Raw genomic sequence first — 288358 nt, 5'->3', positions numbered from 1 at the left:
ATCAAAGATCAGGTTTGTTCTATATTTCATGTTCTAATATGATGCAGTCTTTGATTTTTGAATACCACAGTTCACCTAGGCATTTTTTATGAATGTTTGTCAGCTTGTTTCATAAATCTGGCCCAGTAAACTTCACTTTATTTGTGGTATTGTGGTTGTGTCTCAGGTGTGGGATGATGTGGTAAGGAAAGAGAAGCCTAAAGAGGAGGTGTTTGAGTATAAGAAGAGACTCACTCTGGACCATGAGAAGAGCAAACTGAGTCTTGCTGAAGTTTATGAGCAAGAATATATCAAACAGACACAGGTGAGTCCCGTCCACAGCTGTGTCTCTCATTTTATGTTTAGGTATAAAAACATTTTAGTTTATAATTTGCATGATGTATGAAATTGTTTCACGTAAATATAAATTACCATTCAAATACACTATATATATTTATACACTAGTAGTTACGGAATATAAATTGGAAAAAATAAAATAAAATACAGTCCCCAACCATAATAAAAATCTATAATTAAAAAGACCACACATCAAAACAAGACCAAGGTTACAGTCACACTAGTAAAATAACTCTAAAGTTCACAGGTGCATTAGCAACAAATATCCACGTAAAACAAAATGGTTTGCGTAACATCACGGCGGTACGGAGATGAAACTTGATGGCACAGATTTTATTACATATTTAAACTGAGCAGTGTGGTTTTTTTTTTTTTCCATATGTTTGACTGACTGTATTTAATTAAGATAATGAACAGGCTGCATTGTCAAGGTAGCAAAGGTTAACTTTGTGTGTGCATGCGGCACCACTGCAGTCCTTTGATTGTTTTCCTTCTGACAGTGGAAACAACTTCTCCTTTTAGTCATAAAGATAATCGGAATTGTAAACGGTTTGCCTTTGTGTACATTCACTATAAAAAAAACAAACCTTTTTTTCTTTATATATATATATATATATATATATATATATATATGGTGAAATACTATTAGAATTCAAACATTTGTAATGTATTTAAATATAAAACAATTTAAAATGTAATTTATTCCTATGATGACAAAACTGAATTTTCATCATCCATTACTCCAGTCTTCAGTGATGTTTAAGAAACATTTCTTATTGTCAAAGTTAAAAACAGTTGTGCTGCTTAATATTTTTGTGGAAACTATACATTTTGTAAGGATTCTTTGATGAACAGAAAGTTCAAAAGAACACTATATATATGAATATTGATAACATTATAAATGGCTTTACTTTTGATCAAATGAATAATCCTCGTGAATAAAAATATATAATATCATTTTTTTTTCTTGTGTGGGTTTCAGGAAAAGAAGGAAGAGGAAGAGAACCCAGCACATGTAGAAATCCAGAAACTCATGGACACACTCTTCCTTAAATTGGATGCGCTATCAAACTTCCACTTTACACCAAAACCGGTGAGTACAATGTTCCTCATGGCTTGAGCCAGCTATTGTGTGTTCCTGCATGTGTGATGTGGATACAAAAAACTACGCTGATTTACAGCTCTGTACCTATAAAAAAAACATTCAATTTAGCAGTTTTTAGCTTATATCTATAAACATTGAGTTATATTGGCCTAAACATGTCAAATCAATTATTGTTCTGCTAAGTTCATCTCTCTTTATGTGTTATTTCTCTGTTCAGCATATTCCTGAGGTGAAAGTGGTTTCCAACTTGCCTTCTATTACTATGGAGGAAGTGGCTCCGGTCAATGCCAGTGACGCCACACTGCTGGCTCCAGAGGAGATTAAGGTTTGTGTGGCCTGCTCACATCACTTCCACTTGATCAGAAAACCTCTACTACACTTTTGTAGTATTTCAGTGAAACGTTTACACCAATAAGATCATACATAATCTTCATTAGATTTCAATGCATTTTCTTCCCTTATCTCAGGAGAAGAATAAGGCAGGAGACATACTCGGAGACACAGAAAAAACCACCACAGATAAGAAACGAGAGCGACGGAAGAAGAAGAAACTGAAGCATCTGAAGATTAAAGAGCGGGAGAAGAGACAGAAACTCAAAGAGGTGATGAAAGGAGACCAGAATAAGAAGAAGAGTAAAACCGAGGTCGAACAGACTCTCAAGAAACTTACTAAAGGAGGAAAAGCCAAAATACTCACGGTCAGTAACCAAGTCAAATGCAGTATTAATGATTCCAGTGACATTATTGTGGTTTTGTTTATGTGTATAACCACCCCCCCTGTACATTCTGACAGAATGATGGCATGGATAAGGCTCTGCGTTCCTCTCAAGCTTTCTTCTCCCAATTACAAGACCAAGTCAAGAGCCAAATCAAGGGCTCGAAGGACCAGACGGCAAAGAAAAAGAGACAAAAAGAGATTTCTGCCAACAAGCTTAAGTTGTAATGTTGACTTGTGTCAAAAGCAATATGTACAGTTATTAGTTTTGAGAAATCTAATTGTTGTATCCTCTTTTTATTCAAATACATTTTCCTTTATAAGTGTGTCTTTATTTTTTGGTCGTTTCTGTAATACTACACACACTTTCACTAACTCTTAAAACAATGACAATATTTGCCCTTACAAAATTCTTTTCCTGGGAGTGCTATATTAATAAATCAACCTTTCGTTAAAATCACCAATATACAGTATACTGTCAATAGTGGCCCCAAAAAGTATTTCAACACTGAAGTCAGATATTGGAATGACACACTTGTTGCATTAAAAATATCAAAACACATTTGTAGATTTTTCTAGACACACGTTTCCTATTAACTATTTTCATGGATTTATGAAGTCAGCTTCCATTGAGTTCATTCTGGAATCCTTACAGAGTAATTACACGAACAAATGAACATGTTCCACAATGTTTGACAACCAGAAAGTGTCCAAAACATTGTTTTTGAACAATATAATCTTCACATAATTCACTTAATTTGAGGAAATGTGCTTGTGCTATACTTATTTAAAATAAATGCTACTCTTTTTGATATTGCGGTATGTAATATTTACATATTATAAAGCATTTTCTAAATTTTAAATATTGTATTTTAAATACTTTTTGGACCACTGTAACTTTCAATAAACGCATCGTCCAAAAAAAAAGGGGAAAAAAAGCTAATTTTATTAATTGCCATTTGTTATTTACTAATAGTGTCTGTTAAATAAATAAAAAAAAAATGTAAATACAGTTAGTTATATCATTAAGTGGTCAGAAGAGGGCATTACTATTGAGTTCAGTGTTCACTTGGTTCAGTTACAGCTAGTTTCACCTCAACTTGTGTTCTGAGAATGTCCAGTAAACCGAAAATGCTTTTACTGGTTTCTAAACAAAAAAAAAAATTGAAAATCATATTTAATTTTGCAAGGAACAAAAAAGGCAGGTCTCCATTCAAAGTTGGCAATTCTTTTTATTTGCATGAAAATCTCAAAGAGCCAAATTTTGCATATTGCCTCACAAGGCTCCCCTGAGCTCACAAACAAAAACTAAGACTAAGAACTGTCATTGATCCACTACACAGGCACAACTGAGCAACCACGGATATCTAAACAACTGCCACACAAAGCTTTGGAACTAGTCAGCGTACTTCCATTCACACATCAGAGGGAAACTCCTGTGATGCTTTTTGTAGCTCTTTAATAACCAGAGAAAGGAACAGGTACACTGCAAAGAGGGCCCACAACAAAGCACAGAGGATCTGTACAATATCCCTGTTTAGGTTTCTTGAATAACTGAATAAATATCAGTGCTGTTTGACAAATCAAACCACGCCATTAGAACAAACACAGTTTTCATACTCATTGCAGCACGACTGGTAAACTGGTAAACATCCTGTTAAAGGGTATTCAGGGGAAAAGGATAAGTACCAGTTCTAGGAACAAGTAGTTAAGGAATATAAATTCGAAAATATAAAATAAAATACAGTCCCCAACCATAATAAAAATCTATAATTAAAAAGACTACACATCAAACCAAGACCAAGGTTACAGTCACACTAGTAAAATAACTCTAAAGTTCACAGGTGCATTAACAACAAATTGGAAATGTCTTTTCTGACAGTCAGATGCTGTTTGAGACACTGACCGCACTGCAAGCCAAATCAACCGGCTGACTGGCCTGAGCCGCGGTCAGTCACCTTCAGACAGCCAAGCTGTGCTTTAGAAAGACCAGAATCCAGCCAGCCCGACAGACACCCATCTGTGCACACTTATTGCCTGCTATACAGGTTTACACCAATAAACCCTGTCAATTCCTATATCAAGTTTCACAATTTTGGTTATTGATTTTAATGCAGCTAGCTAACTAAAGTTAGACCTTACCAGAAGGTTTCAAGAAATCTCCAACTACGTATTTCAGGATTAAAAGCTAAAACATATGCACATTTTATACCATATATTTAATTTATTGTTCTACAAAAACACTATATATTAATGATCAATCTGTCACATCAATTAATGCATTAGGTTTCAATAACCGGCATTTATTAAACTTGCTTAATGTTAATTCTACATATACTGTACTCATTTGTATAAATTAATATTAGTAAAGGTATTATGAATAAACAATGATAATAAGAAATGCTTTTTGAGAATCAAATGAGCATATCAGGATGATTTCTGAAGGATCATGTGAAACTGAAGACTGGGGTAATGACAATGATTTTTCAAAAGTTAGCCGTATTCTAATATTTTTTGATCCAATAACTGACCCCAAACCTCAAACAGTAGTATGTGTATTCATACCTTTAAGTGGTAAACAACTGTTTATTGTTAGTTCAAGATACCTAATGTATTAACTAATGATAACAAACTGAAGCTTAATATGAAGTATTACCAGTTCTACTTCCTTTCCAACTAATGCCTCAAGCCTCAAACGGAGAAATCCCCCAAAGTATTTTAACACAGGAGAGGCAGTGTACGACAGATCCAAACAATCCTAAGTCAGAATGATGTGCGATTGGAGCTTAATATTTAATCTTGTGCAAAAAAAAAAAAAATTCACTGACTGACAACTCTCAACAGACTGTAAAAATGTCCAGGTAACTTTCAGTCCCTCAAGCCTGCACATTCAAAATGAGAAGATCTTCCTGTTTGTCTGACCTCACAGTCCTGTCCCAGCAGTCTGCCCTCAAAACGTCTCATTAGCCAGTGTCTCTGTAGAGAGCCAGATCTTGGCTCCGTTGAGGAACTTGCTAAGAGGAGTCCCCAGGATGCCGGGGCGACACAGGTTACCAACAGGAGAGAAAGGGAACGAGGAGCTGAGGTACTCTGGAGGAGAAGGGGTCTGGTGAGGGGTCGAAGTCACCTTAAAGTACATTTTGCTGTGCTCCGCGTGCAGGTTGTTAGGGGTACTGCCTGCTCCTTTGTACTGCCTCAACTGGCTCTGGAGCATTTCAATCTCATCTGTGAGCACTGAGAGCTTGTGGAAGGCGGTGATGGGGCCGCCCTGAGGAATCTGAGCCTCGGGAACCCAGCGCAGGAAGTAGAGCTTCCAGACAGAGAGGTGGGATGGGAGGAGCTGGGGGAGCAGCAGGCCCTGTAGGTCGACAGGATGAGAGAAGTAGTCCCGGATGAAGCGCTCCGATGGGGTCTCCTGCTGCTCCCGCACCTGAGACAAATCCGAACGCAGACGCAGCACGAGGGAGTTCCGGCGCGCCAGCGTGTCGTTCGGCCCAAGCGATCCGTTTCGCAAAGCCGAGGGCAGACCCCGCAGCGTGGAACTGTAGTTTTTCTGAGGGAGTAGCAAAAGAATATATTCTATTCCTCAATCTTTTAAAAACTAAAATCGTTTGCTGTTGACTGAAATTACTTTAGAGTTAACAAAGTCAACAGCACACAGACGAGCAGAGATGGAGAGCTCACCTTGCTGCGTCTGTGTGTGAATGTCTTCACTGTGCCGTTCTGCACACAGGTGGCGATCTTGCCCACATACAGGGGGTTATTAAAAAGAGTCTGGTCTTTAAGACTGAACTGTTGAGACCAGTCCCACACTGGAGGAAAGCGCAGAGCCTGGTCCTGCCCCAGGTGAATACTCTTACTGCTCGCAAAATCCTGAAGAGAGGAGCGGGAAAGAAGCAGACAGACAAAGAAAGGGAGACGTCAATTTAAAGAGTGATTTGATATGATATTACACTAACCTATTAGAAAACAGACATGTCTTACACTTAAACATAAGTTCTTAAAATATCTCTTTATTAGGGTGTTTTAGCACTATATGCCTCAAAGACGACTTCCAACCTTCTGAAAATAGATTAATTATTAATTAGTCTCCAGCCGAATGTCGTCTAGCAAAATATTTGCCAGTTGCTTCAGAGATGTTAGATGAGAGAATCTGCTTCTCACTCATCTCCCTAAAACTGCCCGCGGCGGTTTGATAATATTCCAATCATGTGATTGAGCTGACCAGAGCAGATGTTGAAATCCATCTTGGTGCTTCAACTGTTCAGGTTTTGTGATCATGACACCATCTTTTGTGCAGTTTAGCACTGGTGTCTGGGATTAAAGTTTTAGCAGCTGTGGCTCTTGGATGTTGGTTTTGTGATGTTCTCTGGTGGAAATGTGATCTTCAAGGTAAATGCTGAGGTTTGTTGTCACTTTGCTGCAGTAGTTCTGTGTTGTTTGGGTACAGTCCTGCTTGGTGTTCTAGAATTATTCCCCAACTGACATCAAGTTCTTGCCCAATATTCTTCCAATGTTCTTTTCACTGAAATCTTACTTTAGTGTGCCCAATCATAATGTTGTTATAGACACTCCAGGCTACAGAACCTCCTGCTAAACAGGCTTCCATGATTTACTATTATTTATTTTTGGAAGTCTAACAAGTCACTCCTATCACAGGCTGCTAGTGTTCAAGACTGCTGAACAAAACTTTTATAGAAACTTGTATTTATATGAGCAATTGTGTATATAACTACACTGGCAATAAACAGCCTACATTTACACTATTTAAGAAGGAATTGCTCACTGTGTTTATTGTTAATAATAAACCATTAGGAATATATGAAAGCATATAAATCATTTAAGATAAACAAATTCTGTTGTCTCCTTGTCATACTGACCAATGGAGTAATGACTGCTGAAAAATCCAGCTTTGCTATCACATGAATAAATTACATTTGAGTAAATGTAATTTACTTATGTAAATTCCTATAAAATTTCACAATATTACAGTTTTTACTGTATTTTGATCAAATAAATGCAGCCTTTTCAAAAACATTCAAAAATTCTATTGATCGAACTTTTGACCACTAGAGTATAACATGGTATATACAAAACATATATATTAATAATTCTATATATTTAATTGAACTAGTTTAACTCAATTAAAGCTGCTAACCCTGCTGTTCTCTGCTCTCTGTCGGGGGCAGTTGAAGAGGAAGGTGCTGAAGATGGGAACCCACATACTGTCCCCCAGCACTGTCAGGTACACCTCCGTGAACTCAAAGGCTGCTGGGTACTGATTCCACAGCTGCCACACACAGTCCAGGAACAGCAGGAACAAAGGAGACTGCAGAGAGAAACAATAGATATATGAAAGAAGTGGGCCACATGTATGCCTCATACAGCCACTGCACAAATAAGATCCTGGAATCCAACGGACATATGATGTCCTACCTCCTCTTTGTCATTCTTCTTCAGATGGTTGCAGCGGTCCAGGAACCGATGCCCAGCCATTACCCATTCCTTCTGGATCAGTCCCTGGAAGCCATGCAGACTCCTGCAGTGAGGATCGCACATCAGCTGCACCAGACAGGAAATCACACAACTCAGGTCCCGATCCTCGTTCTCTGTGCACACACATACGGAATAAAGAGGATCATTTATCACTTCACACAAGATTTACAAGAGATTACATTTGAGGTTAGATTTCTCTATAAGACACAACAGAACAATTAAAGGAATTCTTTACCCAAAAATTTAAATATGCTGAAAATGTACTCTTCCTTCAGGCATTTTAATAATTTCCAGCATTTCTTAACCTGTTAACTGTCACTCACGTTTTTGAAGATAGACATGAATGTGCATGATACAAACCTAAATTTTTATAATTCATGACTGAAAACATTTTGTAACATGATGTTGATGTACCATTTACATGGTAATGCAATGTCTGATTTTAAAATGGGTTTTGAAGGATGAATTTTGAGATTTTATGTTTTCAAGTGATATATAACTTCTGATGATTTCTAAAAAGTGATAGGGAAAAAGGCAACGAGGAAGTCTTTTTTTTAAACAAAGGTAAAAGCTCCTTTTGTAATGTAGATTTCTGAGGGTGCACTCTTGTCATAAATTTATCTATTACTTTTCATACATAATTTTTAACAAAAAATATTGGTAAAATATATATTTGGGAGTCTTAGACCTTTCCAACAATATATAGTTTGTCACGATTAGATTAGATTTGATTGTAATATAGTATAGTCAATGTAGGCGTCCCGTATACGGGACGGGGTGACATTTAACAGGTTAAGGGGGTGGGGGGTATGGGGTATATATAATATACCTGGTTATTAATAACTGCATTTGTGGCATGCTGATGCCCACAGATAATTAGTTTCTTGGGTTTGCACGTGTATAATAAATATAATATAGTATAATATAATATCGAATATCTATTATAAAATATAAAAATCTGTATCAGAACTGTAGAAGGGCTTTTTATTTTACCTAGAAGTATGACAGGCACATTTCTGCTCTCCAGCATATAGACTACCTCAACTGCATGCCGTAGAAATGTTCTGTAAAAAAAAAAAAAAATGTATACCGCACAGCATCAACATCTACAAACAGAACTGTTGAGACCTAAATAAACAGCTGAGAATGGAAAAACAGAAATCTATGCCTGTTGCCAACATTTCTGGCACAAAAGACCTCCTGGCACAAACTGAGAGATCAAGTATGATGACAATTCTCAATCATACCTGACATACTCCATCCATCTTGAGCTCTCTAAGGATGACAGCCACTTCTCTTCAGACTCCTCGAAGGGATCTGCATAAGCATATAAATACAGAAGCAAGCAGAAAGACACATTAGAGCCAATGCCGTTTCCACCTGGTATTTGTTTAAATGGGTCTCCTGTGTGACCATCGAGACCACCTCTTATTTTGTCACACTGTAGATTCTACAGGAGCGCCAAGTGCAGCACACAAATATGACTAAATAAATGAAGCCATTACTCTGCTTAGTAAGTGGGAAGGGAATCAAATGGAAATAATAAACATGGTAATGCCGGTAATTTGGATCGTAATCTGTGGGGCCTGGTAAGGATTTCCTACAGTTAAAGTCTTATTTGTGTACCGCAATCATCCCTTTCTCCAACAGGGTATTGATTACCTATAACACAAATCTGCCTCAGTTTAAGCAAAGCAGCCTGAATGTCCTGGATGTTTGGGAGGTTTTTGTCCAAATCGGACTTGAAGACATCACTGCGGAGGGGGTGGCTCTTAGTGATAGCACTGGAAATCCTGCAGAAACACAGAGGATTCATTGTTTTCTGTCCGTATTGTCCAAAAGATCTGAGATGATCAAACAGGCACAATAACAACTTCTGATAACTTTTCCCAAATCATGAGAGGATATATAAAAAAACATGCTGTTCAGTGTATATTATCAGCCAAAAGAGATCTACTTTCTCACAACAGTACGACTATTGCTTAATTTCTGCTTAAAATGGTGGTCAAACCAATTTCTTAATCAGCCTTTAATTCTCTCTTTCTTACCGCTGCTCCACCTTCCTCTGCTGCTGTGGGTCACTGATGTTAGACATGCGGACCAGAGCGCTTCCACTGGGGTGATTCCAGCACCATAACTACAAACCAAAGCACACACACACATAGAAATACTCTTCAAATGTTTATTATGAGCCTACACATGGTTGACTCACAACTACTAAGTGCAAATAAATCTACCAAGTAAGACTTTTAGAGTTTAAATAAGACATGGTTTGTCATTCTGCTAAGTTTTTAACAAAGACACTAACTGGTGACCTTCTCTCGGAGTAAGAGCAAAACAGATTGGTGTAGTCAAAGTGATTTGTAGATTTCCTTCTCTCTCACTCCAAAACCAATTATCAAGCCAGGTAAATGACACTCACCGGGATGCGCTGGGAGTAAAAGAAGCAGGCGTATTGCTTCAGATCCTGATCTGCTAGAGATACCGGAACCACAAAGAATTCTGGGAGACTGCAAACAACAGAAAAAGTAGTTAAGTTTCACATAAATGGCTCTTGACCCTGTGAAGCCCAGTCAAATATGTGATGCTTCTTTATGTCAGTATAATAAACACAATGACCCGATACTGAACTGTGTGTGGATCAGTGAGATCAGTGTTTTCATTCCAGACAATTACTGCAGAAGGGACAACATACGATCCAACATTCAAGTCACATGTACATACTCATACCTGTGTTTCTGTCACATTCACTTGTTACAAGATTCACGATTTTTATTCGTCACATACACAGTTATATAGAGCATATATAACCAGCAGTGAAATGTGAGTTACATCAAGGATATGAGTCAGGCAGCAATGATCTTCAGCTTCAAGGGTTAGTTCACCCAAAAATGAAAGTTAGGCTGTGTTTTACTCACCCCCGAGGCATCCTAGGTGAATATGACTTTCTTCTTTCAGTTGAATCGGAGTTATATAAAAAATTGTCTTTGATCTTTCAAGCTCTATCAATGCATTCCGTGGGTGTTGCATTGCTTCAGTCCAAAGCAAGTGAAATAAAAACCACCCTTTCACGAACAAAGGATGAAAAAAGGAGGGGGGGACCATTTTGCATTCCCTGGCAAGTCTCACATGGCTCCGGGGGTGAACAAAGGCCTCCTGTAGCAACTCGATGGGTTTAATAAAAATATCCATATTCAAAACCTAATAATCACTTGAATCTAGTTTGCGCCAACACAGAAGCCGTTCCGGGAGCATGACACATGAGGTCAGCATTGCGCATGCGCCAGTGAAATCCAATGTTTGTTTACAGGATCAAAAAAAGCAAATGCCACGTTTCCACCAAGATTAACAAGAACAATTGTACCAGGAACTTTTTTCCCCAGGAACTATTTTCCCCCCAGACCTGTTGCTTTCTGTGTTTCCACCTTGGTCTAAAGTACCGGGAAGATTAGGTAAATAATCTGTTGACGTAGGTCTGCGCGGCGTTTCTCAATAAAAAAGTACGCTGATTTTGGACGTGCATCCTCGGTAGTTCGGACTTCACGTATTCGTCTCGGGAGTGTGATGTCTGCGATGACGCAAATCCGGTAATTCTGCAAACAGCAGCGTACTTGATAACTTCAGTCAGCTCGCCTTGGCTACTGCAATTTTCCTCATTGTGTATTTACAATAAAATGAAATAGGATATCAAATACCACTGCCTCCTTTCATTTTCATTTAAAAATAATAATAACAGCAGAAATGTACTTAGTTCAGGGAAATCTAGGCTATATATACAGCCATTACAATGAAACGTTAACCACTAAAGAGACATCACAGCCAGAGGTCTAGCCGAGGTGAGGCTGCTATTTTGAAAATGACCAGAATAAATGGTGGTTAAAATCACAATGTTGCGTGAACTCAACCAATCAGCAGGTTTAGCACCCAAGTCCCGCCCCTGAAAACGCATCAATTCGCTACAGGAGGCCTTTGTTGACCCCCTGGTGCCGTTGAGTCACTTTTCTTGTTTCACGTCTTTTGAAAGTTGCTTTTCATTTCACGTCTTTTGGATTGATGCATGCAACCCCCTGCTGAGTGCAATGACAGAGACAATTTTTAATATAACTCTGACTGGATTCGTCTGAAAGTACAACATCATATACACCTAGGATGCCTTGGGGGTGATGCAGCCTAATGAAAATGCAGCCTAATTTTCATTTTTGGGTGAACTAACCCTTTAAGGTGCTTATAATACAAGCTGTTTGCTAAATAGACCACAATTTACATGTAAATTCACATTTATAGACTTACCTGGGCGAGATGAAATAGCCTTGATTTATGGTACACACTCTCCATTCAGAGGCGCCAGTACGCTTGATCTCTCTGTCCCAGTCAGAGGAGCAGTCAAACAGGGGGGTCTGCATCCCCCCGCCACGGTCAACACCATTTACCCGGTCACCTGAACAAACCACAAGTGTACATGTTCAAGCAGCAGTGCAGGGATGCTATATATATATATATATATATATATATATATGAAAGGGAGGATATATTAGGTTTGCATTACAAGCTCCTCTAATCAAGATCACGTTACATTCTGCCATTCTGTCACCTCTAAAACTACATTACAATACAGCCCAATAATAGCAGCTATATAAATCTTAATATTCATATTCATAACATGAGCACTTTGCATTCTGTGGCAAGTTTTCTCATGTCCTTACTTGCAGGGAAACTGAATGTATGGACAGCTCAGCGCAGTTTGGCAGCTCTTTTGGAAACAGTGCTAATCAATTGCAGTCACGGCCGCACATGTGTTTTCTTACCTGTTGATCCATGGTATCGCTTTCCGACATATTCAAAGCCAAAGAGTAGCTGTGGGTCAGCAGGGTGGGAATAATGAGCGATGGCCAGGCAAACCTGTAAAAGCAAAACATATATTCACATGACTAACACAAAATGACCTTCACTGTTTCACTGTAATTTCCTCAGAAAAAGGAATGAAATTTCATTACAACAAATTCCTCCTCCTTTCGTCTCACAATACAACTGTTGACATTTACTAACAAATTGTTTCAGACCAATTAAGCCTCAAATGAGAAATGTACACCTCTATTATTTCTGCCACTGGGAACTGGAAATCACCACCTGAAGTGCTTGATTTAAATTATAGGCACAAAACACTGCTAAGGCGGTTTGTCCCGAACTGGTTGACATCCTCCACCCTCAGAACTACATGGTGAAGTTTGGAAATGTTTCTCTCTGTTATCTGTTTTCCTACAACACCTTTTCGTTAGTTCCTCCGTTTTTCCTTCAGAAGACCTTTTCTTGGCACAACTGTCAGTTACAGGCATGGAAATATTCAACAACACACAGAGCTCAAGTGCACAGAGCCAAAGCTAGGCTGGATTTTCACCTATACGAAACTATCAACATTTCTCTTGCTGTATATTACATGTGTCACAGATGAGTCTTCAAATAAACAAACAAATGTACTCAGCATGAGCGATGTCCCACTTGGGATAGAAAGGGAGAGTTCACCCAAAAATTATAATTCTGTCATCAATTACTCGCCCTTATACGTTTTCATAGAATTTCATTTTAAAGGTGTAGTTCACCCAAAAATTTAAATTCTTCAAAAACCCATAAGACTTCATCATCGAAACACAAATAAAGGTCTTTTTTTATTCTTTATGAAACAATAGTTTTATGGATTTGCCAAAATTTCCATTTTTGGATGAACAATCCCTTGTATAAAAACAATAGTTGAAACCCAGAAAACTCATTCACGCTGAACCTGTTTTTGTATTCCACTGTACAAATTGTTTATTTTTCTATATAAAAATGTGGTAGATGTATTAGAAGTATTTGACCATTGCGCTTGTGTATTTTGCAGCATCTTGTGTGATAGAGCGTCATGGCACCCAAGTTAAAAGCTGCATTTATTTTAATTCCACTGCTCTACATTTCAACACAAAAACGCATTCTGAGTGAAAGGTCCATAAATTTAGTGCTTCTCAAACAAAGAATTTATTGGTAAAAAAAACAAGCCAGCAGTGTTTCTGTGAAGACTGGTGTAGGAAAGTCTAAAGAAGAAAAAGCTGGACTAGGGACAGAAGTGCTGGGAATTAACAGTAATGACTAGACTGATGACACATTAGGAATGTGAATTGAAAAGAAGCTCTGTAATTTCCAACTGGATATTATGAATTTACCAGTTGTTGTATTTGTTCCATTTCTTTTATCCAAATGTCTCTGGATTAATTCCACTCAGTAATTAGCCTAGCCTATAGGAAACGACACATTAGAATCCAAAACACATTGAAGGAGTCTCTCCTTCACGATCCATATACAATATTTGACATTTACTTCCATTTGAATCCAATCAGAGCTGAGATGCCTAGAAGACTGCTCGCATCTTAGGCTCCTCCATAATGCTAGCACCCGAATATGAATAAGCAGTGCGTGTTGCTACGGCTGTCAAGGAAATACACTCTACTTGCCCTTCACGTAAGCCCCTTAGTTTAGCATTCACTGGCACTGAGGAACAAAAGCATCAGAGAAGCTCTGGAACGGAACTTCAGGGTAAATGCGCGTGTTTGCGAAGCGCTCAGAAAGTGAGAGCCGCGCTCAAAGGGCTTTTTGTTTCCCTTGTTTTTTGTGGTGCTTTTCTTGCCCCATTCTCCCCCTTCCTTCACACATTCTCGGGAGCTGGCAGACAGTTTAGAGGTGAACTCTGGCACCTCTTCTTTTTTCCTCCCCATTTACTTCACTCCTTCTATACCTCTAGTTCCTCCCCTTGGAGTTTTGGCCTTGTATTTGGTGGGTAACTGCAGGTGAAAAGCTCGACTTCCTTCACAGTTTTTTCCCATTACTGAAAGGAAAACTCCCTTTTCCGCTTCCAAAAACATAAACAGCTCTTAAGTGCAGCCTTTGAGATTCTAGTGACTAATAAATGATGACTAACAATCATTCCAAAGATGCTGTGGAAAGCATTCATTTAGCTCTGAGTCATGCTATAGGAATGGCCAATCAGGGCTCGTTATACTGCAGGGATGACGAACAGGAGGCCGCTCTCCTCTTCTGACAGGGGCACAATGTGGAATGTTCATTTTACACAAAGTTCCACGTTGCCAGGCAACAGCAGCTGTTGTGAAGCAACAGGATGGGTTTGTAGACTGGTGTGAGTCACAGAGCTCAGAGTTTATGGTGTGATCAGATCAGCTTGTATAAAGAGCTCTTTTTATCTGCTTTATGGAGCAGATGTATAACGGGAGGGAGAGACATTCCTCAACAGAGCAAGCTTTATTTTATGAGGCAGAGAGCCACACTCCGATATGCTTCACTGATGTGCATTTTTTTGGTCTTTTAAGTCTACCATTGGGGAAAAGCAAAAATAAAAATATATAACTAACATTAGACATTAAGGGAAATTTTAGAACATAGAACTTCTTTTAGAACATCTGATTATCTTTTCTGTCAAAGACTTCAGATGGGACAGTATGAAAATAATAAAATAAATGAAAAATAGTAACAATAATATTACAAAATATACAAAAAGTTTGAGGTTAGTACGTTGTTTAATGTGAGAGGAACCGGTTCCTCAATTGTGGCTGATTACACTGTCGACTGAATATTGCCAGACTGTATGGACTAATTACAAAGTAAACAACTAACCCATATGGATATTACAGTGTAATTTCACATTTGAATCTAAAGGATCTTCGAGTAAGAATCTACCAGACGTCACTGGTTTGTGTCTCATGTATGAGGGGGTATAGCAAGAAGGGATGAATCGGACTCGTCATTACAGGTCTGCAGTGGGATCAGTGTCCACCAGACGGAGAAGGTGGATGAAAGCAATGCTGTCTAGGTAAAAAGACAAACTATAATCCACTCATCCTACAACCTCTCAGTTGGAAAGAGGAAGCAATGAGAGAAGAGACTTCCTGAAACACCACATGCCTAGAGTTCTAGGGAAGGTTTTCTTGCTTAAGTAGGTTACTGTCAAAACTAAATTAAATGAATTCGCATAAAACCACTTACACCAAAAGACTGACCACAGACCGAAATTAATACAACTTGTAATTCCACTTCATTCCAGGATGGGAACCATTAACATGTAGGAATTTCTTATACTTGTTTACAATTTTACTTCAGGCAAAAAAAAAAACACCCAGATTTCAGCGGGGGGCTACAGCCAAACCCATTAGCCCTTAATCCTGTCTCAGACTAATCCAACAGCACCTGGAACGCAGAGGTGTGTGAACATGTGCGAGTGTGTTTGAGGGCAAGAGGCTGCAAGGTTAATTATTTTGTGTGTGTGTGTGCTTGTTTTGTACCTTTTTGGCACTCTCGGGTCCGGCTTCATCAAAGCGGAATCTGATGATGCGGAAGTCTTTGCAGTAGAGGATAAGCTCAGTAGGGTTAAATTTCAACTTCTGATTGGAACCTAAAATCTTCTGCTTCCCCTTAAGATCATTCACTATTTAAAAAAAAACATTTAAAAAAGTATTATTTGGGTTTTGTACGCATTACAGATGATGAAAGTAGATAAGAGTACATGTAATGATGGGGAGAATTGGGATTGGGATGGGGCATTTGTGGATTTGCATGAACACTACAGTGTTATGTATCATAGAATGTGTGCTTACCACCAAGTTTACTAATGTCACTAATGGATTCTACACATACTAGTGAGCGAGGGAGTACTGTATTATCTGTATTATGAGCCATATGTATTACATAATATTCAGTCAAACAGTCTGAAGGCACAAGAAATCATGACTATGTTTACAGTAATAAATACAATAACAAACTGAAGTAAGTTCTCTTTCTTTGAGATAATAAACAAGGAATACAGAAGTGCTAACTAAAACCACTTGTTTCATTTTTTACATTTGGAGTTCTGAAGAACATGACACTTTATCTTTACCACAGAATGAGTTCCTCTACTCAAGGAAGTACATCCACTTATGGGCTGAGAGAGGAAATGCTCACTAGATATCAACTTCACATTAGCAGAACTAGTTTACAGCAATATCACATTCACAGTCATGCCGTTTATACATGGAGTGTAAAGAGCCTACTGTAAATCATATATTAAATCACAATCACCTTTTACATATCAGATTACTACATTACCAACATTACTACACAAGAACAATAAATTAAATTTTTTTTTTCCATTGTATTTGCATATTAACTGATGTAAACATATGACCAAAACTACTGAAGGCCCAATTGAAGAATGAAATATGAGCTTATATGCTGGAGCTTTCAGTCCTGTAATTAATATAGCATAGATAGCCTCTAAGGGCACTATCCCAGACTCCAGGGGTCATTCTGTGTGCCTTACTGACAGACTGTAGCCTCAAAGAGCATGCAGTGTGTTTTTTCTAAGCCGGAATCTATTATAAAGGTCCTTTGTTAAAGCCACACAGAAAGACAGAGTAAAGAGAAGGAGAAAAGCAGGCTTCATCTGTTTAGCACAGCAATTCAGCACTTGGGGGGCTAAGTCAGCAATGAGGGGAGTGCAAGGATCTAACACAAACAAGATTAATCGTGGCCAGGCTCAGGCAGCAGTCTGGCTGGATGAGCTCATCTACAGCTATGCTAAAAGCAGCCACCCAAACAGGTTCTGCATTTCTGCTACAGCCTCGCATTTGTCCACATCACATCACATCACTCGTGTCCAAAAAAACAGGGTTACAGTCAGTCATCTAGGACACATGATTCTTTTTGTTAACATAAATGCTGTAGAAGCTTATGAAAAGGAAAAAGGGGGGAACAGACACAGAAAGAGAGAATAAAACTGAGCACTGAAGTACAGTAGAAAGAGAGATGGAAAACAAACAAAGTTAGAAAAGAAGGAAACCAATGTCTCTGGGAGAAGGGCAGACAAGAGAAGGACAGAGAGACACACAAAGAGACATTCTATATAAGGGTAAATAGGGTCTGACCAGTGAGACGGCTCAAAACATTTTCATTTAGGCTATTAAAAGCATAAAAGCATGGCTGGAGTATTATGGAGCAGTGTTTCTCAAATTGGGATCTGTGGAGCCCCAGGCATTTATCTCATATAGCTAAGGCATCTATGGAAAATTTCTGAATGAAATAAAACAAATAAAAAAAATACGAATGAAATCCTCTCTTTTAATTAAAACCAGGGGCGCCGGACAGGGGGTAATAGTGGAACAGAATAACAAGGGCCCACCAATCGTGAATCCATCACCCCACTCCACTTCCACCAAAGAACGTGATTTTGCAATGTTTTACGAGTGTGCTGTTGAATTACCTGTTACTACCTGCTCCACGCAAGCCAGCGGGATATCATGCTCGCCCAAGAGGCGGTGGGTGCACTGGAATCTCTGTAAATAATGAAACAGACAAGGATTCATTCATTGATTTGCTTTCAGTCTGTTTGTAGATGTTATCCAGTAAAGAGAACCTCATGAGCTACAGCTAGCCAGTTTGTCAACCAGTGTGATGGGTGACCTGTATTTAAAGGGATAGTTCACCAAATAATCAAAATTATGTCATTAATAACTCACCCTCATGTCGTTCCAAACCCATGAGACCTCCGTTCATCTTCAGAACACAGTTTAAGATATTTTAGATTTAGAAACGGTTCTTGACTCATGAACAAGTCATTATCTGGCTCGGCTCGGTGTTTATCTTCAGTTCTCTCTTCACAGCAGTTCAGTTAGTGTACTGTTTGAGTAAATGAATGACTCCGGGATATTGGTTTATTTTAACTCAGAGGGAGTGTAAGCCACATTAAAAAAAGTCAACAGCTTAAGTCATTTGTGGATTAATGCGTATTGGAGACGAGAACCGTTTAAAACAATTCAGTTCGATTTGGTGAACTGGTTCAAAAAGATTCGGTTACATCGAATGATTTGTTCGCAAACCGGATATGACAAACTGCTTTGTTTTGAACTCTCACAACAGGCCCAGAAGAGAAGACAATGATGAATAAAGTCGTAGTTTTTGCTATTTTTGGACCGAAATGTATTTTCGATGCTTAAAAAAAGTCTAACTGACCCTCTGATGTCACATGGACTACTTTGAAGATGTTTTTCTTAATTTTCTGGACATGGACAGTATACCGTACACACAGCTTCAATGGAGGGACTGAGAGCTCTCGGACTAAATCTAAAATATCTTAAACTGTGTTCTCAAGATGAACGGAGGTCTCATGGGTTTGGAACGACATGAGGGTGAGTTATTAATGACATAATTTTGATTATTGGGTGAACTAACCCTTTAAGGACTGTAATAAATTACCTTCTTTTCCTTGTAAATCAGCTGATCATTGGTTGACTGAGGGAGATTATTAACATGTTTAACTTGTGAGCTGCAGATTTCACTGCTCTGGAAAAGAACTTTGGATTCTTTTGCCTGACATGAGTCTGAAATGTATTTCCCTCCTTATATGACCCATTTATATCCAATCTAGTAATCTAATATAAAAACTACTTTAAATATAAACATTATACAACTATAGGAGATGTTTTAGGGCGAGAAGGTTAATTATTTCCATTGCACATTGAAAACAGCAGAGCAAGCTAAATAAAAATGTAAATTGTACACACATGTATTTTCTGCTCGCAGAATTGACAAGAAGCAATTCTTCAAATGACTCGGATACAGTTTTTAAAAACTTAACTTAAAGTTTTTCTTTAAACTTTCATTTCGCTTTATATTTATCTTTTTTTAAAGTTGTGAGAACACATAATAAAAAATTTGTTTTGTGTTTAATAATATTCTATGGCATAATTACTGCTTATTGTCGCAGTCAAATCAAGTCAAAGTACTGACTCTCAGATAAGTCTGTGCTTACCTTTCGTGGCAATGAATTATGGGAAATGAAGGAAACTTTGAAGTTAGTACACACAAGTTTCCCCCAGAGGTCATCCTGACTTTCTGAACCGATGCACTTCCTTACAAAGTTAGCCTCATTCACAATTATTTCACCTGTAAAGAGGGAATAAGGAAGTGAAATTTAGAGGAAGGAAAAACACAATGAGCTGAGCAATGGATGATTAGCTCAATTTTGAACTCAATTTAAATATTAAAAACATACATTAAAAGGAACGGTTGGTACTTGTTGACAAGTATTGTTTTGTTTTTTTGTTCTATACTCCACTCTAGTGTGTGTCCATATTCTTCTCTGCTAACACCCTCAAATGTTTAAGAGCTAAACCGAAATAAATGACACTACTGTGATATATTTTCCATGCAATAGACAGAGAGAAACACTTTTTTTTTTTTCCAAACAAACAAGCTGTTATCCTCCACAATACAGCAGCAGTTTCTTATTTCAGTTTCAACATCTGGATTGCTGACCACTTGGGTAACACAAACTTGACCCCCCTTCCGAACGGCTTTCCAGGGAAACCCCTCTCTTATGACTCTCCTTTCATGTTGGAAGAAAATGATGCCCTATTAAAAGAAACGACCTGTTGTGCTGAGTCACATAAACTTTCACCACGTACAGACTGTGCATACGCATGCTGAGAATCCTGAACTGTCACACAAACAGGAAAAGAGCACAAGTTCATCAAAGTCAGTTGAACCAGGAAGAAACCCAGGCTTTCAGAATACAGAAACATCAGGTTTTTGGACAGTCACAAAGACATTTTGTTCGCATTAATAATACTCACTAATACCAGCATTCTAGTTGATATGCTGAGCAACTAAAGACACACACATGGAAAAAAAACACCCACATTCTGCTTCATTCTAAACATAGCACTTCCTCTCTAGCTCTAAAGATCATCAAGACACATACATAGGCAAAAATGAACAGAGATTTGTGTATATTGGAGAAGAATAATCAAGTTGTGAGAGGAAGAGTGAGTGAGAAGAAACTCCAGCTGTGAGCACTCGGTGTGTGAGTGTTTGTCTCACAGCCGGGCCTGGTTCAGGGGTTACTGTAGGGCAGGGTGCAGGCTAGCTAAGATGGAGGTTGGGCCCTGCGAGAGCATTTGCATCTCAGGCACGTTTCTGGTGAACACTTCACTACACGCCAAGCCACTAAAACAGTAGGTCAGCCAGCTGATTTTCAAAGAAAAACAATTAACCTATGACTACATCTGCTTGGAATCTGAGCCCACAGAGTTCTGGAGTTTTACGAACATCATCAACTACTTGCATATTTATCTCTTAAATATTTTGGTTAATCTGATAATGCTTTCATTTACTACTGTCATCAGTTGAACATATTTGACAGCACAAGACCCACAATCTTTATTACCCATCTTCTCACATATTCACACACCCACTCGCATATTTCAAACAACTTCCTCTTCCGCTCTACAAGCAGCCTGGCCTGTAAATGGCCATGACTAGTATCAGTGTGTGTCTGATCACCCACCGCTCTACAGGGATTAACCAGCAGCTCATCCTCTCTGATCTACCAGTACACAGCAGAAGATCTGTCCAGACTGCAGATGAGAAGGAAATGCAGATGCACTATGAATACAGCCAAACAAGGTCACATTGAAACACTTGTTCGGTGGTTAATCAATAAACAGCCAGTGAAGATCAGTTTAGAAAAGAGAATGGTATCACATCTCATTGCACAATTTGCATAATACTTTATATTGTGACTTCATCGCATACATTACTAATCAAAATCTTTTCTTTCTTTTTTTTTTTTAGAAATGAATACATTTATTCAACAAGGTTGCATTATTCATCAAAACTGACAGAAAGACGTCTGTTATTCAAACCACTGTTGTCAACACTGATAACAATTAAATGTTTCTTGAGCATCAAATCAGCATATTAACAAGATTTCTGAAGGATCATGTGACACTAAAGCCTGAATAAATTACATTTTAAAATGTATTCAGATAAAAAAAACTGATATTTTAAACTGGGACAATATTTATTATTTGTATTATTAGTACTGTATTTTTAATGAAATAATTGCAGTCTAGGTCTGCATAAGAGACCTCTTTCAAAAACATAAAAAAAAACATCTGAACAAACTATTGAACAGTATAGTGAACCTGAACTTGATATAATTTCTACACAGTATATCCTGATATCGATGGGTTGACATTTCAGAAATGCCAACACGTGAGAGTACACATCATAGCCATGCCATTAATAATACACACTTGACATCAAACCTGATTAAATGACCTAAGACCGACTTTAAAGGCAGTCTGCACCTAAAAATAACAGCATTAAATATTTAGGTATGATCATGTGATCAGGCTTCCTGTGTTTACATCCTGTTTGAAAATGGGCGATTTTGCGGCTGGTATATTTCATCAGTACACTTTGGCTTGTGTTTTTTCTTTGAACAAGAATTGTAGCAGAGTTAAAGAGTAAAATGATGTCTATAGTTAAGGCAGAGAGAAAATATGATGATGAATACGTCATAGGACAGGGTGCTCTTAAGGACGGATCGAGTTTGGCACAGGAATGCTCTCGCTGCATTGTGCTGCAAAAGTTACATGTAAATAGATCGGAGCAACATAACAAGAGGCCAAACAGAAAGACTGACAGAGAGAGAGAGAGAGAGAGAGAGAGAGAGAGAGAGAATGTGTGCGTGGTCGGACTCACAAAATCTGGTTCCTGCAGGTCCTTAAAAGTCTTCAATGCAGTGGTTTCAAATTTAAGGCCTTAAAAGTCTTGAAGGTGCTATATGTAGGATTGACAGCGAGCGGTTGAACTAGGTATTGCAGTCCAAATTCAAAATATTGGAGAGGGTTTTTTTATACCCAGCCCCTCCTCTTCAGACTCAGGTTGCCAGATTGACAACACCAACAGGAACGAATGCACTAGACGATTAATGAAATTAAATACGCTTTGTTTTCCGTCAGCTGGCAACCCGGGGTGCTGGAATACAATTGGGTAAACTGGCAGTGGATGGGTTTCACAAACCAAAATAGAGACTGACATTCCAGCACGGAACGCACATTTTTAAAGGTGAATAACACACTGTAGCATTGTTTTTCAGATAAACAAGTGTATTAACTAAGCATGTTTCTTAAATATCTGCAAACATATGGTATTTTTATGCTATAGTAGAGTAAAAAACTTACATACAGCACCTTTAAATTTGGTATAAGAAAAGTCTTAATTATAACTTCAAGATTTCTTCCATTTAGGGATGGAAAGACAAGAATAGCAATACAGTTTAATATGATAAAACTTCAAAAGGCTGTGATTTCATGGAAGAAAACTCCTCCGTGCGCTCCATGTTTTAAAGTCAAAACACAGTGCGGGTGTTTTATATGAATGCATATCTGAAGGGAAACGACTGTCTTCAGAAAAGTGTTGATGGCATTTTCATTTCATCTTTCCTTTAAAGCCTGATAAAGCAAAGTAGGGATAATTGCAGGCTGGAGCAATGGGCGTGGTCAAAGGTCTCAATGATTGGTCGGCAAAGCTGTCTGTCAGGGTGTGGGGTAGTTTGTGTTGTACCGATTCACCTGTCCATTGCTCCAGGCTGCAGCTCCCCATCGATAAAGCAGCACTTATGAGCACAGCGCTACTTTGTGTCCAGCCGGTACTGGGGAAACCACTATAACAACTATTCTGTTGTTTCAAAAGCCCCACATATTAGCAGAAAAATCATTTGCAGATCAGTGGTTTGCATTTTCGAATAAGCCCGTCTCCTGTTTTTGCTTAGAACACAGCGAAAATCAGCTAATATTTTTATGCAGCAAACATGCAGTGTTGTAAATGAGAAAGAAGCTAATGTGCCTTCTAAAAATGTAAACAATGAAGACACAATATATATGTAATAATTTATATGCTGATTTGACTCATCCCTTTTCTTAAAATGCTGGAATGTGATGTTTATCATTTAATAGGGTTTTTTGTTTTTGTGAAAAGCTTTATCTGAACTGGAAATCATGTAATTTGCTGTTTAATGTTATCATAGACATTGCCCTAGCCCGCTCATATATTCATTTTATTTGTGCAGTTCTTAAAAGGCTCTTAAAAAGCCTTAATTTGATTTTTTTTTTATCCTGCAGATACCCTGTAAATAGTGAAATAAAATTAATTCCTTGATATTTTTATTTTGAATTTAATTATTTATTTTTTGACTACTTAGACATTTTCTTTCATATTTGGGCTAGCTAAATTCATCTCAGTCTATACCAAAATCTGAAGAGTGGTCGAAGGGCTACCAGGGATTTGGAAATTTTGCAAGACGTGCATGTGTTTGTAAAAGAACACCATTCATGAGACAACGGCCATGTTCTGTTGAGATGACTAGGCATCACTGGGCCTCCGTATGTGTGTAAGGAGTGCTGGAGAGGTTTAAATGGAGCAGTAGTAGGAGGTCAATCTGAATGGATACATTCTACTAAAATGTCACCAAAGACACAACTAAAACCATCCTCAGAGTATGACAAAGACAAATGTCTCTATGTATCTATTTTCTTTACATGTCTGCAAACATAAAAATCCAATATTCCTGAATATCTATTTTTCATACATGTACATTTAATGGGATACAGAAATTGCTAACATTTTTATATATGTATAAATGTTTTTAAATCTGCAATTTATTGTAGTTCAACAAATGAGAGTGAGTGAAAAATAAACAAACTTATTTGATATTGAAAAAGTGATATTGTGGTCTCAAAATCTTAAAGATGTTTGTCACACACTGCCAAACTGACAACCCAGTTCATCTGACCGCAAGCGTTATATTTGTGTCCACAGTTAGCCTATAGATAGATCAACCAGTAACACTACTCTTTAAAAGGTCAAGGAAGGTAAGATTTTTTCTTTTTAGGTTTTTATTTTATCCAAAATAACTGTTCTCTATTTAAATTTATTTTAAAATGTATTTTATTCCTGTGATGCAAAGCTGAATTTTCAGCAGTCATTACTTCAGAAATCATTCTAATATGCTGATTTTGGTCATAAAAAAAAGCATAAATTTTGAAAACAGCTGTGCGGCCTAATATTTTCGTGGAATTATCTTTTTTCCATGATGTTTTGCATTTTACAGCATTTTGTTTTAACAATTTTTTGTAACATTATAAATGTCTTTACTGTCACTTTGGATCAACTTATCATGTCCTTGCTGCCTTGCTGAATAAAAGTAATTAATTTCTTTTAAACACACATTTTATTTTTTTATTTTTACAGAATCTGAATGGTAGCATCTGCTTAGTCAACTTGTGCTGGTTCTGGAAATAAAATAGCCATATTAAACCAGGCAATAAGAAGCTTGTAAGGGAACCCTTCCTTTGATATTCTAATGTACATTGGTGTACACTAGCAAGAGTATTCAAACCTCTGCAATAACTTCACCACACCGTGTGACACCCTACTATCAGCACAGTCCACAAAATACAGTGACAAGGGAGGTTTTGTTTTAATTTCAGATGAGGAACTAAAAAGTGCACAGCACATCTATTTTGGAAAAGGGAAGGACCATGTTATGTGGCTTAATTATAAGGAGTGAACTCCTAAACACAGATTCCTTCTCCAGACACCACAGCACTAAGTCGCCTTTCTATTTGCTTCCCAACACTTCTAGGAACAGAGAAACTCTCAGGTTGCATTAGGACCTCTGTTAATGGCTTGAAAATATCTGATCTGCCATTGCATGAGTTAGAAAGTTAAGACAGAACAAAGGGCAAAGCCTCGCAGTTATTTGACTGAAACTACCTGCCAGAACATGAAGAACAAGGACATTAGGATTAAAAGTAGATGGGTAGTGGTACACTATTCAAGAGTGCTTGTCAATGGCATTTACAGGAACAGGTATAATAATAGATCACATTTTTAAAACCACGATGGGACAAAACCAAATCTCCTACAGACATGGTGTCATGACACTAACCTCTTGATTTAGCAAACATCAAACTAGTTTTGAATGCGTTAAATAAACAGAGGAAATGAGTGAAATTAGTTGCTTTATCAATTTATCAGTCTGTGTTTGCCTACAGATCAACCACTAGCTCTGCTCTCCAGAACCTCAACTACTTCAGACTCAGACTTCAGAAGCTCGCCTTCTGCAAAGAGAGACTACTTCCACAGACCTATACCTTCACTGTACCAAGCTGGTGGAATGCGTGCCGAACACAACCTGAGTCTTTAGCCATTTACAAAAATGTAAATGCAAATGAATACTAACACTTTCATTCTATTCTTTTCCTTTAATAATTATTCATCAGAAAAACTTTGCTATGTGTAATTTGTTAGACAAACTGTGACTTGCCACAGCACTGTCATATCGTTGCGCTTTTGTTGGTTTAATAGCTTCCATCGTCCTCTTCTGTAAGCGTCTGCTAAATTATTAAATGTAAATGAAAAGGTACATTTTCTCAATGTTGCCATAGAAGCAACACATTTTTGCATTCTGCACAAGAGCTGATTTTAAAGGGATCGTTAACCCAAAATTAGGAAAATCTTTCATTTTTTACTCACTCTCATGTTGTTCAAAACCAACATGACTTTCTTCCATGGAAGACACCATGCACTGTTCACTCTTTTCCATGCAATTACGAAGAATTCAGAAAGCTTCAAAAAAAGTAAAAACACAAGAAAAGAATCATAAGAGAGGTTTATGATTTGTGTTTATAGCTTTTTTTGTAAATAAATCATTCTTTTGAGTGAGATCTTTTAATGGATTAATTAATCAAATTCACAAAACTGGTCTGAGGCTAAATCTACATTAATCCCAAAGCGTTTTGAAACGTGCATGAAGTTGAAAATGCAGTTTTGGCATTGTAGTGTGGACTGTGAAAACTGAGGTATTAGACGAGGACAATTTGGAAAACACTTGAAAATGCTACTGTGGACAAACAATGTTTTGAAATGAAAGCACTGTTCTCAAATATGTCCGGATGAATGTATGAGTAGCCTCAATGTTTCAGTCACGAATGGAGTGATATGGTCCATAATGCTGGTCACAGCTATTCTCATTTTAAAAAAAGATTATGAGTGAGTAATAACTTAAATTCTAGTCTGTTTCTCACTCAAAGCTATTGTATGGATTTAGAACACATGGAATATAGAGAATAAGACATAATGTCCATCTTCTTATGCCACATTTATGGTGACTTAGCATCATTTTTTGAAGTAGCTCCAATCCCTAGAATAGCAACCGGTGCATTTTTTTTTTTTTTTAAGTTCCACAGAAGACAGACAAATATACATGTTTGATTCAACATGAGAGAGAGTCACTGATTTTTCAAAGAATCTCACAAATCAGGAAGTGTGGCATTAAAATGCCGTCTAGAGGAAGCTGCATTGTAGACCTTCTGTAAACACTTCAGTTGGCATCAAAACCCAAACACAACAAACCATGGCAGATCACAGGCTCTTCATGCAAGGCCACGCATTAAAAATTCAGAGGCTGCACAAGTGCAGGAAACAGGCTGGATAAGATACTGTTCTGTATACAGGAAGGACCTCTGTGAATATCATTTTCAACTGATTACTCAAGATGTCCGCTACATCATTTCTGTTTCTCTCTCTCTCTCTCGCTGTCACAAACACTTCTCTCCTGCCAAATAAAAAAAAAACTCACAATAGCTGAAGATGATTGGTGGTGCAATGGTAAAATTAGAGAAAAGGGCAAAAGCCAACTGATTGCTATGGAAACTAACAGGCAGCCTTCTGTTGATTGATAATGTCCCAAAATGTGGCAGATTGAACAGCAGGGTGGGGGGGGTGGAAACAAGAACCACCAAATTGTTAAAGTTACATTAGTCTTCATTTAATAGAGGCTTTTTGATCTAAAATGATTAAATGTATAATTTACAAAAGCAATCCTACAATGCAATTAGTAACTATATTATAGTCTAGCAATGCTACACTTAGCTAGTTGAACAAGTAAGCATAGAGTTGCTGAAACTAAACAAATACCAGCCGGCTTCGATCAGATTCAGCGGGTTCAGAAAACTTGTTATAAATGTCACAGTCAGGTCAGGGTTTGATCCAGAGTTTATGATTAACTTTGGCGGATGAGCAACTTTGAAGTTTGGCATCTGCAAGCGTTCGCATGGAGAGCACCAGCTTGATTCAATTCCTCTGAGAGAGTCAGCGCAATTCCATTCTCTTCTGAAGATTAAGAAATCGTTGAAAATATCATGAATTTAAATGGATCTATAAGGGAGAAAATATACTGCTGCTGCCACAAAAGCTTTCAAAAGCTTTATATATTATAAATTAATAAATGTAAATGCAATGTCTTTATATTTTAAAAAATGTGGTGAAAATTGCTTATGTGTAATAAATTAATTAACTAATTTCAAAACATTTAATGAGTGGCTATGCGCTTCATAATTGCTTTACCTGTAAACTGCTTTAATTCTGAGGAAGAAATACAGTGAGTGACTTTTACTGCATCAGTTATTTGTCATTTGTCTTACAGCTGATCTTATGGTGACAACTCGCACAAGTAAAACCAATCGATCTTCTCGAACCTGAAAAAAACTGAATTTGCCCAATTTAAACTCCAACTTATCTGAGTAGCCACTGAAACCAGTTTTGTGAAATAGGCCATGGGGGTTTGAACCTACAAACATTCAATTACCAGACCAAATCTTCACCTACTAAGCCACACCACCCCATCCCTGAGACCTTTAGGAGTTGCTTGTCATGTGAACTGATTCATCTTTCTTTCTTTCCAGAGTGAATGCTTCTGAAAGTCTCTTACCTGGTAGAAGTTTTGCTTCTAGCTTCTTGATGGGCAGTTGAGGACTTTTCTTCAAGTCAGTCTGTGTGAAACATTAAGAACACTTAAAAGTCACCTGACCTGTTGCAGGCATGCAAGACCTAGATCTTTACACTTACATGTTTCTCTTGACCACATGGCACAGAATCTCACTTCAACTCATTTAATGAGTGGCTACGCTCTTCTTCATTTTGTCATTTGTACTGAATATCAGCATTTGTTCATATAAACAAAGGTTCCCGTCAAAACAGTTAACTGATCTAATTTTGTTTCTCTGAAAAATAGTTATCTATGTATTGAATATCAACGTTTTGTTTTGTTTTGTTATTTCTTAATGAAGAATTTGACAAATGTTTTTAGATTTGTGGAGTAAAAACTATTGTTTTATTTTGAAATGAAAAGATAAATTAGAATCTTTGGGTTAGCATGTCTTTCTAGTGATGTAATGTTTTTTTCTTTTCTTTTCTTTTCTTTTTTAAAGTAACAATTATAATTCTTGGGGTCATTATCCAAAACTTCCATGAGTAATTTGTACATGTCAGATTCATTTACTTTATTAATAACACACTGGCTGATGAATAATCATCATCATCCTGCACATGTTAAATTAAGATCTAAATATGTTACAAGTTAAAAGTAAATGCACATTGTTCTTAAAGCAGGGAATCCTGCCCCATCTTCATGTAGTGCTGTGGTCCAGTAAACCCTGACACACCTGAGAGTTACGAAGGATACCACTATCAAACCCAGTGAAGGCTTAAAAGTCGTCCAGATGTCAAACATGAGGTGACAGAGTTTCCTTAACATACTTACACAAGTGCAGAATAGTTTAATGTTAGTGTCTCACTCACCTGAAGTGGAGGAAGATAAGACTTAAAAGTCGGCTTCGTTTGTTTACCGGAGAACATCATTTAAACGGGGCAATACAACAAAAATGTGAACTGTGAATCCATATAAGAGCAGCTTAAACCTCTTTCAAATGTAAGCCAGACTGTCTTAGGCTACTTCAGAGCAATAAATCCAGGGTTTCTTCAGTAGACACGCATAGTTTCCATAAATGCAAAAGCAGTATTTAGTCTACGCTTTGCATGCAGTAGTATCTCAGCTGGAGCTGGTCCGTCCCGCTCAAGTCTCTTCGTTAGCGGCTGTCACACTCAAACTTTCGCTGCTTTGGCTCCGCGCTGTAAACATTCAGCTCATGCTGAGTCTTCTTGTGTGAATCAACAGTGTGAGTGTGTGCGAGTACTGTGCTGGTGCTGCAGCAGACGGGTGCAGTCCTAAAATCCACCGTCCGTTTTCAGTTCAGCCATGTTTATTAAAGGAGGAGTGGGGAGGTGCAGCGTGCTTGAGCTCTGGACCACAAAAAAAAAAAAAAAACAGGAGGAGGAGTGAGCAATGGCGAGCCCTGTGGACCATTGGAGCGTTTTGTTTCATATTGTTTATAATATCCTAAATATATTAATTGTTTTAACACGTATATTTAATTGTTTATATGAGTTAGAATTTTGGCTGTTAGAATTTTAAATATTCGATTGCAGAGAAAACGCTTTATAAGTCCACTATTTAAATGTTTCTTTAAAATGTTAAATATATAGACCGTTTTCAATATTATGTATAGTTTAGCTGGAGTGTTTTTAACGGACTAATGGCTCCACCTGCTGGAAAGACTGTAATCTTGCATGCAGAGTCTCAGTAAGGTCACGACTGCCCCTTACAGTCACAAGATGAAAATACTCTTCTCCTTCACTCAGTATACCTTTCTCAAATACAATGATAAAATGCTATATGATTGTAATGTTGGACAGGTTGAAACTATAATAAAAAATAATATAAATATAGAACAAAAATATTGAAAATATAAATCGACATTGCATGATGAACTTGGATTTTAAGTTAAAAAATAATCTACAATAATGATGAGGATGATGATAAATTCTATAAATATAATTTAGAATAATATAAAAATTTTCAAAAAATATTAAACAAAATATAAAAACGATCTTTCATTAATAATCTGGGATCCAAAAAAAAGCATCTTATTTATTGATTGATTGATTTTTTTTTTTTTTTTGAAGAAGAATATAATATAATTTAACATATAGGTACTTCACAATCGAAAACACTGATAAAATAAAGTGAACACTGTGCCTCGCGTACTCCTGAAAAGTGAAATATACTCTGGGTTTTATTGTTCAGTACAGTGATATAGTAATATATTTTACGCAGCTCTGTGCGCATACAGGACGCGCTTTAATACACCCGAAATCATTTGGTGGGATACCCTTCGGAATGACGTGCCGAGCGGCACTCCCATTGGCCAAACGAAACTCTCCATTTATGGGTTGTTATTCCTGTTTGATTCCGTCAGCCAGCGGCCACAAAGTTTAACTTTGTAGAGCAGACGCTCGCTGCAGCACAGTCAGTGCGCTTGAGCGGTTTACCGGCGCGGTGTACACTATTATGGAGCGGCGACACTGGTCCTAAAGAGACATTTAACAGCACCAGAGGATAAACGAGACTGTGACATCACCCAGACACTTTTATTAGGCTTATTTTATTTTAATAACCAGTTACAGAACGGATTATATCAGAAGATCGGCTGCGCTGTGATAAACGAATAAACATGGTGAGTGAAAATGTACTTCCCACAGGTCACGTACGACAGAGATAAACACAAGAGACACCGCTCCTGTTTTCAGCATCCTTATAGACATGCTGTGTGTGTGTGTGTGTGTGTGTGTGTGTGTGGATGTGACCATTCACTGAGTCGTATAGGATACTAATATATGTAATTGGTATCATAAATTATTAATTTTTTATTTGGTCAAAACAAGTACTAAACTTTTTTTTCATTCAATAGGCTATTTATTACATAAATGTAAATTTACCATGGATTTGTGTATGTACATTCACCCTGTGAACGTTTTTAGTTATTCTATGGCCTCGTTGTTATTATAAACATATTAATGTAGTGGCTGGTCTAACAGCTCCGGCTGGGTGTCATATTCAGCTATTGTTTGCCCTCCATCTCTTGTTCACTTTGATAGAACCAGTCTCTAATTCTCAGCCGTTCCTGAACAGGTTATGGTTGCAACCTAGTCTTCTGCTATTTTTAGCACTATGTGTTTGTCCAGGCTTGAGTCAGATAGATAACCATTGTGTTTCCACTTTCCCAGATCAGTGTTTCTGTTAGACACATTTGCAATAATTTTTCACTCATCATTAACATACTCTGTCTTTCCAACCTGGCTTAGTCTTTTATGTAATAGTGGGAAACTAAGTTACAAACAGTGTCTGTGGCTACAGAACACACAGAGATGCAAGTAGGTGTAGTCGCATGTGAAACTTACTTCCTTACATTCCCGTAAGGATGGGCTGGGTTCTGATTTGAATAATTGTGTGTACTTATGCATGTGTCCACAATGAGACCATTTCCTCTTGTTATGGTGGAAAGCGACAGTGTTTTTTCATAGCTCCTCAAGCAATAGGAGCAAAAGGCTTCTGTTACGCTTGATTGTTTTCGGCTTTGTATGATCCTTGGATCCCATGTTAGGATGCTTTCACAGACTCTGCTTGTCTCACATTCAGTGTCTTTTTCAGCCTGTCAGCTTGGTGAAGAACAGGTACAGATCAGGTGAAAAACAAGTAAATCCAGTTCAGCTGTCTCTTCAGTACACACAGAGACATTCTCTGCAAGCCACGCAGCCGGTGGAACTAGTTTTCCCTTGGGCTTTATGCATATGGGACAAACCCTTTTTTGTAGATGATCCATGCTGTCTGGTATTTAGTATGTATTGCAATATTATCATTTGGTCTTGATAAAGTTTTTTTTCTGCAAAGAATAATCAGACTTGTGTTTAACTGTGGTCATGTGGTGACAATATCACAGATATCATAAGTGATCCATTAAGACATTGTTGAAGGCTTCTATAAATTAGGCTAAAACCAACCCCATCTATCTTATGACAGAATGTCACACTCAGTGTGACCTCCCAGTGTCTATCTATGGAAGTAACAGGCAGAATTGTGAGCTGTTTTTGTTTTGACTGCAGTTTTACGTCAGAGTATCCTTGATGATTCTACTAATTTTGGTCATGACAGCTTAAAGGAAATTAAATGATTTCTGAAATATGAACTAGAGGTAATGTCTGTTACACAACATTGCCCAATTCTATGATGTATACCAGCTGTGCAAGAGCTGAAATTTAGGCTGATTATGTAATATGTCACTCAGTTACCAATATGCCTCAACTACTCTACTTAGAAAACTAATTCATAAAGATTTGTCTATGTAGTATGAGGGCATTTTTGCCCATAATGCCCATGATATTTTCAGGCCAAACACACTGAACACTTTGTTCATTATTTATTTCAACACTGTAGAGAAGAGCTTTTGTGGCCTCTTTGTTTTAAAAGAAAGATATCAAGTCAATATCTTGCTCGTCTCCTCACCATTGTTTGGTGTATCTTGGTCCAGTGTAATTGGTCTCCATACAGTATTTCAGAAGTGGTTTTACAGGTTAAGCTGTATCTGGTAGGATGGTAGCTTTGTTAACTTTCTTTTTTTACTCCTCTTTTCCTTTTTTTTTTCTCTGCCAGATGCTGAATAGTAGGTCAGTATGGCAGCATATGTTTTGCATTAGAAGCTGCAGATGGGCGGTACATGCTGAGTAACATCCCCCTATTCAAAGCCTCTATGTCACACCGCCACAGGATTGCTGAGGAATCCAGACTCTTTTTGAAAGAGTCAGCAACCCTTGCCCAAATAAGAGAAATGTCTAGTAAGATGGCTGAAATCTGTAGTCCCTATTAGTCAGTATTTTTGTGTAACATACAGTTTGTATATATTTCCAGGCATGGCAATTATTTTCTCTCAATATCAGCTAGATGCTGTTTTATTGTTGGTTCTGAACTACGCTGAACTGTGCTTATTAAAAACATCCAATCTAGAAGATCACCCCAGTAGCTTGTATATAAAAGATAATATCCACTGATGTGTTTAAGTTAAGATTTATATGATTTGTTTACTATGCTAGTTTAAAAAGATGAATGAAAACATCATTTGGACTAAAATGAAGCCTTAATTAAAAAAATTCTCTATCGGCCTTTTCATTGTGATGTGCACCATATGTCGATCTGGCTAATTTGTCTTTGTGGTAATTCTTTGGATGGTTGTTCCTACTGATATCAAGTTAGTCACTTCCTGGAGATCATAATTTTGTTAGAGAATTTTGCTATTATAAGCCACCTATATATTATTATTATTATTATTATTATTATTATTATTATTAGAAATGAATACTTTCAGCAAGGATGCATTAAAAATACTTATTTAAATAAATCTATTTTAATTTAAATAAATACTGTTCTTTATACTTTAAATTCATCAAAAATATCATGATTTCCACACAAAAAATAAGCAGCACAACTGTCTTTAACATTGCTAATAATAAAAAATATTAGAATGCATATAAGAATGATTTCTGAAGGATCTTGTGACACTGAAAACAGGAGTAATGACGGGCTGAGAATTCAGCTTTGCATCTGTAACGGTTATGGCCTTTCCCTGTTCCTGTTCTCCTGTCCTGTTTAGTTCCTTTGACCAAGTTTCCCCGCGTAAACTTGATTATGTTATTCTGTTCACCTGTGCTCGTTTCCCCTGTTCCGTTCACTCCTTTGCCGGTTATTGTTTTGTTCTATTGTGTTTTGTGCTACTTCCTGCTTCTGGACTCCTTGTTCTTATTTCCGGTGGATTTTATAATTAAGAGACTGTTTCTTCGATTACTCCTTTGCCGCATGCTTGTATAGCACACAGAACCATAACAGCATCACAGGAATAAATTACATTTTTAAATATAAGATAGAAAACAATTATTTCAAATGCCAACACGTGCATTCTTGTTCAGTCACACCTGTCAAGTCACAATAATAAGGACTGCCCCAAGGCCCAGGTGTCAGGATGAGTGTAAAAGAAGCTTGGGACAGTTTACGGAACTGTTGCGGATTGCGTGAGAAATTTTCTGTGTACACATCCAGCGTGCAAATACTTAATGGAGTTCTCTTTTTCGCTTCTTTTTGTGCTTGGACGAACAAATACAGAAAAAATTAGCCTACATCAAAATGCTTGTCTTGGCAAACATCCTAATTAGTAAACACAGTTGGTTATATCTTAACGTTCGTGAATATGTTGACTGTTGTCATGTATGTGTGTGTGTGTGTGTGTGTGTGTGATTGTGTGTTATGTTGTGAATGTACAGAATGTGCAGATTTCAGATAAATGTTCATGTTATATATTTTGGTTGCATTTGTTAATAAAAATGCGGGTTCTGTACAAAAGGTACATAATGACTAGGCTGTGTTTACTCATCAAACTCTATTCAGGGCTACAGAATGACTCGTGGTCAAATATTCCCACAAACCAGAGGTAAAAGCAAGTGAGAACATCAGAGGCAGGATCATAACAGTGCTCGGTTTAAAAGGCTATTGTTTTATGTTGCCACTCTCATTCCTGTCTTAAGGACAGAGGTCATGAGGAAAAAAGTAGTTCCACTTTTCATTTTCCATGTTTTTCTTTTTGGGGGAGAAGTTCACACGTTTTACCTTCATGTCACCCCTTTCTAGCCCAAATATCACTACAGTGTTGCCTCAATTCGTTGCCTCTAGAGTCAGGGTCAGTTTTGCAGATAAACAGAAACACTGTTGAGCTAAAACTGACCGTGACTTTTTGAACCCAGCCTGTGAAAAGTTTGTTCACTGACATTATCAGTCTGTATCCTCTTCATGTATTTGCATATGCTTTGTTAGTGATGGGGAACTATGCTCTGAATTCAGGTGGATAAGCCATCTGAATGTTCCGAGATCGTTGAAATAATTCTACGAATATTTCCCTTTCACTCAGTTGTCAAGTCAAAGCACCTAAATGACTATAACTGACGAAGATAGGAATTTTCAAAGCTTTATGCAAACGAGTGATGCAATGAAAAATCAACCAATGGGTGTGAAGACAGTGACATGCTGCCAAATAGCCTGAAGTTTAATATTTCAGCTGAATAAACATGCTTGTTAGAAACAATTAGACCTTTTTTCATGATGATTTCTTCATTGTCAGTGTGAACAGGACTTTAATCTGCCACATAATCATCTTGGTCATCTCAACGTTATACACAGTGCATGAGGCTAACAACATTCATCCGGTGCCATTTACCAGAGGAAGTATGATTTACTTTGCCCTTTTTTTAACTGAGATCCAATCTGCCACGGTCAGATAAATCTGCTGCTAATATTGTATTTTAGTTGTATTCAGTATTTATTTTTTATTTTTTGCTTATTTTGATTGGTTAGCAGTTTTTAATGATTTGACAAAAAAAAAAAAAACACTTTCAACTATGCAGTAAATTATGTTTGTAAATAGTAAATAAGTAAATAAACAGTTTTTCACTGATGTAGGCATTTAAAAAAATGATTTATTTCAATATTTTGGTGGTGAATTGGCCTCTCCTGATCAGAACAAACAAATATGTCAATGTTATAACGAGAGGTTTGAGAGAGCTTTATTTATTGTATTGTATTTATTTATTGTTATTATTATGTACTCACAGCTCCAAGTAACTCATATTTTACTAGTAGAAAATAATTCTAAATATATATACAAGTAAGTTTTATAATTATTTTTGGATTAAATATAAGAATTTAAGCTGTAAATCATCACCTTCAGCCTAAATAATTTTTTTAGATAATTATAATAAATAAACTCAAATTGTGAAACTTGTGTATTAAATAAATTCAGTGCACACAGACTGAAATAGTTTAAGTCTTTTGGTTCTTTTAATTGTAATGATTTTGGTTCACGTTTAACAAATCCACCAATTTACCATCTCAACAAATTAGAATATGGGGACATGCCAATCAGCTAATCAACTCAAAACAACTGCAATGGTTTCCTGAGCCTTCAAAATGGTCTCTCAGTTTGGTTCAGGCTACACGATCATGAGGAAGACTGCTGATCTGACAGTTGTCCAGAAGACAATCATTGAAACCCTTCACAAGGAGGGCAAGCCACAAACATTCATTACCAAAGAAGCTGGCTGTTCACAGAGTGCTGTATCTAAGCATGTTAACAGAAAGTTGAGTGGAAGGAAAAACTGTGGATGAAAAAAATGCACAACAAACCGAGAGAACTGCAGCCTTATGAGGATTGTCATGAAAAATCGATTGAAGAATTTGAGGGAACTTCACAAGGAATGGACTGAGACTGGGGTCAAGGCATACAGATGTGTCAAGGAATTTGCCTACAGTTGTTGTATTCCTCTAGTTAAGCCACTCCTGAACCACAGACAATATCAGAGCCGTCTTACCTGGGCTAAGGAGAAGAAGAACTGGACTGTTTCCCAGTGGTCCAAAGTCCTCTTTTCAGATGGGAGCAAGTTTTGTATTTCATTTGGAAACCAAGGTCCTAGAGTCTAGAGGAAGGGTGGAGAAGCTCATAGCACAAGTTGCTTGAAGTCCAGTGTTAAGTTTCCACAGTCCGTTATGATTTGGGGTGCAATGTCATCTGCTGGTGTTGGTCCAAGTCACTGCACCCGTTTACCAAGAAATTTTGGAGCACTTATTTGCTTATATGCTTCGTTCTGCTGATCAGCTTTTTGAAGATGCTGATTTCATTTTCCAGCAGGATTTGCCAAAAGCACCAAAAGTTGGTTAAATTACCATGGTGTTGGTGTGCTTTACTGGCCAGCAAACTCACCAGACCTGAATCCCCTAGAAAATTTATGGGCTATTGTCAAGAAGAAGATGAGAAACAAGAGACCAAAAAATGCAGATGAGCTGAAAAAGTGACTTGATATACAGCCAAGTATGGTGACCCATACCCATACTAGTGCACACACACCGCAATGATCACACACACACACTGTGAACACACACCCGGAGCAGTGGGCAGCCATTTATACAGCGGCACACGGGGAGCAGTTAGGGGTTCAGTGCCTTGCTCAAGGGCACCTCAGTCGTGGATTGCCGGCCTGTGACTCAAACCCACAACCTGAGGGTTAAGAGCCAAACTCTCTAACCACTAGGCCATGCCTTCCCCAAGGCCACTGTCAAAGAAAGTCCACTGTCAAAGAAACCTGGGTTTCCATACCACCTCAGCAGTACCACAAACTGATCACCTCAATGCCACGCTGAATTGAGGCAGTAATTAAAACAACATTAAAGTACATGTACAGTAAATGAACATACTTTCCAGAAGGCCAACAATTCACAAAAACAACAATCCACAACAATCTAATTTCTTAATCTCAGTAATTAAATAATGTTAAGCTGTCTCCCTATCAGAGTGATAAAGCTGTGTGCTTGGAAGCGGCACTAATGCAAGACCTCCGTTTGCTGTTTCTGATCAGAACCATTACTCAGTTGGGAACTTGGAGGATCTGTTCTCATCACTTGCCAGCTTCCATTTCCTGTTGGATATGAGTAAGAATAACATTCTGAGCTGGTTCTGTTTCTCTTCCCTGACTCTGCCATCACTGGGAACTCACACACAGGCCTGACCACAATGAAGCTTCCCGCTTTGTCCACCCTGTCTCTACAATTACACTAGACGCTAGAACTGTACTGATGTTATATCAGCTTGAAAGTATGACGTCGATAAATACCACCACCATAGACCTGTCCGACTGGCTCTTCCATTCCCTGTCTATATGGCAGACGATCACATTCTCCTCATTGTTATGTAGGTGTGCTCGAGGGTGTTGTTCAGTCAGGGATCTCAATCCTTAAAGATCAGCTCAAAATATAGAGCAAGAAATAGCTAGAGGGGACTTGGGCTTCGCTGTTGTGTTTAATCAAGTTCCCACATATGCCTGACTTTGATTAATGCCCTCATTACAGGCTTCTCATGTGGGCTGGTAATGTGGCCCCTTATGTTGTGTTGTATCTGTGGAAAATTTGTTTAGACAGGACAGTTTTATGAGGCAGAAGTTATTTATGTACCAGAGCACTTGTAGTACAGTAGGCTTCATGACTACAGCACTCAAAAGGATCGTTCAGCCAAAAAAAAAAAAAATTGTTCAGTTACTCACCCTCATGTTGTCCCAAAGGTATATGACATTTTATTTCTGCTGCGGATCATAAAAGAACATATTTTGGAAGTCCGTGAGGTTCATACAACTCTGGCTCCCATAGAGATTTTGAGACATTTTCAAAATGTCCTCTTCTGTTCCACAGAACAAAGACATGTTTGGAACAACATGAGACTGCGTAAGGTGATCTGTCCCTTTAAGAGTTTGTCTCTTAAAACAAATATTCATGTAAGGTGCGCTGTAGAAGGACTAAACAGGAATTATTATTACTTTTATTTCCCAGTCAGCTTCTTCTTTGAGACACTATTTAATTTAACCCAAATTATGATGTGGCATTTGTTTTTGTACACAGGAAGCTTCATGAAATGGTCATTATCTGCTTGTTTTTGTGTGTGATATTAAACACTGTACAAGCCTGATCTCTGTGTGTTTATACTTTGAGAAATTGCACCTTTTTAAAAGGTACAAAGTACACCACATAACCATAAATCTGCCCCATGAACATAGTCTCAGGCTTTTTATGTATTCATCGGTGTGCATCTGTGTGTTCTGGGAAGACCTTTTTTCATACATCTTTTAAAAGCAGACAGTTAGTGGAGCCATAATCTATGACTGCTTCTAAGCAGAATATAAAGGTTGCGTGGGCAACCGTATTTATTACATTTTCGATAGCCAGTTAAAATATGTGAAATTTATTTAGCTTTATTCTTATTTATTGATTTGTTTTTGTTGTAAACTGATCAGCTAGTTGCTTTTCTTGTAGCAAGAAATGTTTCGAAATGCAAAAGTACAGTGTTTCTCTGAGGTGGTGATGTTGTTGTGTAGTGGCTTGTGGCAGGACAGGTGGCCGGTTTGCAAATGATGGCTTGAATTTGCTCAAAGCAAACAGGATTAGATGACGTATAATCATGTTTACTCTGAGAAATAATTTTTTTTGGCCAGCATTGAAAACTGGATATGTATAATTTACTTAGGAAAAACAAACCTTATTAAAGAAGCATATGTACTTTGTCTAGCTACAGTTTACAATCCAAGGCCACCCAGATTTACCTTCACACTCACAGAGAAAATTAGAAAATTTTAAAACAAGTACTCTATACATCTAATTTCTTCTGATAGTCTGCAATTTGTCTTACACTGTGCAGCATTTCAGACAAATTACAAGTCAATGAAACTTTTATTATAATTTACATGAATAGGAAAATACTCTAAGTATTTAGATTAAAGATACAAGTATTTAGAAGGAAAATAAACTAAGTCTGTTTACAAATATTTATTAATAGGGATTACCACCTGTTTCCATGCATCTCCTGGTTAATATGTGACTATGACCAATAAACCTACGACAAGATAGTGTTACTATATGAATGAAATGATCTGTTTATATCCTCCCTCGATCCTGCGTTTAAAAACTGCCGTATATATGATGATCACTGTCACCTTGTCTCATCAGCTGCACTATTTGTATTTCAGCGCCATTTTTGGAATCCTTATCTAAACATAATCCATCTCTATGTGTACTTCAGGGGAAAGCGATGGCGTTCAGACTTCCCCATCAGACAGAACGTGCTACATTCTTTTCCACTGCCTTCAAAAGCGAGTAGAAATAATATGGGTGGGCTTGAAAACTTTGGAGCAGAGTTTCTCTGCGGTAGCCAGAGGTTTCAGAGTCACTCCTATCTCAGTTTACACAAACCCTCTGTGTTTGCTGTCTCTGGAGGGACGCTATAGTCAGCACTGCCTCCATTGCCATTTCTTACCCAGAAACCCCTCTCTGCTCTTCTGGGTTTTCCCAAATGAACAAACAAGGCATGTCTACAAGTGTGATGAGGGTATGATGATTTTGTAATGTGTTTAAATGTATTGCACACCTATGATTAGTCTAATCTCTGGGCTTGTACTTAGTTTGAAAACCTCACTGTAATGTTAAAGCATTGAGCTTTTTCAGCAGTTGTGACTCAGTATTAGTGTTTACAGTCTGGTTATGGATAAGCCTGTTTTTCTGCAGCACATTACAGTGGTGAATTTACTAGTCTGTTGTGTCTGTGCCCAGGGTTTACTACCAATCAGAATGAAGGCCAACACTGTGTACATAGTAGTCCAGGCTGGGATCATTTTTATCAGACATTTTCCAGGAACCTTTTAGACTGTAAGGGCTTCACAACTGCCTGCTGGGAAAATACCATTATACACTTTTACATTTTGCCCTGGAATTCCCATCAGTATTGACACCCTACTGTCAATTGCTGATTTTTATTTATTTATTATTATTATTTTTTTTAATCATCATGCAAACAATTATAATGCATCAGAGAGCCAAGGTTTATGCTCTGAAGAACTGATTGGAAAGGACTAAGAGACTTACTGACCTGGTAAAGACCCAGATGTCAGAAAAGACTCAGCATGCGAGCATCTCTTATATGCTTACAAATCCATTTAGTACATTTTTATAAGGGCAAATACGGATTGGGCTCAATTAATAAAAAAATAAATTGCTACAACTTTGAAGTGCGCTAGAATGTGCCTTGTGATTGTATTCATTAATTGATTATACTTTGAATAGAGATGCATACCAAATAATTTGGGGTAATTTTGGCTTGCTTTGTCACTTCAAAATAAAAGACTAGGGCTAACTTGATCCCACTTCAGCTATGCCATGGGTGAATGCAGGTCCTTTGTGTAAAATCCAGATGGTTGTAAGGAAAGGTTTGTTTAAGGAGGTAAAAAAAATTGCCGCCTTACTGAATCAAACCCAGCCTTTTCCTGTGCCTGAGTCTGTGCTCCGCTCCACACTCTCCATATAAGGCAATGGTATTTGCATGAAGGAACGGCCTGCCATGTAAGTATGGATCTAAGACTGGTGCTGCTGACATTTATTAAAGTGCCACACATATAATAAGTGGGTAAAATAAAGGGCAGATTTTCATTTGTGTTCATATGTGATGCCAGCCAGACCCAGTGGGATGATTAGTGTTATTGTAGCCAGGGATGGAAAGTATTTCAGATACATGTATTTAAAATACGTTTTTGAATTACAAATTACTTTTTTGTACGGATGCACCATTACCACTTTTTATTAGAAGGACTCTTTAACAAAGTTCGTAAGTCGGGAAGGAGCCTGGGAAATGGTGAACACCTGAAACTATTTTAATAATTAAATAAGCAAAACTTAAAATAGCCACAACCAAAACAAAAATAAAATCCAGGTCTGGTCCTCTCTTGTCTTGCACTTTCGTCACTCCTCCTTTTATCCTTCAGGAGCTCCTTTGTGGGACTCAAGGCTTTTGGTCCTGCCCCTCTCGTCACGGAGTCCAATACCCATACTTTTATTTCTGGTACTTGCCGATACATATCCATATCCATATTGATACATATTACTTTTGAAATATCCGACCGAACTACACACTTTCCAGTGATGTCTGTGAGATATTCATCTCATTATTTATCTCTAATATATCCATTCTACTCTCTGTAGTTCTGTGTTTCTATTTTTGGACACAGCTATATTCACACACTGTGTGGTATCGGGGCTTTTTTTGCGAGTACGAGTACAGGAGTATCGGCTGCATCCATACTTTTTTGTATTTTTCATTTGAAAGTCTTTTTTTTTTTTAATCTAATGTAATTCTATTTTGTATTTGTATTTTAAATACATTTTCATGTATTTGTACTCATCTCTGATTGTAGCCTCCCTCATTTTTTAGTGTGCTATACTCTCCATTCACATATGTGCCATTCACAAGTATGGAGAATTACATTACACTGATGACTCAGCTGCTCCTTAGTCAATTAATACAACAAATGTGTTCATTTATCCTGCAGTCATTTGGATTACTTGATTCTGCATGGTGAGTTGCACCATTTATTGTTTCTCCATCATCCATGGCAAAGCAGTATGTCATGGTGCACTCTTATGACAATAAGATTGTATTCCTGAGTTGTTGACTTTCTATATATATATATATATATATATATTGCTAACTTGCATGTACAAAACATGATATTATTGTACAATTATGATATAATATGTAATGAATCATTTTTTGCAGCACCCCCATAAATAAAAAAAAATACATGAAGCAGAAACACACAAGATGCAATTTTTTTTTTGTCATCTTTGTGTAGAAGTTGTATTTTTGTAGTAAAGGGACATTGCCATCTTACTGCAAACTAAATTATTTGAATAGACCTGACAATTAATTACAATAATAATAATGACGATTTGTACAAACTGGTAAATACAAACATCCCAGAAGGACTTTTGAGACATTGTCATGCCCCAAGTTTACCACATGCTCACGCTTTCATACAAACCCAATTAGTGCCATTTTGCATCGCAGATATCCGAAAACTTTGGTTTGAATAAATCAACTTTAAACTTTAAAATAAACACTCTAAACCAACAACTTTGTTGTTGCAATGTTCTTGTCATATATTTTTGGTCAACAGTTGCATACTAAGCTGTAAATCAATCAATTAGGTGATTAACACAGATATTGGGGTTTCCTGCATTTACAAGGCTGTCATATTCCCGCTGTTTCTAATAAAGTTGTTGCGTTTTATATATTTAATTGCCTTTTTATTTTAAATCCTGATTGATGTCTTCCCATGGAGTTTGGGATTTTGACCTTGCATGGTGCAGATGGGTATCATTTTTGTCGTGGTGTAAATAATGCCTGCTGTTCCTGGGTGAACCACAGCACAAGTGTAGTGAACTTAAGCTTCTGTCGTTTCCGGTGTTCCTTTACAAAACGGAACACTTTCATCCCTAAATAAGCCTAGTGGGACCGACCAACTATAGCTCTTTAAAAGCAGAGATGTTGTTTTCTTCCTTGCTTGACTTTGTGTGGTCCAGAACTTTGAGTCTTTGAGTATAGGTGTGGTCCTTGACTTCTTCAGAAAGAAGAGAGTAAAATTACAGTGTTGTGCTCATCCATTGCGATTGTTTTTTTGATTAACTTTCTGTGAATTTTCACTCAGAAATTGCTTCACAAATAGTAACTGAGAAAACGCTAGTATCACATTGAACTGAACCTGAAATTTGGAAATAGAACGACTGAAATAGCACTATCTTGAAAAAAACGTACTCCTGTAAATTTGGTTTTAAATACAACTTTATTTTTACAATGTAATGAATTGTTTACTAATTAGAAAAGTTGAACACCAGGGAGCAACAACAGATGTAGGAATGTAGTTATCAAATTAAATGATACAAGTGAGCACTTCAAACTGTTAAATGTCATTCTTCTTCTTTGTCTTCTTATTTTTATTGTTTAAGTGTCATTTAAGTAATTGTGTTCGCATCTTGTTTTTGCAGCTCTTTATGAAGCTCTGATTTGGCTCTTCGTTTATAAGGAACATGTGCAGGGAATGAAGAATGTGTCTCATGGTGTGACAGTGATGTGAATTCAAACATTGTGAAAGGGTTCAATAGAATTAGAAAAACAGGTGCAGGACAATGAATGCTCTCTCTGCAATATATACAAGAATAAACTAAACAAAACAGTGTGTGAAGATCTGAAAGAAGTGTTTACTGTTTTGCTTAAGATGCTGCCTTCCTCCTCAGTTGTTTTTGAGCCAGCTCCACTACTAATAATGTTCAGGTAAGGTTAGTTATTGTTGTCATGGTGTTGAGGTTTATTTATTTTCCTGTAATTTACCTCAAACTGGTACTGCACTTGTTTACGATGGATAGTTAATTAGCCCTTCAAGGAAGGGTAAAAAAAACGGCCATACTTGGTGTTCTTCTTCTTTCCTGCTAGATTTTTCAGACTGTGGAACGTACAATTTTGAGAATTGTTAAATGTCTTTCCAGTTTACCTCACATCATTGTCATGGCATTCCTTAGCTTGGGAAAACTGCTGTAGGAAAAGAATGGACAGATGTGGCCTTCGAATCAGACTAATGCACTAATGATTGAACATTACAGAGCAAAATGTTTAAAACAGCAGTGCGTTTGGATCATGTGCTCTCCAAGCGGTACACTCACTGTCTGTCTGTCTGGCTCTCGTTCTGTATCTGCCCTCTTTTCATGAGTCACACTCTTTGTATCCTTTTCTTTTGATGTCCTGTCAAATGCGCTCCAGGCTTCGTGTCATTCTGAGGAAAGGTCTGGTTCCTCACGGGCCATTGTGACCTCAGAACGGTAGCCAGAAGCCATTGACTTGCATCCCATGATGAATTACCCAAGCTCCCTGGAGACACACCTGTGCAAAAACATGACCAGAGTGGAAGCCCAATAGGAGGAGAGGTAAAAGAAGGGGACAAGGGAGAAGAGGAGGAATGGTGAGACCATCAGGCGAAGATCAAAAGAAGTGTTTGAAGTGCTCAGGGAGCTTTAGGGAGACTCCTGACCATGCACTTTTCATCGGTTTAGAAAAACAAAATCAACATCTGCTGCGGTGGAAAAAAGAACCAGCTGTGTTAAATGTGCCGCGGGCGGTGAATTGGACGTGGTCATTTTGCTGACTGGACATTAACTGTTGTCAGCGATGTACTGTGTTTATCAGTGTTCAGGACTGAATGCGAGTGTCTGTCCCTGGTTACATTAAAAGCAATTGCTTTCTTAACCCCGCATCTGCCACTGTACAACCAAACAGATAGTTTGGCCTAATAGGGCTTTCACGATACCTTGAATATGGCTAATAGTGCTATATATTATGTATCACTCACAATATCAATGAGAAATTCATACATACCCTAATGATTAATAAGCATTTAAGCTACCCTAAGCTGGTTCACTGGTTATTTTAGTATTATTAACATATACTACTGTGATATTTATTAACATTTTGAACATTTGAACACTTTTTTTTCCCCCTTCAGTTTTAATTTTAATTTTAGTAATGTACCTAAGTTTTAATAAAAAATTGTATTTGCTTTTATAATTTTTATATTTATAAAGCTTTAGTTAATTATTATTCCCATTATAGTTTTAGTTATTTTAGTACTTAATCTTTTAATTTGCTTTTAATTTCTAATTTAAGTTTTTCTTCTAACATTTTATTTCAGATTTATTTCATTTAACATTAAAAATGCTGCGTAGCTGGTCTCTCAGTCTGATCAGGTTGGTTTCAGAGTGTTTATAAGCAACTTTTAAGTAGCTGTCCAGCTAAACCCCAGTCTGGCCAAGCTGGAAGACAATCTTAAACCAACTAAAACTAACAAACAAGCTTAGTTTAGTGAATGTTTTTTTGTTTGTTTGTTTTTATTCAGCAGAGTAATCCTCATACTTTTTGGAAGAATTTTAGTGACCTTAATTGCTGTTACTAGGGTACCACTTGTGGTTCACTACTACCCAAAACTCATACCATTCATTGAGAAAAAAGCTGCTCATACAAACAGAGCAGTGTTCTGTTGTGTTTGTGTCACAAGTTCAGTGACTCAGGTATGACTATTCTCTCCGGCCAATCAGTGATCAGCAGAGTGTACACGTCACGTTTAGGTAAGAGTACAGTTCACCTGGAACCTCAACAGAGGTGGTACTTAAAAAGTACCATGTACTTTACCTAGTGGAAACCCCTCGAATAATTAACCGTACCGAACCGTATCATGCAGTGGAAAAGCGCGATTACAGTTGTGTCTGTATGTTAAATTTGAGTGAAAGTATTTCAGCATTAATATATATAATGCAATCTTCAAATATAAGTCTAGTTATAGAGTCTCTAGTACCGGATATGCTAATATAGTTTGTGCCAGTTAGCCTGCTACACAAAGGCAATGGGTGTGTATACAGTCTAACAAGAGTTTCTTGTTTGTGTTTCTTTTCACAGGGGAGCCGGGGAGACTACCGGTACCACTGGCAAAGCCACAATGTCAAGCAGAGTGGTGTGGATGATATGGTGTTACTCTCCAAGATCAATGAGGACGCCATTGTGGAAAACCTCAAGAAGAGATACATGGATGACTTTATTTTTGTATCCTTGTCCAGCTGTAAATAAATCAGAAATCCATAGTCTTACTAAGTTGGTAATACCGCAATCTGATATAAAACTGGCCCTTTTGCAGATGGATGTTTTCCTGTGACTCACTAGAAAACTGTTCTTGGACTCCATCCACTTGAGTATAGATTTTATCTTGATTGGGTTTATTTCAACCAAAGCTTCACTAAACACTTACATTTTAGACGAAGGTTGTTCTTGAACTTAATGGTATAACTTCCAAATCCATGTTGTCCTATTTTCCCACAGTAGCAGGGATTATTCTTGATCAAGGCTGTATGTGTGATTCTGCAAAAACAGATTGTTGAAAGCAGCCGAAGAATGCTGGTTTACCTCTCTTCAATATGAACCCAGTGCCCCTGGCAGGGTTCATGTCGAATTCGTCACACATTACTGGCACTAAAAATGAACCTCTTGATAAAACGTGCAATTTCTGATGAAATCCTCACTAGTGTATTTTTTTTATTTTCTGACTTTATTAGGTTTATGGAGTCTAAGCAGACTCTGGCCATTTTGGTCCTGAATCAGTCCTGTGATTGTGGACCGAAAATAGAAAAAACACCAAAGTGTTCCAGTCAGCAGCGTATGGAACTGAGGTCACAGTGTGTTAGGCTCAATACTTCCTTTATTTGCAGTGAGTAACTTACATCCAGGCTGTTACCTTCTCAATGCATCTGGAGGAGAGCCACGGCGTCTTAATAAGGCTCTGACCCAATAACCAAAATCTTCACTGCTGCCACATATAACTCTTCACTGATTTCACCAGTCCATTATTCACACTCGGGACATTTTTCATCAGCCAAAGTTCTATGAATGTCCTCTGAGTATTAACAACCACAATGAGTCAAATCAGCCATGAGGTTTTCCTTTTTTTTGTGAATGCTAAACCTCTAATAATTTTTGGAAAGAGAGTTTTCAATCTAATAGATTCTCAGAGAAAGACACATTTTGTAAAGAAGTAGTTAAAGGGACAATCCACCCACAAGTGAACATTCTGTAATTATTAAGTCACCCTCATGTCACTCCAAAACTGAATGACAGAAAGTTATTCTTCTGCAGAATACAAAAGAAGATATTTTGATGAACGTTTTTAACTGTTTTGTCCATGCAAACTATTTTAGACCTCACAGACTGTTCATCTATTGTGAAAGTCCATTTAGATCATGCAGGTTAAGTGTGACATGAGGGAGAGTAAATCGTTACAGAATCTGAATTTTGGGGTGAACTTTACTTTACTTGCCACGTTTTGAGCCTTGACCTTCACCTGCAGACATACATCGGTCCTGTACTCATCTCAATAAACCCTTTCAAACAAATGCCTTACTTTGGGGAGAGAGAAATAGAGATGTACCAAGGCGCGGTGAGTATTTTCTTCATGGTTGTATGATCAACACTGTTCACATTTAGTTCCATAGATAAAGCACATGTAACTTTGATTCACTACACACACTAATTAGGCACATTTTTCTAAACTCAGTGATCTGTATCAAAACTGTCCTCATAAAGTTCTTTATGTAGTTCCATACCTAGAGGTTTCTGTAAACAGTAATTGCTCGAGTAATGATTTTAATAGGAGCTTTTTTAACTGTGTAGGCGTGGTGCAAATGCTTTTAACAGCTGCATTCTTAGTCAGGAAAATAGCTGCGCAGACCTGCTTTACCCATTACAGCCACCTGGCTATACTGCCACAGAACAGCATGTACAGGTCTATGTTCTTAACCACGCTTGACCAGAGGTCTAGGCTCCACGTCAAGCTTCTGGTTTTGTCGTTTAAATGTGTTTTGACTTATATGCTACACAGTAGCTTATTTATAAAGATGAGCCCACGCCATACTTAACATGAACCTTAATCTAAATTATGTAATGAATCTGCTTTTCTCCATCTCTCCCTATCTCTCAGGCTCAGTATGAGAACCCTCCTCATATCTACGCTCTAGCCGACAACATGTACAGGAACATGATGATTGATCGTGAGAACCAGTGTGTCATTATCAGGTGAGAGAACTTTTAGTCACAAGAATCTTCATTCGGAATTATTGTAAACGGTCTAGCTGTTTTTTAGGATTCTTAATTTCAAATTGAACTGAAATGTTTACATATCGTTCTGATAAATTAATGAAATGGAGAAAACCCCTCAGATGAAAGTAGTTTGTTATAAATCACATTATTCCGCTGTGGCAGAAAAGTGTTGGATTGAAATAAAAATTGGTTGTTTTATTTCAATTTTATTTGTATGTATATAGCTTTTTTTTTTTATTCTATTCATTATATTTTAACTCTGGTATATGTACATCTTTGGTAGCATATAATCCTGCTGTTTGGAAATCAATCAATTTATGTACAGGTCAGGGGGCATGTTATTCTTTTATATAATTATTTGTATAAACATATTAAATTGCACATATACAGACATTCAAGTGTTTTCTGCAGTATGTTGTGGGAATGGGGTGACATGCAATTAGGTTTGGTATGACATCAATGCAGACATTGCAATCGGAGAGTCAGTGGGCTGTCAGAGTGAATAGCTCGTCATTACTGTTTTAGTTATACGAATGAAAGTGTACGGTTAAAATACGGTTGAATAGAACAGATTCAATGAGCCCCGAGAACTTCAGCAGTGCCCTTTGAATGTGCATTTCACCTGGGGTGGGGAAGTCGTGGCCTAGTGGTTAGAGAGTTTGACTCCTAACTCTAAGGTTGTGGGTTTGAGTCTTGGGTGGCAATACCATGACTGAGGTGCCCTTGAGCAAGGCACCGAACCCCCAAATGCTCCCCGGGCGCCGCAGCATAAATGGCTGCCCACTGCTCCGGGTGTGTGTTCACGGGGTGTGTGTGTATGTTCACTGTTGTGTGTGTGCACTTTGGATGGGTTAAATGCAGAGCACGAATTCTGAGAATGGGTCACCATACTTGGCTGAATGTCACGTCACTTTTTTTTCACTTTTAATCTATTAGCATAACTTTTCTCCCTTTTGTTGAAATAACAATAGACAAAGTAATTTTATATCCTTTGGTCTTTATTTTGTATTTTTTTTTTCCAGGATGTACGAAACAGAAAGCACAAGCACTTTTGTAACCTGTGCTTTCTGCTTGAGCATAGGAAATGCTCTTGTAAGGCCCTTAGAGGGACCAACTGCTACTGTAAATGGGAGGAAATTCCACTGAATAGTCATTTGCGATTGGTGTAATATTACAGGGGTTCTTCCTGATGAAGACGCCAATCAGAGAGCTAAAGTCTGAGTCTGACTCGCCTTAACCAGAACATGAGCCAATAAATCCAGAAACAATTCTCTCAATATTGGAGAGCCACATGAGACATTATGAGTTCACTTGAGTGTCACTTCATTGTTTGCTGTTGCCATTTAAAGCTGCAGTAGGGAACTTTTGTAAAAATATATTTTTTACATATTTGTTAAACCTGTCATTATGTCCTGACAGTAGAATATGAGACCGATAATCAGTGAACAAAATCAAGCTCCTCTGGCTCCTCCCAGTGGTCCTATTGCCATTTGCAGAAATTAATCCGCTCCCGGTAAAAATCAACCAATCAGAGCTGCGGTCCGTTACTTTGTTTGTGTTCAAAATGTAGAAAAATGAACATAATAAGCGACTACAACATGAATCCATTTTCCAAACCGTGTTTTTAGCCTGTCCTGAATCACTAGGGTGCACCTATAATAAGTGTTTATATTCGGACTATTTTAGATTGCTTCGGGGATACCGCGGCAGAGTAACACAGTACCTTTGTGATTCTTCATAGACATAAACAGAGAGAAGTAGCTCCAGCTACGATGTTTTACCGCAAGACGCAAGCAGTTCTGTTTATTAACCGCTAGAGCGTCAAAAGTTCCCTACCGCAGCTTTAATAGATCTGTCTAATACAGCTAAAAGTTTGTCTAATAATAAGATGGAACTGTTTAACTAAGGAATTTAAATGTATACAAATAAATATTATAATGATTGCTTTTCTATTATTAGTAATGGAAAAGCAAACATTATTATACTTTCCTGTGTTACCCTAGCTTTACTCAAATTAATATGATTCAGTAGCATAGAAATTCATTGTCAGCACTGTTCTGGGATTTCTAAATAAAACAGCTTAGAAACTAAAAATTTCTAGCATATATTTATTAGTAACTAAAACCCACAGCTTCACTATTAGTAGACAGAAGCTGCCAGGTAGAATTAATTCACACACACAATCACTCTCTCACTAATTCATATAAATGTAATCTTTACTGAGCTACTTGATCTGTGTCTGATTTAGAACGAGCAGAAATCTGTGAGAAATATAATGACCCAAAAAATGCTAAAAATGAGCAGTGTGCAAAAAAAGTGTGCAGCACTGTGTCATATGATGTGCTTTAACTGTGCACAAGGTGTTTGAGTCTAGGCCTACTGTATCGGTGCATTCTCTTAAAGTGACTTTTGACTCTTGATATTAATCAAACAGCAACAAACAAAGAAATCACTCACTGCTCTTGATTAAAAAGCTTTTGTAACTTTAAAAAAGAACTATCTTTAATTTATACAATTAAATATGAGATGCTGTTTTATATTTGATTACTTTATTCAATTTCTGTCTTTGCCAAACAACTCTTGCGTTTGGTGCTGCTAGTGGTGCAGTTTTAAAAAAATGTTTGGGAAATTTTGCCCACACTAGTTTAGGAAAACATTTTATTTCTGGATGTAAATCAATTCACCCTGCAGCATTATGGCATATGGGTAAACATACTGAAGGAGAGGGGGTTGCAGAAAGGGAGATTTTCACTGCTGAGTCTGAGCTCTTTCTTTCAGATCTCATAGTTACCTGTGGGCTGGATGGTGACTGTAGTGCTTGCTTTACAGCAGATGACTTCAGTTTCAGCATTTTTCTCACCCGTTTGTTTGTATAGGGAGAAAGCTGCTGCCAGTTCAGTCAGACCACATCAAGAGACTGGAAGTGGAATTGTGATGATCCAGAATAGTAAACAAAACCTTCCATGAAATTGCTGCCCAGGCATCCTGTGGTCAAGTAGTATTTTGGTTGGGACAGGCACAGGTTTTTCTAAAGGCCATTATGCATGAAGGACAGATCATTTTCACATGGCTGGTTACTGTTCAAAAGTGTTTTTATTATGCCTCTTCTGCTCTCCAAGGCTGCATTTATTTGATCAACATATTTGAGAAAAATATTTAAAAATGCTATTTATTCTTGTGACGGCACAGCTGAATTTTCAGCAGCGATTACTCCTGTCCAGCGGGGTATGGTCGTCCCCTCGCTCCATTCGTCGCAGGGCCTGGTTGCACCCCCTCTAACGTCTGTCCGGCTCCAGCCTTCAGTGTTACATAATCCTTCTGAAACCAGTCTAATATGCTTATTTGGTGCTGAACTAACATTTCTCATTGTTATCAATGTTGAAAACAGTTGTGCTGCATAATTGATATTTTTTGTAAACCATGATAAAAAACAGAATTGTAGACCTTTCTTTTGGAATGTGGTGATTTTCATTGTCTTTAGTGGCTGTTGTTTGGTAAAAACAATATTGAAGGATGTGGCTCTCTTCCCCAACAGAGGAAGTCATTTTACTGGATGAATTATACTTTGTATTTGCTAAAGGACAGAATTAACGAATCATTCCACTGTAATTGGTAACATTTTGTCAATGTATTAGTATGGCAGCCCCTGTGGTCTGTACAGTATGATATACAAAAGTATTCACTCCCACCAGTGTGACCAAGCGCTGTATGTGCTGAGCTGATGTTTCTGCTGCTGAATAATGAGTCTCATGACTCGAATGACTGATGCGACTCACTTTCTTTTCTTTTTGTGCCCATTTTTGGTCAGCAAACACGCACAGGAAGATAAAAATGAGCATTACAGCATACAAATTACAAATCCCCCAAAGACTTGTTTAAAAATAGCCATGGACAATTAATCGTAAGTGGCCTGAGTGTACAATAAGAGTGTGTTCCCAGAGCCTTCATCGCCTGTAGACGAGCAGGGACATTTCCTTTAAGGTGGAGAGCCTATAAACTCGCAAGACAAAGGAATGAGAACCACATGGCAGACTGAAGCTCTTGTGAGAAGTTTTTCTGCATGCACGGCGAGGCTCTCGTGATAGGATGAAAGGTGTGTGTAGTACTGCTGCCGTGTGATGTAATGGACTTCTTACTGCTTACCCAAGCTTCCTTTAATGAGCCACAGCTGTGCCTTCTCAAAATGGCAATACTGACATCGGTAATAGAAGAAATGCAGAAAAATAAACCATTTTCTTCTGTCAACATCCGCCAAACCACATATATCGCAATGCGTATGGCCCTGCCAAAGGCAAAGGGCAGGCGGAAGGATGCAAGTAGAGGGTAACCAACTGAAGAAAAAGAAATGGAACTACACTGGATTAATGAATGGCATTTTCATCTTGTGTAATTTTGTATAAACATTTAGCTAATTTTCCTTCCCTGTTGGCTGGATGTATTTGTGTACATATACTATACACTCCCATTCAAAATGTTTTTTTTTTTTTTTACAACTTAATTATTTTATTCAGCAAGCATGCATTAAATTGATCAGAAGGGAAATGTAAACATTTATAATGCTACAAAAGATTTCTATATTCCCAAAATTCAACAAAAAATATTGAGCTGCACATCTTTTTCAAAATTGATAATTTTAAGTTCACTGTATTGCTGTTTTTACTGTATTCTTGATTAAACGCAGCCTTGATGAGCATAAACATTCACTGTTCAGACAGCACCGATGTATACATATGATCCCATAAGAAAATGAGTGATTACTGTCAACATAAACAAACCTTTTGTTCTGCGTGCAATCTGATCCAAACTCAGGCCCGTCACATATGTAAATAAGCATGTGTTCCCATTACCAATCAACACATTACAGATTATAGCTCACTATGGAGTACTGTGGAAACATATTTACTTAAAATGTTCCCCTCTCGCCAACACCATTATATTTAATCTGTATTAATTGAGGTTAAGGATCTACTAAACCCTTTATGACCCTCTTAAGAGCTTGCTGAGCAGATTTTAGTATTGTGCTGTGGGGCACACAGGGGCCTGGTTAACACCCTCCTGTTCTTGTTTTTAAACTGCTGTAGGTCGGAGAAGTAGAGTCTGGATTTTATGATCATAAAAATGTTGTTTAGTAAAACATTAAATGCTGTTGGTATTATTTTGTAATCATTGCTTTCACTGCTAAATTTAGAAGCATAACATGCATAGTAGCTTCATACTGTATTATGCTTGTAAGACATACAGTATATTTCTTCAGTAATATCTAACAGCTGTTCATTAATTGATTTATTTGTACAGGAATGAGCTTATCATTGTCATCTTTTTTTATGTTCTTCTAAGTGGTGAGAGTGGAGCAGGGAAGACGGTAGCGGCAAAATACATCATGAGCTACATCTCCAAAGTTTCAGGTGGAGGTCCTAGAGTTCAGGTGGGTCACATGGAATAAGCAGTTATGAAAACTGTTCAGAACTGATCAGAATTAGCTAAAGTACGATTGAATGCAAAAAAAAAAAAAAAAACATACGGTGGATAACACTGTATCTGACAGTTAGTGTTAATCAGAATCCTGATCCCTGTTGAAGTTTGCCTCATCTGACATTATTCCTCTTCCCCGTCTATTACAATCTTTCTTTCATCCCCTACACCCCACCAGCAGCCATCTGTCCCCCACAATCCCCTTCTGATCTGTCCTGTGTCCCCCTCTCAGTGAGTTCAGAGTCGGGGGACTGACACTTGTTGTTTGTATTAATCTAATTGCATTAACCGTTTGTTAATGCATATATAAAATAGAGTATAAAAGTCTGTTATGTTTGTATTTTGAGGAAAAATGAACATGAATTTGAAATAATAATTTGGTTTTTCCTCCTTTTGCTGTAATGACAGTATAACTCGAGATGCATGAAATATCAAAGACAAAGAATATCCATGTTAAAAAGAGTCCATGATTAAATCCAATGATTTGATAGTGAACCGGCTGTTACATGTGATTTGATGAGTATGTTTGATGGCATCTTGAACAAAGTAGCATATTGTTGTATAACCCTCACTTCGTGTCTTTGTATGCTTTGTCTGATCTCTCGAATGTCACATCGCCTCATGATCATATGACCGTCACTGCTGTTTGGTACATCTCCTTTGTTTCATTTTCTTTTCATCTCTCTGTATATCTGTTTTTTACTTGTGTGGTCTACGCGGTAGTTGCTACACTTTCTCTGTCCATATGCAAATTATCCATGTGTGCTTTTCCTGGTGTTGAAAATGCAAACGAGCCCTCAGCTCTAATTTGGTTCCATCGGCAATTTTCAGCCATTTCAGAATCCTTAAAAATATCTTTATGCAATTAAAAAATATATTTGATAAGGACTTAAAGAAGGGAGTTTATTCACCGGACGTGTAATGTCATAAACAGCGATGATATTGCATATCCCATAACTTCTGCATCTGTGTGTCTGTCTCTTGGCTGCTCAATGTAGACGACGCTGTGCAAATTCTGTGTGAAATGTGCATGCATGCCGACGTTGATATGTATGTGAGGGGTGAATTCAGGTAATTTAGGTCACTTTTTGACATTGAGATAACCAATTTGACCTGAATTCACCCTATAAGATGGGTATTACTGATCTAATTTCAACAGTTCCAGTTCAGCACAAGTTCTGTACTTCTAATTCTCCAAAACTTCAACATTACTCTCAATCTCTCTCTTTTTCCTGTTTATATCCACACAGCATGTCAAAGACATCATTCTACAGTCCAATCCTCTTTTAGAGGCCTTCGGGAATGCTAAGACAGTGAGGAACAACAACTCCAGTCGATTTGTAAGCTCCGATCTTCCTCCCATAGATTTATTTTATCGAAGAAAACAGATAGCATATGTTTTGTGTTGGGCTGCAGCTTTTCCTCAGGATATATTTAAGAGGAACACATTTGCACTAGAACCAAAAAAAAAGGGCAGTCATCCAGTTAAATACATAAAGAACAATGTTTTGCCACTGCAATAAGAACATGATGTTATCGTTAGGCTTTGACCTAAACGTGGCAAGTACTGTGCTTAAAAATACTTACAGACCAAAACGGTCATTACAAAATATGTTGAATGCCACATTTACTTGCAGTTCTGCTTCATTATGCTCAGACAGTTCAGTCTTGTTTTTGTTCTCTTGGGACTGGTGTAGTTTTGTTGTAAAAAGAATGGATAAGCAGTGGTACGAATGGATTGTGTAGTGGATAGTAGATTTTTGTGAATGAAAGAAATCTAGATTAATTCAGGGGTCCTACAGGGGCTGGTAATGTCGTTACAGATTTGTCTGCACATGACTGGGAAGTGTAGACAGCTGCAGCACACATAAACGATCAGAGAGAGACACATAAATGATAGTGAAGGGTGTCTGTGTGTGTCAAAGCACCTATTTTTAAAGCACCTGCAGTATATCACATCTGTTCCTTTTTAACATCCATCTTCCCTGACAGGGGAAATACTTTGAGATTCAGTTCAGTTCCGGTGGCGAGCCAGATGGTGGGAAAATCTCCAACTTCCTTCTGGAAAAATCACGTGTGGTGATGCGGAATCCTGGAGAGAGGAGCTTCCACATCTTCTACCAGGTGAGAATGAAGACACTTCACTCAGAAAATGTCACTGTGACACACCACGTTATGAGGAAAAATCGAATGAATAACCACAGTAAGATTCAGAAAAGGGAAGATGGAGCCATTTGGCTCTGAAAAGCAGGTCATGTTGTTCTGAGTTTACCACAGTTTTCGTATGGAAACTTTTTGTTTTTTGGTGCTTTTTCAACTGTGGACACTTTTAGCCTCGCAGGCTTTTAGAAAATAAACACTCCTAAAACACTTTTCACACTCTCACTAGTTTGTTTCGTTTGTCTGCTAACATTGTCCAGGAGTTCATTTCAGAACTTAAATTTCATGTAAATAGAAATACACACCATTAAGTAATATTGGAAGACTACTGTTCAGACGTTAAGGGTTGGTAAGATTTATTTTAATGTTTTTGAAAGGTCTCTTGCTCAACAAGGCAGCAATTTTTATTTTTTAGAAAAAAAAAGATGCTGATTTGCTGCACAAGTAGCATTTCTTACCTTTATCAGTGTGGAAAATGATTGTGCTGCTTAATATCTTTGTGGAAACCATAATATTTTTTTTCTGGATTCTTTGATATGTAGAAAATTGATGAAAATTTAGATGAAAAACTTGCTTTTTGATTGATTCTTTCTGAATAATGCATCCATTTTAAAAAAACTAAAATAAATAAAAATCCTGTCACCAAACTTTTGAATGGTAGTGTATATGAGTTGAAACTTGATTGGAAATTAAGCCGATAACGTGATCACAACTCCTGGACCACAAAACCAGTCTTAAATCACTGGGGTTTTATTTTTAGCAATTAGTGACAATTAAAAAAATTATCAATTTTTATTTTATGCCAAAAATCATTAGGATATTAAGTAAAGATCATGTTCCATGAAGATATTTTGTAAATTTCCTACTGTAAATCAAATCAAACTTTTTTTTTTTTTTTTTTTTTTTTACTTTTTATTTTTTACTAAGAATTCATTTGGACAACTTTAAAGGTGATTTTTATCTGTATTTAGATTTTTTTGCACCCTCAGTTTCCAGATTTTCAAATAGTTGTATCTCAGCCAAATATTTGACCGATCCTAATAAACCATACATCAATAGCAAGCTTATTTATTCAGCTTTCATGTGTTGTGTAAATCCCAATTTCGAAAAATTGACACTTAAGACAGAAATTTAGGAGTTTATTGAGTTAGTAGTAGTTAATAGTTGATTATGAGAATTGGTCTCCAAACTAAAGTGTGACCAAAATTTCAAAAACTTTTATTGGTTTTATTTAAAATCTACCCTTGGGACATAAAAGTGCTGAACTTGAAGAAAATATTACATTTTTCACAGCTAATTGAGGGAGCCAGTGGAGACCAGAAAAGTAGTCTGGGTATCACAAAACTGGATTACTACTCTTACCTCAATCAGTCAGGTTCCTACAAGGTGGACGATATTAACGACAAGCACGACTTCCAGGAAACCTTGGTACGTATTTTTAGGCAGCTCTGCTGTCATAGTAGTCTTATGTAGCTGTGAAGAATTTGCTTGTTCAAATATGACAAGTATTTTCCATATTTGCAGACACTGTTGTTGTAACTTTCCTCTCCTCTCTCTGTCTGACCCCACCCAGCATGCCATGGAGGTGATTGGTATCTCTGGGATGGACCGCAGCATGGTCCTGCAGATTGTGGCAGGAATTCTTCACCTTGGGAACATCGGCTTCAAGGAAGCAGGAAATTATGCTGCTGTAGAAAATGATGAGTGTATGTACATCGACTGAGATTGCACAGTTCCTCGTTTGAACTATGTGCTGTAGATTATTTTATTGCATTGCCCTCTTCCTGTCTGCCGCCAGTGGCTTTCATACACTTAGTGTTGGCTTGCTAATGTAAAAACCATACGCGGCACAAATGCTCATCTGCCAGCTTATGACCAAATCGTGTGCAATAGCTCATGCATCCTGGGAAATAAATTCTAAAGATAACATCTATAGGTATTCTGCCACACCCAATCAACTGAATAATGAGCCTTACTTAAGCAGCATGACAGAGTGCATCACTATCAGGACTGAATCAGAAGGTGAGTCATTGACGAGGCGGGGTTCATCAGAAATGAATGACTCGTGTCTCACCCGTGCCTCTCCTGTGACTACAGTGAAACAAATGCACATGAGTCAGATGTATTGGAAAAGAGAAGTTTAATAATATTACTCCATAATCATCGGGAAGAAGGAGGCGGGAACCGGCGGACAATCAAATAACATTTTAATAATTCAAAATAAACACAAAACAGTGCACCAGCCCCTCATGGACGACTGGTGCGCTCAAATAAAAACCAAAACATAAAATAAGGCCCAGGCCTGGTCCTCTCTCGTCCTTCACGGTCGTCGCTCCAGTTTTATATCCTTCCATCTCCTACGTGGGACTCAAGACCGGTGGTGGGTCGCAGGTGTAGCTCATCTCCAATCACTACACCTGGCCTCACTCCTCGTTACCACATCTCTCGGCCCCGCCCCGCTCGTCACAAAAAGTTTTAATAAAGTTATATTATAATCTAAAATATTATATTTTATTTTATCATGTTATACAATATACTGTTTTTAGATTTTACATTTCATAAATGCTTTTTTTTTTGTACTTTTCAATCAAAAAATCGAAGTAGTTTCAAGTAGATTTCAACTTTAAAAATAATAAGAAATGTTTCTCGAGCATCAAATCAGCATATTAAAATAATTTCTGAAGGATCATGTGACACTGAAGTGTGGAGTAATGACTGCTCACAATTCAGTTTTTATAAATTGTAATAATATTTCATAAGAACATTCAAAAGCATAAAATAAAAATCTTACTGACCCAAACATTTGAATAGCTACTGTATATTACATATTTAGGAAGACTTGTGTACACCGTTGTGTGCAATTCTCATTCTGACTCTACCAAACCGTTCTCTCTCCTTCTCATAGTTCTGGCATTTCCTGCCTTCCTGTTGGGCATCGATCAGCATCGGCTTAAAGAAAAACTCACCAGCCGTAAGATGGACGGCAAGTGGGGTGGCAAGTCCGAGTCTATAGACGTAACTCTGAATGTGGAACAGGCGTGTTTCACACGTGACGCTCTCTCCAAAGCCCTGCACTCTCGTGTTTTTGACTACCTGGTGGAGGTACAATCCATATACACCTACATCCCTCGTAAAAACAGATGTTTGAGAATAAATAAGCACTGAATGGGTCCCTGTTTTTCTTCAGTCAATCAATAAAGCCATGGTTAAGGATCTTCAGGAGCTGAACACTGGAGTGTTGGATATTTATGGCTTTGAGATTTTTCAGGTGAGTGTTTTATTTACTCGTCATGGAGTGATTCCTTTCACAGCATTTAACAAGATCCAGTCTACCTAATGAGAAAAGATGATTTTTAATTGCCTGGATTGTTTCCTCTCTGCTTTTGTAAACAGCTAACAAATTAATGAGCTCGACTAATCTGATAATCTCTTGGTTTTAATATCTGGTATTGAGAGCTGCAAGATAACTGCCTGTGTTGTCTTCATAAGAAGAATAAAGCTGGATAAAGCTCTAAAAAACAAATTGTTCAGCTTGAAATGCTGAATTCTTGAGCAACATCTGTGGCTATTGAATGCTATTGAAAAGAATAACAATTGAATCATTGTTCGTGATGGTTACATTTTCACCAAAGCTTATTTGCAACTTATTTGTTTCTTAGTGTCACCACTACGGTGTTATTTTTGGTTCATAGTGACAGTATCTCTTTTCTGTTTTCATTTGCTTTTTAGAAAAATGGATTTGAACAGTTCTGTATCAACTTTGTGAATGAAAAACTGCAGCAGATTTTCATTGAGCTGACTCTGAAAGCTGAGCAGGTACCATTTCATTTTCCCCCTGAATCAGTAAAAGTCCCACCTTTCCCTTAACTTTGTTCTAGCGGTACAGGAGAGACTATATTCTTCTGCTCCACCCTGGTAAAAGATCATTTTCATAATTTGTTATTTTCCCCTTTTTCAGGATGAGTATGTACAGGAAGGAATCCGGTGGACTCCCATAGAGTACTTCAACAATAAGATTGTCTGTGACCTCATTGAGAGTAAATTAGTAAGTTTTACTAACTGTGCAAATCAAACATACATTTCAAAATTGGGATATGGTCTGTCATTGTCTAGTGTGGTTAAATCAATAAAACCAACATTAGCTCAGATCAATATCCACATAAGCCTCCTTTCTCTTCCAATCTTTCTTGTGGCCTCAAAATGCTTGATATTCATCCAAATTCAATTGGCTTCACTAAGACACACAGAGCCACGGAATTCACAAGGGAAAACCTTTACCATGCATGTCAGTGTGACAGTATGTGTGAAAGTGCTTTTCTGTGTCACTGCTAAAAGCTAATGCTTGTCTGTGAGAAATTTACGAGCTGTTTCCTTTCATTGGATTGAGAGAGAGACGTCTGAATTCTCTGACAGTACAGACAGCTGTGTGTTCAGACACGGTGTGTGTCAGATTGTTTTCATCCAGGTGTGTGGATGGAAGACTGTGAATGTGATATAAAATGGTTTCAGACACTAGACACATATTTGTAAATGTTTAATATTGTATAACATGTGGGTAAAATTCGTTAAAGTTGATGTCCTGCAATGCAGCCTGCTATCCCTCATCTAAAACTATACTACTACTACACAAGTCTATATATATTACTATTACTAATGAAATATTTTGTTCGTATGCCACCTTTCATACTTAAAATACAGATCAAGATGCTTCACTGGTTAGAATATTTTTTTTAAAGAATGAAAGTGAATAAATAAATGAATAAGATGGGTGAAAAATAATAATTCAATACAGTTTTTAAGCAGCTTAATAGGATGTCTCAAAATGAATTTTAATGCTATGAATGCATTCTACAATATCTCACTATCATTTTGTGTCCTTTCTCAGAATCCTCCAGGCATCATGAGTATACTGGACGATGTGTGTGCTACTATGCACGCGAAGAGTGAAGGTGCAGATCAGACGATGCTGCAGAAGCTCCGCATGCAGATCAACAATCACGAGCACTTTAACAGCTGGAACCAGGGCTTCATCATTCACCATTATGCTGGCAAGGTATTTATCCTCCTCCCTGCATTAAATAATTTTCTTACCCATTTTTTTTTTTTTTTTGCCTGTTATTCTTATTTTCCATTTCTCTCACAGTTTTTTCCTTCTGATTCTCTCTGGGCCTCTCATTTACTCTTTGATGACTTGAGTTAGTTCAGTATGTGTGGTACCATCCACATACCCCATGTTCAATAAGGCGTGCTCTGAGAGGAGGCCGGAGGAGCCCGTCCACTTTCTGCACCATTAGATTTATAATAAGCATGTTCTACAGACAAAGAAAACCCATGATTAAAAAAAGTAAACGACATCTGTGTCTTCTAGCATTGACTGCATATAAATACATAACACATAAATAAATAAAACGGGTAAAAACACTAACAAGCAACAAGAGCCTAAATAAAACCTTAACCGAAAAATAAAAGAGAAAATAAAAAGGAAATAATGATTCTTTTTATTGTTATTATTATTCAGTAAAATTACGATGGAGAATATTAAGTCTCAAAATTATTTGTAAACAAAAAAATAATAATAACATCATGCGTTGATTTGTCAGATACATATTTTGAAATAATACAAGTGTACAGTATAAATGATTATAATAAATATAAAAGCAAGGTCCAGATCGGAATGAAACATTTATTTATTTATTTATGAATTGTCATTTTCTGAGGTTTCATTACTTACCCAGATGTATAGACACAGATTGTAAGTTACGTGTAAGTGATTGGTTGGTTGAACTGACATTGATCTGAGCATCTGTTAGCTCAAAACAATGACTTGAGTTTCTAACTCAGTCGGGCACACACAGCTTTTTAAATGACCTCTTATGTGTGTCCAGGTGTCTTATGATGCAGAGGGTTTCTGTGAGAGGAACAGGGACGTGCTGTTCACTGACCTGATCGAGCTGATGCAGAGCAGTGAAATGTAAGTGCCACTCTTCTTCCATAATGAAATGACTCTCAGAGCACTTGAAGATCTTAATATATGTAAATCTTGGATAGAAGTGTGCAGGAGATTATCATTGTTTCTAGTCCAAAAGGCCTCTCAGTCTCTCAAGGGAGTAGGACTTGTAGAGCGTGCCCGTCGCCGTTATGTGCTCCTGGGTCTCTTTTGGGCCTCAGAAGCCATCTGTGCAACCGACTCCTCCTGCAGCCCTTTGTGAAGCCTTCTGGGGGTCTGCTGTCAGTATGCATTTAGACACGTGCAGTCATGTGTATATATGCACCACACACACACACACACACACACACACACACACAGAGTTCACAGGGGAACTTCCTTTGCACCGGCCAGCAGGTCCTATGCACAGAACAGAAGAAAAAGAAATCTTAGTTGTTGATTGAGTGACAAAGCAAGGCTTCCTGTTTATCTGCTCCGATGTAGCCCTGAAGATCCACTCCCACCTTAAACCCTATAAAGAGGTTTAAAAACAAAGCAGGCTCACGTGAAAGCTTTCTGTTTGAGAAATAACATCTAAAACATAAAATATAAGCTTGCTTTCTGCATGTGAACCTGCAATGTGTTACAGATACTGCAAAGAGGACTTAACTTATTATTTGAGCCCAGAACATTCCTTTAATGTCCCAACCACCTTAAGAGTAGACACCTATGTTTTTTTTGTTTGTTATATAATCAACTGGCATTGGGTACAAAATCTGCTCAAATAGCACACTTGAGCTAAACAAGGTCCACATATACAGATACTACAAGGAAACCAATAACAATACATTTTACTGCAGTATGTTCAATCTCTGTAAAATCTAGTGAGACAAATGGACAATGAGCACCAGAGATTAAAATTCACAGGTATTCAGACTGTCCCTGTGATGTTGAGCTCCGAAATAATGTGCACTGTGCTTCGGGGGACCTCAAGTGACCCTGGTTTCAAAACATTCCTGTCTGTTACAGTCTGGTATTTCTCCTGCTGTGTTCTTCTCTTTTTTCTACCATCCCCAAATCATTCCTGTCTGTTTTGATTTCCTTTATTAGACCTTTCATCCGTGCCCTGTTCCCAGAAAACCTTAATGCTGAGAAAAAGGCAGACCCACTACAGCAGGGAGTAAAATCAAGGTGAGACGAGTCTCATTTCTGAGTTTCTGAACCTCTGTAGGTTCTCTCTGTTTCTACTCATATACTACACTGCCCGGCTGTCTGTGTAGATGAAATGGTTTTCAGTTTGAATTGTTTTCACTCTTCCACATCCCCTTTTTCTGATGACAGAAACAAGCCAATGATCTGGTGAGCACCCTGATGAAGTGTACACCTCACTACATCCGCTGTATCAAACCCAATGAGACCAAGAAACCCAGAGACTGGGAGGAGAGCCGGTGAGTGTCTACGGTCATGGCACTTCCTGAGCATCATTAAAGGGGCTATTGATTAGCATTATTCTTAGAGTATTACATTTTGTGAAAGTGGACATTTATTGATGTTAAAGTAAAAAAAAAAATATATATATTATATATATATATGAGCAAAACTAACTCACTTATTAGCTTTTGCCTTTAATGAGACATCTGAGCTTGTTTTTCATGTTTTATGTAAATCATAGAAGTATTCTATTAGAAAAATCTAAGCCATTACTCAAGTCTCTAGTGTCACATGACTAATATGCTGAAGTGGTGCTCAAGAATAATTTATTAATATTATTATCAAAACAGTTGTGCTGCCTAACATTTTTGTGAAAACTTTTTTTTAATAATACATTTCAGAAGAACAGCATTTATTTGAAATAGAAATCTTGTGCAACATTGTAAATGTATTCATTGTTGCTTTTGATTTAAATTTATTGTATCCTTGTTGAATAAAAAATAAACTGAAATACTTCATTTTTTGAAGGGTATTGTAACTCAAAATGGAAAACTGAAAAGGAAAGTAGCAACAAAAGGATTCTGATTATATTTCCCACCATGGTTGTCCTTTGTCTCTGCAGTTCTTTCACCCTTTTTTTTGTTTGTTTACTTTTCCTGCCTTTTTCCTCTTCCGCCACAGTGTTTTTGGAACGAAACATGGAATGAAATGTTCTGATCCTGTGCATGGTATTGTTCAGACTCTAATGGTCTTCCTGTTATGAGGGTTTGCGAGGATTGTTCTTGTTAGCCAGTATAATTAGCCCTCAGCTCCATTCTCAGAATTTGTCACCATTGGATTTGCTTGTATTGGGTCATTTATTCTGGTAAGGCTGAAGGGGAAACCACCAGAAATGCTGTAAATATTAACCTTCCTTCCTTGCTTGCTTCCTCTCTCTCTAGAGTGAAGCACCAGGTGGAGTATCTGGGTCTGAAGGAGAATATCAGAGTTAGACGTGCCGGCTATGCTTACAGAAGATTCTTCCGCAAGTTTTTGAACAGGTACAGACCGTTTAAAATTCATCCTCACGGCCTGACAGTGAGCTCTTCATACAACATCATGAAATGAGAGCATATGGTCACATCTGCCGCTACAATTTTGTCATCCAGTGAGAAGACGCCACATTTTCACAAGAAACGATATGTTGATAGATTTTGGTTGATCTTTAGTTTTGGGCCAATAGTTAGGCAGTTTCTTCTGTGCGTTCTTCCCTGACATTGTGTTGGTTTAAGGGTCTCATTTTTTCCATGATGACACCAATTACTTCACATGCTTCATTGGGTTGTTAACTTTTCACATAAAAGTAAAAACCTGAATCATCCCTCGGTGTGTTAATATTAAACGTCTTGTTTGTTTTAGAGTAATTTTTTTACTCTACCCTGCCAGTGTTTATCTTACACACACACACACACACACACACACACTTCATAGAGTTTGTTTACACAAGGCTCCACTTTCAGCTGAGCATTTTATACTCTTGCATGAATGAAAAATGCATACTTTACTCAAATATATGAGTTCATTCTCCAGATGGTGAAAACTTCCTCGTGTTCTCTCTGTTTCAGGTATGCCATTTTGACGAGGGAGTCGTGGCCGACGTGGCGCGGAGATGAGAGGCAGGGCGTGATGCATCTCCTGCGCTCTGTAAACATGGACCAAGACCAGTATCAGCTCGGACATACCAAAATCTTCATCAAAGCCCCTGAATCGGTAAGATGGGACAAGTTTGGACAAGTTCAATGAATATTTTTCAGCAACAGAATATGATATCAAGTCTGTTTTAATAAATATAGTAGTAGTACATTTCAAATACAATGTCTGCTCCTCTTTGAAGAGTCAGTATTGCAGTAGAGTCAGTATCCTCTGTTAGTCAAACATCTTCTCACTACAAGACTTCACATGACAGAATTCACCAAATTCTCCAGCTCTCCTACATTCACGTATGCATCTGAATGAAAGTGAATCGAACACAGTCTAATGTGACCATATGTTTGACAGCCAGAAAGTGTCTTAATATTGAACAGTTCGACTGAAGTTTTATCATTTAAAACCAAACCTCTTTTATTCTGGATGTTTTACTCTTGCTTTCATGAGTCATTCTAATATCCTGGGTTTTTAAATATAATTATATTATTATAAAAGTTGAAAATTGTGCTACTTTATTTTTTATACTACTTGTGATTTCATGCATAGAACATTCAAAAGAACAGCATTTATTTAAAAATCTTTTGTCATATTATAAATGCCTTTACTGTCACTTGTGATCAGTTTAATTTGTCCTTGCCGAATAAAAGTATTTTACTTAAAAAATAAAATAAAATAAAAACTTTCTTTAAAAATAAAAAATAAAACATTACTGACCCCAAACTTTTGAACAGTTGTGCAAATGCCACTTTTTATTTTTTTTTGTTATAATGTAATGATGCTTATACTGTTTAAGTGTATCAGTCAAGTCAAGTCACCTTTATTTATATTCAGTTTTTCAGTTAACGTCAGGTCATAATTGATTCAGTGATGTCCTCATCCAGCTCAGTTCAGTTCTCTTCCAATAGTGTCTGTGGAATCAAGTCAACAGTATTGCCAGAAATTGTGTCCCCAACTAAGCAACCTAAAGTTGACTGCTGTAAGGAACCCAAACTCCATTGGTGACAGAATGGAGAATGAAAAATCAGTGCCTAGTACATAGTTTCACTTCTCAAGTCAATTTTTAAATGTTTAAAGAGGAAACATAATATTAGTGACAATATGCACCAGCAGCAGCTGACACAAGCTTCCCTTTTAGCAGCATGTAGAACACTGTTTCTAGCTTTGGTCTAGATTTAACATTTGAGTTGTGCTGTAAAGGCAGGAGAGAGGTGAAGTGTAAAAGTCAGCCTTTGTCTCGCAGACATCAGCTCAGCTCAGAGTGCTGATGAATAGTGGGCAGTCAGCAGGGAAGGAGGAGGGACACTGGGCCGGTCCCACGTCAGCACCGTTAGGTCAACATTACTCTGGATCTGATACACAACTGCAGTGCTGTGGCAAAGCTGCTTCTGTTGTGTCCAAGACAGCTTTGCTTTTTCCACAGCGCTTTTTTTTTTTTTGGATTCCTTATGAAAGCACTGCTTGTGGATGTGCTGTGATCTCACTGTTGACATTTAGATGTACACACGTATACATAGACTCACAGAAAACGGCTCTGTGGCTCAGCATGAATGCACCAGATTATCCAGAGATGCGTGACTTTGGCATATAGGTGTTTAAACGTGGCCTTTTCTATGTGTGCGTGTGTAATATTAAATATGGGAGAGCCCTGATTTGAACTGGCCTGCCTCTAATAACAAAACTCCTGCTTGATAAGGTGCTGACATGGAGTAATTAGTTCATGACTACAGGAATTTCTTTAGTGAGAGAGAGAGAGAGAGAGAGAGAGAGTGCGTGCAGTAGTCGCTCTGCCAGAATGAACTCTTTAAACTCTGTGAGAGCTGATGAAGGTGAGACTGACAGTGTTTGTGTGAGACATCCTAACAGTCTGATGGGATGAATCTCACCAGCCAGGTCAAGGAACAATGTCTAGGCCACATTTAACCTTAAAAAGACAAGGGGAGGAAAGCAAATGATTTGCAATGTGGTTGCTATTTTGATATTGTGATATTATTTCAATATACATTATTTTAAGCTATTTAAACCCTCCATACACTACCATTCAAAATTTGGAGCGGAAAGATGTTCTTAGTGCTTTTGAACAAGGTTTCTTATCCTCACCCAGGTTCTATTTGATTTAAATGCAGTATTACATTATATCATTATTTAACATAGCTATTTTCTATTTTATAATATATTTATTCATGTTATGGCAAAGCAGATTTTTCTGCTTTTTCACAGTTGGGCTGCTTAATGTTGTATTTTTATTTATTTCTTGGGGGGGGGGGGGGCGGTAAACCAAGATATTTTTTTCTAAGATTCTTTGATGAACAGAGTTTCTTTTTTCATTTATTTGAACAAAACAGCACAATTAGTATAAAAAATGCTGTTTATCAGTTAGCAATAACACTACAATCATTATCAACGGGAGGTTTGTGCAAGTTTTAGTTTTAGTTTTTGATAATTTCTTATCCTGTGGTAGCTGTGTGTGTGAGAGAGAGAGAGTCAGGGCCAGAACTTTGTGATAATGATAGGATCTGATGTTTAGTCTACTGTGAATTTATGAGCCCCTTTTATTGATTCATTTACACAACCTGCCTTATATTCTGTTCACAGCTCTTCCTGCTGGAGGAGACCAGAGAGCGCAAATTTGATGGTTATGCCCGAGCCATTCAGACAGCCTGGAGGAAATATTGCGCACGCAAGAAATATGTTCAAATGAGAGAGGAGGGTGAGTTCAACCCTCAAGATGATTTCAAATTTTACATACAAAGACAAAAACATTACGAGATGGTAGAATGCGTCACAGTTAAAAGAGGAATTCAGTGGTTTTCCCCTGTATATCTTTGGAGTCTGACCTCAACTGCTGCTTTCAGCGGAATTATTGTCATTATATTTAAAAGTAATAATAGACACACAAAGACAAAAAAAAAATGCCTTGTTTGGGTGTTTGTTCAGATAAGCACCCTTTCAGGCCATTAGAATAAAAACACTTTATTAAAACTTTATTCAAACTGCCACAAGTATTTAATAGCTAATAATAATGTCTAAATGTTGACATAAACAAAAGTTTGGGTTGATTCAAAAGTATTATTATTAAAATGATTATACCTTTGTTAAAAATGTATAAATAAATAAAAATGTGTGGGAACGTGACATTGAAGACTAGAATAATGGCTGCTGAAATTTTAATTTTAAAATTTTAAAACATATTAAAATAGAAAATATTTATTTTACATTGTAATAATATTTCAAAATATTAGTTTTTACTGTATTTTTGATCAAATAAATGCAAATCTCAAATGATTAACCTCAAATTGGAAATTTGATGAAAATGCAAAACATTTTATATCACATACATTGAATTATTTTCAGGTTTTTTTGTATCAATTCTCATTGTTTTCTTCACAAATCACGTCTCATATTTATTTTCAAGCATACTTTTTTTTTTTTTTTTTTTTTTGGTAAATGGCAGGACATGGCATAAGAACTAAAGCTTTTTGAAAATAACACTGCACATTGATTCTATCCACATCCAGCCTCTGATCTGCTGCTGAACAGGAAGGAGAGAAGAAGGCACAGCTTGAACAGGAACTTTGTGGGTGATTACCTAGGTATGGATGACCGGCCTGAGCTCAGGCAGTTTGTGGGCAAGAGGGAGAAGATCGATTTTGCAGACAAAGTCAATAAATTCGACAGGCGGTTTAAGGTGAGGTTATCAAAATTAACACACAGATTCTTCTGAAAAAGTTGTCAAATTTTGCCAAGCTGACATGCAACATCTATACTGTATGCTGTATACTGTAAAGGTGACTTAAGCTGTATTTTTGTGTTCAGAGCATCAAGAGAGACCTGATCCTCACCCCTAAATCCGTCTACCTGATTGGAAGAGAAAAAGTGAAGCAGGGGCCAGAGAAAGGGATGGTGAAAGAGGTCCTGAAGCGCAGAATTGACGTAGAGAAGATAATGGCTGTTTCTTTAAGGTACGTCAGCGCACAAGCTCAGTCAGTTCATTTAAAGGTAATGGCAAGTTACAACAAGGTGAAACAGCACACTTTTTCAGTCATTTAAATAGGAACTGTAAAAACCTGTATATTAGGTCACAAGGAGCCAAATGGCTGCAACTTCTCTTCCATTTGTAAAACAGAGCCTGTATGCAGTCCCGAAAATGCCTTGCATAACCACCTGCATCTGTCCAGACATCAAAGGCCCAGTCTGGTTGTTAGAGCCATCGTCTGCGCTGTGTTACTTAACACATGTTGAATCTGTTGAATCGAAATCTGTTATATACAAAACTTAGGTCTCATTAAAAAAAAAATTGTTGTTGTTTTTGTGTTCCCTGGAAACGATCAAACATCCAGTGCTCTCTCAAAGGAACCTAGATTACTGATCTGACAAATAAGGACCCAGGATGAGGTACCAGCCCCCGACAACCTTGCATATTTTGGTTTTGGAGTTGTCAATAATGTGAACCAGGTGTTGTTAGAAAGGGAAAGTACACCTTTTAAAAAACTCATTAGAATGGACTTAAGTTTATTAGGTGAAGCAGGGCATCTCTGTATGTGTCCCAGATACAGTGCAAACTTCAACAGTCACCGTATCATTGGCTATTTTTGTGACCCGACAACGTGTGTCTATGGAAGCCCCCAAAAGTGCCTCAACGCGTGCAATCTGAAATAAAAGACTGTTCTCATGTTGAATGATCAAACAAATGTGGCTATTGCAGGTCTTTAACAAACATGTATCTCCCCTCCAGCACAATGCAGGATGACTTCATGATCCTGCACGAGGAGGAGTATGACAGCCTGCTGGAGTGTGTTTTCAAGACGGAGTTCATCAGTTTACTGGCACAACGATATGAAGAGAGAACACAGAAGAAACTACCTCTCAAATTTAGCACCACGTAGGCTGAAATATATTTCACATGCAGCTTCAGTTACAGCAAAGCCATGACTTTATAATTAATTAAGAAGGGAAAAGATGAAGACATTATCTTTAGATTCGAAATAATTGTTTCCATTTCGTTTAGTTTTCTTCATTCTTCTTTTCTTTTGTTTTAATAAACAACATTTGCTTTAATATTTAATGCAGTGATATTCAAGCTTATACATTATACTTATTTGGGCCACTGTACACTAATGAATGTCTGTGATTGGACTTGCAGGCTTGAAATGAAACTGAAGAAGGAAGGATGGGGACCCTGGAACGCCGGAGGGTCCAGACAAGTGCAGTTCAACCAAGGTCAAGGGGATGTAGCCGTGCTGCGACCCTCAAACAAAATGCTGCAGGTCAGCATTGGACCGGGTTTGCCCAAAAATTCACGTGAGTGATGACTCGAGAAATTCATTTAATATCATTTAAATGAATGTTATTTGTTATTCATACAAGATCTCCCGAACCCAAATTCAATCATTCAGGTCCAACTAAGAAGGACATCACTCAAAGCTTTCCCAGCATGTCCAGGACGCACCACCACACCCCAACACGAGTCGCACCCGGCCCTCCAGGTACAGAAACCCTCTGACATTGACTTTCCTAATCTTCTCATGACCTCAGTCAATGCACATTTGTTGAAAAGTTCTTAAGCTTGTGTGTCTCCCAGCAGTTGCTCACCAGAATGGAGGGCTAAAGAACGCAAATCACACTGCCAATCAGAGAAATTCGCAACATCACAGCAATCCGAGGCCAACATCTGGAAACACAGACCGTCCATTCCTGCCTACTAATGTCAGTCAGCTCAAGGACAGAGGTAGCAGACGTGCACCCCAGCAAACCAACCTGGATTTCCTCAAAGTACCAGACCAAGGGGCCGCAGGGTGAGAGCACACAGCATGCACACACACACAACTGAAATGAAATAGCTAACAACACATGTTTTATTGAAGATAAACATTTAGCTAATTGCTAGACGCATTGCTGGAACTGATCCCCAGACATTATCCATGCAAACAAAACAGTGAACTGCATTTGAATGTAACATGCATGTATCTCTTTACCGTAGCAGAAATCAACAACCATCTGACAATGGAGGAATGTGAGTCTGAGCATGTGTGTAGTTTCTGTTAGGTGGCAGTGGTTGTGGTTCAGTGGTTGTGGAATAGCAATAGATCAATACCAGAGATGCCCAACTTCAAATAAACTATTGTATCCTCTCGCTCTCATTTTGGATTTCCATTTCCTTATCACATTTGATACATTTTACACTACTGTTCAGAAGTTTAGCGGTATGCCTTTATTTGATCAAAATTAAAATAAAAACAGCAGAATTGCGTTTAGAAGGGACTCTTTTTATTTGTAGATATCTTATTTAATGGCCATTACTCCAGTCTTCAGTGTCACGTGATCCTTCAAGAAATCATTCTAATATGCTGATATGGTATTCAAGAAGCGTTTATTGTTCTCAGTGTTGAAAACAGTTTTGATGTTTAATATTTTTTGTGAAAACTGTGATTAAAGGACAGCATTTGATTAAACTAGGATTTCTTTGTAACATGGACAGTGTTTACTGTCTCTTTTGATCAATTCAATGTGTTCTTGTTGAACAGAAATATAAAATAAAATAAATCTTACTCGACCTCGAACTTTTGAACGGTAGTTTATGTTATTGAATAGAGTTCAGATTGTGAATATCTAATTATATGAGAGACTGTTTTTTCCTTGAACTTCACCAAGTTTAGGGACTTTGGGTTGGGCATTTTCTAACATTTTCCCTGTTGTAGTCATGATGAGGGCCGAGCATCATGAAAACTGAAGGGCTAACAAATTACCTTCCATCGCAACAGCTGAAAAAATAAAAATAAAAACAAATCTGGGCTTTAAAGTAAGGTGGAGGATAGACTGAATGAAGAAGTGTATTTGTACACGATGAATGTGAACCTGTCGCCATCTAGTGGTGAACACATGAACTAACACCATAGAATCAGACGGCTAACCCTATAACAGCAGCTATATGGTGCTTTAAGAGCCTAGTTGACTTCATACTTACCTGCACTCGTAGAAGCATGTCCCTGTGGTTGCTGCAGTGTTAGAAACATCACATGCAACTCCATCAGTTCATGTCCTCTGTGCTTTTCTCCAAGGGCCCACAGACAGTCCACAGACAGGCCCGCTCCAGGAGGTGGCCGTCCCAAACCAGCCCCCAAACCGAAGCCCCAGGGACCTCAGTGTAAAGCTCTTTATGCCTACGACGCCCAAGACACAGACGAGCTCAGTTTCAACGCAGATGACATCATTGACATCGTTAAAGAAGGTTAGAGGGTTCAAAATGCTTGTTTTACGTAATATAAATGTTTGCATTGTGACAGAACATAGTAATTATGATATCTGACCATTAATGTTTATGTCTAGATGTCTCTGGATGGTGGACAGGGAGGCTGAGAGGTAAACAAGGCCTTTTCCCAAACAACTATGTGACTAGGATCTAAGCTCTTCTGCCTTTAAAGAGGGCACCGGACTTGAACCTCTGCGGACTTGTTAGATGAAGAAGGACAAAAAAAAAAGCAGGGAGAAAGAAGGAAATAGCGAGGTGTGCTATGGCTGTGGTCATACTCCTCATAAGCTCTGTGTTCTGGTGTCACTTGGGGCCATGAGGGCAGATGCTGGTGGGACACGAAACTTCTCCAGGGCACTGATCAAAACTATTTATTGTATTTATATTATAGCATTCTGCTGTTTATTTCTGATGTGGTTTATTCATCTGTCATTGATATTTAAGGTGATCTTAATTCACTTGAAGAGATGAAGTAGCCATTTTATGTGGGAACAAGCTTTTTTATTTTGCTTTTGAAATGGATAGATTTTATTTGTAAATTAAGTTTTTTTTTTTTTTAATTTCATCAAGTCATGTCCAGATCAATGGTTTTAGTGGGGAATGTTTTGCTGCTAAGGACCATTTTACATGTCATTGCATTTCTTGTTTAGAGAAACCCTAATGTATAAAATGCACTATGGCTCTTGAAAACCAGGTTTTATGCTTTTGAAGTTCATGATCTCAGAATAATGCTGAATGTATCATTGTGCAAACAATGAAAACTGTTAAAACGGTCTAAATTTAAACTGCAGTGATATTTCCATGCATCAGAAGACAGGATCAGCACATTATTACTCTCTCTACGGCTCTGATCTCTACCCACTGGAAACTTTATCAGGCTTCTGATTGGCCAACATGGCTTTACAGTTGAGAACAATCACCAACTTGTTGGCATGCTTTAGTGGAAGACTTCTAAAAAAACAAAACACACCCACATAAAAATACCCATGTACTTGTGGACATGGCCTTGGAAGCAACACAAGCCAGAAAGTTGTATTAAATCTTTGGATTTTAATGAATTCCAGCTTCAATGTGTCCACTAAGAGTACAGCAAAAACAGCTCCAGGACTTTTAATAAACAGTAAAAAACAATTTAAACCCTCAGGTTAAAAATTTAATCTTTATAAAAAGTAGAAACAAGTATTTATACAGATGATCCAATATGTACATCAGTTTAAAAAGCAGCGGTCCATCTCCCAATATGGCGGAAACAAAATAAAGTGCAGGTTTTAGTGTCCATTCCCAATTCTCAAGATCTGGACAGCAGGGGAGCAGCCAGATCCTTCACAAGAGAGGACTTCAACTGGGGAAGAAGGCTGATCTTCATGAGTCTACTGCTGGAGTATTTCTTTCTCACCGTCTGTAAAAGATGAACATCAGAACATTCAGTAGAACCAAACCCCCATGCCCAAGTATTAAAGTGCTTACCACATGCTTTGAGAGCCCTTCATTGACCATAACCACATTTTTGGCAATATGCTGCATGATAGGCTTCAGGTGGGTCTCATCATATGTAGAGTAGTGTTGCTGGGTTGGTGACTTAAAGACAAAGACTAAAATTAGAAATTGAGGGATGGGGTCAGATAGAGAAACAAAAAAGAAACTTACCCATTTTTGTCCATCAAGCACAAGCTGTGAGAGGCACAGAGCAGCAGCTGCGGTCTCCGAAGGGTTAAAGTGGACCATGTCATAGTCAAGTAGCATCAGTTCAAGGAAATATTTTGCCAGTGTATGCTTCTCAGCATCCGCCTGAAAAGGTAAACATAAGACAAAGAGATCAACATCTGAAGCTAACAAATCTGCCAAACCAAATCAGGGATCATAACACCTGAACTTACATTCCCAGCCTTTGAAGCCCTCCGCAGAAAGTGCAGGGGCAGAGGACGTCCGAGCTCAAAGTTCAGCTCACTGAGAATCAGCATCTCCATCTCTCGGATCTGGGCTTTTGTGAAGGCACCATCTGCAATGTAGGCAAAATCCCCAACCATCGGCACGTACATTTCCTCGTATTTACAAGCAATCAGCATTGCGGTAACACCCACTAGCTGAAGCTTTTTACGGGTCACAGGCTGGACCTGAAAGAGGAAACAAAAAAAAAAAAACAAAAAAAAAAAAACCCCTTCACATTAAACCCATGCATGCTATTGTGTTGCAAAATAAATGCTGGTATACAGTAGATTGGGAAGTTCATGCTCGCTAATACTAACAAATGGAAACTTGTAAAATCGCAACTCCTTTTGGAATAACTTGTACCTGGAGAAAGCGATCAAGGATGGCTACAGTCATGTACAAGGTTTCCTGCAGGAGCTGAAATCTCGAGTGCACCTGAATCAGCCAGTCAACCAGGAGAGCGCGCATTCGTCCATTGATATCATAACCTCGCATGTAACGAGGACGAACGGACTGCTTACTCTGGAACAAGAGAACAGCAGCTGTAGGAAGCATGAAGGTCAAATGAAGATGTTACATTATAACGTGCAAGTACCTCAAGGCTTTGCAGATACGCATAGATGTCCTTCACATATTCAGGACACAGCTGGGGCATGTCAGCGTCCCCTTCATCGATGTCTTCGACTGGAAAGAGAGTGTTGGAAAAGGCTTGACACAGTTCTTCTTCCTTCATGCTCACATCAGCTTGAGCAGGGGGCAGCGCTGGGGCAGCCTGGGGGATCTCGAGCTGTACCTGGGCACGTCTGGGTTGAACAACAGCTGGCTGGGCAGTTGGTTTGACAGACAGCACGGGTTTCACATTCTGAAAAGCAGAGAGGAAAGAGCGATATGTAACATGCTGTTCAAATACGCACGTTGCATAGCGGCAAATAAAGACACGCACCTTAGTCTGAACGGGTTTGTGTGTAAAGTTGGACAATTCGCCAAACACAGGCCTCCTCGCTGCGCCGTTTACAGGCCCGCCTTTGCCACCGATAAAAACAGGATTGTTTGCATTGCGCTGTATGAGAAAAAGTAGTTAAAATTCAAGGAATCTTCCTAAACGCCATTTCATCACCACTATTAGCAATTTAAGCTAGCGAAACCTAAAGCTGTTTTGACCTTACGTTAGCTAACTTAGTCTTTCGTCAGAAAAATCAAAAACATGTTTCTGCATCACATACTCACCAGAGCATTCATTTCCATGGCGAATACGGGAGAGATCTTGTTTAAATAAAACTTAAAAACGTTTTTTTAAAAAAGGACCGTTAAGCTTCGCTTAGTGTTCCTTTTCCAGCTCAACTCACAACAAGCCGTACAGTACACAACACAAAGGGCCTGCTGGGGATTCAAATACCGCTCCGCTCTTTCTGATTGGTCACTGCCTCGGGGAATACTCGACTTCGATTGGTTAAAAACGAAAGGGTCGCTTGTCAGTCTTTCTTCATATCCGGTTTCACGGTGGCACTGTAAAACAGGGCAAAGAACTTACAGGTTGTTTGACTGTTTTATTTAGTTGTTTTAGTTTTAAGTAGTCATAGGTTATATTGTGTTTATAATAGGCTCTGCTGGTCAAGGACTTTTTCTTTTTATAGGATTAACACATTTTTACAATTAAACAATTTGAATATGAAACAATTGTTTGCTACTGAATAAAGCATTTAATAAAACAGTTGTTCTTATGACTTAAAACTGGCATTAAAATAAGTGAAAACTAAAACCTGACATATTTCTATTTAATTTTTTTCTTTTTTTAATTCGCGACCTAGAAAAGTAATGTATTGTGACATTTTTATAATTAATTAAAATTGTTTTCTAGTTATGCCAAGCTCTAAAATATTTTATTTGGTGAATTTTTATTTATTTTATCCTTATCCTCCTCATTCAGTAAGTCACAAACACTTGGAAAATCACTTGGAGTCTTTTGATAGTGCTGGAATCCAAAGGTTTAGATCCTCATGTTATAAAACCTGTTTTTATACATTCTATGAATAAAACACAATAAAAGCAAAAGCAACCATGTGTGTCATTTATATAATGAGAAAGCTCAATTATAAAAAGCTAAAAAAAATGATGGATTCATGAAAGAATCTCGTAAGTGCATTTTTTTCATGCCCTGACTCTATGTTTTGTTCACTTAAAGGGATACTCCACCCCAAAATAAAAATTTGGTCATTAATCCCTTACCCCCATATCGTTCCAAACCTGTAAAAGCTTTGTTTGTCTTCGAAACACAATTCAAGATATTTTGGATGAAAACCGGGAGGCTTGTGACTGTCCCACTGATTGTCAAGTAAATTATGAAAAATATGAAAGATATCAACAGAACAGTCAATCTGCCATCAGTGGTTCAAACGTAATGTTATGAAGCAACAAGAATACTTTTTGTACAGTACATGAATAAAACAAAAATAACAAATTTATTCAACAATTCATCTCCTCTGAGTCACTGTACTGTATTGGCATTTTGAAGAATATCCGCTGAACGCAGGCAGTGTATGCTCTTCTTTATCAGCTGCGCCACAAGGATGCGCTGTTTTTTGTTCAAATCAAAGGGTAAGAAACACAGAAAACATATCCGTGTGGTGCAGCTCTCACAAAAAAGCGCACGCTGCCTGCTCTCAGCGGATATTCTGTTTATTTAAAAACTGCATTATGTGCAATTTACATGTTTGCATAGATTTTTATAAATTGAACGTTGCTTGTTATATTTAAAAAATAAATAGTAATTAAACTTAAGTTTGGGTTCTGTTGTTAACTGTAACTTTATAGTGTATATTAATGTAAAAGGACTCACTGTAGTTTAGAGAATTAGCCGTTACACTCCTAGTTTTTATATTAAACCTTTGAAAATCAAAATCTGGATACAAATTCTTTAATGTTATTATAACCTAAAGAAAGTTGGAAACAGAAAATAGCGTTTTTCATCTTGCCACTTTCTTGGTAAAGAAAACAAATTCATACTCAGATTAATCACAATGGATTTATAGCATTTTGGAACCAAACTCTTCATTTTCATAACAACATTAGCTGCTTAAAATTAAGAAAGTTATCAACATAACTGATATTCAAAATGGTTAGCAAGCCTGTTGCCTCACAGCAAGAAGGTCCCTGGTGTGAGTCTCAGCGGAGCCAGGATACCTTTCTGTGTGGAGTTTGCATGTTTGTGCATGTGCGTGGGTTTCCTCCGGGTGCTCTGGTTTCCCCCACAATCCAAACACATGCAGTATAGGTGTAGTGAAAAAGGAAAGAAAGGAAAGAACATGATGTGTGGCCAAGTATAGTTGACCCATACTTGGAATTGGTGCATCTGCATCCAAGTGCACACACACAGCAGTGATAAGTGAAAACACACACACACACACACAGAGCAGTGGGAAGCTAATGCTGCGGTGCATGAGGAGTTTTTTGGGGTTGGGTGCCTCATCGTGGTATTGAGGGCACTGGTCATTCACACGACTGCCCCCTTTTTCCCCAGTCGGCTGTAGTCTGAGCGGTGTGTTCAGGCACAGATTTTTGGTCCAGACGCTGCCGGATTTATTCGCTGCTAGTTCTTTGAGGTCGGCTTGGGGTGTCCTGGCCTTTAAAATAATTGGTTGAACCTAAAAAGTCAGGCTAAGTGGTTGGCAGCATGAAGGAAAATGTATATGATGCTTTACCATTATTTTTGGAATACTGTAGATTATTGCAGATAGATGCAGAAAATTTGAAATTGTAATAAGATAATAAGAAAAAAAACATTTATATGGAGTTAAACATTGAGAGTATTTTTAATGCCCATCATGAACATTACATAATTAAAGTCTATCAGACAAAAAAAAAAAAAACTTCATATAATTTCATAGACAGTAAAAGCATAATTTGCGTTTATGGACCGAAAATAAGAAATAAATAAATTGACAATATACTGTATCTGTAATAATAATCATGATGATGATTATATCAAAAAAGGTTCTACATTCTGAAATTCGTTTTTGTTCATTGTTTTCTTTCTATTTTTAATAGAAATCTACACAACTTGTTCCAAAATGTTGACTCAGTTCAGAGCACACTGAAAAAATAAAATAATAATAATAATAATTCACTTGACGCCCCCTGAGCGGATAAAAAGATTGGAAACACTGGGGAAGCTAATAGTAAATTACTGAGAAAATCGTACACAAATTATCCCCAGGGTTTAAAAATAAATACAAATCGGCACCAAACCAACATTGCTTTTAACAAAAAGAGTAACTCTGTGAAGTGTTGCTTGCAAGAATATAACGACAAACCCATAAAAGCAGAAATATGTACATGATGCTACCCACTGATGATCTATCTATCTATCTATCTATCTATCTATCTATATATATATATATATATATATATATATATATATATATATATATATATATATATATATATATATATATATATATATATATATATATATAATATCTACATTATAGATCAGTGGTGCTACCACGTTCTGCCACTGGAGAGCATGAGGGGACCAATTACATAACAACAGTAACGTAAACCAGCCAAGACTCACAAACCGCACTAAACTCTATATAGATTCAGAAGAGTCAGTAGTCTGCGATTATGATCATTCATGGGTTATTTACGTTCTAAATTTCAACTAGCCTTTAAGTAATGATGTGTGGTCCTCGAGAGTCGTCAAAGATACGAGAATGTCGTAAAATGTCGAAACGCTTGCTCGCACGCAGCAGCGGCGCTGTTCACACACACACACACACACACACACACATAGCAGCGCTCGAATGGACGCCGCGGATCGGCAGGAATGGGGACTCGCACCCGAGGGCAAACGGGGATGAATTCGTGCCACATATGACCGCTAAATAAAATGTTCTTTATGTACGTTTAGCTCGCCGTGACGTTGAACGTGTGTTATTGTGACTCGCGCGCGTATCCTGATATCTGTGAAGCGGAATCGTCGAAGTATCCGTCAGTTAGCGGGCGGCTAAAGCGCTGGGCCTCTCGCTGCTCTCTCGGGTTTGTGTGACTGTCAGTTTCACACAATCCTCCGCTGACGTTCACGCGCTTCCCCAATACTTTTTTTACTTCTATCGACGAAAATTGTACATTGGAAAGGGGCTTAAGTCCTAGAGGGATAGTTTCTGACGTGTACAGAGGTAAGTGGTGCTGTTTATGTTTGTTTTAACGCTACATTTCAGTTGGTTGAAGCTATTGTTTGACTAACTGGAGAGGCTAATAGCCAGCCGCTAGCAGTTTCAGTAGATAGTGTGTGTGTCCCATCCAGGCCCAGTGGACTACTGATACACAACTTGAGCTGTCACCATCGCTTAAATGCATCTTAGATGTCTATTTTAGTATGTTTTATCATATCCAGCTTTGTCGGCTGATTTGGTGAAGAAAGTGAGAACGACAACATCAACATGCCATCGGTGCTTTTCCTTTTCTGTTGTTTATCAGCCCCCTCGTTGTCCTTGTGTTGTGATTTATGGCATTGTTATCGAAGCAGATGTTATTTGATTGGAAATGTGAAAGCTGGCCTCATCATTTTAAGAGGGAATTGGTCAGCATTTCTTGCTCTCTTGAACAGCCAGCTGGATCAGATTCCAGCCTGTGCATTTCCAGTAACATTTTCAATCTGGCTCCTCTTGGGAGTATGGCATATGTGATGTTGACTCCCATAAAATCAGTGGCATCTGAAATAAAAGAGACCGGATTATTAATGTCACCATGGCTTGTTCACAACATCTTCTCTTTCAACTGTGCTCTTCCAACATCTGTTTTGGAAAAGTACATAATTTAAAATAAGAGGCAGTGTCTTATTTTCCTCCCAGTTGTGGTTATCTCCATATTTCATCCAGATATGAAAATGCTATGCCATTTGTCTTAATGTCTCATTAAAATATAATGTCATCTGCCTCTTTAAAGGATTAATTAGTATGTATTAATAATAAGTGTAAGACGTCATGCCTGGTGAAGGGATATTGTGTTTTTAGGCTTGTTAGTGTCTTGTTTTCTGGGCTTGATCTCTGTTTGGATATTTACTCCTGGCCTTCACATTGAAGGAAAGGCTGTCGCAGTGGTTTGGATGATATATTTTAGTTAATTCTTTCAAATGGTAGAATAGTTTAAATTAATGATGCAGGGCTGTAAAAGGGAAGTTCAGCATGAAATAAAACAGCAGGTTTTACTTCCCCTGTGGAAATATGTACAGCTGAATATTTACAATCGTCTTGGTCGGTAAGATTACACTGGCTTCAGAGATGAACCACACATCATCTTTTTAAGTGTGTTGTCAAAAATGTTTTTCATTATTATATTCAGATGTATCTATGTAGCTGAATATTTAGCTAAAAACAATAATAATATTAAAAATCACTTCTGAAAACACCCCACAAAAAGCAGTAGTATCGATCTGTAACATTAGACTGCCTAGACCTAGAGAACCGTATAATGTAATATCAAATGATTTAAAATCTATTCATAAGGAATATTTATTACATGATATTGATGTTTTGTGTGTTGTTTGAGTACTTGTTTTATGTTGATTGCCAGTAACAGCTGTATGTTAGATATGACATAACGTGTTCAAATAATTTATTTTGCTGAAGTTTGACAAAAAACAAAATCTTAAAAATACAAACAAAAACAAAAATTCTCAGTGCACCCTCCTCCGTGATGTAAAGAGAGAGTCTACTATTAATAAATGCAAAAAAAAACAAAAACTCACTAAAACAGTCCTTTTTTAGCCTCTCAGATGTAACTTTAATTATTATTGCCATTTTAAAAAAACAAAAACAAACAAAAAAAAACACTGTGTGGTGATTTTGAAGTTATATTTACAATTATTCTGCCACATTCTGGCTGTGTGTCCTGCTATTGCTTATGGCAGAGCTGCTCAACATAGATATACATAGCAATCCTTGGGGAAGGAATTAAAACCGTCCCCCATAATCCCCTATCTTCTAAAATCTGTATCCACCTTGGCGTCAAGAGACCTGCCGCAATGGGCCCCTCTGGGGCCGCCTCATATGGAAGTGCTGTGGTGCACTTTGTTGCGTGGCACAGTGGTACATCACTGGATGACAGGATCAGCCTCAGAGGAGTCTGGGAGAGCGGTCTAGCTCAGGGATGTTGATGAACACAGTCTCGATGAAATGAAAAGTGCTAAAATTAGCAATTCCTTCATTTCTGTACTGAGAGGTCACTTTGTGATGTTTTGATCTTCTGTTGGTCTCACGCATTCACGTGATGGGAAGTTGCAGGTCAGAGTTTAACAAACTTGAACTTTGAAGCAAAATATCTTTGCACAGTCTTGTGTTTCCTGTCTGACGCTTTCACATACGTATGAATGGAAGGCAATGGAACGAGAAGTCTAGTAAACGTGGCTTTAAGTGAATTGATGAATTACAATGTAAATGTTGTGCTCATCATTCCACAATGTGGGTGGGGGGAGTGGTTAGTGTGCGCACGATTGGCATGTTGTCAGAACCTGTCACTTTAGGTTCGAATCCCGAGATGAAACATGTATACAATTAGAATTAATATTTGAAAGTTGTGTTTTTCATGGTTCTGTTCTTGTAATGTGTTTTAACATCTCTGACAACCATGATTTTGACAACATTATTTTGGTCATAAAAAATTTACACTATTAAAAGACATCAAGCCACAATGCCTGCCACATATAAAGATTTTGATTTAAATATATAAACTGTTCTGCTGCATTAACTCCACATCTGTTAATCACACTTCGGAGCGGTGATTCCAAGCATCTGCTCTACGGGATCTCGACACCATGTCAAAATGTCAGTTTTGCGTCATCCATCCCTAGTTTTTTGTGGCTTGTCTATATAAAAATGTTTATCTAAATGTTTACCATTTTTATAAATTCACAGCATTTTAGGCACAGTTTGTTGTTTTTGAGATTATATTAAAAGGTTGTGAGAGGATTTCTTTTGGTCTGCTTTTGTGAAACTGGATATTGTTCAATATATGTGGGTCATAATAAAAGTTAGTTGTCTTGATAAGATTAGCTATAGGGATGCTGATATTGACCGTTTAACCGTTAACCGAAAGTAAAAATTTTGACCGATTAATACTATCAGTTAAACGGTTTAAACGTTTTTTTTTAAGGTTCTTTTTGTTTAGTTTGCTGCATGGTTTAGAAAATAAAATAGCCTAGGCTACTATATAGCTTATTTATTAACTCACGGAGCTCGTCGGCACGCTCAACCACACCCGTGACACATGCCTGCAGATTTTTTTTTTCTGAGCAAGGGAAGCAAAATGAAGCGAGCGAAAAGAAGCACTGTGTGGGATTATTTTAACAGAAAGGGCGACGAAGTTACCTGTAAATTATGCGGCGCCGTATTAAAATACAGCAGTAGCACAAGTACGACGCAGTACCATTTACGAAGCAAACACCCACAAGCTTCGAGTGATGAAGGGCAACAAACTCTGCCCTCCATGTTATCAGGGAGAAGATGCGATGCACAGCGATCTGAGGAGATAACGCACTGATTATCCAGAAGCAGAGGTTGACATCTACATGAGAGACGATCCTCCTTCTCTGGATATTAATCCTCTTGACTGGTGGAAAGCAAATGAAAGGCGCTTCCCGAAGCTGGCCACTCTAGCGAGACGTTACCTGTGTATTCCCGAAAAATCTGTCCCATTGGAGAGGGTGTTTTCTGCCACGGGTCTAACTGTCAGCAGGTTGCGTTCCAGACTGACCCCACATCATGTTGATATGTTGCTTTTTTTACAAAAAAATTAGACAAGGTTTTGAGGTAGGGCTGTTATTTTTATTTAACGAAAAATCTTAATCTAACGGAAAAAAATCCGGTTTGAAAGCTTCGTTCAAACGGATTGAGTGTTTTCTTTTTGTCATCTTAATTTGTTAATTATTTAAGTTAAAAATATATATATTTAGTGTAGGCCTATTTTGTATTTAATTTGTATTATTTTATTCTATTTTGCACGTTAAAATAAACCCTTTGATGAAAACAAAAATTTTTTGTATTTTTTTAAAGGGTCACAGATACGCTCAATTTTATTTGTATTTAATGCCAATTCAATATTATAATCTTATCAGTTAACGGTTAATAATCGATTAACGAGCGGCGGTTGTCGTTTGGGAAAATTAATAGAAATGAGCATCCCTAATTAGCAATATTGCTTTAGTAACAGTAAAACATTTTGACTGCGGTTACCTTACTTTTTTACTTTGAAGGAAGACATTTTGTAGAGGTTTTATTCTTTAAGTCTGTTTGGTAACTTTTTTTTTTTTTTTTTTTACTTTTAACCTTTCTGATACAGCAAAAGTTTCTTATTTATAAATCTTTTTTAGATTTAATTTCTATACAGTGAAGGAAAAAAATATATATTTTTTCATAATCATGCAGTTGTATTTTTCAAACATCTCTTTAAGAGTCAAATTTTTGTACGTTACCTGTTGATTTTTGTTCATGGTATTTAGTTACAATAAATGATTTACAAAAAAGAGACATAGGATATGTTTTATTTCATTATTCAATCACATTATGGAATCAAAACTGGGAATTGAAAATAATCAGAATCGGTAAGCAGAAACGGAATCAATAAAATTCAAACAAATCAAATAAATGATGTTCTTTTGAAATTTCTATTCCTCAAAGAGTCCTAAAACAACGTCACGGTTTCCAGGGAAATAGAAGTAAAATATAAGTAAAAAAATATAATCAGCACAAAGGGTGTGAACACTGATAAGAATATGATCAATTCAATTCAGATTTGCCATCACAGGAATCAATTGCATAAACTGCTTGATTTTTGGATGCAGATTTAAGTTCATGTTTATCATCAAACAGTAACATATTTAAAATGTAAGAATCAAATTTTTATATGGTGAAATTCAATTATTCTGTTTATTTTGGTTTTATTCAAATAAAATTAACCATTGGTTTTCCATAGTGGCATACCTTCAGATCATGTAAACCACAGTTAAAACCACACAAATAGCACCTCAATACCATGGTACCAAGTCGGTACAAAATTTTTTTAAATGTCATGGTACCAGGTTTCTTTAAGTACCAGTGGTACAGAGTACCCAGTCAACCCGGTTCTTGACGCATACAGCGCTATGATTTCCGTGAAGCAGAAAACACAGACGCAATCTCAAAATCCAGTCATGAAAATGAAACTTACATTTTTAATATGGACAGTCATGGAAGTTAGCATAAATTAATCAAATCAAATCTCCATATGGACCAGTATCTGTAAATCTTAAGCTGCAAAAGTTGGTTGAAATGTGAATCTTGCATGTTCTGCGCGTCTCTATGTGAATGAATGAATGGCACTCTCAATTAGGACACAAATACATAAACAACATCGCCAGAACTGTTCTGAGTCACTTCACAAGCATTTTACGATTTAATTTGAGTAAAACTAGTGTCAATTTAAAATTAAGTCAAAATAAGTTCATTTTTATATAAAGGCATTGTGCTAGAAATTTTACAATTATTTAGTAGAGTGTATCGGATACTGCTTCTACTGTTATAAAACTAAAATAAAAAATAATATAAAAACAAAAATAATAAAAAGAAAAAAAGAAAACCATTTTCTTTTAAAGAAATAATTCAGACAATATTTCTTCCATGTTTTAATTTTGATAGCAAATCCTCTTTATTTACCCCAAAATAAAATATTTAAATTTCATTAATTAAAAGACGAATGAATTTTGGGTGAAACTTGTTTACTGTTTTTCATAATTATATGACTTGTAGAAAAACTTAAAACACAAATGTAAATAAGTATAAAAATGGCATTGGTTTTATTTTTAGTTTGTGTTATTTATTTTTTAAATTAGCATATTTTTGTGTTTTGCTTTGGTACCGAGGACCGTGGATTTTCACTGGTATCGGTACCGAATACTGACATTTTGTTCAACACTAAATTCAAGCACTTCACTTTGGATCTCACAGCACTGTTTAGCTGTTTAGTCACGTGACAGATTTATCACGATTAAATGCATCTGCTCTAGTGAGCTCACGCTGCGCTGTCGATTGAACTTTGAGCCAATAAATGCTGTGTGGTGCGATTCAGATGAGTAGTGCCGTTTCGTTCTGCTTCTGGTGCATAAACAATTTTTTTTATTCAAACTCTTGTTATTGTCTTGAGGAAAATTATATTGTGATAATTATCCTTATCAATATATCGCCCAGCCCTACATGTAATACTTAGTTAAAATAATACATCGTAATACATAATAAAAACAGTTTGATTTCATGGAACTGTTTTTTTCATTGTACATTTTTCAGGGCAGTCCTTTCTTTGTGAGTTTTATTTCTGATTAATGTAATGTCAGTATACTATCCTGAAGCACACACAAACTGTGGCAGTATCGACTTCTGGAATGTTTCGTCTTTGGAGTTCTATATAAAGGAAAGTACTTGGGCTCTTTGCCACCAGACAGAAAAGTGGACTCAAAAACAGAGACTATATTCCCTGTGAAACAGATGACTGCTTTCATAATTTAAAGGTAAGGGAACTCTGGGCCTTGTCTTGGTTGCTGTGAAGCGTAAGGCGTTTGGGGCATGGTGCCACTCTGGGTGTCGAGATGTTAATTAGGGAGGGTGATGGGATTCTGCTGAATGGAAGAGTAATCAGAAACATGGAGAAATTTTGATTAAAGGGGGAATAATGGTTGTGAGATGAGCATTAAAGAGGTAATGAATAAAATGGCTGAATTGTTAGATTTTCATAATCAAAGGAGCAAGATTCTTTGTGGACGTTGGTAATCACTGTGACAATTATGGCCAGTGATGGATAAATAGCCATTATGCAAGCAAGCAGGAACTTAATTTGAGACGGAATTAATTATGTTGCTTCAGCACTAATAACTGTATTATTTAAGGACCATTTAAGGACTCTTCATATAGCTAAACCTGTATTGAATACTATTATATGCAAAACAACAAACAGCTGTCTGCTATAAGGCCTCGCATTGTGTGAGAGAAGAGGGTTGTTCTTTTCCTTTGTTGTTTTCACAAAGATAAAGGAAAAATAGATGAGGGTGGGAAATAATGACCCCTAGCACCATTATCCTGTGCTTGTTAGATTTATTTTGTAGTCTTTTGCAGGAGGTATTAAGCAACTCCCTGAAATGTATGTAGTTGCTCGTTTCTGTCTACATGGTGCAAGCGATGACCTTTCTTTAGACACCATTTCCTTTCTTTTATTGCAGCACGACAAGAGCTGCCTGACTCATGCTCGGCCAGAAATGGCTGCTAAAACTACGTTCACAACAAAGTGAGACCTAGGTTTTGCATTGGAAACATAGAGGGCTGATTGTTTTCCTATACGCACCTTCTGTTTCACAAAGAACTGTGGCCAGTATCGATAAGCCACTAGTTATTTTCATGCAGTGGCAGATAACCAAGTGGCAATATTAAAACTCAATATTATGTAGTGGGTATAAAGAGGGAGAGAAATTATTATTCAGCAAAATGTATTAATGTGATCACAAGTGACAGAGTAAAAAAAAAAAAACAACAACTTTCTATTCAAAGAATCCTGAAAAAATGTATTATGGTTTTCACAAAAATATTAAGTGGCACAAATGTATTCAACATTGACAAAAATAAGGAATGTTTTTTTTTCAACCCTTTGTTTAACCTTCTGTTGCACTGTTTATGTAACTTTGTCTTGGTCTATTGTTCATATAACTACTTATATTTTAGGGACAATATTCTAATTTTCTGCCTGTTTCTCTGTTTTTTCCAGTTGTGTGATTGCTGGATCTCCAATGGAACCCTAGGATTCGTTGTATCGAGCCTCAGCGGCACTTTGTCGTGGGTTAGTCGCAATGAAGAGTGAGATTCCCTCTGATGTACGACGTAAGCAGGACCCCCTGAAGGGGCCTCTGGCTAACCCTGAACCCATGGAGACGGCTAAGAGCTTCCCCGCTGAGATGGATGTGATTGGAAAGGTAGGAAGTGATTTCCCTTCTCCGCTATGTCCGGAGACCAGACATCGGCCTTCACGAGATGCTGGAGGTCGCAAAGACTGTGAAAGAGGGTTGACGGGACGCAAAAAGCGCAAGTTCCAGCAGCCTGGGCCATCGTATTGTTCTCTGAAGGAAGCACCAGTGAGTGAGGCAACCCTCACTCCTCCCCACCACAGGCCCATGCTGTTAGAGACACATAGTGAAGACGAGAGGATCCCAGAGTCCTCGCTGAGTGACTGTGCCTCTTCGCCCTCCTCCAGCCTTCGGTTTGGTGACTCGGACACTCTTAGCTCAGAGGAGGACGGTAGGCCGATGACGGTTAGACAACAGCAGCTCAAGGCTCCTGGTTCTGCCTCCACGGGCAGTGCAGGAGGTGGGACGGGCACGGCAGTAGGCATGCGGTCAATAGCTGCCCGGACTCGTGCCAGTAGGTCACATAAGTGGGCACGGCTTGAGCCAGAAAGCAATCATGTGAAACGTCCATGTCTCAGCTCACGGAGGCCATTGCACAGGAAGCGTTTTGTGAAAGGCGGGGCAGGAGGCGGGGCTCAGCGGACTCCAAAGCAGAAGGAGCGATTACTGCTGCAGAGGAAGAAGCGAGAGGTGATTGCACGGAAGAAGTATGCCCTCCTCCATAGTACCAGCAGCTCCAGTGAGGAGCTGACCTCTGACTCGTCCTCCCCTTCCTCCACTGAGGCAGAGGATGAGCTGTACGTGGATGTTAGCAGCAGTAGCAGCCAAGCCAGTACTGTGGCTGTGGCCTCAGGTAAATCGCTTTTTATTATTTTAATCACTACATGCTGTTTTTTTTTACAGGAAGTTGTGGAAAGGACAAAAAGAACTTACTGTTTGTTCATGTTGTACTTGTTTTGGTTTAAACAAGAACATTTGCTATTCTTCATTTCTGAACAGTCTGAAAATTATTTTTGTATTTAAAAAAAGAAAAAGAAAAGTAAAATACATAAATATTGAATACTTTTCATACTTGCACAGTTCACTTAAAACAACAATCCACTGATGTTGGACGTTTTTTTTGTTCACCAAAGAACCTGTATCACAACACAACTCTTTTTTACTTTGATAATTGTAAGAAATGCATTTTGAGCACCAAATCAGCATATTATAATTGAAGAATCATGTCACACATTTTTGATCAAATAAATTCAGATTTCTTCAAAAATTAAACTGCTCTCTGACCCCAAACTTATGACGTGTATATTTTTCTATTCTCTTTGCTTAAATGTGATGTTTTAGGAGGACTTTTTTGCATGCAGCCTCCATTTGAAATCAAATGTCATGTATTTCCTGCCAAATTTCTTAATCTTTAACATAAAAAACATTAGGTTTCATATCAGTTTTTTGAGTTAGCTCACTAAATCTGATTAAGAGTTATCAGGTTGGAAAGCAGAGAGATTCTTTGGAAATGAGTGGATAAGATCAGAGAAGATCTCAAAGGTTTTCATAGTTCATTCCTTCCTGCAGGTTTGCAATGTTAAATCACTTCTAAGGGTGTAACGCTACACAGGCGGCAAAATGCATAGCATTGCTCTCTTCACTTTTATATCTGTTTTGAACCATGTTGTTTCCAAAGCTTCAGTTTAATGGCACTTATGTCTGTCTTGCAAATGCTCTAAAGAACGCTGAAGGTGAACAGAAATTCAGCTGTCTGCTTATAGCGCATCAGTCACGCTCATCATGAAAATGAGTGAAACGCACACATTTTTATCAAATAATATGTCATAAATAGCAGTTCACTTCCACGATTTGGTATGACTGCATTCATATCAGCAGCAAACTGTACCAGAGTACACTTAACCCATATTCCAGACCACCCCTATTAAGCGGACGGAATATTATTTTTTTTTTATTTTTCTTTTGAGTCTTTTATCACAGAACGGTAACAATCTTTCATTGTTATAGACATTAGTTTAAGCTAAAAAAAATTTTTTCAAAAAAAAGAATGATATTGCGCATGAAATAATATGGTTGTGTGTTTACCTCTGTAAATTGAAGCTATGTTTGGTAGTGTGATAATTTTTTGTGGGCAGTGTGGGGAACAGTGTAAGAGCAGGGTGCTAAGCAGCAGCACTCAGTGGGAGAGCGACCTTAACAACACACCCCAGAGAATGATGATGAATCTCCCGAGCCACAAGCTCTTGCCTCAGTGCACAAACATGCCTAACACAGATAGTACGACACAACAACCTTACAGTGCTGAAGTAGACTTGTTTTAACATTGCATTCAGTGTAAAGTGCAAGTGGTGTACATGCTAACTAGTGCCACGATCTGCATGTGAGAAGCAAAAATTTGAGCCTGACTGCTGTAAAAAAAAAAAAGCCATTATTAATAGATGTTTAGAAATTATGACAGGAAAGCTGATACCATGAATGGGCGCACAAAGTAAAGTCACATTTAGATCTTTTATTGAAAACCAAATCATGGCACTACTGTTATTCATATAAGTGTTTTTCAGGTTGTCTCATTTATGTATTTCTGGATGTCATTTTCTGTAGAAAATGGAGCTTGTATAGAAGTTTTCTATGCACCCTGAGACATGAACCAGCTATGCTTGGTGAGCTTTATTTTGAACACACCCTGGGCCTCTTGACACCAACTCCAGGCAGAGCTTGAGTAAAAGAAAGAATGAGAAGTCAAGAAGGAGAGCCAATCAGAAAAGAGACAAGCGATTGTACTACAAAAGCCTGTGCCAGCATACTGCAAAGCATATCTTTGACCTACATTTAGCTTCCCCGGCGCATACATAAACGCGCCTGCCTGAAGCATTGGTTGGCTCTATTGCTGAACCAAACCATCCTCAATTAAACAGCTGTAGCTACTGAGGTTGATATTGCTTCTGCTCTAGATTGAGTGGGGCCAAGTGTAGCTTTCAGAAGACTTGGGAAGCTCAGATAACACTATGAAAGAAATGATTGAAGCAGGTGATGACCACTGATCTCTTTGATAGTAGTGTGTGTATGCATCCTTCTCATCATAAAACCTGCAGGGATTCTGTTGGACATTTTAAATATAGATGTATGTTGGTTATACTTCAAAAATAATCATTTTACCAGTGAAGCCCTTCACTGATTCATGTTTTGAATGTTTTTGTGGTGGCAAACGTCATCATATGTGATTTAAAGATTTTTAGTGGCCACAAATCTCATGCAATTAGATACAGATGTCACTCTTCTTGAATTCCTGTATAACGCTTGATGCTTTCATGAGGTTGGACCAAAATTACTGTAAATGGACAACAGAGATAGATAGGCTATCTGCCCTGTGCAAAATGAAATAACACCTGCTCTTATCTGATTTAAACAAGTGATTCTCTGGGGGGGATTCCATGGGAATTTCAATCCATCAGTCTATTTTTCAAACCACTTATTTATGGTTGTGGGGCCATGGGAATTTTCTATAATAAACATATGTTTTTATAATTATGCCAAGCACTCAGATATTTTATTGGTTAAAAATTCTAAGTAAAACATATATTAAAGAAAAAATCTCATCATTAGTACTACAAAAAAGGGACCTTGGGGGTTTAGAACCATCATGAATTAAACTTTCACTTTTCACATATTTGAATTGTATATTAAAGTGGTTATTCAGTGTTATTTCCTCAAAAGAACATGTTGAAGGCCGTGTGAACCAAAAGAGCAACTTAGTATCAGTGCAGATGCAAGTTCAGCTGAAGTGAGACACGCAATGTAAATCACTGAGGCCTGAAATCATGGTTTCATTTAGGCTATTCTACAAAAATAATCAACATGTATAATAGAAATATACCATAAAAGTAAAATGAGTTCTTGTTGACTCAGTTATATCTCTTCATCTTCATGTATCAGTTTCCATAATTGTTCTGAATCAGGTGTATTTGCTTTATGCAAGTAGATTGAAGTGCATTATTGGTTGAATGTTAGCATTGATGAGCTTAATTTCCATGTTATCATTCAGGTGTCCTGGATGAGGATGTGGTTGTGATTGAAGCGACTCCTGCACCTGCAGTGCCTGCCAGCGAGGAGATCAACGTCACCTCCACGGACAGTGAAGTGGAGATCGTTACGGTTGGAGATGCCTTCAGGTGAGAATTCCCATCAATATGTCCTTTTAACTGGATTTCATCAAGTATCGTAATATTTGCAAAAAGGAAATGTCTGATGAATCATATTTAAAGATCTTCACATGGCATTATGTGAAACATATGTGGTGTTCATGGCTGTTTACGACTATGGTGAGAAGCTGTTGGTACCTGATGAGAGGGCACATCTGTGTTTAGACATGAAGCTGGCGGTCTCCATTGTTATGAAGGCATTCCATTGTAGAGCCCGAACAATATGTGTTTTTGGGGCCGATACTGATATCAGGGGGTAAAAAAAAAAGGCAGATATTGATATATTGGCTGTTATTTTTTGTGTAGAAATTTGGGGGATCCCTTCAGCTCGAGGAGCCCTCTCGAACACCACTCTCCGCACGTCGGTGCCCCCCCAGGATTGCTAGATCGGTCGGCACTGGACCACAAATTTAACCACCCATAGCTCCTGAACCCAGGGGGCTGTCGACACGGAGTGGTCTCATTTGAAAGAGGACCTCTAGACATACACTACGATTGTGTTCCAGAGGGTTCCTCGAGCTGAAGGGATCCCGTGAATTTGGTGCGAATTCTCCGAGCTGTTATGGAGATATGGACGTTCAAAATTTCAGTGGTTTTCCATAGACTTAAACTTTAAAGTGTTTCATCCAGGTCGCCAGTACTAAACAATGGAGCACACTCTGCTGGACAAACTAAGTAATTAATTACACCATTTCAAGCATTTAATCTGCATTATATGTTATGTAAAAAAAAGAGGCTCATATTGGCCGATAATATCGGCAAAACGATATATCGGTTGGGCTCTATTCCTTTAAAGTTTTTAATGTTGGTGTCATAGCTGTTAGCCTTATGAATTATCCGCAGTGCTGATGCTCTCCACACATGGAGAAACTGCACTTTTGTTCATAACCACTCCTCTAGCCCCAGCTGGGCTGCTTTGACCCAAGGTTTTCGTCAGGCCAAAAAACCCGGGCCGTTGGCCCCAAGGAAGCACCGTCCAAGCTCTGGAAGTGACAGTGGAAACATGACTGGCCCTGGCATGCGCTAGCAAGCCCGCTTTTGGCTCGACAGTGGAAGTGCGGCTATTGAGTTCACAGAAGAGCAGAGATTTTGCATGTAGATTTGATTTTCAGATTGCTGCACACACCATATCCTTTTAATAAATGCTGCAGCCTCTGGTATTTTGGCTGGGTTCACCCAAATTATGTCAGATGGAGCTCTCAGAAGGCTTCCCCTTTGAAATCTGATAGAAGCTTTGAACTCAATTACATCTGATATGGTTTTGACTGAACTACACGCCTGCTCCATTGCTTGGTTAGGTTTTGCTCTCCTGCTTCTCTCCTAATTGTTAGGTGTCTATTCGTAAGCTGAGAATTATCGTTTTAATCTATTACTTTTTTAACTGCTGCCAGAAATAGTGCTGGCTGCCACCACACGCCTGCCAGCAAAGTCATTAAGTTTAGACCGTCGAGTACCACATTGTCGTCATCATTGGCCATGCATTGGAGGTTGATCAGTGGTGTGATTGTCTATCAAAGAACCTGAATCATTCAGAAGTTACACATCCTCAGGCTGTTTATTCAGTGGTGCATGTTTGCATGTTTTATCCCATAGTGTTCAAGGAAGCCCATATACCTCTGTGATGGCATGAATGAGGTGAAACACAAGTTTTCACAGTCAGTCAAGCCTGTAGGGATGTTTTTTAACATTCAGACAAACATAAATAAGTGATTTTATGGTTGCCAGCTGTAAAGAATCACTGAGTTGGAAAAATGATCACCCCACTTGCGTCAGTATTTGGTTGAACCACCTTTTTTTGATCACCTTTAATTATAGCCTTTAGTCTGTTGGGATATTTCTCTTTCTAACTTTGCACACCTAGACTTAGCAATATTTGCCCACTCTTCTTTTTAGAACTGCTCAAGTTCAGTTTAATGTGATAGTGGAAAGAAAAAGCCAGAGGAAAGCCTCAGTGATTCACGAGGATTCATTTGCCCATCCCTACCCCCTGCATATTTCATTGTGCATGACATGATTTACACACAGCGTGTGGCTTCTCCAGGTCGTGCTTACCAGGCGACGTCAGAAAAGCATCAGTACGTTATAATCGGTTATGGTTTATTACTGAACCGATACCAAATTGTCCTCGAAAAAACAATTAATTTCGACACCCCTGTGTGTGTGTGTGGTAAGTTAATGAAATAATGTGTATACAATACAGTACAGTACATGGTGTCATATAAAAAAGTATTCATTAAAGTAATTAATTTGAGTAGATGCTGCATTAGTAGAGAAAGAACAGCAGTATATTTTCCGACAAGGCTGAGAGGATGCCAACTTTAGTGGTACTTCAAGTGGTAGAAAAAATGTGACCCAAATGTTCGATGTCACGACTGTTACCATTAGTTTATATCCAGCTAGTCGCTTCTATGCATTTGTTAGCCAATGAAACTGCATATTTAAAGCAAGTGACGTGAGAAAGAAAATGTATATGTTCATGCAGCCGACAGAAGCATGAACAAATCAAAACCTACCGGATTTCAGTTATTTTTTTATTTCCGCTGTACTGCATATTTTGTTAATTAAATAAAATAATCATCAAGTGTTCTAAAATAGAAGCAACTAAAGTGGGAAAATATACACACAGTTACAGTGTGAGACTCATGTGACTTGTTTTTTTAACTGGTAAAATCACATGACAAAGTACACCAGTGCTCCCTGTGCTCTGTCCCTACAGCTGAGGCGGGCTGTGTCTCATTTCTATTCCCTGCCTGCGGTCATGTGCTTTGTGTTTGAGTGTAGAATCACATCCCATCAACGAAGCTCGAAGACTGTCTTGTTTTCAGTTTGTGGTTAGTTTGGCTAGCTATATAGAGAGCAGTTATATCGTTTTTTTTTGTTTGTTTGTGTGTGCTTAATTGGGTATCCCCTCGTCCACTTGCACATTGTTTTCTCTGCATCGGTAAAATCAGTTCCCTCATTTATTTTATGTAAAGGTCATGAGGACCACCATCCCTCTTCAAGCAACAGCATAGGAACACTGCTGAAATCATGCGGTCCTGCATTATATGGCTTTAGTGTGGAGTGTGAGGATGAGAGGGAGAGATAGTGTGCAAGAATGTGGGCTTGTGTGTTTGTGACTGACCGTGTGTCTGCTGTGGTTTGGATTGGACTTCAGTGAAGGGGGAGGGAGAGGCTTAACAGCTTAGGAAAACATCACATGGCCAAGGTCAGAGGAAAAGGAGGGTCTTTTGTGAATAGCAAGGTGAATAGGTACAGTTTGCATTCTGTTAGCAATGCAGATACAGTGATAAAGTGTTTTTTTTGGGTGTGTTTGTGCAGTAGTGATTACTACCTCTCAAATAACTACAGCAGTGAGTTGAAAAGCAACTTGTGTTCTGTTCAGTGTTTGGAATAACGGCGTTTAAAAGAACGGCGTTAGGTAACGGCGTTATTTTTTCAGTAACGCGGTAATCTAACTAATTACTTTTCCCGTCGTTACAACGCCGTTAACGTTACTGAACGTTAAATGCGGTGCGTTACTATGCATTGATTTAATAAACTAGTATGCAATCCGAACGGACCCCTGGCTCACACAGTGAGTGAGCAGGTGGGTTAATGACGAGATAAGCGGTTGTGATTGGCTAAGGCAGAGTCATGTGGCTACCATGAATCACATGACTCTGCCTTAGCCAATCAGAGCCAGTGTTTTTACACGCAGCTGGGCCAGCGGCGCCAAACACACACACACACGCAACAGCTACACAGAGATTCGTAGCAGAGATGGCGAGTCCGGAGCAATCCGATGTAAAGTTGGCATTTTCAAGGTGAAGATATAAGCACTACTTCAAATTCATTGTGGTCAAAGGCAAGAACGTGCATGTAATGTGTACATGTAATGTGTGACACGCATCTACAAAGCTAGTGGCCAAAAACACCCTTTCTTACAAAGATAATACTTGAAGTGCAGGATAAAACTCTTGCTGTCTGTTGACGTGCAATAAATATTGAAAGTTATGTACCTGTCTGTTCTACTCATTTCAACTGACTTGTGAAAACTGCAAAAAAAAAAAAAAAAAAAAAAGTACAAATTCTCTGACATGTAGCAACTTTTTTTTTTTTTTTTTTACAGTAACGCAAATAGTTACTTTCCCTGGTAACGAGTTACTTTTATTATAGAGTAATTCAGTAACTAACTCATTTACTTTTTGGAACAAGTAGTGAGTAACTATAACTAATTACTTTTTTAAAGTTACGTTCCCAACACTGGTTCTGTTGTTGTTGCTTTTTTAGATGTAATGTAATGCAAAGTATCAAATGAATAATCCATATAGAAAATGTTTTTATTTACATTGTTAAAAATATATTTGTATTTAATACTAGACATACCTTTTAATTTTAAATAGTATTACCACACATTATTATTTAGTTTATTATTTTAGTTTTATTTAACTAAATAAATAAACTGCAATAATATTATAACTCGTACTAATAATTTGTTTTATAATTATATTTAATGGGTCATGCTACATTTGCTAGCTAAATTTAATTTTAGTATTTAAAATGATTGACTTTAGTTTTAACGTTTTTTACTTTGTTTTTTTGCTTTATTGTTTTATTTAGACAATAGTGTAGAATTTTAATTTTGTCTATTTTTCATTTATTGTCTACTTATTCAACCTGTAAGTATTCAATCAGAATTGTAATATCAGAGCATCCCTAAATTGACCTATTATGACCTATTTGGAAAAGATTAAACTGATTTCATAGGGCCCTAGATATGAAACATGACTTAAGCTCTTCAATCTGTAGTGCAACAGGGTTTATTTGACTTCCTAGTATTCTTTTTTTTTTTTTTTTTTTTTTTTTTTTTCACCCATATAATCTCTCTTGGCCTTCCTCTTGTTCTGCTTTCCTTCTCACTCCTTCCTTCCTCTAGTCCAAATTCATACCTATGGTATCCGAGAACTGGATGTGTGTTATGTAGCGAGAGTGGTCTCATTTAATCTTTCCCATCTCCCCGAGGTGCCTGGGCATGCAGCAGAATGCTGAGAGTGTTTCTCTGCTGGAGGAGGGGCTCTGGGTTTCTAAGGTCAGCTGGATGAGCAATGACGCTCTTCCACACAAAGATCCTTTGTTTATAGTGCACATGGAGGAGACTGACGAGGAAAAGCATGAGTATAAGAAATTATATAGATCGATGGACTATCACTTCAGAGGAGGGGAGGTAAGATTTGATGGAATCCACAATATGCACAAGCAGCTGTGGCAGACATCTGGTTAGAGCAGCGTAGGAGACAAATCTGTATGTTTTGAGTAATACATTTTATCCGAAGACTGATTCAAATGATGTTGTCCTCTTGTCTGAAAGCGTTTCTGTACCACTGGAAAAGGGAGATGCTATATGGTGGTTGTATGGCTTGGCTGGTGAGCCGCTGAAGCGACTCAGTTTCACCCTTCCCCCATCTCACAACAGCACCCTGTCTTTAAATGCAGAAGCTTGCAAAACTCTTCCCACACACACAGGCATTTGACACATTTTGCATAGACTTCTGTTCTGTCATTTTGCTTAAAGAAATGGCTGGCTATTAAGGTAATCCAATGAAAAAATGTCAAGATTTCCTTTCAAAATCGGGACTGGGTCCCTCGTCTGACCCTTCTACTGGCTCCAGGAACAGGCTTGTGTTGATCCCGCTCACTGTAAACTTGTGTGAGACGTACAAGAAGAAGAATTCCAGTAATTTATTTGCTAACAAGGCACTGTGGACGAAGACCTAAAATTCCTTAAATTCCAAAATAATCCTACCTCCTCTCCCTCCCGGTTACCACCCTGTCAGTTCCTGTGTTTACAGAGCCCATCCCAACCAGACTCCAAATGCCACACTGGTGTAATTTACAAAATAATCCCAGGCCTGCTTGTGGCTAATTAGAGGCAGGTCTCAGGTGATTTCTCTGGATTTGCCTGTGATTCTGCCTTTTAAAGAGCAACGTCACGCACAGCCTCAGGTATTCCCCAGCACTCATGTCTGATTCGACACTCATAACATAAGCCCCTTTCACACTGCGATTCCAGCAAATACACGGGTAATGTGTCCCAGTAATTGTTCCCGGGTCGCTAGATTTTGCACTTTCACACTGCCAGTGATTACACGGAATATGTGCGTGCTTTCACACACAACCCTTAAAGGTCCCGTAACGAAACGTGACATCAGGGTGTGACGTGTAATGTATGAGTCGAAAACGTTAGGCACGTTATACTTTCACTGAAGCTGGTGAACAATCTCAGCATCAGTGCAGAAAGTGAGGAACTAACTGGTCTGTGCTTCATTAGTTTGCACATATTTTTTTGTCGCGAATGTTGATCTTCCTTCAAAACACATCGTTAAAGAGTCGCGCGATAACGTGCGTTAGTGTTGGGCGATATGGTCAATTTTCAAATCGTCATATTATCAGCCCGTGAGATCGACGATACACGATATTATCGTGCATGGGTGAGGTAAGAGAGAGACTATTTGTTCTCGTCATAACATAACTATTTAGTGTTTTAAACTGCGCAGGTGTGCAAGAGAGAGTCTATGGAGTCACCATTAATCGAAAAATAAACTTTCAAACATACTGATAAAACTAACATTACATACAAAAATACTGTATTTAAAACCGCTAGTTCATAGGCCTGTCGCGATAGTCGATAAATCAATTAATCGCATGATAAAAAAAAAAATGAGTTTGATAATTTTTCTGGCCACGATAATTTTAATTTACATGCTTGTTTGTTTTGAACCCTCTTGGCATTTACATGGTCTTTTGTGTGGGGAGGCGGCGCTTGTCAGTCACATGGTCTTTGTGTGGGAAGGCGGGAGTGCTTGAGGGGACTGCTGGGGAGAGAGAGAAGACGCTAGTTGTGTGTTGAATGAATACAACAAAAAAAAAAGAAAGATGGAATTGGTTTCAAAGCCAAACGCGACAGCTGCAGTGTGGGAGCACTTCGGATTCAAACAGAATGACCGTTGTGAACCACTTAACCTGAGCGAGCCGGTATGTCGCATTTGTTGTAAAACCGTAGCAACTAAAAGCAGTAACAAAACAAACATGCATATGCACCTAAAACACAATCATCCGTTGCAGTTTTCCCAGCTGAAAAAAAAAAACTACAACTACTCCGTCTTTTCGACAGTGCACAATCACTGGGGCATTTAGTCGACAAACAAAATACAAGCAGAACAGTCCAAAATGGTGTGACAGTGGTGTGACTACCGACAGTGTAGTTCGCTTAATTGCTAAAGAGATGCTGCCCTTTAGTATCGTCAAAAAGCCGGCATTTCGACGAATGCTGCAAACATTTGACACCCAGTATGAATTGCCTGGGAGAACATAAGTGTCACAAACGGCAATTCCACAACTGTACAACAACATAAAAGATGACATACTAAATGAGATCAAAGACATTCAATTTTTCTCTGCCACTACGGATATGTGGTTAAGTTCAAACATGACCCCCTATATGAGCTTGACTATACAATATATAACTGCGTTTAGAGACCAGATATGTCCCAGATAACCATACTTCTGACCCCCTCGGAGAAAACCTGAAGTCTGCTATAGCAGACTGGGGACTGGATGAGCACAAACTAGTTTGCATCACTACAGACAATGGTGCTAACATTGTTGCAGCAATAAGGGCTGAATCTTGGCTGGCCATGGCTCAATTGCTTTGGTCACAACCTCCATCTCACTGTGTCCCATGGTCTGGACAGCAACAAAGATCAGACAGCGCGTGCCATAGGACTCTGTAAATGTTTGGTCAATGCATTCAACCTGAGCTGGCTTAAGAAGAGAGACCAGAGGAAGGCACAGTGTGAGGCTAATCTCCCCCAACAACGTCTAATACTGGTAAGTGGTGTTTAATTCATTGATAGTTTAATTTGCAACACAGAATATAATTATTTTCTTAAATTTTATTTTATTACAATGCAAAAATAAAAAAATGATGGTATTAATTGGTCGAAATGTTTACTTTCGGTAAATGGTTAAATTGTCAATATGAGCATCCCTAACTGTCATATAAACATAATATAACATACAAACATACAAATTAATAATGATAAATAATGTACATGTAGTTATTTTATTTTATATATTATCTTTCACACAGGATGTTGTGAAAAGCCATAAGACGTGTCCTGGTTGAAGACAAAAAACACTGCCACCTCAACCCAACCTGGCAGGATGTTTCTGTATTGGAGTCCATCAACGCAGCAATGAAACCACTGGCTGACTTCACGGACATCCTCTCAGGAGAAAAATACGTCACGGTGTCCTCAGTTAATCCTGTGTTGGAACTGATTAAAAATGACCTTCTCTCTCCAGGCCCTGATGACACTTCACTGACAGCCAGTATTAAACAAAACATGTGCAGGGTACTGACTGAAAAATACAGGTCAGCTGCAATCCAAGTCTTCCTGAGAAAGGCCACCATCTTGGATCCAAGGTATCATGGCAGCATGGAGGAGGCAGGTGCATGGGATGATGTCAAACATCAGCTTGTGCAAGAGCTACTGGACTTAGGACCAGAAGAAAGTGGAGAAGGTACCAGTGGTGAGAGCTGCAGCAGAGCTGCTGGAGGAAACAAGGATGAACCTACTGCTGCCTCGCTCACCAAGAAGAAGAGGCTGAGTGACCTTCTTCAAAACAGAAGAGCTCGTCATCTCAGTTAGGCCCAGACTGCATTTCCAAAAAGAGTGCAGGCTGATGCAGAGCTGACCAAGTTCCTCCAGGAAGAAGCAATTGATGCATCTGGTGATCCCTTGATGCGGTGGCATGACAATCAAAGAAGATATCTTTAATGGCCAAGTTGGCCCAAAAATACATGTGCATTTGTGCAACAAGCACCAGCTCAGAGAGAATGTTTAGCACAACTGGCAACATTGCTATTCCTGAGAGATCCTGCCTTAAGCCACACAGAGTCAACATGTTAGTATTTCTTGCTCTGAATCTGCCATAAAATCTCTCTCTCTTTCTCGTCTGAGCCTAATGTTTAATATTTTATGAAGTGCAATTTTGTTTACATCCATTTTATTTGTTGTTTTTGGTGTTTATTCAAGTGATTTTTCTTTAACAGACTGAGAGTCCATTGCGTTTATTGTTTTTGGTTGTTTTGTTAATTTATTATGGATATTTAAAATGTTTTCAGTGTTAAATATTCTTTAGAAATAAAAGTTTACTGATCTTTGAAAAGGTGTACCTTCATTTTTATGCCATTATCATTATATAAGTTGAAACGACATTATATTAGTCTTAGAATGACAATATTATCGATTCTCAATTCCAGTCCTTGCGCCCCCCTGTTCAGCACATTTTGTATGTTTCTCTTATTCCTCCATGATTCCAGTTTGAAGCAAACATATAAGTTCCATTCAAAGTGCATTGAAGTTTGCGAGACGTGAATTTAAATTGTATTTATTTACAGATGTATATGTTGTCACATTTGTCCGTGTGTGAAGACGTTGTGCAGCGCAAATCCGTGAAAGAATATTCCGAAGTGAAGTAAAATTCAACAGATTTCCCCTGCTCGGGGAGTAGGGAGCAATGAACACTGTGTAGAGACCATGCCAATCTGAACAGTTCATACACGGAGCTCAATTCTAACAAGCTGATTATCTGAATCAGGTGTGTTAACAGAGAGACATGCAAAATATACAGAGCAGGAGGGCACGAGTACTGGAATTGAGAACCACTGATTTAAGATAAGAGTTCTACTCCTAGGAGTCCTTCCATTGTTAGGATTGTTTGCTTCTGTATGTTTCAGTTTTAAGATTATAACTTCCCCTTCCCCCTCCCCCAATTATGTATTATTTTAATTTTATGGATTTTTTAATGCATGCAATTTGGATGTACTTTTGTTGATCCTAGGGGTAAATTAAAGAAGCAGGAATTGTGCATTGAGTGTTTATAATGACATAGAATTAGTAATTTGTTTCTTCTGTTTTTATTCGTCCTCTGAGTACAGATGTTCTGAAGGACGCCTTAGGAGGTATTCTGAAATAGACAGTCCTATGCGCTCTGAAAACTGATGCTTAGAGCACAACGTTCAATCTGATCTGCTCCCTTAAATGTTTATAAATCTAGTTTAGTATTCTGTTGTACACACAGATTGTGACGTGACTAGTTATGTCAGAACATCAATAGACTTACACACGATGAAACCAACAAAACATCAGAAAAGGTGTTGGCACGCTGAAGGATATTGTGGTAATGAGCCGAAATCTATGTGTCTGAACTGATTGTACTTAAACTGCCTTTACCTGATATAAAGAACACTATTTATAAAGTGTTTACATGACCTATATATCATTGATTTATTAAGCATAATGGGTGTTGTTAAGATGTGCATGCAAACACACTCACTGAGAAGTTCACAAGGAAACTGATTGTTCTGGAGTCACTCCCCTGGTCTCCAGAGAATCCCTCACCCCTCCAAGCCTGTTGGTAATCATTTTGTTTTGATGTTTTAATGATGCAATCTGTGGTTAACGGGCTCACCAGTGTTGGGTTGGGACGCAGGGGGCTTCCCTGCTCTCCAGACACAGGGGCTTGGGGCCACCTAAATCCCAGCCTGGAGAACACTATTCCCAGACACATTCTGCTTTACGGCAGCCGGGGCCACTGTGCCCTTCCTATGGAATCAAATCCTCAGAGGGCTAGAATTCCTAGAGTGATTCCAGAATTCCAGAATTATTTATTTGGGATTTTGGAAAACTGCCATGTTATTTAAACTCTCCAGACAAAACTAAATTCTGCAATAGTGTTGTCATAAGTACTGGCATTTCGATACCAAGCCAGTACTTAAATTGTATAAATGTAATGATACCAGCCTTTCCACAGTACTGGTAGTACAGAATACCGACCTGCTGACAGGCGGCTGCTTTCAAATGCTCCCAAATTTCTGTGAGTGTCTGGAGAGCGTCAAAGGTTTCAGTTCACAATGTGTTTTTGGAGCGCTGAATTTTGTAGCAAATCACAGATCTATTTGTTGAATGTGTGAACGCAATGACCAATCAGAGGCGTGTAAGTCAGAATTGCCAGTCAAATAAGCGTTCATGTTCACGGTTTCTTAATTTTTTCCTAACACAGGTCTGCCTCTGCAGCACATTTGCTCTGTCCTCGATTGACCACTTTTACCAGTCATTACTAGGGATACACAATGCTATCGGGATGTTATCAAAATAGACTGATAAAGATTTAAAATGTAAACATCAGCGTTCATCGTTTAATCTGCATTTAATCTGAGAAATTACGTACACTATGAGACGTCGGCTGTGTGATAACATAAATTATTATTAGCGTATACAGCAGGATCAGCGACAGCCACGAACGCCTCACCTGGGTCCTAATGCCTGTCCGTTAAGGCCTTCTGTTTATCTAGGGGTTGCTGTTATGCTGGCAAATCAATGCCAAAAAGAACCGAGTGCACCAGATATGCAGTAGCCTGCGAGCTCTTTTTAAACACTTGCGTGCACATCACATCACCACATCACCTTAGCTATGCATATTACTAATCAAAAATTACGTTATTTTCAAAGCTTTCAATTAACTCTCATTAAAAAAAATAATAATAATGTTTATTAGTTCTAACAAATAAATTTTTGCTCAAAATTAATCCAAATTAAATATATTTATTTATAGTTTCTGCACAGGAGAGAATTGGTCTTTCAAAACAAAAGGAAATATATATCTGTATCCGCATCGGCTGTGGCCAAAATGATAAAAAAAAATATTGGCTTATCAGAAATTTGGCAAAAATCTATATCGTGCGTCCCCAGTCATTACCACGTCCGATCATTTGATTAATTTAGTTTTCCAGTTATGTTAATGTAGGCTGTCATCTGTGTGTTGTGCAGGCTGCGCTCTGTGGGAAGCCATGGCAGGATGCACTGGGGTCCCAGCTGTTCCCAGAGCCGAGCTCAGGAGGGACGTGGCCGGCATCGCCTGTCTACCGTCATCCAGCCACTCAGACAGAGTGCTGGAGAGGTGGTGGACCTCACCGTGGACGAGGACGGTGAGGAGACCTTTGCTATTCTTTACACATAGGGATGTACACATGACTTAAGTGAAGAATATCGATATAGTGGCCACTAATTAAACTGGTTCCCATGGCTTATTAATGGGTGGCCATGTTTGGTTTATTAGTTCACTGTTTTAAGTAACTTGTGGCCACATTTTACTAATTTGTTCCTTAATTTAAGGTAAATCATTTTAATTTGTTCTCTTATTTTAATCGAGGTATTTAATGGTCAGTAATTGTGGGCACAGTAGCATTTTTTATGTGCAGCAGGTTCGGGGCTCTGTATGGATCCCTCAATATTACCGTTCTGGCCCATGTAAGCCAATAATTGTAACGTTATGCAAGATATAAAATTTTATACTAATTTCCTGAAATAATAAAACTAAGTTAAAAACTAAATTCAGTGTGAATTCAAGCGAATTTAGGGATCACAACATCATTTTCAGTATGAAAAATGCTGAAAAATAAGCTTAAGATAACATTTAACAGTGATATACAATTCTTAGTGTTTTTTAAGATTAACTTTACCTTTGCCATCATTTAATACTTAAATGTAAAAAGTAGTGGACATGAGCATGAACAATTAATTATCCAACGTAAACGTTTACCAGTAACTTAAAAAACCAGCAACAAACTAACTAATAATGGCAGAAAACCAATATAGTACCAAGGCATTCCACATCCCTATTTATTCTCCTATATTATCCTTTGTGTCTTCTCTGTATCAGTTTGTGCTACTTCTATTATTATCATGTTAAGTTTAAAATCTTTAGATGTAGAGAAGCAGGAGTGTATGAATCCATGTGTTTTTCATGATCACTGGCTTCAGGACTGAAAACCTATATCCATCCAGTGTAGCAGCCCAACTAAAGGGAGTCGAAGGGAGAAAGCAACAGGAACTCGACAGGAATTTAATATCCCCTCGTTTCAGAATATGAAAAGGCCTTTTGAATATTGTTCCAGTCGTGACTTCTTCTCATGCTTAACTCAAGTGCTCCATATACATGAGTAGCCACAACTTTAAAAACAACAGAAAAGCGTTGCATAACCATAACTAAAAACAATCTGCTGTCCATATTTTCTGAGCCGTGAGAAATCAAGGGAGAGATAATTTTGTGTGTCGGCCATTATTTGAAATCTAACAGGTTTGAGGAGTTATTTGATGAGCGTCTCCCTGACTCTGTGCTGTAATGATGGTCTTCAGGTCTGGAATATAAAGGAGGGAATGAGAGTTAGATCACCCAGTTTAACACTGCGTGGGTTTGGGAAATATTAGATGTCACATCTAATCTACTCCTCTTTCACTGTGAGCGGTCCTCCCTCTCTGTCTCTGAGCTGTATCTCTGTGTGGGAGGGGGACGAGGAATGAATCTGGTTGATTCGGTTAGTGGCGTTCAGTGCTGTGGACTGCAGCTCGACTGTGTGTTCAGGCCCCGTTAATAATGATTAATCTGTATCGTTTCAGCATGCACAGCAGCATAAATAGCCTTCACATCTGTACAGCATTCTCTCACATCCACAGACTGATAGAGAACAAGAGCATCCCTTTTATTGTGTGTATTGAGTTTAATTATGATTTCATTTGCAATCAGCCACTGGCACCAAAGATTCAGAGAGAACCATTGCTTGAACTGGCCGGTTTGCTACCTCCCATTAAAAAAGATGGTAGCATAATTTGATAGCGAAAAGTGCTACCTATTAGATTTTGCTTTCAGGATGATATTAATAAGGTGTGAGACTTTATTAACATGTACACTGAGTAAAAGCGTCAGGGTCTGGGTGATTATATGATGCCTTATATGATTAGAAAGGACACTATAGAAATCACTAACCATGTCGACCAGTCACATAAATGAATGCAAGCGGAGTGTGTGAGGTGCAAGAGCACGTCAGAGGAAGTACGTAGTAGAATAATAATTATTGATTACTAATTTGAATATGTACTTCATAACAAAAATAATATCTTTAAATGAAAAGAAACATGCTTTCGTGATCACATTATTTTAAACTAGTAAACTCCAAGGAACCAGTAAACGAATTAAATCAGTAAGTTCAAATCAGCACTAATGCAGAGAAAACACGGCCGATTTCACCAGCGATTGCGGAGAGAATAGTGACTACATCCAGGTGTCAGTAAAAATTATTAATTTCAGCATGTATTTGGTTTAAAAGCAAAAGTGTTTTATAATGAACGCTGATTATGTGGTGGTCAGAGATTTAACGATTCTGAATGGATCCGTATAGTCGTAAAAGGCAGGCGATTTAGTGGTCTTTGGCATCTCCTTGTGGTGCTGTTTGGTATCGCAACTTCACTTGTTTATTTGTATTGAAAACTTTTACTGTAATTATTGATTAATTGTGGAACTATGCATACATTGTAAATTAATAAAGTACTTATTTAATATAAATAAATATATAAATAGGGGGTGGGAGAGTTGGGTCGAGTACGGGCACTTCTGTTTTTTCCACTTCAAGCTCTGGAAAACTACTATAGAAACCAATTAAACTGCCAATCTGGAGAAGGAAATACAGTCTGTGAAGTGTTATCTCATTAATCTGATGTGCTCCCAAATCTCAAGGTTTGTCAAAGGAGAACTCATTTACATTGTTTTGTTTGATTTACTGTCATAAAGTCTCTTTGTTTGTGTTTGGAGTCTATAGCTGGTGGGGAGGTAAAAGAGAAGGCTGAGGTATGATTGCATTTGCATTTCTTTTGACGGAGTGAGAAATTGATTTGCTAGGAAATAGCAGATGGATTACTCACAATGGAATGTTAATGAGTAGCTATCCTCATGGGCCACTTGGTGAATGAAGTCTGTGTGTGAAAATGCACATGAACAATCACACTGATGTTCTAGAGCTGGAGAAGACCATCTGTTGCCAGTTAAGAAGAGCCTTATAGTTAATATTTAAGGTGTATTCATTGACTGCTGCATTTGAGAAGCAGTCAAAAGTGTGGATGCACTGATGGTTAAATTCTGGCTGATATCAGTTAATTTTCTTTAATAATTAAAAATGAGTCCCACTGGAAAAAAAAAAGAAAACATTTGAAATCAGTCATTTTAAATACTACAAGAGAGTTTTATTATTAACATTATAATGTACAGTATGAAAGAAATTAATACTTCTATTCAGCAAGAACACATTACATTTATCAAATCTGAGAGTAAAGTGTAATGTTACAGAAACAAATTATATTTCATAGATAATGCTTACAAATACATTTTGTTTTTTACAGAAATATTAAGCAAAACAAACTATTTCCAGCATTAATAATGATGTTTAACCCAATCAGCGTATTATAATTATTTCTTCATATTAGAAGGATCATGTGACACTGAAGACTGAGGTTATGGCTGCTGATAATTCAGCTTTGCAATCACGTGAATAAATTACATTTGAAAATAAAATAAAATAGAAAACAGTTATTTGAAATTCGAATAATATTTCACAATAATGCTGTTTTTTGATCAAAAAGTGCAGCCTCAGTGAGCATAAGAGATGTGTTTCGGAAACATTTAAAAAACCTTACTGACCCTAAAATGTAAATGGTAGTGTAGATTTTTAGATTTGATCAATTAAATTTAACAGTATTATTAAATTGATTTAATCACATGGTGGCAAGGCTAATCTAAATGTAAAACTAGCGGAAAATAATATGCACAATTAAAAATCAAGTATTGACCAACACTGATAAAAATAAACATTCTGATATCGGCAAATAACCAATATAAATTGTTCATGGCTAGTCAGAAAGGTTTATCTTTTCTGTTTGTGTGTTTGTCTTTGTATATGCTGATCCATCTTCAGATCTCTCAGTCGTGCCAACCACTTCTGACAGCACACACCCACAGCTGGTCAGTTCTTCTTCCTCTTCCTCATCCCATAATGCCTGTACCTCAGAATCGCCACGGGAGGGTCCTGGTCCCTCCAGTAGCTGCTCAGCGGCCGCCCCCGATAGCACACTGGCTGCTCAGAGCCACGGTGAAGTGCCAGGACCTAGCATCACCAACACCACTGCCACTGAAGGTAAAGAGACACTGCTATCCAATAACTGACAGTGACATCGATTGATGTGATGAATAGTTTTTAATTATATGTCTTTATCCCCCAATCAGATGAGCGCAGAAGAAGCTTGTCTAGTGAGAATGGAGGTGTGGCGATGCCCAGGTTACCTTCTTGTTGCCCCCAGCACTCTCCTTGCAGCGGTCCGTCTTCAGGGCACCTCTCCATAGGCCACACCCACTCAGGGTGCATGCAGAGTGGGACGACACCGCAGTCTGGACCCCAGCATTCTGGCTCCCAGCACTCCCATGGTCACTCGCACCACTTCCACCATCACCACCACACCACCCCGGTCCCTCCTTCCTTAACCTTCCCAGAGTCCAGCTGCCCTCTGGAGAGGCCCACTGCCATGCCTGCGCCCTGTGGAGGGGTGAGCAGCAGCAACCAGTACCACGACCAGGTACCTAAATAATTGCTTGACCGCTTCTTGAGAACCTTGGATTGTGGTTGTGTCGGAAAAGGCGAGGATATCTTTTTGCTAAATGAATTGAGGAGAAAAAAAATCTAAATATATATGAGACTGGTCAAAGTATAATGTCCGTATTGTTGACAGCACCATCTTTTTTTCATTTCACACATGGTTTGTATTGTAACAGCATATGCATTTGTTTGGAATTAGTTAAGATTCTGGCTTCTTGAAATACTAAATCACCCTTCGTGTTTTGATGATGACGAGGAAAATCCAAAGCACCTTTATGAACAAAGTATTTTTCTAGAACTGAGCTTTTCCGTCGGGATTTAGTTTGAGGCCATCCTCTCAGTGTTGTTGAATAATTCACACTGAACTAATTGCCTTGGCTGCTGCTGTGCATGTTGTGCATGAGTTTGTGTGTCAAAACAAAAGAGAATGTTGTGTTTGAAAATTTTTTGGCCACGAATGTCATGAGACTTTGTCCCAATGCATGCTGGGCTTTCAGGGCATTTACCATGAAAGCAGAGTTGTTTCTGTGTGGAATGCATTTGGCAAATGTCTCTGGCCTTTGATGATGGGGCAATGAGCAGGAAGTGCCGTTAGCTAATCATCAGATATGCGCCGCAGACAGGAGGTGCAGAGCGAAGCGAGGTGCTGTCAGGCATGTTTTATACATCAGAGTGTGTAGAGGATTAGACTTGGACTGAATGCCCTCGTTTCGAGAGGCATTTAATACTGTTTTGGTTGTTATCAATATCATTTCTTTGGCTAGTTAATTAATTAATTATTATTTTTATTTTTTATATATATGGACCTGATATGTGCCTTTATTGAAGAGTGTTGAAGATATTATTTTACGAGATATACAGCTCTAACCCCATTAAACTCCAGGCAGCTGACTAAAAGAAGACTGCTGTGAGTACAAGCAAATCAGCTGCAAGATAAGAGACACGTGTGGGATCTGCTGTAGATTTAACTTTCATCATTTCAGTGTTGTCAACGTTATGAGAAGCAACAGGAGCAAAATAGCATTCTCACGTGACAAACTGACAACTGCTTGAATCATCCTCGACTACATACAACTACGAGCAGTCGCCAGTGCATCATGTTTTCCTGTGGGAAGACTTGATGTAAACAGTAAAAATATAAATAACTTAATATATTGTAAAATAATAATAAATATTATTGATGATGATGATGATAATATTTTGTTATATAATAAAATGCCCTAGCAACCCCGAAGCAACACTCTGACACCCATCTTCAAAGTCAGTTCATCAGCCATATGCTAATGGAACAGATGTCTTTGTTCAAATACATCACATTTGCAGCTAGATTAACTGCTGGTTTCTGTCTTCCTGCTTCTCTCTCTGTCTCAGCAGACTCTCCCGGTGGATCTCAGTAGCAGTGCAGTGCGTAGCAGTGGATCCAGCAGTACAGGGTTTCACGGCACATCAGCCTTCGATCCCTGCTGTCCAGGCTCCGCCTCCCGGCCTCCTGCTTACGTTTCCCAGGCTGCACCTGGACCCAGCCAGCAGACCGTGGCAGACTCCTTCAGCTCAGCCATAGTGGCCCAGCCTCAGCCCCAGCCTCCTCAGCTCTCTTCCTGCAGGCACTACATGCATCCTTCCTGTACGCACTTTTACCTTAATATTTTAATACTATTAATCCAAAACTAGTTTATTTAGGGGTGGAATGGTCCTGGTTTAAAAAATAAAATGCTTTGTACTGTTATATATAACAGTGCATCTTAAAACAAAAATGTGATTTTCCCATTATGGATTTTATTTCTTTAATTGGAAAGTCACAACAGAATATTTAAATATAAATATAAATCTTCACATTTCACAAAATATTGTTTTAATAAATTGTCTGTGTGACACATTTTTCTAAATCATATGGCTTAATTCATTTAAAAGTTAGGTAATTTTACCTGAAAAATAAAAATGACAGTAATCGGATAAATAAAGGCCAGTCACGTTAAAATAATGGTTGTTGTATTGACTTCAACTGATCAATATACCAATTGACTAATATGAAATAATTATTTACAGAATGAAATCGAGACCACAGAACAATGATATAACTTACATGTATGTAGCCTTGGGAAATATGAGCCATTACACTTCAAATTTATTAGATATTCGAAGAAGCAAGCAATGAAATAGAATTAGATTTATTGTGTGTGAGTGAGAGTGTGAAGATGCTGAGATGTTGGCGTCTGTGTTTTATGGTAATTAGATGAAACACCTGATGTTTAATGTGTTAAGTGCTGCAGGTAGTGTGCCCAGCAGTCCCACTTAATTGCAGATTGTGCTCACAATAGCGTTGTGTGGAATATAAATGAGCATAGCTGGTCTCCCTTGTGGGCCTGAATTTAGTGGAGTAATTGCCACTCACAGCTCACTCAAGCACCTGTTTGCACATTCTCCCGTTTTCTCTCGCTATATTTATCTTCTGTATCTCGCGGCCATTCTTTATCTTTGTTTTCCCTTTACTTTCTTTCTCATTCCCTTCTGTATGTCAAATCCTTAGCAAACAGTACAACTCATCTACTCCAGGATAATAACTCTTACCTGGGCAATATCCAGACCATCCTGCAGCCCTGATGGGGTTTCCATTAAAGTCTTTCCATCTTCCCAATAATAAGCCAACATGAACATAGTCAGTTGTTTTTAATGCAGTTTTTGACTTTCTTGAAAAAATTTTATCATTCAGAAATAAAAGAACAGGAAAAGGAGATGCATTTCTTACATTTATACTAACCTTTCTGCTTTTCTCCTCCAGACGGCCCTCTTCCACGCCCCTTGCACCACCAGTCCTCCTCTTCCTGTCCTCACTCCCACAGCAATGCCCCTCCCCCTCAACAGCCTCCTCCACAGGGGGACTATGTCATCCCTCACCCCGTCCTCCCCTTCCACACCCCACTGCCTTCTCACGGCCCGGGCCACTCGGTGCCCCCAGCTCTTCCACCCTCCCTGCCTTCCCATCATCTCCCAGGCTCCAGTGCCCCTCTGCCGCAGCATCTTCCCCCTGAACACCAGGCGCTACAACACCACCTGCCCGTTCTTGGCCCAAACCCTGTACAGAGGCTCCACCAGCATGACATATTGCAGAGGATGGAGGTTCAGAGACGCAGAATGATGCAGCACCCGACGTGAGTTGCTGTGATATTTGTGTGCAAGTCTCTTTTTCTCACCCAATATATTTCTGAATATGTAATTGTTCAGAAATAAAATAAGACCAGTAGTATTGTGAAATGATTGCATTTTAAAATAACTATTTTATTTTGTAATGTACTTTTGTATGTAATTATATATTATGCCTGTGATGGCAAAGCTGAAAGGTATTGTTCACCCAAAAATGAATATTCTGTCATTAATAACTCACCCTGATGTCGTTTCAACCCCGCAAGACCTTCGTTCATCTTCAAAACACAAATTAACATTTCAGTTGTGTTGCTGTCTATGGGAGGGTCTGAAAGCTCTCAGATTCCATTAAAAATATCTTAATTTGTGTTCTGAAGATGAACGAAGCTTTTACGGGGTTAAAACGACATCAAGGTGAGAAATTAATGACAGAATTTTCATTTTTGGGTGAAGTAACCCTTGAAGCCTTATGCAGTAGGAAGGACTCTTTCATTAAGGTGTTTTGTGTTCGTGTAAATTTTTTTTCTGTTATAACGTTTATTCCTCTTCCTTAAGGCGAGCACATGAGAGACCCCCACCGCATCCCCATCGAATGCACCCTAACTACGGTCACGGACATCACATTCACGTCCCTCAAACTATGTCATCGCATCCTCGGCAGGCTGACCAGAGGACCACATGGTAGAGTACATGAAATATTTCAGATAGTTTGAACACCGCCAACACAGAAGTCACTGGTTCCCTCATGAATTTACAGTGAATTTTTTACAATATCACTTTTGGATTTAGAATTAAAATATGGTCTGCAGTTAATGTTGCTTGAAGAGTCTTAACATTTAGTGAATTACTTCAGAAGTTCTTTTAAAAATGTAAGTTGCTCATAATGTTGCTAACCAAGGATGTTACATGTTGGTTCTTTATCAGCAACTTATGTTTTAAATGAAAGTGACGTGATTTGATGATGTGTGGCCAGGTATGGTGTCCCAACTATATTATATCAGGATCTGTTAGTCATGATGTTGGTGTTTCAAGCAACATTATATTGTAAGCTGTTGTTTAACATGCTGGTTGCTGTTTTAGGGAGCTGGGCATCGAGGCTGGTGTTACTGTAGCTCCCTACCCTTCAGGACACCTGTCCCCGCATCTGCCACACTATCACCCTCCACCCAGACTGCACCATTTCCCCTTCCAGCTGATGGTGAGTCCATACTCTTCATCAACTGAAATATATGCATACATTAGCATGAATAAAAAAGCTGATTTGCTCTCAGGTATGGCACAGATTAATGGTGGCTTGTATCCATAGCATCTGTTATTTCAGGGTGATTTGTATTGGGTGCATGAATAATGCATTGCAAGTTATAATGGAAGCTCATTAGACATTTGAAGTGTGAAATTTGAATTTGATATATTTCATAAGTCTAAAATCACATGGAGTGACATGCGTGCACATACGTGTGAATAATTTCTAATGCCCCTCATAAACATTGGTCCCAAATTACGGGAGTTCTTTGATTAAAACAGATGCGCTCTCATTTCTTTCCATTTCTCTCCTGAGTGGTGCTGTCACTAATTTTATGTCTCTGTTTTCTTCAGCACACTGGCTCAATGCCTGAGGTGACATATCCACATATTCGCTACATCTCCTCCAGAATGACCTTTGGCCGCACATATGAGGTAAGAACTGGAATGTGGACCAAAATCATCAGTGGTCTAAAGTTGATTTCCTGAAGAATGCATGACAAATATAAAGTATGCAATATATATTTCGAATAGATTAACTATTTTAATATTACTAGAAGCTGTTAAAAGGGTATTAATAATAAAGTAATTAATAATTTTTGAGTGCATGTGTGTGCTGTAACTTTCAGAAATCCCCCCTTTGCATGTAAAAAGCTCAGATCTGCTCACTAACAAGCTGAGTTTATTGTCTCCAGTTTCATTTTAAACTCCCCCCATCCTTCAATAACAGCCTCTTTGTAAAGCCTGCATTTCATTGTGATGGATTCATAAAACAATACACTACACATACTGTTCAAAAGAAAAAGAAAACAAACTTCCAACTGTGGGATTCTTCAGATTGATATACAGACCATCAGCGGCTCAGACTCTTCTATTAATGGGGATTAGTTCTTGTTAGTCCTTCTGGTTTTGTGTTATTTTTACCAAGAATTCCTCATGACCTGACCTGTTTATAAGCACTTTTAACCAGTAGTGTGTTTTAACAGGATCTGCTGCATTTAGAAGAGCGACTGGGGACTGTGAACCGAGGGGCCTCTCAGGGAACCATAGAGAGGTGCACCTATCCACACAAATACAAAAAGGTGAGAACACATTCACTTCCAAACATCATAAAGTCCAGTTTGGTGATATTGAAGAGGCAGTCTACAACAGGGCTTCCTGTTACACACACACACACACACACACACACACAAACGTAACCAGGAGCCATAATAATCAGCTCTTTTGTGTCATAAGATACATCAGAAATCCTTACCCAGTCTTTTAATTTTCAAAAAGCTGCATAGTGTAGACATTTGAAATGTCACTGTTATGTAGCAAAAGGATCCATGCCGATGACAGAATGCATTAAATTTCTGAATAACAGTAATCTAAAACCCTGCCCCCCCTAATACAGAAGGTGGAGGAGAGAGACACTGAGGAACAGTTAGCACCTGAAGCATGGGCATCTGTTGGGAAAAATATGCACTCAACCTCAAACTCGGTGAGAAAAAATGTGAACAACTAGTTTGAGAAAACATGTTTTAGCTCCCATATTGTGTAGATGTTAACAGGGGCAGGAATAGTCAACAATGGCCTAGTCAATCTAGTTGAGGAGCACACTGACAACGTGTGTGTCTGTGTTTTTCTTTTGTGTGTGTTTTTTATTTTATTATTAAAAATATACAATGTGCAATGTCTTGAGGTTTAGGTTTTGCTGCTGCTTGGCATTTTGTGTAAATGATCAGCATGCTGTTTATCCCAAAAATAGACTGCTGCTGTATGTTTATGTAACATGCTATGCTGCTCTCGTGTGGTTGTTTTTGTATTGGCAGCATCAACCACATCGCTTATTAAATATACCAAATGAAAAACATTCATATAAACTATATATCTGGGGAAAAGAAGAGACAAAGCTATTGCCTGTTCTAGTGTTGCTCACCAGGTTATGAGAATTTAGGTGCAGTGATTCTATTCATAATGGCTGTTACACTTCTTTCTCGTGCACAGAGAAAGCTGCATGGTAAGCAAGAGGAAGAGGAGTGTGCGGAGGAAGACACAGAGGAGAAATGCACCATTTGTCTGTCTATACTGGAGGAAGGGGAGGATGTCAGGTAAACACATACAATACTAGGGATTTAAGATTGTAGTGATTATTTTAGATTTTTCAGAATCAGTATTACCGTATTTTTCGGACTATAAGTCGCACCTGAGTATAAGTCGCATCAGTCCAAAAATACGTCATGACGAGGAAAAAAAACATATATAAGTCGCACTGGACTATAAGTCACATTTATTTAGAACCATGAACCAAGAGAAAACATTACCGTCTACAGCCACGAGAGGGCGCTCTATGTTTTCAGTGTAGACTACAGCAGCATAGAGCGCCCTCCGGGGGCTGTAGATGGTAATATTTTCTCTTGGTTAATTTCTCTCGGTTTATGTCAAATTAATTTTGATAAATAAGTTGCACCTGACTATTAGTCGCAGGACTAGCCAAACTATGAAAAAAAAAGTGCAACTTATAGTCCGGAAAATACGGTAAATAATGATGTTGCTTACAAAGAGCACTTTTTATTTTCTAGAGTATTGTATTTATTTAGGTATTGTATTATTTTATATGTGTATATATATATATATATATATATGTGTGTGTGTGTGTGTGTGTGTGTGTGTGTGTGTGTGGTCTCCAGGGATCAGTTTAGATTTTATAATTTGATTAGTCACGAATACTTTTTTTTGTTCTATGCTGCCCTCTTGTGCTGGAACATGTTGATTACTATATATTGTTTGATCTGTATTTAACCGTTCAGCTAATATCACAAGTCTGATAGCATTGTGTAGAATATTAATTGATTAATTGCCACTGTTATTTATTTATTTGTTTGATTTTTTGCAGGCGCCTTCCATGTATGCACCTCTTCCATCAACTGTGTGTGGACCAATGGCTCCTCACTAACAAGAAATGCCCCATCTGCAGAGTGGACATCGAGGCTCAGTTATCTTCAGAGAGTTGATGCTATTTTTCTTGCAACCCTTTTGTTGAACATTTTTATTTTTATTTTCATGTTTTCTCAGTAACGCATTCAACCAAAGATGGCATGAAATACCTGCGCAACTATGAAAAAAAAACAACAACAATCCACAAAAAAAGCATCAAACCTAGCGTGCCAGCTATCATGTAGTAACAATACAGCTAGAAATAACATCATTAAGGGTTTTGAATTGTATTTATAAAGGGTCTATGTAGCTTTTGTTTCATAAGTGTCATTGTATTTTATTTTTGCATGGTTCCTTGCAATGCATTTCTTTGCACATATAATGAAATAGGCCTCATAAGGCCTGAGAACTTGCAGGCAAGGATTGCTGCTCTAGTAAAGAAGCATTTTTACATACCTGATGCCTTGCTTTACTGGACTAGAATGTCAACCTCCAATTCAAAACATTGCAGGACTCCGTTTATTGATCAGTATATTGATTAATTTTATGTTTTAGACCGTGTGATCCGAAATAGATTTCAAGTGTCAAGACATTCATCAATCAAGACATTCCTTAATTAGGAAACAAGATCATGGTTAAGAGATCAGCTGCTGTAACAGTGTTCACCCTCGCTCCAATTCACTCTCAACAAGGGATCCTGAGCTGGAGTCCATTCGGTTTCATTTCGGCTCAGTACCAGGTCTAACTCAATTCGGGAAGTTCATTTAAAAAGCATATAGAAATGCTTCTTGTACATTTAATTTTACATGTATATGCATTAGGTCCTGGACTGATGGAAATTAAATGAATTCAGCTCCGGGCCTGATGAGAACCAACTGCACACTTCACCTTTTTGAACGTTCACATGTTTGTGTTCCATCGGACCCCTCTCAGCACCTCAATCTGACGTCACATGTAACACACTTCACCTAATGTATTTTCAAAGAGAAGAGAAAGAAAGAAAAAAAAGACGAATGTTATCTCTGTATTCTGATTGTTGTTTTTATTATATAATGAAGTTGGATTTTTTTGATTGAGCAATTGAGAGTGTAATTCCTCAGACAAGATCCATATGTCGACTTGCTTCTGTGAGGACGACGGGGCTGAAGAAACGGCTGGGAAACTGATATTTATTGTTTCATCAGGGTCTCCTAGCCTTCATTTAGCTCTCTCAAATAACCTAGAAAGTGACTCTTGTTAGCTGCTTACTCCTTCATAGATATTGTCATTAACACATTTGTTCTGAAACTGTGCAGCAAACTGTTTCCCTCCTTTTTCCCCCCTCTCTCTTTTTTTTCTTTTGCTGCTGTGAAATCCTAACACTAATATTAATCTCAACTAGCAAACTTGCATATACTTGCACATGAGAGACGAAAGACAGGAGTGCTGTGAGAATGAGAGTGCGCTGAGGTGTGTGTTTCCACTCTGATTGTTGACTTGTGAGGAAAAACTGTAATACTTTTGAATGGAGTGTTGGAATGCAGTACTTAATGGCAGGCGTCCATGCATTCATAGACTTAATGGCCCCAGGGTGATATTCCATGGGATTTATATTAGTTTTAAAATAATGAAATTAATAAAGTTAGGTAACTCTTTTATGTGTCTGTTCGTGCCTCATTTAACCTGAAACCCTTCAGAAGAGTTTTCCATGGGGACTATAGTTTCCATCAAATTGCTGTGGTAGCAGTACTGTCATAACCTCCTTCCAAATATCTTGTTTACAGATTTGTCATTCTCTTATTTACAGCATTTATGAACTACACAGCTCAGAATATATTGATGGATTAAGACTAATTTTTTTAAAAAGGACTAATTATATTCATGTTTTATCTGATAAACCTGCTTAGATATGTTAGGCTCACAAACAATTCAAACTATTTTCACAGCTTAGAGAATAGTTCAAAAAGAAAACAAGATTATATTGCTTTTCCCATCTTATCTGATGTTGTTCTTGACTCCTTTTTTTCAGAAAACAAGTATCTTCCCCCAGGCCATGCTGCTGAACCAAAAGGCCATATGAAACGCCAAAAATAAAGGATTTTTTAAAACATTGCCAAGTAAAATGTGACATTATTTTTCTTATCCCACTGAGATTTTTCTTGACTCATTTTTCCTCCCAGAAAACAAGTGTCTTGAATCCTATTCCTTAATATCGCATGTCACATAACTTCTAAAGTAAATGTATCTTGATTTAAGCATTTTGCGGTATTTGTACAAAAAAGAAAATCTATATAAAGGTTTAGAACCAATTGGCTTAGACCAATTTTTCACATGGTGAGAATGCTAACCTAGCTAATAAGAAGCCTATATGAATCATAAATGTTTAAGAATCACTTTCGGCTACCTCTGGGCGATTCATGATCGGCTAGATCTTAAACTGCTCATGCCAGAAAACTACTAATTGGACAAAATGCTTTGCTTGACTTGAGATCATCTGCTCTTCACTGTGTATTACCTTTGACTTACTTTCTCTAAAATCTGAATTTCTGCATATTGAATTTTAAAATATTGAATTTGATGTTGAAAACATGAAACTGTATTTAAAAAATAAAATAAAAAAATTGATATTTCAGGTCTAAGATTTCACAACGGCAAGAAAATGCTGTTTGAAAATACATGTCAATATAACTGCCATTAAAATGTACAGTTGTGTTCAATTTAAAATGTTTAATATTCAAGTAAAAAAAATCTTAAAATGTTAAATGCCACATAATATTCAGTTTTGCGACACTTGTTAATAATTCAAATGTACACAATACAAATTCAATTAGTTTTGTCCTATTATAAGCTCCATACTCGTGCTCATCGCTTCTCTCGTTCTGCACAGTATGGTTTAGTGCTGTCGGAGTTACAGGAGTAATATACTCCGGGATATTGGTTTATTTCGAGTGGTAGGGATAGTCCGAGAGTGACAAATTTTAGGATCAGAGCTGACTCGAACTGTTTCGAACGATTCAGTCCATTTGGTGAACCGGTTCAACCTGTTCACGAAAAAGAACCGGTTCAAAAGCCGAAGATCATCGTCACTAGCAACCTATGCTAGCAACAGCCTCAGTCTCAGTCAGTTACGCAGGTAAAATGGCGTCGGGGGCCATTTCAGCGGAGTCTAAGAAGATTACAGATTTACGTGTGGTAGACCTCAAATCCGAACTCAAACGTAGGAATTTTGATGTTGCTGGGGTAAAAAATACACTCATCGCAAGACTGAAGCAGGTAAATTTTATTTAAAACAGCAAATCGTGGTGGCGTGTGGACAAATGCTCGCGAGCTAGCTTGTTGGCTACAGGGTTAGCATAGCCATTTGTATCATTAAATATGTTTGCATTCCTGACTGATTTAATGCTTTAAATAACAACACATATTTAATGCCCGCAGGTGGACACCAAGCGTGATCTAATTTACGTGGAACATTTACAGAAACCAATCCATGAGCATTTGTGAAGCAGGCTAAATTACGTTAGCAAGCGAATGCCGCGACAACGCGCTTGGGTCTTTTGCTGCAGCTTTAAACCAATTCACCCTCTTAATTTACAATATTTATGTGTAGTCTTTAACAGTTGAATGATCAAATATAATAATGGTGCGTTTATTAATATAAATAAATATTTGTTACTATATAGAAAACAATTGGATGCATATCAGTGGTCGAGTTTTATCAATGCCCATTGTGCATAACTTTAGCTCAAATATGGTTTATTACAAATTTGTTTAAACTTTTTTTTTTTGTTAAAATCCTCTGCGTGCCATGTGTTTACCAGCTGCACTATCAGACATCATTTATGCAAAGCACAGTGTGATCTGTATTATTAACCAGAAATTCCTGTAATCATCTGAATGATCGCGTGTTCTTTTGTGAAGGCAATAGAAGATGAAGGAGGAGATCCAGACAACATTGAGATCACCGCATCAGTTGACACACCCACGAGAAAACACAGCAAATCTAAAGGTAAAACCCCACTCTCAGAACTCTTACTCTCCCATGTCTTTTTTTAATAAAGTTGACCGAATTGCTTTATTGCACATCTGCAGGAAAGAAGACCGATCTGGAAGCTGACACCATCATGGAGGAGGAATCCTTCTCTAAGGTATGGAGAGGAATTATTGCAATGTGTTGGTTTCATTGAAACTGGACTAATGTAAGATCAAGATGTTAGAATGCATGTTACGTACCATTTTATAAAAATCTGCAAAAAATACTGTATTAGGCCAAGATAATTCTTAAGACTTATATCATTTGATAAATTACATCTCCATATTAGAATTTTTATGAACAGTATATAAAAGTATTATATAATGTATGTTGCATTCTTTGAAGATGTAGTGGTACATTGCCTAATAACCCTCTACATTGCGAGTAAATCACTCCCATATGCAACTAAATCATCACTCTGGGCGATTAAGTGATGTCTATTAGCCACTGGCTAATAAATCCTTAGATTTTACTCACCATTGTGTGAGTTAGAGGCTAAGTATAAGTTAAGCACATTTACACTAGCTGATCTCTGACTGAGTGCTTCAGAGTTTCACTCTCCATCTGAATGGATGTGCAGTGCACCTGTATTTGACGTTCTGTAAACTTTAGTGTAATGGCACACGTCTTACCGTCGTTTTCTCACACACACATAAAAAGAGAGTTTTACTGAACATGTAGAATAAACACGCTACATGTAAACGTACATGTATATTCTTTGTTATATTTTCCTGTCAGAATAACAATGTTCCTTTGGAATTCTTCAGCTTTAAGTACTTCCATGTTTTCTGGTTGTGGGCGGAACTAATGTGCAAATGGCAATCTCATTGACTGGTGCTCACCTATTATCATCCCTTTTTTGATTTTAGCAAACCAATTAGGGCTGAACGATATATCGTTATCGTATCTATATCTAGATATGAACTTTCAAGATATTAATATCGAAAAAAGCAACGATATAGACGATATAGATTTCCCCTCTCCGCGCTCGCCCTGCATACAACTCTGGCAGTCACAACAAACATCAGTTTTACGAGTGCCCTTGACTGCACCGCTAAAGCCAGCGTGCACACACTAGGGACGTGGGAACTATATTGTGAGAGGGGGGCGGTGTTTCCATGGTGACGCGTCATTGCTTGTCACGTGACAAACCGCAGCAGCAACAGTGCTGAATGAATGATGATCTGCTTTTATATCATTTTTCCTTTTTTATTCAGAATATTCACAAATGTATTAGTTATGGCATGAAATATCTTATATTCCGATTGTCAAATACATGCAAGTGGAAGTATATTGTTGTTTAAACACCTTTATAAAGATTGCGTTAGTTGAGCTGTATGCGTGATGGGCGCCGCCATGTTATTTTGTGCCCCAGACGCAGTTCAGAGAATCGGATCTGTTGGATTTACAACTTCTGTTTACAACACGTGAATTCATCCACTTCTCCCGAAATACTTAAAAGTAAGTGGCTGGTGAACTGGGAATAGAATATGTAAGGTATGGAGGTCTCGCGGCGCTGTAGACGAGTTATGAGTTATGCAAAGGACCATTGCAAGCTGACAGCAACCGGCTTTTGTGGTGGAAATTGGCAGTAATACCCTCACCGTGCGCAGCTGTACCTGAGTGTCCCTGGGACATCATAGTGAATAAAAAACGCTCTGCTCTGGACCCGGAAAATGTTGATCGACTTGTTTTCCTGTCCAATAAATTTGTAATGGCCTTATTTTGCGCCTTTTCGCGCATTACAATATGCCTGCCTAGTGTCGGTTACGTTCAATAATAAAACACACATGGCCTGTTCTCAAGTCCATTTAAAGTTTCATTTTTTGAACAGTTTTTTTAAATGGATTGAATCATTATTAAAAATAATCTTGGAGATTTTTGAATTGCCTAAATCATAAATGCAGCCGGGTTGAAGCCTGCAGTGATGTTTTTCTTTTGTTATGGCAGCCGTCCCCTCTGCATATATATTTTTTCGAGAATGTTGCACTCCTGCTGTTGCCGTTTGTTATTCTTCACGAAACTTCATGCCAATAAATAAGAAATATTGCTGACTTGTGCGTTTCCAGCGCTCTGTTTACGTTCGTCCGTTATTTGACGTTGAAAAACGAAACCTTTTTTTTTTTTTTGACATGGAAAATCGATTTTACAATCGATTCAATGAACACTTATGACTTAAAAATCGAAAATGATTTTTTCACAAAAGTGACAGCACTAGCTCTGAGCGCGCCATCTCTGGCCGTCCCCCCAGCCCCCCCTGTTCCAACGTCTATGCACACTGTACAGAGACAGCGAATAAATTAGAAAGAAATAAATGAGTGCGGGAGATAATGTGGCCGGTGGCAGTGCAGAATATGACTTGGTGCCAAAACATAAATCATCTTCCATAATTTGGAAGTATTTTGGATTCAGAAAAGACGATGTAAACCAAAGTGACGTGTTGTGCAGGTCGTGCTTAGCAAAAGAACACGTAGTCATATGGTATCGATATCGAGATATCTGGCATGAAAATCGAGATATGAAATTTTGTCCAGCAGCTCATTAATCCATAGTGCATTTGATATTGTTTTTAGTAGAATTCGTATTAGTATCTTATCAGTACCGTATTTTTCGGACTATAAGTTGCACCTAAGTATAAGTCGCATCAGTACTGAAATACGTGATGATGAGGAAAAAACCTATATAAGTCGCACTGGATTATAAGTCGCATTTATTTAGAACCAAGCACCAAGAGAAAACATTACCGTCTACAGCCGTGAGAGGGCGCTCTGTTTTCAGTGTAGACTACAGCAGCACTGAGCAGCATAGAGCGCCCCCTCGCGGCTGGAGATGGCAATGTTTTCTTTTGGTTCATTTCTCTGTTCATGTTAAATAAATTTTGATAAATAAGTCGCACCTGACTATAAGTCGCAGGACCAACCAAACTATGAACAAACTACAGTTAGTGTTGAAGCAGCCATATCAGGGAGCTGCTATGTGTTTCTAGGCGAAAGCAAAAGCACTTTATTTGGCATTTAGGAATCTTTAAGATTACTTGCAACAGAACAGCAACACATTTAATCGATTACCGTTTCGTGAACCTGGGAGAGGAGGTAATACTGACTTTGCTACGACAGTATGGTGCTTCTGAATCAGCTACTGGAAGTATGTTTTGTTATTAGTGTTAGTATAAGTATTTGCTATTGACTGTTCAAATCCTGAGTTTTGAGCATCGCGTTTGTGTGTGATAGAGAGAGAGTGTCAGGGTCACATGGTGGAGTCAGCTGTCTTAACCATCTGTGGTTTGTGTACTGCAAACACATACAAGCTTCACCACTCTGTTCCCCTTTCGTGCTTGAACTGATGGTAAAACTAAGAACATTAACTGTAATTTTTTTTTTTAAATATGAAGCTTGCTATTATGGAAAGGGCGTTACATCTGTGACAAGTGCTTGCGGTGTTTGGCCAATCACAATGCACTGGGTCAGCTGGCCAATCAGAGCAGACTGCTCTTGTCAGAAGGAGGGACGTAGAAAGCGACGCGTTAGAGAGGCAGGGCATAGAGGACCTATAATAATGTACAGTATTTGAAAAATGTTTTTTCAACATTAAAACTTTTCAACATTCTGATAAACCAAATACACAAAATAATGGTCTGGCGAGTAAACTAAAACATTTATCAGCTAATGGCGATTCCATTGCCAAGGTGTCCGTAGAAGGTTGCCTAATTATCTTCTTAAACGAGCCATTTCATCCTAAGTTGAGATGTTAGTACATTGGCAATGAATATAAAATCAACTATAGATTTAAAAAGATGTAACATCAATTGAAGCAATTATGTACTGTCACATTGTAATAAGTCACAGGTATAACATGCACTGATATCTGAACAGTTTTATTTTTTTAAGTGTGGTACTGTGAGCAGTTGGTGAAATTTCTAGATATTTCACAGTGAACTATGTGGTATTTTTTTGCAAAAAGTGGAAGACTATGTGATACTGAGTGCATGATGAATAAAAGTTGCCAAAACTCAGCTAATTCCATGGCTGAAGAGCTCCAAACATCCACCAGCATTAATATCACAAAAACTGTGTACATTGCCAAGTACAATGGCAAGTATCAGATGGAGTGGTGTGAAGCACACTGCCACTGGACTCTGAGTCTGGAGCAGTGAAAACGAGTTCTGTTTGGCAGTTTGGGTTTGATGGATACTGGGAGAATGTTATCTGCCCGACTGCATTGTATCAAATGTAACGTTTGGTCGAGGAATGATAATGATATGGGGCCATTTTTCAGAGGTTGGGATAAGCTCCTTATTTCCAGTGAAGGGAAATCTTTCTGCATCCGCATACCAGGATGCTTTGGACAATGCTATGTATCCAATTTTGGGGTACATAGCAGTTTGGGGAAGGACCTTTTCTATTTCCCAGCATGACTGGGCCACAGTGCACAAAGCAAGGTCCATAAAGAGAGAAGTTTGGTCTGGAAAAACTCAAATGAGCCACACAGAGCCCGGTCCTCAACCCCTTTGAGCAGCTCCATATTGATGTCTATTTATTTAGAGTGTAATCACAATTAAGTCCCTGTTCGTGTAACGGTCAAATGCCCCAATACATGTCTTTTATACTAGTATTTTTTTGTTTCGTATAAACACTGTTCTTTTGAACTTTATATTCACCAAAGAATCCTGAAAGCAATTGAATCAGTTTCCACAAAAGTATTATCTAGCATAACTGTTTTCAACTGTGGTAATAATAAATGTTTCCCAAACCACCGAACCAACATATCTTAAATTGTAATATTTCTCATTATTACTGTTTCTTCTGAATTTATCAAGTAAATGTAGCCTTGGTGAAAATAAGCGACACCAAACTTTTGAATGGTAGTATATATTTATGGTTTAATAAATTCTTTTAAAATGTATTTAAATGGTTTACAAGCTTCTGGCAAAATCATCTTTTTAAGCTTTTAAGTGCATATTTTTGGAAATACCATTTGTGACCTACCCAAAATTTCAAAAGGAGAATATAAAAATGCTGTTTGTTTTATTGCCACTGAATGTGCGATTCTAAGTATCAGTAATGACCCCTCCCCATTCTTTAGAACTTTATATAAATTCTTATATAATTTTTGTTTTTATTTTCAGGAAACTGAGGAAGAGGAATCTGAAAAAGGTATGTCTGGTCACTTATTGGGGTGGAGATGTAATATTAGTTTTTTAGGCTTCAGACGGTTGGACGTCTCTTGCTTCCTTTTTCTTTTGCTGTTTTTCAATCGCAACGTTCTAGTCAGGCACGTTAAAAAGCAGGTTTTGCACAAATCACGGACATTAAAGCGTCCCATCCGGAACATGTTTGTGCATCAAAGGACAGATAACACTTCACCATTTGTGTTAACATCAGTGATCCTCCTAATCTCCATCATCTAATTCGTTCAAGAGCACATTACCCTGCCACCACATTTCATCAGCAAGAGGAGACCTCTTCAGAGCGTTTCCTCTGTTCAGAACACCATCCAAGCTTCAACAGGCTGCCTCTTTCTTTCTGTTGAGACTGGACTACCTCCTGCAATGGAGACTGCGACAGGCTGCATGCCTTTGTTGACTGCTCAGAATAGGACACATGAACCTCGTTCTCAAAAGTCTTGACACTTCTTTCTGACTGCAATAAGGCCGACATGGCTTAAGTGGACATCAACATAACTGCTTGTGCTTTGAATACATTCAAGTGTGGACATCCATTTTTACCCGTGTTACTGGACAGAGTACTGTGAACAAGGCTAGATTTCCTCCAACGGATCAGAGAAGATTTGGCACCCTGTTTTTGATTGGCCTCCATCAGCTGTAAAACGAGATGGACGGTCAGCAGAAGTGTTTGTAATAAGACTCTCAATGTGACCACAAGACACTGACATCTGGCAGGAGGAATCGCATTATGGAATAGATTTGAGGCTTCACTCAGGCTGATTGCATGTCTGTAGAGCAGAGAAGTGTGTCGATGTCACCCAGTTGTGGAACCTTCAAAATGTGGACCAAGATAGTGATGTTCATCATAATGAGAAGATTGTTCAACCTCTTCATTGTACTCTAAGGAATGTGTTTTTATGTTTACCTGTGGTTTCCTCACCCACGATGACCACTAACATTAAACTTGCTCTTTTGTTGTACTTTTTAGGTCACGTAGCACAGAGATTTGAATGTTAAACAATGTGTTTTTTTTGCCATGTTTTATGCTTATTAAATCCCTCAGATGTAACTGATACTGATGATGCTACTCGTGACAATTCTAAAACCACCTCCTGTGAAGATGGCCTTGCAGAGCCTGAGGCTGAGGCAGGAGTCGAGCCTGATCTTGAGCCTGAGGCAGAGGTGGACCCAGAGCCCGAGTCCGAACCTGATGCGGAGATTGAGGCTGAGAAAGAAGCCGAGCCTGAAATCCCAGAAATGGAGGCATTGGAGAGCGAACCTCCTCCGGAGTCCATAAAAGAAGTTGAGGATGACAATATATCCGTCACCATCCAAGCCGAAGATGCCATCACGCTGGATGTAGATGGCGATGATCTCCTGGAAACAGGTAAACATGTGAAACTTCCAGATTCTGAGCCAGACAAGAGCTGCGAAGAGCTTGAGGCCACTGCTGAGATGGGGCAGGAGACAGACTCGCTGACTGAAGCAAAAGAAGGCCACAAGGATGGTAAGAGAGATGACGGGCTGATGTCTGACGCCGCCAAGAAGGACAGCAGAGAAGCCTCGAAGAAAGGAGAAATGGGAGACAAGGAAAAAGATTCTGGGAAGAAAGGCCCCTCTTCAACTGGGGCGACAGGTCAAGCAAAGAGGTTTGTCTTTCTATGTCAGTTCTTTAAGATACTACTGCAAAGTTCCAGCTCACTAAGAACTCATCATTGTGGGTAGCGGCAAGAATTTTTTCCATAACAAGTTGTTCATTGTACCTAATCCCTGCCTTTGGTTTTGCTCTTTTGGTTTGGTTTGCCTTTTTTTTCCGAGTTTGGTAATTGGTGGAGTTAAACAAGGAGCTGAAAAAAACACCTGTTACGCACACATTTCCAGCACTTGCTTTTCCAGTCACTACTAATGGGTTAAAAAAAATAAGCAATAGTTCCAGTGATGTCAGAGGGGTTTGTCAGTCCAGTGAAGTGATTCTCTCTGAAGTTGAACACCCTCCTGAGGATGTCATTGGTCAAGGGATAAATTGGCAGAAAACCTGACCCACCTTGTCCCTGTGGAAAAGCAAGAAAAAGAAGCCTTATTGGAGTTTGTCCGAGTGCAAGCCTTGCCTATGGGGATTTTTGTTTTGTTCTTTTTCTGTAATGCACCAAACATTTGTATAACCTTTTGTTGTTTGGAGATGTAACTCGATGCCCACAGTCTTCTCTCATACTCTGATACTTATAGTATTTCTCTCTTTTTGTCACTCTCGTAATATTTACATTTTAGCTCTTCAAAAGACAGAGATGCAAAGACTACGAAAGATGAAAAAGGTATGACTTGCCTTAATGGGTCTAAGTGATAAAACACCAGTATTATCAATTTTTTAAATCTGAAATTTAAGACAACTATAAGCATAATTATTTGAAATCTTATTTTGCTCTGATTCAAAAGTTGTCGTTAAAGTAGAGTGTCTTATAAAGCCTTATATCTGACTTCAGGAAGTGACAGCAGCAATACCAGCTCTTCCCGCAATCTGTGGGTGAGTGGCCTGTCGTCCAACACCAAAGCAGCTGATCTCAAGAACCTCTTTGGCAAATATGGAAAGGTGAAGTCTCTTTGTATGCAACAAATAGGCACTAGCTTATAATTAATATGTTTGTGATTAGGGATTGAGGTCGCATGCTTTTTCAAAATGTTTTTTATTTTTTTATTTTTTTTATATTGATTCAATATAGGTTTTTAGTGCCAAAGTGGTCACCAATGCTCGTAGCCCAGGAGCCAAGTGTTATGGATTAGTTACCATGTCATCCAGCGCAGAAGTGACCAGGTGCATCTCTAATTTGGACCACACAGAACTCCATGGACAACAGATATCTGTGGACCGGGTAAGAACTTGTATGCTACAGAATCAACACTGTGTGCTTTTGTGGGGGGTAAAAGTATTTGAAACTTGAACTCTGGTCTCGTGGTAACAACTTCATAGGTGAAAACTGACCCATTCAAAAAGGACTTCGCCAAGAAAGAGGGAGAAGAGAAGACAAGTTCCACTAAAATTTCTGGAGAAAAGCGTACTCCAATTGGAGCAAAAACTTCTAGCAAGTAAGAGTTCATCTAGTTTGAGTCTCTTTCCATTATTTTAAAGAAGAGGAGTGTCAGTTGCATTGGTTATTCCTTCCTTTATGTTCAGTAGAACACCCGTTTCATCCAAGAAGGAGGAGAAGAAATCAGAAAAAACGTCTGAGAAGGACAGCAAAGACATAAAAAAACAGGACTCCAAAACCAACAAATCTGATGTACCATCTTCCAGTTTAGGAGCCGATGCAGCAAAGAAAGATGAGAAGAAACATGGACGTATGTTACAGTTTGATTGTATTCACCAACTGAGGAAGTTTAAGAAAATTTCAACTTTATAGTTATGCTTTTAATATCTTCCAATCCACAGGAAAGAGTCCAGGCAATATGATGGTGATCAACAAAGCAAAAGGAGGGCAAAACTTCAATAAATCACGTCCCCCTTTCAGAAGGGGCGGGAGGTTTGAGAAGGTACTACAGACATCCTCAGTATGCACTGTATTTTCCTGTAAAGAAGTTTTTATGAACGCCAAGTTGTCTGATTGTTTCTTTCTCTACAGCCTGGTCCACCCATCATGATGAACAGACGCCCAAGAGGGTTCATACCACCTGAGGAGGTTGGTTAACTATTTACTGAGAAGACCTAAACCGTTAACTTTGAAAACATGATCTGAATTAGTAAGACCATAAACTATAAAATCTCTTTAGTATTTTGTTTGACTTGTACTTTAACATACTTGCAGATGGTCAAAGGCCGTCCCATGCTTAACAAAGGTGGCAACAAAGATATCCTTCCGTTTGAGAAGTTGAAGGAACAGAGGATGCGTGAACGCATGGTCCGGATGGAACACGTTCGCAGAGCTATGGAACTGCGCAGGTAGACATACATTCATTTTTATTTGCAAATAAATTGGCAAAGTGCTTAAGCTGCATTTTGTAACGCTGTTTTATGATGTCCAGACGGCGTGAGGTAGCAGAACGAGAGCGCCGGGAGAGGGAACGCATCCGTATTATGCGTGAGCGTGAGGAACGGGAGAACCTGATAAGAGAACGGCAAAGGCTGGAGATGGAAAGACAAAAACTTGAACGTGAGCGCATGGAGAGAGAGAGACTGGAACGGGAGCGGATCCGTATAGAGCAGGTACAGACACGATACACCTGCTTGTGGGAACTCGAAGCTGGGATTTAGTTTTTACATTGACGTGCTGAAAATTTGTGTGTGCAGGAGCGACGCAAGGAAGCAGAGCGTTTGGCTCGTGAACGTGAGGAGCTGAGACGGCAGCAGGAGCAGTTGCGTTACGAACAGGAGAAACGAAACAACCTAAAGAGGGGACGTGATGTTGACCAAAGGTGTGTGAACAATACTGTTAGATTTTTATTTTTAGGGTCTAGTGGTCTCTAAGGTTCAAAATGGTCAATGTAGTTGTTTTTTCTTCTCCGTCTGTGCAGGAGGGAAGACCCGTACTGGAATAGTGGTAAAAAAATGCAGACTGGGCCAGAGGGGCGGATCAGTCAAGGGGGAGATTACAACAATCGACAACAGAACCGCTTTAATAATTTCAACTCTAGAGACCGGAACCGATACCAACAGACCTCAACGGTGCAGTCTAACAACTTTGATAGGTAGGCATTCATGAATAAAAATGCAATACCCAAACACAATAGAAAAGGCAGGAGAAGAGACCAACCCACAGCCGAAAAATTTTAGCTTCTGTTTAATCTTTTTAGCAGACACTTTTAGTCAAACTAGAATATGTGAGAACATAATACAGGTAGCGCTGACCTACTAAATTAGCACACGTTCCAATGTGTGATTCTGCAGCAAAGTGAATGTTTTTCTTGTTTTTTGCAGACGCAACCGGTTTGAGGGTGAACCTGAATCAAAGAAGAGTCGACCTGCTCCTCGGCGTGAAGGTTCTGGGTTTGAGCGCTTTCCTAAAAACTTTGAAACCGTGCGGAGAGCACCACCTCCACCTCGTACAGAGCTGCGAGACAGTGATCGCAGAGAGATCCGTGACCGTGATGAGCGCAGACCGGTGTCTATGCCTGATCGTCCAGCTGGTGGCAGAGTGCAACCTCCCGCCATTGCCCACTCTCGTACCCCCAGAGACGGCAGCCACACTGGCTGGAAGACTGATGGGGGAATGAATTCAAAACAAGGAGATGTCAGGTATGAATACATTTCTGTATGTGCTTCCTGTCCTCTAGGGTGGGGAATCGAGATTTGGTTATTTATTACCTGTTGAAAACTTTAAAGGGTTAGTTCAGCCAAAAATGAAAATTGTCATTAATGACTCACCCTGATGTCATTCCAAACCCGTAAGACCTCCGTTCATCTTTGGAAGAGTTTAAGATATTTTAGATTTAGTCTGAGAGCTTTCTGTCTAGGGCCGTGTGATATGGACAAAAAAAACCTATCACAATTTTTTTAGATCAATTTTGTATTTTAGATTTTGACACACACAGACATGCTTTACAGTCATAAATGCATTCAGTATAAATTAAACATTTCCAAAAGAAAACAAATTAGAGCTGTATCAAAAAGTTGTAACGTCTCTAAAACGGACATAAGTGAAATTAATCACCAAGTGAAGATGTCAAACAAAATGTCTAAACATGGAATCTAATATAATTTTCTTTGTTTTTTTTTTGTTTTTTGTTTTTTTCAGCAGACAAGATTATATGGTATAAGTAATTTTATAGAATTAACTTAGTTACTGAATTTCACTGGAGATATTTTTTATATAAATAAAGAACTGTATTTCTTTAGTCATTCATTAAAGTATTACATTACAAATTAGCAAGCAGTTAGAGCAGAGCTGATTCAGGGGTTGCAATACAATAGCCGCATTTCCACTGTCGGGCCAGTGCGAGCCAGGGCTTAAAGCGGGCCGGGCGGGACTAATAGCCTCGGGCCAGTAGCACCGAAGCCAATATATAGCGCAGGGTTTCCACAGTCAGGGCCTGAAGCTCCACTGCGCATCACTAAAACACGCCCTTTACACGCCTCTCAGAACAACGTCATGCAACCACATCATTTCACCAACAAAGAGAAGTTATCTGAAAACTAAAAAGTCACTGGAACATGCGCGATCACAAAACGAAGATGATAAAAGCGGCCGTTTGTTTGCATGCTTTGTTATATTCAAAAATTCAAAAGCATCGATGTTTTAAGTGATACATTGATCGTATTGATTTAATTTATCAGGATTCAAAATTAATCACACATAAATACACTTACTTATATTTTATTTATTTTTAACGCTTATGAAAATAGCCTGCTTATTCAGTCGAGTCTGTTTGAATGAATGATAATATCTCAATTTTTTTATAAAAGCTCCCGAACAAAAAACATTATTATATTTTTTTTATGATAGGCAACGTGAGCTAAACTCTTGAGACGAGGCTTGTGACAGATAATATAAGTTACTAAATAAATACACGATTGTGACAGAGAATAAGAAGCTGACGTCTGATTTCTTCAAGCGGTCATATTTACCATGTTTACTATGGTAACATGGTTAGCTTGCATATCTTTTACATCGCTTATAAATATTTCTTCCTTGTTTACGTGATTATAATCCACATTGGATCTAGTTATTTCAAACACTCGACGCTGAATGAAAGTGAGTTTTGAGTTTGACTTATTTTAAAAAGTGTTTAATGCTGGTAACATTTTATGTCGTTTCGTGAGTTTAGCTCCACGTTGCATATCATCAAAATATCTTGTTATCTTTCTGAAATGATCCGCAGCGCAGACTCTGTTTTTATAAAAGCTCCCGAAAAAAAAATCATTATTATATTTTGATGATAAGCAACATGGGGCTAAACTCACGAAACGAGAAGACAGATAAAATGTTACTTAATAAATACACAATTGTGATAGAGAATAAGCTGACGTCTGATTTATCCAAGCGGTCATATTTACCATGTTTACTATGCTAACGTTAATGTTTAGCGTGCATAGTCTTTTACATCGCTTATAAATCGCTTATAAATATTTCTGCCTTGTTTAGTGATTATAATCCACATCGGATCGAGTTATTTCAAACACTTGCTGCTGACTAAGAGTGAGTTTTGAGCTCAACTTATTTTAAAAAGTCTTTAATACTGCTGTTAAAGCTGTTATCTTTCTGAAATGATCCGCGCTGACGCTCTCTAGACACGGAGAAACTCCGCCTTTGTTCATAACCTCTCCTCTAGCCTCAGCTGGCCCGCTTTGGCCCAAGGTTTTCGTCGGGCCAAAAAACCCTGGCCGTTGGCCCCGAGGAAGCCCCGGCGAGGCACGATCAAGCCCCGGAAGTGACAGTGATTTTTGGCTGTAAATCAACACAACAGTGATGCCACCTTGTGGACAAACGAATTAGTGCTAAATCAATTCAAGACATGTGTGCGACCTGCATGTACTCTTCCCTCGGGCCTGATTAAAATGATTGGCCACCAATTGAATAGCCCTGGTCTAGAACGCTATCAAAGACTAATGCTTGAGGCCTGGCTCTCCTCTAGCAGCTGGTAATCAGTGATTTCTGATGACTGTATTACAGAGCAGCACGTATGCGTACAGAACGTCCAGGCAGAGAGGGTCCCGGACCTGTCTTGAGAGGGGTGCCCACAGCTAGCCGTGGCAGAACCAGCTTCAACAGCCGAGACAGTGGCAGACCTGTGGTCATAGGGGAGCAGGTAGTACATAACATGTACATAACATGCCTCTGACACGTTCTTCATGTTCCAAGATATAACATTTTAACCCCATATATCCTTCCTTTTAGCAACACTTTGGCAGTGGCAGACAGGTGGTGGTGGAGCGGCATGGACGTGATCAGGGCCCCAGGAAAGAATGGCACGGGGCAGCGGGCTCACAAAGCGGAGGATTCACAGATAGCCACCGAATGGGGGACAGTCGACCCGGCATGATGGCACCACACTCCAGGTTTGTTTTGATCATGCATATACAGAATGCATTTGAGCTGCACTATTAATTAAGATTACAATCCCGATTCAAACTTCCACGCTAATCAATCTTATGATTCAGCTAAGGTTATTTTTACCAGTATCAGTCTGCAGAGCAGTTCACTGCCCAGGTTAATGAATGAGTGGGTCAGCTGTCAGGCTTACGATGTGAACTTGCATTCATTTAACATGGGCAGTGACTGCTCATGATATGCTGACAATTGCGATGTGAAACATGCACTAAACCAAAGACTAGGGACTTTGGTAAAACCTTTGATGGTATGATCATCATGCATGCAAGTTCTGTGTTCATACTGCCTTTTGCTCCAGAGAGTGCAGCTGCGGTGTTTGTTAAATTAAGTTAAGTCTTTTCAACCACATTACAGTGCTCTAGACCCATTCTTCCCACTGGTCGCTTTTTTGTGAGTAACTTTCTCTGTTGGTCACAAGAGCTTATGATTTGGTCGCAATATATATTTAAAAAAATGTATTACAACAGAACGTTAAGATACAATGACTAGCTTACAAAACGTTTATTAACAAAAACTAATAAGATGAGGCATGACATAAAGCACATGCTGTATTATATACAGACTAATAAATTACAGAACGTTTGGCAAACACAGAGGAATCAAATAAAAAAAGGGAGCATACATAACAAGGTGAACTCAAAAGATCAGCTTTTCAAGATTAAATGAAAAGCAGTGTTAATTTTGACACGAAATTTTAATTTAGTTTTAGTCTTAGTCTTTTGACTATAATTCTTTTTAGTTTTAGTCAAGTTTTAGTCATCTGATTTGTTTTAATTTTAGTCTTATTTTAGTCGACTAAAATTGCTTGGTATTTTAGTCGACTAAAATAAGACTAAAATCAATAACAGATTTACTAGACAATTTTTTACACTGGTATAGGAAACAAACTTAACCAAAATATATAAAACACAAATTCAACTTTATTTCAACACAACTGTGTCTTTATTTCGATTCAAAAGCTTTTATGCAGCAACAAACACTGTCATGATAATGTAAACAATAACTCGCTGCCAATTGACCATCAATAAAAGAAAAATAAAGTTAGGTCCAGGACCTTAAAGCTTACAGCTGAGCTGAACAATAAGTGCATACATTTAAAGTAAATATTTAATAAGTTGGGTGGATAAAAAAATTAACAAGATTTTATAAGGTATTCATTTTTCTAGCAATATTGTATGTTTTAAATACTACAATATTGCTAGATTAGTATGTATAATGATAGGATGTGAACATTCACGTTTCACATGACTAATATAGAAATATTTGTGATATTGTCAACAAGTAGAACATTATAAAATATACTAAACATTAGTATTAATCAAATGTATGTATCATAATATTACGTATTAGTATTGTGCTCTCATCTAACTTGAAGAAGGGGCTATTTTACAGTACTTTTCAGTTCGTAATATTTAATGCTACAACATCTACGCACTGCAGTCTTCCAATTTTGCTTAGCTCAATAAACAAAAGAACATCGTTGTGAAATTACATTTGAGAAAATGTCAGAGTGGCTCGTCTGTAAATGTCTTTTCAAATTGGTTGTATTCTTGCCACGAATGAGTGCTCCGCGTGCTTTACACTTTGTTTTGTTTTGTTCGTCGTCAAACGTGAAGTGAGCTGTGGACATTTTGTCGCTCTTTTAGACATCACCTCTTCGAATGCCGACTTCCCGGGAGCTCATTTAAAAACTGAAAACCTTCGCTTCACGTCTCACTCAATAAGTCAGGCTTGGATTGGTTCTCTTCTCTCATGCAGTCTCGACTGTTCCGTTTTGCCGGTTCTCCTCGCATCTCTCCCGTCTGCTGATTTGATTTTCGTCACAGTCTATTTTCGTCTCGTCCTTTATTCGTTGACGATAATGTCAATCAATTTAGTCATAGTTTTAGTCTCCATCAGTGCCTTCTTTTTTAGTTTTCGTTTCGTTTTCGTCCGCAAAAATATATTCGTGACGAAAATAATGACGAAAATATTTAGTCAACGAAATTAACACTGATGAAAAGTAAAACTAAACTTGTTGTTGGTGACGGTGCTAGCATGCTTTTTTCTCACAAGAATACCAACATGTTCACCTTCTCTGGTTTAAGAAGTAGTCTTTTACTTTAGCTCGAAAACCATCCATTGTTTCTTCAGTATTCCATTATTTTGCTGCACGCACCTTCGCACAAATTCTGACTTTGCAAGTATTAAACCAGACTCTACACTCGAAGCACTGCACAGTTCAAACGAGTAGTGCAGTTTTGTTATTTGTTTCGTCCACTGTTTCATGTTTCTCTTAAAAACAGAGACTGACTGGATGCACTGTTAACGAAATTGCCGGTGCATTCATTATAAATAATTATATAAAGATTTTGCACCAGTGCGACATCTTTTAAAAAAAAAAAAGTAAAATAAAAAAGGCGACTATTTGGTTGTAGTCTGGAGCCTTGTTATGTTGGTGTACAAACATTTGAATAATGGAATAATGAATAATGCTCATCCAATAACAAAACAACTCTTCATGAATAAATAATTGACTCCAAGTTAGTTTTCTTAATTCTTTTGTTCAAATTAATAATTGTTTTAAATGGACCGAAGCAATGAACATTTTGTTAGTCTCTACTAAATGGAATGTTTTGTTTAGTTATCTTTAATCAGGATCTTTCAGTTTATCAGGACTCCTGCGGTTCTAGCATGCATATATGAATCTGAATGAGTACATTTTTGACTGCGCAAGGCTTCTGGTGTCAGCCGCCTCCACTTATAGACACGGCTTTGTGGCCCAAATAGTTTTATCATTTACTGCACCTTGTTAGTTTGCTGGTTATTAACTCATGGTGGTTAATGAATCGTGAGTCTTGCACATTTACAGGAACATTTATTAAATAACATTGTCTTACACCTTTCATTAACATGTTGACTTTTGCCTGTGTGTTGATTTGTCTGATTGTTTCTTTCTGCAGTCATTCCTCCTCTGGTATGAACAGAATTGTGCAGATCACTAATGTTCCCATGGCCGGTGGCAGCGGAGGATTCAAGCCCTTCAAAGGAAGGTTCTAGTATCGGACTCTCTGCAGTGAAAAATATAAATACTTTTTTTTTTCTGATGCTTTTAATTGGCTGAACCTTATAGCCATTAGATTATTGTAAAGATCCAATTTGGTTGATTTTGTTGACTTTATAAAGGCTTTAGATGTAGGGTTTTTTTTTTTGTTTCCTGAACTGTTCTCTGGTGACCTGTAAACAACAATTGTGCACATACATTCTCCTGTTTTCCTGACGAGGTACAAATGTACAGCTTATTTCTTAACCAGTGTTTGTTTAGATAGCTTTGTTTCAGATACTCTCATACCCTTTGGGCAGACTACCGTGTGTAGCACTAGACAAACCTGTAATTCCTTTAACATTTCAACATGTGACTTTTTTTTTTGATGATTTTACAAGTTATTAAATTGTGGATTATGACCATGTCTGTATAGTTTGCTTCTGTATCTGTAGCCGTGTCTGCCCACAGTCTGTGGAAGAAAAACTTTAGCAAATCTGAAGTTGAAGACTGTGAATGAAAATCAGAAGAATCACACAGACTCACGAACCAGATTTCCTTTATTCAGACGTATCGTCCCTCGTCTAAGGCATTTGTTACAGAAAAGTTGTCCATCTACTTTTTGACACTATTGGGCTACATAAATGTTTTTTGGTCATTAATAAACCTTACACACAACAAAAGGTTGACCCTTATAAGTATCCAGATTTTTTTTCTTCTGTTTGCTAAGTTAAAATGTTTTGTGTAAATGTACACATATAAAGGATATAAAATAGAAATTGTAATGGGACTGTTTCTTAAAATGATTTCGAAGTACATGTTGTATTCAGCTGTTAAACATGCATCACAACGGCATTTCCATTATGGGCTGACCCAGTAAAATTGACAAGACAAACGCACCAGGAGAAAACTTTCCATTTCCCATTATTGACAGAAAGCATGTGTGGCATTTCAATATTAGTTGAAATTAAGATCATCACCCTCTGTTATGCCCTGTCATCATGGATCAACTTTTTTGCTTTCAATCCCATATCGCTTGGTGGCACTAAGATATGAAAATATCAAATTATATGCATGAGAAGTCTTGCAAACATTTCATGTACATCTGGAAGGGCAAGGAACACAACATCTAAATGGCAGCATTTAGGGTGGAAATCAACCATTAGAAAGGTATTTATATTCAGTTCTTTAAGCTCCAAAAAGTACAAGCCTTATTGCAAAAATGATTTTATGAATCAGGTTCAGCTGTAATTTTGTATAAAAAGAGGTATATTTCTCATCTAGTGCATTCCATGTAACAGTGCATAAAGAACTAAAATGGTCTAGGACCTATAATGGAGCTTCAGTGGGTGCTGCACACCAATGGCCAACTAAGCAGACAAGGCCTTCGAACATTTAGTGATATTACTTTTAAGGTTAAAAATAGCATTAGTTAAATATATTAAACAGTTTCAAGCCATTTCCCATCTATTTACTCTTTAAAATGGACTTCCTATTTTCTTCATGGAGATTGAACCCACAAATCCTTTCTATAAATATGGCATTTAAGTATGTATACCAGTAACACATTCTTGTGACAATTTACACATCTGCAGTTAATAAGATCACTTTCGAAGCAAATGGTTAAAGCTGAAGCACATTACAGAAGAACAACGTTATTGGCAATCAATACAAATGACAAGCTAATGCACAGCGGGTACATATTGTGTGTGCTGGAGAAGTCTGTTGCACATTGTCCTTAATCACTCCTTTATCAGACATGACACTGATCAAAAACACATTGGAATGCCCATATTTAACCTTACCTGCAAGTGTATCAGTTGAGGAAGTGTTTGAATCAGAACATAAGTGTTAGCTTGTTTACAGAATGAAAAGTCTGTTTTCCCAAGTTTGATGAAGATGGATGATTTTATCTTATATCCAATTTCACCCCACCAATCCCAGTAGAAACCCTTCAAAGCATTTCTCTCCCAACTTTATACTGACAAGCTTGTGCTTCCTACAGTTTAACACCAGTTGCACAGGTGAAAGAAGATTACTGATATTTATGAAAGTGAATCTATACCTAGTTTGTGTAGTATGAAACCATAACATTATAGTGTACCTTCAGGAATGATAAGAACATGACAAATACAGACTAAAACGTACCGTTTTGCACTTTCTGGCTTAACACTATTAAGATGACAACTAATTAATCTCGGGTAACAACAACTTAAAATATATACTATTTCTCTTAAAAGCCCAATTGGGGTTGAAATGGTAGTTAGAACTATAAAGTTTAAAGGGCTGTTCATATAAAGTATAACTATAAAGTTTTCCTAAGCGTTCTTAATTATATAGGGTATTTCACAAATGATCAAATATCATTGGAATAATTTCAGACAGATGTTTTTTTTTTCAGATGACAAACAATGAAAACTTTAAAAAGCTTGAGCGTTTAAAGCAGCAGATGACAGAAATGCAGCGCATGGTTTTAATCTGTTGGTGTGGACCAGTTGTTCCCAATCCTGGTCCATGGAGAACCCCCAACACTGCACGTCTTTGGTGTCTCTCTTATCTGACGCACACATTTTGAGGTCTTGGAGCAGGGGTGTCAAACTCAACTCCTGGAGGTCTGGTGCCCTGCAGAGTTTAGATTCAATCCTAATTAACCACCCCGATCCAATTAATCAAGTCCTTCAGGCAAATTTGAAAACTACATTGTATGTGTGTTGGAGCAGGGTTGGAACAAAACTCTGCAGGGCTCCGGCACTCCAGGAATTGAGTTCAACACCCCTGTCTTGGATTCTTCACTGTTATGAGCTGATAAGTTGAACAGGTGTGTTTGAATAGGAAGACATCTACAATGTGCAGTTATGGGGGTTCTCCAGGACCAGGATTGGGAACCACTGGACTATAGACAGTCAGATTGAATTTAATTTAACAGGGATGAAAATCAGGCTATGAGTGATAAGTTATTTTACAATTGCACGCATTATACAAAAGTTCTAGAATGTGTAATTTTCATTTATATATATATATATATTTTTTGTCTAACGTTACATGAAGAACAGAGCCCTCAGAAAATGTCCAGTTTACAAGTGGCATTAAGAATTCTCTTTAATCATCTTGTGTTCGAGATCGAACTATGGTAAGGGCATCCGCCCCTGAACTCTGCAGAAGCATCCAATTGCACCAAGTCTGGCAAGACAGACAGAAGCGCGCAGCCAATGCCAGGTAAGGCCCCACTCCTGAGAGCATATGGGCTGCACGCATCACTAATCTCCAGTTATTATTAGCTTCCCGCGGCCGCTCTGCTGGGCAGTTTTGCTGACTTCACAACAGTCAACAGGAGGAATATCTATTCCTGATCAGCTTCCGCCAGGCATGATAGAACGTTAGTTTTGTTGTGATTTCTTTTTCTTGGTTGCAAGCCACTCATGCTTGCTACCTAGATTTTCCGCAGGCTGCCCACCTGTGTTTGCGCTTTCACATCTCCAGTGGAAAATACAAAACTATCCGCTCCTGGTTACCCTTTCGAGCTTGCAGTCACATGCATGCCCTGCCGCCTGCAGTTCCTTCATCACCGCAAGTATACCCATCCTTTCTGAATTGTGTGCACGGGGTTAAAGCATGCGGAAGAAGCGCTTCCACTACTGGAAAACTACAGCCATTGCCTCGCTCCACCAAGGGGACTTCCTTAAGCACTGACAAACAGTGCTCAGATGTTGGAGTGGGTGAAAGCATGACCGCTCCGGCAGCCTCCCAGAGCATACCTGCTCTCAGTTGGCCTGACCAGTCTGACGAGTTTGAGGTGTGTGAGCGAGCGGCTGCCCATCTCTGCATTGAATGGCCAGCACTCCTGAATCCGGTCGTTCAGAGAGGTATGTGTACGATGGCAAACTTCTAGGTCCACCACCCGGTCCTAGAAAACAGCTCCTGCCCATCATCCATGCGTGCGCAAAGCTCATGCATCACTATTGGAGAGACCCACTTGATGTTAAGCATGGCTTGGCGGGTCTTGAAGTTAAGGATATGTCAGCGTGTTGTATGGGATACCCTCCCACCATTGATTGCAAGACATCCTAACCCCTTTCAGGGAGGTCTAATGGCACCCCCGATGCCAGTCCTCCCTTAAAAGATGCACCTTTTCCAGCTTCTGTCTTCCAGGCCTTGTACAAGGTGTCTGCTCTCTCTGTACAAGCACTTAATGTTTCCCTCTCCTTCTACAAGGCGGAGCTATTGGAGGATAGGAGCAAACATTTGGAGAAGGGCTCACCATCGCCCTACGCTGTGGCAGGAGATTGTGACAGTGAATGATCTGGTCCTGCGAATGTCCCTGTCCGTTGTGGGGGAACGAGGCCTCTGGCTAAATCTCTCTGGTCTGCCCAGCAGCGAGAAAAGACGCATAGTTGGTGCTCCGGTGGAACCTGGTCAGGTTCTTTTAGGCCCTGCTGTTGCTGTCATGGAACAACGGTGTGATGATAAAAAGGAGAATGGGGTGTTTAAGCTGTGCTGCCTAGGAAAGCTACTCCGCAGAAGCCCCCAGCTCAGCCCCCTCAAATCTCTGCCACAGGACGGGCACATCATAACACCGCCAAACCCAAGGCTTGCAACAGGCCACCTAGCCAGCAGCTGAAACAGCCAGTGAAGCCCTGGGGTAAGACATCTTACGCTGCGGCTGCAGCTAAGAAGCCCATCAACTCTACGTCTTCAGATGGCAACAGAAAGTGGCCTACCTGATGTTCAGCTCCAGGGGCATTTCAGTACCAGCTTTTGGGCGACCAGCCCATTGGACACAAGTTAGAGTAGTTCTTCTCCATTGTACAAGAAGAGAAAGTTCTCAACCTGAGGGCCCCTTTTTCCTCATTCGGGTGCCAACCCGCAGTGGTTTAACATGGACATGGAAATAAAATAAAATAAAAGGAAATAACATTTTTGAATTTTAACCCACAACGTTTTCTCTTGTGCAATAAAACAAAATGATTGGTTCACATGGATTGATCTGAAAGATGCCTTTTTTTCCACATGAGCATTTATCCTCCACACAGGAAGTTTCTTAGTTTCGCCTACCAAGGCATATGTTACAAATTCACAGTCATTTGGGCTCGCACTCAATCCCTGAGTGTTTTGTCTGTGTGCAGAGGCGGGTTTGGAGCCACTAAGAATAGCGGAGCTCAAAATCCTGACATATATAGATGATTGGCTGATTTTAGCCAATTCTCAAAAGAGAGTGATGCAGAACATGGCCTGTGTGCTTGCTCACATCACAGTGAAGGTGAAGGTAAACAAGAGCAATTTCACTCCAGCTCAAAGTTATTTTTCTGGGGCTTGAACTGAGTTTAGTACAATAAGCACACATCTCTCACAAGAACGCATTCTCTCACAAATTAATTTCCTCTCACACTTCAGGCAGGGAGCGACAGTGCGATATCACACATATCTCAAACTGCAGGGTTTGTGGCCGAGCAGACTACGTTCAGCGCGCACAAATTATTTAGAGCTTTTGACCATATGGAAAGTTCTGAATTATTTTCTGCCTCACCTGCAGGGGCATCATGTTCACGTACGCTGCGATCAGGGACCTGTCCATGTCTCTCCCATAGGTGGATCTCAAACACAAAATGATGAAATGGAACAATAGGTTACTGTTGTAACCCCGGTTCTCTTAAACATTGAGTGGAGAGATCCACCAGCTTTGCCCCACTTGCCGCACAAGAACTGAATATACTTATTGGAGATTAGTGATGCGTGCAGCCCATGTATGCTCTCAGGTAAGGGGGTGGTACCTTACCTGGCATTGGCTGCGCGCTTCTGTCTGTCTAGCCAGACTTGGTACAACTGGATGCTTCTGCAGAGGTCAGGGGCGGATGCCCTTCCCATAGGTTGATCTCTCCACTCAATGTTTCAGAGAACCGGTGTTACGACAGTAACCTATTGTTTTATGGAACACTTTAAAAATTAAACATGGCTCTACTTCAATGTGAACCAGTTAAGAGCCATTGAAAGGGGTTGCGACACCTTTGATCTCACCGTCAAATGGTTCATGTAGTTACTGGCGCTAAGAATCTGTTTTAATGTGTTTAGGTGGAACCGATAGTTGCCAGGGGAGGGGTTCCTTCTATAGCGTAGACTACATTAGAATTTAACTTGTTAATATCTAACAAAGAACATAAACTAACTCAGTCACAAAATGCAGTCCTTTAATCAAATTACCAGTGAATGTGCTTGGTACACACTGAAATGCATGGGGTTTAGCGCTGGAAATATTATGTTTGGAACTTCCACATTCCCTGCTTCCAATGGGAGTCTATAAGAGTGTCGCAACTGTCTTTTTCTGGTGCAAACTAGCCTTAACAAAGGGGACTATTTTAAATAAAACCCTGTGTTTCACATTTTACACAATTTGAATCTATTTCCGTTACCAAGTAAGCTAACACACATCAAACTGTTTGCAAGACACTCATGGATATGTTCCTTCTGTGAAGGCCTGTGCGGTTTTCCGTCTATGGTAAGGTCTACAGATTGTCTCAGTCTTGTCTCTCCTATTTTTGTCAGTATAAAAGATACTGTAAATATTGTAAGGCTTTTTATATACAGAGAGTATTGGCAACTGAGGGACCAAATGTCAAATGAACAGCTCCAGCCCATGACTAGCATAAACGGCATCTTCTGTGCTCGCATGTAACGTCAACCACCAGGAAAACTGATGACTTCACCATCTTAAAGCTCACCTACATGCAGGAGTTGTTCATTCTTGCATTGTGAGAGCAGAACAACAGATAAAATAGCCCAACTTTAGCGTTTCCCTGAGCCTAAACCTCAGTACACTGCTCAGTTCAAGGCATTTAGCTGGAATGTTTGGATAGAAAAGACCTTGTCTCTTAGTAGGCAGCACTGGAACAGAATGGGCTTAAGTAATCATTTCCTACCTTACATCCATATAGCATATATGAGTATGTACAATGTACATGAAAGAGTGTGAAAATTACAGCTAGACCTAGTGATAAGCCGATATATCGGTCAGCTCGTCTATTCGGCCAGTGTCCCTTTTCAGACTATCACCATAGGGCGATAACAGTGTAGCTTGCCCAATTAACAGAAGTGCTAAATTTCCTCTTGCTATTACTTTCAAGAACTGGCCAACCTGCTCTTCATATTTCAATATCAACATCGGCCCTTTGTAAAACCGATTTCATTTGCGGAAAACAAACCATTATGAACAAAGATACGATTTCTTTACAAGAACCATTCGTTTTTTTGGGCAATTAACACTGTAGTTCACGGAGCAATGCCAAATTTCATGGTAACGATCCTAATCACTTTATAAGTCAAATATGAACCAAACTTTTAAAGGTAAAAGTTGACCATGTATTTTATATAATCTACTGATCTTGATATTTTAAAGCTATTTACATTAATGGTAGTGTCAGTTGTTCACTGATATTAACAGTTAATGTCCTATTTGCAAACATTCTTTTGTAGACACATTTAAATAACAAACTGGATTTTATACTGCCTAATAAGGAAATCCTTTTTAAAAGCATTTGTTTCATCAAGATCTCACCGTCTTAAATTGAGGTCACTTCTCCTACAATATCAACAATGAAAAATTTGGCATCAAACTGCCAGGCAAAGAACTATGATGGCCTACATCATGTCCTGAGACATAACCTTTGCCAAATGACCTCTTGGCTTGCTACCTTTTCATGTGAACGGCCATTCATTAAAAGATCTCAGGTATCCTTCAGTTAAATAAAAGAAACTGACCAATACAACAAATTTACATATGCATATGTAGGGGCAACCGGGTAGAAAATAGCTTATAAACAACAGCAAATAACGGAAATTCACAAAAAAGAAAATGCTTTGTATAATGAAAAAAAGTAGTGCCATGGGGGGGGGTCTTTTTGACTACTGCTATGTGTGCATTACCTTGTTTTACTAAAAACAACAACAAAAAAACTTCCTGGTGAACCCACACAAATATAGTGCACTGAAGTGGTTTTCCTGCTGAGAACATTTGGCCAGCTCTACGAAAGATGTAGTGATAGTCCTTGTAGTGACACCCCTCTCTTCTTGTCTGCATCTTCAGAACTCTGAGGGTTAAAGTCAGGCACAAGTGGCTTGAGAATGGCAAGTCCTCTCCGTCTATCACACTTCATCTCTGTCGTCTAATCTTTCTCCACCTCAGGCTGGGAGATGCATTGCAGAGCCACTGGAATTAAACTGCTGCCCATTTCAAACTCCACGTAGAGGCCACCGCTGTTACAACAAGATGCATTTGTCTTTGTCCTTGGCTTCCTTCTTGGGTTTGCGTTCCCCCATTGAGGGCTGTTTTCCAGGGCTTGGAGAAGCCATGGCTCCCCCCGCTGAGGCTCCAGCAGATGCTACTTTATCCACCTGGTCGGCATCCACTGCTGGTTGTTGTCCCTGACCGGAGAGGAACAAATTAACCTCTTATTTTAACTGTTTAAAGTAGGCATGAAATGAAATACATGCTATTGTTCTTACTGTAAATAATTCACCCATGCGGATGTTTAAAAAAAACTTTGATCTTCCTTTGAAATGAAAAAACTTTTGTCTGGTATGCCAAACTTTTCCAATCCTTTAGTTCACTTAAACCCTGCCCCTTTATTACAATTGACTGCAAGCTTGCAATCAGATCCGCCTTCATCCAATCAACAATTGATCTGTAGAACAACTTCCCTGCCATTCGATTTTTTTTTTCAAATAATCTGCTTCACTCAGATGTATGTTACTGTATGGAAGAAGAGATCTGTCATTTCATCGCAAATTTACATGTTCATGGTTTGCTAGGTGTTATTTATCCTCCTAAACAACTAATGCAACTGCCTTTCAGCCGCCTCCAAGTCTGTATCGCCATGGCATTAATGTGATGTTATGTCAGATTGAATGTGTAATTGTGGAAAATGGCCCATATATGATAAATGATCTTAAGTATATGTTTGTTTATCAACTCACCTGTGCCTGCGCAGCCGCCGCTGCTGCTGCCTGTGCCTGTTCCTGCTCCTGATAGTACTGTGAAGCTCTGCGGTCCTCCTCCTCCTGCAGCTTCTTGGCCAGCTCTAGATCACTGATGCCTTCTGGGATCTGTTCCCAACCCAGGTCTGAGGCCTGCTGTTCCTGCTGCAGAGACAGCGCCATCAAGTAGTCCTACACATACAAAGGGGAAAATTAAAATGGTCAACATCTATGCAGTTCTTATGCTGTTGAGAATATGATATATATGATGGTATAAGGCAATATATAGACTACTTCTATATTACCTTTAGGAGCTTGATATATTATATTATATTATATTATATAAATTACTATACGATCACTTTTGATCAATTGAGTGCTTCCTTGCTGAATAAGTATTAATTAAAAACAAAATACTTAAATTGTATTCTTTATTTGTATTATATTTATCAGTATAGATATATAATCATATATTGAATTAAAAAAGTGCAGCCTAAACTCCTTTTGTGTTCCATAAAACATAAATCATATTCCTTCGTGGGTGAATTATTTCTTTCTGAAGAAGATTATATTAAAGCTTAGCCTGAATCCTTACAGTAGTTAAGGAGCTTACATAATACTTTATGAAAAAAAAGAACATGGTACATAATGAATATCCAGAAAGTTTGCCTGTGAATTGATAATTTAGTTTGCTAACTGAGCCCACGACACAACACTACAACGAATGTTTTAGAGTAAAGTCTGACTTTTAGAGCACAGTCATCTCGAAGCCCTTCACTTATACAGACACTTCATTATTAAACACCCAATACAAGAGCAGAAGAGAGAGACAAAGGATCTGTGTCATGTGAGACACTTCTGTGTCTTCAGGCATGAAAGCATCCCAAAGGTACAGGGGGAGGGTTACACAGAGCTGGAAGAAGGGTTGGGGAGCTTTTAACATCAATAATTGAGGAAATCTTCCAGTGGGCAACGGAGCAGAATTAGTGCTGGAGGACAGCAGTGAGCTACAAAGCCAGATATAGATAAACTGCACTTTCACAGAGACTGGCTGTGTCTCAACAGGATGTCAACATTCACGGCTCACTGTAATATCAGTCTCTAGAGCTCGGCGTTACCTGAGGGTCACTGGGATTCTGTGAAATGAAACGACTTAGTCACTCCATTTGGTACACAGGGTATATTTCTTTAAGATGGGGTTGTGTGATTACTTTTATACCACAATTATCAGGAACTTAAATGTCTAAAGTTCTTGTTATCCAGAAGCATAGGAACAATTTAAAGGCTTTGAAGATTGGATCTTTGAATACTAATTCTTAAAAGTGAACTCCATGCTTTTTTTTATGAGAGGGGTACCTGGAAAAGACCCCAAACATTTTACTGTATTCCAAACTCTCCCTCTGTAATGACTTCTTAATGGCATCAAGGCAGCAGCGTTTGTGAAAATTAATTGAAACTTAATTTAGTTATAGTTGCTAGTCATTTGAACATTTTAGTGGATACAGACACATATGCAGATGAACTGGATACAGAATTTATTGGTAAACCATGTCATTTTAAGGAATTGTCAGCAGTTGCATTTAAACAATTGCATCTTTTTTTATCAAAAAAAGCAGAGAAAGGGGAGGTAACAATTCTCGTTCTAACGTCACAACGAGGAGATTCAAGATCAGCCTGATTGAGCTTCCATTTTCTCAAAGGCAGAGAAAGATAGAAAAATCTCGATTTACACCGATTCAAATTTCTAGAAACTTGGGGACCATATACAGGCTAGGGGAACTCATATTAATGTTAAAAAACCTCAGAAAGTGAAATTTTCATGTAGGACCTTTAAAAAAACTAATTACACATTAAATAAAACATTTTAAAACATTAAATATGATCAAAACAAACAATAATAAATTAAATCAAATATCGCAAAAAGGTGGCTGTAAATGAAAGATTAAGTGGATATTTGAATTAAACGTATGGCCAATATTAAACAAGTGTTTGATTGTCCTGCAAGTGTAACAACAGAAATTACCAGGCCTTTGGCACCCTTTGCAAGCATTTGTAAATTAATTTATTTTGTATTACATTATGTAACAATGTTATTCAATGAAACAATATGATTATTATTAATTAGCCAATCATCATCATTGCTCAATTCATTTTAAAGGCTGTTGTTAGCTTAGGTCTGTTTTTATTATAAATTATTAGGCTGAATACTTTGTTAATTATTATTTGAACCATGACTTCATTTGGTTTTATTCGTAGTAAAACACAGTGAAGGTTTTTGTAAGGGAACATGGAAATTAGAATATTAAAGCAGATGTGTTGGTGACGGTGAAATTATTACCAACATTCAAACACGTTATTAACGTCAACAGACAAAGAAGCTTCACAGGATTATGAATGTACATGAAAAGGATACACCGGCTTCATCTTGAGATTTTGAACTTTTTCTTTTCTCAGCGACTTTTGATGTCTTTTTTTCAGAAATAGCTGTCCAACAATTATGATCATTAGCAGTCAGCTGCAAACATAAGGTGAGGGCGGGCACGGATGCGGGAATGGCACGTCACGTGTGCTTAAGACTACTGCCTACACTGTAAAATGCATTTTTTGAAATTGTATATATATATATATATATATATATATATATATATATAACAAAAAAAAAAAAGTAAAAAAAACAAATTTTTAGCAATTGGGATGGTGCCCTATGCAAACTGCATACTCCGTGTATAGAAAGCAGTGGTACTGTGTATATGAAATAAATTACAGTCTTTAATTTAACTTTAACTTTAATCATAAAGGACCCAGGTAAATGTTCTTTTACAGACGTCACCCTGAGAAACAACTATCATACTCAGTGTTTATAACTGAATGACACCGAGCACTCCTGAGAAGTTACTAGTCCTGACCTGATCGATCTGGTCTTGCTGACCACGGTACACAGTTTCCGGGTCAGAGGGTGGCCTCAGATGAAACTCTGAGTCGCAGAAGTTTCCATCTCCGTCGACATTATGCAGACTTTCCCAGACCACCTTCTCCTCAGTGAGAAACCCCTGATCCGTCACCAGCAGGTACAGCTGGGCCTGAGGAACACAAAGAGAGCATTTATAAAAACATGCAGCAACCTCACAGCGCTCGTCCATCAATCTTTCAACACCCCCAGACCGAGCAAGAGTGGTGTCATGTTCTGAAGTGTGTACACGAGGATCATGCAAGAGTTTTATCTGTGGGTGAAGTGTGTCCTGCTGTTACACAACAGCTCCACTTCCACCAGATAACAGACATTTACATTTACAGCCTCCCAGATCAGACTAATATCAGTTTACTTGCATGTGTTTTTTATCAGACCTAGAGCTTTCCAATATGTAAAATCATGGTAATCAGCAATAGCAATAAATCTCCAATATCTATAGTCTTCTGAAGTAGAATTTTAAAGTTCTCTTTTTAGCCACTGGGGGGCGCCAACATACAGCATCCCTCTACAGACAAGTGAACCAAATTAACTCTGCTATGAGAGCGCTTATTCACAGCAGCACAGAGCCATCTTTCATCATCCAGCATCTCAAATGCACTTAAATTTCAACATGCCTTAAATTTGGTCATGGTGCTGAAGTGATTGTTCCTGAAGAAGACACACAGTTCTCCCTCTTCAACAGTAGAAGTGAGTTCACACAGGCCGTGGTATGTTAGCTGAGTCGCTGTGCTGTTCAGAAACTGCTCTGCCACAAAACCTGGGAAAGAAAGAGCCAGTGTGAAGTGTCTCTGAAATACACAATACAATACAGACACACATTTTTGAACCTTAATATCTGCCCTAGCTCTCCGTGGTGCATTACAATGTAAGCTTTGTAAAAAAAAAGTCAAGTTTGATCTTTGAGTTTGATCTTTTCTATGAATCATTGATTCAGTTCACAAAACTGTTCTGAATGATTCATTTACGATGGTAGTCCACTGGAGGTAGAGATTATCAGTGGATACTGATTGAATGTCAGTCTCTCTCACACAAAGCTATCATGCTATCATGACTCAAGAAGACTTGCAACATTTTGTATGAGTCACATGGATTAATTTAATCATACTTATATTTTGTCTTTTTTTCGAGGTGTTAAAGTCTCCACCCCACTTAAATTTCTCCAGACAGAAGAATAGAAGTCATACAGGTTTGGAAAAACATAAGGGTGAAAAAAATGAAGGAAAATTTTTTTGGGTGAACTAATCCTTTAAACACACACTGTCTGAAACTTTATGACATACAAAATCACACAGCCTGCCAGAGACAAACTCACACGCTGGTACAGGGACAGAGTGAGTGGCTGTCAATCAGCCCGAGAGAGAGAAAAGACAGAAACAGACACAGAAAGGGTGCATTCTAAAAGACGCTTTCAGAAAGAGCAAAAAAAAAAAAAGATGGCGAGGGAGATATATTTAGACACAAATGCAGTGAGAGAGGGAGAGAACATTTCAGACGAGCTAAAAACTGCGAAAAGAAGGAGGGTGTTTAATGACTCTTTTGACACAATCTGAGTTGTTTATTTGCATGATGCAATGGGGAAAACATTATTCAGAACATGCATTCATATTCACAAGGCATTAATACATCTAAATGCACAGAAGCCTGGCAAAGAGTGAACTCTAAATGTTCTAAGAAAGTGAATTATGCTACGTATGAGCACTTGCCTCCTGGAAGAAGCAGTCTGCATGAATGTATGAAAGGAAATGGAGAAGAGCGATAAGAACAGTGAATACCCACCTTCCCCAGCCAGCTCACTGTTGTCTGACTGTTTACAGCTGATTATCTTCTCTACCAACTGGTTATAGCTGCAGTTTCCCACTGCCTTGACTATATCAGCCATCTACAGACAGTGTGATAAAAATAAGAAAGTCAATATGTTGGTCAAAATATGCATGAACATTAACTTCCATATGGATGATTTTTGTAGAAGGGGTGAAATGTTAATGTGTAAATCTATGTATTAATTTGTATATTACTTAATCGATTTTTAACTTGATACGGCATTGTGAATCCATGGCGATCATTGTGCAGTATTAAAAAATAATGACTGGCAAACTCTATTAAACTGAAAAAAAGTATTGAGGACTGTAGCCCAATGATGATACTAAGCAATTATTTCCAATAAATTTGAGAAATTAGTGTATATTTATATATATATATACTTATCATTAGTATTAAATTATTAATCAATGTAATGTTAAATGTCATCATGTGGTGACATCACGTTTCAGTGGAATTAGCGTTTTTAGAAGGATGTGAACCAGGATGCTGACCTGTGGGTCAACCAGCCATCCATGGTAGAGTGGGATATCCAGCAGGTCAAAGACAATGCACTCGGGTGTGTATTCGAATACCCGCACACCTGTGAACTTAACGTTTACATCCAGACCTGTCTGCAGTTTATGCAGCACTGCCATAGCATCACTCATATTCTAGAGAAAGAGAGAGCAAAGGAATACAAGAAAATCAGGGAACTGTAGCAATTTTTTCCAAAACAACACATGCACACATTTCTGTAAAATGTGACACCCAATTGTCTTTCTGCTCTGAGCAGGAAAAATCTCATAACTCTAGAACAGCGACTAAACAGCTCTAAACACCAGAGTTCATCACCTTTACTTCCTGTCTTTCAGTTTTGACCATGAAGACCCTCCATTGACTCTCAAAAAAGCACAGCTGCAGGCTCACAAACACAAGCCACTGCAAGGCTACAAACTCCAGTGCAGATCAGCACATACGCGTGTATGTTCAGCATTTGATATAACATCCCAGACCCTATTATAATAGTAATCTGTCCGGCTCTCACTTTTAAGTGCTCACAGTATGACCATCTGTTATTATCGCACAAAATGAGAGTGTGTGGACAGTTGTTGGGATTAGAGCTTGTAACACAAATCGACCATGTAACAACAACATTATATATCATAAATCATTAATCCCTGGAAACCAGTGAGATTATCTTTGCCCTTTTGTAGGAGATTTCTCTCTCACTTTCTGCCCTGGCCGTTTTCCGATGGTACAGGGGATTTCCTAGCACTTTCACTTAATTCAATCCCAATCACTTGTATCTAGAATTCTGGATTTAATTTTGATAAAAAAAAAAAAAAGGTATTTAATTTGGATAAAAAGTATACAATTATATATAGTTCTATATGTAATTATATATAGGATAGTTCTAGTTCTGAGCAATACAGTGTTCCGAGTTATTTTTGTATTTTATTGTTTATTTGTATACTATTATAGTACTTAATAGTATTTTGAATTAGCTTTTTATATCTTCAGTTTTCATTTAATTTGAAGCTTTAGTAATTTTATGTGCCACTGTATTTTTTTATTGAGGTTTTTTTATATTTAGCTATTTCAGTTTTAGTTTAAGTCATTGTATTATTATTTTTTATTTATTTTATTTGCCAGAGGGAAATTCCAAATGTACATTTTTCAAGTTTATTTTAAGTATCTTATATTTATATTTAATTTGATTTCAGCTTTAAGTAAAAAACATTTTAATAGTTGTAGTTAATAATAACACTGATGAGTTCCAGACAATTTTTTATTTATTTTTGTTTAAAGCAATAAGGCAGTTAAGACCATCCTTAATTGTAAATATAACCAAAGGGGTTGCAAAGGGGGCAGCCTCCTCTGTTACTTTATTCATGACAAGACAACCATATTGTGACATTGAGTGAGCACAGCCTTCATCTCATCTTAACTCTGCTCAGAATAACAGGTCATCATCCCGCAGCTCAATACCACGTTTCCAAAACAACACCAGACACCTTCAGAAAACTGCTGAGTGGTGAGTCCCTGCTCTGCTGGAACACAGGCTGGATGAATCAATGTGGCACAGGCTGACCCGATGGCCAGTGGGTGGATGAGAGCATGTAGAACTGGCACCAGGGTCAGTGAGCGTTAGAGGTTTGAAAGATCAGCTAAGACCTACCATCTACCAACAGCTCCCATTCAGTCCAGTTGAGCCTGGCACTGGTTCCACCCCCACCTACACCCTGCCTGTGTGTGGCCTGGCTCTGTGCCCCTGCCAGCGTTTCTGAACCACTCCACTGCCCTGACCCACTTTCTCCAGCTCTATTATACTTGTTCCAGTACTGTGATACTCACCGAGATGCCTATAAAAGCATTCATCTAAAACATCTGTTAGACTGGAAAACATCTAATAAACAGTCAAACCTGAGTGATGTTATTGTGCACTGTCAACACATTAAGATCAACACCGAGAGAACACAGGCCCCACAAAGTTCTTCCGGACCTTGGTGTGTGTGTGTGTGTGTGTGTCTGTGTGCGCACGCACATCCCTCTCTAACTCTCTCCTAGTGCCAAAAAAGCGCTTCACTAACAGTGACAGAGCCTGGCTAAAGACAGTCAGCCGACCTACAGTGTAGAGGGACAGCATTATTCAAGCATGAATGAAGCTCAGCTAAACTTGAAACCGTAAAAAAAAAAAGTAAACAAAAAAAAAACAAAGTTAAGCCACATTAAAAAACCCAATAAAGCTGATACAGAAGAGAAAGAAGAGGAAGAAAGGAGCATGAATCCAGTCAGCCTCCACCTACTACAATAAACAAGAGCACACATTGGGGAACATCAGAAGCACTGCTATCTTAACCCTCACTTTCTCAATCTCAATTACAAAAATAGACTCGACTTTGAACCGCTTGGGAGTGAGATATTACAAAATGAATAGATTATAATGGCAATTAAAAGACTCTCACATTAGCAATATTATATTACATAAACTATAATAAACTATTAGCAATATATTTTACTGGGAGAATATAACAAACCTTAAATAATATAGTTAAAAATCTTTACTTTACTGTCATTTATACATCATTGCTAAATAAAATTATTATATATAAAAGAAATAATAAAAAAAAACCTGACCATAAACTTTTGAACGTTGTGTATGTTTTTCCCCTAGACTGAAGTGGTTAGAACAACTTACACCAGTGATTTAAATTATATTTCTTTTTTGCATTACAGCAATAACATTTTCACATTTTATTAATGATAAATTAATGTGACAGTGCAAAAATGTATTAATGCAACAATGATTATTGGTAAAATATAACACTGTTTCTAAAGGTTTTATGAAAGTAAATTAAAGACTTAAAGTAAGAACAATTTAAGTAACACATTGTGTTGTAGTAGTTTTCATTCCTAATTGGCATTAGGGCTGAATAGATTAGTCCATCCATCCATCCATCCATCCATCCATACATACATACATACATACATATATATATATATATATATACACACACACACACATACACACACACACACACAATGTAAACAATAGAAAATGTCAACAAATATTTTTGTTGTCTAATAGTTGCTTTGGAGTGATTTGGAGTGTAAACACAGCCGAACCAGATACTGCTGAGAATGGTGTTTAGATTAATATGTAAATATGTACTGTATACTTTCTTCTTAATAACAAGTAAACACATAACAAAAATAAAAGAGGTGAGAAAACTTTTGATCATAGCAATGAGGATTTGTTTGAACCAGCTCTGCAATTCAAATCTCCAGTCACATCTCGTTTATTTATATAGCCTGATTGCTTAAAAGCAAGCAGCTTTACAGTATTTAATAATAATGTGTCGCTTTTGATTAAAAAATTACAACTTGATTTTCTTTTTGGTTTGCACAGATTAAAGCTTGATCTAGCGTGACTGTTTACATCATCCACTGGAATGCCACTCTCTCGTGAACGTGCATACGAGTCCAGTTAGTGGACGCTAGAGATCAAGGTTTATAACGTTTTAAATATGGATATTTTCCTTACATAACCACATCAGTTCACTTCAGAAGGCATTTATTAACCGCCCAGATTTGTGAGGATTTCTTTTTATGATGGATGGATGCACTTTATTGGACTTCAAAATCTCAACAGCCATTCACTGCCATTATAAAGCTTAGAAGAGCCATTTTTAATATAACTCCGATTGTATTCGTCTGAAAGAAGAAAGTCATATACACCTAGAATGGCTTGAGGGTGAGTAAACCATGGTGTAATTTTCATTTTTGAGTGAACTATCACTTTAAGGATGTTTAGATATTTGTATTGGAAAACAAAAATACGGAGGAAGATTTCATGCCATGACTTTATGAATTTAAGACTTTCTGCACTAATTTAAGACCTCTTTAAGGCCTTTTTAAGACCAGCAGAAACCCTGATATGTTTTTTGTACCCTGTTGATTTGGGGGTGAAATTTGTACCCAGTTTTGTTGTGGATAGGTTTTGTGGGGTACACTGTACTGGTATATATTCTACACAGGCTAATAAGGAGAAGGCTTAAACATCACTTCATTGGTCCCTGTCATGCATCCCTACACACCATGTGAGAAGAAATGAGGCATCTCTTTGACCTAACATGTCAAAGTCTGTAGAGCGCACAACTCTAAGAGAGGCTCATACTCTCCTTCAGTGCAACACAATGATATTTACTCCTGCCATTATATAAACAGTTGGATCCAGACTGGAATGGACCAGTTCTCACAGTTCCTTTAATTCAATGGCAATTCCATGCTTTCTTGTCCTCATTTCCTGTTGGGATGGATGGGTGCTGATCTGGATGACTAGCACAACTTGTTTCCTAAAGGCACTGTAATGCCACAGAGAATAAGTGGCTGCTTGATGACAAAGAACCAAGCCATGCTCACTAGTCACTACAAGAACAAACGGATGTTTTAAGAAGAGTTGTGAGAAAGATATCTGTCTGAGTGTCTACATGTGTCATGGCTAATGTTTTCTCCTCTGTCCGAGCCTCAGGCCTCACCTCTCTCTTCTGATTCTCAGTGTTAATACTACACCATTCCACAAACACACCGAGAGCTATGGAAACAAACTGGCTATCTATCTTCAATAGACTCCTGTTCTGTGAGTCACGAGCAAAACTGCTGTTGCTTTTACCTGTTCATAGTTCAGCCGCTGAGCCTCCGAGATCTCTTTTGGCTTTGCGTCAAGGATATAGTCTCCTGATGTGAAGGAGCAAAAGAAAGAAAGAAAAAGGAGGGTTAGGGAAAACATTTGAGAGACAGTGCACTTACGAAAAACACATGCTCCCAGGTGACACAAGTCTACTCTTCACCTCGTTGTAATTAACAAACTGTCTACATATGCCAGTAAACCAAAAGCAGTAGATATTTACATCCCCGATCTTTCTGTATTTACAGCTTTAGCGGAAATGTCAGTCAATACGGTGACTGGAGCCTACCTGCTTTAGTAGAAGTTTTTATGTCGTTGAGCTACAGTCTTCATCTTTCTTTCCAAATACATGAAACAATTGTGTAATTAAATATTCAAACAGAGGTCATTTAAAGACTGATTAACATTTATATATGCCAGAGAAAGCCGAGCTACATTTGCATTTCGTAGAATTGTTAGTCTGTAGCTATGCATGTATGTTTCAGACTGACGCAAGGCACTGTGTTCTTTTATTTTAGTAGTATTAAATTGTCTTGTCACGGTCATTCTGTTTGTGCTGTGGAAGCTTCGGTCACCAAAACTAATTCCTTGTATTTGTAAAAGCTCTTTCTGATTCTGATTTTAAATCACAATTTTATCAGAAAAATTGCATTTCAATGTTCCCCCAAATCGTGCAGCCTTCTAAGAAACTAAACTCAAAACAAGTTTGACAATTCAGTTCAATATTTAGTTTGACCTCTATGCAAGTTTACCATTGTCTTCCTTTTATTGTCCTGTCCAAACTAAATCTCCTGCAGATCTGTGAAAGGGGGCTGGAGCAGAGACGGGGCATCGATGACAGCTGGCAGACATGAGAATATCTGACCCTGGGTTTTGCTCTAATACTGAACCACCTGTCACCCGCCTCATTAACATTCTGAACACACATACAGCTCTAGGTACAGGAGCAATTCTCCATTAAATCAAGGCCAAATCACAGTAAATAAACCACTTCATTACAGAACAGTCTATTGCTATTGATTCCCACATACCGGTCACCTTTCAAAGCTTTCCAGTGACTTGTCATTGTACTAATAATTTAGTGACACTGAAATACATATTCACACCTGCCATAGTTCAAAACAAAGGAGTTTGAATGCCAGAGGAAGCCTAGATGTTTCTGCTCTGACAAAAAACAAAAGTGTGAGAGAAGCGTGAAGCTCTGCGTTTTTATTTTCAGCCCACTCCCTCAGACTCCCGCTTCCTCTGATTGGTGCCAAGAATGCAGCCCAGCACAGGCAGGTTCATTTCAGACACTTCACTTATTTCTGCTCAGCGAAAACCCTTCATCTCTCTTTCAGTTCCTCTCCAGCTGATCTCTTCCTCGGTCAAACTCTTTTGTCTCTCCCATTCTTATCAGAAACTCTTAAAAAGATTCTACAATTGCTTGCACTGTTTTACAAACTGCTTTATTGCGTATTCACTTTATTACATCAGAATGTAAAGGAATAGTTCAAACAAAAATGAAGATTCTGTCATCCTCATGGACTCATGTCACTCCAAACCAGTTTGACTTTATGGACTTTATGGACTGCAGTTTGTAACGTAGCTATACTTCAATGTAAATGGTCTGTAAAGTAGTTAATCAAAAAAAAGTGCATGATAAATAAGCAAATTGTCTCTCAAAAGTCGACTCTGAATTGCCTTAACGAGTCATCATATTTTCGAATCTTCTGCCTGTTACCTATATTCATCACAAGGTAACACATTTGCATAATCCCAGCCTGCCCTCCAAATACGAACACTCTGACCTGCCCACAAACACTTCCGCTAGTTAGTGTTTACAACAGGTCAAGAAGACTGTGTTTTCAAAAAAGCTGTTTTCAGTGTTTGCATTGGGCATTCTATCACAGTTCCAACATGCACCTCAAATAAATAAATACTAATAATGAATGCAATAAAAGTGCTGTCTCATCACGTAAAGTACCACATGCAAAGTTTAAACGTACCACTGAGAAACGTCCTGATCTAGTCGATCTTGCAATGGAGTTTTTTGGTTGAGCATCTCCATCTGTATCATCCTCGGACTTGTAATAGGTAATATCGATAAAAAAATTTTGTAAACTTATAGCATCTTTGTTTACAAGCAACCCTCCAGAGCTAAACAATTTTTATGGAAATAGGCGCTTCGTGTCAGACACGTATTGTATACAAAAAGACTAATCACAACAGACTTGGCCAGCTGACCAATCAGAGCAGAGTAGGGCTTATGGAAGGGAGGGGTTTACAGACCTTACGCTCAGAATTGCTTTGAACGAATCATTTAGAAATCATTGAAAAATGATTCTAATATTAAATGTATATTCTGAGAAAACTACAGTGTTTTCTGACCTTATATGCATTTAAACCTGTTGTAGGGGACTCAATATTAGGACACTTTAAAATATAATTTGACCTGCTCTTTAATGAAAAATGACTTTGATTTGGGTCTGTTTGTGTCACAAAGTTAACATCAGAAGACTTGAAATATAACACACAAGTAAGATAACAACTTTTATGACACTTTTATGGCGATTGTCCAATATGCTTTGAATCTGCAAAGTCTCAGTCTCCATTCATAGTAATTGCATGAAAAAAGAGCAACCAGTGCAATTCTTTAAAAATGCTTCTTATGGGTTCAGAACAATAAAGATTTAGGATTTTAAGACAAAACAAAACTTCACCAGGTCTTACAATATAATTCTGCAATTGATAAACAATTTATCCAGGCAACCAAAAACACTGAATGACACAAATCAGTCATTAGGCTCAAATTGTTTTGATGCTCATTAAATATTTTAAACTTCAGTATTACTTTATTTCATCAAACTTTGATCAGGCCTTTAGTGTAAAATAACTGCCTGGGTTACTTGGATACATATTAAAGCATTCCACAGTGACTGAAATGCATGTCTTGATCAACTCAGAAAAACTGTGCAGTTGCCAAGAGTTTGTTCATGGGCCACTGACTTTGCCTGGAAATGAAACACTAAAAGTGCTGTAAAGTATAGCAGAGAGACAGAGCTAGATAGATGCTGTCTAATGGAGTTAAACAGCTTATTGCACCTAGGGAAGAGAAAAGCAATTTCCAGATGCCTGTGTAGCTAACCATGGATGTCTCATAGAGCATAAGTGAGCAAATGTGAATATACGCTTTTGAATAAATGCAGCTCAAAGCTATGATGGGAGAAACATTCAGAAGGTCAAACGAGCAACAATAAATGTAAAATGTGCCCAGCTGGCACACTCTTCATCTGTCACGGTTTGTATCTAGGGGATTTCGGTGTCCTATATGTCAGGCATGCTTTAGATCACATGGACGGACATCCTTACAAACAGCTCAGCAATAAGAGGAATACTTCACAGTGGTCTCCAGGCAGACAGCTGGGAATGGGGTGTGTTGAATGGCCTCAAGCATGTTCAGTGTAGTCAAGTTTTCCAGGCCAAACTGAGTTACTGCAACTACAGGAGGTAATGTTTCCCACCTGAAGCTGTTGTATCCTTGTCACTTCTATCTTATTACACTTTATGCCCTCCCAGTTTATTGCATGTTCAGTCAGGAATTGGGCTGAAATTTAATCATTTTATATTCAGTAAATACAATAATAATATATTCTACAGCTTTACTGGATATAAAAATGATTAAATTTCAATGAATTCCTAGCTGAGTACTGATGACCAGTAATAATAATAATAATAATAATAATAATAATAATGATGATGGTTGAGCAGCAGCAACAAAAACGCCGACAACAACAACAACAACAATACTCCTCTCTACTTGTCTCTCAGCTAATCCAATACAAATATATCCTATAATCTTTGGTTAAATGACTTATATCTCAATATTCATAGGGTCCGAACAGAACTGGGGAAAAAAAAGATTTTAAATATAATGCTTCAGTTATTTGGAATAATCTACAAAATATTCTTAAACGGACCATACTTCCATATTTAAATGAGTTCAAGGTACTTATAACATATTCTTTGCTTTATCTCCTGGTAAAATGTTATGAATAGCTGAAAATATACACTAGTAACCACACCTATGTGAGGAATGACATCTGAAGACCACATCCTCTGTGGTCACAACCACTGCACTTGAGGTTGAACAAGGCCCGAGCTTGCAAAGTTCATAAAGTCTACACTTTGCAGAAAGATTTCAAACAAAACACAGTCTGAATCCAGTGAAGATTCGACATTTTAGAAATCGGCCTGTGGTGTTCAATCATTCATTCACTCACTTTTATTTATAGAGCACTTTACATCTACACCTACAGACCAAAGTGCTGTACAATCAAGGAACACTTCATTAAAACACACAAATTAAAACAACACACATCCTATTAAACAACAAAGACTAGCCCAACCTTTCCAAAGCTAAAGAGAAGAAGTAGTTTTTGACTAACCCACAACAGCAAAGGCATGATCCCCTTTTAACTTTAAATGAGTACGAGGGACAGCAAGCAATAACTTATTACTGGATCTTATAGACCCAGGCACTTGACGAACAGCAATGAGCTCAGACACATAAGCAGGGTCCATCTCATGCACTGCTTTGAAAACATATAAAATAGTTTTACATTTTATCCTGTAGTTTACTGGTAGCCACTTGAGAGAAGCTAAAATAGGAGAGATATGCTAACTTTTCTTAGCGCCCACTAGCAGCCTAATTGCAAGAATGAAATAGTGGTCTGTCAGGAGTCCACACACAACACATTACAATAGTCCAGACGAGACAAAACAAAGGCATTAATAACCTTCTCTAAGTATTTCCTTGACGTAATAGGCTCTATTCGAGCAAAAGACCTAATCTGGAAAAAAACACCTCTTTACTATAGCATTAATGTGCTTGTCAAATTTCCACTTTGGATAGAAGCATCTCCTACATGACTAAATGTGTCAAGAGAAACCACTGCACATATATCAACCTCTGAATAACACATCCACAGCTGATCTCTATATACATTTCATACTTGACATTTCTGTAGAGTGTGAGGCAAAATAAAACTGCTTACAACACTCATCATAAGATGTCACAACATTAAAATCCAATATAACTTTTATTATAGCCTTCAGCAGTTGGTGTATTCTCTTTGTGGCAGATACAAAAAAAAATTTCCCTTAACAAGCTGCTTTTACATTCCATCAGTGGTTTTTAAGAGTAGCAGACAGATGATTTAAACTATTAAAAACATTTTAAATGAGTTCAAAAACATTAATGCAATGTGAGAAACTGAGGACCAGTCAACGGTCAAACTGCAGTAATGCAACACTTCAGTGTAGCAGGTCAACATGCCACAGTGGAAATAGGGATCTGGAGTCTGTGACATTACAGGAGGACCAGCCCCTGGGTATTTCCCTGATCTGGTGCTGTCCATCACCATTCTGAAACATATCACATTTACAGGTTCGCCAATGTTTATCAGGCTGTTTATCAAACTCACAAGAGTCTCACTTGACTTACAGTGGGACTTCTTCTCAAACACTTTATGAAGACACAGAGAAGCTCAGGTTTTCTGTAGAGGTACATGCAGAAGATGTCTAACCAGAGAGTGTGTGTTGAAATTAAACAACACAATCCTATAATTAGGATGACATGACTAGCTTTACATGGTTCTTACTGTAAATTGATGCCCTATAGTGGATAAGTTTAAACTTTTCTTTTTGGGAACGAACTAGCAATTAGTCACTTGAAGCTGTGGTGAGAAACAGCCAAGCATAGCTTTCCCATTATGCTGCTGTCATTGAGTCCACCATACTTTCGGTGCATCTCTGCCTTGCTTTGGTAGCTTTTCAAATAAATCAAATCTGAAACATTTACCCTGATTTCTGGTGAACCCTTTATTGGATGGATACTGTGCCAAATCAATAAAGCTATTTAAAAGACCCACATTTATAATGCAAATAAAACGCTTACCTAGATATTCCATCAGCTGCTCTGCTGTTATTATCTCCATCATTGGTGGCAGCTTGACCTGTGCCAGAATCAGAGGAAAATCATTTTAAAACTAGTTTTTAATGAGAAATTGCCTATGGGATATGAGAGACCTCTTTTCCATAAGCAGTGATGTTATGTAATACAAATACATAAGGGTTATGGTAAATAGGCTGCTGTATCAGCATAAATGCACTATGAGAAGACATTTTTATCCAAAATAAAAACTAAACAAAACAACAACCATCATAAAAACAGCCTGAACGTGGCTATCATCTCCAGAAGATGCCAGTGGCTTTATAAGCAGTCAAAGCTGAAAACATAGTGCCTCTTTTATCAGGATGAAAGACTGAGCACTGAAATAGCGCCTCATGTGCCTGCCAACTCACGGTCAAAGCCAATAATTAAATGTCATCTTTATAATGCAAATGAGTCCAGCGCTGAAAGCCAGAAGTTATTGGTGTGTTTGTAAAATGACTGTTTCGAACCAAACCAAAATACTGGTATGGCTCTACAAATACATGTCAAAGGGGATCTTAGTTAAAAATATGGGGAGAGAGAGAGAGAGAGAAATCTGATGGTGAAGACAGAATCCAAACAGAATTTCAAGTCAAACCCAATTAATTCACTAATTTCCACAGTCCAAATACTACTACAAGACATAAGAGGAAAATATGTATTTCAGTCCTAATCACATTTTATGTCTCCACATTTTTATAATTTGTTTTGCCAATTATGGACCATAGTTGTACATTAAGTCACATTTACAGAATCAAATAGTGTGGAACAACTGTGTGAATTTTGAGGAATTATATATATTTAATAAAATGCATGCATTAAGTTTCTTTATTAAAAGTTGCATTTTGTTTCACTCTGTTTCATCACTCATTCTTCTTGTTTAGACAATTTTTTAACCATCAGAATCTGGACCTTTTTTGACTGAGGTAATCGCATGCATACAGTTCTATACCTTCACTACATAAAGCAAATATATTATTACAATCTATATTATTTGTGTAACATGATGTGAACCTGGCAGCGTTCATGAGAGGGGGCGACCCGCACCACACAGAACAAAACACCCCCGTGAGTGTCAAATAACTCAAAAGTTTTGTTCATGTCTTTCTATTACACTTTTAAATAAACGTTCAGTGTCTGTATTTAAATGGCAGTGACAAACTGATGTCTCGTGACTAGTGCGTGTAGACAAACACAATCCAATAAAAAGTTTCAAAGGACAATTAGAGCACCTGGCAAAACAGCATTTGCACATCTATAACTTGGCTGGTATTGTGATTGTCATACGAGCAGAAGCTCATCTTATTTACCTTCCATGACAATAGCAGAACATTCATAATAGCTAGCAGCGGACACGGGCCGTTCTCGTTCTGTGTGATGATAGGCGTGTTCTCCTCCTTCCACTTGATCCACTTGATGTGGTACAACGACTGACCGGTCACCCTGTCTTTCGGACAGGGGATTTTCGTTCCATCAGCCCCGTATTCAATTGCCAGAGCCAGTCCCTTGTCCTCCAGCCCTTCGCTGATGAGGTCTGAGCTCGGGCAGGAGTTTAGATTGGAGAAGGACTCCAGTGAATCAAAGCTGCGGGACTCTCCCGCGATGCTGGGCTCACTCCCGCTCGGAGGACCCTCGGAAACGGTGTGATCGTTTGAATTCGAGCTCGCAGATTTTAATTTGTCCGCACACAAATAAGCAGACTTGGCCAGCTCCGTCGCTTTTTGCGCCCCTCCATCCAAACCGTCCGCCTGCACATTCTTGGCGTCGGGTTGCTCTCCCGTGGGGCTGTTTACTAACTTTGAGATGCCACCCTCTTTATTCCCAGCAGCGGTCATCGACGGTTCGTGTCCCATCCCGTTACTCAGCTGATCCGCTGCATCGGGCGACGGTGTCTGTGGTAAAACGTTCGGCTGTCCGCTTTTGCTCACGGTCTCAGCAGCATCTGATGTCTGTGTGCAGGGTGTAGCATTAGCACCGCTAGCACTTGCACAAGTAGTCAGAGTCTCTCTCTTCTCGCAGACATCTTTCATTCCGCCCACTGTTTTGATGTCCGCGGGTTCTGCGGGGATAGCGGTGCACAGGACACTTCCTCCCGCGTCTCGATGAGGGTTTGCATTCTTCTCCATTTCGTTGAATGCATCGACGACAACCTTTAACTAGATGGCAAGCTCCAGTCTCAGCTCCGACAACGCCATGACATCTCCACCTCTGACGTCACCCCTTCACAGACACTTATTTACCGAGTCCGACTGTACACAACCACTGACTGGAGGTGTAATTTAACTAGCAACTTAAAGGGATAGTTCATCCAGACACAAGAATTATATCATCGTCTACTCCGTTTTTTTTGTTGTTGTTCCAAACTGTTTCTTACATGAAGCACAAAAGGAGACGTCAGGCAGGACCTCAGACTGATTTAGACTGACAGTCTGAGGCAGAGAAAGTGAATGAGCCTGTCATTCTGCCTAACATCTCTTTTGTTAGTTCACTTGAAAAAGAAAGTCATAGAGGTTTGGAACAGCATGGGATGAGTAAATAATGACAGAATATTAAATAATGTTATTTTTAGACGAACTATCATGTTGATTAATATATACGACTTCTGAATGACACAATAATTTACCCAATAACAGCATAATAACTATTATATTGGATATTAGTTAGTCTACTTCAAGGTTATTTTTAAAGGTTTAAAATCCAAGGTTTCTAAAGAAAAAAAATGTTTTATATCTGTTCTTTGGAGCACAGTTTACGTCGTTTTATTTAATCTGTATGGCAGCCCTTGAATTTCTTCAGATTTGCACAATAGGCTATCTCTCTGTAACTTTACGTAAAATTTTCTTGTTCTTTAAGTTGTGTTGTCTCTTTGTTTGTGCTGTTATTATCGTTGTTGTTTTGTTCGTGTCCAGATTTTTCCTTTCATATGCCTAACTGTCTGTCACGTTAATGATATCTCTTTGGATATCATTAATCTTTTGTGGATTTAGAATTTCTATTCACTATATATATATATATATATATATATATATATATATATATAGTGATCACGTGTGAAAGATTGTATGTCTTTCATGAACATCACGCAATATAGGCTAATCCACAGCAAACCGATCTAGTAATGTTTCTCTCCACCGCATGATGGCAACATTGACTAAGATAATGTTAATCATTCTTTGCTCCCTGTAGGCTACCTGTAAAGATTTACCCACAAAAGTGAGTTAAATGTGACAAACCCTCAATTTAGGAAAGTTCTCGTTTATAAAAGCGATCTGTAATAGACGTTATATTCTAAAAGTGCAAAAACGTTTATCTTATGGTGAGAGATTGACTCATTTACTGAGTTCACTTAGGTGTGAGTGAGTAAAATAAAAATTGCAATTTTTCTTGGTTTTATGTTGCAAGGGAAGAAAACTACCACTAATATATTTATAACTACCTATAATATATTCATGTTATGTGGTGTAGTGTTTTGTGCGTTTAAGCTGCCATGAAAATTTCATTTCCAGTAAAGGATCAATTAAGTATCTAATAATGACTAGATCCATAGATAAATTGGAATAGCAGTTCGTTTTTTTAATTCATTTATTTATTGACATATAGCCTAGCTGTTCTTAAAATTATTATACATCAATAATTAATACAATTATTATTAAGTATTTAGCATGAGAAAGTCATCTCATCTCAATGAACCTCAACCAAGGTTAATTATATATTTTTTTAACAGCTGTCATGTTGTCCTCCAATTTAATAAATTCCATTAAGTTCAACACAAATCTCATCAAAGCGTTCAGAGGAAGTGGGCGTGGCTTCCCGATGTGCCTGCGCCTGACGTCAGACCGTTAGAGACACAGCAGCAGCCGTCACATACACACTCACAGAGGGCGACTGCGCCTTTAAGACCCGCAAAACTAACATCCAAACCAGCCTTGCTGTCAATGTGCAAGCGATGAAATTACTCGATATGGTTTTGTTAAAACTCTTGATGCTGGTATACTGCTTAAGCGAAACCAAAGGTAAGTGGGTTTTGCTTCATTTCTGGAAAAAGTGACGGTTTTATCGGATTGTGCTTCAGCTGAAGTGAGCTAGTATGGGACGGGTGAACATACAACAGAGACTGAGCCTAAGTGCGAAAGTGAAACTAAACACAAAAATACACTACGTTTACAGTAAAACACGTGGAATTCGAGGTTTATTCAAACAACAGCATTATTATTAGACAGTGTGGTGTGGAGTTTTCAAAATGACTTTTAAATGGGATATTTCAGAAGAAATGACAATGAATGCCCTATCTAGCTGTCACTGCCCGAATAAGTTAACTAATTTAACGAGTGCATTCACGAGTGGAGTAAACAGGACTGGAGACTGATAATACATTTATTCGAACTATACGTTTTTGCCCTCCTGTTTCCAAAATTCCTGTTTGCACTCTTGGTTTGTTATTTCAGGAGTGCGTTGACGATTGCGCAATGTTTCTGAGAGTTGGTGTTAGGGGAAAAAAGACTACACACCTTTCCACACAAGTGACAGGAGTTTTGTTGCTAGTTTAGTTCACTTGTGTTTTACTTTTGAGTTTATACTCCTTAAAATGAACTTTAGAAAATGTATCAAAGTAAAAAAAAAAGAAAAAAAAAAAAAAAGCTCAAGAAAACCTTCTAGACCGATTAAGCTCATGGCTACAGTTTGGGACAGGCTTAGTCTATAGTGGCTATAATTAACATTGTTTACTAACAGTAGAAGTCAGTTGTAAGTCACCCTTTAGTTAGACGGATAGTCATGGCTGTGTGTTTTCAGACACAGAGCACAGGGCTGAATTAATTTCACCATAGATTGTTGTACACTTTCTGTAAGGTGAAGTTCAGATCTCTTCTAAACCAGTGAACATATTTTGCCTTCCTTACTGTCAGACAGGAAATTATGACATTGGAGTAGCGCTTTGAGTTTTATGTCTTCCATCACTATCAGTCATATTTACTAGAACCCGACTGATATATCATTTTGCCGATATCAGCCTGTCGCTAGGGGTGCTCCGATCACAATCTGCCGATCGTTATACGCATCTCGTCAGTAAAGCCGATTCTCTAATCCATCAGGTGCGTGGTTTTACATAGAGCAGCTGTTACTACACAGAGCCATTGTTAACTGAGAAGCTGCGCAAATCCACGTTCATTTTCACCGTTTATTTGCGCATCTTCTCAGTTAACAACAGCTCTGTGTAGTAACAGCTGCACTATGTGAAATCAGGCACCTGATGGAATTTACCGCTGATTAGAGAACCGGCTTTACTGACGAGATGTGCATTAATGATCGGCCGATTATGATCGGAGCACCCCTACCTGTCGCCGATATATCGTCCCCCGATGAATCGGTTTTATGTAACATATAATGCAGATAAAATGCTTGAAATGGTGTAATTACTTAGTTTGTCCAGCACAGCACCTCCATTGTTTGCTAATGGCGATCAAAATGAAATGCTTTAAAGTTGAAGTCTATGGAAAACCATTGAATCTATATCTCCATAATGGCATGGAGAATCCGAACCTTCGAGCTGAAAGGATCCCCTGAATTTGGTGGAGATCCGCCCGCGCATTCGCATGATAGTGACACCAGTCAACACTTTCACTTCAGTAAGGAGGTCAGGTAGCAGCATTCAAGCGTTGTCTTATTTGACCATTAGTGCACTGCGAAGTGGACTTCACGTGAAATTCTGCCATGATTCCATTACCATGGGAATGTACACGTTATATCAAAGGGCATTAAAGAGGATGAGACGTGATTTATATTGTATTTATTTACAGAGTATTTTATGTCACATTTCTCTAGTAAGTTAAGTCTGTGTTTGAAGACAGCAGGCTATAGCTCAAATACGTGAACGAATGTTCCGAAGTGAAACACTTAAACAGAATAATGTTTAATGAAATTGAATTTAACTTCAGCTTTACTGTTCAGTGCACTGATGTCAGACTCATTTTAGCTAAAATAGTTTTTTGTTAAATGCCCTGCCTTCATCTCTTTCACGTCATTATAAGTGTTTGATCACCACATTTGAGTGATTATTGCAAAACCATTGTAGTGTTCATGTTCTTTTTATGTATATACTATATGTAGTGCCGGTCAAATGTTTGGACACACGAATGGGAAAGTGTCCAAACTTTTGACTGGTACTGTACTATAATATTGCTAAACGGTTAGTATATGATCCATGATCCGTACAGAACAAGTCCCATGGTTCGGCAAAATTTAACCATAACAGAGTAGTTTATCATTTGTTCCAGAGAGAAAAGGCAAAAGGTAGCTTCATTACTTGTGTACAGTTCTCTATGCGCACACGCGTGCACATGCGTTTCAGATGGTATGTGAATACCGAGACAAAATCCTCTTCTGAATCCTCTGAACAGACACATACACATAAAATTATGACACAATACCCATCTCGACAATCATTCATGTAAACGCAGTCAGTTCTGTGTCAAGTGAATGAAAACAGCTGAGAAAGAAATGGGATGTGATGTGTATCATATCAGATCCATGCATCAAGTCTTTAAGGCACAGCGGCATACTGCTGCTGTCATTAATGATCATTAAACAACAAAACTGCTGTGAAAAAAAAATATTTTTGATTTATACTGTAAACACTATGCAGTGTTATTTTCCCTAATTACATTTCTCCATTTGAATACTACCAACCTTATTTATTTGTAACATATTTATCTATGCTTGTAATTTATTTATTTGTTCTTATTTTTTCTGGCTGTTCTTGTCTCTTTAATCATGTTTAAACTTTCTTAGTTAATCTAGTAGTATTTCCTGTGGTATCAAAAAAGTATTTTGCTTTAAGTAACATTTGCGTGAACATTTGTGTCGGCATTTTGCAATTCTTCCCACATAGTGACATAGAGATGTGGGGGTGTGTTTAAATGAGCCATTTTAGAGGGGCGTGACAGAGTCTTAACTTTGATAAAGAATATCTCTTTGGATTTGAGACTACAGTCTTCGCAACTGAGATCTTCTTTATGCACCAAGATCTTGTAATACTCCAAAGAGAAAGAAAATTTTAAATTGCATCAATTTGATCAGTTTGTATGCATTAGTATTTTCCTGCTTACTAAAGTCCATCAGACAATGACGTGATTTATCAGGATGAAATACTGTTTGTTCCTTTACAAGTAGGCTTTCTTTGCAGTTCAGCTATGTTAACTGACTTGTTTTTGCTCAGCTAAGTTTGTTGCTATGGGATTTTATGTTTTCCAGAGTATTTGGTGTCTTATCTTGTTGTTGTTGCCCTTGGCTGAATACTTGCACTCTCTGTGACAATCTTTCCTCCTTGTTGTCACTGATGGCTAGATCAATTGTATCTCACATTCTCAATCTTTTAGATTTGCATTTTTTAATCTCCCATGAAATATTAATGAATTAATTAGTTCATTCATTCATGCATAGAGTAAAAAAAGTAAAGCTTTATTTAAAGGGGGGGGGGGGGGGGGTGAAATGCTATTTCATGCATACTGAGTTTTTTACACTGTTAAAGAGTTGGATTCCCATGCTAAACATGGACAAAGTTTACAAAAATTAAGTTGTACGTTTGAAGGAGTATTTCTGTTCCAAAAATACTCCTTCCGGTTTGTCACAAGTTTCGGAAAGTTTTTTTTCGAGTATGGCTCTGTGTGACGTTAGATGGAGCAGAATTTCCTTATATGGGTCCTGAGGGCACGTCTGCCGGAAGAGCGCGCGCTCCCGTAGAGCAGAGCAATGAGAGGCTGAGCACAGGCATCAGAGCGAGAGCGTCGCGAAATGTCACAAAAGGAGTGTGTTTTTGGTTGCCAGGGCAAGACAAAGAAAAAAACAGCATTAAGGGACCAGTGGATGGAGTTTATTTTTACAGAGCATCAACGGAGTTGTGCAAGTGTTTGTGTTTGTTCCCTGCATTTCGAAGATGCTTGTTTTACAAACAAGGCCCAGTTTGACGACAGATTTTCGTATCGTTTATTTCTTAAGGATGATGCAATCCCAACGAAAAAGGGTCAGGATTGTGTGTTGGAACCACAGGCGGTGAGTAAAACTGCTTAAAATATCTCTGCCTCCTTGTTAGTGCGTCCGCCTCCCATCGGAGACCTGGGTTTGAGCCCCGCTCGAGTCGTTGCTGCTGCTGCTCTCGTTCAGTTTCAGCCTCGGGATCTGATTCTGGTTCATAAATAAACGGCTGAATCTGACTGTTAGCCATGGTTTGTTTTGGTTGGTTTTGTCCTCACGGTGTCACAGCTTCCAAACGCTCTCAACGCAAAAGCTTACTGGCGCTCGTGATTCTTTAGCTCCGCCCACACGTCACGCCTCCAGCCGGTCGTGTTTTTCCGGGAAAAATCGGTACAGACTATCTTTCTCTTATGAATATAATAAAACTTTTTAATAAAAGACTTTTTGGAGTTATGAAGGATGCAGTACTACTCTATAGGTACTCAAGATTAACAGGATATTGAGTGAAAACGAGCATTTCACCCCCCCTTTAAGTTTATTTCCAAGCCGTTTTACGATGTGTTAAAACTTGTAGTTTGGTTCTCTTTTGGTCCGAAAAATTAAATTACACATTTCCACTAGGGATGCACCGATCAAGATTGGCTGATCGTTATGCACATCTCATCAGTAAAGCCGGTTCTCTAATCAGCGGTAAATTCTATCAGGTGCATGATTTCACATAGAGCAGCTGTTACTACACAGAGCCGTCGTTAACTGAGAAGCTGTGCAAATCAATGTTCATCATCAGCGTTTATTTGATATTTGAAAGATAAGACACTTGTAATCTTCCGTGTAATCTTTCCTGCCTCATTCTTATCAGAAACTGAGAAACAAAACAATTGGAACACCGTAAATAATAATCAGAAATAACATACCGTTTCATGTTATTAAAGAACATAATTTTATATTGAGTCTGGTCATCCCAGGAAAGTACCCAGACACATAACTGTACATTTGAATGCTGACAAAGAAACACTATCATAACTGTTTATGCAGTTAGGGTAGTCTCTTAAACGACATCGTAATGGTATTCTCGATAGTCTCCTACCTTTATAGTCATGAACACATTTTTTTAAATTGTATAAAATTTTAAAGCATTTATTATTTGCAGTAAATTTTACATTATTAAAGGTTCACCTTCTAATTAATGAATTCGACATGAAGATATGTGCCAAAAACATGTTTCTGCGAAAAATAAAGACTTTTTAAGATGAAAATGAAATTACCACTATATCCACGAATTGGCAGTAGATGAGCTCATATGCTGGAGCTGCCATTTCAACAGCCTAGGTTTTTTTATTTATTTTTTGTTCAGGTCTGTTGATTTATTATAAAGTAAATAATACAACAAATTTGTACTTTATCGCACTGAAGAGCAAGTGCAGGAATTTATCACTTGTCATTTTAAAGAAATAAATAAGGCCAGAAAACAGGCTATAATGCTGAATTATTTAAATACCTATATAGTTAAATTAAATAAGTTATAACAAATAAATAATGCATGCTTGCTGCTATAGTTTTATTTGACTGAAGTCTGAATCACTTGCATGCACATGCACAGCTCTATTTTGACAATGGTTCGTCAGATGATTCATTCTGTTCATAGCAATGACTCGTGGCATGATTTAACAGATTCTCTGTCATTCCTGAAATGGTATACATGGATGTTTGGTCATCTTAGACAAACAAATCTTTTCTCCAAATTGTGAATGGATTATGTAGAGAAACCGAGCAAACGGTGCTCCCGTTACGGCATATTTGACTGGAAATGTCTGAGCTGGCTTATCTAAACCAGGAAGTAACGGAGCATAAGGTCAAAACCTCAGCGGTAAAAAGCTGCAAATGCACTTTACAAATGCGGCAGCATGCGTGGCGGTAGAACCATCATTTTGGATGGCCACCTACTGTATGTGGACAGTTTCTGGCATTTAACCACCAAAACAAAAATATGAGGTGCAAAAACTTAATGTGCTTGTGACAGGTACAGTTTCACGGCAAAAAAGATATTGTTGATACTTCATGAGAGCAATAAATGGAATACAGATTTATAGAGGAAATGGTTTCCTCGCCAGTGCTAGTCGCAGACAACAATGGGTTTTCATGTGAAAACAGGATAAGCTTTTGAGTGGAACATGACAATTCATTACAATTCAGAAGTATATTTTTTCAGATCAAGTTAAAGTAACACCACCTGTGTTATGTTTATTTAAAATATGGTACATTTTACGGCTGGATGGTATATCAAGTTTGAACGATATATTGATTATTTTATTTATAAGTGATTCATATTATATGATATGATGCAATAACGTTGATATCAATATACAGTAGTTTAATATGAGCGCATCTGAAAATATTGTGAGGACACAGACTGAGCTGCTGCAGAGAAAGTGCTTAATCCAGATTGTTCTTAACATATGCCAAGCTTCATATTAAGGCCTTTAAAAACTGGCAAGGCATACGTTTATAGTTTCGTTTCACAGTAGTCTAAGCGGCTCGGCCCATCATATGCTCAGACAGAATGGCTGCATTTGCTTCTGACTGAGACACAGGCTACTTGCTCTGTTTAATGCGTTTGAGATGTGCTTTCTTCCTGAATGCATAACTTACATAGCACATATAACAGTTTATCCTTCATCTGTAAATGTTAGAAAGCCATGGAAATATTTACATTTTTCTGTCAGAAGTGCATGAGCCTTCTGTTCTGGGATTCTCCACTAAATTTATTAAATTTTAAATAGTGTTCCTGTAGCTCAATTGGTAGAGCATTGACAGCCTGAAATGCACTGTAAGTCGCTTTGGATAAAAGCATCTGCTAAATGCATAAATTTAATTTAATTTAATTTAAATTTCAGTGAACGAGCACCACCTCGCAAAGACAGAGCTCAATTAAATAGAAGCGCTATAATTATAATCACACAAGTAAGTCTGTTTTTATGATAGCACTGGCTGTAAAGAGACTTAGTTTAGTGAATTTAACTTCTGCTTTAAAAGCCTTATTTTTGTTTTTAGATTGTAATGTTACAATTTTAGAATGAAATGTGATTTTAACCCTTTTTTGTACATAAATATAAAGGCTTACATGGTTACAGTAACTTTATTTGTTTTCATATGCATTCATATGGATTTTTTATTTTTTTGGACAACATTGGGCAGTAATTGAAATAAATAGATATTAAATTCAGATTTTTTAAATCCAAATACAAAAATGAAAATACAGAGATATATATTGGATATGGCAAATCAGCCAAAAAATACAGAGATATGATTTTATTGCCCATATCGCCCAGCACTGGTACATTTGTAGTAGGGTATTCTTATCTCTGAGTCTATAAGGTTGTCTTGCTCATATATCTACAAGATGCACATTATAAAAAACGCTGTGCATTTTCACATTTTGTATGTTCAACTTTGGTGCTATTTTTACCAAATGCTAGATATGAATAATAAATAACTGAAAGCAGAGTTGACTGATAACCTCCTCTCTCAGACCAATGCAATCAGCACTATATGTGTTTGTAGGGTTGCTTTGTTATAAGAGGTTTTACATTTAAAAACTAAACAATTTTCCGTCCATCATAATATTGGCTTTAGTTATTTTTGTCGTGGTTTTGAGGTGTTTGTCATAGTAAGAAAAGTGAATACCATGCAGTGAATTCACATCACCACTAAAACTGCTTTATCCTACCTCTAAATTATAAATCAAATAGGTAATGAGCTGTGATCTGCTCTTTTGTCTGGCAGAACAAGAACAAACACATATGCACAGGCTCAAAGATGCCTAGTATTGTTAATGATGTGATGAACATCACCTCATATTCAGTCTACAGAACTCTTGTTTTCACAGAAAGTTGATCATGTTTGTGACAGTGTTTGTGTTTTGAGATAACCACCGCAAATGACACCCCCAGAAAAAATGAAAACTTTGTTTTAATGCTCCAGGGTGTCCCTCTCCTGTTTCTCTTCTCAGCTTCACCCACCCCCACGGTCAGCACAAATGATGTCCATTACTTAGAATTGTTTGAAATTATTATTGAAATTATTTACTTGTTAAAGTGATTCCAAGAGGCTTCCATATATATGTAATATATGTCTCTTTTGTCTTTTTTTTTGTCATCAATAAATGTAGAATGTAATTTTGACGGTCTTACACTTTTATGGATATTCTGCCAGTCAATAATCAGAATGTGTAATGAGCCAATACAGTCATTTGGGTTCACTGTGTATTAGGTTTGCGCAGTATACCGGTACTACCGTAGTATGGCAATACTATGGCCCTGTGCCAACCAAAGTGTTTTTTCCAGAGACTAGCATATTGTTTTAATTTTCATTATTGTTTGCATTTTTTCAAATGTTTTTTCTTGGCTCAGAGAGTTGAAGAATGTTCAGCTTTGGGTAAAACACAGCACTCATCACTGTTACTTTTAGTCAGCGGACTAGTAATCACAGTGGAAGAAGGGCGGGACTAATATCGACCAACCATCACACCCTGCTTGTACTACGACTTATCTGATACAATGGAGAAGTTAATATTGCTTCTCTCCAAGTATTTATGTCTTTAACAGATGGAAACGCAGGACTACCATATTATCGTTATGAAAAAGAATTCTTGGCAAAACATTTCATTTGCGATGCGTCAGCCATATTACTTCAGCAAATATTCTGTGTCATAGCAAACGCATCGTCTCAACTGAAAAAAAAAAAAAACACCCCTCAATGCCCTCAACGCTCACATCTGGGCATTTTCATCCAATGGCTCCAAAATACTGGTGGTGCCACTGTATTTGAATACCCACTCTTTAAACGGTAGCATCGTCATTCTGGTTCTACCATAAGTAATATTGAATGTGGGGTAGTTGCTAAAATGTTCATACTCTTGTGCCTGCAAATAAACTATTTTAGAATAGTTCTGCATCCCTTCTGAAGGTGCTCTGTCTGTGTTCGCTGTGTTGCTTTGACCATTTAAACATGTTAATTAAACAACCAGTGTTTTAGTGTACTGTCTCTGGAAATATCAACAGTGATTGATCAGCCTTTATTTATGTATTGTAGACTTTATTTCTGGGTGAAGCAAAATTTACTGAAATATTCACGACATAGGCTACAGTAAGAGGGCATGTTTTATCTGTCCATCACATGTGTGTCACAGTTGAATTTGTTACTATAGCAACATCAGATCAAACAATCATTGTAAAAACAAAAGAAAATTTCATTATGTTTAGATCACAAGAAAATTAAGTCATGATAATGAGAAAACAACTCTGGTTATGTCGAGATCACAAGAACGTTAAGTCATGATAACGAGAAAACAACTCCGGTTATGTCGAGATTGCAAGAAAATTAAGTCATGATAACGAGAAAACAATTCTGGTTATGTCGAGATCGCAAGAAAATTAAGTCATGATAACGACAAAAAAAAAACTCTGGTTATGTCGAGATCGCAAGAAAATTAAGTCATGATAACGAGGAAACAACTCTGGTTATGTCGAGATCACAAGAAAATTAAGTCATGATAACGAGAAAACAATTCTGGTTATGTCGAGATCGCAAGAAAATTAAGTCATGATAACGACAAAAAAAAACTCTGGTTATGTCGAGATCGCAAGAAAATTAAGTCATGATAACGAGAAAACAACTCTGGTTATGTCGAGATCACAAGAACGTTAAGTCATGATAACGAGAAAACAACTCTGGTTATGTCGAGATCACAAGAAAATTAAGTCATGATAACGAGAAAACAACTCTGGTTATGTCGAGATTGCAAGAAAATTAAGTCATGATAACGAGAAAACAATTCTGGTTATGTCGAGATCGCAAGAAAATTAAGTCATGATAACGACAAAAAAAAAACTCTGGTTATGTCGAGATCGCAAGAAAATTAAGTCATGATAACGAGGAAACAACTCTGGTTATGTCGAGATCACAAGAAAATTAAGTCATGATAACGAGAAAACAATTCTGGTTATGTCGAGATCGCAAGAAAATTAAGTCATGATAACGAAAAAAAAAAAAAACTCTGGTTATGTCGAGATCGCAAGAAAATTAAGTCATGATAACGAGGAAACAACTTTGGTTATGTCGAGATCACAAGAAAATTAAGTCATGATAACGAGAAAACAACTCTGGTTATGTCGAGGTCTCTGCAAAGCTTTGCTGTTCAGAACTTATATTTTCTGTTAGAGATGAGTTAACAACTCCAACTAGAGAAAGGAACCAATATTATAGTCTAATAGACCTTTAATTGTGTTCCAGGGACAAATTACCAGTCCCTTTTGCCACCGTATCACTTTCAGCCAGCTTAAGCTCTTTGTAAAGAGAGGAGCGTTCCCAGGCTTACCTACCTGAAAATAAGTCTGTTTTTCTAATTTTGACATGAATGAAGTGGAGCCCAGCTTACCTTAAACAAGTGTAGTCCAGATCTTGGCATAATAATAAAAAAAATGTTCCGGTGCTATTAAACACCCACCAACAACTGCCTACAGCTTGGTTCCGAGACAAAAACTGATTTTTTCATAATATTCTGTCTTGACAAGTAGTTCAGAACTTCAAACTTTATTGGTATGATGCACTGGGCAAAATACAGACTTGGTTTTTTTTTTACTTTTATTTTTAGAGTTTTTTTTAGGATGGATAGTATTCAAATGTTACTTGAGCTAGATCAAACCAATACCAGAAACCCTGTAATTATTTTATTTTTGTTTTTCTACGGTAAAATAACGGCCTGGGACAGTGTTGCCTCCTTGTGGAACATCTGATTACTGCAAAAATAATTAAAAGCACATGTGAGACCTAGAAAATCGGGTGGTGCATGTACAGTACAAGTGTACTATTCTGCACTGTATGCTGTCCCGCGCACTTGCGTAAAAAAGATAATTATATTTTGTTCTTTAGTCTGAGTTTTCATTTGCCATATCTGTGGTTTCTCCACAGAGCCCTGCCTATAATCTCATCTATGGTATAGGTTGTAGGAATGTTAGTGTGAAGGTCCCAGGCTCTGTCCTAGCATGATAAATAATAGCCAAGCTGTTTCCACTTCCTGTAATTTTCTGTCTGGATACCACAAACATTTATACAAACTGGATATACAAACATTTAAGTGAAATTGATTGTAATTTTCAGTGGAATGTTTCATCCTGCATTCATCTTGTGTTCTCGATTAAATTTGTTTAGTCAGTAGTGTTGGTGGCATTATTAAAATTCACACAACCTGATTATATTCTAAATAGTTAACTATTCCTGTATCGGCTGAGCTGTAAAAAATGGAGTTGTTGTGCACCAGTCAGTATAGTATTCTGAATTGAAAACTCTTAGTGTCCTTTTTATATTTGCAAACAGTGAAAAGCGATCCTAAGTATTTATTGTTTAATTTATTTTTTCTGTTGAAAGACTTGAGTAGCGATATGAACAGACAAGTTGTTTATCATTATTATTATTATGAACAGGTTTTCATTTTATCAACACAAAATGTGAACATGTTCATAAAATTAGAACTTGAACTCTGTTGCCTCAAACTGGTTCCAAACATTGTTGCAAAACTGTATTACTATTTCAAATAAATGCTGTTGTTTTGAACATTCTATTTTATCAAAGAATCATATAAAAAACAAATATTACATTTTCACAAAAAAAAAAAAAAAAATTATAATAAGAAATGTTTCTTGAGCACCAAATCAGTATATTAGAATGATCTGAAGGACCATTTGACACTGAAGACATGAGTAATGGTTTCTGAAAATTCAGCTTTGCCTAACAGTAGAGAGTAGACACCAATAAATAAATAAATCTTCTACACCTTCCAATATGGTCCAAGGCGGAATCTGTGATACTGTTGGTCAAGTGTGTATGATCTCTCATATGATCGTTTATTCTGAATACTCTCCAGTGGATTATACACTGTAAATAAAACAAAGATTATGCATACGTTTTACAAGAAAATACTATTTGAGTCTTTCTTTTCTTTTTTTAATCTTTACTTCAATCTGTTACTTGCCATTTCTTTGTAATTATTAGTGAAATGTACTAGCAGTTTGTTTCTACATAATTAATTTTTTTTTTTCAGTGTAGGGCTTCTTTTATGGAGGCAGTAACCATTGAAAATAAATGTGCTTATTTGTGGAACAACAAACAGAAGTTTTGATGATTTTTCCATTTTGGATGTCAAATGAGAGCACCTCAGATTTCAGCTGATTATAGATGTGATGCGAGAAGTGGCTGCAATAAAATATGTGTAATTACAGGCTGTTGGAAGTTCTGTGGATAATGGATATAGAATATATAAAAACATGTAAATAACTTGCTGTTTATTTTCGACAACTAAACTTTTCCATAATTCAGTGGTGTTGTGCGTTACTTTTCTGACAGCTCTAGTTTTGTCCTCACATGTGGGGTAATTTAGGCAGAAATGAGGCAGCTATTGTTTGTGCTTTTACAAAAGAGCTCAGTGTCCAACCTCCTTTCAAAGAGTCAGGCCTTTCTCTTAGTGTCTGTGCATACTGAAAAGCCTCTAAGATTCTCATTGACCCTGAACAATACATATTTCATCTATAAATGCGTCTGTTCAGGCCTATCCTGAACAGGTCTTAGAACTCGTATTTGTCCTGACTTTGTCCACTGCAGTTATAGTGATCTAAATCAGGACTTTGCATTGTCAACCTAGATTTCATACCTAATGCTTTACCCAGTTCCCTTGTAACATTTTCCTCCTGAAATCTACAGTCTGTCATATAAATAACAAATCAGTAATTATACTAAATTTACTGTTTAGTCATATTTTATAAGTTTTTTTTGTTGTTGTGTTCATCCACAAAGGCGGTATAAAAATATTCTTTCTTTTGATGTGGTGCTGTGTAGAATAGCAGAGCAGAAAACGCTGATCTGTAGAAGACCGACTCACCTCTTTGACTTAGCTAATAGAGCAAAATAGTCCCGTTTGCTTTTGATGAAACATCACTTCCCTGTCATTACACCTTTATGCTTCTCAGCAATGGTTCACTGGCTGTCTCTGGTTCAAGGAAACAGGGCTGAAGTTGAGCGAGCAAATGACTAGGGTTTTTTTTTAAGCAAAGTGCCAAGTTCCTATGGAAACAAGGCCAAAACGAGACAGTTGTCCATTAGTCCATAGATATAAATGTCCTTGTCTCTCAAGAAAACTATGTGATTAAAGCCAACCTTGAAACACCTCGTACGTTTGAATAATTTGACACTGTTGTTGTTGATGTTGTTCCTTTTCTTCTTCATATTGTTTTGTGCACTCAACATATTATCTTCTGCCTATAAAGACACTATTTTAAGGCATTATAGGCTGGCAGTCTCTTTTAGCATTCATGAAAACAAATGCATACAAAAGTTGCACTTCACATCTTTTTGAGTTTAGGACGCTTTGAAAAATCATGATTAGCTTGTGGTAGGAAAAGTGGTCAAATACGACAGAAGCTCAGCAATGTAGCTGTGTGAAAGGTCAGTTCTGTTAAGTGACTTCATAGAGTTTTAACAGAATTTTGGTGCTGATGTTTGAATTGTTGTCGATTGTACAGATATAGTGAGTTTCTTGTGTGAAAGTAGCACCCCATCACTCTCTTTCTTGGTCAAATAGCCCTTGATGCCTTCAGTGTGAATCTACAATTTTCATAGTCATGAAAATAAAGAAAACTCTTTGAATGAGAAGGTGTGTATCTGTAGTAGGTGTGTGTGTCTGTACTGTATATATATATATATATATATATATATATATATATATATATATATATATATATATATATATATATATATATATATATAATTTTTTTTATTATTATTTTTTTTATGCATTTAGCAGATGCTTTTATCCAAAGCGACTTAAAGTGCATCCAGGATATACTTTCAGGATATAATTCAGTTGTGAATCCTAAAAATGTCAGCAAGTCACTTTGGTAATAGATGTACTGTATAATATCTAATAAATCTTCATAAGCGAACTGTCTAACCTTGACCATATTAAGCACTCCAAACAGGACTGATAAATGTGCCGACCTGCTAAACCATGAAGTGAAGTCATGTAATCAAGCAGTTGACTGAACCTTTATTTCAGCCTGCACAGAGTACTGAATGTAGAGGGCTAAAGAGAGAAAAACACAGAGGGGGGAAAAAGTTGGTTTTGAGAGTGAGATAGATAGAGGAGAGCTGGGGAGATGGAGCACTAATGTGTGTGGAATTGGAAGGAGTGTTGGAGCGTTCTGCTCCTCTTAAGGCAGGATTGCTACTGATTTCTGCTCTCTCTCTCTCTCTCTCTCTCCACAGCAATATGAGAGGAGGATTTTATCACTTCTGTACAGGTGGACAAACAGTCTGCACTGATACTCCCAGCCAATAGACACAAACTCACACATACTCTCTCTGCCTTCCTTGCACTCACTATGTGCCAATTGTGCAGTTTGTTTCTGGCCTTGTATTTTGATTTATTTAATTACGGTTTTATCTCACAACCCGAGCATCTGTTAAGGATAGGGAAAGTGTAATCTAGCGGCAGTGTTTTATGAATAAAGCTGTGCATCAGCTGCAGTCCATCAGGTCAGTTGTTTTTGAACATTTGCTGAGAAAGCTGCTCTGCTGTTTCAGTTTTATTTGTTGTGTTTCATAGGATAGATACTGATGATTTTTTTCTTGAAATGTCAAATCTCTCAAACAATGCTGTAAAATATACCCAAGAGTCAATAGCATGGAAGCTTGAAATTTGCTGATTTGTATACAAACACTTCAAATATACTCAGTAAAGTTTATAATACTAACTTTAACTTAAATCTGTATCTTGTGTCCTTGATTACATTTATTCAGTCTTTGGTATTAATTTATATAAGATAAACCTATGAGCTTCATTAAATAGTGCCCCATCTGTTACATAGTGCTGCTTTAAAATGGAGGAGATGATCAATTCACAGCCATCTGTCACTGGTGTGTAATATTTAATATTTAAATATTGTAATAAAATGGACAGAATTTGAAATCTGAGACTTTTTCATGTCAAAAGTAACAAATCACAAAGTTTATTGCAATTTATTGAATTGGAGGCACGCTACAATGTTTCGTTGATTATCTGACAGTATAGACTAATTGATTCTTGGGATTTATGAATCGATACAGTTTCATAAAACTGCAGAATTGATTAAAATTGAGAAATCCAATTTTTTTTTTCTCCAGCCATAGTTTAAATAATATTACAGCATTTTTTAGAACTTGCTGTATTGTCAGTGTACTTGTGTAAGCTTATGAAAGCAGTTGATAAACAATTGAGAAGAAAAAATAAAATGCTTCCTGGAAAGAACATGCAGCGATACAGAGCCCTGAGGCAACTCTTGAACACTAGATTGCAGCAGTAACTGGCCTGTGATATTCAGTTTTTGAGGCATAAATCGGTTCGGACCATCTCCAGACATGACCTTACCTGTCAGCGCTGATGGCCCTCTTGCACAGCTGTTATTCTGTTCTCAGAGTAAAAGGAACCGCTCTATTTAAGCCAATTGAGGCGTATTGTCTTCGCAGACATGGTTGGAGCCCAGGGGAGCTACAGTTAGATTCAAAACAGGAAAGGTTGGTTCTCTGTGGGTTGTGTTGACTGATTGAAAGCCAGTGTCAAAGTTCTTCCTCTGAAAACGACGGTCTTATTAGTCATATTGTCTTGAAGAATCGTATACACTGTCAGACCACATTGCCCTGTCCAAAATAATTAGATTATATACTGTAACTGTCATCATCCTGTCAAGATTTCAGGATTGTTAAGAAAAGGGACTAGAAAAGCTGTTTGTGAGATGAACTATATGGATCGCTGTGGGTAATTCATGCGTGCAACTGTTGTTTGAGCAGATACTGTGCAAAGTAAATACTTCATGCTAAGGTCAGGCTATTCTTAGAATAAATACTACTGTGCCAAGAAGTTGCTTTTTGAGTTTGCGGAAGGATGGGAGGAGACACATGAACACTGTACTTTCCCACGATAGAAGAGGAAAATATAAGTGCCCTCATATGACAGTATAGGCCTAGTTATTTTTTTCTCTTTCTCTATGTTCTCAGTTCCTCTTATTAATAAATGTTATGACAGTATAAAGTCAGCTTCACACATACGCCACACATATTCATATTTATGCCCATTTTTACAGATTACTGTGGAAGGATATAGCGGCCTGTTTTCAAAAGGTATTGCAAATCTAGCATTACCGTTTGAGTTTTTTCGCTTCCGTGAACGCACCGTGACTGCCAAAGTCCTTTTGCAACTGTATTTCCCATGTCTTAAGAGTTATGAGCCTGTCATATTTAAATAGCAATATTAATTACCACATCTGCTTTTTCACTCTCTATGTGTTGCAGTTGTAATCTGTCAAACTCAAATGGAATCACAATTCCTTTAGCATTTAAATTTCTGAAGTCCTTTCATAGAAACCTATAAATAAGTGTCAGGGGTGGGACTATACTATGGGGCATGTTTGTATTGGGAAGGTGATGTCACTGACAGATGATTGAATCTGGGTCTCTTTATATCTTTGGCACCTCACACGATATCTAATTCCTTCATTTTTACCCCAAATGCAGCGACTATATCCTGCTAACAGCGGGACCCACAACGATACGCACAATAGGTCAATATTCGCTATTAATCAAATGCTTTTCATAAAGGAAGCTCCAAGACCGCAATCAATTCATAATCACTTTTGCTGGGCAGTGACATTGCTGGACATATATTACTGATTGAGCTGGTTACTCCCAGTAACCATTTTATAATTTATGAATAAATTCAGTGTGGTGAACTAGGAATAACTTTTTCTTTTTTGGCTCTACATGGTGCCTCTTTCTGACGTAGTGCCCTGGGCACATGTCCAGTCACCCATTTGGTTAAAACAGCCCCAGTAGAGCCGCAGAGTGTATAACGCAGGAGAAACTCTGTTAGTATGAAAGCTCAGTGCCCTAGTGTAATGCTGATTTGCTTACGCGCTGCAGACAAGGGATGTGTAAAATGGCCTAAACCTTGTAATTTAGAGATAATGAGTCACCATGTTGCAGCTCAAAGTGTAATTCCAACAGTCACAAAGGTTTATCCTCACTCTGTCTCCACAGTTTGCCTGTTACATTTCTGCACCAAGTCTTGTGTTCAGTAATTGCTAGTCAGATCATAAACCTGTCACTGATTTTCATCTCTCCTTTTCTCTTCCTTCTTTTATTCTGTAGGTCAGTATGGAAAATCCCTGAGCAAGTATATTCGACATTACGAAGGCCTGTCCTACGACACAGATGTCTTACACAGCAAGCACCAGAGGGCTAAAAGAGCTCTGTCTCACCAGGACCAGTTCCTGCACCTGGACTTCCACGCTCACGGCAGGTCAGTCAAAACTGTCTTGCTCTTCCTGCTCAATTGTTGTGTTCTGGAAGAATGGATGTGTCTTGTTTTGTTATAAAGGGGTCATATGATGCGACTTCAAGAATTTCTTTCTCATTGGAGTGTTCACACTATTTGTAAATAGATAAAAATTAAATTAAATTACATTTATGCATTTAGCAGACGCTTTTATCCAAAGCGACTTACAGTGCATTCAGGCTGTCAATTTTTACATATCATGTGTTCCCGGGGAATCGAACCCCCAACCTTGCGCTTGCTTGCTTGCTAGAGATATTTTTAATAAAGGTTTAGACTCAACCACACGTTTAAACACGCCCCCACATGTCTATGTCACGTTTTGGGAAGATTTGCAAAACGCCACCCAAATGTTTACGCAAATAAAGAAGGTGTTCATTTTTATTCTCGCTCTTGCCGCCGGCGCCATGTTGTGGAGACGCTGTTTCTCGGTGAAAGCGAAAATACTTCATTTGGCATTCCAAAATAGGACACAACTTGAAATCAGTGGTTAAGTTGTATTTACAACACTGTTCCAGAACAGTTCAACCCAAATCAACCCAACCCCCAGTTCAACAAGGCCGAAGCCGAAACAAAACAAAATAAAACGCCGGACCTATTTTTTAGCCTTGCTGAGCAGAAAGAGACCTCTTTTTTAAAAACATTAGTATAGTGCAGATCCCAATTTGAATACTGTGTGAATGTTATAATAAATCTATTAATAGAGCTGTTGTAGGGTAATTATTATTATAATTATTATTGTCTTAGTTTTTTATTTTATTTTACAGTATGAAAGTTAAATTACAATACTATCACTTATGAATATCGATGGACTTGTTGCTTTTTCACTGCTTTTATTTAGGCAGAAACCTGCAGGAAGATCTCTGTGCTTCTTTTTGTTGACAACAGATGTTTTGTTTGTCGCACATATCACATTGTCACATGACTTTAAAAGATTCACAAATATCAAAAATGTTAATGAGCAACTGACGAGCTTTGGCGTTTGAACCCTGGTGCCGCAAGCTTGCGCTGTCAGAGTGCATGCAATATGTGCGTGCATTAGAAAATATAACATTCTGCAGTTTATTTACTAACTGTTTGAGGTAATTCCGTGATTTCAATCATCATACAGTAACCCAACCACCAGCATCAGCCACCTCTTATTCTCATCAGATATGAGGTGCAGCACTAAACAGTACTTCATGCTTGCAATGATTTCTGCATCTTTCTCGGATAATTGTAAATACTTTCACACTCCAGACATGTATGCTGCATTAGTGTATGTCTTTATTTGACTGCATTAGTCATTGTTCAGTACATATTATTCAGCCTTTTTTGCTTATTCGGCCGAGCACCGAAAGAGATTCTTTTGCTGTTTTCGGCTGAATAATTTTGGTTGCCGAATATTCGGTGCATCCCTAGTTTACACATTTAAAGGATTTGCCACTGATTCAAACATGAGTTTTGGGCAGTCACAGTGCTGTGAAAATCCTGTATTTTTTTCTTTAGGATTGATCCTGGTTTCTTATGTTCTACCTGAGGTTACACTTTTTGCAGAGCATTACAGAATGATGGAGACCCCCAGTGATTCAGCATTCCAGGCAATGCAGAAACAAATTGACAAACAGCCTGCTGACAGAAATCTTCTTGTTTCTGTGGTTTGTGATCGTGTCTTTAGCATCGTTCTGTTCACGGATGGTACGACTGGTGCCTCTTGAGGCAGTGTAGTAATATGACCAGTCAGCATTTACACAGGACATGATTTGCACTATTCTGATACCAGATTTTGTCTTACCATGATATACATTACCCTTATATTTTTATGACATAATATCTCTGTAGTAAATAACCAGTTCATTGCTCATGGTGGTAACTTTAATATAGCTGCCAGCTTTATACTCTACATTCCCCTCTATATTTAATCTACAGATTTCATCTGACACAAACGTTATTTGTAGACTTTATTTCACTACAGGGATTTTAGAAAGATAAAATTTTCAGTCTCTGAAAAAGTAGAGAATCTGATGAAATTGCACTGGATTTTCATGGAAGAATTATTGCAGGTTTAATACAAGTTACATTCTACAGCATCTGTGGCTTGATGTCAATTACCACAGAAAATCATTTCAACTTGTACCTCAGTTTGAATAAAAATGATCAAAGGTGTACAGCCTCTCCCCATGAAGGTCTTTGTGCATATTTATTGTAGGATTTAAAAGCAGAAATGTTGAGCTTGTATTTTCGTTAACATTCTTACATTAATTATTCGTTTTAAATATAACTTCATCTGTACAGTTTTTTTATACAGTCCCAGTATGCTCATACTGACAGCAATTTGCAGCAACAAAGAGATACAGGATATGATAAATTTTTAACAAGAGTTGGTGTTTTCTTTGACACAAGCAAAAGCTACCATTGGCAAAGAAAAAAAGTTGAGCAGAGCTCCACTGCAAATGACTAGCGACACATTAAATGTAGCATTTGTTTACTGCGTTTAAAACTTATCTAATAAAAAATTCATCAATTCATCAAGGACTTGTGATTTCAGGACTTTTAAGGACCATTAAGCACATACAAGCCTTTCACAGTATATTGTGATGGATTGAACGAACATCTGAATGAATTGAAACCAAACATGGAAACAATTAACCTTGTTTTATTAGCCTGTACTGTTGGGACTTTCTAAGAGATATTTTGCTTTCATTTTTCTCGGCCGCCCTTTTGTCGGCAGTAGTGTTCCCTTCTGGGGGTTCGGTGCCTTGCTCAAGGGTCTCACCTCAGTCGTGGTATTGAGGGTGGAAGAGAGCGCTGTTCATTCACTTGTTCTGTTTGTTGGTAGACAACTTAGACAACATTTGCTTGTATGTCAAGTTAAAAAAGTAAGCATAGACCAGAAATTACCTCTCAAGTGCAGATTAAGTACTGTACTGCACTGCACTTTTCCTTACGCACGTTTTTTTGTGGCAAGAACACTCCAAAACACACACGCAAGTCCACATAACCATCTGCTTTATTCTTGCCTGCATGTTTCTGAAAGAGTGTTCAGCAGCCTAATAATAGCACATCCCAAGTGTACTTTTATTTTCACTCTCTCTCTCTCTCTGTCTTTGCATGAAGTGAGACTAAAGGAAAAAAGCAGCTTACAAAGGAAGTACTGTTATCATTGTGTGAGTATACCACAACGGATGCTACATTTAATAGTCATTAAGGAGAAAATGTGGATGACACTAAACATAGGTGAGAACGGGGTCCGAATGTTGTGTGATTCAGTTGCTTAAAACATATTCGGATCTAATCAGAAATCCATGTGACTGCATCATATACATTTAGTGCGAAGACTCTTCTGAGACACCAGGTGAAATACTTCTAAAATACCGGTGTAAACAGCAGTCTGTCTCATCTCTATCATCCAAGATGGATGTTGATATAAGTTGTAAACAGGGCCCTTGTTTGCATGATCTCAGAGGGCTATTTCTCCCTTTGGACATCAAAGGTCTCTTTTGAAGCCATTGTACTCAAACAGGATGAAGGTCATCTATTGTGAAAGGGGTTCTGAGAGGCCAAAGTGTGAGACAAGTTGATGTGTAAGTGCTTTACAGGATCTTTGAGTTTGGCACAGCATATGAAGTTCCCATTTGTCACATGCAATGGAGTGTTTTGTCTTTAAATACATTATTCATGAATCAGTCTTATTATTTTTGAATGCTGAATGAATATAAAGAATAAAAAATTCAGTTTTGGCCGATATAAACTACCAATCATTCATGCATACATACTTTTTTTTTCCAATATCTATCTGTCTGTGTGTGTATAGAAAGAATCAATATATAAAGGAATAGGTTTAATTTTAAACTGTATTAAAATGGAAAACCGTTATTTATTTGATTTGTGAAAATATTTCACAGTATTACTTTTTACTGTATTTGTAACCAAATAAATGCAGTCTTGGTGAACCTAAGATTTAGTGAAGATTTCATTCAAAAACATTAAATATTGTAACTGACTCCACACTATTTAACTGTAGTGTACATCTAGAATCTACCAAAATTAATAATCAATACGATACAGATATATTATAGATCACTAAACTATTTATAACACGTGATATCTGACGTACTTTTGTTCACACAGCTCATTCCAGGACTGAACCTGGCACTGTTATATGGTCCCCAACCTAGAACATGTTTGCGTTCACACAGAAGGCAGTCCGGCAATTTTTCCGGGACCAACGTGCAATGTGAAAGGGGCTCAAGTGAAACACAACATCAGCCAGTGAAAATCCCCCGCATTCTCTCTTGCCCAAATGGTCTTCTGTCCCTATTCTTGGTAAAAAGAGCCAGTGTGTTTTATTGAACAGCTGGATAGTTTGCATATAACAAGCCTCTGTGTTCTCAGTTATCACTGAATGCAGTTTTGTTTAGTTTCTGACATTAACTCAGAAACTCAACCGAAAGTTCAGACACATATGGGATGGGGTGCTTCCAAACAGTTGTGTGGCTGAAAGCAGTGTATTAAGTGAGTGGAATGAATGAGTGGAATGAGTGAGCGAATGTGCGTGTGTACATGTGTGTTACATTTGGTGTGTTTTGTCTATTATTATTAGCGGTTTAAGCCGCAGTGGAGCATCATGCCAGAGGTGGAACAGAATGAGCCCTGAAGCTCATCTCTCCAAGGTGAGTCCACAGCCGTACTCATTCACCTCTGCAGAAGCAGAGAGGCTTACGAGTGAATGAATATTTAACAATGCACAGGATTCATGGGGAATCACAACACTGAATGACTTGAGCTTAGTCATTTTGAGTCTTGTGAGTAAATTCTTGCACATCTTTTCCCAGATCAGTCGACCTTTTCTCTCACTGGAAAAGTGAGGTAATCACTGTCCTGTTCCTGCAATGTCACAGGTTCTCACACACGAGTTGCAGTGATTACTTAGTCAAAATGAGCAGTGTATTTACATTAAATTACCGTACATTAGCAGTCACTTTCTTATCCAAGGTGACTTGGAGTATATCATCTATGGCACAGTCCCTCTGAAGCAACCCAACTTTATGATGGCATACTACTGCAGTAAGACAATTGCCTATAACTTCCCCAAGCTCTTTAGGTTTTGGCAAGGCTTTAGGAGACAAAAAGCATAGGCTGACTATGTCATCTCTCAGTTGATTAAAAAAAAGTCTCCAATTAAACAAAGTTGAACCGAGAGCTTGTGATTTAATCTCTAGGGAAGTAACTATATATATAAGTGTCAAAGTAGCAGTATTTTATTGACTGTTTTATGCTTTTCAGCACACATCAGTCTGATCTTATGGGAATCACTCTGTTATTTGAAGTTTTGGGTTCTTTGGTCTCAAACAATGGTTACTTTGACTGCTAAATACATACAAATTCCCCAAATTCAATTGCTTTGTAGTAGGGATGAAAAATATATAGGTTATCAAACCCTCTACACTGTGAGTAAATCACTCACATATGTGACTAAATCTTCACTCTGGTGACTAAATGATGTCCAATATTAGCCACTCGCTAATAAATTCTCAGGTTTCACCAGTGTGTGAGTTGGAGGCTAAATATAAGTTTACACTCACCGAACACTCTGACTGAGCTCTTTCACTCTCCTTCAAACGATCTGTGCTGTTTTTCAGTTCACCTGAGGCCCTGTCCCAAATGGCAGCCAAAACCCTTGCGTTCTTCCTTTGAGTCCGCACTTTCGTGACATAATGCCGCTTTGAAGGAAGTCGTGGCCTAATGGTTAGAGAGTCGGACTCCCAATCGAAGGGTTGTGAGTTCGAGTCTCGGGCCGGCAGGAATTGTGGGTGTGGGGAGTGCATGTACATTTCTCTCTCCACCTTCAATACCATGACTTAGGTGTCCTTGAGCAAGGCATCGAACCCCCAACTGCTCCCTGGGCGCTGCAGCATAAATGGCTGCCCACTGCTCCGGGTGTGTGTTCACAGTGTGTGTGTGTGTGTGTGTTCACTGCTCTGTGTGTGTGCACTTTGGATGGGTTAAATGCAGAGCACAAATTCTGAGTATGGGTCACCATACTTGGCTGAATATCACGTCACTTTCACTTTCACTTTCACTTTTTGACTGTCGGGTAGAAATATGAGTAGAAGTCCGGATGGAGAGCGCATAACAGGCGCAAGGGGGGCACTCGCGAGCACCCTTCTGAATGCTTAAATGATAAATGGGACACCCTACGGCCTTGTTGACTTACAATGGCCGCCTCATGCGCATCTGTTAAGTCCGTAACACCACAAGTGCACATGAATTATTCCATTTGGGAAAGGACCTGAATGGATGTGCAGTGCACCTGTATGTGATGTACCGTAAACACCCGTAGTGTGAAGGTGCACGACTCGCCATCGCTTTGTCTCACACATATGCAGAGAGAGAGAGAGAGAGAGAGAGAGAGAGAGAGAGAGAGAGAATTGATGCGCTACATGTAAATAATATTCTTTGTTGTATTTTCCTGTCAAAATAACGGCGTTCCTTTGGTATTCTTCAGCTTTTAAAAACTGCCGTGTTTTCCGGTAGTGGTTGGGGCTAATGTGCAAATGGCAATCTCATTGGCTGGCGCTCTCCTATTATCATCCCCATTTTGATTTCAGCAAATCTGTTCGAGTGAACGCACAAAACCTGATTAATATTCATGAATCCAGCAGCTCATTAATCATAGATATCCTTAGTGCATTTTATAGTTCTTATTATTAGCATTTGTATCATTATTATCTTATCAGTATTTTTGTTACATTTGCATTTAGTCATTTAGCAGACACTTTTATCAAAAGCGACTTACAAATGAGGACAATGGAAGCAGTAAAAACCAAAAAAAAGAGCAATATATGTATGGCTATAACAAGTCTCAGTTAGCTTAACACAGTACACATAGCAAGGGCTTTTAAATAATATATATAAAAAAATACAAATACTGTTAGAATAGATAAAGAATAGAGCCAGCTAGTGATAGTGTTTTGTTAGCTTTTTTTCCCATTTTTTTTTACAGAAACACTGAATGACCAAAAAAGCACATCATATAATGCTTGACTGACTGATGTTAAGAGTGTACTTTTCAGATATTAAAAAAGTGCCATTTTCCGAACATTTATTTGTGCGTGTGTGTGTGTGTGTGTGTATAAATGCATTATTTTATTTTTTTATGTTCTTTCTTTCTTTTCTTTTTTTTACAGTCTGGCGTGTAAACTAAATACTCATCTTTGTGTACATTTAAAACTGAAAATGATTGTTTTTGGTTTGAAAATATTTTCAAATGCACTTTATTCCTGTTGAATTTCCAGCAGCCATTTCTCCAGTTCTTTCTGAAGGATCAGTATCACGTGATCATTCTAATATGCTGATTTGGTGCTCAAGAAACCTTTCTTATTATCATCAATATTGTAAACGTTGTGCTGCTTAACATTTTTTGGAAACCATGCATTTTTTGTTTGTCAGGATTCTTTGACGCAGAGAAAAGCTTTTTTTTTTAAGTCTAAAGGATCTATTTGCCAGTTTTATACACAAGTCCAATCACTTAGAAAAGTAAAAGCACAATTTTAAGTTCATGTCTAGTAAAAATGCTGCAACATTAATTACAACAACACTGAATCCTTTCTTAGCAAGCACCACAAAAGATTCTCTCTCTGTCTCGTTTACTCACTAACACTTTTTCATAATTTGAGTGATCTCTACAGTCCAAATATGTCCTATCTGTAGCAGTATGTGCTGTATAGGGGATGTTGACTCATCACCAGATGCGTTCTTTATGATTTTTGTACTGAAAAGTTCTTAGAAAGCTTTTCCACGGTTAGCAGCTTCTGCACCTGAATCTCTGCGTCTGTCTCTACAGTTGTTCTTATTCATCTACACCTCACTCACTCTCACCATCTCCTCTCTCTGTAGAGTAACTCTTGCTCAACTTCCTCAGTGGCTTCACATCTCAGTGGCTTTTCCTCTGTTTTATAATTGTTTGTTTCTAGGAAATTTTAGGAAAGTGTTTTATTGTTTGTTTTTGAAGTTTATTATGCTTACCAAGGCTGCATGGTTTTGTTCAATTATGTTTTATTATGAAATATTATTACAATTTAAAACCATTTTCTATGGTCATATGTTTTAGAATGTAATTTTGTTTAATCTAAACATCTTCATGGTTTTTGCCTTTGGTCGTCTCACTGGGTATTGTTAGACAGTATTTTTTGTGACGCTACTTCAGTAGGATTCATATTTTATACAACATACCTATTAATTGTGTGTAATTAAATAATCACATTTCAGTTCTAGGAATCAGATTTCTCACCAGTGCTTTGCTCTTGCCCGCAGTGCAACAGTCTGCAATTAATTCTGTTGTATTGATTCTGTGTGGCATGCAGCATTGAACACAGACAGACTGGCAAGGAAAGTTGATTCAGGTCTGCTGTGTTCTGAAGAATCAATGGCTTCTCCGGCATCTCACAATTCATTCCCCATTTTCATGGTTTTTGTGTACTCATAGAGCAAGGGTCCAAGTGCATACACTGTAAAAAATAATTCAGTGGCTTAGTAAATTTCACAAAAATAAAGAGCTATATTTACTTAATAAAATCTTTTGAAATCATTTAAGTGATATTTTGAGTGGGTCAGGTTAAAAATAATAATTAAAAATCCAACAAATAATTTCTCTAAAATTTACATATATTATTTAAGTTTATGTAATGAAAATAAATAAGTATTTAACTAACTAATTATATTTTTAATATACCCTCAATGTTTCTGGTGAATTCTAATAGAAATATTTGATAATTATTTACTTGTACTGATCTGTTTTAGAAACTAAAATTATTAAGTATTTCCTACCAATTTTCCTAAATAAAGTTCCAGCTTAATAAATGACGGTTTAAATAAATTGAGTAAATTTCGCGGCTAAAGTGATCACGTGTGCAGCTCCGCAGGAAAAAAAAATCTGCTTTCCTCAGCAGAGACGTCGACTAGCCATACTCCTCACAACTCCTGGTAAGTAACGTTAGTCAGCTAATCCTACTTACGTTTTTAACACTTTATTATAAAGTTAATAATTATTAAGCATTTCCTAACAATTGTCTTTGTATTTTACGTCATCTTCAACAAGTTTCGTAGCTTAATCGAAGTCACCTGAAGGACGGCTTTCCTGAGTTTCCTCAGCAACGGCAAGACCCGCACTCCTCTCATATCGTGGTACGTTATGTAATTTAGCCAGCTAAAACTAAATATGTTTGTGATGTTTAATTCAGAAGTTAATTATTAAGGATTTCCCAACAATTGTGTTTGTATTTTTCGTCATCTTAAGAATTTAACAAGTTTCGCGGCTCAAGCAAGAGGCACCTGTCACTGAAGGACTGCTTTTCTCAGCAACGACGTGAACAGCATTACTCGAATTTCATGTAAGTAACGTTAGTCATTTTATAACGATGTATATTTGCAATACTTTATTCAAAAGTTGATTAAACATTGACCTTGTGTACGTGTACATAACAGTGTAGTTTTCTAAGTTAGTTAGTGGGGCAGCGATATGTATGTTGGGGTTTTTTTTTTTTTTTTTTTTTTTTGGAGTGGGTTAACGTTCGTACTATTTGGATCACCGTTTATTTCAACCGCCATTTGAAAGTCTAACGATAAGTGTAACCGTGGTCCAGCAACTATAACTATACATGCCCAATGGAAAACGATTTTGTACAGGTTCCCCTTTGGGGTCAGTGGCTTGTCAAAAGGGAACACATCATTTATGAACTTTCAAATGACAACATTCTGTCTTGTAAAAAGCTGTCACGTTTTTGTAAAACATCATAATTACTACATGAACTCAAGTATGAGCTCTTAAATCACCACTACAAATACGCCATGCAAAAGTATTTAAAATGGCGTGGACATAACATAGACTGGTGCGTTTTAATCAGCTCCCACTATGGGGAGTCAGCCAGTTTAAGGCCTGCTCCGTTGTAAAATCATTCTAGTGCACTGAAACCTAGATCACATACAATATCGGTCAAAAGTTTGAAAACAGTAAGCTTTTTAATGTTTTTAAAATAAGTTTCTTAAGCTCATTAAGCTTGCATTTATTTAAAAAAAAATGCAGAAAAAACAACCGTCTATCCCCCCACCCTCTATCGCCATTTGGCTAGTAATTTTATATATATATATATACATTAAAGCCGAATTTTCATTCCATTACTCCAGTCACCGCAGCTGTTTCACAACAAATCCAGACCTGGTGGGTATTGAAGGACAGCGGAGGCTGGGGGAGGGGTACATTGTTTTAATTTTAATTAAAGTAATATTTTTGTTCCCTGAAACAGATCAGTTTAATTTTGCATCCTTAAATAGTTTGATTTCAAGTAGTGCAATTAAACAAGCTTTTTTGTTTCAAAACCATTAGTCATTTTACTTAAATATTAAACATGTTTATAAAGAAATTGGTTGAAACAATGCTGACCTCAATAAAAGCCTATAGCATTGATTTACAGCATAGAAGCTCGCAGTTGGTCTCTTTTCATTTTTTTTTTAGGTTTATTGTTAAAAATAAATGTCCCTATGTAGAAAATTAACCTGTCCTCTTGTTAAGAAGAATGCTGTTAATTTTTGCAACTCCTCCCCCTAGTAAACTTTGTTTGAGATTTTACCTATCATATGGTCCAACAGAATGTTTGCTTCTTCAGGTGCTATTTGTTTTGTGTATTTGTCGCTTTCTTGTAACATTCAGGTTTGAATGTAAGCTCTAACCAGTTATCTTTAAAATTTGCCTGTAGGGTTCAGCTGATCTACCGGTCTTCGTACAAGCGGAGTTGGCAGAGGAGGTCATAAAAATCTACATCCTTCGGGACAATGATGGGGCCGTCAGCAATGTAGGAGTTGTGATTGAGGGCATCACTGTCTTCCGCAATCTTGGGAATCTCAGCAGAGCCTGCTGCTATCTTTTGGGAGTCACGTATGCATTGGATTTGAGATATCCCAAGACCCACAAATACAGGTCCTTCTCAAAAAAATTAGCATATTGTGATAAAGTTCATTATTTTCCATAATGTAATGATGAAAATTAAACGTTCATATATTTTAGATTCATTGCACACCAACTGAAATATTTCAGGTCTTTTATTGTTTTAATACTGATGATTTTGGCATACAGCTCATGAAAACCCCACATTCCTATCTAAAAAAAAATAGCATATTTTATCCAACCAATAAAAGAAAAGTGTTTTAATACAAAAAAAGTCAACCTTCAAATAATTATGTTCAGTTATGCACTCAATACTTGGTCGGGAATACGTTTGCAGAAATGACTGCTTCAATGCGGCGTGGCATGGAGGCAATCAGCCTGTGGCACTGCTGAGGTGTTATGGAGACCCAGGATGCTTCGATAGCGGTCTTAAGCTCATCCAGAGTGTTGGGTCTTGCATCTCTCAACTTTCTCTTCACAATATCCCACAGATTCTCTATGGGGTTCAGGTCAGGAGAGTTGGCAGGCCAATTGAGCACAGTAATACCATGGTCAGTAAACCATTTATCAGTGGTTTTGGCACTGTGAGCAGGTGCCAGGTCGTGCTGAAAAACGAAATCTATATCTCCATAAAGCTTTTCAGCAGATGGAAGCATGAAGTGCTCCAAAATCTCCTGATAACTAGCTGCATTGACCCTGCCCTTGATAAAACACAGTGGACCAACACCAGCAGCTGACATGGCACCCCAGACCATCACCGACTGTGGGTACTTGACACTGGACTTCAGGCATTTTGGCATTTCCTTCTCCCCAGTCTTCCTCCAGACTCTGGCACCTTGATTTCCGAATGACATGCAAAATTTGCTTTCATCCGAAAAAAGTACTTTGGACCACTGAGCAACAGTCGAGTGCTGCTTCTCTGTAGCCCATTTCCTGCACTCGCCTGTGCACGGTGGCTCTGGATGTTTCAACTCCAGACTCAGTCCACTGCTTCCGTAGGTCCCCCAAGGTCTGGAATCGGTCCTTCTCCACAATCTTCCTCAGGGTCCGGTCACCTCTTCTCGTTGTGCAGTGTTTTTTGCCACACTTTTTCCTTCCCACAGACTTCCCACTGAGGTGCCTTGATACAGCACTCTGGGAACAGCCTATTCGTTCAGAAATTTATTTCTGTGTCTTACCCTCTCGCTTGAGGGTGTCAATGATGGCCTTCTGGACAGCAGTCAGGTCGGCAGTCTTACCCATGATTGCGGTTTTGAGTAATGAACCAGACTGGGAGTTTTTAAAAGCCTCAGGAATCTTTTGCAGGTGTTTAGAGTTAATTAGTTCATTCAGATGATTAGGTTAATAGCTTGTTTAGAGAACCTTTTCATGATATACTCATTTTTTGAGATAGGAATTTTGGGTTTTCATGAGCTATATGCCAAAATCATCACTATTAAAACAATAAAAGACCTGAAATATTTCAGTTGGTGTGCAATAAATTAAATATATGAAAGTTTAATTTTTATCAGTACATTATGGAAAACAATGAACTTTTATCACAATATGCTAATATTTTGAGAAAGACCTGTACTCACTTAAGTTGTTCCAAAAACTGTTTCTTGAGCTGGATCTTCCAAAACTCTCTGTTAATGTTCAGAGGTTAAAAAAATTATCTTCTTGCATAGTAGTGGTTCATGATCATCCCACTGAATGGGTATTCCTGATGGAAGTGTTTCTGTTATCGGATTAATTCTGTTGAAGGGATAGTTCACCCAAAAAGATGATGTTGTCATAATTTACTCTCCCTCAATTTGTCCCAAACCTGTACGAGTTTCTTTCTTCTGTTGAACACAAAAGATATTTTAAGTGAAGTGACTGACATTCAGCCAAGTATTAAAGAGTGTTGGTTAACGCATTTAAAGGTTGCCATTGACTTTGCATAGTATACTTTTTTTCCTACCATGGAAGTCAATGGCAACTTTCAACTGTCTGTTAACCAACATTCATTAAAATATCTTTTGTGTTCAACAGAAGAAAGAAACTCGTACAGGTTTGGGACAACTTGAGGGCGAGTACATTATGACAACATCATCTTTTTGGGTGAACTATCCCTTTAATATTGATGTAAGTGTTGCTTTTATTTTTTTTTTATGGTTTAATGAGTGGTAATGAGTGTGACTGCAAATGGCTGGTATGCACCAGGAACAAAGTAAGATGTCATTTCTCTTACGGCTATCGTATTTTACATGTAATCTATTTGAATACTAAGATGGATGAAATGTTTCATAAGGTTTAATCATTTCCCTTATGGCTACTTTACAGTTTTTAATTTTTGCAATCTACTGGAATATTAAAATGGATAAAATGTTTCAAAGGTTGATTTTAGACATTGTCTAATGTTTAATTGACAAATAAATGTTTAATAAAAAATGTGTTTCTTTCTTTATTTGGTTTTATTATATTAATTGTAAAGGGTAAATAGTGTAAAAAAAAAAAGTGAATGCAACATTTTGATAATTTATAGTCCAATATTAAGTTAAATTCACTTTTACATGTAGTAAACATAGCACATTTGTTTGGTTAAATTTCATCCAATATTTCAATTATATCTACTCAATATTTTTTGTTTATTTTACATAGAATTTCAGTTGTGGTGTTTTATAATTTTGATTATATCTAATTAATTTTATTTCTCATATAAAGTTATTCAGTTATTCAGATTTACTTAATTTTTTTACTTACAATTACTCAATTTAAACAGTATATTTCATTGATTTCACAGCTTTAAAATTTACTCAATTTTTTTGAGTGTAAAAATGTTTCACCAAAAAAATTGAGTAAATAATAGTTAAACTTTTTACAGTGTAGCCCTCCAGCAGCCAGATGGGCCGATCTGTGTCTCAGTAATGAGTCCTTAGAATGGGGTGTGGGGTAAAAAAAAAAAAGGTAGCTTTAAGGAAGAGAGAAGGACAGTAGGAGAGAAAAGGCCAAAGTCCAGCTCAGAGAAGCCAGGGCCCTGATTTCTGCTGTGATTTACAATGAGCCCCAGCAAAAGAAACAATCTAAACTCACTCAAGGTCTTCTTATCTAGCAGTGTACATTTGGTCATTGTGCTTGCCCGATGTTTCTGCAGATCATTCACCCCTGTATAGATGAGGAGAGAGTTGGCTGCTGCAGTCACTTTCTACATTTTGTGTCAGGTTTATAGGATCACAAATTGAAAATTTGTTGTTGTGTACATTTAATTATTAATTTATTGTTGTTCTATTAATTTGTGCTATTATTAAAACAAAGTTGTGCTTTCATTTACTGTTACTGGTGGTGTTGTAACATTAGTTTTTGTTTCTTCTTATTATTAATAATATTATAATTTATTTTATTTTCATTAATGTTTTTGTTTTGTTTTAATATATTTATTATTATTATTATTATTATTGTTATTATTATTATTAATTAATTAAAAAAATAATTTCTGTTTTGAGGTACATTACTGTTGTTGTTGAGGACAGTCATTTAAGGCAGGTAGACCCAGATCAGGTCAGTGAGTCAGGCAGTTGTGTAATTTAGGGATGTTCTTCTCATTAGTGCCTAATTCAGCTGCCATCTCTCACAGTTATCTATAACAACCTTTATTCTTCCCCCGTCTTTCATTTGCTTGCACTTTAAAGTCTGTTTTCCTTCTCAATCCTTATCATTCTCTCTCACACAGACTCCTCGCACTGTTTACCGCCCCATCTCCTGTCTGTCATAGAGCACTAAAGCATTCCTTTATCACTCTGTAGTAAACAAAAGGAGCATCGTATACTCAGTAAATCTCCTGTTGCTATATCACTCTGGCTTTATATAGACTCATGTAGTTGCTGTATATGCTTTTGGCATATCCTTTTTTTTTATGACTGTCATTACTCTGCATCAGAAATCCACTTCTTCTCAGATTAGGGGGCTGAGCTGGTGGATGTCATTAATTTCAGATGCATTACTGTAAACGTAATTGAAAGTGCTGAGTGCTTGGTAATTACATTGCACATGCAGCTTGGACTAAATTGGGTCTGACTGCGATCGGGTGTGATATTCCCGAAACTGCCTTTAGTAGTGAAAGTGATGCCGCCGAGGGACAAAAGATCACAGTTGGAACCTAGATGCCTTACTTTGGCTTTTAGGATGTTCAAACAAAGTGGTTTGCTGGGCGCTTGACAACTGCAATGGAAATGTGTTGATTCACTGTGGAGCTAATGAAGGCTTGCTGGTGTTCTGCTGATGAGGGGATTTCTTCTGGCTCTGAGGTCGAGTGCTGTTGGTGGTGAGACCCATTAAAATCACAATCAGACGTCTGCTTGCATATTAGGGCTGCAGAATGAAATTAATTGTTTCTATTCTGTTTCTCTATTTCCACAAATATTACAATATTTTTGTAGGCATCCTGTTCTCTCAGGATATGTTTTTGTGATTTTTGTGTAGACCTACGTTTTTACATTTTGCTGAGTTCAGTTGTTTGTTTGTTTTTTTTTGTGATTTTTTTTTTTTGTAGTATTTACAAACACTCTGATTTCCCAGATGTTGCCATCATCACATTAGGATAAACACAGCCCTCTGCAGTAGTGTTAAGTGGAAATGCTGATAATTTGTGTGAGAAGCAAACGGCCGAAGGCGGTGATGCTCTCTAATCTAGCACTGTGTCGACCCAAGGTAGTGCTGACCAACAAAGTCAGTATCTCTGGAAATTAATTAATCTGGTTCCGGTTCTGGTTCCTCTTAACGATTCCTGTGGCTTAATGGTTCTAATAATACTCCTGTTGGTGCGTTTGAAAAAGAGAAAGTTCTGTTCATAAGTAAACTATTATTAAAAATAGTTTTACTTAAATCTAGTAAAACTGTTCTTACAGAAGGAACACCTTAAATGCAATCTAATTATCCCACTATTTTATGTTATATTTTAGTACAGTGTTCCTTCTGCATCAGTGGGATGAAATGCACTTGTAAGAAACCTAATGGACCGAAGTATAATTGGAAAAGAAAATGGAGAGTTTTTGCCTCCCACCCATGGTACTATAAAACTTATACTTGTTTTTAAAAGGTTTTTTTTTTTCGTCTTTGCTTTCTTTTTTTTTCTTTTTCTTTTTTCTTATTTACAATACTTTAAGCAGGCATACTCTTGCATATTTTATGAATCGAACCAACAAAAAAAAAATAATATATTGAGAGTGGGACAATTAGCCTAACTACTGAGAAAATCTGGACAAGAAAGATCATTTTTGCATATAATGATCAATAAAGATATATATATATATATATATATATATATATATATATATATATATATATATATATATATATATATATATTTATCTGCAGATGCACCAGAGGTGGGGATATAGAAATCACCACTGTTGGCTTTTACATTGTTTTTTAAGTCATGCACTGGTTTGAGATGGATGGCAAAGACTCTGAATGGCTGTGGTCTCTGGGGGGAAATGTGATGCTCTGTGGTCTCCTCTATGACTCATATGGCTAGATGAGGTGTAGACCGAGCAAGTGTGTTGGGGTTTTGGGTGCTTGGGTGGTTTTGAAGTGTAAGCCCACCATGGAATGTTGAATGCCCACCGGCGGATGTTGTTCATGAGCTGAGTCACATGTTGACGAAGGTTCTCTGAGTTAGACACTGGGTTTTTGAAAACTTTGAGACTTCCTGCATTACTTCCTTTTGTCTGAGCACAACACGTCTCCGGATCTTTCAAGAAAGAACACGTAAAATGCTCACTCCTCAAATCTCTGCTAATGTGTCCACCCAGAAATGGTAGGTGCTGATACCTATCAGTGCTTGTCGTGAGGTATTCATGTCTTTTGTGTGTTAAAGCACTGGTTAGTGACTCTGTGAATTGTATGAACATAACTGTTCTACTGTACTCCTAATGTCCTTCTGTACTAGAGAATGTGTACTACAGGCTTTTATGTTTACTACCAAGTGGGAGTTGCCGTTAACATTAACAATTTACTGTCAGTGTATGTCTCACAAAACCTCCTGTCTAAAGGAATAATTCCCATTTAAGCATTAAATCATTAATCACTTTCATGTTCAAAACTTTTTTTCCTTATACTTTTATGATATTGCCTTTTTTTCCCTTTTTCAAGCTTGAAAGCCTTACTCAATGTAGTTTTGTTAAAAAGAGAAACCAGTTTGATAAAAAAAACAGTCCCTTTTGAGTCCCACAGAAGAAATAGTTCAAAAGGTTTTAAACAATATGAGGGTCAGTAATTGTTGGTAGAATTGTATTTTTTTAGGTTTATATCTCTGAATTAGATTAAGCGATTAGTTGATGATGCTATTATATAGGGTCGAAGTGAGGAGGATATAGTGTTTAGAACTAGCTGCAAATAAAAACATTTGAGGTCTATGGAGTCCTCTTATTTAGAAGGCTGTGTAGTGGAAATATATGTAAGTTTACTTGGCTGTACATTGTAAATGTCTGTGTGTCCTCATTTAGGAGGGTGTGTGTGTCTATGTGAATGTTAGTTTTAATTAGAGAGAGTTCTTAGAATGGCCGGACCTCCTCCACCTGTCCGTTCTCCCTCCAGGACTCTTTGTACTTTAGTTTCCTCTCGCTCTCCTTTTCCTCCTACTCCTCTTCATTTCCCACTCTCTCTCATTGTTGTTCTCAGTTTCCTCATGACAGTACGCACGTATGTTAGCAGTGAGTCTCACCTGCAGAAAGGTCAAACTCATGCTGGGTGGAGCACTGAGCAGCTGTCCTGTACATTAGGAGTGTTTACTACAGGGACATGGCTCCACCCCTTCGGCTTTGAGTCGTCCTGTTCCTTTACTGAGCCTCTTATGAAATTCAGCTTTGTGCTTTTTCAGGTGCAATGCCTTTTCTCTAGCTAACATAATTAAAATCTCCCATGAAGAGGCACATCTTGTCCACAGCTTTCATCTGGCTCTTTTAGTCCTCTGATATATTAGATACAAGGGCTTCACACACACACAAACACACAGACTCAGCTGCACGAGCATGGCTGATGCCTGATCCCGTTTATCCTGAGGGAATCCATGATTGCAGGGTGGTCAGTGCCACTTCAGCAGAGCATGACATTTTTTTCTCTCTCTCTCTGTTCTGTCAACAGAACAAATGACTGATGTAATCTGCACACACAGTACTCTGCAGAAAGCTCTGTGGGTATTAATAGACTTGTAATGCCATATACATTCTCCATCCCTTGTATGTTTGTTTATTAAAACATATCGGGCAACCGATCTATCGGCATGGTCGATTTTTTTTATTGCCATCGGCCGATACAAGGATGTTGTGAGGAGTGAAGTAAATGAGAAACATTTTTTTGGCAGTGAGTAATGCTGTTTGGCAGATCTCCCGTATTCCTCCTTTATCTCATAGTTTCAGTAATGTGCTGCATCATGACTCTTATTCTGACTTGGCTCAGACTGTTAGTATTTTGGTGTGTGTTGCACAGCATCCCAAATATGTGTGTCTGTTGGGACACATTTTTTGTACACTCGTGGGCAACTTCACAGTCCATTAATCTTGTTCTCTCTCTCTCTCTCTCCCTCTCTCCCTCTCCTTCCATCAGGCATTTTAACCTTCGGATGAAGAGGGACACCTCTCTCTTCGCTCCCGATCTGAAGGTGGAGGTTTCTGGAGAAGAGATTCCCTATGACACCTCTCACATTTACACTGGAGAAATTTATGGTGAGCGTGGCATCTTTTCAGCACTCACACATGCACACACTTTTACATAAAGGCATGCATCCACCCCAACACACTTCCTGAGTTGCCGGGGAAATGTTGTCTCCATCTATTGTATTTGTACACTCTTTTTGAAGATGTAGAGTGATTTTTGTGAAGCTCTGGTAAGGTAGAGAATAATTTTGATATAGTGAGGAAAACGTCTTAAAAGGAAAAATTTTTGGTGGTATTGTACTTTCATGTGATCCACAGAAAATGCCTAAAACTTTGGGGGAAAAGTACCCTATGATGAATGAGTGGCTCAGGTTATGCCATCCCATAGCGCAAATTCATACAACTTTTTTTTTAATGTTAGAATTTTGTCAAGACACTGAATGCAATTATTTTATGTAAAACACTTCAAAACACACAAATTCTGCTAGGACACATTTTAAACAGTTGCCTGGTTCTAATGTTAGATTGTAAAGCTTTCTACTTTCTTTTGTCACTGATAATTTTAATCCAGTCACTTTATAAATTTTGAGCATTTTCTTTACAGTCAGTACTTTCAGATCTCATCTTTTGCACAAGTGAATGAAATGCCTTGTTCAGTTACTCTTCATTTTCATTTGATAATTTCTGAAGTTTCTGATCTGACATCATGACATCTGTATCATCACTTTATTCTCATTATGTACCTAGTAGTGCGATGAGGCACTGAACCTGACTGATGATGGGTACAGCTTGGGATAAGCACACATTAGTGAGATCGGAGCAATTACCTTTGTACTTGAAATGATGGACAGAAACTACTTTCCTTTTTCTCTTCATCTGATCAGGCATCCTTACTGACTCTGAACATCTCCCCTGACCCTGTTACTGACACACCCTTTCAGTTTCTGAATTCCTCTGAGTGGATTCATGTAATTTCCTGCTTACCACAGGATGCTTCATAATAACTGGTATTGTCAGGAGATGACGTTCATGTGATCTGGTGATATGAGTGAGTGAAGGACTTTAGGCCTGAGGAAGTAAACATGGTTGAGAATTGTTCTAAACTGTTTATTTATTGGAAGTGATGAATTAACTCTAATAAACAATGCTATCGCTCACCTTTAAAACAGTAGATTTTTTAACACCACAGATCAAAAATGGCAAGTTATCGGATCAACTTTTTACTGGCAGTTTAAGAATGAAAATGTACACATTTTTTTATTGATATTTTGTTTCTTGAGGATGTTTTAAATATTTTTTTAAAGTATTGTATTACAGCATTGAAGGTGAGACGCCTCTTACATTTTGAATAAAATGAAAATGGCAAAATTTACTGTTGATGAAAACTAGTAAAAGCTAGTAATTGTTTAAGATAAATGTAGAAAGTCAATCATATATGTTGGAGATTGTTATATACATTTCAGAATGTATGAAAATGTGATAAAGTATTACCTTTGTTCAGCAAGGGCATACAATTTAAGGTTATTATTATTATTGTGGCATACATATGACGTGATGAGCACACGCTCAATTATAAATTTCGACATGTCAGAGCATCACTGTGTAGAAGTGTATCAAGTTAATAACCCAGATTAATCATTTTGACTCACTGTGAGGCACTCACCAGCATCAATATGAAATATTGATTACAATTAACAATATTTTTGTCAAAAGACAAAACTATGACTGAAACACTTATCTGTACTGCTCATTTCTGTCTCTTCTGAATTTGTACACACTTTCCCAAAAATGTTTGAAATGAAAAAGCCAATTTATCTTCTTTTTCCCAGCCTTTCTCTAACCCTCTCGCTCCCTCTCTCCCCCTTTGTTATCCATTAGCACACTTTGTACTCTCTAAACGATAAACATTGCTCGGTGCTTAATCTTGTAACCTCTAGTATTCACAGAAGAGCTTGAAGCAGGCCGGGATGGCACAGGTTCTCTGTGGAATTGCAGAGATATTAACAATACTTCTCTTTGATAGCAGAGGAGCTGATCCAGCGAGACCTTGATGGGGCGATGCGGAATAAAAAAGGTTTTCAGGAGGTCATGACAGTAGAAGCAGTGCAACTATAATTATAGACTATGTCTATAATCCCCTCCACTTTAAAGCGGTACTAAACTGCAGTGGAAGCACAAACTGAGACAAGCCAAGCCATAACATGCAGTGTAAAAGCACCATTGGTTGTGTGGTGTGTGCACTGTGTGTGTTTATGTTTTTGGAGATGAATGACTGGATCATAATATGGAAGCTTCCATATTCCATAACATTCCCTCTGTCTCCCAGCATACAGAGAGAGAGAGTGCTCTTACTGTGCCCTGAATACTTTACAATAGCATTTGCTGGTCTTTAATCTCTGGTTTGTTTTTATTTTGCAGGTGAGAAGGGCACTCTGACACATGGCTCTATCGTGGATGGGAAATTTGAGGGTTTCATTAAGAGCCATATGGGCACATACTACGTAGAACCCTCCGAGAGATACCTCAAAGACCAGAATGTGCCCTACCACTCAGTCATCTACCATGAGGATGATATCGGTGAGCTGATATTGCATTGTAATGATCTACATCATAACCTTAATCAATATAATGTTTTAGTGTGTCTAGCTTTCTGACCGTGTTTGTGTTAGGGGTGGGCAATATCAGGAAAATATCATTTTTTAGGAATACCACGATTCACAATTTTATCATGCTTCTTTGTCATTTTGGTCTTACTATTTTACTATTTTGCTTACTATTTTGGTCTTACTATTATTCTTATTAAAGCAACTGTATTTTCATTCTTCAGTCATGAGCACTTTTTTATGGTTTGTTGTTTTATTAACATTACTGACAAGCAGCAGCATGTTTTTAGTACTGCCACTTTAAGACCTGCATGCATCTAAGCATGCAGGTATTTTTCTTTCTTTCAACTGTTTTCTTTCACTTTACACATAACTGACTGTGTTAATATGTCAGCCACTGTTTGTCACAGTTTTTAGTGTGTGCACATTCTTCAGGTGTACACGCTCAGAAAAAGCGCACGTCAGAACAGCACGCAAATTAAATGTTTAACCGGCAAGGCTTTAAAGCGCAAAGTAATTGCGAATAAGTGCAGTGTCCCATAAGTGTAACTCTTCTGCTGAATTAACATTTTATGTGAATGTATGTCATGTTGTACAGTAGCCTATATTAAGACAGAGGTGCCAGAACTGCAACTGATATAATGTGTGCTGTAGCACGATACTTCAATATTTCCTTAAAAGCAGATCAAGGAGACATTTTAATAGTCCAAGATTAAAATTGTGATATTACACATCCCTAAATTTTTATAGATTCTATGGATTATTTTAGATTATGTAGATATATTTAGCAAACAAATCTTTTTGTACACATACCATTCAAATTTAGGGGGCAGTTTTTTAATGTTAATGTTTTTTAAATGCTTTTGAAAGTAGTCACTTATGCTCACTGAGGCTGCAATTATTGATAAAAAAAAAAGAAATAATAATAATATTGTGAAATATTATTACTATGTAAAGTAACTGTTTTCTTTTTTTTTATTATTCCTTTAACTGCATTGATACTGTTATTGATGCTGTTAATCAATTAATGCATCATTGCTGAATAAAAGTATTAATTTATTTTAAAAAAAAAAAAGCCCAAATTTTTGAACAGTGGTGTATATTCATCAAGTCATTTTAAGATAACCAGTTGCTCAGCTTTAGATGCATCAACATGTAAATAAACTACTTTTAGCAAAATCCCTTTTATGTACAGTGATCTTCCCCTTTTCCCCAGACTAGGCACAGACTACAAGTTTGAAGGAAACAAGCTTGAGTCCTGTAGTGTGCTGTGTGACTTTACAGTTTTTGTCTTAATTTCCCTATCTTGCATTCTGTCACTCTCTCCCTTAATCAAACATAGTGGTGCACTTTTCCAGCTCAGCAGGCTGATAAAGCCTCTTAAATACTAGTGTATGTTATCACTGTTAGAATATCCTCATGTAAAAGAAATTATAAAAAGTGACAGCCTGTCAAAGATTAGCAGCTTGGTATCTGGTACACTTTTCTCTTTATATAAATATTATATACACAATTGTTTAAACGTTTGGGGCAGTTGTATTATTTATTTTCTTTATTATTTATTTATTCCTTTGAAAGAAATTAATACTTTTGTTGAGCAAAAGTGACCGTACAGACACTTATAATGCTACAAAAGATTTCTATTTTAAATAAATGTTCTTCAAACATTCTATGCTTTTGAATTTTCTATTCATCAAAGATGTATCTCAGTTTTTACTACTGTTTTCAGCATTGATAATAAGAATAAATATTTATATTGAACACTAAATTAGCATATTATAATGGTTTCTGAAGGATCATGTAACACTGAAAATATATAAGCAAAAATAAGCTTATTATTATTATTAAAAGGTGTAATGGCACCTATTGAATCCGTTGTCAGTCGTCTTTTTTTTCTTATTATTCTTTTTCTTCTTCTTCTTAATCCGCTCTTGAAGTATATAGCAGCTCAAAATTTCTCTCACCTTTATGCTAATAACTTTTGAATCATGAGGGAAGGAAAATTATTGTATCCTCAGATTCCTTGGCTCATGCAGAGTCAAATTGACACCAAAATTAAAAAAAACTTAAGGTTTAGTTTTTTCGCTATTTTAATTGTTCGTAAAACCTACTTTTTAGAACTTGTCCATCCTAGACGATTCGTCCGATTTTCACCAAGACCTTCATCTTCAGACAAAATTGCCATAGACTACAATAGAGTATTATGATATAAAGTGCTATATTTTACAAATGCATTGGTGTAACATTACAAAACTTTTGTAAAAAACATTGAGACAATGACTTGAAAGTACTCATAAAGTTTTGAGACAGTGCCACCTTGTGGTCAAAAGTTATAATGAACTTTCAAATAAATGCTAATGCCTTTCTGTGAATTTTGCCTCTTGTAATGAGACTGGTATTAAAGGGTTAATTCACCCCAAAATGAAAATTATGTCATTAATCAGCTGCCCCATGTCGTTCCAAACTCATAACAGCTTTGTTCATCTTCAGAACACAATTATAAATATTTTGGATTAATATTTATAATTAATCCAATAGCTGTTGCTGTTGCTAAGCAACCATGACCTGCTCTCTCCACGAAGACGCGGAAATTTCAGCAATAGATTAATGGATTTGCAGCACTAAAAACTGCTTGCAGTAGCTCTGCTACTAAATACATTTAAAAATCCACATGCAGCTATCAGCTGTTCCTTCATCTTGGCTGGGCTTTCAAAGTTGTTACGGAAAAGGTGAGGAAGTTACATCACCTGCGGTGCGCTTGCGGCATTCTGAAAAGTTGAGAACTTTTTAACTCGATGTGGTTCGGACGCGCCTGGAAAAAACGAGCTCGTTGCGACCGCGTTGCTTCCATTATGAGCGTGCATAACACGCGCCTACATTTGAAATAAAGAACTTGAGCGCTCAAAAGATGCGATATGTGAACGGTGAGTGGGGGGAGTGCAGGGGGGTTTCTCCTAAAGTCCACTGTTTTGAGCGTGTTCAGCTCCAGGTTGTTAAGACTGCACCAGACAGCCAGCTGCTCAACCTCTTGTCTGTAAGCAGACTCGTCACCGTCCTGGATGAGGCCGATGACTGTAGTGTCGTCTGCAAACTTTAGGAGCTTGACAGAAGGGTCTTTAGAGGTGCAGTGGTTGGTGTACAGTGAGAAGAGCAGTGGGGAGAGAACACATCCCTGAGGGGCACCGGTGTTGGTGGAGCGGCTGTTTGACATGAATTTCCCCAGTTTCACTAACTGTTGCCTATCTGTCAGAAAGCTGGTGATCCATTGACAGATAGAGCTAGGGACAGAGAGCTGGGTCAGTTTGGTCTGGAGGGCTGTTGGGATGATGGTGTTGAAAGCCGAACAAAAGTCCACAAACAGGATCCTCACATAAGTCCCTGTTTTATTCAATTATGAAGAAGATATTTAAAAAAATAATAATAATCTGTTGTTGTTTTTTTCCATACAATCAAAGTCCGTGGGTCCAGTGTTCAATAATGTTTGGACATTGGCTTTCAGAATATCTTCTTTCATGTTCCACAGAAGAAAGAACATCATAGAGGGTTAGAACAATCTGAAGGTGAGAAAATTATGATATTTGAACTGTCCCTTTAAGAGAATACATTACAAAACTGGACAAGCAACAAGGAAACTGATTCTAATATTAACAGCATGTACTAGTGCAAAAGGAAATGAAGTGTCTTTTCCTCACACCTATGTCATTCTAGTACTTTGAAGTGATGAAGTGCTCAGTATCGCTATCAGTTGTGGGAGGAACACGATAACTAACTCTAGCTCACAGACATATGCTGTTTACATGCTGAGTTGGTGCATATACAATAAGTTAGAGAGTTTATCATCATTAAATAGAGCTGATGTGTGTTCATTGCAAGACTGGATGCGGTCAGATGGGGACAGCGAGTTTCTATCTATAGCAAGGAAAAAGAAAGATTTAATTGTGGCTGACAGTGGTCTATTGAAGCACAAGTACAGAGGTCAGGAGAGCAGCTGGAGAGGGGAGTGAACTCTGGATCACTCATTGGCTCATGCCAGGCTCATAATGTTTCATGTGGGTATGTTATAAATGAAACACACACTTTAAGGAAAACCTCACTGAACCTTTAAATGCTAAAATCAAAAATTTTGAAGAATGTAATTGACCATATTTAGAATTGGTTTCAGTCAACTTCTCTTAAAAAGAAATGCCTATAATTAATTATTCTTTCATTGGGCTGCTGTTCTTAATATCTAATTTAAGGGAATTTATATTAACTAGAATAATTTAATGCTCCAGCAGAGCTTTAGTCCTGGAGCCGCTGTAAACCAAGATCACAAATATATCCCTTTGAGAAATCATCAAATTCATCATTTCATCTACATGCATTCACTACTGTGAACACATCTACTGTACTGTATTGATGCAAATTAATGGATAACTAATATGAAGTTTTTTCAGGAAGTCTTTGTTTTCCTGTAGGAGACATTTTCCTGTTCAACATCCTTTTGGTCCTGGGAATATTACCTTTCAACAAAGATTTTAGAGTTCAATTTAGGTCTTCTTACTAACCTGGCATTTGCCTCTGGTAATTTTCGTTTTTAATGGATCATTTGGCATTATTGCATTATTTGATAAACTCAGTCATCACAATATGGGTTGTTAATACTGAAACCCTGCACTTCCCATTTGAGACAACCTCTCACAACCACAGCTTGCGTCTCTGAGTAGTTGTTTGTAGTTTTATTTATGTGGTGGTGTTGTTTTGCTATTTATTACTTAGCAAAAATGTGTCAGGGCATGAATAACAAATAATCCACATTTTTTATTTTATTGCAAGAGTAAAAATAAATCTGGGATTTTAGCTAAAAGCTAATTCTTCCATTTAGATTACTTTGACAAGTCAGAGACTTTTCTCATCTCAGAAGACAGATTTCAGTACTTTCCTCAAGGCACTTGGGATTTCCTTTCAGACTCGTTTCATCTAGACAGATGTCTCTCTTGTTCTGCCCAACATAGATTTGCATTTGGATAGGGCCGTATTCAGTGTGGGACAATAAAAACCTCACAGAGAAGAAATTGAGTCGTTGTGATCAGAGATCAGCATGACAGTCTTTTCTTAACTACCACCATGACCTTCAGCCACATACATCTTCTCTTCTCCTCCATGCCCTCACATGACAGAGCACATTTTGATGACTCATTGTCTGTACATGCTAACATCATTCCACAACAGTCAGTTCTTGCTTGAAGTAAACAAGTTCTCTCAGGAGAATGAGTGATGTTTATGGGTGAGCTTCAGTGTCTTCACACTTCCTTGTACACCTTTTTCATCCTGTGAATCATCCAGTGACGAATGGGCTAATACAGCAGTTCCACTCAACCAGATACATAATCGTGATGTCATGAAGCCATGCACATGATGCCGAATTGTATAGATTATTAAGAGAGTAACTTGTGTGGGCTTTCTCAGTGTCTGTGTTTGGATACTGTTTTCTGTGGAGTTCTCTTAGACACTGAGTGAACTTTCAGAGTTCTGCTGTCTCATTAGACCAGCTCTCATCTCTCAAACCTGAACCAGTCATGGGTAATTAGACTATTGTGTAAGAGCTGCAGACAACATAAAACTGCTTGGGTTCTGTTGTATTCTTTTCATTATTTGTTTGCGGTCTGTCTTTATCTAATCTGTGAGTTGTTAGATACTCTGCTGGTCATCAGCCAAACTGATATTCATCAGAATAATATCAGCTGTACCAAATTTTAAGGCAGTGAATTTTTTCTGTACTGACAGAATTGTACATTTTGATGTATTATTTAAAAAAAAAGTCCTGGGAGCTTGAAATAGCATGCCTGAAATAATGGCTCAGAATTTGGATTTGTGCAAGGTTGAGTCCAGAGGTGATCAACATAACATATCATGTCAATTCAGGATCAATAATTCCTTTTTACAGTGATTGGAATGTTAAAAGATGATAAAAGAATATGATTGTATTAATGGGGCCCCATTAATAACAACAGAAAAAAATCAAAACCCATAGAAGCATGCAGAAAAGCAAATAAAGTATTATTTATTTATTTATTTTTATTGTAAAAAAGTTTAGACAGACATACCACTAAAAATATAAAGTACAATATCTAGAGTAGACCCTTGATTATAAATTCATTTTAAAATCTGCTGATGTTTGGTTATTGCAAGAAGTGAAAGCAGAGTCCAGAATAAAATCTGCATAAATATTGCAAAAATATTTTATATGATTTTCCTCTTAAGATATATTTAGTGTACTTTTTTTGTACTTTTATTCAACAAGGATGCAATAACAATGGGGGGGGGGTAGATTTCTGGATCATGTGACAATTAGGAATGGAGTAATGTCGGCTGAAAAGCTTTGACATCACAAGAAAACATTACATTTTAAATAAAATATATTAAAAATAAAAGAGTTTTTAATTGTATTTCATAAATTATAGTGTTTACTGCATTTTTGGACAAACTCCAAACTTTTAAACAGTATTTTGAATAGTGTTTTATCCATTAAATATAAAAGTTGTGAGTGTGAGTGAAAGTACAGAACGTTTTCTTTGTTCAGTCATCAAATGTAGCCGTCAAGTAGTGATTGGTCAGCAGTAGCAATAATCAAAGAACCTGTCAGTGCTGTGTTAAATTCTGTAAATAGTAAGCAGTGCAGTTAATATAATAGATTTTATACTCTGCAGCCACAAAAAGGCTGAGAAGTCAAATATCAATAACGCTTTGCGCGGTTCCCATTACAGTTACAGTTACAGGAATAGGTGAACTTGGTAACTGCTGCGTTTGCAGTTTTCCCTTAGGTCTAATGTGTGATAGTGCTCTTTGCAGTTTCCTCACTGTAAAGCTTCATATTATTATGTCTAATACTGAAGTTTAAAATAAATAGAAAATGTAAACAAAAGGGCATAAATTAATGAAGTTGAGTGAATTACAATTGCAGCGGGTCACCTGATTAGAGACTTCACATGTTAACAGTATGGTTCATGCTTTGGTATTCAAGAAACTCTTAATTTTACCTACCCAGATTATCCTCATAAATATGGAGCAGAAGGTGGCTGTGCAGATCACTCTGTTTTTGAGAGGATGAAGAAATACCAGGCATCTGCAGTGAAGAAGCCCACCCAGGTCAGCACCAACAACCCTGATATCACCAACTAGCATCATGATCCTGATCTCAAAATACAAACAAACATGGAAACCGGGCCACACACAGATATTTGGAACATTTCCTGTTTCCGGTGGTTCTGAATTTCAGATTTTAATTTGATACCTTGCCTAAATACATCCATAATTCATCAGATATAAATTAGATATAGATTCTAAATTATGAGAAATGAATTTTTTTATTTTTATAAATAATTATAAATTATTTTATCTATTTGCCCAAACATAAATGTTTTTATTCTTAGACTCTTCACTTAATTTTTTTTTATGCATCCTGCTGATTTTTTTCTGCAGCAGCCGAACCACGTGATTGACGAAGAGATGGCTGATGGACCGGTGATTCTGAGGAAACGTCGTGCAGCACAGGCAGAGAAAAATACCTGTCAGCTCTTCATCCAGACAGATCATCTCTTTTACAAATACTACGGCAGCAGGGATGCTGTGATCGCACAGGTACACCTGAAGCACAGGTGACTGTGGTATATGGTACCTGCAGCTTTTTACATTGTACATTTATATGGTTGTTCTTTTGGGTTTGCAGATTTCCAGTCATGTGAAGGCCATTAACTCCATCTATCAAAGCACAGATTTTAAGGGCATCCAGAATATTGGCTTCATGGTGAAGAGAATCAAGGTGAGTGTGTTCTCTCTTTCTTCTGTCTACTTTTTAATTATATGCATGTCATTCCCTAGTGAAATATAGATTAAGTGTAATTTGTAGTTACTGATGCTAATGTAAATATGTCTGGAATATAAACAGGATATTCTTCTTCAATGTGATTTGCTGGTTAGAATACAAGTTCCATCAGAGGGGTTACAGATCTCAGCCAGGATAGACCAGATATAAATAAAAGCATGTCTGTTCTGTACTGCAGCTCTTTTGAAGACTTGTATAGTTTACTTTTTGGTCCCAGGCTGCTACTCTAAAATATTTTTTTGCTGCTTAAAGGGGCGTTCACACAGAACATGAACATAGACTGCAGTCCGTTGTATTAATCTGATGTTTGTTTGCATTTTCATTTCAGATCAACACTACTGATGATATAAAAGATAATATATCTAACCCTTTTCGATTACCAAACATTGGTGTGGAGAAATTTCTTGAGCTCAACTCTGAGCAGAATCACGATGACTTCTGCCTAGCCTATGTCTTCACAGATAGAGACTTTGATGATGGAGTCCTGGGTCTGGCCTGGGTCGGGAGTCCTACAGGTACGATCAGAGCTGCCTTAAAAAGTCTCCACAGGTTTGTCTCTTGAGGGGGTTTTATGCGTGTGCTAGTGACCTAAATTAGTGTCTGCTAATCTGAAATGATTGCAGCATGCATGTCAGGAGGTGAGGCAGTGCTGGAGACCTGCTATTCAGATGTTTTGTTCATGAGTATTAACACTGACACTTGAATGTGGGACTGGTCCATTCTTGTTCTTTGAAGTTAGCTAAATGTATTCTTTGCAGGAATTTGCATTTGGAAAATAAATGTAATTAATAAATATTTATTATTATTAATTAGAAATATTTTTTTTATAATAGAATTAATACATTTATTTGTATTAAACATGCAAATAAATACTGAAAATAAATTTTAAAAATGCTAAATATTTTATTTTAGGACTAGGTTTAGGGTAAGTCTGTATTAATTATATTTAACTTATTAACATAATAGAAGTCTATGAAGTCCTTATTTAGACATAAGTCTATGAAGTCCTTATTTAGACAGAAGTCTATGAAGTCCATCATATTCTGCATTTTCTGTGAGATTTTTATTGTAATTTTTTTTACTTTAAGTAGTTTTCTAAACTGCGTTAGTCTCAAGGTACAGAGAAGTTAGGACAGTTCTGCATTAAAGCTTTGCACACTGAATAGGCCCATAGAGCGGAGTACATTTTGCCTTTCAGCTCTGCTTGATAAACACCCTGTTAGTGTTTTCATATAGTTGCTTTTCTTTAACACAAACATGCACACCTTAAAGGTGCTATAGAATACATTGACACAATATTTTAAATTGTTCTCTGATGTCCCTAGAGTGTGTATACAAAGTTTTATCTCAAAATACCCCACAGATCATTTTTTATAGCTTGTTGAATTTGCACTTTTAGGAAATTTTAAGTGCATGTCCCTTTTAAATGAAAATTAGCTGGTGCTCCCACCTCTCTTCCAATGTTGCCAAGTCCACTATTGCTGCCGGTTGCTTTTCATGTCAGCAGGAGGGTTTTGTTGCAAAGTCCTGGCAACCCTGCTCCCTTCTCAGAAGAGTGCGGAGCTTCAAGAGCTCAAGAGCTTACTGAACACATTGCTAACTACATTCCTATTCGTGATCATTCTGGTAGCACGTGAAGGCAGCATTAGTGAAAACAGGCAGAGACAATGGTAGCTTTAGCAACATTAGCCTTACAGAGAGCCAAAGCTCTATTGTGAAACAAAATATGACGCGTGATGCTTACTTTTTCTGGACGTTTGAGCACGATGCATTTGTATCAATCCCTCTTCCAGAAGCAATTTTTGCACAACTCCAGCACTCACTGGCCCTCATTTGTGAGGCAGTCTAGTATAAAATGTTAGCACAAAGTAGAGGACTTTTCAGCAGAATCACGATGACTACAGCCTAGCCTGTGTCTTCACAGATGAAAACTCTGATGATGGAGTCCAGGGTCGGGCCCGAGTCGGGGCTCCTACAGGTACGATCAGAGCTGCCATGCAAAGTCTCCACAGTTTTGTCTCTTGAGAGGTTTTATGTGTGTTCAAGTGACCTACTAAATAAGTGTCTACTAATTAGGGTTGTGCGATGTGGACAAAAAAAAACCTATTGCAATTTATTTGATCAATTTTGCCATTTCGATTTTAATCACGATTTTTACACACACACCGACATGCTTTAGAGTCATAAATGAATTCAGTATGAATTGGAAACATATTTCCAAAAGAAAACCAATTAGAGTTTTATAAAAACGTTGTACCATGTCTCTAGAACAGACATAAGTCAAAATAATCACTAAGTAAAGCTGTGACAAAATGTCTAGACATGTAGCAAAAAATAAGTAAATAAATCCCGTGTCCAGGGATTTTTTTTCTTTTTTGCCTTGCATTGGTCATAGAGCTCAATGTAGCGGTGCCTCAGGTGTTGAAATATATTTGTTATACATTATACAGGTTCACATGTACTCCGTTTGCAGTGCGTATACAGTATGTGTATGGGGTACAGAAGCAGCAGTGTGAGTGCAATATTGTAACGCGAAAGCACATTAAAATAATGCACAAGCACGAATCTCTCTGCTCATATGCAGATTTCCTTTGCTCTGTCACAATACCAGATGTGCTTGCTCAGATACACGCTGCTCTCACCCGGAGAGAGTGAGCGCACTTAAAACATGCCTCTCATCTAGCTCGAACTGTGTTCTGTGCACTGACAACTCTTTCTATGCTCATGTGCTAGATATGAATTATTTAAGCACCTTTCTATTTCTATCCTTTTCTGTTCACATCTTTCGCATCTTTTACCACGTGCAGTGTGTACACTCTGATCCGTCAACATGGGCTCGGAAAAAAAATATGCACCACAGACAGAGTGTGTGAACCTGGAGTTATGTAGGCATATGCCCAGTCTGTTCTGTTCTCGCGCTCCGTTCAGGTGTGCTGCATTCTGATTGGATCAGATAGCATACTGCAGGAGGATGGGACCGTGGAAAATTGTGCTATAAAATGATTTAGAAATTGTGCAGGCTCAGATCGTGATTTTATGATGATTTTGATCAATCGCACATCCCTACTACTAATCTGAAATGATTGCAGCATGTATGTCAGGAGGTGAGCCAGTGCTGGAGACCTGCTATTAAGATGTTTTGTTCATGAGTATTAACACTGACGCTTGAATGTGAGACTGTTCATGTCGTCTCCATTAACCTCAATACACAGTCTGACAAGACCTCACATTGTTTGTGTGTACATGAACTATGCCAGTGGTTCCAAATCTTTTTCAAATCGAGGCCCACACAACCACACACTAATGTTTGCGCGGCCCACTGCAAAAAAATTCAACTGATCCCGCTATTGTTGGGTTAATAACTTAGTACTCAGAAGCTAGATTTTAAACTCTATTTATTGAATGAACTAGGGCTGTGCGATATGGAAAAAAAAAACTATTGCGATTTCTTTGATCAATTTTGCTATTTCAATTTTAATTGCAATTTTGACGCACGCAGATAGGCTTTACAGTCATAAATGCATTCAGGATGAATTTGAAACATATTTCCAAAAGAAAACCAATTAGAGCATTATCAAAAATATCTATCACTATTAGGGGTGTGCACGGATAGTCGAACATTCGAATATTCGTTCTGCTGTAATTATTCGATAAATAAAAATTATATTTGAATTCTGCTATTAAAAAAATCCACAATAAAACTTAATTCAGTCACTTTCTGTGATTCTCTACCGAATATTTGAAAATGGCTGTAAGCAAAAAATATTTAATGAATGAATAAGAACTGTGGTCTTTTACAGTGCTTCAAATATGCTGTGGAGAATCACTGAAAAAGAACGAATTTAAGAACATTGTTGCGGCATATCACACTCAAGCAACAAATAAACACCGCTGACTTGGAGAATGCAGGGAAAAGTTTTCTTCTCGTGTCTGCCCTAGACCCTCGGCACAAACGTCTCCAGTTCCTCGAGGAAAACATGAGTGAAGTAAGAAATTATTTTTTTTTGGAACATTATCAGAGCATTTTCATTATCAGAGTGGGGCGGATGCAGCCGCCACCACCAACGATGAAGAGGATCCGGTGTTCTGACACCGGCAATGCCCACTCGTCGGAAAAGGCTGAGCCAGTTTTTCAGCAATGATTATACAGAGAGTCCAGCCGAGACTAGTGGGAACAGTTCTTGCTGGAGCCATGTATTCCACCAGATGAGGATCCCATTCAGTGGTGAAACGAAAACACAAAGCGCTTCAAAAAACGTAGTCTCTCAGCACTCCGTTATTTGTGTGTCCTGGCAACATCTGTGCAGTCAGAGTGCGTTTTCTTCGCAGCCGGCCTTATTGTTAACAGACTAAGGAGCTGACTTCCCCCCGATCATGTTGACATGCCTGTGTTCGGCACCTCCGAAATCGGATCTGGCACCTCATTTTGGCGGATCCCCTTCCTCCAGGGGTGGCGTTTCCATATGGCAGACAGATATGTGCCGTGTAAAATTAAACAAAATTCATATCTCTATTATAATTCGTTATTATTATTTTAAATCAGAGGGTTTTATAAATATTTAACCAATGATAAGTATTTAAAAGAGCTTTTCAGTAAAACTTCATTACGCCATTGGATCCTCAAGCTCTAAGCGAAACCTCATCACTTCACCTCGCCTCCACACAGATTGACGCGCGCACTGCCTGGAGGAGACAGATCTATTCGCAAAGGAAGGGTAAACAAATAACTGTTTGAATAGAACAGCATTATCTTTACTCAAACACTATGTCTGTAAAGGCTAATGTCTTTGTGTGTTTGAAGTAAATTTTTTGCCATCTAGCCGATATTCTTTTGTACGTTTTGAATATCCTGTGCATAAGCGCTTTATCGTTTATATCACAAGACACTGGCCAAGTTTGCTAAACAACAAGAAAAACTAAGCTGAAATGCAGACAAGATGCGCTGAAGAGAAGAGCGTTTATGGTTTCGAATGACTGATTGAATCTTGTTTGTGTGGATTTATTTTATTATTCAAACCTACAAGCTTTGTTGAATAAATGCAGGGATTTACCTCATTATAAACTTGAAAGCTGTGAGAATTATTAAAACCACAGAAATGTAGGACCTGATTAAATATATCTATTACACAGAGATTTGAAAAATAAAATTCCACAACTTTTTCAAAACGTTTTTAGGCCTGGAAATTGTTGTTTTAAAATCGCATGGCATTTTCATGACCTTACAGACCCTAAATGCACTTAAACTGGTCCAGCAATGTGATTGCACGAATGTTCGGTTACCTCTCCCTCCTGTAATCACATGCCGGATCCGTTACCCCGCTTTGTTCCAGGACCTCACAATTTACAAATTAAGCACTGCCTGTGTTCCTTAACAAGAACATGTAAAACAATAGAAAAAAAAGAAAGATTTGCAGACAGTTTAAAAGTTTCCAAGTTAAATGTAGGCTACGGTCTGTAGCCTAATTGCTGCAGGCTGCTTTATTTAAGTTTTTTCTTTGTTCACTTTTTTTTTCTTTGCTTTTAATCTTTACTTTTTTGTTTGTTTGCACACATTGTTTAAGGTTTTCACGAAATGTTGCTGAAAAATAACGTCTGTCTTATTAAACTTAATTTAAATAAACAAATATTCGAATATTCGTTTTTTGTGAGCTCAAATATTCGAATTTGATATTTGCGGAAAACGCCCATCCCTAATCACTATAGTAAAAGTGTAACAAAATTTCTAGACTTATGGCAAAAAAAAAAAAAAACCCTTTTCCTAGGACTTTTTTTTTCTTTTTTGCCGTGCATTGTTCTTAGAGCTCATTAATTGTAGCGGTGTTGAAATAGATTTGTTATACATTATACAGGTTCACATGTACTCCGTTTGCAGTGTGTATGCAGTATGTGTATGTGGTGCAGAAGCAGCAACGAGAGCGCATTATTGTAACGCGAAAGCACATTAAAATAATGCACAAGTGCAAATCTCTCTTTCCGCACGCAGATTTCATTTGCTCTGTCACAAAACCAGTCATGCTTGCGCAGATACATGCTGCTCTCATGTGTGCACTTAAAACATGTCTCCTCTCACTTAAACTGCATCCTGTGTGCTCACAACTCTCTCTATGCTCATGTGCTAGATATTAATTATTTTTGCACATTTTTATTTCTAGCCTTTTACCGCGTGCAGTGTGAACGCTCTGATCCTTTAACATGGGCTCTGAAAAAAGGCGCATCACAGACAGTGTGTGAACCTGGAGTTAGGCATATGCCCAGTCTGTTCTGTTCTCGCGCTAGGCGCGTTGCATTCTGATTTGATTGGATAGCATACTGCGGGAGGTCAGGGCTGCGGAAAATCGTGCATGCTCAAATTGTGATTTTATGATGATTTATATTAATCGCACAGCCCCAGAATGAACTGGCAATGAACAGAAAATAACTCGGGCTGGCACCGCTCAGCAAAACGGGAAAACCAGATCCAGGCAGAGCTCGGCAGCGGGTAGACAGTCAGCGGAGCAAGCAGTCAGGAGGGAACATGTTGGCAGCCATTTATGCATGCTTGAATTTGCTGTTCTGTATAATATGTATCAAAAATATAAATATAGAAAACTAGGGGGCCACGGCCCACAGGTTGAAAACCACTATACTTTGAGGGCGTAACTGTTCCTTAAAGTTAGCTAAATGTATTCTTTGCAGGAATTTGTATTTGGAAAATAAATGTAATTAATAAATATGTATTATTATTAATTAGGAATATTTTATTTATTATAGTAATAATACATTTATTTGTAATAAACATATAAATAAATACTGAAAATAAATTGTAAAAATGCTAAATATGTTAATTTAGGACTAGGTTTAGGGTAAGCCTGTATTAATTATATTAACCCTTGTGTTATGTTGTGGGTCAATTTGACCTGTTTCGATTTTCTAGTTGTTGGAAATACTGGTTAACCTATGTTTTTTTTCTTGATATTTAGTGACTTTTTCTCATTTATCATCATGAACATGCATGCAAAGTTTCAACATGCTGGTGTTTTTTGACATATACAAACAAAATTACTATTACGTTCGTGATGTTCGCAGGTCAATTTGACCTGCATATTTTAACGCTCTAAGGAAACTGTACTGAACCAAAATAATAAAATTTCTTGGTTATATTTTGTTATTTTATTATTTTACTACTTTATGAAGCTAAAAAATTAGGTTTTGCACACTTATTTCAATACAGAAAATATTTTGTAAGCCACAGATGGTAAAAATTACCTATCATTTATTTTTTCAAGCTACCTGAAATAATATTCAACCTTTTTTTCTTTTATTGATATTTTGTGACTTTTTCTCATTTATCATCATGGATATGCATGCAAAGTTTCAACATGCTGTTTTTTTTTACATATACACGCAAAATGAATATTGCATGTGTGATGTTCGTGGGTCAGTTTGACCCTCATAAACAGCCATTCAAAAGAAACTGTACAGACACAAAATAAAAATAAAAATTTCATGTATGTCTGGCATCAGCTCCAGTTCTAAAGTGTAAGTGTATCTAAAAGTGTTCTAACCCTAACCAAACACACTTCAAAAAGCTAAATCATGGTGTTCAAAATTAATGGCAAATTACAAATGACAAACCTGAGCTACCCAAAGAGATTCTGAAAATGGAGGGCAGAAACGTGCATCTGGAGTCAGACCCACAGAAAATAAAGGAGTGAACACAGATGATAGGGAAAAAAATGGAAGAGATGTGAGGTGTGCCCATTCAAGCGCAACAGCAAAACCAGCATCATGTGTGTGAAGTGCAAGAAATTCATATGCCAAAAGCACACACTTGCTGTTTGCTCATCATGTCAAAAGTAACTTCATGACTTTATCAAATGAGTTTACAAAACAGCCAACTGAAGAAAATAAAAATTTTCATTATACAGCTACATTTAATTGTTCAGTTATGATGTTCTAAGAAAAAAAAAAGCAAAAAAAAAAAATTATATGCAAAACAAGTCAGCATACTGTTTATTTTCAAATTTTGTTAAAACAAAATATCTTTAAAAATGGTTAAAAAAAACATTTTCATTAAATCATACCTTCAGATATATTTTTGGGGGACTATTTGACAAATGTTGATAATAAAAGTTTTCAGTTTGTACCTGAATCTTTGTTGTTTTTCATAGTGTGATTTTTGAGGAATTGTATTGAATCCAATTAGGGTCAATTTGACCCGCTCCATAAAGGGTGTACACAGAAATCGAACAGTGCACAAGGGTTAAACTTATTAACATAATAGAAGTCTATTCAAGTTTATTTTTATTTGTATAGCGCTTTTTATGATACAAATCATTACAAAGCAACTTAACAGAAAATTAAGTTTCAACAATATTTAGTAGTAGCTTATAAGTGGTGACTGCCAGTTTGTGTGCATATGACAGGATTTTTCAGAAAAATCTATACAAGACGTAGTCAGCCAGACGATGAACATTATTAACAGCAATTATTATATGATGCAATTACACTTGTAGCAATATTTGTTAGTTCTGTTTGTTGATTCAGGGTTAGCATCATCTGAGGTCCTCTGAGGGTTCAGCATCATCTCTTCTCAGGTGTAATGGATCCAGACTGGAGCTTGTGTATATGTGTATATTAGTTTAACCCATGCTAAAGAATAAGAAGGTGCATTTGTCAGATACAACTGCAGTCACAAATTTAAGAGATACATTATTCGAATGCTAGGTGAAAGAGATGCGTTTTTAATCTAGATTTAAACAGAGAGAGTGTGTCTGAACCTCGAACATTATCAGGAAGGCTATTCCAGAGTTTGGGAGCCAAATGTGAAAAAGCTCTACCTCCTTTAGTGAACTTTGCTATCCTAGGAACTAAAAAAAGTCCAGCATTTTGAGACCTTAGGGATCGTGATGGATTGTAACGTGGTATGAGTCTAGTTAGGTACACAAGAGCTAAACCATTTAGGGCCTTATAGGTAAGAAATAATAATTTGTAACTGATACGGAATTTAATAGGTAGCCAGTGCCTGGTACCTGGTAAGGACTCTAGCAGCTGCATTTTGGACTACATGTAGCTTGTTTATTGAAGATGCAGGACAACCACCTAGAAGTGCGTTACAGTAGTCCAGTCTACAGGTCATGAAAGCATGAACTAGCTTTTCTGCATCAGAAACTGGTAACATGTTTTGTAGCTTGGCAATGTTTCTAAGATGGAAGAATGCAGTTTTTGTAACATGGGAAATATGGTTAAGTTGCTGTCTAATATTACACCCAGATTTTTGACTGTAGAGGAAGTAACAGTACATCTGTCTAGTTGCAAATTGTAATCTACAAGATTCTGTGTACTGTTTTTTAGTCCAATAATTTATATCTCTGTCTTATCCGAATTTAATAGGAGAAATTTATTGGTCATCCAGTCTTTTACTTTTTTAACACACTCTATTAGCTTAGATAATTTAGAAGTTTAGTCTGGTCTCATTGAGATATATAGCTGAGTATCATCAGCATAAAAGTGGAAACTAATCCCATATTTTCTAATAATTTTACCAAGGGGCAACATGTATATTCAAAATAGAAAGGGACCTAGGACGGATCCTTGTGGCACTACATATTTTATTGGTAATAAATGAGCTGACTCCCCATTTAAATAAACAAAATAGTAGCGATCAGACAGGTAGTATCTAAACCATCTGAGAGCCTACCCTTGAATAACTGTATAGTTTTGTAATCTATCTATGAGTATGTCATGATCTATGGTGTCGCACACAGCACTAAGATAAAGTAAAACTAGCAATGAGATGCAGCCTTGATCTGACGCAAGAAGCAAGTCATTTGTAATTTTAACAAGTGCAGTTTCTGTGCTATGGTGGGGCCTGAAACCTGACTGAAATTCTTCATACAGATCATTTTTTTGCAGGAAGGATCTCAATTGAGCAGACACAACTTTTTTTTATTTATTTTATACATAAATGGAAGATTTTAAATAGGCCTATAATTTGCCAGGTCACTATGATCTAGTTTAGGTTTCTTAAAGGTTCCTATGACATGAAAATTTCACTTTCTGAGGATTTTTAACATTATAATGAGTTCCCCTAGCCTGTATATGGTCCCCAAGTTTCTAGAAATTCTAATCGGTGTAAATCGAGATTTTGCTATCTTTCTCTGCCTTTGAGAAAATGGAAGCTCAAACAGGCTGATCTTGAATCTCCTCCTTGTGACGTTATAAGGAGAAATGTCTTTCTCTGATTAGCCCGCCCAAATATTTACATATAATTCAGTCGCAATGTCAACACAGGTGTTACAAACAGACTTTTATGATATGGATTCGACAGCACCGCCACAAACAGTAAGTAACAGTGTTCATTAATGCCTGATCTGTGATCAGTGATTTTTGATGTGTAGCTAATCATTCAAGTTCATACAGACTTTCTTTAAATCGTTTAATACTGTTTATGCATCAGTGAATCAAGCCAGTGACTAAACGATCAACTTCACGTTGTTTCTCTTAGTAGCATGAAACAAATCTGTTATTTAAATTGTGATTTAATTACAGAAAGCAATAAAAGAACGCTCCCTTTTTTTTCCGGAGCTGTCACACATCTTGAGTATATCTGCACTCTTGCCTAAACTGCCGTTACAATGAATGATGCTGTTATGCTGCACAACAAAGCTCTTACTGTATTCATGTGGTGCATTCATGTGTTTGCTGTTAGTTGTGGTGAAAGCATTTTGTGAGAGAAAACGTGTAGCAAAAATGATGAGATCACTGCATTCACGCGATAAACAGACTATGTTTACTCAATGCTCATTACTGCAGCCTTTCATGTGATGGGAAAAGATCCAAAAAATAATTATATAATCAACACTTCCACGATTTGTTAATCTCGACAGCTGTAATAGTAAATAAATAAATAAATAAATATAAAAAAAAAAATATATATATATATATATATATTTGAGAGGGGTTCCACGTGTAATATGAATTTCGAATGCAAAGATGTCAGCCAATCACAACAGTTGTCATTTACTCGGAGTCGCACAGTAGACCCGCCCCTCCAAACAGAGCATTCAAGGCAGAAGGCTAATATCAGGATATAAAAATGCTTTTTATTTCTAAATTTTAAATGTAAGAATCATACTAACAATATAAGTACAACTAAGGAAACATTAAAAAGCATTTAAAGAAAAGGAAATAATCCATGTCATGGGACCTTTAATAAGAGGCTTAATAACCGCCCGCTTAAATTGCTTTGGGACGTGACCTAAAGATAACAATTAGGTAATAATATTAGAAGCGGTTCTTCGGCTAAAGGTAACAACTCTTTCAGTAATTTAGTGGGTACAGGATCTAATAAACATGTTGTTGGTTTAGATACAGTGATATTTAGCTCTTCCTGTCCTATAGTTGTGAAGCACTGCAGTTTATCTTTGAGTGCGATGGATGAAACTGAAGTATTAGACACTGTAGAATCTACATTCGCAATTGTATTTCTAATGTTATCTATTTTATCAGTGAAGAAATTAATGAAGTCATTACTATTAAACGTTGATGGAATATTTGAATTAGGTGGCGTCTGGTTATTTGTTAATTTAGCCACTTTGCTAAATAAAAATGAGTTAAACCTGTATCCTGTTTTCTGGGTAACATTGAGAATATCCCTATATATTGTTGCAACATCTCCACCACGACCAGTCTGACGGGGCTCATGCTTATAACAGTAGTTTGGTGGAGTAGACTCATTTAAACCAATACTATCATTTGGTTTTAGCCAGGTTTCAGTCAAGCAGAGTACATCAAAACTATTATATGTGATCATTTCACTTACAATAACTGCTTTGGGTGTGTGTGATCTAATATTTATGAACTTTAAAAATAGTTTTTGTTCATTTACTTTACATTTTTCTGGTTTAATCACGATAAGATTTTCTCTAGATCCTACATTAAATTTATATTTTGACCTCACTATTCGGGGAACAGACACAGTCTTAATAGATTGGACAGCACAAGTACTTCTATCATTTGAGCGTGTAGAACAAAAATCATCATAATAGTTATTTGAGAATTGTCTTACTAGTCACATGGAGCAATGTGTCCTAGAGATGTTGTCAGAGAGTAGCTCTGCTCTGACTCTGCTTGGGTGCAGGCCATCAGCGCGAAATAGCCTAGGACGCTCCCAGAAAAGATTCCAATTATTAACAAATAGCAGTTTCTGTTCTTTACACTGTGACAACAACCATTCATGTAAAGCAACAAGTCTACTGAATCTTTCGTGTCCTTGTCTAAACGTGGGCAGTGGTCCTGACACGATAATCGTCACTGCGGGCATTGTGCTGCGAACCGTCTCGATCAGGCTCCTGAAGTCCCACTTCAGCGTCTCCGTCTGCCGCAGCGTGGTGTCGTTAACCCCGGCATGAGGCACGACCGCTCTGGAGCTCTCGTTGGCCATCAGGATCGCGGGTATCTGTGCAGAAACATTGAGAACAAGAGCACCAGGTAAACCTTCGGTTAACGTAGCACGGACGTGTCGGACGATGGAGTCTCCGATAATCACAGCGTCGCTTCCCGTCTCGCGGAGGGTTCCGGGTGGAGATCTCGAAGACCAGAGAGGGAGAAGTCGTCGCCCAGGGCCTGGCTCACGTCTTTCGCTGTGGATGCACCCAGGGTCTGTGGTGTCCCGGCGCCGGAGTGAAGGACATCTGGGAAGATCGCATTCTGGGTGCACCGGGCCTGTGCAGAGAAACACACAGAGTAAACATTGTGGGACTGTTAGCAGTGTGCTGTATACTTACCCCGGACTTGTGAGCATCAGCCCGGGAGGTTTCCAGCGCAAGAAGGTTGCGAATCTGCTTCTCCATGGCCTCCAGCTCGAGCTACGCTGAATGCAGCTCGAACGTGTCCTCACCTGCAATCAAAGGTAGACATCCGCCATTAAAGCAAGTAGTGAGTAAAGCAATGGTAATGTGTGTGAATAGAGTACTAGCAATGCAAGTGCGATTAGCAGCAACCATACTGCCGATGCTAGCGGGCTATAAGCAAATAGCGGACCTGGGAGATCAAAATAAAACTAGTGATAACGAGGCGCTCTGATTGATTTTGTTGTAGAATATGATAGAGGATATATTCACACGTTATAGAAACGGAAATTATGGTGTATAAAATAGATTTTTGTCCTTATTTATTTCAGAATCAATCTTTGCACGACTCCAGCACTGAATTGACCCTTGTTTGTGAGGCAGTCCGGTGAAAAATGGTATAGGAAAAGGTATAGGACTTTTCCGGGGGGGTTTTGGGACATTTTCTTTAAAAATGAAAGTTAACCACATGTCCTAAGCAGTCTATGGAGACTGCTATGTTCATTGGTGCATCCCAACATACAACAATTTTTTTTTAATGGCTCTTTGGCACTGACATTGTACCTCCAGCAGATACAACAAGAGAACAGTAATGGTGGACTGCAGCTTCTCATTTAGGGCTGTGTATATGCTAATAGGGCAGAGAGTGTCACAAATGGGTGGGACTTTCACAAAATATGTCATCATAGTCTGGAACTGCTTGTGTGGAGAGACTGTTTAGGATTTTTTTGGAGTGAGTGAGTGGATTTGTACCATTATAGGCTGGTTGTTTTCACACAGTGCAGCCACACCGTGTCCAAACACTCACTAACATGGAGATGCATAGTTTGTTGCATAAACAGTTTCTCCATAATGTAAGCTTTTATTAAAGTTTTGTTAAATTTTTGTATTAGTTTTTATTCAGTAACTCTTAAGTAATATTTTTAAGCACCAAATAAGCTCATATCTATACAATGAATTTGAATAATACCTAAAATCTGTAAATAATGTTGGTAATTCGACAAAAAGTACGAATTAAGTCTTTGATAGAGTCTTTTTATTTGCACTCAAATCAAAAAGCTTTCTAGAAAGGAAAAAAAAAACACCCTGACACTTAAACACTGTTCTTGAAGGGGGAACAAACACCTACTCACAAACATCCTTTCAATAAATAAAGGTAAATTTTCATTGTTAAAGTCTGCTGCTTCGGGCTCATTCTGGCTAGTCACAAGGGACAGCAGCAATTGCTGAGTGAATAAACTAATATCAGCCAACATTTTTGTGTTTGTATGCATGTGTTTGGCAGGGAACATAACAGAAAATTAATTCAAACATGCTTACAATTTGATACTAATAAGTGATGTATAGTGTATTTTGTATAGTTTGTTCAGCAGTTTGATTTCTGATTGGATGCTGAGGCTCTCTTATTGTTCAGATGTAATAATCTGTGATAAAACATTTGAATGGCTGAATTACAACATGCCTCCATTTCATTTCAAGCTTTTTTCCATTCAAAACAATAGCTTGAGATGACAAATTTCAAGCTCTAAATTATTGTAATAAAGTTTCTTAAGAGATTTGTTGCCCACCTGGCTTGTGAGTTGTTTTGCCAGTACACTTCATTTGTTTTCTTTATTCTAATTTGATCAGAAGGTGACTTTTGAAACATCTGAGCCACAGCTTCTGTGAGATCACTTCATTTCTACATTTCTCAGTGTTAACTGATTTATTAAGTTTAGACACCAGCGTCACCAAACAAATATTTCCCACTCCAAATCTTCCATCATTTGAACAAAGACATCATCTTGGCTTAACCCCAAATCATTGGTTGAGCCAGTGTTGCTGTGCCAGCATGGTTGGGATGAAAGGGCCACAGTTTTTATACTATTTGGACAATTATAGCTGGCTCTGCAAATTAAATTGTGTTAGAAGTAAAGAAAAATAAAAAGAAGAAAAAGTTAAAGTTCACTTGAACGTCCTGTAGAAATGTGTATGAGTTGAGCAAAAGAATGTATACAAAGTTGTTTTTATTGTAATTGCTCTTTTAATTTCTTTATGATTTCGCCACTTAACCCTTTCGAGTCGATTAACGAATATATGCGTTTTGAGTCATTTTCTCCTGATAACCCCGAAAAGAACTTAAATGACACTTTCAGTTTTAATCGTACAGATAAGAGCAATACATCAATCGAATCTGTAAAGGGTCTACTTTTTTTTTGGATACAGACATAATAACAACAAAACTTTGTGCACTTATAAAATAAAGATAACAAACAAGGTGCTCTGTCTGCAGCCTTTGTCTCCGCTGATCGTCATGTACAAACACGTAATTAAAATGAAGTGTAACTCCGTGAATACTCAACGAAAAGACATGAGAGAGATATCTATAGAAAGCTTGACATGTTTATTTTTAAACTAAACAAGTGATGCCAAAAACAGATATTCTGTGATAAAGTAAGCCATATGAAAGCAACGCGATGTCTGTTTTCATGTCTCCCTTCATTATATCTAATGTGACCACACCCCCGCGCTGAACGCGCTATTCAGATTCAAACTGAAGCGCGCGGCTTGAATACACCCACACAGAAGATAAAGTAGCGAGACTGTTCTTCAAGTTTTTTTTATTTTACTGTTTGCTTCGCGATGAGAGGAATAAGACATAAATCACCCCAAAAAGATGTGATGTGGTTAAGGATTTGAGAAATGGATTTCCTCAGAAAAAAAAAAAGAATGAAGCACTTTATTCAGCAGAGATCATAAACATGAGTAAGTCTCTTTTTATTTATTTATATACTTGTACTAGTTTTTACATAACGTGTAAACATTTTACTAGTTAGACTTTTTCCAAAGACTTTTTCCAAACTGTAATTCCTGACTAAATGTAAGTGAAACATTATGAAGTTTCAATAACAATATACAGTATTATACCATTCAAAAGCTTGATGTAAATAATATAAATGTAACAAATAGATAACTGTAACAAATGTAAAAACAATACTTTTCTTTCAATTTATTCCCCCTAAATATTCTCAGCTCTTTTCAACATTAATAATATATATATATATATATATATATATATATATATATATATATATATATATATATATATATATATATATATATATATATATTTTTTTTTTTTTTTTTTTTTTTTTGTAGAAAATAAGATTGTTAAAAGGATTTCTGAAGGATTGTGTGACTGGAGTAATGATGCCAAACAATTTGATTGAAAGTCAGCTTTGATTGTTTCTAATAAACTGTTTAACTGCTCCCCCAAGTGGATATTAAATTATGTTGTGGGATAATTAAATATATTCTTAATAAACTACAAACATAAAATTATATAGATTTATTTTGTTCTCACATTCTTTCTTGTAACTCCTCACTCACAGTGGCACAGTTGAATGAGAGGCTCATTATGCAGCTCATTATGCAGGCCTTTGTCTTCTCAGGTGTAAATCACAATGATATTCATATAGTTGACGCCTACTCACATATGACTTTTACCAACAAAAAGTGTGTTAGAAAATTTAAATCAATATATTGTTTTCTGTGAGTGAGTAAACAAGATGATTTTCACATAATTTAGAAAGAAAAATTCTAGGCTACAAGCTCCAGTTCTCAAAAATCCCGGGGAACCATTGTTCTTTATGTGTTTTATGGCCTTTTCAAGTGTTTTAACATTTTTAGTTTTTCACTAACCACGCATAATATTTTTTTTTCTCAAAAACACAATCATGAACATACATGCATTTCACATATTATTATTATAGCCCAGTTTGTGCTGATTACAGTGAGATTAGACTTTACCCATTTAGATATTTATAAGAAACTGAAAAAAGCACAAATGTCAGGGCATGACAAAACTTCTCCAGGCCCCAAAAATACCCTTAGACTCCAGTGGGTTAAGAATGATGAGGATAATATTACCATCACATGGAGATTTTTTAAATTTTGGATTCATTTATTGTTTATTTTCTGCTTGTCTGGTTTCAGGCAGCTCTGGTGGAATCTGTGAAAAGTATAGAGTGTTCACCGATACGAAGATGAAGTCTCTGAACACTGGTATCATCACAGTGCAAAACTATGCTTCACACGTTCCCCCTAAAGTCTCCCACATCACCTTCGCTCATGAAGTCGGACATAACTTCGGCTCTCCGGTGAGTTCTTCTCACTGAATCATGTGTAGCATCCTTGACAGATTAGCAGTAGACAATATACACCTCAGCTGAAGGCTTTATGAACAAATTAATCTAGCTAGTCTTTTAGAATAACCTGATGTCAAATTTTTGCTATCTGCTCTCAGTATGGGCAAGCTGAACATCAGCTTAACTTGGCCAGACTCCTTAAACCAGTTTAGGACCAACAAACCAGCTTTATTCTGAACTGATGGGTTTTTAAACAGGAATATTATATTAGTATGAGTACATGAGGAATATTAAAATGACAAAAAATGCCTGAGCAGAGAGAATTGAGAAGGATAACAATCCTACTCATTTCAATAAGGATTCTGAGATTTTTAATGACACAGAGAACCAGGACCTTATTTTAACAATTTTTTATTTATTATTTTGTGTCCAGTCCCCATCATTGTAATGGTGCATTACCTGTACATATAGCAGGGAGAGCACCCCCTTCTGGCCTTAGTAACACCTCCAAAAGCAAAACTTTTTTTCTTGTTCATTCTGGTACTGACCAGGTTTCCAGCCCTTTCTTAGCTTCAGGCAAACACTGCAGGGCAGTAGTTGCTGGTATATTTAATATGTTGAGCGTGTCTGTATGCTTTTTACAGATTACACCTGTCTTCTTTTCTCTGTCTTCCAGCATGATTCAGGAAGTGAATGCACTCCGGGAGAGTCTAAGACTCAGGACCAGAAAGAAAAAGGCAACTACATCATGTATGCCAGAGCCACATCAGGAGACAAGTTCAACAACAACAAGTTCTCCATCTGCAGCATTCTCAATATCAGCCTAGTGCTGGAAAAGAAAAGATCCATCTGCTTTGTTGGTGAGATTTTAACCTCATACACGAATCCACTGTAAAAACAAATATATACAAAAATATAAACACACACACACACACACATATATATATATATATATACATATTTATATGTTGAACGGTACCAATACTAATTTCTCTAAGTATCGATACTAGCCGAGCTGTCACCTTCACTTCTCTTTAAATGCGCGTTGACAAACACCACACGTGACCGCAGTGCCTGTCTCGTCTCATTCGCGCTAGTTAAACGGCAAAAGTGAATAGAAAGATAGCAAGTGCAGCACCCCCCGTGACCAGCTTTGATTGATAAAGAACAAAGCAGTTCTCAATGGACACGCAGTGCACCTGTGTTTGACGTACCGTGAGCTATAGTGTGAAGGCCCACGACTCGCCGTCACTTTCTCTCACATGTGCAAAGTGTGTGAGAGAGAGAGAAAGAGAGAGAGAGTGAGCGAGTCTTACATACATGCAGAATTGACGCGCTACATGTACGTGCTAAACGATATTCTTTGTTGTATTTTACTGTTTGTTGTATTTTCTTGTTTTCCTGAAAAAATAACGGAGTTCTTAGTAGTGGGTGGAACTAATGCGCAAACGGCTCATTGATTGGTTCTCACCTCCTGAGCATATCAGTTTAATTGAACGCAGACAACAGAATTAGTAGAATATATATATACTGGTTATTTTCTGCCATGATAATATCCAGTATTTGTACAGATATTTTGGTTAACCCTAAAAGACAATGCAATGAATTTCTCAATTCAAAATACAGGTAAAATCCAGTACATTATGTCCAATTTTTTAAAATGTATTTTTGTATGTCATATATTTGTGTTTAGTAGCATTTAAGGCTCTCGGGCTGGTAACCAGAAACGAACCGTGAGCTATCGAAGTGGTGGCCTCGAGTGAGGCACTTAACCCCAGATTGCTCCAGGAAGAACTGTCATTGTAATGAGCTCATTGCGCTGATCTGTAGGAATGTTTCATTAAAGTCTCAAAAAACTGAATGCACCAGCCCTTATCAGGCGGCAGACTTCTTTCTCTCTCAAACTGTTTTGTTCTTTTCCAGAATCTGGACAGCCCATCTGTGGTAATGGTTTGGTTGAGGCTAATGAACAGTGTGACTGTGGCTATAGGGATCAGTGCAAGGACAAATGCTGCTATGATGCCAATGAGCCAGGTGAACTGAAGTGTAAACTGAGACCAGATCCAGGCTTTTTATGCAGGTATATAAAAAGATCTGGAACAGTCTGTTTAACCAGAGTTGTTAGTGTTAATAAACTGAAAATAAATACACTATATAAACTAAACATTATCTGTATGTAAAATAAAATAGAAAGATTAGACGAAAATAAATAAATTTAAGCTGAAATATTAAAAAATGAAAGCTAAATAACAATATTCTATATTGTATAACAAAATTATACAATCTAATGTACATTAAAAACTGCTCATGCTGCATGTATGTAGCATTTATGCTAGTATTGTGATTAGAATACAGTGGTTGCCTCTAATTTGAATGAATTTAAGTGTAAAGAGCACAGGCCAGGCTGGAGAGATATTATAAGAGATTTCTTTTATTTGTGTATTTGATTTGAGGATTGTTTTAAAATGTCAATTTAGTTTTTTATTATTTGACATTTCACAAAGAAATGTCTCTCACTCTGTTAAAGCCCAGCTAAAGTCTTTTTTTTTTACATAAAATCATCCTGCATAATGTAAAGGACATTCTGCAAAAAAAATAACCTTGATATCTTTAATATTGAGTTAGACCATGTCAAAGATTTGCTTCATTTCAGAAATTTCAATGTGAAGAAAAGCTTATTTAAAACTGCAACAGATTTGAACATTTGAAACATAATTATCCTGACTATGTGCCATATACAGCATTAAAGGTGAGATTGTCCTATTGGCAGTAATATATGACACATTTATGAGAAAATTCTTAAAGTTTTGTAAAACAGGTCTAATTATTATGAAGCGTTTGTCCAAAAGGCATAAAACATTGAAAGCTATGAGAGGAATCACAAGAGTTTGAGTGTAACAACAATTACCAAGTAAACTCTATGATTTGTATAACTTATTAGTAAAATGAAGTATCAGTAGAAAATGTCATTAATATATAAATTAATATATAAAATTTAGATAGATAATCTTATTCATGTCTTTGGGTTTTGTGCAACATTTGGATTAGCCTAAATCTGGCACTACACAAAAAATTAGAGAAACAGAAATGTAATAATCAAATGTAAAAAATTATATTTTTAAAACATCTAGACTATTAATATTTATTTTCTCATTTACGCAGACTCACTTCAGATAATTCATCAACCCAATTCATTATGATCAGAATCCAAAGAGTGAATTATTTCGACATGTAACAGACATAAACAGTCCTTAAAATAAGCAGAATATTCAGCAACAAACAACAAAATAATAATTCTGTGATGCCAAGAAAAAATACTCACAGAAATCAGAACCCGGCTAAAGTCGCAGTTTTCTTGCTTTTCCTGGCACTCTTGTGGATTGATATTACAGTCTTTTTGGAGTTTGTAATGATAGAAAATAAGTTTCTGAACTGAATTATGTGAGATTCAGCAGGTGATTGAAGTAGACCCAGAGACAATTAAAACCAATGCTTAGGAAGAAAAACTACAGTTAAGTATTTTGCACAAAAAAATGTCATCATTTATCATGTTATAAATGAAAATGTGATAAATGTATCTGGAATCCCTTGATATAATCTTTCATTTACAGCACTTAATGCAAATGACATATTTTCAACTTTTTTCTTGGCTATGACAACTTTGACGCTATTAATCTCAGAATTAGCTAGATTACGCATCTTTAGCTGGGGTTTTATAGACGGGGTCACAAATCTGCAGCATTTCGTCTAAGCACTAATAAAAGGATACCTTTTCATTTATATTTTGTCTTAAATCTCAATTTGTAAAAAAAAAAATCTTATCATGAAATCAGTATGTCGAATTATATCACATTGTGAGTTGAGTGAATCGTTACATCCCTATAATACATACTATAAAAGTGTGTAAATGTTGCTAAAATAACACTGTCTTTAATATTGTAACATCTGTTCATTAGAATCTTATAACCTTTTATAGCCATTAGAATTATACAGCCATCTAACAGTCTACTTTGACTGACAACAGTTTTGGTGTCATATACAATGTAGTTTATTTGAAATATCTTTTTTTTCACCTTTACTATAAACTTTGGACTTGTTTTATATAACATCAGAGGTTATGGTTGCATTACTTATACTGTATTATTAGCAGTAATTTGTTGTTCATTTGACACTTTTTTTCAATAAGTGCAACCAAGCATTCATTTTTCTTCTTGTACTTTTCTCTTACAGTCCTAGTCAGGGTCCATGCTGCACGTCAGAATGCGGATTTAAGAACAGCGGTGTGATGTGCAGGAATGATTCTGAGTGTGCTTTTCAAGGCATGTGCAATGGAAACTCTGCCCAGTGCCCCACCTCAGCGCCTAAAGCAAACCTTACATTGTGCAACAACAAAAGACAAGTCTGCCTTAATGGGGTAGGTGCTGCATCATGACCTGTGTGCTCATTTTGTACCCTGCCTATAAAACCTTTCCTCTGCTTCAGAACTGAATAAAAGACTATAAAAAGACTTAATGTCAAGAATCATGTTGGCCCAGCTTCCAGTATTTCTCACTGTATGTGTGCATATGTATGTGTAATAGTTGTCTTTGTTTCAGGACATTTTGTCTGAGAATATCATTTCTTTCACTTAAAGGTTTGCTCTGGCTCTATCTGTCAGATGTATGAGGATCTAGAGGCTTGCACCTGTGTCACTGAGGAGGGGAAAAATGAGACAGAGCTGTGTCATGTGTGCTGTATGTCAAAGGGTGAGTAACACACACCGTTTTTGACCGTTTTCTCAAACTTGCAGCCCAGACCCCAACAAATCTCCAGCATGTAGCCTTTTTAAATTGTCATAAAACATTTTCAAAAGTTTCCCCTAAAGTAAATGCACAAAAATGTATATTATATAAGATGTTTTTTAAATATGTTTATAAATAAAAAAATGAACATTAATCTTTTAAGTCATACCAATCCCATTCTTTCTTTTTTTTTGTCTTTGTAGGTCAGCCCGACACTTGCAGCAGCACTAGCTCAAAGAAATGGGCTCATCGCTTTAACGATACTGTCATCACCTTACCGCCTGGCTCTCCTTGTAATGATTTCAGAGGTTACTGCGATGTCTTCATGAGGTGTAGGCTGGTGGATGCTGATGGCCCTCTGGCAAGGCTTAAGAAGGCCATTTTCAACCCTGAGCTTTACACAAGCATTGGACAGTGGATAGTGGCAAGTGTCTCATTTGTTATCCTTAACTACTTTTCCTCTGCATTTTTTGTGGCTTTAATCATTGTAAAAAGACATGAGAATGGTATTTCACTCACCAATATGATTTATCGCTTACAGTGCTCATCTCATTTTAATATTTGTGTTTCAGGGGCATTGGTGGGTGGTTCTTCTACTGGGCATTGCTCTCATCATGCTAATGGCTGGGTTTATCAAGATCTGCAGTGTGCACACACCTAGCAGCAACCCTAAATTACCCCCACCCAGACCTCTGCCAGGTAATTCACCCCAGATGGTCCCTGTCTAGATCACCTCCTAGTCATAAGTGGTTCAGTATTCCCCCCTACCAAACCACAGCTAGAGATATATCCCAGAGGACCACTATCATACTATGTGCTATTTCTCTCAAGACATTATGAATGATAAAAATGTCTTCGTATTTGTTTAAGCTGGAGATGTGGGTTCTGTTTAACCCCTCACATAAGCCCTCGTCAGTGCCAGAATCTATTGGTGTTGTCATCTTCAGTTTGTTTTTGTTCCATCTCATCTGTTTCTTTCTTGGCTGTGAAAAATGGGCAGAGGTTATTGCCACCTTTTGGACAAGGCATGCACTATGCTGATGATGAGATTTATGTCACATCTACTGTACACATATCTTAGAGTACATATTTAAAAAAGTATATTTTGGGCTTAAGCCAGAATTTTAGTCCCGGGTACAAACAAAACTGTGCACAAAGCGTGGTAGACTCAGGTAGAGGCAACATTCTGGAAGGTCATGTCACTAATTTTTAAGAATTCCCTTACCTCCAAAAACCTAGTTTAACCCCTGCACTTAAGCTGATTAATCTTACCTGTATGTATTGTCTAGGCACACTGAAGAGAAGAAATGCCGCTGAACAGTCCCAGCCACAGCGCCATCGCCAGCAGAGAGAGGACTATCAGATGGGCCAGATGCGACCCTGAGAAGCCCTCCTCATTGCCTTGTTTTTTCCTAGTGCCTACAGTGGGAAACACTTCACTCCAAAGAGTTCGCTGAATCAATCAATGAAGCCCCATCTACAAACAAAGAAACTGGCAAATAAAAGGACTTCAAAGCACTCTACTTAAGAAAATAAGCATTTTAAAGAGTAAGAAACCACTGCTCTGGGCGCCAGCAAAGCTTTCGTTACATAGCTCAGAGAAAAAATCAGAAGCTAGTTTTGAGGAAGAGGACAGAGTTGTACTTTTTTTTCTGCTTTTCTAATTCTTTCACAAGTTATTAAACCATTGTTCTCTCCACAAGGTTTTTTTTTCTTCTTTTGCCTTTATATACATATATATATAATTTTTTTTTTTTTTTTTTTTTTGGATTGCCACCCTCCTGTGGAGATGAGCATGATAGGATGTCACAGATATTTTACCAATCAAAAATGGCTGAGAGAACTCCTTAAAGAGACTAATTTTCCAATATGCAATTAAGATGGGTTTTTTAAATGCAATCAAAAGGATTAAAAAAAGCTTTTATTTCTGAAGCTTTCTCATTGTCTTCTGCGTGCAATTGTACAGAGATCACAAAATACGTCGGATCATTTCAGTCATACCATTTTTTTTATTCTGTTTGATAATGATAATTAAGGATGTTTAACTGACACTCAGGATATAATAGTTAATAACAGCACAGAGAGCTTCTATTTGTGAAAGGCGTTTGCTGAAAGCCACACCGCCATTGATAACCACTAAATAGCTGCAGTTTTTCATTCCATGTGGGCAAGGGAGTTAATGAGAGAGATGATAGGTAAAAAACATCACTCTTATAAGAATCCTGATCTGCTGAGAGTCACTGTGACTTTATTCAGTAAAACTGGTCCCACAGGAGACAGACTTGAGAAAATAAACACATCAGAAAAGATAGAAGCAATCTGTAGATCCTTTAGTGTTTTTAAACACCAATCAATATTTACCCAAAGACATTTTTCTTAGCAGTTTTCAGTCATTACATCTTTCAATAGATAAAAAAGAAAAGATCCAGACTAGCAGCCTATTTAATCAAAACATATGCCTTGTGTTGCTATTTAGTGTATCTGTAACATCTTTTTTTAAAATAAATCCTTCCATTTTTTTCTATAAATGTGCTTTTGATTATCTTATGTGTGTGTCTCAAATAAGGCAGATGGTTATTCATGCATTAAAATGCATTGTTTGTTCATGTATTGTTCTTTTGTGTATTTTACCAGACCAGGAATATTTTGTTATATGAATATATTCTTATGTGAATGTATTCTTTCTACATTTGTTGAATGGGATCCTGGTAGTGTGACTGAGAGTCCAATGTTTCTAAAGTCTGTCTTCTCAAGCAACCTTGCATCTTTTAAGGATGTGCATTTAAAACATGGATGATTTGCTTATTCCTAGAAGATGAGTATTCCCGACTATAAGTCCTCCTTTTGATCTAAATCATCACCTCATTTGTGTGTCTCTGTAAATCTTAATAGGAAAGAGGTTTTTAGAGAGCTTGACTTAACTGCTCTGACTGCAATTGGCTTCAAATAATAAATATTTTCTGTGTTATTTTGAGGTAAATGGGTTGGTTGAATTTGTACGGGGATTTGGCGTAGGTTTTAAAAAAAAATAAAAAAATATATAAATATGTATAAATAATGTGCACTGATATGTAAGCATGGTGCGTGGATAAAATATGAAAAATAAGATGGAGAAAATGTCCAGTACTACTGTTTGAATGTAATGTCTGCTGTTTTGCTTTATTTGTGTTTTTTTTTCTCTCTTTGCGCTCAATTTTGAAAATTTTTACTAAATACTTTGTAAAAGTATTGTGCGATAACTTGTCATTTTTTTAAATACTTAAAATGCATTAATAAAATAGCCTTGATTAAAAGCTCCTTTCACTTTTTAGTAAGAAATGTCCATGTGTTGGATTAAATTGTATTAATTGCCTGTATGTTCTACAAATCTACACTAATGGAAGTAATATAATATATATATATATTGTTAAAGTATATTTCAGGAGCACCACTGATGAAGTATTCAACAAGCCATCACAGTAAGTGATGTATCTTCTACTTTTTACATAATCCAGCGATTGTCTGGTTATAAATTTTCCCCTGAGCAAAAAATAGCATTGAGTTAAAAATTAATATGGCTAAATATTTTTTGGGATGTGTTCTAATTTAAAGAAAGCATCTATATTGTAGTGCCGTAGAAATATGTGACAATGTGACAATATTCAGACAGTTTTGGGAGATTAGGATTCATAAACTATTTCAGAGATAAAGATGGTAGATCTTAACAGTGCTCAAGTGCTAGATGGTACCAAGAAAGTTGTTATGCAATTTGCCTTTTAGCCAATTTTATGCCTGTGCCTTTTACCCAATCAGAACGCTTTCTGTTTGCTGACGTTTCAGGGTATGATATCTGATATACAAAAACCATCTTTAATAACAAAATCCTTATTCACTTGGCCATACTTCTTTTTTTTCCCAAAAAAATAAAGGTAGGAAGCATTAGGCAGGCTACAGGAAATCTAGTATCCACGTCCCATAAGTCCCAGTGGCAGTTAGGGATGGACGTATCAATCCTGAAGTATAGATATATCGAAAATATTTACATTTTAAATGTCAAAAGTTATATATATATATATATATATATATATATATATATATATATACCAGTGATTTTAATTATCCAAAAATGTGTACAAATTGTATTGAATTGGACGTATAACCTATGTTAGAGAATTACTAGGATATAAATATTTTCCTGCACATCTGGGGTATATTCCAGAAAGCAGGGTTAACTTACCTTGAACTAAAACCTGAACTCTCGGTTGATTAAACCCCAAACCTTGCTTACTCGAGGTATGTGGTTCCAAAAACGCGTCCGGGAGTAAGTTCATTCAACTCAGGGTATGTTCCTGGTAAAGACTCGAGACATTCTCAACAGAGCGATGAATCGAAACGGACATTAAGAAAAAGCGCGCAAAGCTGTTTCTTTTTTTTTTCTTTTGTTCATTAGTTGTTTACATGCTTAGTGCATATCGCCACCTAACTGATGGCTGTGCAATCATTTTTATTTTTTTCCATTTAATCTTTAATCCTTGAAAATGTTTGTTTTATGCAAATTATTTAAATCATGTACTTTGATTTAGAATTTAGACATTATAGAAAATGTGATCCATGTGTGACAAAATATACAAAATGTAATAAATAAATAAAAAAATATAAGTTAAACATTACCTTGTCATAGTGTTTTATAATTTATACAGATAACTCTTATATATACCAATAAAAGGAATAATCGTATTAGAATAATATATTACTTTTATTTATTAGCCTGCTTATATTATTAGCGCTTCCTCATTAACATCATATATATATATATATATATATATATATATATATATATATATATACATATATTACATAAGGCGTATTCAATGTTAAAATGCATTTCAAATGTAAAGTTAAGTGGGTATCATTACTCATTTTACTCTTAGTAATTTAATAATATTAATATTATTAGATTAATATTAATAATTTAGAAGTAGCCTATTATACCGATATCAGTATCAATATTGACGATACTGGCTTTTAAAAGTATCAATATCATATCAAAGACAAAAAAAGTGTTGTCGCCCATCCCTAATGGCAGTCAACTGCAAGTGTGAGGTGAGTTTGCTTTTTATTAAATATGAAAAACAGTGTCAGTGTTTCATTTCATCAAAAGCAAAACTTAATTTGCTTCTATAAAAATCGTCTCTCCACTGCGCAAACATATCACCTCCAAGGACTTTACAGACGAAAGTAACCCAGAGAAGAGTTCCGTATGAAAGTATTCTGAGCCTCAACGCACACCTCTAGTGATGTAATCATCATGGACCAATGGTAGTATGACGGTGTTTTGCAGCTGCAACAAACTTTTCCAGAAACTTTGCTTTGGCAAGCAGTTTCAAACTCATAAAATGAACTCCGTTTTGGCCGGATTTTGTTCGAAATGACGTCAAATCAGTTCGTTCTTCGACTGGACCCATGCAGCATTCTGTTTTGGCTCACTGTAACCTAGCCTTCTGAGGATAGCTGTGTTCTTAACTTGAGGTGCATCCCAATGTTACTACTTAAACTATGCCCTTAAAGTAAAGACTTTTTGGTGAAGAAAAAGTACACACTTTTGAGTGTAGTAGAAGAGTAGGCAAGCTTTGGAACATACTGTAATGTCATACAGTTGTACCTTTGTCACATGCTTTGTGCATTTCATGCACCCTGTCACTGAAACTGGCCTGTCAATCATCTTGTCACAGTTAACATCTTCCACTTTTAATTTCATCTAACTTCCTACCATATCAGAGTGAAAAGATGTAGCACATTGATCTGTGAGCCGTGGGGTCTGTCCATATTTTCTGCATAATGATGAATTTAAAAGTTAACGAACAAATGGATAGTTATAAAAGTTTACATTGATGTTGCAGATTTAATAGAAAACAGATAACATTAAATATTTTTTACAAGGTTAAATATTGATTATGGGCTGTCAGGGCCAAGCAAGGCCTTCTCTGCTGGCCCTATAAAAGAAAATTGTGTGGAAAATGTTTCTTTTGATTATTTAGGTATCATTTTCATTTGTGTAAGGTCCACAAAATTGTCTGTGATTTCGTTGAGGTCGAACTGGGATATCCTACATTAAAAGTCACAGATAGTGCTTCCCTTTTGTTGAAAGTTACATTTTGAAGTTCAATGACGTTCCTCCGGGTCTAGTGATGTGCCCAGTGCTGCCTCCAGTGTCAAACAGGAATAATAAAGGTATGAAAGTGAAATACAACAAAAAGAAAATGACAGCAACAGTCACTGGCGCCTTCACCAGATCTTGTTGCCAATCTACTAAAAACGTCTTTTTCAAGGCGCTCTTTTGCAGACAAAAGAGAAATAACTGAGAAATGAAGACCTATTTCACTGAAAATGGATTCGCTAACAAAGGCCAGCAAAGCTTTTGTGTGCCATTTCAAAGATTGCAACTATGTGTGGCTAACAGCTAGCACGGAGCACAAGATATTTTGTTGGCCATGTTTACATTTTAATTCAAGTAACATAAAGGTACATGGCATGGCAGATGCACAGACTTTGAGTACACACAGACACAGGTGACTATTTTTTGATGAGTATTTTGTCATGCACATTGTTATGGAGGTGTACGTGCGTTGATAATACTGTGGTGTGTAGACTTCCAGCATTTTACATTTTACGTACAGTTTTCCTGCTGTGGATGCATCATCATTTTATAGTTACATTAATGTGAATAATGACCCGTGTCCTGGCGGATTACTTTTACTGATACATGTAGGGAAATTTACTCTGCATTTAACCCACCCTAATCTAGCCTACTGTGTGAGATGTAATGTAGTTTATAGTTGCTTACTCAAGTCCTGACTGAAACCCCACGCTATGCCACAATTATTAGTAACTCAATCCTCTTCATCTAAACCTCTCATCCACCATGTTTGTCCCTCCTGATTAAATTTTTTTTTCTGGATGATTGGCTGGGTTCCCCCAATTTTGATGTGGATCAATTGGATTGGAGTTGTTTCGGAAGTGCTTCAGACACCAGTCCTGCTGTCGGCATTCCCCATAGTGTTCGCATTAGGACACAGCATCTCGCTCCTTCTCAGGGAAGCACGGTTACATGCGTATCCCAAAATGTTAGCTGTGCTTCATCATCCTCCGCTTCTGCTGCTTCTTCTTGCTTTTCTTTTCACAGTGCACAAACACTTTCTCCTGTGGCGGCTCAATATACATGCCGTCATCTGTTTGTGGGCAAAACGTAGTTCTGACAAGAAAAGAGACTGTTATGAGCTTCAGCCTAGTTAGTAATGATTTTTTTTGTACCACTTTTCAAAAAAGCCTATCCATGTCCTGCAATGTCCACTAGAGGTCGCTATAATAACTTAACAAGAAATGGAAACTTGACTATGTTTGAACCTTTTTGGTGTCTGCTCTAAAAATTCATTCTTTGTTTATTTCTGTATTTCTCTACCTAACATTAGTTGAGATATGGTCTTGTCTACATACATAGCATCATGCCTGCTTCTGTATTGCATTGGGTTTTCCCCATTTATTTTTTATTTTTATCTATTCATCTTGTCCATTTGATTAAAAGCTGTTATACTGAGGAAATCAAGATCAGTTAGATCATGAAATGCTGTATCTAGGCTCTTAATTTTTAGTCTGCATCTCCTTTACCTTTTATTTCTTTGTGAGTGTGCAGTTGTTTCCATATGAATCTGTAGTGATCTGCTTTTAACACTTCCATCATCTGTGATGGAAAACTGTTATGTGTTCTCTCACACTGACTTCCTCTGGGTCTCTCCTGCTTTCACTGTGATCTTCCCAACAGTGAGCTGTGGTCTTCCTCTGGGTCTCTCCTGCTTTCACTGTTATCCTCCCCACAGTGAGCTGTGGTCTTCTGCTACTTTTGGCCCAAGGTATCATGGTCTTAACCGTGCTCCACATGTTGGCCCACATGGGGCTTCCCTCCCTGGTGAAGCTCATTATCATCAGCTCACCGATGTCAGTATCTAGAGTGATGAGGAACGTAAAGGTCTTGTTACCAGAAATCTCTTCAACACTGAGAAAGATGGAGGGGGAATTAAGTGATTGTTCAAGTTTACCTCATTCAGTTTTTAGATTCCTATTATTCATGTGAAATGAGTTCCTCTGATGAGAGCTCTCTGTGTGCTATGATGACTAAATTGAGTGGTTTCCCCTTGATGCGGAGCATGTTACTTTGAGCTTTTAGAGCCCAGAACATAAAAAAATAAATGTTCTTCATCCCAAATGTTATCAAGCGGTCTTTCATTAAGGAATCTTTGGCTTACTGTTGAAATCAAGCTTCTGCTACTGGCACATTAATTTAAGATTAATACTTAAGAACTGTATTTGTAAATGTATTTACTTTTTTATGTTCTTGTAATTATACACTACCAAACGGATGCTTTATAGGCTTTACTTTGGTTGTAGCAGATGATGATTAAGAGCAAAAAGCTTTTTAAATGGCAGAGACCTCAAATGTTTCCATAATATGATATGGATGATGATGAGAAAGTCATTACAAAGCTCATTAAGGTGATGATGTTCTCTTCAGATTCAGCTGCTGATATCAATATAAAGTGCATACTCACAGTGTTATGGGTAAATGTTCACTTTCACCCAGTGTCCAGGTTTAGAGAGACTGTGAAGGTGGACTCCATCTTATCAGTTTGTCTGATGAACTGGATCCTGATTTGATTGTGAAACACTAATGGGAAGGAAAGTGATGGTAGATTAGAACAGATTATATTTTTGCAAAAACAATCAAATACAAGTAATCAGAGGAATTAATTACACACAAAAAAATGTATTCTTAATCAGAAACAATGTCTTTGTTTTTGCTTGCCAATAAAATGTCTAAAGATTCTTAAAAACATTTAACATTTAAAACATTTTTGTAGGTTTTCTTTTTAAAATTAAATAGTATTTCCCTTTATATGTTTGTTTGTATGCATTTATTTATTTATTTTAACATAAGAGTAGGAATTGACTGCTTTGCACTTTTTTGGCTTGTTATAGCTGTTTCTCACATTTATATGGCATGTGTGAACGGGTTTTGAGAAACAGTCTCTTGCTTGTGCCTGTGCAGACTTTCTTGATGTCATAACCAAAAGTGTTACAGAGGTTCTTTCGGCAGTCCAGACAGTAGCCTTTATCGAAAGCTATGTTGTCGCTGCACTTGTAGGCAATAATCTGCTTGTCTTTGTTCAACAGGGAGTCAATAAAGAGATGCACAGCACACTCATGGGCACACTCCACTGTCTGCTCAAAACCTGAAGTTAGATGGAAACAACGTAAGATTAATAAACAGTAAATAATCATAGATTCACTTGTCTGTCTAGACTTACTGTGGTGAGTTAGCAGTGATGGCAACGCTCGGCTAAATTGTGCCGCCATATACACACAATGATACAAATGATTTGTGTCAGTTAGATTTTAGTTTTTTTTAAATAAATTAATACTTTTTTTTCAGTAAGGACACGTTAAATTAATCAAAAGTGACAGTAAAGACATTTATAATGTTACATTTTATTCTGTTCTATTGAACTTTTTATCCGTCAAAAAATTATGATGATACAAATTGAAGTATGAAACAATATTACTGTTTTACTGTATCTTTTATCTATCAAATGCAGTCTGGGTTTAAGAGACTCAAAGAAAAATCATAATGACCTCAAATTTAATTAACTATCTTTCCCCTATTCATTTTTACAGTTACAGATGTCCCATCCTTGGAGTGGGCCTGTCCGACTCATCAGTGTGAAGCTTTTGGGTCTGTCTTTCTGCTTCAGGTTTTCCCATAGGGATTTTTAATTGCATGAAGGCATATCTCAGTAGGACAGAGAAACTGAACAGGGATTTGAAACAATTAAATTAATCAGGATCACAGCTGCTTTTATGTGTCTATGTCTTTCATCCGGAAAGTTGTTGTTACAGTATTGGTTAGCCATTCTCACAGTGCCAGTAATGGGATGCTTTGAATGGATCTCATTCTCATCTTAATGCGACATTTAAGATATGAGAATGAACCTGTTCCTTCCACTCTCTCTGTTCATAAATTGATCCAATTATTTTTCAATCCAAGCAACTCACCAATAATCCCATACTGGGCTAATTGTGCATAAATGTTTTGCACGTGTAGCTTGCACCCTGGTTCAAATGATCCTCCATTGGGATAGAAGTCATAGTGTGCAAGGGGCTGTTTGATGCCAACACTGAGTCCCATGCGCTCTTGGGTAAATGTATGGATGGCACCCACAAACCCAGCATCCTCAGGTGAAAGTCTTTTGGTATGAAACATTCCCTCAAACAATGGACCCGCAGGACCAAACCCTGCTACACGAACAAGACAAACTTAAACTGAAGGAACGAATTTGCAGAGAATGAAGTTCAAGTTTAAAGTTTTTATTTTCATATTCATATAGCACCATTGTTTAGTGATACATTCACAATGCTGACAAGACTGTCTCACCAGTAATTCTTCCCAAGGTTTTCCCTGAAACTGCTAGGTTACTCCCAGCAAACCCAGATATATGAGCTCCAAGGCTGTAGCCAATCAAATGCACTTTTCCTAAAGGGACTTGTTTGAAATCCTGTTAGGGACATTCACATATTAATGCAATGTAGTTGCCTAAGTGTTTTTAAATATTTTTGAAATGATAAAATGTTCCATTAGCAAACAAAGCTGATTTAGGTTCACAGGGCATATAAATCCTCTCTCCAGGCTCAGTGTCTGTTAGTATGGTCATACACAAAATCTGAAGTTCACAGACAGTTCATTATTGTGGTGGCCATGTTGTAAGTTACATTTATTCATTTAGCTGACGCTTTTATCCAAAGCGACTTACAATTGCTATATATGTCAGAGGTCACACACCTCTGGAGCAACTAGAGGTTAAGTGTCTTGCTCAGGGACACATTGGTGTCTCACAGTGGATTCGAACCCGAGTCTCTCTGACCAATGGCATGTGTCTTATCCACTGCGCCACCACCACCCCGGTTGATGAACTTACATCAATGTAGGTGATACAATAGTCCTGGGATATACATATATATTTATATCAGCAATGCAGGAACCTTACATTGAAATTAAGTTAGATGGGGGTGTTTAGATCATATTTAGCTGGAGTCAAGGCAAATAAAATGTTTACCCATCACTCTTGCTGATTAAATGAGTATGTGGAGAGTTGGATATGGCACACGTTGCATTTTACAGTTGCATACAGCATTTATTTTATCAACATATGTAACTTTTTTTACATAAAACTGAGTATTGTACCTGTGAGTTTACCACATCTTTGATTGCATGTCTTGTAAAAACACAAGAGCCAGATTAGATTCCTGCTTATGACCACCTGTTTTAATGTTTTCCTGTGCAAACATTTATTTTAAAGGGTTCTGTCTCTGCATACATTGACTGAGGAATTGATCTCTCTGTTAGGTTAGCAGTTAAATATTATATGAAAGGACAGAAAAATCTGAAATAATATGGAACAAATGTTATTTTTAAGTGTCTGTTTTTTATTTATTTATCTGAGATAAAGGATAATTATAAACTTCAAATAAAGTTTTATCTTGACGTTCTGATTTAGCCTTTTTAGCAGTGATGTAAAATTAGCATGTGGAAAATGTGCATGTTAAGCAAGGGCAGTGTATGAATGTAAAGGTATTTATTTCTCTTTTAGTATTAAGCTTTTTCATCTTTGAAACACAGCCTAGCACTTTATTTATAGAGCATTGTTTACTGCAAGCTTTTGCCATTTACATCAGCAGGAATTAAATGAGACGTGGTACAATTTATGATGACTGCTATTGCAAATCCAAATCATCCATAATATTTGACTTTAACAAGGAGCATCAGTAGCACCTCCTGCATGGCTCTTCGCATACTATACTGTTTATCTCTGCAAGCATATTTCCACTAAGCTTAATTGTGCACCACAAAAGAAGATGTATTGCGGAATGTTTCAACTGTTTTTGGTCAGAATGGTTAAAACAGCATTGCAAGTAATGAGAAAAATCTCCAATACACTGATAGACCACTCAATATATATTTTGTGTTCTGCAGAAGAAAGGAAGTCATACAAGATTGGGACAACATTTGGATGACTAAACAACAAAATATTTGGGTACTCTATACCTTTAAAATTATCTTCTAAGAAAGAGTGTAGCACTTTATTCACTAGGGTATACATTAATTATTTTATGTTGTGACAGAATGTGGTTTACATTTAAGCTTAGTTGAAATATGCTTGCAGAGAAAAACTGAATAGCATGTGTAGAGGTAAGCAGGAGGCCCTACTTACTATGGATGAAATGGATTTGCAATATATATATATATATATATATATATATATATATATATATATACAGTACAGACCAAAAGTTTGGACACACCTTCTCATTCAAAGAGTTTTCTTTATTTTCATGACTATGAAAATTGTAGATTCACACCGAAGGCATCAAAACTATGAATTAACACATGTGGAATTATATATGGAATTATATACGTAACAAAAAAGTGTGAAACAACTGAAAATATGTCATATTGTAGGTTCTTCAAAGTAGCCACCTTTTGCTTTGATTACTGCTTTGCACACTCTTGGCATTCTCTTGATGAGCTTCAAGAGGTAGTCACCTGAAATGGTCTTGCAACAGTCTTGAAGGAGTTCCCCGAGAGATGCTTAGCACTTGTTGGTCCTTTTGCCTTCTGTCTGCGGTCCAGCTCACCCCTAAACCATCTCGATTGGGTTCAGGTCCGGTGACTGTGGAGGCCAGGTCATCTGGCGCAGCACCCCATCACTCTCCTTCTTGGTCAAATAGCCCTTGATGCCTTCAGTGGGACTCTACAATTTTCATAGTCATGAAAATAAAGAAAACTCTTTGAATGAGAAGGTGTGTCTGTACTGTATATATATATATATTTGTAGGCAAAATAAAAATAGGCAGACTTGTCCTAAGCCACTAAAAAGGATAAGAAAATTTAGACACTCAGAAATTGGTGGATAACTACACTAAATACATAGTGGTAGTACAATATAAGTTCAACCTCTTATGCTCTCATTTGGGGTAGCTACATGAATAGGAAAACTCTTCAACAGGATAATTGACAAATCAATCCCTAGATTACTGATGTAAGGCTTCCAGACATTATAAAACTGACCCGGCTGACCATAATCTAAACATTTTAAATATTGCAATTGGATTAGTTCCATTAAAAGCTTGTGCCATCTGGAAAGCCTTATCACTTATCCATCTCATTAATATGTTTTTCCTGGCTGCAAATGTGAGAAGATTGTAAAGTCTCTTTTCATTTGATAAAATCAATGCTTTATCAGGCAAACCAAGGATCAACAATAGAGGATCCATGACCAAATCTCTATCAAAGATATTACTCATTTCAGATACAATCTTGGCCCAGTAGACAGAGAGTAGACAGAGTGAGAGTGCTAACTTGTGTTTTGGACTTAAGGCATAGAGGTGAAAGGTTATTGTTAAATGCATGTCTACAGTTTGGTGAAATATGCGTTCTATGTAGAATTTTAAATTGTATCACCTTAGCACGGTTACATACTGAAATGGATTTGGCATAATTCCAAATACTACCCCAATCTTCCTCACTTCCTCATACACTTCCTCATACAGATAGAAATTCCTTCTCCCAAGCAAGTCTAGTATTCAAAACTACTTGTCCCTCAAATGTAACACTAAGAACCTTATATGACAAAATCAAAGACCTATTTCCAGGTGTTTGAAAAAGTAGTTTTTCTATAGGAGTCAGACTTCTATTAGTACCATCAGGGAACGAGGGTTACATACGTAACCGAGACGTTGCTCTAAGTACATGAATTGACAAATGTAATGTGTACAGGTTTGCAAACATCGTTGCCATTATCTAAGAAGCTGCATTAGATGTGTAGGGCTAAACTGACTGTGATACAATACTGTAGAATATAGACATATAAGAAATAGTGAAAGCTGTGTTCTTATCCTCATTCACACAAAAAAGACATGAAATATGTATAACAGTATATGTTTATTTAATTATGTCTATATTAGCAGAATGAGAATACAATCTTCAACATTTTGAATGGAGTAATTAATAAATATTTCATTTATGAGAGAGAAAGTAACATAATCTGAACCTGAACAGAATAAAAAACAATAAAAGATAAAAAATATTGAAATATATAATAGGATCTCTCTGAATTGCACAAACAACTGCTATTAAAGTGCTGATAAATAAATTACAATGTTTTTAAAAAAATGTGTGTGTGTCACAAACAATAGCTACAAAATATCTACTGAAGCTGTGACTGATGCATTTAAATGATCATGTAATGTCATATTATACACAATACTGCTCCTGTACGTTCTGATGCAATTATTATATAATTATTTTCTTCAGTGTTTTGACACTGTAGCATAAATACACATTTATTTCTTCTTAAGCTTATATATAATAGTTGGTTGCAAATTTATTTTTAGCGTGCATTGCAACATTCATTCATGCATGTTACCTTATCAGCGGTTATGCATGCAGTACATGTATTGATTCATCCTGACTGACAAGGAGACCTGTTAGTATTTGAGTAAACAGAGTGGAAAGAATAGTACCCTCTTCTTTAATTTCAGTGAGAGAAAACACCTGTCTGCTTATGGCAAGAGATAAGGTTGTCAAGATAAGTAGGATTAGTAGGAGAATTAGAAAAAGGAATGAAGGAAAAATCATAGGTACTATACTGGAGTGGTTCAACTCTCTCTGGCTGAGGCTGGACAGCTTACATTGGCTGAAACTTAAGGGAAGGAAAACGTAAACCTCAGAAAACAGTCAAAAATTCTGATTATCTTTATACATTCCAGAGCTGATAATATGGAGGATCTGTTAGCATCTGTAATCTGTTACTGGCAGTGGTGTGACATTTATTGATGGTAAGCACTCATAAACTGTGGATGCTTTACATTTAATACCTGATTGTTTGTGTTCCCTTATGAAACAAAAATATATAGCAGTATTGGAAAATAGCATGTAATATATTAGGCATATATTCTTATATATGGGATTTAATATTTATTTTTTCCAATATATTGCAATATATTGAAAGCGGCAATCATTTGTATATTTTGCAATATATTATATAATATATGTATCATCAATATATTATTCAATGTATTCAAATATATAATATATTAGAAAATAAAAAGGGAAAATAATATATTACAATATATCATAATATAATTTAAGAAATACATTGGTAAATATATTTTCCTTTCGTAAGTGTTGTTGGTGATCTTTGGACATTTTCTATAATTAAACTTTTTAAGAGCAAGCTAGAATTATGGATAATTAACGCTTGCTGTCTTTCATAGCTGCTTGGTTTCATGAAATTACTTGGCGGAAGACTCAGAAAAGAGATCTAGAAGAAAAGACAGAAAGGAGAGAGTAGGTAGAAATAGCAGTGCTTTTTGTTTGAGGCCTATGGTGAAGGAAAAGATCCCATACTTTCTCTCTCCTTCTAGTTTACGGTGTTCAATTCATTATCTTTGATGCTGTTGTCATCTTCAAGGTTCTTCTCAGGCTCGGGGTGGTGCAGCTCAATCATCAGGAAGTAGATCACTGCCCCAACCACACCACCCATCATCGGCCCGACCACTGGAACCCACCACCAACAGTTTCCAGCCCTGAAGACACATGCATGGCACAGTTGAGAATAAATTCTGAATGTAAGTATTCTAAAGAAAATTTTCAGTTAGAATTGAATTAGCCACACACAGAGCATGGTAAGTCAGAGTTTGAACTGGAACAACAGGAAGAGGAATTTACTGAAATTCAAAGAAATTCAAGACCGTCACACGTTTTGTAAAACTTTCATTAGTCTATCACAACAACCAAATGGGCAAGAACAGAACACTTTTAAGTTGTTTTTGTTTGTTTGTTGCTTTAAATATGCACATATACACACGCACACGCTACTATTTAAAAGTTTTTTTTAACATCACTCATCCTCACCAAGGTTGCATTTATTTAATTATAAATACAGTAAAAAAGCAATATGTTATATATTATTGCATATTTTTTTCAATATATATTTTTTTATTAATAACTTTCTAGACAATTTATTCCTGTTATGGCAAAACTGGGTTTTCCACTGCCATTACTCCAGTCTTCAGTGTTGCATGTCCCTTCAGAAATCAAATGCGTTTGTCACTTTTGATCAATTGAATGCATTTTTGCTCAGTAAAAGTTTTAATTACAAAGATGCAGACGCCACTCTTTTTTATATTTTCCACTTCACGCAATGATATTCAGACATGTTTAACTGTTTTAAGTGACCAAATATTGCACAAATTGTCCATGTACTTGAGAATGTATATCTAATGTTTATTAAAAGGGATAGTTCACCCAAAAATGAAAATTTAATGTGTATCTGCTTACCCCAGGGCATCCAAGATGTAGTTGACTTTGTTTCTTCAGTAGAACACAAGTAAATATTTTTTTATTCAAACCCTTGCAGTCTGTCACTCTTATAAAGTAAGTGGATGGGAATCACGGCTAAATCAAAAAAAAACAACAAAACCAAATTAAACCCTGCGGCTTGTGACGATACATTGATGTGTAAAGACACAAAACAATTGGTCTGTGCAAGAACCTGAATAGTATTTATATCGTTTTTTTTCCCTCTTTTTTCACACAATGTCTGAACTGTTAGAACTCTCCTGAGCACGTCCTGTTGTGCGTTTTCTCAGCCGCAGGCACGTGAGGCGTCTTCTTCTTCTTCTTCTTGCTACATGGTGGATCGCAGACTTATAAGTGCATTTCCGCCAGCATTCTCTCAAGTGGACTATTGATACTCCTAATTGAGATTGTAGATAGAGTGTCAATGGTCCACTTGAGAGACAGGTGGCATACATTATAAGAGTGATAGACTGCAAGGTTTGACTGAAAAAAATCTCAGTTTGTGTTCTCCTGAAGAAAGAAAGTCACCTATATCTTGGATGCCCTGGTAGTAAGCAGAAAAGAAAATCTTTTTTGGGTGAACTATCCCTTTATCAATCAGAAATGTAATACATCACAGTAATGCAAAACTGGAATATGCCAGCTATGGATCATTAAGTCAAAGTCTACAGTGTTTTGGAGGGTTTTCACTGCTGACGTGTGATTCTAAACAGTGGTATTGTATTGCATATGTCAGGCAGTTATTTTATTCAACGCTTAATCAGAACTGTGCACAAACTCTGACTATTTTCGCTGTTGAAGAGCAGCAATAAAATCTCTCAAATGTAGATAATTGTGAGAGCTAGAAACAGAGTTTAGTAAAAGACAATTTTTTTTTCCTTTAATAAGAATAAAACACATCCTGTCTTTGGTTGTGCCAACCTGAATATTCATGCAAGGAGAATTCAGACTGCTTCACGTAAATTAAAAAAATTGGTCCAATATGCAGGAGATACACAAATTAATTCAAAAATGAATTTGCTCCGTCAGAAGAATGGTGTAAGGCCTTTGCATTTAAGAGTTTCAAAAGGTATGTTAGTTGGTGGTGTGCTTCTGTCTCTCACATGCTGGTTGACACTTTTGACACATAGATACAGGGTAACAGTTCTAGATGCACTGTCTTATTATACAAACCCTCTGAAAAAACCTTCCTGTTACAGCATAAGCAATAATACAGATAAGGGAAGAAGCAGAAAAATCTGAACAAACAATAAAAAAATATATGTTCTGTACCTGAACACATCTAGTCCCCATCCTGCCATAGCAGTGAAGAGACGAGGTCCCAAATCTCTGGCAGGGTTGATGGGATAGCCACAGTTCAGCGCCATGGACACTCCAATAGCCAGGATGCTCAGACCAATAACCAGTGGCTCCATTCCTTTAGGGGCCCCAATATTCTTTTTATCTACAATGGCTAATATACAAAGGACCAGGGCACCTGTACCAATCACCTGTAAATATATGAAAAATATTCTCTTATGGAAGCTTGTTTTACCTCAGAGTTAGAAATTAAATTGTAAGAGAAATGTCTAAATAATAAAGTCAGATTGAGAAATGTAAAGTTATATTTAGTTAAAATTCTTACTAACTAGCTATTTTCTATTGTTGAGATAGGCTCTCAAATTTGTCCACCAGAGATTTATATGCTTATGATTTATATTTACTGTTTCCTCCTTTTAATTTCCCTCTTAAAACACAACAGTCTATAAGCCAAAGCACGGGGACATCGGATGCAAATTCATTTTTACATGGTGTTTGCATATAAATGTGTCTTAGCAGTTTGTGGACACAACCAGTTTTTAAATGGATGTCAATGGAGGAGAGGCTTCACTATGCTGAATAAACAGCTTTTGTGAGGAAACAATTTAATGAATTGACAGCCTATTGACTAATCTTCAACTTGTTTGCCATTAAACAATATAGTTTTGGATTGAGCAATTTATTTATTAAAAATCTCTGCATTCCTTTTCTGTGTCGTATCTCAAATTTGAAGTAATATGATAAATATGATAAATCAACACCGCTTTAAAAGTATTGCAATACATGAAAGACAAATAAAAACAATCACAACTTGCTGATGACACTGATGACATACCTCTGGCTTTGAATATCAGTAATAACTTTTTAAAATTGTCTGCATTGAATTTAAATCAGTCTAAATGTGAGATCCTACTAAGATTTTTTCCATGGAGATTTGGTTCCCTATATTAATTGTAAACCTGCTTTACAACTGTACAAAACCGTGCAAAATTCCCAACTTTGTGTAAATGATATCTCCTTTTTTTTTTTTTTTTTTTTTTACAAATGTTTTAATAACAATTTTGTAAGAAAATCCTTTAATGTCAGAACCAATCCTCCATGTAAATCTAAATGTCTTAAACCTCAATGTATATCATGGCATACCATACAAATATTTTTTTATAATAAAGTAGGTGTAAATGCAGTTGCTAGGAGATATTCATAGAGTTAATGATAAATGTACCTTTTGTAATATATCAATTGAAGATATTGAACATTTATTTTTCTATTGCCCTTTTTCTATATCATTTTGGGTTGACTTTAAAATAGACATAAAAAAATTAAACAAAACCCTTAATTTAGCTCAGCAGCATTTAAAGAGACATGCACCTAGACGGGTCGCTGTGAACAGAGCTGTTTTTGACAAGGTAAAACAGTTTTGTTTTACACAACCAGTGAGGAATTTTAACCAAAGTATGTTACGACCCCAAATAAATCATATCAACTTTAACAGTGGAGTGTTGTTTAATTTTATTGCATAATCACTAGTGAGATTGTGATATTTAAAAAAAATGAATTACTCACCTGATCAATCAATCCATTTAACAATGAAAGATCTTCACGTGGATATGAGGCAAAGATACCTGCTGTGGCATTTTCACCAATTACAATCCGTTTTCCGTCAGCAAAATTTGCGAAGGCACCTATGGATTTTTTTTTAGGTATTTTATGCAGAAAACATTGAAATGAGTTGCTTCAAAGGACAGAATATTAGTTATACAGGTGCATCTCAATAGATTAGAATGTCGTGGAAAAGTTAATTTATTTCACTAATTCAACTCAAATTGTGGATTGTGAAATTCAGTGCACACAGACTGAAGTAGTTTAAGTCTTTGGTTTAATTGCGATGACTTTGCTCACATTCAACAAAAGCCCACCAAACCCAACAAATTAGAATACTTCATAAGACCAATAAAAAAAAATTCTGAATTGTTGGCCTTCTGGAAAGTACGTTCATTTACTGTACATGTACTCAATACCTGGTAGGGGCTTCTTTTCTTTAATTACTGCCTCAATTCGGCGTGGCATGGAGGTGATCAGTTTGTGGCACTGCTGAGGTGGTCTGGAAGCCCAGGTTTCTTTGACAGTGGCCTTCAGCTCATCTGCATTTTTTGGTCTCTTGTTTCTCATTTTCCTTTTGACAATACGGGTTCAGGTCTGGTGAGTTTGCCGGCCAGTCAAGCACACCAACACGATGGTCATTTAACCAACTTTTGGTTCTTTTGGCAGTGTGGGCAGATGCAAGATCCTAATGGAAATTGAAATCAGCATCTTCAAAAAGCTGGTCAGCAGAAGAAAGCATGAAGTGCTCCAAAATTTATTGGTAAACGTGTGCAGTGACTCAAAAAACATTGAACAGCAAGACATTGCACCCCAAATCATCACAGACTGTAGAAACTTAACACTGGACTTCAAGCAACTTGTGCTATGAGCTTCTCCACCCTTCCTCCAGACTCTAGGATCTTGATTTCCAAATGAAATACAAAACTTGCTCCCATCTGAAGACTTTGGACCACTGGGAAACAGTCCAGTTCTTCTTCTCCTTAGCCCATGTAAGACGCCTCTGATATTGTCTGTGGTTCAGGAGTGGCTTAACAAGAGGAATACAACAACTGTAGCCAAATTCATTGACACATCTGTATGCCTTCACCCCAGCCTCAGTCCATTCCTTGTGAAGTTCACTCAAATTCTTGAATCGATTTTTCATGACAATACTCATAAGGCTGCGGTTCTCTCGGTTGGTTGTGCATCTTCTTCTTCCACACTTTTTCCTTCCACTCAACTTTCTGTTAACATGCTTGGATACAGCACTCTGTGAACAGCCAGCTTCTTTGGCAATGAATGTTTGTGGCTTGCCCTCCTTGTGAAGGGTTTCAATGATTGTCTTCGGGACAACTGTCAGATCAGTGGACTTCCCCATGATTGTGTAGCCTGAACCAAACTGAGAGACCATTTTGAAGGCTCAGGAAATCTCTGCAGGCGTTTTGAGTTAATTAGCTGATTGATCATTTAATTTATTTAATACACAAGTTTAACAATTAAGTTGAATTACTGAAATGCATATACTTTTCCACAACATTCTAATTTATTGAAATGCAACTGTACTTCAACATCCTAACAGCTTTTCAGCTAGAAAAAAAAAAAAACAGACAAAAAAAATTAAAATTAGTTTGAGTTGTGCGTCTCTATATATTGTGTGCATGCCTAATGTCATGCCTAAAATCACAAAAAAAAATGTTAATATGTTAACCGCACAGGTTGCACCGAAAACAATGATATCACATTAGAAAGCAAAACTGAACCAATGTCATGAAATGTGAGGTACATGCGTCAACTTGGAGTTGTGAATGACAGTAAAAATAAATGTGTCATCAGTTTCTGAGTTCTTCACCAAATTATTAATGAGAATGAGCTCATTCAATCCAATCACTGTGGCCAGTGCTTTTAAGAAGTCTGCCTTAGGTGTAAGATGAGCCAATAACATGAAGCCAAGAAGTGAAGTGAAAACTTACCATAGTACAGACAGAAGACAGCACAAGACCCCGGAAGGCACCTAGAAATTGGGCTACGACATAGACAGGAAATTTCTTTAATGGGAGTTTCCCCAAGACAACCATAGCCAGAGAAACTGCTGGGTTTACATGTCCACCTGCAATAAGATGCAAGAGTTGAGAGACTGCAAACTTTTGATTACAGCAAAGTGTCTGTATTGGTTTTAGTGGTCCATTTGTGTATGATGATTTTGTATTGACTGAGGTTTGCATAAAAGCATGCTGAGGTTTTTTGTAGTACAGATCATCTACTGGAATCAAAAGAGCACACTGTGTCATTCATCTCACAGTTATGATGTGCTTTCTCTAATTGCTATATAAGTACACTCTCTTAATCCAGAGTGTTCCTCATAAACACTGGCTACAAAAACTAGTTGAGGTAATCAATGGGAATTGGGTCTGACATAATCTGGCTAAGTCCTCAGACATCACTGCATGGCTTAGGAGTATCTCAGCAAGCATTCAGGCCTGCAGAACTATCTCTGACCCCGCTACACACTCTTCTTCAGAATGGAAAACACTGGCCTTTAACACAATGACAAGAATGGTTTAGAAACATTTCTTGCACACTTTGCTGATGTAAGATCTTGATGTCTAAAAATGTTTCTCATTTAAATGAGGAAAAGATGGAAGCAAATATCTTTGGACCCTCTGTGGGTAAAGGAAAACCAAATTTTAAATGTGTTCATGTTTTTTCCATCTTAAACGTCTGCCAAAAGTTGAATCTTTTTTATCTTTTAAAGATTTTGAGAGAGTCATACATGCTGTTGTTTTATCACGTTTGGACTATTGTAACTTGTATATTGAACTACCCCAATCCTCCATGTCACTGCTTCAAATGGTTTAGCCAGATTTTTAACAGGGGTTTGTAAATGAGAACACATTAGTCCAAATTTTAATGTCTCTTAATTGGATGCCAGTGCGTTATAGAGTTGAATTTAAAATGTAGCTGTTTGTTTTTAAGTCCTTAAATGTTCTGGCACATTCTTATTTGTCAAATCTTGTAAATGTAAACAGGTCTGCCCGATGTTTGCGATCCTCAGACAGTATTACTCTGTCATGTCCAAGATCAAGATTGAAGTTGAAAGTTGACCGTGCATTTGCAGTGGCCGGTCCTAGGCTATTGAACAGTTTTCCCTTATGTGTGAGATCTGGATCTTCTGTATATGATTTTAAATCTAAGTTACAGTCTAATCTTTCTACTCTTGCATTTAATTCATTATAATTCTTGGTCTCATTTTAACTAATGTTTAGTTTTTTGGTGTGTGTTTTTATTATTATTCTTTTTTATTTTACCTTTCCTCTTTTGTGCATCACAGTGGCCAACTCCTGTTGTGTTCATTTGTGTTTTATAAGTAAATAAATGAAATTAAATGGAAGAAAAAAAAACTACGGAAGTCAACGGCTACCATCAACTGTTTGGTTATTGAAAATATATTCTTTTGTGTTCAATTTTTGGTAAACTACCCCTTTGATAATGACAGACCAGTGCTAATACCTGACTTCCACCTGGGACACATGCTTCAGAAAAGCTTATAAGTTCAATACTGTAGTCATCATCACAGCATGTAAGATTATCACAGTCATGTGGGCTGCTGGGCTAACCAACTTATTCATGCACAAATGCACCCTTTAGACGACTTTTACTGAAGAACTCTATATTTAACATCAAATACATACATTTATATATGGCTCTGTCTCCCCTTGTGACACAGTGAGAGGAAGGAACTGCTGGCAGCATATGATGAGGAAACACTATTTGCCTGCACACATATTCATAGACTGAGACGTAATATGTACGCGTATTACATCACTTTTTTTTTTCAAATTTGCAGTTTCGTAGTTTACATGGAGATGATAATGGTACAGTCATGTGTCCCACTGTGTTAATGCAAGGCAACTTCACTGGTAAGCTTTTAAAGAAATTCCAAGAATCATCTGCACTATTATAACACATTATATTAAAAGCTTCACCTCAACATAATCCTTAAGGAATTGTCTTAATGAAGGCCAGACATACATGCCCAATATGGTTTATCAAACTCAACACACACCTCCACCTGACACCAAGCCTTTTGCAAGATTTAAGAGCATGTAATTGACCTATCATTTCCTCCTCCCCCTGTCCATCACTGCAGTATATTTTTGAATGAGCACATCAAATACAGTAAGCACAAGGCTTCCACTCTCTATTATGTCGTTCATTAATCCTATCATTTATAAGAAAGCATAAGTCTGTTAAGCACTGAAGCAAATCCACCTTTCACTCTCTCTCGTTAGGGTCAAAGGTCAAGAAGGAATACTCTGTATGTGGTATGTTTGATCCAGCTGTCTAAGGCTTATTACTGCATGAAAGGCTTTTCCTACCTCATTAGACATTTTACTCCTGTGACCAAATTTCTTGAGAGAATAAATGCACATAAACTGCAATAAACTGGGCTGTTTGTGTAATTTTGATTAGATCATGGATATTGTAATGTTACATATGGCAAGTAGATGACTTGTGTGTAGATTGAACATTGCATGTTTTGTTGATCATGATCAATGATCACAAGCAACAGTGAAAACAGCCCTGATGGATAGCTAAATATGACCTTTGAAATGGGAACATCCTTTGAACTCAGCTGTCCCAGGCTAATGCCTTTTCTTTATTGAATGCATTTTCATGCATTCATCATTTAAAAGTTCAATTTAAATTGTTGTGCATTATTTTTATAGCAGAATATAGGTAAGTGCACTCAAAACAATTGCTTGTTGGTTTAACTTAATAAAATGATTTCGCACATTTCCATGCATTTAAACTAATTTATTGGAACTTTAATTCAGTTAAATGTACTGATGAGTAAAATTCATGCTAATTTAATGAGATGACACCAATTTCATTTGACATATTCAGTGAATGTTTCCTGAACATAATTCACTCTTTTTGATCAGACCAGTGTTGTTGCTGTTCAAACTAGTGCCTTCATGCAGAGTTGCGCTAGTTTACTGCATTATTATGAAAATGGAAAGGCCTGTTTAAAAGAGTGTTGGTTTGGTTACCATTGTGGTGAAGAGTAGAGCTTGTGCTTAGGTTGTCAATAGCTGTTATACATGCACGTAAATGTTCTGTGATCATTTGATCATGAAGGGTAGAAATGCTAACAATAGAGACAATATTTAAATCACATGATCACTGAATTCTTTTATTTTTTCTTTTAATTCTCATATTTATTCTTATGAGAATGTAAGAGCCAACATAAAACTCGTTCACATGCGAAGTAAAATTTTTGTAGCATGCAAGTAATGATTGATTAAAAATGTTCTCATGGCATTAGCACAGTTACAGCTCATGTAGCCTAAACACAAAGACTATTTCACCATAATGGTAACCTCAAAAATCAACATTAACATAAACTCTTTTAAATGTCAAAAATAACTGAACAACAAACTTTAATATGTCTTTCCCTTTACCATAAACACATTAAACTGCACTTAATTTCAACATTTATTCCCCTGGTCTATCCCTATGTAAAACATGCTGGGAACTAGAAATCTACTGCTCAGTTTCAGTCAATGCAACGTAAGTGATGTAGGCCCAACTTAACTTCAGTGGTTTAAGTTAACATTTTACAATTGTAATTTCCTTTAATATAATAAAATTGAGTTCGAATGACAACTGAATAAAAAAACTAAAGATTTATGATGTTTTAGCTCATTTAAAAAAAAAATGAGCACACAACTAAAAAAATTTTTCTTAGTGTGACAATCAGGTACATTTTAGGTTTATGTGGTATATGTACATGTTACATATACATAAGTGTTTTCTAGACTTCTCTATTTGCCAGTGTGACCAGTTACCTGACACTCCTCCCGCCATGTACACGGCCAGCATCACCCCTAGAGTAAAGCCAAAGTGGATGGTGAGATTTTCTCCTTGTTTTTCTCTGCTGAGAATAGTCTGGGCCACTGAACCACAACCAAAGAGCTGCAAACAGGAAATGGGCAGAGAGAAGACAATTTAGGTAGACAATTAGTAGGGGAAAAAAGCTACTGCCATACAGATAAGAAAAGCACTCTTGTTGTGGAGCACTTATTCAAAACTAATTAGTAGGACAGTTTGTTCAAAAACTCAGCCCATTATGGTCAGGGCGGCAACCCAAAGCAATCAAATCTGTCATGCTGAATCAGAATCTTATCATGCAATTAACACCAGTAGAATACAAAAGCATAATTGTATTTCATGTTTTACTATCTAAATTAAATAATTGAAGTCAAAGATTGCGATATTACTCAAATCTTCAGGTACTACATTTTTTAAGTAAAATGTACTTTTCTTCACTCTATATTGGATAAGTTGTCAAACCTGACATTAAAACAATTATGAAACACAAAACAATTCACTAAACTGCAAAATATACAATACAAAGTACAATACAAACATTAAAAAATGAATGTATAACATTTATCAATCACGTGACAGCATGTGATGTTCATGAAAAAAATTAAAAATAAAAATAAATACATTCTTAAGAACAGGACGATTTCTTTATTTTATAGTTAACCCTAGCCTGAACGTGTGTCAGTGTGGTTTTATTGTGTTCGCTGGTTTACACAAGAGCTATAGCAAAAAATATCATTATTGGAATAGTATTTTGGAGAACATAATTGCCAAAAAAAAAAAAACTGTTTTGAATCAGGTGCTTAAAACTAAGATAAAAAAAAAAAAAAAAAAACCCTGCCAGAGAAATGTAGCGTTAACCTAATTAAACTAAAACTTTGTAGTTACTGAAATAAAACCCTTCACTACATATAGCCATATGCAATTAAATAGCCATTAGAACTGTTCAATAAAACGCATAAATAAGAGACACTTTTTACATCACTAGAAGCAGTGGTTTTCAAACCTGTCCTGGAGGCACCCCAGCACTGCACATTTTGTATGTCTCCCTATCAGACACACCCAATTTAGTTCATGCAGTCTCTACTATCAGGTGTTAGATGGGAGACATACAAAAGGTGCAGGGCAGGGGGGACTCCAGGACAGGTTTGGGAAGCACTGGGCTAAATCATTATGTGGTCTCATAAAGCTATTATTACAATATGTGGTCACGCGTTTATAAAATGTTAAGAGCCTCCTTAAAATGAAAGAATATCAACCTTGACACCAACCATGTGATAAGAATTAAATAAGTTGACAGACCGATTCATTATTAAAACAAAAAATTGACACAAAACAGTCCAGTAAACTTGCAATATCCATCATAACTCTAATGCATTTACAATAATAACATTGTTAATCTCAGTTTACTTGGTCCTGAAGTCCCGACAGCCAAAAGACTTACTATCAATACGAATGTCCCCAGTAATTCCGCCAGAAACTCTCTGACGATGTCCCGCCTCACGCTGCATCTCTCCCTCAAATTTCTAATGTTTTCGAGCTCCATACTTTCCCCGACAGCTGAGATGAGATGTGATGATGTCCGGACAGATAGTTGAAGGGCTGATCTCGCTGGAGTTTAAGTGTTTTAGGCTTTAACCTTCCCCGCCCCTCCTGCTACTCAGATGTCATTAAACACACTGACATGACAGGTTGGTGCTTCCTCTTTGCTCACACTTCATCCATCCTCTTCATGCTGAGAAAAACAGTCAGAGCAACTAGTAGAAAATATCATTACGTAGCCCATGTTTGCAAAATGTAACACTATAGAAGCGATGTTTGAAATATTAGACTTTGTTAAAATCACCTAATCTTTATTTTTTTTATTTTTTTTGTATTTTAAGTAGTATTACATTTATTAACAGAAGAGTTGTTGCAGTTAGTTGATTACATTTTTACATTTCTACAATATAACGCAAAAAAAGATCTAGCTAATCTAAAATACAATATGCAAAATGTTATTCATTAAGAAACTGTTCACTTTATTAATTAATTTAGCTGTTTTGTGGAGCTTTCAAAAAAGATAAAAGGTGAAGAAAATGCAAAATATTACTTTTCATTTTAATAGCTTCTATACTTTTCTGAATATATAATCTTTACTTGTGAGGTTTCTTGCGTTCTGTAAGTTTCTAGACCGCGGTTTCTTTTTTTTTTTTTTTTTACATGAAATTATAAAAATATTTTTTTTTAATTGGCCTCCATATACAATACCCAGTAGACCTACACAATGAACAATACACAGTAGATACGCACACAACACGTTGGCTGAACTCGTGCAAAACAACAACAACAATTAAATACAAGGTCTTGGTTTATTTATTCTCTAAATACAACATATTTTATATGTTTGGTTTAAATGTTTGCTAATCAATGGGATTTAATTTAAAATGTTTTTTTTTTTCAGATGTCCAAATTTCCAGTTCTCGTTCGAAGAGGCACATTGCAGCAGAACTTAAACTTGTAATACGTATATTTGTCCACTTGGTAGAGCTATTTGACTAATTAAATAACAGTTTCCCAAAGATGGCCAGAGTTTGACGGTGGTGTCCCGTGACTGTCGGTACAGACTGAAAATAAGAAGCGATGGGATGGTAGCGGTATGTTTTGTTTGCATTAATCACTGTCACTTGTTCTGTGGTGTCGTCTTTGATGTGAGGCAGACACTGTCAGTGCTGTGAAATGAGGGGGATGTGCTGATGGAGAAAAAGCACCCCAGTGGGTTCTAACAAATTATAACACCCCATCCCCTTCATCATCTTAACAACCCCTTAGCCCTAGCTTGGCACACTTGATATCTGCTATCACGCAGCCTACCCATTAAAAATGTTTTATAATAGGCCTAAGTAGCCAATTTAAGTGTGCATGACATAAAACTTTTTGGACTGCAAGCCTTGCCTTTGCATGTCATCATACAGAGCACCTAAATGTGTTCAAGTTCATTTAGACAGTTCACTAAAGTCAGTTAGAGTTTTTAATTTAATTTTTAATTTACCAAATGAATTATTTAATATTCATTCATTCAGACAGACAGACAGACAGAGAGAGAAACATGTTTATTTATTTAATAGCAGGATAGTGTGAACAACAACATATTTTATCACAGGACTGAGAGGTTAACATTATGATGGTTGCATAAAAAATAATGCTTAGGATTTTACTTACATTTGTAATGTTTCAAACTACATGCAAGTTATGGTAAACGCTTCAAACGCTCCTCGGTGGAAGTGTAAAGGCGATTATTGGCTTTATTTATCGGCGACATAATCTTAGATGTTTTTGTCTTATGCTTCCTTATCCATCAGTTACAAAGTAGAAGTGTGAATGTCTGTGTTGGGTAATCCTTTAAACCACAACCTCTTTGAGAGTGTCAAGAGCCCTTTTAGATGGTCTATAATGTTTATTGGATATTCTGAGGTAAATGCGATCTGAGTCCCGGCGCTGCAGGAGGCACGACGAGGAAATAACCTGTGATTGCTTGATGTAGATAGTCGAATAACATGCTGACAGGATAGATATGTTACAGGAGAATCCGTGAGAATGAAAGGGCCAAACGGGCTGTGCCAAAGAAAACTTTAACGTTTACGTGACAGTTTGAGCACCCCAATGGTGAGAAACCCTAGCTTACCTTTATTTATTTTTCTAATACTAGTCTGCTTTTATTGTTGATTTCAGCCAGAATACATTCTGTCTGCAAAATTAACTTTATTGATCAAATGTATTAAAATTTTAGAATCACCAGACTGATGTTTTATAGCATATACCTACCGATTAGACAAAAAAAAAATCGTGATTTGTTAAAAACTGGTTAACATAAATTATTTTAAACTTTTGCGTGTGAAACACTTGTAAGGTGTTTTTCATAAGGTCATTAAATTTATCACATTACTTTTAAAACCAGATCTTCACCTTAAAACGATTCACATTGTTACTATTTAATAGACTAATGCTTATAATGCAGGAAACACGTTTTCAGGTTACCTGACAAAACATTTTTACAGTGACGTTAACTACTGCATGTAAGCTGAATTTCTTCCTGATAAATCCTGATAGTCCTACACACAGTTGTCTTGAGAGTGGGTGGTATCTCTCTCACTCAGTATGGTCAGAAAGGGAGAGAGAGTAGTTTATGTAAATGGTCCATTTTAATTATATTAGGAGGACGGACCTATTCTCTGCCCAATAAAAATGGACCAGGACTGACACCTGGTTATAAACACAGGACGGATTCCAAAGTAGTAATCGCAAATCGTCAGAAAAAATCCCCGCCGGCATCTTCAAGAGACGCAATGACCTCCAGTAAAGTTGAGCTGCGTGGAGAGGTGAAGAACGACCCGGCTGCGCTCATGGCATCTCTTCATCTGGTGCCCTCGCCGGTACCCAACCCTGAAATCAAGTACACTAAGGTTCGTGAGACTCATTATTAACAACTTCTTTCAAGAAAAACTGCTTAAACGGGAAACGCAAACTTCGATTAAAAGACACGTTTGATTTGTTTTGACTGCGCGCAAACAAATCTCTGCTAAAAAAAAAAAAAAAAGCGCAACGTGCCATGGAATTGATAACAGGCTCATACCTGTACATTTGAACCGAATGTACCAGTATTAATCTTAAGATAATGCGGCTCATAAGTAGATGATGACTTGATCCATGAGGCTTATCTGCATATACATTTGGTAACAAGTTGCCTAACAAGTTTTGGATATATTATTCTTTAAGTACGCAGTATAATTTTGTGCTGTTCGCTATAAATAGGCGAGGCCTATATCGATTCTCCGTTTTATTAACATCGAATAAACTAGTTATATTTGTGAAAGTCTAGATAGGCTACCTGTTGTCTAATAGAGGTGCATCGAACATGAAAGTTTTCTCGATCTTGATATAGTGAAAATTGTAGGTCACTATTTTAAATAATCTTATTTAATAATCTTATTTGAACAGGTTAAGAAGTTTTGCCTTGAACAGGTTGTAATTATTTATGACTTACTTTAAATTATAGGCATTTCGGTGCGCGTTAGAGGTCACCTCTCTCTCCTTTGAATTCTTTGGTACAGTCTAGTTCAGCTTAGTATCTAAATTATTCATATTTTCTTTATGTTGTGGACAAAAAAAAAAGGATTATGATGACAAGAAGACAACGTATGCCATGTAAAAGTCGGCTTTCGCATTCATTTTTAGACATTAAAACAGATGTAATGAAGTTTCAGCACTATTGTATGATTTTAATGTATTCTTCTTATATTAATCTCTGAAAAAAACAACAACAAAAAAAACAAAGAAGTGCTGAATCATTCCATAAAATGATTAGAATATATAATCTCTCTTGTTTTGTTGGTAAGGTCATCTTAAATGTTCCCCGTTTTGACAGTAATAATTTTATTGCTGTGCGGTGAGAGAATAAAGTCAAAGTGCAGTGCAGGCCACTTATCACTGTGGTAAAGAGAGTAAAGTTCAGCCAGAGCAAGAGCTGGAGACACCTGTGACATACACACCCTGCATCTTCAGCTCTCATTGCAAACCTGCTTTCAGAAACACATGGGAGTGTGAGAAGGATTCATCCTTAGGAATTTGTATACTGGTTGTATGTGTGTGTAGGGGGTTTCAGTTTGGGAATTAGTGATGTGAACTCTCTTCACACCCTTTCCATCTCCCTCTTTCCCTTGGTCTCTTTCTCTCTATCCCCACCCCCCTCTCACTTTAGATTTTGTGTGCCTGGTGCAGCACAGCCTCTGATGTAACGGTCCAAATATGCCCAGTCAATACCATTCTTTGTGTAGGTCTGAGGTTAACCCATTTTAACCAAACTCCATGGAGACTTCTTAAGTTGTTTTCTGTGCTGTTAATGAGCTGTGCTTTATGCTGAGATGCTGAGTTATGGAAATATCATTAATGGGCTTACTTAACTTATCATTCCTTTATCACTGTCAACTGCTAATGTAAATACTGAAACACACCCAGTCTGGCATTTAAAGTGAAATTATTAATATCAGAAAGTGAAAGAGAGAGGCAGTGGCTTGTAATTCAGCTTAGGTAATACAATTATCATTACAAAACATATTTTATTAGACAGACTCATAGTAATATTTAGTATTTACTTATTACTTTTTATTATAAGAATATATATGTAATTATATTGTGCATAATGTTTCTATTATACTTATATTTTGCTTTTTTTTTACTGAAAGCCTTATTCATAAGATTAAAATGAGATAATTTAATAAGTGCTGCAGTTTTTATTTAGTTTTTAATTTGTTCACATGCTAAATCCAAATAATCTGAATAGTCAGGATTGTTACTTGTACACTGAAATTACAGTAAAATTGTTACAACATGGACTTTGTGCTCCCCAGTAAACTTTTCACCCCTTCAATTACATTTGTGCTTATTATGTGACCGTCACTACACCTGTAATTGTTACAGACTTGAGATTAAACACACTGATAGGAAACTTATCTGCCCCACCATTGAACATTTACAACTGAGCTTCCGCTTATCATGCCGATATTTCTCAAAGTCCTGTTGTTTGGTGCATACACCTGAGTTCAGTACACTTTACAGTCTTACTGAATCTCCTCTTGACTCCACACAGCGTTTAAAGAGTGTGTGTTTGACTGGTCACAGGAGAGCTAGTCTGCCGAAGGAGTTCTCTTTCTCTCCTTTTCTGTCTGCTGGCCTACTGCGCTGATAATGGCACTAAGGAAGCCATACATTTGTCTGCAGTGATGGCTGGTTATGGATGTTTTCTCTTCGGATGGAAGATAGAAAAAGAAAGGAAAGCTTATGTTGATAGTGTGTATCAGTGTAATTGATTAGGACCCAGGAGTGTTTTTGAAAGAGAGGTGTTGTATTCCAGCAGGCAGGGTGATGATTTGCTCACTCATTCAGTTATAACACAAGTGAAGCAGACTCTTGAGATTAAAACCTGGAAATAGATAGGAAACAGGAGACAGGATATTGCTCTCTCGCTTTGCCCTGTGCCACGTAACTGATAATTGCACATTTGGCATAGATGTGGTTTGCAGTCAGTGGAATTTATCAATGATATTCAATAAAAATGTATACATAGATAATCCTTGAAATACAATTCCAAGAAATAATTCACTCAAAAATAAAAAATCTTTCATCACTTACTCACTTTTATGTCGTTCCAAACCTGTATGACTTTATTTTTTCTGTGGAACACAAAATAAGATATTACGAGGAATGTTATCGCAACCGATAAAGATAAAATATATATTTTTAAAGATATTTACAATGAAAGTTAGTGTGGTCCAAAATATCTTGATCTTTCCCAATATCTTGTTAAAGTAAGAGTCATTAAAGTAAATGATGACAGAATTTAATTCCATGTGTATGTTTCTCTATACTGCCAGCTTCATGGAGAAAAAGACACTTGATAGCCATTTGTTGGACATGTCTTTATATTATAAGGGCTTAAGCGTCCAGCCAGGACAGTAGTGTGCGCTGAAGTGAGGACCTTTGTAAACTAATCTGGGAGACAGCTTGAGTGAATGAGGTAGGCCCCATCAATCCGTCAGTGCATGAGATAGTACAGATGGGAGTCAGGGGGGTTTTCTGCTCCAGAAGCTGTCCAGCAGGGTGTAATATATGGCTGTGTCTCACTGTTAGGGTCAGTGGCCCTGACTTACGAGAGTCTGTCCCATACCTCTGGAGTTTTTCACTTCAAAACCCACCATTTCTTCACATCAAACAGCGGCCAAAGTAGAGCATACGCTGAGAAGCTTGATTTATTGTAAGCAGCACAGTGAGGACTCTCTTTCTCTCACCCTCTTTTGCTTTGACTTATAATTCCGACTCTTGATCTTTTCTTCACATCTTCCTCATTGATTATATTAGGCTTTTGCGCTGTTTTTTTTTTTCCCCTCAGGAAGAAAAAAAAAGCTTGATTTGTCTTTGAATTTTTAGCAATATCATGTTTGTTTAGCTACCTTTTCCAAATTTAAGCACAGATATGCTAAACAAATATATATATATAAAAAATGTGTTGTTGTTGTTGTTAAAAGATTAACTGAACTTAAGAGTTCCGTTAACACTTTAACACTTTATGGTTCCGTTTGTTAAAGCAATAGTTCACAGAAATATTCAAATACTGTCGTCATCCTCATGTTATTCCAAACCTGTATGATTTGCCTTCTTATGTGAAACATTAAAAAAGACAGGACTTGAGGTTGAACAGTTCATTTTTTTAACAGCATTTCTTAATCTAGCTAATATATGATAATTTGTCTTTAACAATCTATAATATGGTATTCATAATTCTAAATCGTACATAAATATAATAAATTCATACTAAATACGTATAATACATATGCTATCGTTCATTGTCCAAAATACATTTTAACTATTGTTAATTTAAACTCTTAAAATTGTTAATGTAGGAATTAATATTAACCAAGTTTAATAAATACAAAATATTGTTTATTGTTAGGTATTGTTAGGTATATGTATATGATATCTACATTAACTGATGTTAATAAGTTGAACCTTATTGAAAAGTTTTATCACTGTAGACTAAGATTTTTTTTACTTTTTACACTTTTAGTGTGTAATGCTAACTAAGATTGAGCGTAGGGGGTGTCTACATATGTTGCACAATTGGACATCTCAGTTGTGGTAATTGCAATGAATTATGTTACAGAAAAGAGAGAGTGAGAACATGACACGCAGTCTCTCTTCCATGTTTTAAGCTCCCTCTTCTCCTGTAACATCAGTAATTATCAACATCTTGAAGTGTGTCCAGTTACAGAGTGAAAGTGAGCTTCTCTAGAAAGGATATGAAACTTCCTGTGCAGACTGAGACCCGGGCTGCAGGTGCCTTGTCAGGATTCGTCTGGCTCTGGGATCCTGGCCTGTTCCATGAAAACACAGATAAAGTGCACATAGAAAAGAGAATCTATTTACAATGGCCAAGAACTGTTTGCCATTATATATCCCTCATGTGTCTGAGCCATTAGAAGGTGCTGGCGGCCAAACAGATGTTTCACTGGCTGTTGCATGAGCTTTGGCATCCTCTGTCCTCATTCCTGCTCCGCTTCCTCCTGCAGTTGTGTGAAGCCTCCAGAGAGCTTGCTGGGGCAGATGAGAAACGGATCAGCGTTCTACAACTGCTATAGTCATTCAAGTCACCCCCCCCCCCAAAAAAAGACTTTTCTCTAGCTCTAGCTCTAGCTCTCCCAGAGGAACGAAGTCAACCTCTTGCTTTTGTGGCTGATAACCCTCTTTCCTGTGTGAAGTAATGCTGGTGATAAAGAATTTCAGCAATAAGGAGCATAAGCCCAGTGATGCTGTCATCCTACGCCGTGGGTCCATCTTCCAAAATCTGTTTATGATGTATGTGGCACTGCATATCTCACAATCTAATTAGCTTTGCAGACGAGCGAACTCAGCAACGTGAGACTGACAGCTTGGATAAAAAAAAAAAACATGGACTGATTCTAAATGTTTGCAGCTGTCTTGTGCTGTGGCCTGCGCGGTAAATCTCAGCCCAGTCTCATTTCATAACAGCCTGTAGTACAATGTGTTAGTGTAGGATGAACTGGCAGTGCTTCTCTTTCTGTTTGTGTACTGCATCAAGTGGCTGTTTTGTTTACAAGAAAATACATTTTCTGGCCCCCTGCTGTTGTAAACAAAATCTAGTTGTCACAGCTTGGCGGTTAGTTTTTATACTCAACTCAAGATTGAAAGTTCTTCCAGCACCGTCCCTCAAACAAACTCTACTATATATATATGTATATATATATTTTTCTTTGTGATAAATGAAAAGATTTTTAGTAAATTTAAAAAAGAAGTATATATATATATATATATATATATTTTTTTTTCCGTTTCAACTGCAAAGAAATGCTTAATGTGTAATGTATATTTTTCTTGAATGTTTTTGAATTTGTATGCCAAAATCAAACAATAGAAAGTATGGATTGAAAGAAAGTATTAAACTGGGGATATTGCACCCTTTTTAGTGATGTTAAAAACTTTGTTTATTAAAGTTCTGCTCTTTAATAAAACTGCCCTAATAATACCCAGTATCCTGAAACCTCTCATTAGTAATTTTTAAACTTTGAATTCAACAAATATTATAGCTGTTTGACAATTGAATATAGTTGTTTATATTCTTTTTTGTCAACCATGTTTACACTTGAGTTAATTGAAATGTTTTTATATATATATATTTTTAATTTTTTTTAAGTCTTCACAAGGACAAATATGGACCATAACTGTGTCTACACAGAAATGGAATAACTGGCATGTAAAAGCATAATTTGAGTTTATTTTGGCTTGTTAATTCACTCAAATGAACATCAAAGTTAGGAGACTTAAGTCATCGTGACCTTTGAGAACTGAATTGTTTACTTCAGGTGTTAAAATTAAATTTCTAACAAGATAAAAGGCATCTTTTTGCAATGTAATTGTGTAAGAAGTATTCAGTTTAGATAGTAAAGTACAAATTCCCTGAAATAATGCTTAAGTGTAGTAATGAAGTGCGATTACTCAAGTTCTTTACAGCCCTGCTGAAGCCTCCAGCTGGGTTATGGCAAAGAAGCGGTGATCAATATGAATTTTTGCACTTTTGCACTTGCGTTCTTATTCCTTTTCTTTAATCAAAGCCAAAGTATAAAGAAAGCTTGAGAGTTGATTTACTGCACCGGCCTGTCGCTCTTTATCAACTTTCTCAATGGGAAGAGACAAAAGTCCGAGAGCCCCCAGAGCTCGGGAAGACTGGGCCAAATGGCCTCTAATGGTTGCCTTTTTCTAGTTGTGATTTAGATGGTGGCCCAGTCCGCTGCTCACCCAGCATTCCCCTCTCCTCCGTTCCGGGGTGCCGTAAGTGTGGGATTACGAAGAGCATAAAGCTACCCACCGTCTGCATTCTTCCCCGGCCCACTGGCCTGTCACAGTCTGCCCCTGATTTAAGGCATTCCACTACAGTGGCCTCTATAAATTTTAAAACTAATTCGCTCCTCCACGGGGCTTTCTGTTTTTGTAACAGGCCCTCGGCTCGACGAGGCCACTGACACTTTAATGAAGTGCTCCAAATGAGAGACAGATTAAAGGTAGCCCCCTTAATGCAGGAGGCTCGTGAGGAGCAATCGAGGAGAGTCTGAACTAAATGTATCGGAGAGGAATCAGCATGGTACAGACTGATAGCTACCCTGACCAGAAGAGATTTATTCATGCCAGTTTTCGGGGAGACGGAGAGTGGGAGTGACTGAGGCAGCTTGAGCTGTGTCCAAGTCAACTGGCATTTTATACCTGTTTTAAAGTAAACACGCCCCATGGTTTACAGCCAATTAAATTGTACTTAAGCCTGTAAGTTTACATTAGTAAACATGTTGAAGAGTTTGAGGAGGCCCAGGGCCACGGTGCACTCTGAACCAGACATCTTCCTCTATGCAGATGACAGGAAGGGTAAATGTTTTTTTATGTATGAGTAAATGTTGAGCTCAGAGCCAGCAGATGCTTTAACACCTTATCCATCACCGGTTTGTTGAATTCAGTTTAAATACCATCTGTTTGCATAAGTACTGAATATTGAAATCTCACTTGCCTTATCTGTATTTCGTGTGCTTTGAAAGCAATTTGTGTGCATAGAGAAAGATGTATTTATCTTTTCTTCTTTGTCGAGCTTGAAAAATCCGTCTTTTGGAATCTGAGGCGGTTGTTTTACGGGCCACTTCTTTTAACGCATCACCAGAGCCAGAGTGCCGCCCGTGTTTTATGATCTCATAAACGAGCAGTGATGTTGTGAAATGTGTGTCTGTGTGTATCTCTGCTTTTGTGTGTGTGTCTGTACACTTCTGTCTGTGTGCGCATTTGTGTGTTGTGTGTCTGATAGGGATTTATCTTTCCTTTCCCCTTTCCCCCACCTCTTTCTGTCTAGTTGCTGGATCACTCCCAAAAGAGTGATATTGGGCAGCCCTGCAATAGCACACGGTTCCCAGAGATTCCTCTCACAGTACAACCATGAAACACAGGGGGAGAAATATTGTCTCTTTTAATTCTGTGCATCATCATGAAGTTACTAAATAACTCACTGTAATTCCTCCTGGGTCTAAAGAAGCATATTTTGTGGGTGTTGTTTGACATATTCTGCATTAAAATTCTTAATTCTCATGCAAACAGTTGTCTTGTTTCGTTACATCTGTTTTAAGTAGTAGTGAATGAAGTATCTAAATAATGTACATGAGTAAATGAAGGCATGCATATAAAATAGAGCTCATAGGTTTGAACTCTGGAGACTTGCTCCAATCCGTGTGATCTAATTCAGTAGGTTCAGCATAAAAGAAATCAAAAGAATCATTCGTTCACACATCCTATCTCAATTAATGTAGTTTGAAATGTATAAATGTGTAAAGGTTTATGTACGTCTCTCTGTGTGTGTTATTTTAGTATCATTGAGATACTATTATAGTTTTGAATAATATTTCGATTTTATTTTTGTTACTTTTTTATTTTAAGTTTTAGTAATTCAGTTTTTTCTGACTTGTATTATTTTTTGAAATATGTAAATATGCCTCACTGTTTCAAAAACGAATCTGTATGTTTCTTTTTTCTCCCTGTAGATTTTTATTAATAACGAATGGCATGATTCTGTGAGCGGTAAGGTCTTCAGCACATACAACCCGGCCACAGGGGAGAAGATCTGCGACGTCCAGGAAGCAGATAAGGTGTGTGTGTGTGCTTTCTTAGCATGCTAGTGTGTTTGTCATCAAAGTGTGTATTTGGTAATTGGTCAAAGCATTGCCAGAAACAGGTTTGGCACAATTGCTCTGTTGGAACTACATTTAGTTGTCCAGCACCGCTATTGTGCTTCTCACTTTCACCCATCACTCAGCATGAATAAGCATCCAGAATTGAAAGAGAGGGAGGGAGGGAAGTAGGGGGCTGTAGTTCAGTCTAATGTGGATAAGCAAGCTAGAGGCTGTAGTTGCTTTCTGTAAATCAGGGAGGAAGTGTGGAAAACCAGAATGGATACAGGAAATATAGACCCCCTGAATGTGCAGCTGGGGAAGTCACTGAGAAGGAATGGATTTCATTTGACCCAAAGGTGGACAAACACCTGTTCATAGGATAAGGTTTTATCATTAAGTGTTTTCCTCTCTCTTTCCTCCTCTTGTTTCTATCTGTCCCTCTCTTTCTCTCTCTCTCTCTCTCTGTTTGGTCCCCTCTCTTTGCCTTTCTGTTAGGCTGATGTGGACAAAGCTGTGCAGGCTGCGCGTTCGGCCTTCTCTCTGGGTTCAGTATGGAGGAAGATGGATGCATCTGAACGTGGAAAGCTGTTGTTCAAGCTCGCTGACCTGGTGGAGAGAGACAGTGCCTACCTTGCTGTGAGTACTTCATTCAATGCTCTCGCCACATGCAAATACTAAACCTCTACTCAAATGTGTGTATAGGGGAACTTTCCTAATTTATCTTTTTGTTTTAATGTTTATTTTGTTTTTGTAGAGACTATATGTGGAATATAAATTAGAATAAATAAATAAAATGTAAATATTTGGTATAATGCAGTGTTGGATATAATGCAGCCTTTTTATTTTAGGTTCAATTCATCAACGTTAGTTATATATTGGGTGTCATGAACCATAATGAACAATACTTTTAACAGCTAGGTTAATGCTAGTTTCTGCATGTTCAAATACATTTTTAACATTTAAAGTTGTGTAATTTAATATTAGTATTAAGAACAACAGTGATTTACCAATGAATAACAGTGTATTTACAAAATGACCTTTAAGATGTATGAATAAACGTCTTTTTGTATAAAAGAAAAAAGGTTTAGATTAAATACATGTTTAAACAATTTAAAATTTGCCATTTCTAAAGATGCACCAAGATTTTCAAAAACAATGTTTGTTTATAAGCAAGTTTTCCAAACCCTTTCAGAAATCTGTCATTGATCATCAAACAAGTAATCCTGTCCCACTGGCAAAGGTTCAATTATCTATTCTTTTTATTTCTTTTCTCTTTACAGACTGTAGTGCTGTCACAAATCTATGTTTTATTACTCAGGATAACTATCCCAGTGTTATCCATTAGATAGAAACTGTATTCCAAGATATATATGTATAGGCCTTTATAAATAAACACTAACAACAACTTTAACTGCAATACATTTTCAAATGCATCATGTTTTTTGATTTCTTTAATATATATATTTAATAACTGGTTTTGTAAGTATTGCTCAGTTAGAACCAAAAAGCCTGACCCATAACCAAATCTAGTCAGTACCAGTTTTTGGTGAGTGAGAATCAAATTTAACAGGACAGAGCCATCTAAGCAGACAAAGACGCTCACAACAATAAGCAAGTGTCTAATGAGTGGGCCTGTCTCTCTGCCTCACACTTATTGAAGCTTCGTGACAGGAGCCGTAGGAGTTGTTGTTCTTCAAACAATTTTGCCCTGCAAACGTTTGAAACCCAGGATGATGACAACACCGAGTTGAAACACATGATATCGGGCGCTTACGATCATTTAGGTTAAGAGCGAAACGTAAAAGAGAAGTATTGTTCCTTCCATGACGTGCTTTTATCTCCGGTGTTCTTCCGCCCTGGACATCTGCTTTTACTTCCCACTCACAGAGATGTGTCTAAAGAGACAGATTCAGAAACAAAAGTGCTATGTTTGTCTTTGTGCGTGCACCTCTCAGAAGGCCGCTGTAGTCATTTTGAGTAAATCTCTTTCATGTTACAGTTTAGACTTTGTCTTAAATGGACTGAAACAACCGATTTTCTCCATCCAGCTCTGAACAAGTGTCAGAGTGTAATGCTTTGAAAGAGAAATGCGTCGTCCATGTGGTTACGATCACTCCTTATATCAATCTAATCCCACGTCGATAAGAAATCATGGTTGGCTGACATAGAGATAACAAACGGCAGGTCTCTGGTGATGGCTATATGAGTATCAAGTTTCCTAGGGGAGCAGATGTAAGTGTGTGCTTTAGATATGCTTAGTCTGATGGGGGCGGGTGGGGGGGATGTCAGGTTTAATCTCTATGATTGATTTTTCATCACACACCCACACTCTCATCTTCCTTCTCTCCTCTCAGACCCTGGAGTCTCTGGACACTGGGAAACCTTTCCTCTCCTCGTTCTTTGTGGACCTTCAGGGAACCATTAAAACTTTTCGATATTTTGCTGGATGGGCAGATAAGATCCACGGTTCCACGATTCCGATTGGTAAGATGATGCTCATCCTTTCTTAAACTCTCCCCATAGAATTAGGCAGAAGGCAAAATATTGGGGAGCTTGGTGGGGAGCTGTCTGACCACCCAAAGGATATCAAAGGATGGAAAGTTTTGCATCACAGTAAACTAGCGCTCACAAACAGAAATAAATGAAGCAGTGGGCAGGTTTTGTGTGACACAGAAAGTAGAGAAAATATAAATACTATAATAATGACATTTCATTTTATATTTCTGTAAACATAATTTGATTATATAAATCTGTTTTCAACATTGGTAATAATAAGAAATGTTTCTTAAGCACCAAATTAGCAAATTCAATTTGATTTCTGAAGGAACATGCAATACTGAACACTGTGACAGGAATACAATTAGATTTTAAAATAGAACTTATTTTAAATTGTAATTTTAATTCACAGTATAACTGTTTTTATTGTATTTTTGATCAAATAAATGCAGCCTTGGTAAGCATAAAAAAATTATTTCAGAATCATTGAAAAAGCGTATATTCATTATTTAATTTCACATATTGGGGTTGGTATGTTATATATCCATAATCACATAATGTTATTGATATAATCATATGTTTATGAAAGCTGGTGACACAGAAGTAGATGTTTTGGAGAGCATGGAAATACTGGACTGGAAACTATCCAGACCTTTAGGTGTAGGCCCATCCTAGACATTTTAGACGTGTTTTCTCTGAGGCCTGCAGGAGATGTTGTGGGGTTATGAAGGTGCACTGAGGGTAAACAGACGAGGTCCCGTAACAGTTATAAATCTGAGTGCTAATGGCCGCCCTCCTGTGGAGCACTGCCATCAGTGGAGCACAGTGACAGCTACAGGGCCGGGGGGCACTACGGGGCACGGAGGGCACTGGGGGTCTGTTCTGGCTAATTTAGTTGTTTGAAAGGAACGCGGCAGGGAGCCTGGAGACTACGGGACAGCAGTAGACTTGCAGCACTGATGTCACGGAGCAGCCATTAGTGTGCAAACATGTGTGTGCGGGGGAGATTGTGGAGCCGCCCTTCAAGGGCCCCCATGTCACATGGGCCACATGCGAGAGAGGTGTCCCCTGTCAGGTGTCCATGTAATTATTGTGCATTCCAGCACTGTCTGTCACCGTTTCTCTCTGATTGGCTCATGCTGTAATATTTACGCTTATACTGTCCTATACAGTCCTTCATATAACGCACTCACTCCAGTCCCTCTTGTGTTTGATCATGTCTCTCTCATATTCACTCTCTCATCTTACACAAACAAGCACCCATGCTGCTGCATGCTGTTATTATACAATTTTCACAGCAGGAGAAATAAAAATGAAGAATGGAGGGGAAAAGATCTGTAAATACCCCTGTCAGGGCTGGAGCTCAGCACTGGGCCTTTGTTGTGTTGCTAAACCAAACGTGCATAGTGGGAACTCGCAGTGATTTGCTTTATATCATTTCCAATCTCATCCATAATAGAAATACAGCACAAACAAGCAGAATGTGTGTTTTTGGCCTTCTCTTATCTGGTCACCAAGTGAGATGAATCAGCGGCATGCCTCTCGTCCAGATGCTTTAGGCCATCTGCATGTTTCCACAGCGAGGGATGGAGTGATCACACTCTTTTCCATCTTGCTGTAAGACAAAGGACAGTGATATAATCTAAGCTCTTTCAACTGAAAACTCTTGTTAGTAAAAATGTCAGCTAATTTGATATTTTCTGTATAATGTCACTTATTTTCACCTTTTATTTCATTTGTTTAGACTTTGTTTATTTTCTAAGCTTAAGTAGAAAGTGCATTTGACACCATTTTCTTTGTGTTGACTAATACTGTAGTATTACCATTAATTTTTTTCTGTCACACAGATGGCGAATATTTCACTCTTACCAGACATGAGCCCATTGGAGTGTGTGGACAGATCATTCCTGTGAGTGTTTTGGCCCTAATTTTCCTTAATATTCTTTGCTTAATATTTTTCTGTCATCTTCAAAAGTCCTACATGGGGAGGTATTTGAGCCCCTTAGTGAGGATGACAGGCTTGTTGAGGTTTTAGTTTTGGGGGAAGCCCTCTTTTCTTTAAAGTCGGCTTGAAGTTAAGATTGAGTTATTGATCTTGTTGTGAATGATTGATCCATGCATGTTATTTTTGGCTGTGTCATATTTTATTAAAATGTCATAACCCAGTCTTCCATTGAAACAACAGACTTCTTTTTGGTGACATTTTATAGAACCCTCCAATAATTTATTCCGCTTTAACCCTTCCCCTTTTTATAAACTCTCTGCAAGCTTGCGTTCATCCAGTCAACAAGCGATAGATTGCACCAAGACCCCACCGTAATTCATTTCGTTCAGATGTACATCACAATACTGCAGAAAAGATCTGCAGCGATTTCCATTACACTGTTGCTTTACAATATTTCACGCAAGTTACTGGAAGTGTTTGAGGTTCTTCTTAGTCTCTGTATGCTCTGTTTGCTACAAACAGACTGGCAGGAGGAGGTCATGGCCTGTGCCAAGTGAGGCAGAAAAAGAAAGAAAAAGTAACTGAGAAATAATGAATGAGGGGTGAATGGAAGGTATACTTGAAGGACAGAAATAGAAACAAGGAAGCAAAAAATAAAAAACATAGATTGTGGCAATGACGTCCTGTACTTACAACTCTAGACCTCATGACATGAGAAATGACTCGTTTCCAGTAAGGCACACCAAATATTCCACTAAAATCTGGTCCATCTAGCAGGTCATTGAACATTGTAGAAGTGTTACAGAAGATTGTGTGACTGTGTTTTAGAAACATTCGGTTTCCAAATGAATGTGCAGGAGTCTGAAGTCATTAGTGAAGGAGTCATGCTCTCAAGAAACAAAGATATGAGGTTGTCTGAACGAGCTCCCACAGTAAGTTCCTGACCTATGTCTGTACAGTGGAACTTCCCCCTGGTGATGACAGCATGGAAACTGGGGCCAGCGCTGAGCTGCGGGAACACTGTTGTCCTGAAACCTGCTGAGGAGACCCCTCTCACTTGCCTCTACATCGCTGCTCTGGTTAAAGAGGTACAGCAAAATTATTTTACAACATTGTTTTGTATGAAGGGATAAAATAGTATCCATTCTGTCCGCATCACATTCACATCACAGCTGTAAAATGATACAAAGTGATACAAAAGTAACATAAACACACATTCATGCATCATTTGTTCCCCACTGCACCCAGACCTTTGTTGCTCTGCCTCTCTTTCTCTTGGATTAAGAGGCCCATTTCTTCTCTTCCTTTTGATGTTCTGTCCATCCTCTCATCCACAGGGCCTGTAGGGAGGTCGGGGTGGGTCTGGATTCCCCCTCCACGGCCTGTGGTGTTCTTGGCTCAGCTCTCATCTAACGCTTTTTCCTCTCATACTGTTTCCACAGGCTGGGTTTCCACCGGGAGTCGTCAATATTTTGCCAGGCTACGGGCCAACCGCTGGAGCCGCGATCGCTTCACACATGGGCATAGATAAAGTGGCGTTCACAGGATCGACTGAGGTAATTTTCCTATCAGCAGAATGAAAGAATCACACCCTCTTCCCTCATCCTCCTTTCCGCCGGTTTGTCATATGCCCTACCCGAATGACGCTCTTGATGCGGACTGGCAGTCACGGTCTTCATTCAGGCATCAGTAAAGTCCACAAGACTTTTGACAAATGTGCAGACTTGCAGGATTAATTTGGAACCACTGGGATCTGCAAAGATTTTACATATTACTACTTCTGTCATTTTAAGAGTACTGCCTCTTGTGACAAGCTAATGTACTCCTATAGGTAAAATTTTTGACATTTGTTTCTGACAGTGAAGGGTTAGTGAATGTGCACCCCATTATTGTGTGTGATTATAATGAGAAGCCTGAGGAAGTTGTGTTTTTAGGGGGTCTGTCTGCTGTCTCATACTACACACACTCTCACACCCAGGAATGCTTACCGGACCACCTGGCTTTCCAAAATTGTTTCTAATAAACAGGTTTTAGGTGGAAGTGGGAATGAGATATTAATCCACTGTTGGTCTGTCATAACCACCGGAACAGAAATAATAAATGGACACCATGCCCCCACTTCATGAACTGTTCATGTTGTTCCAGTCTGGTTGGACAGCTGAGTTCATTTACGCCTCATAAGTGTCCTGTGCATACTGTATAAGGAATACCCTTTCTACTGAGCTTTATGCATTGGACATTAAACAGCTACATTGTGTCCCCAAAGGAAATATTAATCTATAAACCCAACTGTATAAATTTAATAGAAAGCCAGGGACTGAAAATAGACACCATGTTAGGCACATAGGATTTAGCGCTTGAAAACAGGCCTCACTGACAGTGACATAACTCTACTGTGACAGCATTTTAAACAGTGATAATTTGTAGCTACACTTGCCTCACTGGTAAGATCCCTTAAGCCCTTTATTCAATTACAGCCTCTCATAAATCGAAATACTTCAGTGTATGTTTTGATCTGTTCTTATACATGTTTTGTTATTAATTGAGGTGAATTTTATGAATTAGAATAGACAGAGCTAGAGCTTATGATGCCATTAGCTTCACCCGAAAAGTGAGTTTACATGCCTAGTTATAATCGAATTACAGCAGGTTTTTACCTAGTGGAGAAGCAGTCTGAGCTATCTGCCTGTCCAAGAACACAAGAATATATGAAGGATTAAATATATTTATTACCGGTCTTCTGAAAAAGCACATGATGCATACAACCACGTTATCTGGGTCTGTTAGTCTGGCTTTGCAAAAACCAAACTGTAATGAATTCAGTTATTTACTGAACTTTTAAAATACAAGTACAGTGCCATTCGAAAGTTTGGGGTCAGTAAATTATTTTAAAGAACTTATTTTTTTAGTAAGAATACTTGAACTGATCGAAAATGACACTAAAGACATTACAATGTGACCAAAAATTATATTTCAAATAATTGCTTAAAATAAATGAAATAAATATTGCATTTTCTATTTATCGGCGTTTCCACAAACTTTTAAAGAAGCACAACTGTTTTCGACATTGATGATAATAATAACAACAAGAAACTAATAATTTAGTTTCCATGAGCAAAAAATAAGCATAAATTCTGAAGGATCATGTGTCATTAAAGATATAGAGGTAATAGCTGCTGAACATTCAGCTTTGCCATCACAGGAATACATTTTAAAACATATTAATATAGAAAACACTTATGTTAAATTGTAATATTTCACAATATATTGTTTTTAATCAAATAAATGCAGCCTTGGTGCACATAAAATAATTCTTTAAAAAATATTACAAACTCTTACCGACCTCAGACTTTTGAACGCTAGTGTAAATGTACTTGGTGTTTATCTTTATTGTCAAAGAAACAGAGAATTGCGTGTGTGTGGGTCTGTATGTGGACATAGGACTTCTCAAACAAACAGAAGTGTTGTTTCAACAGAAAACAAACTAAGCTTGTGTCCTTGAAAAGCGCTTGTTGAAATGCAACAGATGTTTCTTTTTGTTGCGAAATGACGGTTAAGTTATTTCCCAGTTTCAAATAATTTGATGACTGCTATGACTATTTCTTTCCTTTAAATCAAAATGTCATTGATAAAACAAGAATGCATTCACTGAGAGAAAAAAACATCAACAGGCCACACAAATCCTCAGATGATCATAGCGTCACACTGAAAACGGTCCCAGCCCACCCGTCTTCACCCACACTTCCACTGACTGTCTTTCACAGGAAACTCATCATCATACACCCCACCTTCTCGCCCTTTCTCTTCACTGGCAGCAGCCACACAGGGGTTTTCTCTTCTCCTCCCGTCAGCACTGCTGCTGTGGGTGTTGCTGAGCCATAATCTGGACTTGATTAGGCAACCCAGATCTCTCACGCTGTGCATGTGTGTACATACACAGACTCTGAGTCACTTCAGCCGAGCGTTTAAGGGAGGTCTAGGCCGGGGGTGGAGATGGGGGGGGGGGGGTGAGGCATTCTGGTGCGTGGTGTATGACCTGCCCATTGCTGCTATTTGTGGAGTGTGCAGTGTGATTTCTTTTTCATCTTAAATTAAACAAAAAGCAGATTCAGCCTAATTTTAAAGTGGTTTCACACATTTTATACATGTATTATTATTATTTGTATTATTTATTAGTAATAGTAAGAAGAAGAATTAGTAGTAGTAGTAGTATACACAAATTAAGGTCATGACTGCAGACAAACCAGGAGTAACTAAACATTGCTACACTAGTAACTTTTTCCAATGAATTAGCACTACATAAAATTAGAACACTAGAATGAATTGGTATATTTTGACAATTCTTGTAAATTAGCTGATTCTTTTCCCTACATTGCAAATTTAGCCCCATCAATTTATGATGATCTTGTAGCTTGAAAAACTAAAGTAGCTTCCAAAACTTAGACCAACACTCATAATGTTATAGTATCTGTGAGAGGTAGGCATTTACATTCATGCAAAGAGCCTAGCTTCCATTTTTCCACTGAGAATGTCAGAGGGAACTGAGGAGGATTGTTTTCCCTTCGCCTTCTCCCCTCTCCTTTTTTTCTCTTTCTGCTATCTGATGGAAAACAGATAGAGAAAATGCTCACTGTTAGTTAAGTATGTTTTGCGGAAAGGAAAAATTTACAAATGTTTGTTTACTGTTAAGCGCTGAGCTGGCTGTGAGAGACGGTTTTTCTCAGACAAACACATACATGCAGTTAGAAAAGAATAGTTTGACATGACCATAATGTTCTCTGAGATGTGAAGCAACGCCACAGACAGCAGCTGTGCGATGTCTGCAGTCCTTACACAGGCCTGAACAGCCTGTAAGATGAGAGCCAGGCCACCGCTAATGCGAAACTTTAGGTGAAAAGAAGTGTGAAATACAGTTGGAAGAGAACAGATTCAGGGAAGAGCAACAAGGGACATGAAATTATGAAACAGTAGACTCCTGTTAAAAGAAACATGCTCCTTAAGCTCAGAGAAACCAAAACCAGACCAGTAATCACAACATATGCTTTCATTTATGCACTAACAAAGCCAATGAATGCATTTCAAGGGTCTTATTTCACTGTTATTTTGTGGCTCCAAACAGTGTTGAGCATCTTACACAAACCTGCGGTCAGTTCTTCCTGTTCTCCATTAACCAGCAGATACTGTTGTGTGTTGGACATTCCATTCTCTTTGGCCGCAACCGTATGCACAGATATTTAAGATATGTGGGCTGAATCTCATAGGCCTGATAATGGTGCTGGTGCTGCCCTGCTGAAGAGGGACTTCTCATGCAGCAGGATTTATTAATGACAGCATCCCACTGAGATTGAGCTTTAGGAAGGCTCCTCTGTGAAGTCCTGCTGATTAAAGTGGCTCTTCTCTCTCTCCACAGGTAGGCAAGCTGATCCAAGAAGCAGCAGGAAAGAGCAATCTGAAGAGAGTCACGCTAGAGCTCGGGGGAAAGAGTCCCAACATCATTTTTGCAGATGCTGATTGTAAGTATTCAGACGCTGCTTTATGGTGGCCCTCCTGTTGTCCCGCTGCAAGAGTTTGTGCACAGGTGCTACTCCAGAAACTATCTCTGTCACTTGACATCAAAGACCTTCAGGGATCTTTTAGAGCTGCGTCTAAGCGAAAAAGGAAAAAGAAAAAAAAAGTGTCTTATGTTTCCGAGAGGCCCATATTCATGCAAATCAACTTATGTCACTTCCTAAACCCTTAATCCTTATCATCTAAAAGTAGACCACCAAACCAAGTCAGAGCTTTTAAATGTTTTCAGCAGCCGTGAACACAGCCCCCCGTAAATCAGCCGAATGGACCCTGCCCGGGTGCATCACACCACAGCCGTAAATCTGCCAGCTCCCATTAACCCTTCAAATGCCACAGCCTGCCACCCTTTTCCCAGGTGTCCATGATCCCACGCAGATGCACATACTCAAGTGTATGCATGCATAAACGGCAAACACACCAGAAGAACAGGAGAGAAATTTGTTACAGCTGCCTTACTAGAAATGTATGGCTCCAAGTCTATTAATAAATGACTTAGTTTCCTCCTTTATCACCTGTTGTTTGGGCTGTTATTTTATTTAAACAATAGTGCATTGCTGGCAGATGCTTAATAATGTGTTTTCTCTCTCTTTCTCAGTTGAGCTGGCAGTCGAACAGGCCCATCAGGGTGTTTTCTTCAATAATGGTCAATGCTGCACTGCTGGTTCCCGTATCTTCGTGGAGGAGCCCATTTATGATGAGTTTGTGCGAAGGAGTGTTGAGAGAGCGCAGAGAAGGACATTGGGCAGTCCGTTTGACCCAACCGCTGAGCAGGGACCTCAGGTAAGAGCCAGTTAATTGCTTAAATATCATAAATAATTCATATGTACTGCTGTTCAGAAGTTTGGATTCAGTGAGATTTTTTTAAAGCAAAAAAGTAGTTGTATATGTACTTTTATTCAGCAAGGATGCATTCAATTGATTTAAAGAGACAGTAAAGGCCTCTCTTTCCAATAAACGATGTCCCTTTTTATTCTTCACAAAATCCTGGAAAAAAATGCATCGCTGTTTCCACAAAATAATAATAACATGATAATAACAATGAGAAATGTGTCATGAAACATTGAAAACATTGAAAACAATGAAACATTAATAGTTAAACAAGACATTATATTATCTGCATAATCTAGCCAATGTATTATTATTTTGAAATGTCTATGCCTGTTCCAGTTGTCGGTGTTAATAAAGACACAGGATTCAGTAGTTGATCACAGATCTCTGTGTTGGTTGTGACAGGTGAGTGCGGAGCAGCGCAGTCGTGTCCTGGAGCTGATTCAGAGCGGCATCACTGAGGGAGCTAAACTGGAGTGTGGCGGCAAAGCTCCCCCTTCTAAAGGCTTCTTTCTGGAGCCCACAGTCTTTTCTGATGTACAGGACCACATGCGCATTGCCAAGGAAGAGGTAAGCTGTCTTGATCTCTGGATAATGATTCTATTTTCAAATACTGAGTATTATACTAAAAAACCTTTGTTTTAGATATTTGGGCCAGTTCAGCAGATCATGAAGTTTAAAACCATTGAAGAAGTGATTGAGAGAGCTAACAACACAGAATATGGTCTGGCAGCAGCGGTCTTCACCACAGACCTCAACAAAGCCATGACGGTCTCTACAGCTCTGCAGGCCGGCACTGTGTGGTAAGAGTTACAGCACGTCAACAGATCCTCTCACAAAATAAAACACAAATGCCATCCACTTGTTTTGTTTGGGCCCTAATATCATTGAGTCATATTATGCACATCTTAATGTCCTCACTAAGTATTAGTATTTGTCTTGTAATTCATTGAAATATCCAAACATTCTTAAATCATGATACATTTACTTGAGAGGCTAAATGTAATGATTTAATGACTTCATGCTTGTTTTCTGTTTCAACTTTATTTTAATCTTTATTTTATTTTTATCTTAACAAGATTTAATAGGAAAATTTCTTCTTATTATGCATGTGATACAAATCATGTCACATATCTTTGGAAAGCTTAGATTCTTGTGATTCAAATTATGCAAAACAGTTTTAACCAATGTGTTTTCCAGCTAATAGCTTCCAGCTATAGTCATCTGCAGAAATCTGTAGTAAAAAAGTAGACATCATTTTTTTTTCCTTTTTCAGTGCTTTCAAAGTCATATTACTCAATACCAGTAAGACTTACAGTGAGTGTGAGGTTTCTTCTGTTTAGGAACAGACCTCTGAGTATTGCCTTTCAAAATAGACCTAAACCATGCATTTACTTCAAATGGTTAAAGAACAGCATGCAATTTTCCTTGGGTATGCCTTTTCTAGGCGTTTTAGGCTAATTTTACAGGAGTGCTAAGGGGATAACTTAAGAATGTTCAGATATTTGTAATGTAAAACTAAAATGCTGAGCAAGAAAATATGTTTTTGCAGTGTAGTCACATTTATTTAAATCCAGTGATTTAAAAATGAATCCACATGATCTGTATTTTTGTGTTAATTAACCGAAATCCCAAAATTTCACTTATCTGACTGCAGTTTTCCAGATAGACAAAGTTCACGAAATCATGAAATGGCTAAGATTGTGATGTGTATTTCTGTTGTTGTGCAGGATCAACTGTTATAATGCCCTGAGCTGCCAGTGTCCTTTTGGAGGATTTAAAATGTCCGGGAATGGTCGTGAATTGTAAGTGCATTTACAAATGACATAACATCATAATCGCATATTCTATACATTTGTGTTTCCATTAACATCATTGTTCTCCATTTCTCCAGGGGTGAGATCGGACTGAAAGAGTATACAGAGGTGAAAACCATTACAATGCAGATGTCAGGGAAGAAATCCTAAAGCACAAAAATGTACGTTCCTGACAGCGGGAAGTCTTCCTCTGAGGTTAACCACTAGCCATTATCCTTTGGTTGTCTATAGTGGTAAAACACCACACACAGTAACCACCCAACACTTCTGCATTGGAGCACCTCTCCTCCTGCATCCTCATAGGCTGTTATCATTCATCTCCATCCCACGTCCACTAGCAGCTCCACATCCACCGCCACAATTAACTGCCTACACCCATTCCAGCTGTGACCTCCTGTCGCCGGCTCCACTAACCATACTAAAGCACTCGGAGTCATGGTGAAAGAGGGCTAGGCTTTTGACCACTGCACCAGCAATGTGCAGACACTAACAGACTACGACCACTCTCTCTGAGACCACATGGCCCACGGAGGTCTGTTGTGTCTGAGGGGTGCCATTCTCAAACCTCATAATTAACTTGCCTTTCCACTGGGTACAAATCTAGTAGGCATATTAGATTTTACTAAGACCACTGAAGCGCTCTGTCTCAGAAAGAAAAAAAAGCTGTTTTCTTTGTATTAAATCTTAAATGTATGTAATTGCTTTGTATTTTTATTTTTCATTTCATTGTTTGATTGTTTTACTTTGTATAAATGTGTCAATGTCTTGACCAACGTAAACAAAAATGATTTACCTCAAAAAGAAAAAAAATATATCTTTGGTGTGTAATTTTGGACAAATGGTTCTACATTGATGCCCATTTATTGTTAGGTGAATATAGAAGTTCAAGTATAGAGTCATTTCTTCATTAAAATGTTTTACTGAAGGTGATTTTCTGGTTGTCTTGTTACAGATTTATGACTGGAAAGTTATGACTGAGAAAAAGAAATCATTAGTAAAAAGTAAAAAGTTCCCTGAACAGAGATCCTTTGCTAGATGGATTTCTGCTTCAGTTGTTGCATTTTCCATATGACTCTGAGTATTCAGATTTATGTCAAACAGGGTGAGAACAGAGTGAGTCGGAGATTGTTTGGTAAGAGTTCTTCAGATATGAGCAATCGAAGTTATAGAAGTTGCATTCCCAAAGACAAACAGACACAATGGATTTTCCCAGCAGCATCTTTAGTCAGAACAATACACTTGAGGAAAAGACTTTGCTACTTTACACAACACTGGTCAGGATCTGGAAGAGCAGAGAAGGACAGCACCGAGCTTTGAACTAGACCACAGAAAGACCACTACAGTGATTGTTGGCCTTCCTGTGGATCACCTGGAAATTATTCTGAACCATTTCCTTATGCGCTAGTATGTGACAACAACTGAAGAACAAAAGTGGTTTGTTTCACCTCAAAAGAAAGTGTTGCATGTTTTCAAGTGCGAACCAATCAACACAGGAAAGTGTTGAAAGGTTGCAGGCGAAAGGCCTTAGAAGGATTGTTTAATCCATTTGACGTTGTTGCACAATGGTGTCATCGACCCTTCCCTCCTTAGGAGTCTGTTTAACAGTATTTATAATTCTCTGGAGTCTCATATGATTACAGTGTACCAAGTTCACACCGATATTTCTACATGACAGTAGTGTACAATTGCTGGTTATATGTTAGAAAAACACAATAAATCAATAAATGGCATTATTACTGACTTTATGTGTGATTCTTAAGGGTGTATTTTAATTTTTATGACTCTGGTAGTGCACAGTGAATTCAAATGAACACTTACTTTCTCACACACTTACAAAATGTCTCTTTGTTCACAACGTGAGTTGATCAAAATGATCGCTTTTCCTTTAAAAACCTAATTTCATCCAGCTTGGACTCTGCCCAAGGTTAAACGGCAAAGGTGGCATCCATCATGATTGGAATTCCAATAGCTTTCCTCACAGACATACATTTATTAGATGAAGCACTTCTGGAGTCTGCTAAATATCATTCACTGATCATTAGCCTAAGCTCTTTCAGAGGATTTATGGCCAAATAGATCCATAGAACCTTCCAATCTACTGAACGAGGGGATGGATTAAACATTTGTGTATTATCTCTCAGATACATTTCCAATCCAGTCTTCTCTTAATAACTATGGATTTTCTACACTTTGCCAAATAGTTGATAAAACTATTGAATGTCACATTTATAAAATGAGATTGCAACATTAGACGCTAGAATGTGTTCATTTGTCTTCATCAAGATAAGCGGAGAAAGCTAAGCTGGTGGGAACTGCAGAGCTGCAGCATGCTTTACAAGCTCCTCCTCCAGAGGGAGACACTTTCTCCCCTTCAGCCATATCTCAGATCAGTTAGAATAACACAGTAGTGTGTTTGGACTGCTTCAAAATCCCTTGCTGTTTGTTTCATTGCCTCAGGAAAGACAAATCCCATAGGAGAGCTCTTCAGTTTCTTGATAATTTCTCCTAGATATCAATTAAGTGAACTGGAGACGTATCGCCTGATTTTAAAAAAGACCACAATAAGAGTTTACTAAGAAATGTCAGTAATGTCTGTCAAGATACCAGTGAATACTATAAAAAAGTGAGATAATTGAAGTACATTTTACTAGAAAATGCTATTTCATTTTTTCTACTTTAGAATCTGCTATTCCTAAAACTTTACTGCCGTTGTTGCATGACTAATTAGCAAAACAAAATGAAGGGCCACTGAAAAAGAAAAACACTTGAAGCATGTTGGGCTTCAGCCAGCTTCAGTCGGACCTCTGCTCCCTTAGTTGGGAGTTAGCTAGTTTCCTCTTTCCTCTGACATCACTCCTCAAGCCTAATGCAACAATAATACGGCCCCAATTGCATGACATTATAGCTTCCCTACATGAACATGGGAGGGCCTGGACTGAGGTCCCTCCTGACCGCAGACGTACTGTGTTCAGTTCCCAGCTAAGAACCAGCTGCACAGCTGCTGCATGGGAGGAACACAACTGGATAAAGAGATTCCAGTCTGTTTTGGGGAGAAAAAGTTTCCTAACAGAGCACATCCCATCTCTGGGCAGTGCATGTACCACAGTTAAAAATGCGATCCAGCTGTGTTGTGGTCCCAAATGCATATTTTAAAAGTACAGTCAATTAAATTGTTCATTTAAAATCAGGAAACAGATGCATTAATGATTAGTGATTCACAGGCCAACCCTTACTTAGTTCTTATTTTGGTATTTTTTACATGAATTATCAACAACTTCCTACTACTGAAACAAACTGTATTTTAATCAGAAAAAGTCTTGGAATTTGATACGCATAGACTCTAGAAACACAATATTAAAACTAGATAATAAGGGTATGTTATGTGATCACTAGAGATAGGGCCAGATGAGTTTTGTTTTCTCAAAAATTAAATGCACTTATTTTTTAAATCAGGAATTTTCATGAATTCTTTGATCTTAATTTGTTGTTTTAGCTCAATTTACAAATGTGAGACAAATGCTTGTGCATGTGCCAATACATGCACAGACACAGTCAACAAAATGCACCTTGTGTGTGTATGTTTTAATGTTGTCCAGATGTTTTTGAGGCACATGGAAGCAGGTGATGATAGCATTAGCCCAGAATAGGACACAGATGGAAAGAGGATTGAACCTATTCCTGTATCACCACCGGGGTCGTAAATAATTATTTTTTCCCTGTGAATGATGAAAATGATTTCAAAGTGAATTGTGCTCGGCCAACTCCCTATGTATAAACTTGCCATACCAAGCGTCAGATCATCAGTCAAGTAAAACATATAATTCATGTCTTTCTTTGACACATTTCTCACTTTAAGGCTGAAGGATTGGCTAGTCCTCGAGGGCAAATATTATCACATTTAGAAGAGCTGGTTTGAAAACATGACTTAGATTATCTTGCCAAGGTATTGTGTAACCGTCCAGCCAGACCATAACTTCTGGTAGATGCTGTTATGTGTATCTAAAGGACCATATGTACACACACGCACACACACGTTTGATTTCCATTTATTGTATAGACATCACACAGGTGTAATTTATTAAACAAAACATTACAACTTTTTACTGACCCTATTAACTTCTTTATTGTAGTGTATGTACAGTATATATATAGGTTCTTATTTATATATTAAATTTTGTTATTTTTTAAAAGCATTCCTGATATAATGTAAACCTGATTCCTTTAAATACAGCATTTACACTCTTACTACACAGATAAGTTTAGTCTGTGATATCACATCTGTAATATGAAGGATTGTTTTCAGTCTGGCCAAGTTGGATACAAGCTTTCTGGGTAGTTTTAAAACTAATCATCTATGATTGTATGACTGGCGGGTCAGTCTATTGGGATGAAGGAAAGAGCCACTACATGTGTCAAAGCATTGAGTAAAGATGGACACTAAGCAGAACAGAAAAATATGTCCAAACTCTGTAATTACACCTCTCAAGAAACAGGATACTTGAGTGTATGAACATGAGTATGTTGTGTTTGTATACATCATAGCAGATTGTGTAGTAACTCAAAACATCATTATTATTTAAAAGCAAAGCACATAAATAACATAGACATAGATATTGAGCTCACCAGCTCTTCTTCATAGCTATTGAAATGGCCAGTTCATGTAATTACTCTATCACAGCTTTCAGAGACGCTCCCCCATATCACCTCAACGTTAAGCCCCCATCCTCACACCCCGCATGGGCAGATTCACAGCAGAACCCTCCATGAAAGCACCCCAAATGGGGCAGCACAAAGTCTATGTGACAGCCATTTGGGAAGAGGGTCGTTCACTGTGATGGATGCACAAGAAAGCAACACGTTGTCCCAGCAAGGTGCCGCGGAACTGCGCTCTACTTCAGCCACCTTTAACCACCACCTCGCAGTGTGAAATGATTCATTTGCGTTGGCAGACGGCCGTATATCCATGGTGAGGGAGAAAACCCTGTTCTAAATTTCACACCCTCTGTTACATGTTTATGCAGCTGGATTGTTTTATTGGAGCCAATTAAATGAAGTTGTGATAATTGAGCATAAGTATCAGGGTGGGGAACAGGGGCAGTCCAGCTGTCAACTGCTGGGCTCTATGAAATCCTAAACACAGCTCTTTACACCTGTGCTCTTTAAATATTACAGCTGTGTGATGAAAAACAATAGGGAGGAATTACCAGAAGAGAACACTAATGTTGATTTTGAGTCATGGATGGTATAATCTGTGTTTTCGTTTCTGTACTCTTTGAAGACACCCTACGCTGGCAGGGAAGGCGCTTTGGTCATTTTGCATTCAGGGGCATGAAAGCATCAACTCATTTCCTGCACGTCTCC

At 37.6% G+C, this 288358-nt stretch overlaps 9 protein-coding genes and 2 pseudogenes across 15 annotated transcripts in view; 6 read left to right on the top strand and 5 right to left on the bottom strand.

The window, feature by feature from the left end:
- LOC113051531 (U3 small nucleolar ribonucleoprotein protein MPP10-like) overlaps positions 1 to 2404 on the top strand; it is a 4659-nt gene extending 2255 nt beyond the window's left edge. Inside the window, exons 6-11 of the mRNA XM_026215364.1 lie at positions 1 to 12; positions 167 to 304; positions 1319 to 1429; positions 1659 to 1766; positions 1909 to 2139; positions 2235 to 2404. The exon at positions 1 to 12 is cut by the window's left edge and continues 56 nt beyond it. Of these exons, the coding sequence (XP_026071149.1) occupies positions 1 to 12; positions 167 to 304; positions 1319 to 1429; positions 1659 to 1766; positions 1909 to 2139; positions 2235 to 2384 (750 nt within the window). The 3' untranslated portion in view covers positions 2385 to 2404. The remainder of the gene's footprint in view (positions 13 to 166; positions 305 to 1318; positions 1430 to 1658; positions 1767 to 1908; positions 2140 to 2234) is intronic.
- A 1011-nt stretch (positions 2405 to 3415) lies between these two features.
- Positions 3416 to 29657, bottom strand: LOC113051530 (myotubularin-related protein 10-like). Its single transcript, XM_026215363.1, has 16 exons — positions 29157 to 29657; positions 28288 to 28348; positions 19477 to 19610; positions 17929 to 18001; positions 15974 to 16116; positions 12458 to 12551; positions 11943 to 12090; positions 10075 to 10162; positions 9701 to 9789; positions 9315 to 9445; positions 8900 to 8969; positions 8646 to 8716; positions 7593 to 7765; positions 7315 to 7485; positions 5841 to 6029; positions 3416 to 5709 (listed from the first exon to the last, which is right to left on the bottom strand). Exons 1-16 carry the CDS (start codon positions 29214 to 29216, stop codon positions 5107 to 5109), a joined length of 2298 nt encoding a protein of 765 aa, XP_026071148.1. The 5' UTR covers positions 29217 to 29657; the 3' UTR covers positions 3416 to 5106.
- A 1041-nt stretch (positions 29658 to 30698) lies between these two features.
- Positions 30699 to 72758, top strand: LOC113051528 (unconventional myosin-Ie-like). Its single transcript, XM_026215360.1, is given in 30 exon segments — positions 30699 to 30931; positions 46154 to 46297; positions 47592 to 47681; positions 48222 to 48316; positions 53678 to 53765; positions 55063 to 55152; positions 55805 to 55936; positions 57266 to 57400; positions 57546 to 57678; positions 58878 to 59074; positions 59160 to 59240; positions 59702 to 59788; positions 59931 to 60017; positions 60858 to 61025; positions 61858 to 61943; positions 63009 to 63049; positions 63052 to 63089; positions 63240 to 63346; positions 64271 to 64369; positions 64934 to 65078; positions 67608 to 67722; positions 68531 to 68700; positions 68829 to 68974; positions 69748 to 69894; positions 70156 to 70313; positions 70409 to 70498; positions 70594 to 70807; positions 70993 to 71025; positions 72071 to 72240; positions 72339 to 72758. Coding segments are annotated over 30 exon segments (3366 nt in total). The 5' UTR covers positions 30699 to 30928; the 3' UTR covers positions 72416 to 72758.
- Positions 72759 to 72819: 61 nt separating this feature from the next.
- On the bottom strand, positions 72820 to 76209 carry LOC113051529 (G2/mitotic-specific cyclin-B2-like). 2 transcript variants are annotated; one of them, XM_026215362.1, is made up of 8 exons: positions 75418 to 75435; positions 75134 to 75250; positions 74786 to 75052; positions 74554 to 74712; positions 74139 to 74375; positions 73909 to 74049; positions 73729 to 73839; positions 73550 to 73660 (listed from the first exon to the last, which is right to left on the bottom strand). In XM_026215362.1, exons 1-8 carry the CDS (start codon positions 75433 to 75435, stop codon positions 73550 to 73552), a joined length of 1161 nt encoding a protein of 386 aa, XP_026071147.1. The 2 variants fall into 2 exon arrangements, with proteins under 2 accessions (XP_026071146.1, XP_026071147.1); XM_026215361.1 differs by having other exon boundaries at positions 72820 to 73660; positions 73729 to 74049; positions 75418 to 76209.
- A 2770-nt stretch (positions 76210 to 78979) lies between these two features.
- On the top strand, positions 78980 to 116767 carry LOC113051527 (E3 ubiquitin-protein ligase Arkadia-like). Of its 5 annotated transcripts, none has more exons than XM_026215359.1 (15): positions 78980 to 79367; positions 86971 to 87959; positions 91149 to 91275; positions 103182 to 103339; positions 107249 to 107374; positions 107464 to 107810; positions 109202 to 109454; positions 110610 to 110979; positions 111527 to 111652; positions 112052 to 112169; positions 112568 to 112648; positions 113200 to 113295; positions 113610 to 113696; positions 114203 to 114306; positions 115092 to 116767. In XM_026215359.1, exons 2-15 carry the CDS (start codon positions 87053 to 87055, stop codon positions 115207 to 115209), a joined length of 3018 nt encoding a protein of 1005 aa, XP_026071144.1. In that variant the 5' UTR covers positions 78980 to 79367; positions 86971 to 87052; the 3' UTR covers positions 115210 to 116767. The 5 variants fall into 5 exon arrangements, with proteins under 5 accessions (XP_026071144.1, XP_026071143.1, XP_026071142.1 ...); XM_026215355.1 differs by having other exon boundaries at positions 78983 to 79367; positions 107156 to 107374; positions 109205 to 109454; XM_026215354.1 differs by having other exon boundaries at positions 78983 to 79367; positions 107156 to 107374.
- A 1462-nt stretch (positions 116768 to 118229) lies between these two features.
- Positions 118230 to 136136, top strand: LOC113051526 (SAFB-like transcription modulator). Of its 2 annotated transcripts, none has more exons than XM_026215353.1 (20): positions 118230 to 118384; positions 119030 to 119117; positions 119201 to 119256; positions 124267 to 124294; positions 125369 to 125954; positions 126574 to 126617; positions 126786 to 126892; positions 127023 to 127172; positions 127271 to 127386; positions 127478 to 127638; positions 127730 to 127830; positions 127920 to 127976; positions 128103 to 128236; positions 128320 to 128500; positions 128585 to 128709; positions 128809 to 128982; positions 129212 to 129529; positions 131904 to 132039; positions 132129 to 132289; positions 135284 to 136136. In XM_026215353.1, exons 1-20 carry the CDS (start codon positions 118250 to 118252, stop codon positions 135378 to 135380), a joined length of 2955 nt encoding a protein of 984 aa, XP_026071138.1. In that variant the 5' UTR covers positions 118230 to 118249; the 3' UTR covers positions 135381 to 136136. The 2 variants fall into 2 exon arrangements, with proteins under 2 accessions (XP_026071138.1, XP_026071137.1); XM_026215352.1 differs by having other exon boundaries at positions 127475 to 127638.
- Positions 136137 to 142575: 6439 nt separating this feature from the next.
- On the bottom strand, positions 142576 to 162386 carry LOC113051524 (ubiquitin carboxyl-terminal hydrolase MINDY-2-like). Its single transcript, XM_026215351.1, has 9 exons — positions 161571 to 162386; positions 160225 to 160282; positions 154272 to 154336; positions 149611 to 149769; positions 149075 to 149177; positions 147913 to 148055; positions 147234 to 147407; positions 144328 to 144519; positions 142576 to 143775 (listed from the first exon to the last, which is right to left on the bottom strand). The coding sequence occupies exons 1-9, from the start codon at positions 162384 to 162386 to the stop codon at positions 143611 to 143613; spliced, it is 1875 nt and encodes a 624-aa protein (XP_026071136.1). The 3' UTR covers positions 142576 to 143610.
- Positions 162387 to 164114: 1728 nt separating this feature from the next.
- Positions 164115 to 235676, top strand: LOC113051523 (disintegrin and metalloproteinase domain-containing protein 10-like). The gene is made up of 17 exons (XM_026215350.1): positions 164115 to 164273; positions 181459 to 181609; positions 200127 to 200245; positions 202595 to 202753; positions 209807 to 209907; positions 210241 to 210399; positions 210488 to 210580; positions 210972 to 211158; positions 212568 to 212621; positions 227449 to 227612; positions 228277 to 228460; positions 229524 to 229680; positions 231831 to 232014; positions 232234 to 232345; positions 232585 to 232805; positions 232954 to 233080; positions 233671 to 235676. The coding sequence occupies exons 1-17, from the start codon at positions 164207 to 164209 to the stop codon at positions 233763 to 233765; spliced, it is 2334 nt and encodes a 777-aa protein (XP_026071135.1). The 5' UTR covers positions 164115 to 164206; the 3' UTR covers positions 233766 to 235676.
- Positions 235677 to 239485: 3809 nt separating this feature from the next.
- LOC113052377 (hepatic triacylglycerol lipase-like) lies at positions 239486 to 244259 on the bottom strand (annotated as a pseudogene).
- Positions 244260 to 247887: 3628 nt separating this feature from the next.
- Positions 247888 to 259230, bottom strand: LOC113052487 (aquaporin-9-like; annotated as a pseudogene).
- Positions 259231 to 261872: 2642 nt separating this feature from the next.
- On the top strand, positions 261873 to 284737 carry LOC113051522 (retinal dehydrogenase 2-like). The gene is made up of 13 exons (XM_026215349.1): positions 261873 to 262039; positions 270215 to 270319; positions 270839 to 270979; positions 272698 to 272827; positions 274687 to 274748; positions 275744 to 275872; positions 276227 to 276340; positions 280195 to 280297; positions 280948 to 281132; positions 281586 to 281750; positions 281826 to 281983; positions 282911 to 282985; positions 283075 to 284737. Exons 1-13 carry the CDS (start codon positions 261923 to 261925, stop codon positions 283145 to 283147), a joined length of 1557 nt encoding a protein of 518 aa, XP_026071134.1. The 5' UTR covers positions 261873 to 261922; the 3' UTR covers positions 283148 to 284737.
- The last annotated feature ends 3621 nt before the right edge of the window (positions 284738 to 288358 follow it).

The sequence above is a fragment of the Carassius auratus genome, chromosome 32, assembly GCF_003368295.1.
Source record: "Carassius auratus strain Wakin chromosome 32, ASM336829v1, whole genome shotgun sequence".
In the NCBI taxonomy this organism is placed as follows: Eukaryota; Metazoa; Chordata; class Actinopteri; order Cypriniformes; family Cyprinidae; genus Carassius; species Carassius auratus.
Note: the sequence above shows the minus strand (reverse complement) of the source record. Positions and strands in the feature narration are given on the sequence as shown.

Coding starts and splice junctions, on each gene's coding strand:
- LOC113051523 (XM_026215350.1), top strand. CDS start 164,207: ATGAAATTACTCGATATGGTTTTGTTAAAACTCTTGATGCTGGTATAC. Junction 232,015..232,233: donor GACAAGTCTGCCTTAATGGG/GTAGGTGCTGCA, acceptor TTTCACTTAAAG/GTTTGCTCTGGCTCTATCTG. Junction 232,806..232,953: donor GCATTGGACAGTGGATAGTG/GCAAGTGTCTCA, acceptor TTTGTGTTTCAG/GGGCATTGGTGGGTGGTTCT.
- LOC113051527 (XM_026215354.1), top strand. CDS start 87,053: ATGAAGAGTGAGATTCCCTCTGATGTACGACGTAAGCAGGACCCCCTG. Junction 87,960..91,148: donor TACTGTGGCTGTGGCCTCAG/GTAAATCGCTTT, acceptor GTTATCATTCAG/GTGTCCTGGATGAGGATGTG. Junction 112,170..112,567: donor ATTTCCCCTTCCAGCTGATG/GTGAGTCCATAC, acceptor TGTTTTCTTCAG/CACACTGGCTCAATGCCTGA.
- LOC113051524 (XM_026215351.1), bottom strand. CDS start 162,386: ATGGAGAAGAATGCAAACCCTCATCGAGACGCGGGAGGAAGTGTCCTG. Junction 149,770..154,271: donor AGCGGCTGAACTATGAACAG/GTAAAAGCAACA, acceptor CTCTTTCTCTAG/AATATGAGTGATGCTATGGC. Junction 147,408..147,912: donor GCACCATGACCAAATTTAAG/GCATGTTGAAAT, acceptor TGTGTTCCTCAG/GCCCAGCTGTACCTGCTGGT.
- LOC113051529 (XM_026215361.1), bottom strand. Junction 75,053..75,133: donor ACAAACCCGTTCAGACTAAG/GTGCGTGTCTTT, acceptor TCTGCTTTTCAG/AATGTGAAACCCGTGCTGTC. Junction 74,376..74,553: donor TCCTTGATCGCTTTCTCCAG/GTACAAGTTATT, acceptor TTCCTCTTTCAG/GTCCAGCCTGTGACCCGTAA.
- LOC113051526 (XM_026215352.1), top strand. CDS start 118,250: ATGGCGTCGGGGGCCATTTCAGCGGAGTCTAAGAAGATTACAGATTTA. Junction 119,118..119,200: donor AAAACACAGCAAATCTAAAG/GTAAAACCCCAC, acceptor GCACATCTGCAG/GAAAGAAGACCGATCTGGAA. Junction 126,618..126,785: donor GACTACGAAAGATGAAAAAG/GTATGACTTGCC, acceptor ATCTGACTTCAG/GAAGTGACAGCAGCAATACC.
- LOC113051530 (XM_026215363.1), bottom strand. CDS start 29,216: ATGATGTTCTCCGGTAAACAAACGAAGCCGACTTTTAAGTCTTATCTT. Junction 9,446..9,700: donor CAGAGGAAGGTGGAGCAGCG/GTAAGAAAGAGA, acceptor GTGTTTCTGCAG/GATTTCCAGTGCTATCACTA. Junction 8,717..8,899: donor AGATGGATGGAGTATGTCAG/GTATGATTGAGA, acceptor TTTTTTTTACAG/AACATTTCTACGGCATGCAG.
- LOC113051522 (XM_026215349.1), top strand. CDS start 261,923: ATGACCTCCAGTAAAGTTGAGCTGCGTGGAGAGGTGAAGAACGACCCG. Junction 274,749..275,743: donor TGTGTGGACAGATCATTCCT/GTGAGTGTTTTG, acceptor ATGTCTGTACAG/TGGAACTTCCCCCTGGTGAT. Junction 275,873..276,226: donor TCGCTGCTCTGGTTAAAGAG/GTACAGCAAAAT, acceptor CTGTTTCCACAG/GCTGGGTTTCCACCGGGAGT.